The 274,894-nt window shown below is 41.6% G+C and overlaps 6 protein-coding genes across 35 annotated transcripts; 2 read left to right on the plus strand and 4 right to left on the minus strand.

Moving 5' to 3' along the window:
• Positions 1-2,070: 2,070 nt before the first annotated feature.
• Positions 2,071-21,116, plus strand: tspan33b (tetraspanin 33b). The gene is made up of 8 exons (XM_086298049.1): positions 2,071-2,263; positions 12,180-12,237; positions 12,649-12,776; positions 12,931-13,005; positions 15,600-15,695; positions 16,063-16,191; positions 18,031-18,192; positions 19,804-21,116. The coding sequence occupies exons 1-8, from the start codon at positions 2,168-2,170 to the stop codon at positions 19,870-19,872; spliced, it is 813 nt and encodes a 270-aa protein (XP_086154175.1). The 5' UTR covers positions 2,071-2,167; the 3' UTR covers positions 19,873-21,116.
• On the plus strand, positions 3,388-7,120 carry LOC147324323 (uncharacterized). Its single transcript, XM_086298015.1, has one exon. The coding sequence runs from the start codon at positions 3,404-3,406 to the stop codon at positions 4,094-4,096; it is 693 nt and encodes a 230-aa protein (XP_086154141.1). The 5' UTR covers positions 3,388-3,403; the 3' UTR covers positions 4,097-7,120.
• Positions 21,117-21,133: 17 nt separating the features above from the next.
• Positions 21,134-30,845, minus strand: ttc38 (tetratricopeptide repeat domain 38). The gene is made up of 14 exons (XM_086298048.1): positions 30,694-30,845; positions 30,180-30,257; positions 29,992-30,073; positions 29,141-29,312; positions 27,948-28,121; positions 27,474-27,549; positions 27,031-27,150; positions 26,839-26,898; positions 26,579-26,617; positions 24,557-24,638; positions 23,982-24,147; positions 22,647-22,806; positions 22,147-22,220; positions 21,134-21,784 (listed from the first exon to the last, which is right to left on the minus strand). The coding sequence occupies exons 1-14, from the start codon at positions 30,721-30,723 to the stop codon at positions 21,697-21,699; spliced, it is 1,401 nt and encodes a 466-aa protein (XP_086154174.1). The 5' UTR covers positions 30,724-30,845; the 3' UTR covers positions 21,134-21,696.
• Positions 30,846-31,744: 899 nt separating this feature from the next.
• On the minus strand, positions 31,745-110,788 carry mical3a (microtubule associated monooxygenase, calponin and LIM domain containing 3a). 26 transcript variants are annotated; one of them, XM_086298021.1, is made up of 49 exons: positions 110,577-110,788; positions 96,174-96,513; positions 76,542-76,949; positions 75,914-76,121; positions 75,703-75,819; positions 75,481-75,582; positions 74,795-74,950; positions 72,648-72,748; positions 71,203-71,460; positions 70,486-70,601; positions 70,011-70,137; positions 69,787-69,880; positions 69,648-69,677; positions 68,960-69,107; positions 67,051-67,247; positions 66,764-66,882; positions 66,578-66,634; positions 66,235-66,411; positions 65,316-65,411; positions 64,923-65,006; positions 61,332-61,442; positions 60,797-60,859; positions 60,503-60,616; positions 60,270-60,374; positions 58,610-58,723; positions 58,255-58,356; positions 57,130-57,231; positions 56,559-56,745; positions 55,823-55,917; positions 55,605-55,698; positions 52,928-53,123; positions 52,203-52,465; positions 51,831-51,923; positions 51,067-51,228; positions 50,579-50,641; positions 49,440-49,514; positions 49,156-49,269; positions 48,980-49,059; positions 46,855-48,895; positions 46,678-46,775; positions 46,198-46,374; positions 44,057-44,107; positions 43,228-43,335; positions 42,447-42,540; positions 41,596-41,646; positions 40,662-40,712; positions 34,754-34,853; positions 33,776-33,849; positions 31,745-33,669 (listed from the first exon to the last, which is right to left on the minus strand). In XM_086298021.1, the coding sequence occupies exons 3-49, from the start codon at positions 76,818-76,820 to the stop codon at positions 33,485-33,487; spliced, it is 7,629 nt and encodes a 2,542-aa protein (XP_086154147.1). In that variant the 5' UTR covers positions 76,821-76,949; positions 96,174-96,513; positions 110,577-110,788; the 3' UTR covers positions 31,745-33,484. The 26 variants fall into 26 exon arrangements, with proteins under 26 accessions (XP_086154147.1, XP_086154148.1, XP_086154142.1 ...); XM_086298022.1 differs by having other exon boundaries at positions 49,162-49,269; positions 57,130-57,234; XM_086298016.1 differs by having other exon boundaries at positions 57,130-57,234.
• Positions 110,789-111,458: 670 nt separating this feature from the next.
• On the minus strand, positions 111,459-148,168 carry LOC147324326 (UPF0606 protein KIAA1549). Of its 3 annotated transcripts, XM_086298045.1 has the most exons (24): positions 147,984-148,168; positions 147,000-147,290; positions 133,968-136,046; positions 133,766-133,854; positions 132,687-132,846; positions 132,448-132,578; positions 131,162-131,354; positions 130,948-131,007; positions 130,709-130,854; positions 127,462-127,639; positions 126,520-126,704; positions 124,959-125,120; positions 124,426-124,722; positions 122,467-122,696; positions 121,422-121,558; positions 120,369-120,383; positions 119,720-119,925; positions 118,227-118,453; positions 117,988-118,132; positions 117,593-117,907; positions 116,367-116,413; positions 115,664-115,812; positions 114,533-114,687; positions 111,459-114,182 (listed from the first exon to the last, which is right to left on the minus strand). In XM_086298045.1, the coding sequence occupies exons 2-24, from the start codon at positions 147,130-147,132 to the stop codon at positions 113,991-113,993; spliced, it is 5,631 nt and encodes a 1,876-aa protein (XP_086154171.1). In that variant the 5' UTR covers positions 147,133-147,290; positions 147,984-148,168; the 3' UTR covers positions 111,459-113,990. The 3 variants fall into 3 exon arrangements, with proteins under 3 accessions (XP_086154171.1, XP_086154172.1, XP_086154173.1); XM_086298046.1 differs by lacking the exon at positions 120,369-120,383; XM_086298047.1 differs by lacking the exons at positions 124,426-124,722; positions 124,959-125,120 and having other exon boundaries at positions 111,462-114,182.
• Positions 148,169-149,441: 1,273 nt separating this feature from the next.
• On the minus strand, positions 149,442-217,861 carry hipk2 (homeodomain interacting protein kinase 2). 3 transcript variants are annotated; one of them, XM_086298052.1, is made up of 15 exons: positions 217,468-217,861; positions 201,438-202,617; positions 169,567-169,690; positions 168,859-168,978; positions 167,496-167,582; positions 164,111-164,295; positions 163,827-163,989; positions 161,721-161,946; positions 161,185-161,306; positions 158,228-158,355; positions 157,090-157,272; positions 156,624-156,947; positions 155,907-156,151; positions 155,634-155,794; positions 149,442-155,467 (listed from the first exon to the last, which is right to left on the minus strand). In XM_086298052.1, the coding sequence occupies exons 1-15, from the start codon at positions 217,484-217,486 to the stop codon at positions 155,003-155,005; spliced, it is 3,732 nt and encodes a 1,243-aa protein (XP_086154178.1). In that variant the 5' UTR covers positions 217,487-217,861; the 3' UTR covers positions 149,442-155,002. The 3 variants fall into 3 exon arrangements, with proteins under 3 accessions (XP_086154178.1, XP_086154179.1, XP_086154176.1); XM_086298053.1 differs by having other exon boundaries at positions 158,228-158,358; positions 161,721-161,850; positions 217,468-217,860; XM_086298050.1 differs by having other exon boundaries at positions 158,228-158,358; positions 217,468-217,860.
• Between the last annotated feature and the right edge of the window lie 57,033 nt (positions 217,862-274,894).

Genomic DNA, 274,894 nt, shown 5'->3' on the forward strand with positions numbered 1-274,894 from the left:
AGTTTGCAAAGATGGTCTGAGAAAGAGAAAATATCCAGTGAGCGTAGCTAGACTACTTCAAGCTAAGAGGAAGGCAACAGGAAAGGAAGTCAAATAACCACTTGTTACAAGCAGGCTATGGAGAAGTTCATCTCTGAAAGCACAGCACATAAACCCTTGGAGCAGATGGACTACACCAACAGAAGACCACACCGGTTGCAACTCAAGTCAAGCTGAGGCTCACATGGGTTCACCCAAACTGGGCAACAGAAAAAAGTTGCCTGGTTTAATGAGTCTGGATGGGAATGTCCGAATTTGGCATGAACTACATGATGACATCAATCTAGCCCAGTGTTTCCAACCACTGTGCCACGAGAAATGACCAGGTGTGCCGTGGAAGATTACCTGGCTTCACCTGATTAGTACTCCAGGCGATCGGTGTGAGTAATGGGCAGAACAATTACATCATCTATCGATTACATTAAATGGGTTGCCAACCGCCAGTAAAACAGAAGAAGACGAAGAAGAAATTACATAGCAATACATAAATATTTGAAATAAAAAGTAGTCACTCTGACCCAGGCCCTGGGGAAAATTCCGACCCAGATGAAATGCCAGAAGAAAGCAAAAAAGGTATACTGGGGACAAACCGAGCCAACTCCACTATGTCTGCTGTGCGGAAAAAACTTATCAATGTGCTTTTTGTGACAGTTTTGTTTGGTGGTGTGCTGTGTGATTGTTCTAATGTGAAGTAGGTGCCGTGGCTCCAAAAGTTTGGGAAACACTGATCTAGCTTACCTTGTATCAGTGGTGACATAAGGGTTTGCCCCATGTACCTCCAGGATGTGGTGGAGTGATTCAGCAACTGTGTGATGCGAAATTGCTGCAACCAAAATCTGAGGAATGTTTCCAGCAATTTTCTGAATCCATTCCACAAAGATTTGAGGCCGTTCTGAAGGCAAAAAGGGTCCAACCCATTGCGAATGAGGTGTAAATGTATGGTGATGGCATGTCACATACAAAAAAAAATGTGATGATTCATGACACAATTTTCAGAGCATAGTGCCATCTTACCAAAAACTCTAATATATTGATTGGAGCCAATCACAGGAAGATCCACCATACTTCTAATTTCTGTGTTCAAACAAAGCTCGAGGTATCTGCACAGCTCAGGACATCACTATGGTATCACCCATCTGTATCATCTCTCTTTTCATATCACTCCCAGTTGGAATCCATAGATTCCATTAGCATTACCAAAGGTAAAGTAAAAATGTTGCATAATTACAGAGTGCAACCTCCTCCCAGTTAAGGTTCTGTTCAACTAAAATCTGATTTGTATTCAATCTAAAAAAAAAAAAAAAAAAGGTGAAACTCATTAAATACGAGTCTCTGGCAAGTCACTGAGTTACTGAGGGATCTGGTGTCCAGTGATGATGTAATACATTAACTTTATAGTTACGTTTTTGTGCTTCCGGTCATTCTGACAGATGATCCTTCATCACCAGTCAATAATCAGCTTTCGTCTTTCAATCTATATCTCTTCACAGAGTTTGTGGCTTGACTTCTTTCTTTCTTTTTAACTTCTTTATTGGTTTGAATGTTATTTACTCAAAGTTTGGCAGATTCAATCTAAAGCACACTGGAGACATCACAGCAAAAGGCAATGTCATGTAACTACATTAGATGTTCCTCCTCTCAAAAATGTCATTGTCCAGCCTCTGTCAACCGTCCTTCTGCTTTATTCACTGGAACAGTAATCTGAATCTGTAATCTGCAGACTAGAACATGAAACTTTCACAAGCAATAAACATTAATACAGAAAGACGAGTGCACTGCATTTGTGCGATGTGGAATCTAGGCCCTTTGACATAATGGCGAGAGGAGACAGAATGCACAGGGGTAAACTAAAGGCAGCTTGTAGGCCATTCAGCTGCTGTCAGCTAGAGATATTTTTTGTGCAATCTGACCCATCAGCCTACATGGACAGTTCTGGGTCTCACCAGCACGGTGAGGCGGCGTCACAAATCCATGCCCCCCCTTTTTTTAAGCCACCCCGACACCAGCACAGCTTGCAACCCACCCGCTTCTCACAGATTCACATGGCGCCTGCAGATCTGCTGGGTGGGGCAGGAACTGGGGACTGTTTACAAGTGAAACTCGCTGTAGCTTTACACCTCAATAAATAATGGACCGGAAACTGAATCTGGACCGAGCTGAGACATTCTCCTTTGTCAACCCGTGGATCAGATACTTTCTCTTCTTCTTCAGCTTCTTATTTTGGGTGAGTAGAGTTGCAACGATAAAAGTGTTGCAACGATAAAATATACTCTAAATATTTTGGAGAATGCAAATCACCAGCAATCAGAGAGCTTTCAAAGAAGACAGATCTGCTACAAAGAAAAACCAAAAAATATATAAATAATAAATGGAGAAAAGAAATTCAGCTATTATCAGGAGTTAAAAACAGCAGGAGCACCCAGCCTCCATGCTGCTACCTATTTCACGTTTAGTACAGTTACACATGAGAACTTTGATTGCCTGTATACATCACTGCAGCAATGCATTCGTAACAAATAAATCGAGTACTGACTCATACTAAACCATAAAACACCATGTAAGCACACTAGTACTCTGTAAACGAATTCTACTTGGAAGCTGTTTCTGAATGTAATAACTGCAGCATCATTTCACAGCATGATTGCACAAATGCAGAGTCCACAGTTACAGTGCTGTGAAAAAGTATTTGCCCTTCCCGGTTTCTCATTTTTGTCTCATTTATAAATTTCAGCTCATGTAACAAATTTTAATATTACAAAGATTGTCCAAATAAATGCAGTTTCGTAAACGATGCTTTCGTTTATCAAGGAAGGAAAGAAAAGCTATCCAATCCTACCCGGTGCTGTGTGAAAAAGTAATTGCCCCCTCAACCTAATAAGTGGTTGTGTCACTCTTGGCAGCAAGAACTGCAATCAAGCGTTTGTGATGACTGGTATTTAGTCTTTCGCATCGCTGTGGAAAAATTCTGGCCCACTCTTGTTTGCAGAATAGTTTTAATGAAGTCTCATTGGAGGGTTTTCAAGCATGAATGGCCTTGTTGAAGGTCACGCCAAAGTATCTCAACCTGATCTGAGTTCGGACTTTGAATAGGCCACTCGAAACCTTCTGTTTGTTTTGCTTTTTTGAGCCATTCAGAGGTGTACTCGCTGGTGTGTTTGGATCATTGTCCCGCTGGATTGCCCAAGTGTCCTTAACAGATGATCACAGACGGGTTTATGTCAAAGTTAATTTAGAAAGCTGTTTTTAAACTACAAGTTCTTTACTGGCAGCACATAATCACATCTGTTGTCCTCTGGGCTCAAAAATGACCCTGTTTGCTTTGACTGTTTATAAAGCGAGAGCCGCCTCGTGCTCTCGCTTCAGTATGCCACCCAAGAAAGGCCCAACACCAGAGGAGGTTGAGGACATTAAAACCTCCCTCGGAGCGCTGTGCGGAGACGTGGCCGCAGTCAGGGCACAGCAGGAGCTGCTTCTGGGGCTTCTGGAGGAGGTAAAACAGCTACGCCTCCAAAATGCCGAGAAGGACAGACGGATCATGGATCTCGAGCGGCGGGTGGATGAGCTGGAGCAGTACACCCGTACGAACGACGTGGTCATCAGCGGTATTAAAATCAAGCCGCGCTCGTATGCGCGCGCGGTGGCTGGGAACGTCGGGGAGCCCAGCGACGAGGAGACCCGCTCGGTAGAGCAACAGGTGGCGTCCTTCCTCCAAAGCAAGGGGATAGAGATGGACCTGGAGCACATAGAAGCATGTCACTCACTGCCCAGGAGGAGTGACAGACTGCCGGCCATCATTATGAGATTTGTCAATCGGAAGAACAAGGTCGCACTGCTGAAACAAGGACGCAAACTGAAAGGCACGGACGTTTTCATTAATGAGCATCTGACACGAAAAAACGCAGACATCGCGAGGAAGGCAAGGCAACTGAAGAAGAACGGTAAAATACAACATACATGGGTAACAAACTGTAAGATTTTCATTAAGCTAAACGGGACACCAGAAGAGGCAAAAGTACTGATAGTGAGGAACATGGAGGATCTGGACAAGTATAACTGACACCAATGTATCAATTACACCAGGAAATGACATGGACACGTTGAAATTAGTTCTTCAACAGAAAGTAATTGATCTAGATTGTGAATATAAGGAGCATAATATAATAGATCCAGAAATAGATTCTGAAAGTAACTTTCTCTCTTCTTTTGTTAAAAATTGTAATTATTTCACTCAGGAACAATATGAAAAAGAAATTAACCTAGACGGGAAGCTCTCATTAATTCACTTTAACAGCAGAAGTATGTACTCTAATTTTGATTTCATTAAGGACTATTTGCAACAATTTTCTCGCCCCTTTAGTGTTATAGCCATCACTGAAACTTGGTTCAATGTCGATAAAGGAATAGATTTTTGTTTGAATGGATATGATTTAAAATACATGAATAGATTAAATAAGGCGGGCGGCGGGGTTGCTATATATGTTCATAACTCTATAAAATATAATGTTGTAACAACTATGTCTATGGCTATTGATGGAATTTTGGAATGTTTGACTATTGAGATTATGAATGAAAAAAAGAGAAATGTTATAATAAGTTGTATATATCGGACACCCAGTTCAAGTATTGACACTTTTAATGAATGGATAGAAAAAACGTTGCTTCGGTGAACCAAAAATTACTATTTATCTGTGGTGATTTTAACATTGATTTGCTAAATCCAACAAGGTTAAAAGCCATTGATGACTTTACTGACACAATGTACAGCTTATCACTATATCCAACAATAACAAAGCCAAGCAGAATAACTTCACATAGCGCCACTATTATTGACAACATTTTTACTAATGTCATGGATTTCCAAATTAATAGTGGCCTGCTTGTCTGTGATATAACTGACCACTTACCAGTTTTTACTTTGTGTGACTGTGATTTAAAAAAAATAGATACCAAGATCATGATAGCAAAGCGAACAATAAATGAAGAAGCAATTCATGCCTTCAATTTAGATTTAGCACAACAAGATTGGAGTTCGGTGTATGAAGAGTCAGATGTGGACAAGGCTTATGATAATTTTCTAGATATTTTTACTATGTGGTACAATAAACATTGTCCTGTAAACGAACACATGACAAAGAAAAAAAAGATAAAAAGTCCTTGGCTCACAAAAGGAATTATTAATGCTTGCAAAAAGAAAAACAATCTGTATAAACAGTTCATCAAAGTAAAAACAAAAGAAGTGGAACAAAGATATAAAGCATATAGAAATAAATTGACTGATATTATAAGAACGAGCAAACAACTTTATTATAGAAGAAGATTATATGAAAATAAAAACAATATAAAAGGAACTTGGGATGTGTTAAACAACTTAATTAAACAAGGATCTTCTGGAACATCATATCCTGAATATTTTACTGATGCAAATGGTGAAAATCACAACATGAGTAATATTGTCGATGGGTTCAATAAATTCTTCATAAATGTTGGCCCTGAACTAGCAGCAGACATCCCGTGTCATAAAAATGAAAATATCAGTAATATAAAATCAAATCCCTTTTCACTGTTCCTCTCAGCTACAAATGAGCAAGAAGTAATAAATATCACATTAAAATGTAAAAGTAAGTCTTCAATGGATTATCATGACATAAATATGTCTGTAGTTAAACAGGTTATTCTGAATATTGCTAGTCCCTTAACATATATCTGTAATTTATCATTTCAGTCCGGTTGTTTTCCAAAAAAAATGAAAATTGCGAAAGTAATACCACTATATAAAAGTAATGACAAACACAGTTTTACCAATTATAGGCCTATTTCTCTACTGCCTCAATTCTCAAAAATTCTAGAAAAACTTTTTAATTCAAGATTAGAAAAATTCCTTGAAAAACATCAAATAATAAATGTTGGTCAGTATGGTTTCAGAACGCAAAGAACCACTTCAATGGCGATAATTGAGGCAGTAGAAGAAATTACTGATACACTGGATAAAAATAAATATGCAGTTGGTATTTTTGTTGACCTCAAAAAGGCCTTCGACACAATCAATCACTCAATTTTACTGGATAAATTGGAAAGATATGGTATTCGAGGGAAAGCTGGTAACTGGTTAAAAAGTTACCTAACAGGTCGGGAACAATATGTTAGCATAGGGCATTACCATTCAGAGAAACTTGGTATTACATGTGGTGTTCCCCAAGGGTCAGTGTTGGGACCAAAACTTTTCAATGTATACATAAATGATATTTTTGATGTTTCTCAAGTACTTAAACTCATACTGTTCGCAGATGACACCAACATATTTTTCAGTAGCGATGATTATACTGATCTTGTAATGACTGTAAACAGGGAGCTAAAATTAATAAAAAAAATGGATGGACATAAATAAATTATCATTAAATATAAATAAAACTAAAGCAATGTTTTTTGGTAATTTAAAATATAATATAGAATTACCAATTATCATTGAAGGTGTACCAATTGATAATGTGAGTGAAAACAAATTTTTGGGAGTTATAATTGATAACAAAATTTCATGGAAACCCCACGTCAGACACATAAAAACCAAAATTTCCAGAAGCCTCGCAGTTTTGAACAAAGTGAAACAATTCCTTGATAAAGATGCACTTCGTACTCTGTACTGTACCCTGGTTCTTCCATATCTTACATATTGTGTGGAAGTGTGGGGAAATACATATAAAAATACAACTAATCCATTAGTCACAGTACAGAAACGAGCACTGCGTATTATTCACAAGGCTGGTTATCTAGATCATACTCACAAATTCTTTCTTCAGGCAAAGTTACTTAAATTCCAGGATCTGGTTAATTACAATACATCCATAATTTTGTATAAAGCTTTTACTAAACTTTTACCGGCAAATTTACAAACTAGATTTGAAATTCGAGAAAAGGTTTATAATGTGAGAGGCTTTGGAGAATTCAAATTACCCAGAACTCGAACAACCCGTAAAGGCTTTTGTGTGTCTGTATGTGGTGTGAAAATCTGGAACAGTCTGAGTTTACAATTGAAACAATGCAAAAATATTCATAGATTTAAATTTCTCTACAAACAGTTGGTCTGGTCACAGTATACTCAATGATGGGTTTTAGTGTTCTCTGTAATGTCTGTCCTCTTACCATTGCTGGTATGGATTCCAAAATAAAAAATAAAAAATAAAGTGTGCGTATGTATGTACATATATGTACTTGTGTGTGTAGATATATATGTATGTATATGTATGTGTGTCTGTTACTTGTAGTTATTACTGCCTGTTACCTGTGGTAATGCAATTTATAATTTATATATTCTGTATTCAGTTATGAAGGCTCTAATTGTTGGTTGCGAGCTGCCGCTTAGATGCTTGTATCTGCCCGGGGCTGTTGATGGGTCTGTATGCAATGATGGGCGTAGCTGCGGGAAGTTTATTGTTTTTTTTTGTTGATGAGTGAGTATAGGGGTGGGATTTAATAAGTTTTCTTCGTCCCACTCCTTTTTCAGGCAAGTTTTGTTTTTTGTTTTGTGTATTTTATGTTCAATATAGGTATTTGTTGTGCCTGAAAATGAATAAATAAATGAAATGAATGAATGAAATGAAATGAACAAGTATAAAATATCATCCATCTCTGTGTTTCAAGGTTTTATTCAACTTTATTCCAACTCATTACCTGACAGTTTTCTATATTTTGGCATGGTAGGACACCAGGGCATGAGTCTGAGTGAAGGCAAACTTTCATGAGGACAAAGGCGTGTCCATATTTGACACAAGTGCAGGAGGAAGCTCAGGTTTATTCCTCTGCACTGGTCCCATCATGGACAGCTTTCTTTTCTGCAGTTGCAGGCCAAGGGTCATATACAGTAAACAAGCTGTTACAGGTGATTGTTGTCTTTTGGAAACCTGCAATGTTAGGGACAACTCGTGTCCTGACTGCAGGACAGACGGTTTGCCATCGCACACTAGCATGTTCCATGTACAGCTGGACCTGCATCACATGCTGCCCATGTTTTTATCTCATAGTTCCCTGGTTTACTTGGATGTTCTGTTAGAATGGACAGAGTCCTCTGAAGAGGACTTGGTGCTCATACAGTCACATCAGTACCAGGATCTTACATCACAGCAGGAGAAACACCCACTTGTTCCATACACCTCATGGGAGCACGTTTGTGTCATGAACGACGATCATCTATTGTGTCTTTATCAAGAAATTATGTCCTTTTTGTGCTTCTGTGATTAATCTTGTGTCACCTTTAAAACTTCTCTACCAGACTCAGGATGTCATAAACTGGCCGTAGCGACTCTACTGGATGCACGGCAGTAAGAATCAACACACCCACATATGCCTACAGCTGCATTCGGTCCATTTTTCTTCCTCTCTTGTTGTCCCTCCTTGTTCATCATTGAGTTGGCTGTAGAGCAGGTCATCTGCTAATTGGATGGTTGTTGGTTCAATCTCTGTGTGCTCTAGTCTGGAGTTCTTACCAAGGTGTCCTTGGGCAAGTTACTGAACCCCAACTTGGTCTCTGATGCATCCATTGGCATGTGAACGTTAAAAAGCAGAATACAAGCAGAATACACTGTGTATAATGCTTTCAGTACTCGAGTAGAAAAGCCACTGAAGGAGTATGGGACCTGGCACATGTGCTTGGACTGTGGTAGATCATCTTTCTCTGAGGCACATGAGAGAGTCAGGCATCGTCTGTCACTGGGAAGGTTAGAAGACCAGATCAGTGTTTCCTCACGTTACTGCAAATATTCCTCTGTCTCAGCTGATTCCTCTTTCCTGCTTGATTCTTTGTCTTCATCATAATTGAAATGGATGATGTGTAGTCCTCTGACACATCTTCTATTTCAGTTTCACATTCTGAAAATTCAAGAAACTTCAAGAAGCCCAGTCACTTTCTCTCCAAGCTCCTCAGACTACCATGTCCTGGATGCCTGAGAACCTACTTGAACATAGTTCAGATTCTTCATCACTTTTCTTCACTTCATAGCCTTCTTCCACTTCTGCAGGTGGCTGATGTGCTTTTTCAGAGAAAGGGTAGCATGTGCTCTAAATATTGACAATATTTTCTATATCTTCTAACCCTGGATCTTCCTGAACATTGATTCTCCCTCCTCATTATACTAGAGGACAATATGTGCTTTGTTCTTCTGCTCATTGCAAAAAAAAAAAAAAAGTATGCTCATCAAAGTATGCAAATCTCCAGTGCAATGGAGGCTTGTGAGCATACTTTCTGTGTATGTTTTATTGTAGAGTCTACCTTACAATACAAAGCACCTTGATGCGACTGTTGTTGTGATTCGGCGCTGTGTAAATAAAATTCCATTGAATATAGAGCACCTGCCTCCTCGTTATGCTGCCTGTTGTTGTTGTGGTTGTTATGACCAGTGCTTGACCCCACACATCAGTGATCCAAGATCAAAGATGTTTGAAAGCAGTATGGTGTGAAAATATGACCCTTTGCAACACTTTGTACTTTGGGGTCATTTTTGTCCACGAGGACCACAGGTGATATAAAATCCAATAAAAACCCCATAAATAAATCAAGACAATCATATTACAATCATTTGTATGAAATGTTGTGTTTGTTTTAAGCCAAACATTCCACCAATTTTAACTTTTATCTTGTCAGTCTTCAGCATATTTTCCCAAAAGTCTTTGGGATCATCAGCATGTTACTGTTTGGTTTTTTTGGCAAATTTGAGCCTCTGTGTTCTTTTTGGTCAGCAGTGTTTTCGCCTTGTAACTCTCCCCTGGATGCCATTTTCGACATCAGTTTCTTTCTTATTGTTGAATCGTGAGCACTGACTTTAGCTGAGACAGGTGAGGCCTGCAGTTCTTTAGATGTTGTCCCAGGTTCTTTGGTGACCTGGTGGACGAGTCGTTGATGTGCTCGATGTGTTGGTGAAACAGAAAATAAATTGGTTGATATATTTGAACGATATTCTTAATGGTAGATAAACTGTTACATTTCAGGCAGTATAGTGGATACATAACTGCATAAATGTGTGAGCAAGCTGATGTTAATGGATGCTTATATGTTTTTTGCTCACTAGCACAGGAGATGATCTGACCCAGTCACAATTCAGCCCCTGTCAGTCGCTCACACCATCACACCTTCCATTTCTCCCGTATTCAAGGACAGGTGCCCTAAATCGCTTATTTTCTAACAGATGTCAGGCATGCACGCACTGCTGATATGACATAATCATTATGCATTTTGTGCAAGTCTTACATTATACACGCTCCTCTACTGTGGCTGTTAGTGTAACAAAAAGACAACAAGACAACTGGGAAATGATAGAAAGGTACAGCGGATACACTGAAGCAGCCATTAAAGCACCGCGTCCTCCATGAGCAGTTGCTTTCGCACAAAAACACACACTATTAAAATAGAGCTGTTTGGCTCACTTACTTTCCCAGCACATTACAAGTCGAGCACACAGATCACATCTCTAACTCTGCTAACTCCCTACATCTCCATTACATCCCTGTTCATCCAATCCTCCACAAAAACAGCAGGGGGGCAAACACTGTACTGTGCTCCTACTGTGTTTAGAGCCAATCAACAATAACTGCACCCGCAGCAGCCTCATACCCCAGCCTGTGTTGACTTTGTTTATCAGACATGGGCTCAGGAGCGAACACTGCAGCCCTAATCCATCAGGCCTTTGTCCCCCCGTCCCCGTGGCTCAGTTGAGCTGGCTTTCACCTCCACACAAAATCCTCTGGGAGAAGTCTGATTCATCCCTTTGAAAAGCCTGAAAAACAGAGCTGGAATACATTCACTGTGTAAGTGTGTCTCCTGTTGCAAATGCCACCCTCATTCACAAAAGGCACAGTCAGTGGAAAACTGACAAAAGGAGCTGCAGGTGCGCACACTCCTACACGTCAGAAAATACCCCTGAAAAATGTACAATGGTACTTCCAAAGAAAATAGGCGCTATCCACGTTTTGTGTTTTGGCAGCTTTTCTCTTGTCAAGGTAGATTATTGATTCAAAAAGTAGTACCATATCCTGTCATGCAATAATTTACATCTCCAGAGCACAAAACACCGGTTTGGCATGAAGGCTGGCCAAGGAAAAATTATACCTCTAGAGATCCAATACAGGCTTCTGAGACAGAAACAAATCTGTGTTTATAAAGGCTGAACAAAATGCATCCTTTATACACAAAAGCAAACACGCACAAATTAGTAATCAGGAGAATGTCTAAATAATTTCCCCCAGGGATCAATAAAGTATTCTGATTCTGATTCTGATTCTGAATGTCTGTGAATTCGGAGGCTGGAAATGTAAGCCAGGACCGCACAGATTGTTATTCAAGGTGAGAAAAGCAATCACAGAGAGAAGGGAAATTAATGTTGACAATGCAATCAACGGGAAGCGTTAATTCCACCTGTTTTCCACTCACTTGGCTCCTTTAATACGTCGATTCTATTTGGGTGAACTCACCTCTTCAGCAGTTCACAACACGTTTGGGTAACACTGTTTAAAAGAAGGGCACGCACACACATCACAGTCAAGAACTAAGTGAAGTTAGGGTGGATAATAAAAACAATTCTCTAACCAAGGTCGAGTTCTTCTCGCAGTTCTATAAATCCTGATAAAAACTGGAGAGAGCATTTTTCAGTTCTGGAGGATTTCCATCGCAGTCACAGGTGGACTGAGTCTGATTTCTGTTGCGAGGTTCCACATTAAACCGAGGTCCATATGTTATTATTTTTTTCCCTGTTGATATCCATCTGCCCGTTTACCGCCAACACATAAACTAGTGATGCAGTTACCATGGCAACGGGTGCTCTGCCTACTCAGCACCTGAGGAAAAAGCTTATCATCACTAATCTAATCACACCTGTCCTGCAAACAAAAGTCCGAAGGAAGGAACATGTTTTCCTTTCAACAACTTTTTAAACATCCAAATAAAGACTCAACCTGGATAAATTACAAATACACAGCATTTTCTGGGCTTTGCTATTGCTAATTAATTACCAGCTTAGAAGTATCTGGTGTTGAATTTCCCAAGCAGAATACGAAGGACAGACAGCAAACGCGATAGAGGAGAATTACTTGCTTTCTTTGCTGGTGAAAAATAAATAAAAATTGCTGGTAACAATAAAATCATCTCCTTTTTTTTCCAGGTTTTCTCCCTGTTGATTGTTGCAATTGGTGTGTATGCTAAAGTCCAGAAGGCCACAGGTACGCAAGACGACACTTTTCGCTCACACCTCCTAAACTCCAAAGTGAATTAAAGACCAGCGATAAACCGTCCCTCATAAAAAGAGGTGCAGGAATGAGGTGGCACTCTCCTTGGGATCGTAAACTGTTTAGCTTTCCCGGCACAAAGCAAATGTGTGTCAGGCTTTCGCCTTCATTTTACCTGGTGTCTTTAATTTTGTAATTACTATGAGATATATATATAGTTGAGAGACAACCAAAATTTTTTTACCTGTGTTCATTGTGCACAACCCCACAATAGATCATTAGCTGCTAGCGTAGGAAGGGATGCTGCAAAGACAGGGAAACAAGGTACATGATGGAATTATTTAAATCAAAATCAGGTATTGGGGTTGGAAACAAACAGAGGCTGTTTTCCCATCTTTCTGCCAGACACGGTGAGGGACACGTTCCTGATCGACCCGGCTGTCATCTTAATCGTGGTGGGGGTGGTCATGTTCTTCATCACTTTCTGTGGCTGTATCGGAGCTCTCAGAGAGAACATTCGCCTCCTCAAGACAGTAATAGACCTCACAGACACATTACAAATACTGGCACAGTGTTTTGCTTCCATCTAATCCAAAGCCAAGTCTCACATCTTATGTGTAACAACTAATCTGTCCTTTAAGATGATATTAGTCACAGCCTTTTAATATTTTTGTCTTTACTCCCTAGTTCTCCTTCAGCCTCACACTGGTCTTCCTCACCCAGCTGGCCATAGCGATTCTGGGCTTCTTTTACTCCGATCAGGTATCTGAATCTTTACAGACTGTTCTGTGCGCTGGCTCAGTTATTCTACGGGGCCATTTAAGGCCACATTCAGGCTCCAGTGATAACAATGAGCACTATTGATTTATGGTGTCATTTCCCGGCTTATGGACTTTCTGTACATTTGTAAACTGCAGTATATGCAACTTAATAAGGCAGACATCTGATCCCACAGATGGGCCAGCTTAGCCCACAGGGGAAATGTCTTGTTAATGTCTGTGCTGCGCAGCATACACAGGAAACAGAACGGCAGCTTCCAGTGAGAATCAGTGTTTGTGTCACTCTCTATAAATCCTCCAAATGACTCAGGCTTGTTCTGTAGACTGACAGAAAATATGCGAGAACTTTCTCTCGGTATTACAATGTGATTTGAAGTGACTGGATATAAAAACTATTTGGGTTTATTGTGGCAAAGTTTTAAATGCTAGTGGCAATAACGGCAACGACAGCACTGTGTTCAGTGAGCTAATTGTTGGCACCTGGGGACAATGGAAAGAAGCAAGAGTGTGCTTCCAGGCAAACTCATAAACTTTAACGTACTACGTCTCTATGTATATGAATAAATAATGGTGCCAGTAGCAGTAGCAGTACCTTTGACCACTGGAGTTTAAGTTTTATTGAGCTCGCTGACATGTTTGGTCTTTGCATTGATGTGTTTGTTTTGCAGTTATTCCCACAGACCACAGCTTTTATTGATTTCAGAATTAAGTCAACCTGACTAAATAGTCTCATTCGCAGACTGTCTCCTGCCTCTCTAATTGATACAATAAGAACAATTTAAAACAAAAAAAGAATTTTAACGATTGTTTTTTATTATACATTAATAATAAGTTTAATTCCAGGTCTAGATACATTAAAAATGTCTGTTTTTGTGACCATAGGTGATCTACTCTTTGGCTGCATGAATGTACATATGTACTACAGTACTATATCTCAGCCTATATCTTATACTTATATGACCCAAGTGATTGGTTTGGAGACTACGGAGATGAGAAGGATCCCCCTCCACTTATCCCCTTCACTAACATCCCATTAGGGCTCCACCGAGAATAAAAACCACAACAGCCAGCAGTGGCAGCACTCGCTGTCATCAGTGGCGGGGATCCTGGTGCCTGATGATACCTCTCCTCTCCCTTGTGTTCTCTGTCAGCACTCAGACTGCCTGCTGCTAAACAGAGTAGTTTAACAACCCTCCCAGCATCCTTCCTCGCTAAATGATTCAAATGCTTCGGCACTTCAAAGTGGAACCAAATGTTCCATTTCAACAGATCCCTTGAAGGAGACTTTGCCGCTAATGACACACTGTGACGGTAGCCTCCAAAGCCCACGAGCAAACTGCACCACGTGGGAACAGAAACAGGGGAAGGCACAGGGTGAGCGTAAGGAACATTGTAAAAATCCTAACACAAATTAACAAAACTACTTCAGGATAACATTTTGGGCTATTTTGACAGTGCTCACAGTATTTATCAACATAACCTGTTCTAACGTAGTTTGTAATGCGAACAATTCACAAAGCCTTTAGCAAAGCATTCAGAGAAGTTCGTTTTAATGAGAATTTAAAGTTCAGTGGCTCATTATCATACAGTGCTCCTATTAGTATATATTACATCTGAACTCAGCCTGTATAACCATGGCCCTCTTTGTTCTCAGCGTCTTAAAGGGTGGAAGAATAGCAAAAACAAATATGAACAATGCAAGCCCTCGTTAATACTCTGAAAATGAAAATAATCTTACAGACAATGAAAGTTAAAGTAACAAGCAGGACAAAATTTCACCGTCTGAATCAGCCTCGTTCAGTTTCAAATGCTCATTACTGATAACTCAAATAACGTATTCATATATCATCTATAGGTTTTGTTTATTCAGCTCGAGAGGAGCTGATGAAAATCGACACATAATAACAAATGGCTAAGTTCAAGTAATTATCTACTATAATGTAGAACCTGCATATGTGCTTTGTGTTTGGTATGCGCTTCATGTATAGTTCTCACAGGCACAAATGGTTTTATGATTATGTATGCTGTACTTCCTGCTCTGCTGCCGCCTGGTTTACGTGCATCCCGCGGGACGCTTTACAATGTAAACAGGACGATGCTGTGTTGCCTCCAAACCCATGTGTTAATATTTGTTTATTTTCAGAAAAAACTGAAGTGGCCTTTTATGGAAAAAAAAGTTCAATGCAACGTTGAACATGAATACCGTTTATGCAAATGTGAAAAGTCCCACAAAAAGTCGATCAAATCTACAGCAAAGCCACCTGATTAACTATGAATAGGTGTCTGACAGCTCCCCAGAAACCGTTTTAGCTTGGATCTGAAATTATCCTCGACTTCATCATTTCAAGCTTTGTGGGGATTTTCCACTGCATCTGTTCAAAAGAGGGTTCACAAAAAGGTACTTTACAATCCTCCAAAATGCTACCCGAGTAATTAACTGAGAGATCAGTTGTGTCAATGAGCACCTTAGCAGGCAAGTAACAAAGACATCTGTAGATAGTTTATTGTAAAACATGCAAAATGTTGATATTAAAGCTGTTATTCTGTGTATTCAATCAGCCTTTTCCTCTCTCTTAGGCACGGGGTGCTTTGGGAAAGTTTGTAAAGAAAGCAATTGTGCACTACAGGGATGACCTGGATCTGCAGAACCTGATGGATTACATTCAAAAAGAGGTGCTCTCATTGGCCATTTCCACTGAGCCGGAGTGGCTCCTTTTGTCTGTAGAAGTCTTCAAACTGATCACAGATAGTTTATTGGATGCATCTGAGACTAAAGCAAGAAACCGCAGTTTGTTTTGTTTGTTTTTTTGCCTTAGCGAGGGTTTCCACAGGAGGCTACATGCAACTTACAGTTCCTGTTCTCTGTGGGTCACCTCATGTGAAACTGCTCTTCCATCTGCACATGCTGGCACATTTATGAGTTTGGGTTTTCCCACGGGAGAAGCCCTGACTGGCAGGATGCCCAGTACAGACCAACACTATGTTTCTAAATATACACCCGATTTCACTTTTCACTCTTCATTTTTCTTTTTCCCCCCAGTTCAAGTGTTGTGGATGGAACAACTACACTGATTGGTCTTGGAACCTCTACTTTAATTGTACACATGACAACCCCAGCTCTGAGCGCTGTGGTGTGCCTTATTCCTGCTGTACTCCTGTTCCTGGGGAGGTCAGTCTTTCTCTGTTTAGCCTCTTAACATACACAACATGTACAAACTAACAGCGTGCCTTAAAAGAAACCTTAACACAAACTTTCATAATCTTAAGATGATGTATTATTAAGATTGCTGACCTCACAATTTCAGTCAGCATTTCAAATTTGTTCAGTGTTTTAAATCTTCTCTGTCATGCCGAATTCACTTGATTAAGCAACTGACAAATCAAACCTCCTTCACATTTATGATAAACAGAAACAAGAAAGGCAGAAAGATTGTGACATGAACAGAACAAGCAGCTGTATGATGATGAAACAGGCTCTTAACACTTTATTAACAGAGAAAAATAAATAAAACTGCTGAGAATTTAAAGTTACAAAAAAAATCTTGTATCTTGACTCAGCAGGGTCTTATGCAGGAGCTTGGTGAGTAGAACAGACTGTGGCAATAAAGGATAACACACGTAAAGCTACCCAGCCATGTCGACACAACTGTGCGCCAGTTGTGTGTATTTCACATTCACCTCCACACATCTCTCTCTGAATGCAAGATATGTATGTGGCCAGTATTCAACGGGAGACAAAGTATGGCAGCTATGCATGTATTTCTTCTAAACTTGGAGAAGAGGACTTCCACGGGTCCCTGGAGTCTCCAGACAGTTACATTCGATTAGAAGTGAGGCTTCTCTGCTAAGACATCAGACTGTCTTATCCAACAGAAGTGAGACTGTCAGCTGATGATGGGGATTCAAGACTTTCCACTGACAAGCTGGCATTAAGAGACCCAAAGAAAATTTGAAATCATCTATAAAATATACCCGATACTTTAGCTAATGGTCTGTGGATGCTGAATTATAGCCAGCACTGCCTGACTGTGACAACCTGCGTTGTTTTGACATGTACGCAAGTGTGTCCAAACTAAGAGGCTCTCAGTCGGGAGGTGGCAAGAACACGTCTGCATCTGCTTGTAAAAGCAGTTTTTGGTATTACCTTCCTTTCCTTTGGGATTAGCTGTCATGCACAGAACTGGTCTCATAATGGCCAACCAGTTTCTCTTAAAAGGAATCTGCAAATTGATTGGTTGAGTACCTGAATGAGTCACTGCCAGGCAATTTCCATCTTAAAGAAGAAAGAAAAAAAAAACATGTTTAACATATTCCGATATGATCAACCTTACAGTAAATTTGCACAGATGATTCCAAATCAAAGTCTTCTTTCATGAAGGTTTTATGATATTTTGAGACTACTGAATCAACACTACAGCTATCTGCGTGCATGAGGATCCATGCTGTCATACAAACAGCATATATGTAAATGTCTGCATGAGCACAAACTTTGGATTCACAAATACACGCAAAAAAATCTCTGTACAGACGCAGCAGCACAGCTTGAAAACCACCACTGAGGAAAAAACATCTATCACACTATTGATTAAACATCATGCAACTCTGAAAACAGATCACAGCAACATTTTACAACATGGGGTAAAAATAAAATAACATTAAAAACAACTAAAAAAAACGATTAATTAAACAGTTTGAGAGCTGCTGCTGTGCTGCGACCTGCTGGTAGTACCCTGTAACTGCATGGTTCCCTCAGGGATTAGGTAGCTTTTCTTTTCAGAGCCAGTGGGTTTTGCTTGTACTGCTCACATTATTTTCTTTCCTCTCAACAAACGTCACTCTTTCATTATTTCCAATTTACTTTCAATTCAAAGTAAAAACAAGCAATGTGAAACCAGCAGCATGAAAGCGAGATCTGAACGTATTTAGAGTGCTTTAGGTTTATGTGCTTATCAATGTATCATGCACTCAGTGTTTCGTCTGTCTTTGCTTTTGTTCATCTGGCTTACAGGCAGTGATCAACACTATGTGCGGTTTTGGAGTTCAAACGCAAAACTTCATGGAGGCAAACAAGTCGATCTACCCAGTAGGCTGTGCAGACAAAGCAGTGATGTGGATCGAGTCTCATCTGCTGCTGGTGGGAGCTCTCGCCTTGGGTCTGGCCTTGCCTCAGGTAACCCAGTGTAGTAATTAGGCAACACAGGACTAGTAACTTGCCAAAAGGACTAGTTTCATCTTGAATAAGACTACAAACAAACAAGCCAATATAACTATTAATGAAAGTTTGCTGGATTCAGTGTGTAGCAATCAACATATTGACTGGAGACGCTCCCTCAAAGGCAAACTTCAAACTGGCGTTTTTGGATGTGGCTGCGAAAACAGTCCAAGCTAGACTTCAGCAATCAGAGCCATGCAGACTTTATACTCGCATACAAATCTCAATCTGAGAGCTTCCCACAGCCTTTTTTACAAGTTCAATATCGTCCTTGTAAAAAAATAAATTTAAAAAAAAAAAAAAAGGGATAAAACTTGGATTCTAGAGGAAACCAATAAGGAGTAGGGTTAATGTGAGGCCACTGTGAATCAAGGGATTTGGAATGGTGTGTTCTACCTAGACAGCAATAACTAGGCACATTGGGACAATAAAATTTTAACTGCACATTATTCATTTATTACACTATCCTAGAATGAGTACAGGTTAATGTGCAACAGAGGTAGAGGGGTGTGTGTGATAATGTAATATGTCTAAGAGATGCTGACGACTCCCTGATTCTCACTGTGCAACGCACCACGATCCCCCAGCATTTCCGCTGCAGCAGACGGAAATCTAGAGAATCTGAAATGCCAGAATTTGAAAATAGACAGGCCTCCTCTTGAAGCTCTTCTTCCTCTTCTAAATCCCTCCCATGTTGTCCCATAAATATGTACCAAACATCTATGCTGACGCCTTCTATTGCAATGGCAGTCCTTTATACTACTTACCTGCTAAAATTTCCCATCATGAACTGTATTTTTTTAAATGGGTCAAGAGAAATGTATTCACACCTAAGACCACCTAAATTACAAAATGCTGACAGGATGTGTTACGGGGATGATTTTGTTTTGCCCCTCTACCAATGATGCTAAAAACATGCCCTGATAACTAAATAAAACCATTCAATACTCATTAAGCAAACATGAAATCAAATTAGCACTTATAACGAGCTGCCTCTAAATAATTACTGTTTACTTATTAAAATGTTTCAGCTAATATTAAATGGCAATCTAGCAGAAGGTGTAACTTTAGCACAGGATGTTTAAACTGATTTGTCTCGTTCTCATCTGTACGCTAGGCTCTGCAGTGAATCTGAAGAGAAGCACAAATTACCCACAAGGCCCGACAGAGCAATTGCATTAGTTTTCTAATGCTTTGATGTGCCGTAAATCTGATGAAGTTCTCTTTTAAGTCTTGCATATCCTCTCAAAACACTTACCGACACTTACTTTGTCTGCATAACAAGCCAAAGCGTTAATTATAGACTGCTGTTTAAAAGCTGTGTTTGCAACCCAATGGTTTGGTTTCTCTCTGTAAGAACACCTTATGATCGGCTTGACAGGTGCGTGCAAATGTGAGTACGCAATTATTTTAAGTGACTCGTTTGAGTCAGTCTCAACTAATTTGGGAACCTTTCTTCCCAGCGCCACATTGCAGCACCCTGCTAAGGGACCTTGAGATGCTCTGTACAGAACGTACAGTTACAGAGAGCCTCTTCTGTGATCTAAAGTGGCTGCTGTTGTCCTCTAGATTGCAGGAATTGTGCTGTCCCAGATCCTGATCTCTCAGATTCAAGATGAGATTACCTCAGTGTTGTGAGAGCGCTACGACAGAGGGGAAGAAAACGAAAGAAAGGAACTTGCAGTACTCCACTCAGCTTCTCTGACATGTTCAAGGACATCTTTTCTACAGCTACTACTGCAATATCTGGGCATGTGATATTCTTAACATGTGGTTGCCTACAGGTATACAAGTGTGATGCACTTTAATGTATTATTTACAGTCAATTATATGCCAAGTGTATATATTATTAACCGGTTTTGAACATTGACGTCAAGATTTCATCTCTTTAAATGTGAAAAGTTTGCTTATAGAATTGAGTTAAAACATATGCATTTATTATTTTATGTTACTGTTTATCACTGAACATCAGCTCACATAAAGCAAGTCATTATGTGTCGTTTTTTAAAGGTCTGGAAACACAACATTCACACACTGCTCGCCTCCCTCACTCAGCTAACGGGAAAGAAAGAGAGTGAAGTAGTAAATCAAACAATTTCTGATCCTAAAGTCAAGGTAGGCGTAGCCACACCTCCACACAACCAGGCAAGAAGGTGTCACACTGGATTTTGTGCGAATGCAGCCAATATGCAGTGTACGTACTCGCCACTGTGGGCCATCTGTTCTGCAACCCTGTGTTGGTCAAACAGATACAGACCTTCAGCTGTCCATGAGAGACGGAGAGCAGAATGTCCTCGTAGCTGTTTTTATAGCGCACCACCACACACTTCAAGTGCTTCATAAGTCACAACTGTGACGAATTTATTTCGCTCAAAGTACAAAGATTGGTTTTTGTATATTATTTCTTCAACACCATTTATCATAGACATTGTCAGCCTATTGCTGATGTTACATACATAGATATAGATCAAAGTGTTCAGTATTAAATCAGTTATTTTTAAACTCTAATCAAAGAAATAAATGTTACATTTTTGATTTTTTTTAATCAAAGGAAGCTCATTTTAAAATGTTACATCAATTTCAATATAACATTTTAGGTATTTGAAATTTCAAAATGCTATTTTCCCCCAACAAAACATTTTTCTCTTTCTTTAAATCTCACATTTTTATGTATTTCAGCAGCATTACCACCACATTCCCACCTTTCAGTCGGGGTTCAGCCTTGTAGCACCAGCTCAACAGCTGCTACTCAATTTAGCCCAGTGGAAATCTTTTTACAACAATGTAAAAGCAATTTCAAAATCATACCAAGCTGTACAGTAACTAAATAAATGAAAGGACTTAAGACGGTTTATAAAACGTACAACAGCATTAAACCAGCTAAACAGGGTTGGGGGGGGCGGGGGGGGGGGGGGGGGGTTGTTTATTGCTGAGCATCACAAGTCAAGATCCAGTGGCAGTAATATTAATCATCATTTGAAGCTCTGATAAGCTAAACAATCAATATAGAATATTTATAAAAGCAAATGTTTATTTGTTTAAATATAGAAAGTGAGAGAAGGCTCATTTAAAATAACATTGTTTTCAGTCTAGCTTCAGAGTGCACAGCGCCACCACTGTCATGTAATGTAATAAAAGCTTTCATTAGAAAAATGGAAATACAATTATTTGGGGAATAAAATTAACAATTTTTGGAATGAATAAAATTTTAAAAAATTTGCACATAAGTTATTGCAGAAATTTGAATAATTCAATTTTACATATTTTTTCATGTCAAACTAGCTTACAGCTGTGTATTAATTATTGAATACTTGGAGTCTATAGTAAGAAAGAACTTCAATGCGAACTACAATGAGATTTGCATGAAAGGTTTCCACTCTCTTAACACTCCAAGCTCTTGATAGTTAAATCTTTTAAACCCACAATGGTTGTTTTTTTATATGGGAACTGGTTTGTGCACCTCTAGTCCTGAAGTGCAAGAGCTTTCTGCATCAGACGATGGGTCAGAGGAGAGTTTGGCCTCACGGCATCGCGCTCTGCCAGAAGACATCTGGGGAAATTCAGCACAAGACAGTGCAAAGACATGAACACAGATTCAAAGAGACTGCAGGCTGAGAGGCTAAGCTGATCAATAATGAAAGTATAACATGCTGTACAGACATGGATGTCAGTTACATAATAGGAGCATGAAAGCAGCTCGTGCTCTGTATGCAGATGGAAAGCAGTTAAAGAAAATCGGAGTGGACAGCAATCGCAACAAAACTATGTTGGAATTTCAGTGTTTCAGTGAATGAAAGATGGGGTTTTATTTCCCCTCGCACAATCTTCCGGCATATTCCCATGCAAAAACACACTGATACTGGGGGGAAAACACCCCAAAGCATGAAGCCTGAAATCCCTGCTGCTCCTTACCTTCCCAGCTTCTGGTGGTGCTTATTCTCCGATTTCATCGCAGCATGAATAAGCAGCTGATTAAACAGATCCCTCTGAAAACAACAATACACAAACACATTATTAGACACAAACCTCTTTCAGTTGTAAAAGGACATTCTGCATTTTGTGTTAGATTGTGTTACATTTTATGTAAACTGTGACGCCTTAGAGAACGGTTCTCAGAACAAAAATAACATAAAAGAGTTCATTATTCATACACTGGTGCACTGCACTCCACATGTTCACACGGTCTGGTATGTTCATAGATAGAAAGACTGCAGCTTTTCTGCACAACACTCCTAACCTCTGACCTGTTTTTACAGCATCAAGGATTTCACTTCTGCTCAAGAAAACAAAGTATGAGCAATGATATCCAAAGATAGTAAAGCCTCGAGGCTTAAACATTTTCAGCAGTTCACTAGGAGAGCTGCAGTTTGAAATGATTTTCTTTAACAGTTAATAAATTCTTTGAGACTTACCTGTGCATCACTGCCACCTATGTCTACCATGTGATAGCGTAAAGGGTATAGTAGCTCCACAGTTTGACCGTAGTTACCCTGGTTGTACTCCAGCATAGCCTGGCACATTGGTATCCCTATAGTCCCGGCCAGCTGATGCTGCTGATTGTCTCCTGGATCCCTGTGCAAGAAAAACACGGTTTTAAAAAAAGGAAACAACTTTTCTTATAAAAAGGAGCCAAAGATACAGAGTAACAAGTTAAAAACTGTTAATGCTGCATCTCAAAGAAGGCATCAGCATTAAATATTTTGTGAGAGTAGAAATCCAGGGATCTGGTTTGTCTTGCAAAAAGAAAATGAAAGCAAACATAAAGAACACATTCTGGAAAAAGACACTCTGTGGCTAGTTAGTTTATTTCTACATTTTTTGCTGACTTGTAAAGACACAGGAATATTTCCCTCTCCTTTATCTTTTGTGGTAGTTTCCCTTGTGGCAGGCTCTCCATGTGTGATAGCATATTGGTGTCTAAGTCTGCCCTCCTCACACAAATGGAGACGAACTGAACAGAAGCGAGCTCAGTGAAGTGCATCTAATATTATGTGAATTTAAACACTTGTTATGTCACTGTAAGTGCATTAAAAGCTTCAAGAAGTGTGAGTCCATCTGCAATGACTTCAGAGAATGACTCTCTTAGGTTTGTCTTTGGAAAAAAAAAGTGCTGCTGTTGCACTTATCCAAACTTCTGCGGCCCAGTCTCCTCCCTACAGCAGTCAATCTAGAGGGAAAGCTGCAAAGACCTCTGAGAAGGATTCACTTCACTGTCCTTAAGCTTTCTCAGATTAGCAAATACTCTGAGTGACTGCCTCTGACTGTATAATTACCATATGGAAAAATATGGATTAGTTTAAACTATGCAATCCTCCAAAGACCCAGGTAATAAAAAGTAATATGCTAGATGTAATTGATGCATGCTGCGTTTGAACATGCATGCAGCTCGTCTAATACACTCAAAGTAAAGCTGCGATGAGGAGAAAATTACATTTTCTTACTTAACTCACTTTCAAAGAAATCCAACACGTCTTAAGTAATAGTGAAAGCACGACAGCTTTAAGGACTGGTTTTAAATGTGAGCTGTTCTGTGGTTTGTATGCTCGACGAAACGAAGAGCACAGGCCATTATAACCTCAGAGGCATCTGCTGCAGAGGGAAGCCCCTCTCTCTGACTGTATTCACACTCTATCTCACATCCTACGCTCAGTCTTGTCTCCATTTTACATAAGGCTTGTGTTGTTCTTATGTAAGCCTGACAGAGTGTTGAGGTGTGCAGTGAAGAGAAGAAATGGCACGAAACTTACTTCGCCAATTCCTGAAGGCCCTCCAGCAGACGCCGACTAGTCCCAGTCTCTTTAGCTCCCAGCGACACCATAAGGAAGTGAAGGTCATTAAACAAGGTCACGTGATCGTCAGTGTGAGGCCGAGTTACTTGGAGCAGCTCCTGCCAACGCTCCTTCACACACACTCCTGAAACATGCAGAAACACAAACACGCTAATACAGCTTGAAGGCTGCATAGTCAGCTGTAAAACAGAGCAGGAAGAAAATGTGGTCAGAGGTTCTGTTAATTACCTTAATTTCCAACAAAGCACTTTTGAGGTTCAAATTAATGAAGGATGGCAACTGAGATTATCTCACCTCATTAGCAGTTTCACTCAACACCATACTGTCTTAAATTATCTTAAATTATTTGTTCCAGTTGCCCATCAGCCCATTAGTAACACATTAGGAAATGCTGCAGCATTTTGCCAGCTGGCATCATTTTAAACATATTCTATGAGCACAAAAAAAAAAAAATGCATTACTCCTGAATTTTAATCAGAGTGTGATGAGTGTCTGAGATGTATTTTTAGCATGCAGTTTGTTCTATATCTTACCGTCCATTTCCAATCTGTAAAGTAATGAGCAGGCATCTACAATGTCCAACATGGCTCCCGAGGCCTTGCAACGCCTGAAAACCTTAGTTGAACACAACACACTGTCATCACTATTCATTCTAATCACCAAAGGACATACAGACGTTTACATGCACTCGTCATGGGCATGAATGTCATGGTCATTTTGCTCTTTGTTCTTTTTCCAGGGTTTAACTAATTGTAGAGCATACATCTTTAAGGACTATAAAAAACAAGAACTGGGCCACATACATACATATACAGTATATAACTAATATTTGGTTAAATGTCACTTAATAAACCAGTTTCAAAGTGTGTTTAGGATCACTGACCCAAATGTGTATCCAAGTTTCAGCTGTCTAGCTGTTGACTTGAGGTAAAGAAGAAGTTGGAGGTAGTCCTTTAGTATGAACTGCAGGAAAACAGCCCCAGAGCTTGATGCTACCCCCACCTTGACTGACAGCTGGTAGCCTATTCTAACCTTTACTTCTCCAAACTTTCCTCATCATTTTGGTCGAACAGCTCAATCTTTGTCTTGTCTGACCATAAAACTTTTCTCCACAAGGCTTGTCTCTGTGGGTTCAGTTCAGTTGTGCTTGAACTTTGCAGCAGGGGCTTTGTTTCTCGGTTCATAGCGATGCTTCACTGTGAACGCTCAGCCTGGTGTTCCAGCAGCTTCCTGTTCATGGCAGGATTTTTGATAGTTTGAGTCTTCTTCTAGACCTTAGCAAAGCTGTGACATACCTGAATAACTTTTACTTATGTACAATAGTTTTGAAGTTTGATGATCTTAGAATTTCCAGTTGTTTAGAAATGGCTCAGAGAGACCTTTCCAACTTGTGTGAATCTACACAAGTTCCTTGGACTTTCCCATTGCTCTGAGCATTGATCGATTCAGCACGTGATGTCGAGCAAATAATTTGTATGCTGTAAGTTAACAGGTCTTCACCTTGTCAAATTACCAGACAATGTACGACCTTCAGTACCCCTTATTAATAGACTTGAGTGTATTTTTTTTTTGACAACTTTATTTATAATTTTCCAATATGACAAAAGTACAGAAAAATATAACTCGAATTGTGATTACAAACACTGCCATTGTGAAACTGGTTACGCCAGTGGCAAACCAGTTGGATGCAGGAAAATGTGTAATCTATGGGCACATACAAAAAAACAAAAAAAAAAAAAAAAGTACTATCACGTGAACAAGGCAAAAAAAACAAAAACGAACAGAAAAAAAAACAAAAAACAAAACCCACCAAAGAAAACAAAACAAACAAAAATAGAATAAAATAAATACATAAATAAAAGGGGGGGGGGGGGGGGGGGGCTGCATTGTGCGCAGTTCTGCAAACACCTCTTAAGTGAGTGTATTTAAATATTTGAGCCTGTACGTATGATTCTGACCTTTGATGGATTAGAAAAAAATCTAAACTAAAATCCAACTTTTAAGCCAAATTCTTGTTTTTAAATATTTAAAGGTGTATCCACCTAACACTTCAAAGAAAGTCAGCCAAGAATTACCATGACATTCGTGTCCATGATGACTGTACACAACGTCTGACCACGTTGTGTACAGTTCAGAGAAATTAAGTAAAGAAAAGAACGAGATGCTGAACTTTGCTGATGTGAATTTCAGAATTTCTTTTGCGTTCAAACTTTTAGCTGAGAAGTATTATTCTAAAGGTGCAAGACATCAAAGAGATGTACTTTCAAATTGTCTCTCTTATTTTTGGAGTATCACGAAATATAATCCGCTTTGGCTGTTGACACTGAAATGAGTGTGGGTGGTTCCTTGGCTCTGACATATGAATATGGATTTGACTTTCATTTTTGTTCACGCTTACCTTCTTGACTCACAACGAGCACATCAAACTGCATTAGTCTGCGTCTCTTGTGCAGTGTTGTGCAGTGGCGTATGCGTGACTCTGGAAGTTACTAAGAGTATGTACTCAGACAGCTATAGTATTAAAGTTTAGATGCAAACTTTCAACAGAAACCAACCTGAGTGTCGTATATTTGCAGAGCAGCTTCGTGTTGCCTCTGTGGAGGAGGTGAGGAAGACAAATTTGAATAACTTGAGCACTGAGAAATAGGCAACGTGGATAAATTGAGTTGCCCAAATGCAAACACAAATTAATCTTACAATATAATCAACCCCAGGCTTCAAATTACCTAAGGGAGGCAATATCATAAATACATTCTCCACAAACACTGTGACTGCCAGCTTTCCGCTTGGCTGAAAAACCCATTATCATCTTTACCTTCTCGATGAAAAATAGAGCCCAGTGCCAATAGTTATGACTGGCCAGCATGTCAGTTACCTGGAATTAAACATTACAGAGTTCAAATACTTTTCCCGGGGCTATTTGGATATGTAATATAATTCAGTCGTCTATGGAACAGATTACTTGTATGTGATTAATCAAAAACAGAAAAGAACAAAGTCATCGTACCTCCCAGTCTTTCTCTCTACTTTCCATGAACTTCAAGCCTTTGTCCAACTCTGCCTTCATCTCACAAACATGGGCTACAGAGTGGACTGACCAAGCATCGTCGGGAGTTAGAGCGAGCCCCTTCACAAGAGAGTTTGCCGTTTTGAAGCAAGAAGAAGCGATGAACGTGTTGATAAGTAACTAGATCTAAAATGACCAATCCAAAATAACTGCATTCTAAACACTCAACATGATGCTCCCCAATCTTTTCAGCGACCCTCATATCATACTTTGTATGCATTACACGCTGAGTTTTGAAGGGTCTGCTGTTTATTCCTGTAGGTCTTTGACAGCAAATTACTTGCAGAGTTGAACTAACGAAATCAGAAAAGGGACCGAGAGTCCAAAACCCCCTGCTACAATAATGGCAACAGCTTGAATAACAGCAGAGAAGAAAATCTCACCTCCATGGCTACTTTCTCAGCCTGGTCATAGAAACGAGTTTCCAGGAGACCAAAGGAATATAGTCCATTCAGGTAGCTGAGAGCAGGTATGTGCACACGTACGTACACACAAAAACAAAGTAAACAAATAAATTTAAAAAAAAAGAAGATCTAATATGGCTCATTTCAGACAGTGAATTTACAAACGAGCTGCACCAATGCACAGCATACTGGAAATATTTATATTATTTCAAACTTTGAATCATGCAAAGCTACTCTGGCAGAGTGAAAGAACATCCTAACAGTTTGAAAGCATACATGCACACTTTAAACAAAAATACTAAGCACTGCACAACTACTTACTGTAAACAAGCCTCATTAGCTTACATGCTGTATGTTTTGCAGGTATGCATCCATACTGTCCCAATGCATGGCATCAATGTTTAGATTGACAAACAAAAAAAATCTCTGGTGACATTAAGCCGTCTTTTGTACCTGGACAAAGGCATGTGTGGTTTCCAGTGGGGAAGCACCCTGGCCACTGAGTCCCTCATTTGCATTTGGGCTCCCATGTAGAAATAAGCATCATGTGCAAACTTGAGGGCCAACATATCAGTTGGGTGGTCTAGCAGAATATCTTCCCATGCCTCACAGGCTTTCGGAAAATTTCTGCAAGACAAATGTGTCGGTTTAAAAAAGAAAAAAAGAGCGAGTTCAGGGAACGTTGATCGGTACCTGGAGAATCACAAATGTCAATATGCTTTGTGAGCAGATTAGAGGGACTTGGAAAGTATCGCAAAGACAATGCTGAGAGCCAAAATGGCTCCTCGATATTACAGTATAGCTGACTATACCCCGGGGAAATAAGACAATGAATATAAAATTCAAATATTACTTGCTGGACTGTGACTGAAATTTTACAGAAGAGCTTGGCAGACAATCTGTAGTAAGAGAGTGTATCACGTAAGGCCAGGCAAATAACTTAGGGAATGAATATCACCTGATAAAAAATAAATAAAAAAACACTTTTACTTCTGTGTTATGTATAAAAAACACAAGTTCAACCTATTTCTTCTGGCTCAATGAAACTCATTTCGACTCAGACTTCAACTACAGACCCCAGTGACAGATAAGATTAAATATGTAAGAGTCTCTCTTAGCATACAACTCTGAGAATGATTAAGTTACTTCATTTTAAAGTCATTACATCAGGATTTTGTACAGATTTATAACAGAAATATTTTTGATAGCATTAAATAATTAACCCTTAAAATAATTTTGATAAAACCAGTTTTGTGCACATAAAAAAAAAAAAAAAAAAAACTGTTGCAGTGTGCAGGGCTCTTGGATAAGGGACGCTAAAACTAACCACATTTTATGCTTTTAAAAAATAAGTGTTTGTGTGCTGTCAATTATTGAGGTTTTTGTTTGATTGATTTTACATTTGTTATGCATTTCAATCATAAACATGCTTTTCAATCAGTTTCCTGTGAATTCACAACCACTTTGAACATTTAGAGAATTGGGTTTGCTGACTGATACAGGTTTCATATCGTCATCATGGGTTTATTGAGGCCTTCTGAGCAGGAAAACATTCAAAGATAAATTTGGCTCAAACACAACCCAATGAAGCACGGGCTGCTTTGTGATTGCGTCTCCTGCTGTGGCGGTCTGGCTCTGGACCTTACCCGTGTGAGAAGAGCTCCATGGCTTTGACATGGAGTCTCTCTCTGGAAGTGATGTCCTGGCTGTTGGCAAGTTCCACCGTCCTCCTCACAGCACTTGACAGACGCTCATCCAGCCTGGTGGAGCTTGTTGTTGCCACTAGCTCCAGGCCTGTACTTATCACATGCCCCATAACTACAGGAAAAACAAATAACAGCTGTCTTTTCTTTCTGGAGGTTTCTGCAGCTGCAGTTCTCATGGGGAACGAATCACATGCACTTGTAAAGTTTTGCCTTTGGACTTAAGTAAAATATTACAGGAGCTTCTTGGTTCCATTTCTGTTTATTTGCAGCATGAGATGAAGAATAAGAGTTGTTTAACTCCACTGTATGCCCCTGATACGAATAAGTGCAAGCAGCCAGCATTTTAAAGGGTGTCTATTGTCAGCAATGGTAAACTTGGAAGACCTCAAATTGTTTTTCTTATGTAACCAGACATTAGGATCAATCAATTCAATCAACGTGTGTGTTTACAGCAGCTAAACTAAAAAGCAGCTTGCAAGTTCTGAGGAGAATCAATAAGTGTTGAACTTGCACAAAGGAGGGTAGAGTCATTTGCATGAACAACAACTAAATGCTTGATCAGAGCTCAAACTGACAGCTGACAACTGAGGCCTCCCAGCTACACATAACACTGAAATAATCTGAAGTGACTGACCTCTAACATGTTTATTTAAAGAGTAGTAGCCACATTTAATTGTTTTTCCTTGCAGCGTATAAACTAATCAGACATCTCAGGGTTTCTTTAGTCTTATTTTGTTGTTTTCCTTATTTCCATATTCATCAGAAGCATAGTTAACCCCACATTTAGTTACCAAAATTTGGGTCAGCTGCCTGGACAGCAGAAATGCATCCTTCAATTCCTCCCAAGCTGTCATCGTTCCTCCACTTCACGTACTGGGGGGTTAAAACACAATTTAGATCTTAAACAGCCTGAAACACCCACGGTGTGCAAACTGCGTGTGCATGTGGAACAGGTGTTTTCGGGTGTTAAGTAGGCTACCTGCGTGAGTATGGCGTCATACATTTTACAAGCCTCATTACTGCTGGTGGACAATGTAAGCCCCTCCGCCCTCCATGCCTGCAAGAAACGGGAACATAATGGTGCAGACGTTAATGCTGGGTTTCAGTGTGTAAGCCGTTTGCATGACAAACATGCGGTTGTCTCGTCGGCTTGAGCAACCTGAGGTTAAAGATTCATCGAGTAAAGGCAGCCAATTTCATTTCAGTGTTACCAGAGCCTAAATAAATCTACTTGTTATTGTAAAAGTTCCGGACACTTATCAACAGTGGACATGTAACTTATCGAGGTTTGCCTGCTTTATGCCCCTGCATGAATATTTTTCTGTAAACTAACAGTTTTATCCTTTTTTCACTTTAAATATACATATCTCAATAATACAAACTATGTTTCTCAATCCTTACTGCCACTTAGTTATTGCAACAAATAAAGAGAAAGTGTCGCTTTCTGTTCTTCATCCTTCTTTAAAGTTTCTTTCTCTCTCCGAGTCACTGACCTGGCAGTCCCTGAAGCTTGAGGAAATCATTTCGAAATCTTCAGCTTCTCCACCTACACGGGGAAAAAAAAAAAAACCTGCTGGTGGGTCAACTTCTCGGTCAATAAAAAAAGAAAAACGGGCCGGAAGTTTGTCCCTCCGTTGACACTCTTTCAAAATAAGTGCACGAGTAGCGTTTAGAAAGTCTACGTCAGAATGTTTTCCGAAAGCATGCGCTTTATTTTGTTAACTGACCTGCTATTTACGAGTCCACAAGATTATTTAATGTTAAAAACATTTTCCCCACATTCCGTTTGCTTTACTTAAAGAACCTGCTGTCGTTATCGGTTATGGAGGAGAAACTATCCTCGGTGGCTACAAGAATTATCAGACGGGGAGTCTTAATAATGTTGTAGGATTTATCTTGGCTTTTGCTTGAGAAATTAAATTTTTCACAGATGACAGGACCATTCAACAGGCAGGGGGCATCAAACGTATTAAATGTACAATTCTGGGTTTTTGATGTCTGACACCAAGGCACTAAAAATCTATTTTCCCCACCTCTGCTGAGAAGATTACATTTCAGCCCCCACCCTCTTTATTCTCCCTCATGCAAGTCCCCCAATTTCATGGAAGCGCAGCAAAAAAATATCAGGTAATTTTAAGATGCCTGGGTTCCATCACAGTGCCCGCTACAGCTTCTTTGGCAAGTTAAGAGGCAGGTAGAAGTTAAGATTGAAGTTAAATGCGTTTCAAAATATACAGGAAAAGCACAGATAATACCATATGAACAGTATTCTACTACTTCTTTAAATCTATGCAGTCCCACCACATTATATAGCCTGCCTATTTGCATTTAGGAATTAATTCCTTTCTGCTACTGTACTTTGTGTTCTCGGTAGAAAGCCTCCGCTAATCCTTTATTAAGCCTGGGCTTGTAATGAAAGCAGAGAAAAAGTCACAGTAACATCTCAGGCTGGCTAAGGTGGAATGAAAGGTTTAAAAATAATAATCTCTTGCTCATAACTATAAGACATTCAATTAAAAAGTTTGATTTTAGAGGACAAACACGTAAAAGAACTGCATCGTTTATTGCCGTCTTCAGCATACATCCAACACCCCTATGAATTTTAGCTACATGAAGCATTTACATTACAAGTCGTTTGTCGACAGAGTAGTTTTAAAAATTAGGATTCACTTTCTTTACATATGATACAATTTGCACAGGTTAATAAATATCAATACAATCATGTCAACCTTGGAACACACAATCTAAAACAACAGCCCATAAAATTGTGTAATATTCACAGCTCCAAACAAGTCATAAATATAGCCTCTGACATTTCTACACTGTAAAACAGTGCCCACCTGGATTTGTACAATTGGCAAAGAGGCCTACTAGTCCGCCAAGGATGTCCAACGGATAAACCAAACCAATATTCTCATTCAATGTAGCTTGTGCAGTTCTTTAGGGTCCCATTTATGTGTAGTTTGGGGACCTGCTGTAGAAAAGTGTTGTTTTAAAAAAAGAGCTCCAGTGGAACACACAGATGTGATTATTGGATACCTCAAAAAAATCTAAACAAAAAAAAAAACTTACGTTTATAGAATGGAAATGAAAAGGCATCTTTTTCAAAGCTAAAGTATTAACACTGCAGTATATAGTTGTGTAGTGTTCTCTCTTCCCCACAGTAAGTCCTCCCATACTAACAACAGTAACATCAGGTCGTTAGTAACATCCCATTGTTAATACAGTCTATCCCGAGGATTGTTTCTACTGTTTAACAAAGCAGGAACCAAAATGTGAACAAATACTTGTAAACGTTAACGGTCAGTGTGATACACAGCCAATGAGAGCTCACAGAGAGGCCCATCATCATCATCAACTCATGTGAAATGCTTAAATATTTGCATCCAAGTCTTCTATGTGCCTGAAGCCATAATTCCTGACATGCAGCGGCATGTATGCAAGATACAAAAGAGATATGCGAGATAATGAGATTCTGGGCACTCTCCTGTGAATACAAATAAAATTAAAACAAAACCATTTTTTTTAACTGTTAAAAGCAAAACATGGTAATAAATACATAAACATGGACATATTTAATGGATTCATAGTGGTGACAGACTCTGCAGGGGGAAAGGAAAGAAAACAACAACAACCCCGGAGCATTTTATGATGCATTTGTGGTTTCTGAAGGATGCTGATGTGAGTTTGTCACTAGGGAGAAAAAAAGGCAGCTTCAGCAGAGTCCGTTCTACAGTCGGACTGAAAAGAGCGAGCTAGGAGACCTTGCTCTGACATTTAAAACACACCTCTGCAGCACTAAGACCGAGGACCCTCATCTACTGAAAATGGGACTCGATTATACCCCCTCCCATTTTTGTTTTTACAATTCCTGTACATCAGCAGGACCAATCTTCATTCTTCCCTTTAAATAGTGGAGAACAAAGTCTTTAAACGCTCTCCTAACCCCCCGCCACAATTTTCAAGGTTGAGATGTTAAAGTTGTGAATATACACACCACGTCTCCACCCACAGACTGAGACAGCAAGCATAACTGCAAAGTGATTAACATGTACTGCCTTTGGGCAGGGGATATGTAAATGCTGCAGACTGCTCCAACATCACAGGCAGCCGTAGTGTACATATTATGTTGTTGGGGTTCTTCACACATTCGCTGCTCTAGATGTGACAGTTTTAGGCCAAATGCCTGTGTCAAAGTTCAGCAGATATATCCACATCAAAGACGCCCACGTGAGACTGAGACCGCCTACGAGCAGTCGAAAACTTGAAATGATTCCCCTCACATCAAGCCCAGTTGAGGTTAAAGCCTTTAGAGAGCATAACAGCCTCCAGGTCCTTGTCTTCCTCCTTCTCTCGAAGTCTCTGCTCCTCCAGGAGAGCAACCAGGGCATCTCGTTGCTCCACCACTTCCAACATCTCATTCAGGATCTGCTTCTCCTCAGCCAGTTCCTTCTCAGATTTCAGGTGGTCTGAAAGAAGCCCGTGCAAATTTGAAAACAAAGAGACGTTATGCAGATATGAACGCTGGGAGCTCATTTGTATAGCCCGTCAGCTAATTTGCATTCGAGCGTTCACCTTCCACGGCCATCCGTTCCCTGAGTTCCTGCTGCAGTCGGCTCTGTCTGTCCTCCAGCTCCAACTCTCTGGCACTTGGGGACAGAAAGTAAGAAGGGAGACTGGCTAAGTTAGTGTCACTAATGAGCTATAGCTTTCGACATCTACATTATTCATCAGACTATTCATTTATCTATGTAGCATTTCATTAAAGAATATACTATCTGGCTGGAAAAAAAGATGGGCTATTAATCTAAAAGCTTTTGGTAAGCAATGATGAGATGATACTGGATAATTTAAGGGCCAAAATTAAAGCAGTAAAGTTGGTTGTCCTACATTTTTCTAAATGTATTGAAAAAGCGGTTACTTAAGGGTAAAAATAAACATTTATGACAACATATGTGCAACTGGACTCATTCACTTTATAGCTGCATCTTGTTAACCTATGAAAATGAGATGCTAACTTAGCACACCACCCTCTCATCCATGCACGGTCACTTCTGAAAAGAAGGATCCCTTTAAAACTGTAGTTCCCGAACCAGCTGGTGAGAATACAGTGACGTGGTCTGTTATTTACAAACCTATAATTCTTACTCAGGCTTGATTTGTTTATTATTCTGGTCACTGCTCTGAAGTTTCTCACCAACTACTGAAAACTATCAGAGTCCAAGGAATTCAAGAATCATCGCGATCGATGATGTCTGGTCATGGCCCTGTTGTATTATCCACTTACTATAAATCACTTTATAAGACGTACCCTTAAAATTAACCACTGAATTCACCTCATCTCAGCCAACTACTGACATTTTCTAAAGATCAGTTTTCCATCTGTACAGTGCACATTAGTGAAATTTGCCATCATACATGTACCTACATAAAAAGAAGAAGCTAACATATGAACCAGTGACAACCAAGTTTTGCATCTTGGACATTAAAAGGATCCAATCAGCTAACACATTTGGGGTTTTTTCCAGTGCACCTTTAAAGGGATGTACTTACAATATCATGAGTTCGGACTCGTAGCGGACTAGGGCATTTTTCTCCTGCACCAGCTTGAACCACTCTTGCATTAGTTTAGGATCGTCTTTCTTACCCATACCTGGATGGAAGGAGGAAGCACAGAGCAGCAGTGAGACTCCAGGTGGCTGCGGCACGACACTCATGTCACAGAGACGAGGACTGACACAGGCAATGCAATGACAGCCAAGCCAGGATGTCCTTACAGAGGGATGGTGAGGTGGAAGAATGGATTCGACATCGACGTGATTGGCCGTGCCATACCTAACGATGGCACTCAGAAGGTGAGGAGGAGCTACAGGACTCAAATTTGGCATGTGTGCACATAGAAACACACACAATCCACATACAAACACATACAGACAATACCTGTTGTTGTGAAGCTGAGAGTTTGTGTTACCCAGTTTGGTCCTTTCGACAGACGTAGCTACTTTCTGAGCAACTCCTATATGTTTTTTTGCAAGTGTGAGTAATAATAAAAATCAATAGCTAAGATATTAGAGAGAAATAAATCCAAGGACCTATGGAAATATTTCATCTTCCCCTGTCCACATATTGACCGACCAGCTGAAATGAAATCCTTTCAGATCCTATTCATGCTCGGTGGTTTTATGGGTACTTTATCCTCATGTTATAGGGGGACTTATCATTGAGACCAGTAGAGAAGTTCCCTCTATTCATCCTGCCACAGAGACGAGCATATTTAGTGCTGCTGGCATCATGCATTGCAGTCAGAGCGCAGAGCAGCTGCACACTTCTCCTGCAGTCCCACTTGACTATGCAGAGAAGACCAGTGTATGGGGCATGCTTAGGGAAGGTCTGCTGCTGGGGCGATGCACCCTTTCATTTATCTGACTGCAGCAGGTGGAGCCAAGCGGTCTTGATGAAACACCAGAAGGCGAACCTTGATGCAGCGTGACATACTTAGCTGGGGAAGAGGAGGCTCTTGCACAACGAAAAGAAAAAACATTGTACACACATAAATAGCATGGCTGTGGTCTCGGGCACTGGCTGCTGCTAATTGACAGACAAGGGACAGAGAGAGAGGCAGAGGTGGAGGAGAGCTGCTCACACTTAGAGCAATGCAACATGAGAAGACAAAAACACGAAGCCTGATTTACCAGACCTATTCTACAATGGGAGCTTTTCTTCTTCCTTAACTACTTCTGTCTGTTCCACTGACACCACCCTTCAGCCAAGGCTCCCATCACAAAAGAAACAAGGACAAAAACAACATGCCTTTCTTTTTGGGGGGGATTTTTTTCTCTTCACATGGATTGAAAGCTTCACTGACCGAACCACGTGGCCCACTCATTTTTAAGACTTACATAAGGCTGGAATTTTACAACAAATCATCACACCATGCAAGTTTCTTGCTGACAGGCCAGTCAGGTGTCAGGTGGTCATTGCTCAGTTTGAACATTTTATGATTGCATGACATTGTAAAGATTTTATCAAAGGATAAGCCAGAAAATCCAACCAAAACATGCTGCTGATTAGAGTCACGCTGTGGCTCAGTAGTTACTAAGTTACTGCAGTAGTACTTAGATGGTCTAAACTTTCTACATTATTGTATTAAAATAGGTTGAAAGGTGATTTCTTTATTTAAAAATGAAAAATGCACCACAGTCTTCAATATTCTGTTTTTCTGATATGGCATTTTCTGAAAATGAGCATTACACAGGAAAGACATAATCCATTACGGCTAGCAAAGAAGTATGCTAAGCTAAATCTTGATATTAAATTACTCCCACAGTAAAACACCTGTTCAGGACTTGAGGGACCCCCCTAGTAGGAGCAGAGATGTGTTCTGGTAAACTATCCACAATGATATACAGCGGTCCCTCGTTTATCGCAGGAGTTACGTTCTAAAAATAACCTGTGACAGGTGAAATCCACGAAGTAGCCAACTTTATTTTTTTACAATTATTATAGATGTTTTAAGGCTGTAAAACCCTTCACTACACACTTTATACACTTTTCTGAGACAGGCGTGGACCTTTTCACACTTTTCTCTCTTGTTTAAACTCTCACAGTTCAAACCTTCGTAGAAAAATAAGTCCAGTATTAAAGAAAGAAACCAAAGGCAACCGCGGTTGCCTTTGATGTTGCAAAACGTTTCATCGACATCGTTGCGTTTGTTGGGGAGAAAACAAACATACCGTACGGCACTCCAGAGACACGCTGCTAGCGATCGAAGATTTATGTACATTTGATAAGCTGAACGCGTTCTGTACTGTACAGGAGACACGGCACGAGATTGATTGACAATGGTCTACAGCCAATCAGGACGCAGAAGACAATACGCTGGAAAAAAACAACAAAAAACAAACATGCAAAATTGAACCCAAAAAATCTGTAAAACAGCGAGGCTTCGAAAAGTGCACGGCGTTACAGCGAGGGACCACTGTATACTTCTAACAAAATTATTTTTCCCCAACATCAGCTTCAGCGTGATGAGCTCCTTCATATTCTGGAGAAACCTACTGAGCCTAATGTCACACAAACAGTTAGGAAAAGCTGGGAGGACAAAGGGGGGGGACCAACGACGTAGCCCATTTCTGGAGATCCTTACGCTTGCAGGTAACCTGCCACAACTGGCGGCAGATGCAGCGAGGTTATGTTACCTTCAGGGGAACAGCAGGGGCAGAAGGAGAGCGGTCTTCGGCGAGGCATCCCCACAAAGGGCTCAACTTCCACAAGACAGAGGGGAAAGAGCGTGAGGGAGTGACGCAGGTGGGCACATTAGGAGGGGGAGGTAAGAAACAGTAAGAATGGAGGAAATAATGTGGGAGGAAAAAAAAAAAAACAGACATGACAGAGGCAAAGAGAAGAGGACAAAGAGGGTGCAGGAGGAAGGGGAAGGAGAGGTTTGAGGTGAGGAAGAAAATATCAAAGAGAAAAATCAACAGGGGACAGGAGCACTGCGATAGGGAGCAGACAAATCACCTAGAGAGAGGAGGTGGGAAGAGATCAGCTGTGTGGTGTGAGAAATGAAAAATATGGGATAAAATAAGAACAGAAAACAAGAGGGGGGAAATCTAGAGCATAGAAGAGAAAATAATCCTGTTTGATCTTGCAAGTGTAGTTCTTCTCATGATCTTTCAATTAGGTAAAAGCACCCTATATCTGTGCGCTACACACCACGCACATAGCCAGTGGTTATATATAAATGATTTATTCCCATTATAAAACCCATTACTGCTCATCAATCCATCCCACTCGCAGACGCAGATAATGGCTTCATCTTTAAAGTGCTGCTTCTTGTACACGCTACATGTTTAGACCACCCTGCGTAATTTGTTGCCGGTTTGGCGACTTCTGAAGTTTAGCTTCTTCTCAAGTGCAAATTAGGATTTTTTTCTTCTTCTTATTTGCATCCACTAAAAAGATTTTCTCAAAACGTAAGATTACAGATAGGCGTTTATTAAGTAACTTCCACTAAAATATAGACTAGAAAATATGTGTAATGTAAGGCACATTTCACTTAAAATGGAGCAAATATGCAGGATCTTCTATAGTAAGGGCTCATACTCGAGTAAAAAAAAAAGATTTTTCAGGTTGGAAGGTGAGGAGGCGTGAGAATGAAATGCTCAATACGTGCTACAAGGGACTATCACAGAAAAGAAGGAAAAATTGCAACTTAAAAAGACCGAGGCCCTAATAAAATGTTTATGGCTTCCCCAAATCATCCAAATGTGCTTATGGATTGTGTCGTTTGTTCAATGAATCTTCATCTATGCTCATAATTATTAAAGTTGATTATTACATTTCTAAGTAAAGTTAATAAAAATAGCAGAAAGAAGAAGGGGGAAATTACCTGGCTTTAATATTAGATTTTTCCTCTTTTGTTTTTTCCTTGCAGGTCTCATCTGCTAGCACAAACCGTATAAGCCACTATTCAGTGTAAGCGCCACAGTTCTTCATCACCCACCAAACACGATAAGCAGGACGGAGGACTAATGAAAAATTATCAGGAAGCTAAAAGCGTTTTTTTGTGACACATCCAGCCCAAAACATTCAACAAACCCAAAACAGTTTCAGGTTCATACATTTGAATTAGCTCAGAAAGAACAAATAAAACCAGCTGGATTGGAAGTGATGAAACACCATGCCTCCTGTTAGACTTCTGGGCAACCAATTAGAAGGGGAAACTCGGACGCTTGCAGAGTGACCTTTGTGCCAAAACAAAATGACTCTGCACAATCTTCTTTTTGATGAGTGCCGACAACCAGCGACACAAAAGCACAGAGAAGCCCTGCATAAAGAAATGCTCATTTTTCTCCCTCGTGCTGAGAAACTCCATTTATGCTAAATAACTAAAAATCAAACACGTGTTTCTCACAAACCGAATTCACAGCAGACGTGAGGTGAAAAAGATGCATTCCTCTCATACTCGAGTCTAAAGGAGAACAGTGGACACGACGAGACCTTTCAGCCAGACACAGTCAACGCGTTAAACAGTTTTCCAGCCGCAGCTTATACACAGCGGCTAATGTTTTAAGATTACAGCACTACCCATTAGTGCACACACACATACACACACACACAAACACTTTGGGGAGTTATGCAACTGAGCAGGTATGAGAAAGATTGCTGGGACTACAGTGCAGAACTACAGCAGGACAGAGTTCTGAGGCGAAGCTAAGAGCCAGGCTAGGAGTTTAGTATTAGTCAAACCAGGGTGGGTCACAGGTTACACATGTGTGTGGTCGGCAGGTGTCCGAGGTTTGTCCATCTTCCATCACACTCTAGCTCCAATGTGCAAGATCGGAACATGACTAGATGAGATGAGTTGACTCAAAAGTGTCACAAACGCGATATCTTTAGATGTAATGTGACAGTTGACAATAAAAACACAGAAATAAGACACAGATTTTTTTTTTTTTTTAATATCTTTCTTGAAATACAAGGCTGGGATTTCTTTTCTCTTATTGTTAAAATTAGGAAAGCCAAAGCTCTTTCAGTTCATCTACAAACTGCGTTGCTTCAAACATGTTTTCCTTCCAGCTAATGGTGTAAAAGAGGACAACTGACAAAGATCGATTTAGAAATTTGCACTAGAAATGAAAATAGAGACCCTGTGCATGCAATATTACGAATCTCACATGTACCAATTAAAAAAAAAGAGATGATTTACTGAAAAAAGGTCATTAGTTTAAAACAAATACAGACATTAATCTGTTTTACAGTTGTCCTGTATGTCTCCCATAAAAATAACACTGAATATATCGATGTAGGAATATGAGAAGACAGCAGGATCAGTGCATTGGTGGTTTTGGTCTTCTCATGAACAGAATATTCAACGTTCCCAGCCTTTAAGTAGAACTCTGTACTTTTCTCGGTTCCCCATCTCAGCTGGCTTGCTGCTACTCGCCAGGATTTTATTTGATGAACAGTATATTATTCTATCTGCTAAATTAAACGTTTTAATGAATATGCAACAGAAGACCAGAACTTTAATGTGCAGCAAAAGCATGAATGCATACTGCTGCTCTAATATCACTCTTTGCATTGTGTCGCCGTTTGCATCAGTGCTGCACCAAACAGTCTACGTGCAGCAGAGTGACAAATAAAAGTTACTTATTAATTCGTTCATTCATCATTCATAAGTTTATAGAGATCAAAGACAATCTTAAGAGAACAGCACGAGGCCAAGTGTCTGATCTCCGTTTGATGTAAAGAGTGTCTGAACTACAAACCCAGTAAAGGAGAAAGCGAGGGGAGGGAGGGAGGGTAAAGGAGCAGAGAGCATCGCAGTGGCTTAAAGCCAGCCAGCCAATCACGGCGGATATGAGGGGTACAAAGCTCAAGTAGTAACAGGGAGGAGGAAGGACAGATTGGGTTAGCCATTAGGTTAGTTTTAAAGCGACAGATGTGAAATACATACCGCCCAGATGCAAGTCCAGGATTTCACTGTAATTAGAATCTCCCCAATAGTCTACAACGACAGGGATATATTAGAGATAGGAGTTACTTAACACAGCCCCAAACTAGGCACACAAACACGCACACACTGAAATCTCCAACAAAAGCAAGTCATGCATGTTCTCTGAAACATACAGACACACACAGAGTCCATCAGTACTCACCACAATTCAAATGCAGTCATTTTGTGCAACAGAATATTTCCAATGATGATAATAAAAGACTGCTGCATAGATTTGGTGTGTTGCCGTTTGCTGGGCTATTCTGCATATTTGCTCTGTTTTGTGTGTGTGTGTGTGTGTGTGTGTGTGTGTGTGTGTGTGTGTGTGTGTGTGTGTGTGTGTCGACGTGTTGAGGAAATTGCTTCATTTTTATGTGTATTGATTTGAGCAGAAAAGAAGAACTAGCAGATAAGCTGTTGTGCATTCTGAAAGCAGCAAAAAAATAAGTAAATTGAAAAAAAGATAAGACAAGATCTCAAGAAATATCTGTATCAAGTCATCCAACCACAGCAAATATTTGCAGAAATGATTCCAATAACAAAGTTGTCGGGCTGCAAACCAATCCGAATTTGATTTCTTACATTCTGATTGCATTTAGGAAATCTAACGTGATCCGAGTATTGACTGGAGAGGCGGTGAGAGAGACGAAACACATCCAGAATGAGCAGACACCAATCTATGTCGGGGAGGGGGACACACGCATTCTCCTCGTTTGCATGCAGCTTGGACTGATGATGGCAGACACGTTATGAACGAACACATATCGACATGTTCGGAGATGGAGAACTGTTGCAGTGTGTCACCACAGATGGACCCTACGTAACAGTTTCATGTGTGGTTAATTAAAAGGAAAGGGAGAAAAAAAATTAAGAAAACTACAGTAAAATCTAATACCTGATCTTCTTTTGTGCTGTTTGGGTAATGTACAAGTACCTTTATACAATCCTTTAAGAGAGTAGAGTATTAACACGTTAAAACATACTCAAACAGCAAACTGGATAAACAGCCGATGGTAAAGTAAAACAGTCATTTGGTCGGTGAGAAAAGGGACCGACTGAAATTAATGCTCCGCGTGTCTAGATGCATGCATTTGCATGATTAAAGTTTTCATTTCATTCCATTAACTTCACCATAAAGTGCACTAGGCTGGAATATCATTTCAGTGCTGCAAAGTCAACCTTCGTACTTTATCCTCATGCAAGTCTACATCATGTAAATATTATATTATTACTACTGAGCACAATTCATGCTTAGAAAAAATTGTGCTGCTCTCAAAGAAATTATTTATTTCTCATTTCGGAAGTATATCGTCTGTGATAGTCCCTTGTCAGAAACAATTCGGGATTATTACTTTGGAGAAATAAATGTGTTTTTCCTGCATACGAAATCATGTGCTGAATTATGCTTCGGCACAAGTGAATAAATGGTAAACGCACACAGTGATTTCAGCACAATCAAATGAGCGCAGAGGGACAGGTTTGCTGAGTTACGTAACCCTGACGGTTGTTATTACTATTCCCTTTGGAGCTCTAGAAAACTCTGAACTCATATCGTGTAAAGATAAAACGCGGCCTCTGGTGAGCAGCTTTCATGACCAAGATCTTACGTCAAATTTATGGCAAAGTACTTGTAAAACATTAACAAGTGAGGTGTCTAATACGCGATCTTAAAAATGCACGCGCACATAGGAAGCCAAACTGAATGAAAAAAATCGATATATGCAAGTATGACTGACGAGGAATTACCTGCTTCTCCTCTCAAAGCTTTCTCCACAGCTACACCCCTCTCTTCCAGCTGCCTCTGCTTCTCCTCCACCTGCTCCAACTGCCTCTGGATGATCTGAGGAGACGATCAGCAGCAGAGGCACATCAGTATCATAAATGCACAGGGTGATAACTAACTACCAGTAATTAGAAATCCCCCCTAAACTCCCACAGGGAACACTCAGTCGATGCGGCTGTTTACTCTGTTGAAATGTCAGAAGTGGCAACGACAACTATATTTAACGCCTGCAGCCACACAGGACATTTGTATTAATTTGTCAAAAACCCCAAGAAAACGTGCAGATTTCAGTCGCTTGTCATCTTCTCTGTGTCTTGATTTGAAGTTGTTTTTTTGTTTTAATTTGAAACTTTTGATGCTTTATAGCACACAAATTGTGTGAAAAGGTTTTTTCCCCCCTCTCGAATCTCCTGTAACAGCTTCTGTCAGGTCTTGGGTTTATCTGTGCCACACAGAATTGGGAGCTGAAATAGAAGAAGTCCTGTGGGGTCCTGCAAATAGCCAGTAAAGGGAAGCAAAACTGAGGCCAGCAAATGACAGTTCCAGGAGAAAGGAGAGCTTAGTGCTGAGTCAGGGGAACGGGAGTCTGACTGCAGTTACAACATCAATCACCATGGATGAATCTGGCCTCAGTTCAAAACATTAGGAGTGACCAAATGGTAAAAAGCACCAGGGGAAGAATGCAGGAAACTGAATTCCCAAATTATATTAGGAAAGCAGTCTTTAAAAGAAGAAAGGACAAACCTGGGCTCTGTGGAGCCGCTTCAGTTCCTCCTGCTTGGCCTGTCGTCGTGCAGCTTTTTGGACTCGACGCGTCAGCTTGGCATTAAGCTCTTCCTCCGTGTAGGTTTTCTGTGTGGAATAACAAAACGTAAATCAGAAAAGTCTCATCCACAAGGTCCTAATGTGTGTAGGTGGCTCCATGAGGTGCTGAGCACTCAGACAAGCTGAGGAGGGGAACTTTCTGGATCTTCTAACAGGGCGAGGAGATAACAGGAAAGTGGCTAATGCTATTTAAAGCTTCATCGGTCATCTACGGGACTCTCGGGGGCTAGAAAAGTTATGCTTGCATAAAACACAGTGTGAAACATACTTCATATAAACTTTGCTGCAAGCTCTGTTATAATCCTCCACAATAGATAATACATATGTGAGAAAAAACAGAGATGTTTCCGCTGTAAGCTGACATGGATGAGCATTTAAGCTAGCGCAAAACGGCAGAAAGAGAAAACATGAATGAAAACATGTGAAAAGCTCCTCCAGTAGCCAGACTGGAGTAAATACAGAGCCACAGTGACAGATTAATCTCATAACAGCCTGGGGTGTCAACAGATGCAGAGGTATCACGGTGACCAGAAAAGAGAGCGCTATTGGAAACGTCGTGTTATAACAGAGTGGATATTCAGCAGTCAGTGAGCGAGCGTTGCTGTCCAACTGTCGCATGCATCCAGACAGAACAACGATTAGCTTTAGGCCAGGCCTACGCAGGGTGTTATGAAAGTAAACTGGCACGTGTGCAGGAAGACGAGACGGGGTGCAGGAGGGTTATCAGCGGGAATGTATGTAATACTACCTTTGTGGCATACGATCTCTTGAACGCCAGTGCGTGAGGGACATAAACAGACTTGGGGCAGACGAAACATAAAAGGGAGGAAACAAACATGATACAGATGATATGATTAAATGGGTTAATGATTATGTTAAATAAACAAAAGTAAAATAAACAGAACAGTGAGTCACAGTCTAGTTGGTACAATCAAAACAGGCAACGTTAATATCACAAAAAAGACAAGGTGGAATGAAATAGTTAAAGATCTACATTAACTACAAAATTGTGACACTAACCAAGAAACTCAAGTGTAAAATGTTTTATGATGAGATGTTGTGTCCAATACTACAACTATGACGCTTGTGTCTTGTCTAGTATTCACAGATCTGAAAGGGATGGGGACAAAAAAAAAAAAAGAGACTACTCTATAGATTTCTCAGGGGCTCTCACTGACTCACACATGGCTGAGAGGCATGATACAACTTAAAACTCCTGTTACTGTAGCCGTATGAAGTGAATAATTCAGATCAATAATCGTTACAAAGAAGAAAACGACATTCATCAAACGACAACGAGCCACAACATCAAAACCACAGACGGGTGAAGCGGTTAGCACCGCGGCATAGACACCATGATGCAAAGCAATGTCCTGCAGGTTTTAGATCTCACCCTGGGTCAACACACCTGAATCAAATGATTAGTTCATTACCAGGCCTCTGGAGAACATCAAGACATGTTGAGGAGGTCTTTTAGCCATTTAAATCAGCTGTGATGGATCAAGGATACATCTAAAACTTTTCCATGGCTGTATCCCAATTCAGGGTCTGCAGCCTTAAAGGCCGCATTTTATGGCCGATTACGTCACAGCGACGTGGCAAAGGATTTCCCAATTCGAAGGCTGCTTGAAATGCGGCCCTCAGATGCGTCCTTCATTTCCCTGAATTTTAAGGCTGTGGCGGTGTAGACTTCGTGGCCCAACATATCCCAGAATGCATAGCGCGGCGGTGGGTGTGGATAATTTTGCGGAAGAAAAAAAAAAGGGCGGATGAGGGGCGCCCGAAGAGTAAACTTTATTATGTCACTTATTTATGTGCAAATGTTTAATAACGAAGAACATTAAACATTCCTGTTGGTCACATGTCGACAAAGTTATGTGACGTTAGTGACGTTTGTACTAACTTGGTTTTAAAGCCTTTACTTTAAAATATACGCCGTTCAATAGCTGAGCTTAATCCTACAGAGAATAATCAAAGCTCGTGTAGAAACAAACAAATGAACAAAAGATTTTCTCCTTCATCTCTGTCAAACAAAGCTGTATGAAACGTTTCCAGCTGTTAGTATCATGGTTGCTAGGCAACCTGGGCAGCGCAACAGACCGTCCCATTACACAAGCCTCGCACTTCCGGCCTTACGCGGCCCTTGAGGATCGTTGAGGCTGCGTACTTTAAGGCTGCAGATCCTGAATTGGGATACAGCCCATCAAGACATGTTGAGCAGATCATTTAGCCTTTAGATCAGCTGTGTTGGATCAAGGATGCATCTAAAACCTGCAGGACACCGGCCCTGAGGTCTGGTGTCCTGAAACTTTTCCATGTGTCCTGGTTGCAACACACCTGAATACATTTCGTAGGTCATTAGCAAGACTAGCCACGCCCTGAGTGGGGGAAAATCGACGCAGGTGTCCACAGGCTTTAGTGTTGTGGCTGATTTATGTACACGTTTCCAAAATATACACAAACAAAAGAGAATAGGAGTACATCTGAGCTTCATGCCTCTGGCCCTGAGCACGATTCTATCTATTTAAAACCACCAGAAACACACACAGACTCGGCAGCAGTGGCAAATATAATGCTGAATTTCAGCCATAAATGCAATGAGTGCAAATGGATTCCAATAAAAGAGCTCATGTTCTAAAATTTAAGGACTTGTTCCAAATATGTGCATAGTTCCAACGCCATTTATGCGTTCAGGATATTGAATTATTACGATCTTTTAAAGAATTCACTTGTCCAGACCTTGAAAATATTTTTATCATAATTTGTTCTGAGACCTCCCAAGGTCAAAAAAATGAACTTTAACTAAAAGATTGGTGATGCTAAATGGCATTATTCAGAAAGATGACACTTTCTGAAATTCAAAATTATGTAACCCCTGCTGCACAATACCTCCTCGTCGTCTTTCTCCATTTCTCGCTTAACCTCCTTCTCCTGTCCCCTTTTTTTATGCCTCTCTTTCACCCCCCTTTTTTCCTTCAACTCCCTCCTCCTCTCCTTTTCCAGTGTCTCTTCCTTTATTGCCTCCTTCTGCATGCCTGATACTAGGTCAAAGATGTCCACATGCCTCTAGGAGTGGAAGAGATTATATAAAGAAAAACATTTTCGAGAGGAAGCAAAACAGAAACTGGTACAGCGGATGTCGTGATGATATGTATAGCCTTGCAAAGCCAGACTGCACGAGTTTCATTCACAACAGTTTGATTTTAAGTTGTGATTTACATCTAATGAGATGAACCTGCATGAGTAAAATTCATTCAAGAAAGGTCCAAAAAGGCGGTTTTAAGGACCCCAGGCAACTCCGGTTGGCGTTGCAAGCCTGTGCATGCATGAATCCCTAATGACAACCACGTGACATTTGTATTTGCTCACATCTGCTTTGGACTTCTGGGAGGATCTTTCCAGAACATCGTCACAGGACAGGTCGGAATCTTCGGAGAAACTCAGGTTTCTCCGAGTTTTCAAGTCTACTTCAAACGACAAGCAAAGACAACAATCAGCAATCAATAATTTCATAACATGAAATGAGCTTTGGAAGAATAGTCTTACCTGAAGATCTCCCAAGAGGTGATGTCCTTCTCTTCCCAGAGTCCTGAGTAGTGGAGCTGGACGACGGTGTACTCGGGCACGACTTATCATCCTTCTTCTTCTTGTCCTTCTTGTACCCTGAGAAGACAGCCTTCCACAGAGACTTGTGTTTTGGAGGCGTCTCATCTGCGCCCGAGAGCCTGCTGCTGTCGTTCTTGGCTTTTTTCTCCTTCTTGTTTTTCCGCGGGGAGAAGAGGGAGCTTCGTTTCTTACTTTTACTTGTAGAGGAGCCGTCTGACGAAGCCACCGAGCTGTCCAGGCTCTTGTTACTGCTAAAGAAACGCTCCGACAGGGCCTCGGACTTCTTTGACTCTAAAGCTTTCACAGCTGATGTCTTTGGAGATGCAGCTGACTTTTTACTTTTTCCAACAGTGTCTGGTGTTACATTCCAGGCCACTTTAGGTGAGGCGCCCTTTTCCCCATCGGACTCTTTCATTTTGCTCAACTGTTTGGCCATAGCTTCTTTTAGAGCCGGGCTCTTGACAGATTTTTCTCTGGCCCTTATCCTCTCCTCTGCAATCTCCCTGGCTTCTGGAGAGAACTGAGTTGCCCTCTGGGTCTTAGAGACTGGGTTGACTGGGATATTGGGTTTACCATTTTCCATTGCTAGTGCCAGATGAAGGGGAGGTTTTTCCCTGCTCGGCTTGCTCGTGGGCGGAGTGTAATACCTGTTCATGCTTGTGTCTGGTGTCCGGTCGTCGTAGCTCTCCTCCACATCGTCAGCAAAAGGAATCTCCTCCACAGTCTCCACAAATGACTTCCTCGTCTCCTGCGGCCGTGGCTTCTCCCTCTTCTTCTCCCTCATCACGACCACCGGGGTTGTTTCTGGAGCTGCCTGAGGTGAGGAGACCTTCCTGGGTGCTGGTTTGGGCATAGATACGGGGCTCAGCTGGGTCCTGGGTGCAGGAACAGGGGTAGTGGCTTTTGCTGGCTCTTTGGCATGCTCAGATGGAAGTTTTTCTGTTCCGTTGGTCCAGGACACCTGGTGTCTCTGCTGCCTGAGCACGGCTGGAGACTGATTAGCAGGCACGGGTGGTGGCGGACTGGAAGGTGGTGTCAGCATAGCCGAGTCGGACGTGTTATAGCTGTCACTGTTTACCGTCTGGCTTGTGGCCACACTTCCATTCAAGCCCAAGCCTGAGCTGCTGCTGATGTCTCTTTTATCAGAGCCATCGCTCTTGGGCTCAACAGGAGCGATAGGAGTAATGACCTGACCCTCGAGAGTGATGTTGAGTCTGCGAATGACAGCCCGGCCAGTGAAGGCAGGCTTCTGTTCCCCGGACACGTCTGCTGTTTGTGTCTTAGCGAAGTTGGAGTCCTGAGGTGGAGTCTTAACAACACTCCTTTCTAAGATTTTACTACTGCGGTCCAAAGGAGTCAGACCGAGGCTCTTTCTTATCTCAGCACTCTTCAACCAGAACTCCTCAATGATATCCGTCTTTTTAGACGGCGTCTCTTCTGTTGAGGAATTTGAAGGCTCTGGCGTGGCCATGTTGGTTTTAGCCAAGGGCGTTGAAGTGACTGCGGGGACGGGCTGAGTTCTGACGGGAGAATCAGAGGTGAGGGGTGATGAGGGTTCATGGCAGGGCAGCGGCTGGGCACAGATCGGGGAGAGGGGGTTTCCTGTGAGAGGGCAAATGGAGCGGTGAGGAAAGACGGGAGATTTAGGTCCTTCAGTTTCGGGCAGGGGTGTAGGCTGGGAGCAAATTGGTGAGCTCACTGGTGACTTGAGAGGTGACTCACTGGGTGGCTGTAGTGGAGAGGCAGCAGGTGGTTTGGTGGGTGAAAGAGGAGGAGATGAAGCAGAAGTTGGGGTTTTAACTGGTGTAGAAGCAGCAGCATTAGTAGGTGAGGGAACAGGAGACAACTGCTGGACAGGAGCAGGTGAAGGGCACAGCGGGCTCCTGGAAGTTGGAGATGGAGTCATCTTTTCTGGCTTTGTTTCCTCAGGTATGAAAGGATCAGGAAAAAAGCGGAGACCAGGAGATTTTACGGGACTTATCTACAAAACAAAACAAACAACAGAGGAGTTTAGGATTCAGGTAAAAGCCATTAATCGCTTTGAACCTCTGAAGCATCATCTCACCTGGGTTTCAGGTTCTGGGGATGGTTTAAGCGGAAAAAGAACGATATCGTCCTTCTGCAGCAGGCCGATGCTGGATGGTTCTGAATTCACAAAAGGGAGAAGAAAAGGCTCATTGCCTTTTACTTGTGGAAAACATATCTGCGTGATCGTGTAGAGAAACGTTTTGTGACATGTACCCATACTGGAAGCTGTTGCCAAGCTTTCCGATTTCTTGTCTTCCTCGGGAAGCGCTTCATCGTGCTCCGACTGGTGCAAACGAGCCTCAGCTTCCGCATCCGAAGGGATGTCATCTGGAATTTAAACATCACATCAAATATTTCATTATTACACAGCTTTGGAAGTTTAATTATCTGAGTCGTTTCATTTTGATGAAGAGAGTTCTTTGTAAACAAAAATGCTATTTTCCGCATGTTAAACACTTGATGGATTCATTACTGTTTGTAATGTTTTGACTGTTTACCCTGATCCATCTCTGTGCCAGGCTCCATATCTGGACCGTCTGCTTCGGCTTCGAGTACTTCATCTTCGCAGGGCTCTGACATGAAAAAAAGGGAAATAAATGAGTCATTGGAACATTATTATCGTGTCTTTAGACAATAACTGTGAGAACTTTTTTCTGTTTAAAAGTAGCTTGAATGAATCTTTTCTCAGAAATCCTGACAGTGAGGTGGAAAGCTATCGAGGCCGATTTTGAAAAGCCGAATACAAACATTAAAGGTCGAAAAAAAGGTGAGTAGATTTTAAAAATCAAAATCTATTTTTCTTCAGACAGCATTAGGAAAGAGTTTGGGCAAAAAAAAAAAAAAAAAAAAGAAAGAAAATCTTTTGCATACAAATCAAACAGTCCAAGTCTTTTAATATGAACAAAGGAGCAGCTAGGCTGCAGCTACATGCAGCAACTTTAAATTAGTAAGCTGAAAATATTTGATCCAAGCAGAAGCACAACCAGAATGTTACTGGTTAAACTGTGGTTAGCGAGCAAAACTGGGAGGGGGAGGGGGCAGTTTATCCATGCAGTTTATATATCAGCTTTAACTACTAGGTGACCGATCTGAGTGCACGGGCACATAAACTACTAAAAGAACTTTGTAATTGGTCTGATCTCTGCCGGAGGTCTTTACTGGGCCTTTAACTCTGAACTCAAGGCTTATACGAGGACTTCAAACAGAGGTGTAGGACTCTCATTCAATTCATTCAAGCTCTTAATCAGCTGATAATGTACTTCAACACCCACATTCTGTGAACTTAATGCAAGTACAAGTGCCATTAAGAGGTGAGCTCCCAAAGCTGTGGTGCCTTGTGGTTTCACTCCCCGGAATATATTACGTTACAGCATAACATACAGAGCAAGTGCAAAAGAAAATACATATTTTGGAAATTAGAAGAGTAGAATGTAAGGTTTGGTTACAAAAGGTGAAACACAAGTGCTGATCTGAACCCAGGAGAGAAAAACCTCGACAGCCTTACAGCAGGCATGCTTGTGAGTTTACTGGTCTCTGCATGTGTTTATGCATGCTCCATGAAAAGAGGCCAGCCCAGCTGATAGACAGAACAGGAGTCTAAGACGGGATATCAGGATCCCTTTCGAGTCTGTGCTACCTCCGGACAGGGACTCCAACCAGACTCTCACTGCCTCGTGTCGGGCGGACGTGTGGGCAGGGGCTACATTCAAACCAGAAGATACAGAACGACGAGGGATAGATGGCGGGGAAATAACAGTAAAGCAATTAGACACATGAGAAACAACATGGGAGAACACAAAAGAACAAAAGAGAATCAAATCAAAGGAACTGATGAGAGGGTTAAATGGCGCGCTGGGATGCGTTTGGAGAGCGTTATATTCGCCCCAGAGGAACAACAGTGACTCTGAATGACAACAGGCTCAACACAAAATTAGACATTCCGAGAAATAAAGCAATGTTACACAAATGTACAAATCAGAGGTAATTCAAAACAACAAGCTGGGGTCCACCTGTGGCAGACACAGACAAAGCAGCAGCAGCCACACTTGCAAAATGAAACACCCTGATCCTGAACATGGCGAGACCCACGGCCTTCCCAGGCGTATAGGCCCCCGGGTGGGTTACCTGCAGAGGAGGGCTGCGTGAGCTCAGAGGGCTGGGAGAGTTGGGAGGCTGAGGCCAGCTGGCCATCATCCTTGTCTCCCTCAGACTCCAGATGTGCTCTCAAACCTGGAATGGCGCTGGGATCCACAGGCTGCAGGACTTGTTGGATGTGGAGACTCCTCGCTAAATGTAAGTGTTGTGATTTTGTATTTTTGTGTGGCGTAAAGTTGTGTGAGTTAGGAGAGGAAGATAAAGAGAGATGAGGGTAGTTGTGGAAGAAAGGAACAGGGGGGAAAAACAGGGCAAAATGGAAGAGAAAAGGCAGAGAGACAGTTATACAGTGACAATGGGAAAAAAATCATCAAAGAGAAATGAAGGGCGGCTGCATGCAATACACTGCAAAACGCCAAACCATAAAAGTAAGCTTCAAGGGTACAAAGCTTGGAAAAGAAAATAATAACACATTTGTTAAATATAACAGTTCCGTCGCACAGCTGTAAAACATAACTGCAGCGCCGTGGGGGAGATAATCAGATCTGATTCATCAGATTAGTATTTTAATGCCATAAAGAACTCCAGAGGTTTGAAACAGGAGGTTAGATGGAATGGGACTGACAATGAAAAGGGAACACCGATGAACACAAAACTCACATAAAAACACAACAAACCAAACCATAAAGAAGCCAAAGGCACGCTTCTTGTAGAAATTATTGAAAATGAAACCCAGACAAGGCAGAATTATTCAAAGTAACTGCAAACACATCCGCAGGCACTTCCGTTGCTACCTTTAAATGTACCAACATCCTCTTCGTCTGTAAGGTACTTCTCCAGCCAAAGGCCTGACTGGAGTTCTCTATCCCAGGGCCAGTAATCCCCCTCTGTCAGCAGGGGGAGACAAAGGCCCCCCAAAAATAAATCAAAAAAGAAAATGACACAGACAGATACATACACGTGCATTGTATGTGGACATGGCAGACAAGCAGAAGAGAGACAAGAGGATGACTCGGTGTTTCAGACAGTGACGAGAACATGAAACAGTAAACAACACGGAGCTCTGAGGTCAAGGCCACTGAAGTCTGGATAGGGTGTAAACACATTAGCATAAAGAAACCATTAATTTCCACTATCACGGGAATAACAATGCAAAACTAATTTACCTTCGCTCGACTCCTCATCTTCTTCGGCCTCATTTTCATCCTCCTCCTCCTCGTCCTCTTCATCTACTTCCCCATCTCTGCTGCGTGTGTCAGCCAAAGCTTCACCCTCTCCCTCCTCGCAGTGATCGCCCCTCAGCTTGGCGTGGAGCTCTACCGCCTCCTTCCACGGAACGCCGCCGAGGTCTGACGGGCTGGGAGGCTGCTCCTCCGCCTCTTCTTGATCCTCCTGCTCGTCCTCCTCTTCCATGTCTGACTCTGAGCTACTGCAGAAAGTAGAGAAAAGGCGTCAGCAAAGTGTTAGGGAACATGAAAGGAAGCAAGTATTTGAGGACAGTACAAGTATGGAGACGTTCACAGCAGCCTGAGGGATTCTGGACTCTAGCAAAGAAGTTTTCTGTGATTCAAAATAGACAAACCGCTCGTTGGTGAACCCCCACAGTTAATCCCAACTAAGATGTTTTTAGCTTCCTCCCACTTCCTTTCTATCCCACTTTATCGTGATTGGCTAACTGTCACGAACAAAAAGTTTAAAGAGTGGGTGGAGCTTCTGTGCGCATAGCCATAGCTGCTTGCGTGACGCGACTATTTTAAGGACGTCCAAAGAGTTGAAACTTGTTTAAAGTCTTATTAGAGATCGTTTAAACAACTCGCTGAACACTAAACGGCAGAAAGGGTAAAACCGAATATCATAAAAACGAAATTAACGGATGTTGTTAAAATCTTACCTAGAACCCAGGTCAGCATCTGTGGCCTTGTCCAGCACACTGCTCAGATTGTGCTCCGCCAGCGTCTCCTCAGGCACCTCCTCCAGCTCCTCCTCCCTCTGCAGGGACAGACGGTAGTTCTCCAGCTCAATGCGTTCTGGAGTTCCCTTCAGGCGTTTAGCTAGGCTCGGTTCCTGCAGGCCGTTCACTTCCAGCACTGTGGGGTACAGGATCAAGGTAAGAAAGCAGAGGAGAGAGAGCACAGACGTGCAGGTGATGATCAGGCAGGTGCAAGCAGGACCAAACTAAATCCAATGTATTTGTGAACGCTGATGTGAAAACCGATGCAAATTCTGGCAGTGTATGTGTGAAGCTACGTCAGCGACAGCATCAAATCCATCACACATCCAACTAGTAAAATGGTGCATTTTCATCCACATCTGCAGCCAGAACTTTAACCAAAGTAATCTTGTACATTAAGGACAAACTGACAAGGAGACACCGATTTAAGATCTATTACTGAATTTATTGCATTAGATAATATTCCTACAGCAAATAAGATCAACAAACACAAATAGGTTTCACACTTTAAAATAGAGCCATTGTTCTATACTTAAATGTACAAGATTGGTGCCTTGCCTTGTTCCCATTCTGAGAAGCAAACCTTAAAACTGTATGTTTTGACAATATTTCCTCTGGCAAAGGTTCATGACAGTGAAATGGGTTAAAATAGAGTTATCATGGAAGTACAGCCGTCATCTTGTCACTTAGAGATAAATTCTAATTGAAATAAAGAGCACTAGCACTGCTTTAAGGCCAATGCCTTAAAGTCCCATGATCTCATTAAATGTGTGATATTTGACACTGAATCCTGTTTATTTTGTATGTGTGACTCATATGAATGTGACGATAGATGTTTCCTCGAAAACAAGTGAAAAGTACGTAAAACAGCAAAGAAGAGAGAGACTTAAGTTTAAACTGATACATATTTATACTTTAATAACCTGCATCACTAAACACTGTAATTACTTCATCTGATATAGTCCAGGGTTGGACTTCTGTCAGCAGTTGGGGGTCTGTTTTGGTTTTTTTGTGGTTGATTTTGGTTTAGTGGTCTAACTCTTATTATTTTGCAAACACTAATTTAGTGGTCCAAGAACTCCACAGTTGCTGAACTTTGCAGCAGCATGGGATGTCCTTACCATATAATGCATATGTATTTGTGGAGGTGTCTGATCAGCACAAGCACACATATCTGACGAATGTATAGACCTGCAAAATATTGCTTTGTTCTACAGTACTTTACACTGACTGCAAACCTCCACCAATATATTAGCAGTTGTTTGTTGTCTAATCTTAATGTAGAATATATTATAGTATGCACGGCTGCAGTATGACTACAGTATTTAATAAAGTCTTGCATCTGAAGTTATAAACTACACTTGCCACATTGCGGCAGGCCTACACTTATTAACACTTTCACTTATTAAAGTTTCAAATATTAATTTTCTGCAAAGCTTACCGGTTTCAGCTCTCTCTAGTCTAATCCGTGATTTTATTCAGCTACAGTGTGCAAAGCAATTACTGCAGATGAGACGCACTACGTCGAGCAAATACAAGTGGTTCTGGCAGGAATCTGTCGGGGGGTGAAAGGCTGAGGAATGCAGGAAGGCAGAGGAAGGGGGGGTGAAAACAAAACTCCAGTCCCAAGCACCAATGCAAGCACTAGTAAAGCTCTCAGTTTTAAGATGCTCTGATCGGAAGGGGAAAGGTAAAGCTCACAACAGCACTGATACAGGCACTTTATCACATATAATAGTGAGTTTTAGGAAGAGGAATACTAATAGGTGCAAAACAACTTACAGAGAAAGAAACACGTCACACAGGAGGAGGTCGAGCTAAAAAAAGAGCACTCACAGGCCACTCGGGGTTACAATCACCAAAGAGTACAGCTTGGCTCTTCATTAAAAACAGGCAGCTCTATAGCAATCATTAACAGTATATAGAGATTGAATGTACACACCAGTGGGTAACTGATATATTTTTTTGGGGGGGGGGGGATTGGGGGCTAAGAAAGCTAAACTTTACTTCCACATTTCACAGTAAAAGCCAGAATAGCAATGAGGAGGTCTATGCAAAGGGTTAATGGTGCTGCCTGGAGAGCTGACCAGAAGGAATTCTGAGCAGCTCTCTATAATTTCCAAGCCAAGAAACAAACAGGTTTAAGATGCACCATTCACTTCTAAGATTATGGCGCCAGAGCACTGTTTGAATCCATCTGCCAATCACAAGTCATAAAGAGACTGCCAACAGAAACAGAAAGAATGCTGCATCTTCAGGAAATAATTCAGCAACTGAGAGACTCACAGTATTTACAGGACCATTTTGAAGCTTTGGTCACACAAACTAGATCTACATACATCCCACTGACAGTAGTCGGCAAAGAGAAAAAGGAAGCAAGGAAGGAAATAAGAAGGGACACAAAAGTCATGCTAGAGGAGGCTGAGCAGGACATTGATGGTGAAACAGCAGAAGAGGTAGATGCAGTAGGTAAACAGGAAGGGAGAATCTAAGGGGTTGTGTGCCACCTGGTGGCAGGTCCGGGAGAGAGTGCGGCGGAGGGTGCCTAGCTGGACTCCCACACCCACGGCCAGACGCCAGGGCGCAGCCGCCACAGCTAGATAGGAAAGTCGAGTACCTGAGGGTTGGAGGTCAGCCGAGGGGGCAGCTGCTGCCATTGCCCTTCCAGGGGCATCCACGGTCGTAGTAGGTATTTGGGGGGTCTGATTCTCCTGCAAATGACACAAATGATTTTAACATCAGCCCTGCTATCGGAGATATGAGAGCACTCTCAGAACATTTTTCCAGCCCTATCCTGATTTCCACCAGGATTTCTTCAAGTAAATAAAAATGGACCTTGGCTGTGACTGGAGCAGCAGAGGGAGCAGGCCTCTTCCTCTGAGCATACCCAGACAGGCGGTAACAGTAGTGGGGCTTGCAGTAAAATTTTCCTGTAGGAGACACACAGAGCATAAGCAAATACATTAAATGCACAAATAAACGCATTCGGCAAATTTCACCTCACGGAGTCTGTGGGCTGCATCTACTCTGTCGGAAAAAATCAATTCCTTTGTCTCAAGTGCATTCAGAAAAATCAGGAGGTTCTGTTCCCACAGCTGACCGTGAAAAAGCTACTGTCCCACTGAACAATCTGTTGCCTGTCCTTAAGCACAATAGACACCTCCCAGCATGGAAAAATATGGAATCATAAGACTGCACTGAGTCCGAGGTGGGGGTTACCGCAAAAATCTCTTACAGCTGTCTTTTACATATTTAAAACCAATAAATTTTGAAAAATTATGTGGCTGTAACTTCATTTTTTGAATCAGAAGATGGCTCTGCTGCATTCCTCGGCTCAAAAAAAAAAAAAAAAAAACAGGCTGAGAGGCCATGGCGTGATCACACCACAGGAGGGCAGCAAACGTGCACACAGTCAAAATCGTTTCTAGATTGTATGTCTTCAAACGAAGAATCATCTTTGCAGCTTTACACTTTAGTCATTATATCGTACTCAAGATCATTTCAGTCTATTTCACCTTGTAGTTAATGAAATATAAGCACACGTGGGGCTGAAACCATTTGGAAAGCTTACCGTCCTCGACATCAAACGCATAAGAGGACAGTCGTAGAGTCGTGCCGCAGTAGTCGCACTTGAAACAGCTGCGATGGAAGAACTTCCCCTCGGCACTCAGCCTTTCCATCACGTACACGCGTTTTCGGCAGAAGAAACAAACATCGCTGCCTCCGATGTTGACAGGGAATTCTTTCCTGAGCGAGCCCTGCAAGGGAAAAAGTACTGAATCAATCTTTATTTATAAATGAAGAGAAACGTTCAAACTGGTGCACAAGGAGAAAGTTATTGTTAAGCCAGACGCTCACATCAGGTCACTACAAATGTTTGAAGGATACAGATATTATTTACAAGCTAATGATTCCAAAATACAGCAATTCCAAAGTTATTCATTAGTGAGAGAGGGATGCTTGCAGGCGAGCAGCAGTCCAAATTACAGGGACTCGTTGGGAAAACACACTCTGCAGCTACGGGAGAGAAGGAAGTTCAAATGTGGTAAAAGGAGCACAATGTGCAAAAAACACACTCTCTGGGAAGCGCTGCAGTGATCTGTGTAGCCACATGCCTTCTACTCTACAACCCGAGTGCTTACCAAATCCCTCTTTTCAGGTACATGTGTGGGCTTGGGAGACTGAAGCTGACTGGCTATCTGCTCGGTCAATGAGCTAACGCCCCCTGTGTACATCCTTACATACTGCTATCAACAGCAATGAGAGAAAGAAAGAAAAATAAGAGGACAGGTAGAGAAACATTAGAAATGATGGATGAAAAACAACGTGAAAAACAGAAGGAAGAGGTGTGTGTGCGACAAGTGCTCAAACACAGCAGACAAACAATGGTGTCTAACAGGGAATTTACACAAGACAAAGGAAGCGTTTGCACGCTGGACTGGTCGAGTGTTCAGACGTGTGTGAGGCTCCACCAAAAGCAGCGAACACAGTTCCTGAGAAAAACCTCAAAAGTTTCATGTTGGGTTTACTACCAAGAGCTGGATTTGGAAAAAGATCAACTATCACAGTGTTTAGACAACTCGCTTAAAGCAGTCATGCAGTTTTTATTCGCTTGCACACACAAAGTCACTCATGCTGCACCGTAAATATAAACGAGCTGCAATAATCTGTAAAAATCTGCAAAAATCTGCAAAGCTGCGTTGCTAATTCCCAAATTCAGCAAGTGTTTGGCATATGAGATCATCTTTGGGTCGAATTCTGAATTAATCTACACCAGGATTAGATTTCAATCTATGAAACCTCAAAGAGCTTTAAAAAGGGAAGAATCTAGGTCGACTGTAGCATGTGGCAAACCTAAGCCACGAAAACTATTACTGTGCACCGCTCTGCTAAATTGAAAGTTGGCTCGTCAACATGGGAATTACACTAGATGAGATTTTTGCTGCCAAGCTGCTCTTAAAATCCAAATCAGCTACTGAGTACAAATAAGCGTGGGAATTATAACAGAGTTCTGCTAAGATTACTTTAATATCTGTTCAGACACAGTGACGGATCACTCGCACTCACTAATCACAGCAAACGTGCTAAACAAATGAGTTTGCTCGCATTTCTAAACAAGCAGCCCGACTTTCAAGCAAACATCAGGTGAGATCACGTTAAGCGACTTGTGCTGGAAAGTGAGGTGCATCATCTTCCTGACAGGCCAAGTGCACGTTTAGTGTGTCAGCGCCACGACACGCCATTCCTTCCAGGCATAAAATGACTACCTGTCTCAAGGTGTCAGACGTGGTGGGGGGAGAATCAGGGGGACTCTGGGGGCTGGCCAGGCGCCACTGTTCCATAAAAAACCGTGATGGCTTTTTCTTAGGCTCCAAAGAGGGAGAGAGGAGAGTTATTAGAAGTTCAAGTAAATCTAAAGAAGAATACTAATGTATTCAACTGAGAAGATATTATGATTTACTACTTATTCTGTAATATCCTGCTGTAACAACAGCCTCTCTTTCCTCTAGAGTCAGTTAAAGACTTAGGTGAGACAAAGTTGACCCAAAAAAAGTGCTTTTGTTAAAAATGTACAAATATTTAAACCTGTAATCATCCATCTGTGTCGATAGTTCGAGTCACCTGTTGTTTGACTGGCTTGCCCTCAAATTGTAAAGCAAGTTGATCAGCCCTCTCCTGAATACTAAGCACACACAAGGGCATTTGGCCATCAGAGTCCAGAGGCTTTGCTGGCTTCTGCAGAGAAATCACCAAAGGGACGTATGGTGAGGAAAACGTTGCTAAATATGAAATCTCCTTTTCATTGTGGTAAAAGCCATAGACTGCTGTCATTGTTCTCAGATTCAGGCTGACAAGCCTTTAATTTATGCAGTGAGTAAATAAACAATGAAAGCAATTTCCTTTAGTTAGCGAGTGTATTCAGCACAAAAACAACAGATATGAGATACTTAAGCATCGATTGGCAACAATCAAGTGAGCCTTTAATTCCTGTTCGTAGGGCTGCCACGATTAGTCGACTATCAAAATCGTCGATGACTAATTTAATAGTCGACGCGTCGTTTGAAGCTTTGTAAGATCACAAAAGCCGCAGGAATAAGTGGTAGGATTTAAGAGTGTAATAATGGACTGAAACAGAAGATGGCAGCACTGCATGTACAAGGAACCAGCTGCCGTTAAACCCCAAAGAAGAAGAAGAAGAAGCCGAAGCTGTATCCCAGAATTCATAGCGCGGCCCAGCTCAGTTTCCAACAATGGCGGCAGCTAGTTAGTTTTAATATTACTCTTATTATTCTTTCTGGGTCACAAAATAAACGTTTAACATATTTTCAGGCGGGAATGTAGCTGTGTAAACCTCAAATATCTGCTCAGTTTATCAAGACACCACATATTTTCAAAAGCGCTCCGACGTTTTCGGAGACGTCTGTTACCCACTAGCTCGATAGCTAGCCGGGGGCTAGGCTCACTAGAGCCGTGGGAACACCGGACTCCTGGCAAATCGTTTTCAAACCCACCGTGTTTCGCTACTCAGGTTAAACATGATATATAAGTCACTTAGATAACTTAAAAATGTTATTGTTTGGCTTTTTTCAGTGTTTTATTTGTTCCTAAGTAAATCAGTTTGGCTGAGATTAAAGTTATAGTTTTCACACAGCTGAATAAACGTCAAGCAGACAGCTGATTATCAAAAGTATGAGATGCTGGAGAATTTACTCCGGTGTCCTGTTATATTTTAGATAGCAAGGAGTTTATTAAACTTCACCGAAACAATCTGCAAATGTCATTAAAATTTAACAAACTATCATCTTGTCTTTATTTTTAGTTAGCACAGACCTTAAACACTTAAAGCTGTAAGCTAATGATAGTTATATAAGAGTATTTTAGTATTTAGTATTTATTTATTTATTGTCATTGTCAAGAACAATGAAATTGCGTTTGGGGCTTCCATACAACCCAAAAAAAAGAAGAAAATAATAAATACCCCTTAAAACCCAAGTGTACATATTTAACCCAGTGTGACTCCAATGCAATAAGACAATCCTTAGCAATACTGTTCGTAGATGCTGCTGGTGCAATAAGCTGTACGTTTTACGTCCAATGGATGATGATCTGATTAGTTGACTAATCGCAAAAATAATCGGTGACTAGTCGACTATCAAAATAATCGTTTGTGGCAGCCCTACCTGTTAGTAGCAAAAATCTTTCTATGAGTGGTAAGTTTCCTGACATGCCACAGGTTGAGTCTCAGTCCACAGCATCCAAGAAATAAAAAATAAAAAAGAACCTTTCTGGCAGAGTCAAGAGAGGAGAGTGGTGAACCAGGAGCCCCAGTCAGGCCTCGGGACATGTACCACTGCTCTAAAAAGAAACGGGACGGCTTTTTCTTAGGCTTCGGGGAGGGAGAGGGAAGGGGTGACAATTAGCCTCCAATACCATTAGCGTGCTTTCTTGGATGTAGGCTACAAAATGAGGCAAATAAAACACTTAGAAACCGCAATTTTCATGTACAGTGTTCACCTTTGGTGGTTTATCGGGTTTGCCTTTAAACCTGGAGATTAAGCGCTCAGCCCTCTCCTGTATACCAGGTATGCGAATGGGTCCTGGGTCAGTTGGGTGCAGTGGCATCCACTCCTGTCAAGGGAGCTCAGTTGAGACTCGATTTCTTTTGGTGGAGCTAATGAGCGACTTGTTTAATATGTTGACATTTTTTCTTTAAAACAGCTTATTACAGATACTCGAGCCATAATCTGAGTAACCACTGAAACAGAAGCGGCAGAGGCAAGACGACTATGAATGCAGTCGGTCATTTACCCCGTGTGCCAGAGGCCTCTCATAGTATTCAAGTTCCTCTTCTTCCAGACTTTTACATTCATGCTTGAAGACAGAAATGAGCAGACACACACACAGTGTATTAACACTTCAGTTGGCACCGAGCGCACAGACATGAGCATAAAACACAGTTGCTGACTATCATTTAAAGAACAGCTTGTAATGCAGGAACCCTGACAGTGCTTGACAATAAATCAAAATGAGCCCAGGTCTCCTGAGGCTATATGTTTACAAGCCATCACACCCCAACAACATATACCAGTCAGCATGAAAACAAGCTACTACTCTGATAATAACAGACACCACCCACTCACAAGGGAAGTAAACAAGACTGAAGCCCTCTTGGGGAAACACGGCATTTTGTTTTCATCTATGCTACACACTGCAGAGGCCAAATCAGGGGTTCGGGACACATAATTAGAGCAGGAGAGTAAGGGGATACTAAATGGGTCGGCCATGGATTTGTGGCCGAAGACAGAAAGACACAAACAGACACAGATGGCAGACTGCGTGTCACCTCTGAGTGGAGAGAGAGCGAGGAAGTGGAGGAGGAAGAAGGGAGCAGAATGGTTTTCTTTGGGCAGCTCCGAGAGCCCGAGCTGTACAGCTGGTCTGCGCCACTTCTGGCCTTGAGAGATGAGGGGCAGGAGCAGCAGATGATGATGAAGAAAAAAAATAATAGGTGAGCTATTGCTAAACGTGAATATGGTTGAACTTCAACTTATCACATCTCACACTGCATTGAGATATCATAGTGCTTTACAAAACCTGTAAGAATAAAAAGGTTACATTTGTAGCAGCTTATACATATGACTGAGAAGTAGTTAATAGAATTAGTGTAGTTTCACTTCCTTTTTGTTAGGCTTAGTCACACAACAACCATATCAAAGCCTGGCGCACGCACACACACAATCTGCATAAGGCAAAAAGCCTAAAAACCCCTAAAAAAAAGGAAAGACAGTTGAAATATGCTCCAGTGGTTTTATAATTAACCTCAAAATAAAGTTTAGCATGGAAAAATTCTCCAATATTGACAATTAAAACGTCAAACCGCGTAGCATATAAGAGCGACTTTCTGAGACATTTCCATTCCAAACACTCTCCGTAGAGAAGTACTTGGGATTATCAAGATTATTTACAGTCTTTCCAATCGACTTTCAACTAATTTACTCAGCAGCTGGGGACTTACTGTGTACTGAGAGGGAATTTTAAAACAGCAGTGAATTAATTCTCTTTAAACAGGAGAATTTGAGGCCTTAAATCAGTGCTTGTGATGTGAATGTGTAATCTAGTGAAGAGACAAGAAAAGGCAACTTCAGCAGGTGTCAGCAAGGGGAAACTGATTCTGGCAGTTAATGGTGCTCTGTCGACCTGAGTTAGGCCAGCCAACTATACTCAGCGGCCACTTTGTTAATGAGAATCAGCTACACATATGGCGACAACCCAAAGCATTTATGCATGTAGACGTGGTCCAGACTACCTGCTGAAGTTCAAAATGAGGATCTGAATGCAGAAGAAAAGGGTTTTGAAAGTGGCATGGGTGTTGGTGCCAGACAGGCTGGTCTGAGTATTTCAGAAACTGCTGATCTACTGGGATTTTCCCTCACAACCATCTCTAAGGTTTACAGAGAACGGGATGGAAAAAGAGGAACCATCCAGTAATCAGCGGGACGGGTGAAAATGCTTTGTCAGAGGAGAACGTCCAGACTGCTTGGTAGGGCAGGGCCATATCGGTATAATGTTAGGCAATGACAAGACTATGAAATATCGCGATAGAATATGGGTAAAACACGCATGCGCAGTGCCTTTGTTTTCATACGCACATGGCGGAAAAAGCTTGGCGGCGACGCAGAATGAGAAGAGCGAAAGTGGATCGTTGAATGAAACGGATGAACTAGAACTGGTTTGTAAAAATGCTGCAACTTCAGTGGTGTGGAACTGGTTTAGCTTTCGTCCGTCAGATATACACCTAATCACATTTTTTGGTAGCGCATGCTAGCGGGCCGTCGTTATTACCGTGTTTTTCGGAAAATACGGCGCACTTAAAATCAATCCTTTGATTTTCTGAAAAATGGACCGTGCAGCTTATAATCCGGTGTGCGTTATGTATGAATTCTGGTTGCGTTTACTGACCTCGAATGGATTTTATATACACGGCGCACGAAAATCTGTCAAAAATGTTGTAGCACGACTTTGCTAAGCTACGAAGCCGCTACTCTTGATGGATTGTCGGAGCATTACAGCTGTCGTAGTCAGGAGCCTCGCGGAGTGATACGTACTGTGCTTCAACATAATGTTACCGTATTGTGTGTGTATAACCTCTTTTTAAGTTTTGTGGATATTATACATGGTTATGCTGAGGATATGTCGGCCAGTTTCCACTGGAAACGCCTTTTGGTTAAACTGTCAGCGAGGAATTTGCATCCACACTGTTAAATAGTTATATAGCTTTAATGCACATAAAAAACAGCTGCTTGTTTAAGTGAAAATACATTATTAGTGCAAAAAAAACCATCAAAGTTGTGGAGTTGTAAAGTACTTTGTCTCGCGTCAATTATATCGTCAGTTAGATCGTTATCGCAAATTTTCAAATACATATCGTGATAAATATTTTTGCCCTGCCCTACTGCTGGGAGCAGAAACTCAAATACCCAGTGATTACACACAAGGTATGAAGAATGAACCACACACTGAACCTTGGAGCAAATGGGCCAGCACATCGAGTGCTGCTCCTGTCAGCTAGGAACAGGACATTTTGCACTGACTCGCCAAGCTTGGACAATAGAAGAGCAGAAAAATGTTGCCTGGTCTGATGAGTTGTGACATTCAGGTGGTAGGGTCATAATTTGACTTCAACATAATGAAGGTACAGCCTTCTATTAACGGTTCAGGCTGGTGATGGTATATAGACATGGGGGATATTTTTTGGTTCCTTTAGTACCGACTGAACATTGTTTAAAAATGTACCTGAGTATGGTTGCTGACCACGGACACCCTTTATGCCCACAGTGCCCCATATTATCATGCTGGCTCCTTCCAGCATGAACGGAGATCTCAAACTGGCTTCTTGGATATGACAATGAGTTCATAGTCCTTGCATGGCCTCCAGTCACCAGATCTCAATAGATGGGCACCATCGGGATGTGGTGGGACGGGTGTGTCACATCATAGGTGCGAAATCTGCAGCAACTGTGTGACGCTATCGTGTCAACATTGACCAAAATCTCTAAGGAATGTTCCAGCACTGTGTTGAACCTGCCATGAAGAATGAAGGCTAGAGAGAGTCCAGCCAATCACTGACGAGGTGTAAAAAGAAGAACAGTACTAAAAAGGAACAAGCGGAAAGACTGACGTCGTGGGTGTTTTTAACGGTTATATTTTATATGCTATTATTTATAAACATTGGTTTTCATTAATGTTAACTTGCGTATTTATAGAGACACGTTATATTTTTGAAGCACACTTTTTTTAATTGAAAGTAAACTTCACTATTTATTTTAGTACATAAACCGTCTTCTTTATTCATAGTTAGAGTGCAGAGCTGCCTCCATATCCAGCTGCATTTCTCCATCTGTGACACCAAGAATACTAAAAACTTGTCTGTAAAATATTTTTTCTTTACAAATAATTTGCTTTTTATAACAAAAGTCATTCACTCCTTTTCTTTTTTGCAGTTGCACTTGTGCAGGTTAAAGTCTTAGTCACACAGGACGACCGTGTTTCTGTGGCCTTTGTATGCAGTTGTCTCGATGCATGCTCAATCATCCAGGTAAGTAAATCCCAAAAGGTTGATCCTGTTCATCTGGATGTCCAGATGAACAGGATCAACCTTTTGGCCTTTGTATGCAGTTGTGCAGAAATAAACTACCAAACAAAACACAAATATAAATATAGATGTTTTTTAAGAACGTGAAATAACTGGGAAGGTTTTGTTGTGATTAAACAAAAACTTTTTTTGAAACGAAAACAATTTTATTGTAAAACAGTCATGTGATGCTTGGTGAGGCTACAGTCTCTTCCACTTGCTTCTAGACCAAAACACCAATGTATTTAAGAAGGGGAGGCTACATAACTAAATAACTAACCATAGCTAGCTAGCTAACCATACCTGTTCCCCTCTGCTGGGCAACGTCTGACACTTGATCATCTCTTTGTACCGAATGCTCAGCTTCTCCTGCTGCTGTGTGCGTCTCTGAACCAAGACAGGAGAAGCAAGGATGACTGTGACTCTGCTTCTAATTCCATCTCTCTTGGACACAAACAAACACGCACGCACACGAAACCGTGCAGCTATCTGACTGGAAAGTTAAACAGTCAAACAGTTTTGCACACAAGCTACTGTGTTAGTTTCTCCAAATCTCACACAACAGATCTCAAGTCTGCCCACTACAAAGTGGGCTCAGGGTCCGACAGCTCAACACAAAGTGGCTTTCCCCACTATGAAACACCACGGGGATATATGGTTAGTCTAGCTGTTAGTCTCTACAGGGCTAATGTTTACCTTTCTCCATGCTGGGACAGGTGCCAGACGCACTGGCTCTTTCACAGGGGGTGGGGAAGGGGGCAAAAGACGGTCCAGATTGGGCAGCGAGTCCCCCTTTGTAGTCAGTTAAAGATGAGTGACAGCGAGCATGGCCAATTAAAGGGCCAGAATAACCATGCAAGGCATCGTGAAATGGTCCATAATGAGGGTGGAAACCAAGGAGAGAGCAACAGAAAGAAGGAAGTGAATCATGTATGAGTGGAGACGCAGCAGTAGGAAAATATGTCTTCAGAAAAGATAAGGAAATGACAAGACAGCATAAGTGCATCATGTGGGGTGAACTCTATATTTATAGAGACAATGCACAGTAAATGTCATGCAGAATGTAAATAAAAGAACGTTTTTAACCTAAAAAAAAAAAAAAGCATCACTCTTATAAGACTTTTAGGACCTTATCTGCAATCTTCATAGATTTCAGCGGCACACAAACCAGAAGAAGTTTTCCCAAAACAATTACAAAACGTCTCTCTTCTCTCCGCCAGCACTATTGTCTACTGTTTCAAAAGCTCACTTCTCCCTCCCACTGCTCTGTTGGTCATCAGTGGCAAGAAATCCAGACCACTGCGAACCAGTTCACCCAAGCCCTCCGAGCCCAGTCAGCACTGTGAGTCCACCCACATGTCCCAGGAACAATACAGAGCCTGACCAACATAAGCATGCGGGGCTCATTAAAACAGTGACCTACAGGTCATGACATGAAGCATGATATTCACATGTTCATCACAATGCTGATTTAAGAAAACAAACACAGTCAGTGTGCAAATATAACCGCAGCTCCTAGAACATCCAGTAGGCCTCTGCATCTTTTCCCTGTGGCTTCATCCTGATTTCCACCAGCTGTAAAACCACAAAATGAGACGACCAGTTTCTTCCATACCTGTCGTTTGAGTCCTGTAGGCTGAGTGGGAGCATTCTCCTCAAACTTAGCAAGCAGCTGGGTGGCCATGACCTTCACTTTGTTGTTGTTCCCCACAGCAGCAGAATCCATTTTTCTCTCCGACAGGATCGCAGGAACAGATGGCCTGTCATCACGATTGGTCCTCGATACCTCGTCCTGTGAGAAAGTAGTCGGGGGAGAAAAAACACAACAAAACAGCTAAACTTTTTTGGCAATCACTGCCAGTCTAGTGGGATTAATTAGTTGGTTCTGGTTGGCTAGACTGCTCAAGCACTAATCACAAGATCAACATCTGAGACGCTCTGCTGTCAGAAATACTCACATCTTCAGACTGGCTGGTTTTCCTTCTCTTCCCGTCTAAATCCTTCTCTTTTTTGTCCTGTTGAAGAAAAGTCATGTGCTATTTTCCCCCTCAGCAAAAAAAAAAAGTTAAATAAATAAATGATGAAATGCTGATTTTGTTGCTTTAGGAAGAAGTGAGATATACTGGCATGTTTCAGACACTGACCTTGGGGTTTCGTTTTCTGGAGATTGCTATGCTCTGACCCAGCTTGCTAAGGAAAGATATGGGAGACTTTGTGCTCGATATCAACGCAGCCTTCTCTTCTGGACTCAGATTTTGGTTATCTGAACAGATATCCGTGAAATAAGAACATTAACAGAAAATAGCAATTTAAAGTTCTTTCAAGATTATACTTTTTTTTGAGTAAATGACCCTTCTGATCAGAGATCGTCACGATGTCTCTCAAAAGAAAATTACAGAATAAAAACTCCCACTGTAGCACCATCTCTCACCTCCAGGTGGCACTGTGTCCTTAAACATCTCATAGAACTGACTGAGGTACATGACCATAGAGAGTTTGTCTGGCTCCACCACAGAGGACATCTCCTTGCCCGTCATGCATGGTGAGATGCCAAATTCCCTTTCTGCCACGTCAAAAGCTAACTGGTTGTTCTTCTCCTGGTCTCGTTCATCCAGGGAATCAAAGTCACTGAGAACAGAGAAGAGAGACCACAGACAGTGAGAGGCAAGTAGTGATGCCAAGCATCTCAAATGCAAACTAAGGGAATGGGGCTGATAGGTGCTTGAACTACAAACGTATATTACATATCAAAAATATAAGAACTTGATCCTTGTGGTCATATAAATTACACTTGAAAAGGTCCAATTAAACCACGACTAGCGTGTGCTCTTAGAGTTTCATTCAAAAAAAAAAAAAAAAAGATATTGCAATAATTTATTTTTTAAACCCAAAAACAGGTCACATTTTCGCTGTTCTAAATCAACTGTTGAGTAAAAGTATCTGGTTTTAATGCCACTAAACTGTCCGTTGTTTTCTTGAGCTAGCTGAAAACTGTTAGTGGCAAACAACAATGCAAGAACAGTAAGAGTAAACCAAATCAAAACAATAAGGCTGTGGGCTGTAAAACAAAAATCAATGAGCTTCGCAACATTCGTAAATTGTTCACAGACTTTATAGCAGCTTTAAGAAAAAATGAAATAAAAACTAATAAAAAAATAAAAATGCTGAATGCAGATCTGCTAATACACACACACGAATAAAAGAATCTATCATTCTGGGGAAAAACATCTGATGCTCGGTAAAATAGTGGAGGTCTTTTATTTCCGTCTTCCTAAAGAGGATAAAAAGCTGACCTAAGTGTAAGATCAACAGGAGAAATCTTTACTAGAAAATGGGAAAAACTGACTGCTTTTTATCAGAGAAGTGAGGATGCTGAGGTGCAGGACTTAACCTTATGCACAATCTAGATTGATAACACGTTTAAGTAGAGTTGTATGGACTGATGTGCCCCCAGTGTGTATGTTTGTTTGGTTTAAGAGTATAAATCTATCAAGTATCCCACAGTTAGTGATGAATCAGCAACATTTAAGAGAAAAACTGTCCCGCAGCTTTAGTTGTACTGGAAATAAACCACAAACACTAATGATGAAGCACTCGTGTAAAGCAGGTGGACAGTATTACCGTAAATGTCCTCATTACCGCAGCTGAAGATACCATTAACATGGCACATCAATACATCTCAGCTGCAAACAGCATCCATTTAAATGCATTACAACATCACAACAAGCGCTGAGTGGGACCTCCATTATTTATCTTAACCATCATTTACACAAACACACATGACGGCAGTTTTCCAAAGGTTCCTTCACTCATCCTTCTGGCTCATCAGTAGCAGCAAAGAACAACTGCTACCCTACTTTGTAAAGGTCGGGCAGGAGAAACGCTCTAATAGCTTATAATGTTAATTGCCGTGTAGTCTCCAGAGGATAGCAAACCACATTAGGCATTGTAGATGGAGATTGCGTTATTTATATTGTATGCGAGGGTGAGCAGAGCGTTCATGTATGCTTGTGTGTGGGAGAAGAGAGGGGGAAATGAGGACATCTCAGCCCTAGGAGACCCATGGGGGTATTTTAACTGGTGGCTGTCACCTCATTTACAATGATATACAAGGTCCCAACCAGGCAGTAAACATCATTTGCAACCAGCAAACACATAAACACGGCAGACCAGTCATTCTGAAACGAAGCAGTTTCAGTCCTTTCTTTTAAACCACAATGGGATATACTTGGCAAGGTTTGTACAAGTTCACAAACTGGGGGAGGAAAACAAACAAAAAACCTTTCCATCTATGAAATGTCAATCTCCGCGTTCTAGATGCATTTTCTTTAGATACTCACATAAGATCAGGCCTGTATCTGTGAATTAGGGCACAAAGGGCCAGGCCGCTCTTCCAAGACATGGTGAGGTCTGTCACATTAACATTCCTGTAGCCCTCTGTTTGCCTCTGGCACCAGTTGAGCAGCTTACTGGACCGAGCTATGGATTCTGATGTATGGGAAAGAAGACAAAATTAAATGCTTGGTGTGAAATCTGCAGGTGGAACAGCATCTGAAGTAAGCAGGGAAGGAAACACAAACTGTTTCTGGGCAGCGTTACATGTCTCTTGCTGAGCAATCTCATAGCCTTGGGTCAGGCAAGGCTGAGCAGCAATGGGGCCCCATCATTCATGCTAGAATCAGTGTTTAAATAAGCCCATGGAGAAATATTACAAACCATGAAATGTAAAGATTTTACTGATGTAAGAAGCAAAGGATGCAAATGGGAGGTTAGGAAAGGATGCAGAACTCACATGAAAACTTTAAACAGCTACAAGAGGCTTTAAATGCTCGATATAGCCATGGAGCTTGAGTGAGTGGATCAATAACCGAGTTAGTATACGCAAAGGAAATATCATGGAGTCTCTCCAAAAGGTTTCATCACTCCAGTATCCACGCCATTCATAAATATACAGAAAGACTCATCAAATTTGTTAAAACTTTTAAAGGTCCCTGAAAAGCAACGCCATGCATTCGGGCTTTGTGTTACCTTGCAACTGCTTGTCAAGCAGGCAGTTGTCTAGAGTGAAAATAGTTCAGTATTACATTTCAGCAACAGTGACGGCAGCAACTCCTACACTGATTAACCAGCCTATGCCATATCATCTACAAGCAGAAAAGACACAAACCATTCCTGGCCAACTTGGGGGTTGATGAGTTGATCACGTTCTCGATTTCGATGCGAACTTCCCTGCACTCCCCCGTGTCAAACAGGTGCCGCACCTGCAACGTCAAGATGATCATTTCTCGCATGAAAAAGCGTATTTGCATAATAGCATCAAACACAACCTGGTTTAAGCTAATAATGAAATCTTAAAAAGAGGCACTGTGGCTTGTTAGTGCTCATACTCACTTGGCTAGGTTTGAGGAAGTTGAGGCTAATGTTGGGGTAACGAGTCGTAGGATCCACACTGTACTGACTGAAGTTCTTACTGACATTTTCTGGTGTGGTCTGAGGCAGAAGGCGGTATATGCTCTCCCTAAAAAACAAAAGCATCCCCATTGGGCGACCTTAACTGAGTGAAATGTAACAAAAAAGCAGCAGTGTAATATGATAATGCAGTAGCAAATCGCGATCACATTGCTCTCAGCGTCACAACAGAACATTACGGGCACATTCCAGTCAGTCCTTACTACAAACTCTTATCCTATTAGTACTAACAGAGGTGGGACTGATGCTTGAAATCTCACATTTCCTAGTAAAGCACTTTGAGATAAAAGGGTGTCCCTGAAGAGAAAGCACATCGAAGAGTGTGGCTGCAGATATGTATGAGCACAAGAACAGAACAGGTCTTGGCGTGCATGCATTAATGTTTCCACGCTCTCACCTCTCAGCCAGCACCTCAAGAGGGGTTTTTCCTTGGGCCCAGCTCTTCACCATCCAGCCCGAGTCCATGGCTGCCAGGAAACCTCGGGCTATGCCAGTCCCCATGGGCCAGAAGGGCTGGAGACAAAGTAAGCACATTCAATACCCAAATATGGTCAAATATGCAAACTATAATAAATATCAGAGATAGAAACGAGCTTTAAATCAACACCTTAATCTTAAGAATTTTAAAACAGTCTCTTGAAAATCTTTAAAGGGGACAAATGCTTTTGATATGTTGCATTACTGCTTATATGAAGTGTGTCCAAAGTTTCAAACAATGAGATCAGCACAATCCGAGTAAGGAAAACGCTCAGATTCAGACAGTACAAAGCTTCGTTTCCAAACAATTATTTCTACTCTTGTGCTTTCCTAAGCAGATTTCTTTATGTCGTAGCCACAATGATGATTGAGTTTCACTGAAATGATCATGTGGCTTCTGCAAACATACCCTGGTACTTTTACCAGGGTATGTTTGCAGAAGCCACACGAGGGGCAGCCAATCGGAACAAAATACACTTTGGGAGTTTTTTTTCAGAGAAGGAAAAACTAAAACAACTACAGACTTACATGAAGGGCCAGTACGACATTTTTACACAGTCAATTTTTCAGTTATTCTAGTGAAGTCCCAACGCAAGAAAAGAAAGAGTCGATCACAAGTCATCGTCATTCCTCTCACCTCTAACAGGCTGTCGCCAACAAGCGCCACTAGCAGCTTGTGCCCATTGCGTTGGCGCACCATGGCGGCATTTTCTGAAGCATACATGCAGGTGAAGTCAAACATTGCTACATCAGGCTGGCCGTAATGGTTGATGGCAAAGTCCAGTGTGGGCAGCTGGTGGTTGGTTGAAAAATCTGCAGCTTCACGTGCATAAGACAGCAAGGCAGCCTGGTCTACGTTGGCTCTGGAGAGCAAAAGCTCGGTGTCTGCATAGTCCTGCAGGAGAAGCAGGTGAGATAAGAAGCGGCCTTAACATGAAAAATTCATAAGAAATAAATAAAAGGAAACGATTTCCCCAATTGTAAGTTAAGATTTAAGATTTTTGAGCTTTAAGAGCTTCATATGCCCGGCCATCTGCTGCAACCCAACCAGTCACAGCAGATGGCCCCGCCCCTCCCTGAGCCTGGTTCTGCCGGAGGTTTCTTCCTGTTAAAAGGGAGTTTTTCCTTCCCACTGTCGCCAACGTCCTTGCTCATAGGGGGTCATATGATTGTTGGGTTTTTCTCTGTATGTATTATAGTAGGGTCTAAGATTGAATTGAATATGATACAATATGAATTATACAACCCCTTTACCACATAGAGCCCAGAGGATTTGCACTGGTATGAAGTCTCTCTAACATGTAGCATCAAATCACTGCACGCTTTGATAGTGACATGTTTTCACAGAGGGCGGTAAGAGATACATTTCTTCCATCTTCAAGCTCTCTGGTCTTTCAGTGGTGGTGCGTGACGGGAAGGGTGGGGCAGTGGAAGATATTAACAGGGGCTGTTTTCTGATTTGTAGTTCTGCCATGAGCTGTGCTGACTAGCCTCTGTCTTCCTCTATCTCTTCAAAATTAAAAAATAAAAATGGCTACACTGAGCTGTTTAATTGCTATAAAAGGAGCTCATCATACTGCACTGTAGTCGTGCTTACATAATCCAAATGCACTCTGTCTTTGGACCTCAGTGTATGCCCAAACGTCATTAACTCCCCATAAAAACAAAGAGCTGCACATCCATGCACAAATCAAAAACAACAACAGCTAAAAAGATCTCTGCTTAAAACTTAATGCAGACATTTATGCATCTATATCCTTTATTAATATCACTACACAAAGACAGACATGCCAAAAGGTCTTTCCGGTTTCCTGTGCAAAGTGGCCATGGAAAGGAAACTCCCGTATTTAGCGAGGACACAAATAAGTAGCAAGTGCTTAAGTTGGCAGTTTGCTCCAGAATACCGTTGGCTTGATTAGACCATTAGGGAAAAAACTGGAGGAATTTACAGAGAGAATAAAAGACTGAAAAACAATGAAAGAGTGTGAAGAAAAAAAGGCAGAAAAGAGAGAGAAGGACTAATTTTGTTGGTTTGAACAAGCATACAGAGACGAGCAAGCGCTGTAGGCTTTAATCACTCACATGTAGAATGACTCCTTTCTCCAGCAGGCTCTGTTTTTTGGCAGTCATCACAAAGTAATGCGTGTCATCCTTGTAATAGACGATATTTTCCAGGTCAATGCCTAAAATGACCAACAGAAAGATGTAGTGTTACATAACAAACACAATCATTTTCCTTTTTAACAGAGCTGACAATCCTGACGTCATTTGAGCACAAGAGCAGCAATTATGCCTTTCAAAGCACATAACCAGAGCCTCGGGGACATTGTCATGTCAGCGGCAAACTGTGGCCGGCTTGGCGTCAAACCTAAGTATTTTAATTGAGTGCGCTGACCAATTTTTAACTATGATCAGAGCACAGATTATTTGTCCAATTACTTTTATTTTTGGCATCAACTGCTTCCTTTTGCTTCTCCAGATCTTGCAGTTACCAGTAACAACAACAACAACAACAACAACAAAAGCACATGTTTTATGTTTTATGTAGTACCCGAAATTCTTAAACTGCATCATACAGTGGGGCAAAAAAGTATTTAGTCAGCCACCGATTGTGCAAGTTCCCCCACCTAAAATGATGACAGAGGTCAGTAATTTGCACCAGAGGTACACTTCAACTGTGAGAGACAGAATGTGAAAAAAAAAATCCATGAATCCACATGGTAGGATTTGTAAAGAATTTATTCGTAAATCAGGGTGGAAAATAAGTATTTGGTCAATAACAAAAATACAACTCAATACTTTGTAACATAACCTTTGTTGGCAATAACAGAGGTCAAACGTTTACTATAGGTCTTTACCAGGTTTGCACACACAGTAGCTGGTATTTTGGCCCATTCCTCCATGCAGATCTTCTCGAGAGCAGTGATGTTTTGGGGCTGTCGCCGAGCAACACGGACTTTCAACTCCCGCCACAGATTTTCTATGGGGTTGAGGTCTGGAGACTGGCTAGGCCACTCCAGGACTTTCAAATGCTTCTTACGGAGCCACTCCTTTGTTGCCCGGGCGGTGTGTTTTGGATCATTGTCATGTTGGAAGACCCAGCCTCGTTTCATCTTCAAAGTTCTCACTGATGGAAGGAGGTTTTGGCTCAAAATCTCACGATACATGGCCCCATTCATTCTGTCCTTAACACGGATCAGTCGTCCTGTCCCCTTGGCAGAAAAACAGCCCCATAGCATGATGTTTCCACCCCCATGCTTCACAGTAGGTATGGTGTTCTTGGGATGCAACTCAGTATTCTTCTTCCTCCAAACACGACGAGTTGAGTTTATACCAAAAAGTTCTACTTTGGTTTCATCTGACCACATGACATTCTCCCAATCCTCTGCTGTATCATCCATGTGCTCTCTGGCAAACTTCAGACGGGCCTGGACATGCACTGGCTTCAGCAGCGGAACACGTCTGGCACTGCGGGATTTGATTCCCTGCCGTTGTAGTGTGTTACTGATGGTGACCTTTGTTACTTTGGTCCCAGCTCTCTGCAGGTCATTCACCAGGTCCCCCCGTGTGGTTCTGGGATCTTTGCTCACCGTTCTCATGATCATTTTGACCCCACGGGATGAGATCTTGCGTGGAGCCCCAGATGGAGGGAGATTATCAGTGGTCTTGTATGTCTTCCATTTTCTGATGATTGCTCCCACAGTTGATTTTTTCACACCAAGCTGCTTGCCTGTTGTAGATTCACTCTTCCCAGTCTGGTGCAGGTCTACAATACTTTTCCTGGTGTCCTTCGAAAGCTCTTTGGTCTTGGCCATGGCGGAGTTTGGAGTCTGACTGTTTGAGGCTGTGGACAGGTGTCTTTTATACAGATGAGTTCAAACAGGTGCCATTCATACAGGTAACGAGTGGGGGACAGAAAAGCTTCTTACAGAAGACGTTACAGGTCTGTGAGAGCCAGAGATTTTCCTTGTTTGAGGTGACCAAATACTTATTTTCCACCCTAATTTACGAATAAATTCTTTACAAATCCTACCATGTGGATTCATGGATTTTTTTTTCCACATTCTGTCTCTCACAGTTGAAGTGTACCTCTGGTGCAAATTACTGACCTCTGTCATCATTTTAAGTGGGGGAACTTGCACAATCGGTGGCTGACTAAATACTTTTTTGCCCCACTGTAACTGTTACACAGACAAAAAGTAATGGAGGAGAATGGAGCCATGACAGACCGGTTGCTTCTCTGAGGTCTTGAAAGAACTTCTGATTGAAGATGAAGGCCACGCCGCTGATCTCTTCAACTTTTGCCTCTGCCGTTGTGTTCCTGTTAATGAAGTTAGCAGTGATGGCGATGGCGAGCTTTCCCCGGAACTCCTTGCGCCGAAACCCTACAGAAAAGCACGGATGATTGAGGAAGGCCTCAAGGTTAGAAACCAGTAACTGTTCACTCCGTTAGTGAAGTAAAAGAACATAAATTAGAAATGTTAAAAATCACGCTACTTTTAAGCGCATACAATACATAGAATATCTAGAAGCATCTACAATTTCATGACATCGTCTGTCCTGCAGACCGCCTTCTCCAAAACAGTCGAATTAGAGGAGAAACACTCCTGTGCAAAGCTCCACTGAGGTCTCCATGTGTGCGTCCCAACACTCATAGGAAACAGACCTAGTTCAACAGTTCCTATTAACTGTGCTTGGAGAGCAAATACTGTCTGAAGTTGAACGCAGAAGCTAAGATGTACACAAATGCTCATTCGGCCGTGAGGAGCAGAGCGAGGTCAGGTACCCAACCACAGCTGCACACGAAGTGAGATCATAATCATTCTAACTGGCCTCCAACTCGACAAACAGTGCCGCTTCATTTAGTCAAATGCATTACTGATGCATTATTCCCAGTCTGCGCATGCAAACTCGCCTGGTAACGTGTTTCTCCTTCCATCTGCTCCAATGATGACATCAAACTCCAGCTCGCTGACGGGGTGTGTCCTAGGGTGGATCTCAGCTCTCCAGCCAATTCCTAAGAAAACACAGAATGTGTAATCGGACAGAAATGCATTAACAGAGTCGACACTCATAGGCTCTGACAGATAGTTTCATGCACTTTTGGACACATTTGGCAGCTGCTCCATTTACTAACTTTCACTTTCCTGATCTTCAGGAGGCTCAATAAGGCTTTTAAACTCTACGTTCACGTGGATCTCGATGCCCAGCAGGAGTGCCATTTTGAGAAGCATGAGCTGAAGCTGCCGAATACCTAGAACACACACAGAGAAAGAATATGTAAAATAACTTTGATATATTTTGTATTAGTACCAGTAGAAGAGCTCAAGAGAATCATGTCTACTCACTGATATGATCGATAGCACCAGCACAGAACTTCCCATAGAACTTTTTGGCCCCGAGACCCCTGAGATCCTGGATGGTGAAGGGCCAGAGGTGCAGCACATTGTTTCTAGAAAAGGCATCTCTCTTCTCCAGAATCACAACTTTGGCCCCCAGGAAAGCGAGCTCGATGGCTGTACGCAAGCCACATGGCCCCGCACCAATGATCAGACACTAAACAGAAAATGACACAGAAGTTTCAGACAGGTTTTAAGGAAGCAAGTCGAATCTATTCTTAACTTGCTTTCTTGCTCGACTCATAATCCACCTATTCAAGCTTCAGTGTGTAAAACCCCACACTAGCATCTAACACTCAACTTAATAAAACGGTCTAGCCTATAGCTGTTTAATAGGCTTTACCATTATAAGATACATCTATCTTCTACTATAATTATGAGCAACTCCCTAACTACAAAGCCCAAAGTGAAGACATCTTCAGCCTAGTGGAAGAAAAATAAAGATATCAACATACTGAGGATCATATTGTTCAGTCTGTTAGATGTGAATGGGAACAGGAGCCCAAGCTAACCACAAAATCCAGCTTTAAAACAAAACAACAACAACAACAACGATTTTCAAATTATGCTGCCTTACCTTTGTGTTGGCACAGGCACGGCCCTTCTTGTACTCCTTGTGGCTGGCCCTCTTGTCTAGCTTGGCCCAGAGGGCCTTGGCCTTCCAGTAGTTGAGTTTGGACTTGAGTTTGTGATAGAAGATCCTGTGATCATTGGGCTTTACTTCCAGGTGGTCACATAGCTCCTGGAAGGCCTTGAGAATGCCCTTACATGTGGTCGCCTGGACAAAGTTGTCAAACAGGACATGGGACTGATTCACCCCATCTCCTCCAGCCGCACCGGCACCTCCATCTCCCATGGTCCAGACTAACTCCCGGGCTGTGAGGTCCCCTCACCCCCAGAAAGGGGCTTCTGGGTCCAGCCTCAGCTCTGGAAAAACCCTCTCTCTGCTAGAGAGCTTTAACTCCCAGCCTCAGGAATCTTCATTCTGTAAAAGAGAAAGAGCGACAAATTAAAAAGTATTAAAAAAAATAAATAAAAAAAAACATACATATTGTTACAAATGTAACAAAACTGGAAAAGAAAACATGAAAGATTATAGTTTTCTCACATGTGTGAAATGGAGAATTTTACAATGATGATTTGTTGTACAATATTTTACATCAAACACTTAATGTCAGGCCTCCAAAGCACTACATTCACAAATCCTACAGATGTGAATCTGCGATGAACAATTTCTGATCTGGCACAGTAAAAACAAACAACATTAATTAAAAACCACATCAGTTTATGTCATTCATGACCTGCAACTTCTTGAGTGTCACGTATGTCAATTCATCAAATGCCTCCATCCTGACCATTGTTTTAGAAGGAATATCTGATACGTACATAAGTTAAGATTTTGGAGACCCAGGAGAGTAGCTCAAGTTAACATATTCATTATTTTATGTTAAGTCTCTAAAGTGTTTGGATGTCTCATCTAACAGCAGAGGAAGCTGTGGAAACAATTTTGGAGGGAGGAGACTGATATTTTATTTTATGCATACCGTCCATCTAATATTCTTTAAAAACAGTCCAAATCAGGCAAAAAACATTCCCATGATATTCCTCAGGTATAACACCAGGTACAAAATACAAAATTACCTTTTTTAAACTTTCTTAAGTTTCTGTGATCATTTTCTCAACAACAAGTATTTTCATCTGCCTTTTTGACCAAAGACGACACATTCATCCCATTTTTTATTTTTTTTTAAATTTTGCACAAATCTTCCACCTGGAATTTTATTTTGATGAATTTGATGACCGAATGCTTCTTAACAATCTATTTAACAACACAACTATATTTTATATATGACGACTTCTGGCTACTGTCATTCCTCTGCAGCATCATGACCTTAAACAACCCTTTGTATTTCTAAGCATGGAGCTGGACACAGGAAAGGTACCGACACAAAGCCAGACAGGAAACACACAGGGAGAAAGTGTATAGATGCGTCCTCGTGGCACAGACTCACTTCCAGACACAGGAAATGGTGGGTTCACTGCTAAATACACTGTGAAATAACACAACAACCCTTCTCAGTCAAGAAAATCATCTAGCTCTAATAAGGGTCTCTGAATAGCTACATGGATATACTGTGCACAGCTTTATTAAGCTATTTTTAACCGTTTTAACCTCCAGGGGTTAGAGATCATTCATGTTCACTGATGTCTGTAGCTTTGCTGTGATGAATGGGGAAGGCCCCGTCCATAACAAAGTGGATTTGGCAGTAACGTCTTCATCAGCTCTGACCAACATGGCTGAAAGTATACAAGGTAGATTAGAAGGATGGAAGACTATTATAAAAAGCTCAAATAAAAAAAATCAAGCACATTGACTTAAAAACCACCACACAGTTGATTCGGTTTGTTGGTGGTTCATTTGTTTTTAACCAAGCAGAAGCAGTGTTTTGCATTTGCTCCGAGCAGCGATGCAGAAACTTTTCTTGCCTCTTTAAAGTGAAAATAAGAAAGATTGAAGCGAATAATTACACTTCTGACGTGCTAGGAATAACTCTTGCTTACTTTCTTACAATGAGGACAGCTGACAGGACATAACATCTCATGTTTATAAGGTACATAAGCTCCAGGCAGGCTGTATGCTAAAGAAAGCATAAAGAATGGATGCGAGGGTGAACAAACTGGTGTGGCTGTGTGCACTCGGAACATAATCTGGCCAACAGCTGCTCTGGTGGTTCTTGCACTGCAACATTGTTTAGGCTGGAATACCTTTCAAAGTAATTATTCTGAGGTTAAACTCTGCTGTTTTGAGGATATTACTAACTTACTTACAAAAACATTATTTACAACGACCCGTTGAGATTTAAAAGCTCGAGCTTTGTTCTCCACTGTCCAGGATGCTGAGCTAGTTCGTGGAAACCAATGTAGCCCCAGTCCCAGTGGCAACACGTGATGAAAGGAAGGCAGGTACAGAGGTCAGCTGGCCTCCTTTTCACACACTGCCAACTCCTCACTGCAGTGAAAACAGCAGGCCTTAGTTTTGGCTCTGCCTCAGTCAGTCAGGAACACGACTATAAGGGAGCAGTGCTGACGCAAACAGAAAGAGCCCTTCACCAGAACAGCCAGCCACACCATTTCTTCTTTGCCTTAACTTGTAGTGTACTTTATTCAAAACACACACACACACATCAAAGTGTAAAGGTTTGTGGTTGGAAATGTGCGCACATCTGTGCTCAGTCAGTCCCCAGAGCATACATTTAGTAACAAGAATGAAAATACTGGCACACATTAGTTCCTCTGTATGGAAGTAAAAACTCAAATATAAGATTTCATTGTTGAATCAAATCACACAGACTTATTGATATTGCCCTGATATATTGTTATTGGCAAATATGCATTTTTTCTGTTTTATTTTTTGTTCATAAAACATTTGGCATAATTTAGAAATTGCGTAATTATATGGTAAGCACAGTAAGTAGCTAAATACTACTGTAGAGTTAAAGAGGCACAAAAAATACAAGAAAACAACAAAAGGAGCACAAATATGCAGCAGACACTTTTCTACATCTTTAACACTTTTTTGGTATAATGTGACAGACGTCCTCTCCACAGCAGCAGCTAAGTCGGACACCAGTGGTCTACTATACCAACTGTTCTGCGTATTTTTGACAGTGCCTCGCTACGTCAGTACACAGTTACATTTAGATATGAGCTTGGACTTTACCATCTCACTTCCATGTTGTACCCTTCAGACATACCATACAAAAATTCTGTTGATCAGGAGCAGTTAAAATAAAGCTGCCTAAAAATTAGGGTGAAGGGAGCTAAAACAAATCTTTTCCCCTTTCAACATAACTCAACATACTGTTTACATATAGAAGATTAGGTGATATATCAATACTGGATTTTTTGGCTTCCTAAGAAGAATCTAGTACCCATCCAGAATCAGCCGGGTTGTAGTACTAAGCCCAAATATTAGGGGTAAACATTAATTATTAAGCCAAATTAGCTGCATTCAGAGCCTGACTATTGAGGAAGTTGTGAGAATGTTTAAGATCGGTACTCTATCAGGAGACCGCTGATTGTATCAGCGAATTAATCAGATCAGTAAAACAAAAACTCTGAACGCTGTGTCCTAAATTCTTGACCAGTCTTTTCTTTTGCTGTCAAACAATGACGGAGGAAACAAGACGTAGCGAGCAAAGAACAAAAGCAGTAGAAGAAATGAGCTGAGATTAAACTTTTTGAAATTATACTTCCAAAAAAGATGATCTTGGAAGGATGATGATGATAAACTGTATGGAGACACACAAATATGTGCATATTGTGTTGCTGTGTGTGCGCGCGTGTGTGTGTCTAAAACAGCACAGCTCAAACAGACATTCCTGTGACATGCTATACCATGACCCTGCTTAATGACAACAAAGCTGACCTATAGTTTGAATAACAGTACCCTCCTACAGAGAGAGCCATGTGCACACTCCACAGCAGCACTGTGTGTTTCCCAGTGGTCAGGAAGAAACCACACAGATGGGATGTATGGGATACAGTAATTAAGAAAAGTAAGGATATGGAATGGGCCTCATTTTATGCTTTTCCAAACTAAATATTTGAAGTGTGCAGCAAAAATAAAGGAAACTCATGAAATATGAGCTCTTTCTGCAATTATCCTGACATCTGGATGAGCTGCAGGATTTCACACGTTCACAGAATTCCCACAAGACTGACACACATGCAGCCCTGGCTGCATTACATCATCCACTAATCTAAAAATAGACACAGAGATTAGGCCAGTAGTCCTGTTTGTGGATGTTTGACAGCATGATTTCTTTATAAACACTGTCACTATAATGGCTCCAAAAACAAACAAACATTTCAAACCATCATTTTTCTTTGTTTTGGTTCATTTTGCTCTTCCTTTGGTTTCACTGTAGAAACAATCTGGGATTTTTCTGTTTCTTGTTTCATTTACATTCCACAGACTTGGAAAACCACAGACTTAAGAGCTTGATCCTTGATTATTTCCTTTATGAATGTGTGCGAACAGATTACTAAGGAGAATCAGATGAGCTATGGCTGTTTGCTAAATGCAAACACAGTCAGGCGAATGAACCCAGAGGTTTTGAGGCAGAATTTCTTACCAGTTATACCAGCATAAAATAACTGGGAAGACTGGAATAAGACCAACTTTACCAGTTCTAGAAAGTGTAATAAGAGCTGGATTTTACTGATTTATGCCTTTGCTCATTTCATCCAGTTTGCCTTAGGACGCATTCCATTTTAGCTTTGTTCTTGAAAGTTAATGATTACCTTAACATCCCACGACAGTTCTTGAAAATAGCTAGACCATAATAATAATAATAATAATAATAATAATAATAATAATTAGTAGAGCAGGGCGATATGGCCAAAAATATTTATCACGATATATATTTGAAAATTTGCGATAACGATATAACCGACGATATAATTGATGCGAGACAAAATACAACTCCACAACATTACTAGCGCAAAAAGACAACCTTCCATTTATTTTCACTTAAACAAGAAGCTGGTTTTTATGTACATTAAAGCTTTATAAAAATGTAACAGTGCAAATGCAAATTCCTTGCTGAAAGTTTAACCAAAAGGCATTTCCAGTAGAAATGGGCTGACATATCCTGAGCATAACCATGTATAATATCCACTGAAGTTAAAAAGAGGTGCTTTGCAACATTAAACTGCAGTGTGCAGTACGCATTTTTCGGACCATAAGGTGCACGGGATTATAAGGCACATTAAGCGAAACAAAGCAGTCAGATAAATCAAACTTTATTAAACTCATTCTTCTTGCTTCCTCCACTTCTGTACCATTGATTCATTAATGTTGAATTCTCTGGCAGCTGCTCTATTCCCATGTTGTTGCAGTATATTAATGACTAACCTCGTATTGTGGATGGATTATCTCAGTTGTTCTCCTGACTGAAGTTTGGTCCTTTTACAGCATCCTGCCATGCGATTGCATTTGTCTCTAACCATGAAGAACCTTCACGTTAACTTTTATAAGTGGAAAAGTGTTAGTGTTCGTCCTCCAGCTTCACTGTTTATGTTATGCTAACATAGCTGTGTCGCTAGCGATCACGTAGCACATCATTATATACCAGCTAGCCCAACTTCAGTAACCCTACAAACGTCACTGCTGTTTAGTTTCCTGTCTTCATTTATGTTGGAAGTGATAGCAGAGCTGTACGTTTGATTTTTTTCAGAAATCTCTCAGTCAGAACATGCAATATCATGCTTAGGTAACTAGCGAAACTAGCGAGCTAACTTCCGCTAGCTTCCTGCTAACTTCTAACTCCGTTAAATGTAATAACTTTAGTTTTCATGGATGCCTGGAAGTTAAACTTTATAGTTACACCTGGTAAAGCAGCAATGCTGATCGTTTTATTAAAGATGAAAGAATTTAGACAGTTTTTAACTCTCAGTGATGCTGCAGTGTTGTTTGACCTGAAGTATACGGGGTTTAGGACCCAGATTACTCCCAGATTTAAGAGCATCTTAGTCCGACAAATACGACAATAACAACGGCCGCTTGCATGTTCTGCAAAAAAATGTGCTTTGTTGTGTATCTGACGGACAAACACCAAACCAGTTCCACATCACGGAAGTTGCACCATTTTTACAAACCAATTCTGGTTCATCTGTTTCACTCAACAATCGGCCATGTGCGTATGAAAACAAAGGCACTGCGCATGCGCGTTTTACTCCCATTCTATCGCGATATTTCATTTTCCTATCGTTGCCTAACATTATACCGGTATTACCGTGAACGGTATAATATGGCCCAGCCCTACTAATTAGTCTGCAAGGCAACAACAGGTGTGGTCTGTTCACGGGCTGCCTGCGACTTGTAAATAGATCACACTGACGACAAAAGTGGAACGATTAACTCCGACGTCTACATCACTTGTTGGTCATTGTGTGCACGGTACCAAAACTGGAGACAAGAAAATAGTCACAGCCATCTGCATGAAACACAAAGGTGTGAACAATCCTTCCAAAAGAATCCTGTTTCCAAACTGACCCTAAAAGTGAATACGTTCTACGTTTTTACCCCTAGTGATAAATTTCATCCACATCCATCCATTACTTTCCAGTAATCCTGCCAGCGATCGGCCAATGCAGCAGAAATATAACAAAACAATTACAGCTGAAGTTAAGAGAGGCTGTAGTTAGAATAATGTAAACATGACATAAGACTGATACGAGGGTTGCAACGATAAAAATAGCTGTTTGTTTCTATGAGTAAGCAGGCAGATATGTGGGTAACCAGTGCTGACACTGGTCCTGAGATAACTCCCTGCCAGGTCTAAGCACAAGGGACTAACAATTTTCCTGGAAGAAATCCCAACAGTATGATGCCTACAACTACAGTTTCCTTATCAAAGTCATCTATGAACAGCTGTGTATGACAATAAAAGGACTTTCAAGATGCTTTCTTGTAGTAGATTTCTTGTTTTCATATGTAACACAGACTGAATGTTTGGCGGGAATGCTTATCATCAGTGCTTGCAAATCCAAATTTCCTAGTTTTGGCCATGTGGCTGTCACCAACACAGAGGCATAGGGAAATGGGAATTTGGACCTTAACCTAAACTCCATACGGCGGTATGAAAAAACATCATGAGAGATGTTAGAAAAAGGAATGTAAATATACCAATGTACAGAACATGTTTGTCTAAAACTAGCTTAAACAGAATTACCTGAGATGACAGTAATAATGACCCATCACTCCACACACTGTGACTCCATATTGAGAGGATAATGCACAAATTTAAGTCAGAGTGTATTAATGGCTGTGTTACTCACTTCTGATATTAGTTATTGAGCAGACATGCTCATTGTGAGTCTATGCAAACTACTTTACTCAGTTAAAGGTTGTAGTCATGCACAGGTGCATCCAGCAGGAATTAGGAGAGTTGTGTCTGTTCACATAGCGAACAAAGACTCAGACCACACAGAGAACACAAATAGTTATTGGATCAAATTCAAATTGTCTCTGGCCGAAGTCGTCTCCAAACCGTTTGGCTTTTCGATCACATCCCTAACCCTCTGAAACTGAAGCCGAGCAGTTCGTTTGAGCTGATGCAGACACTGCCGATTTCGTTTCACGAGCACTGCTAACAACAAACAATTCATTATCCGAGCTTCAAACAGCACAAAAGATGGATGTAGCCACCGTAATGTCACTTGTCGGTTGGTGAAGTCCCATTTCGAAGATTTGATATGAGCGTTTTCACTACTGCCATCACGGCATTTTGAAAGCAGATGTGACGAGTGAGGGGCTCGGCTTGTTAGCCACTGAGTTCATCCTGGATCATCATCCTTTCAGACATTTAGAAGGGCCCAAATTTACAGAATGAACTTAATGTTTTATATTATGACCTAGGGCTGCTCGATTATGGCAAAAATGGTAATCACGATTATTTTCACTGAAATTGAGATCTCGATTATTTGACGATATTTATTTAACCCTTTAAGACCTACCATAGAACCAAGTCCACCAGAGCTTATATTATTTTTTTACATGTTGTAGTGCCATTTGTGAGAGCATTTCAAGTTGCTATACATCAATACAACTGTTATAGCCCATATTTTAATAATATGTATGCATTAAGTCCATAGTAACTACATTAATTGCAAAAAAGTGCAATAAGCTACAAAAAAATTGAAAATCGTTTTTTTTTTTTTTTACATATATTTCTACTTGGAGAAATTTAAGAGGTTTGTCCCTCAAAACTTTAAATACAAAAAAGTTGCAAAAAATAGTTTACAACAACAGGAAATTTATTTTGAGTGTCTTCATAGTTTTATTTTGGAGATACAGCAATTTTTATATACTGCAGGAAAAACAAAAAAACAATCCTATGATGCAAATTTGCAAAGAAAACAGCATGTGCATCAAAATAAACTATTTCCAGCTGTGCAATTCGAGTTCTAAGCATCCCAGAAACTATTCAGAATAGTCAAACATGACTTATAAAAACACCAGTATAGGCTTTTAAGGCCTACAAGTAAAAAACTACATTTTCCGCGAATATGGCGTCACTTCTGGTTTTGGACGAACAGCTGATCGGCTCGGCAAAGCGTGTTTCTGGAATATTATGTTTTTGTTCCTGCAAGCGCTTTTTATGCAATTTTTTGCAAAGCTTTATGTGGAAGGAAACCGTGACTGAGGACAAGCTGATGACATAAGATGTAAGTTTCATATGCAAAAAAAAATTATTGCGCTAGCTTACATGGTTCAGGTTCTACAGGGATTTAAAAATAGTTACACAAAACGGAGCGTGCTGCTCTGACCGGCTTTAAAGGGTTAACAATAACAATGTATTGAATAATGACTTTAAAAAATAATATAAAATAGTGTGCAAATACTGATAACAGTGCAAATGTTTGCAATATAAGAAATAAATGAAAAATGTAAACATCTAAGTTTAGTGAACTATGCAGTGTTGCTCTGTGGTGCAGCTACTACACCGTAGCAAAGTTTACACACTGTGTCTACTTGATCCACGTCTGACTCCGCGAACCCACAATGTTTCCACACCACTGAAGTTTTTTTTTTTTTACCTCTCTTTTCAACCAACGACAGTCACTCTCCTCTCCAAATAACTTCTGCTTAGCTTTCCGAGCTTCCCTTGGGTCCTCTTAATTGTTGTGACACGTGTTCGAAATGCAGAGAGGAGCGCTCGATTTGCTACACGGAGCAGCGCGAGAGTAAAGCTTGAGGGAGGTGCTAATAATCGGCTCAGTCATTTTTAATGATCGTGGAAAGCCCAGATCGTAATCGTGATTAAAATTCGATTAATTGAGCAGCCCTATTATGACCTCAAATTATGTTTTCCCAGTATACAAACCCTTAGGTTTTTTTTGTATCTGATGCCCTCATCTAATTTCCATTAACGTCAACAAGAGAAGCTCCAACTTCCTCCAACAAGCTGTGTAGTTTGCAGTATCGCTTACTAAGACTGAATAAATGACTATCCAGCTATTTGTTTATTGCTTATGTATTCAGTTGTGAATTTTTAAAAATATATTACATCTCAGCTTAGTTTCATCACAAGATATTACTGTTTGTTTGTTTCACTGTTGGACAGCAAACAGTCCTGGAGGCACACTTCTATCTGTACTGTCACAGCCAGATATCTGCAGCACCACGATGGAGTTCTTGGACTTTGTGAGAGAACAAATAAAAAGAAAAAAAAGAAAAAGAAATATTTTGTTGCTTCTCTCTGGGCAATTCTTTCAGTTGCAAACATTGCAGAAATAACATCAAAGACATGATTTGAAATTATTTGCATCGTGATTTTGTCAAATAAAATCTGACTCCACACATGTCGTCAGTAAAAACTTTAAATAAATAAATAAATAAATAAATAAATAAATAAATACATCTTGAGAGTCAGACTCATGGATGAAGAGGGAGAGCTTGATCGAGCGCAGGAGGCAAGTATCTATGGGGAAAGGTGGAGACTAATGTCTATATTCATAGATCCGTGAACGCTAAATGAGGCAAAGGGATAGAATTGCAGCTACGGCGTTTTATATCATGAAGAAAACATTTTCAAAACCTTAGAAATGCCCCTTTTTATTGGCTTCATTTACACCCAATTACTTTAAAACTCAAATAGAATAGCTAAGAAGCCACATCCAGCTCCACTTGATGTACTTGTAGAATTTAATCTGAGAGAATAAAGTGGTTCCTGGAAACAAGTACTCCAGGATTTATACTGGTCCCAGTCTGCTCAGTTGTGCTGCCAAGACAATCCTCAATTATGCCCAAATCCGGTTTTAAATGAATCTGAGCCTCATTGCGTTTCAGAATCTGTTGGACTATATCCAACCCTTTCCAACCATGAAAAGAAATCTTAAATAGCATGTTTTAAAAAGCACAATATAAAGAAATTTACCCCAGAATAGCTGACATGACTCAGGGGAGCAGTTTCCGATGACAATGGGTCTTTTGTACAACCTACATATTAGTAATTGCCTCAAGGGAGTCTGGGCACAGGCTCAGCCTGCTCTTGCTTGCTTATGGGTGTCAAACATGGTCAATTAGAGCGTCCTGGCAGCTCCGGCCAAAGCTGTTTGATTTAGGAATCCTCTCAAATTCAAGCTGAAATGCCACTTCCCCAACTTATGTGCTGTTCATAACAAGTCTTGACTAGTGTAGAATAGTATTTATGCTATGCAAACATAGATACAATGAACCATGGACGGTAGAAAAATGCAAAACCATTACTCAGCAAAGCTTTTACTGCATCAGCGTTATCAATAGCACTACTCATAAAAATCTGCATGGGTTTTCACATTTGGTTATCTGTATACATTTTACATCTGAGCACATACTGAAATAAAAGCACATATCAGGTTACTTGTATACTCCAAACCCTTCTTAACAGCAGACTAAGAAATGTAGTCTGAGGCAGACGCTGGTCTCCGTGTATTAGTTATGGTCGGAGTCGGGATATGCAGACGGCCAACAGGACTTCAGTTTAAACGTCCACTGATCATCCAACATCCAACATCAGAGTTTTCTGATGTCAAAGCGAACATCTCACTGCATGTCCAGGAAGAACGATGGACAGAAGAAAAAACAGCTCGGCTGTCATGTGAAAACAAACCTTAGAGGTCGTATGATTTGGTTCCACACTGAATGCACACAGGCTAACCCAAACTGGGTTTTTGATTCTTGCCATAGGAAAACTAAACTATAACTCTGTTCCCAATCTTCTTACCTCTTAAACCACATTAATTACACCTCAAACATGAAGAATGCCACAGCCAATGTAAAAAACAGGGTGAAATAAGGAAACACAGAACGAGAAACTAACTGATATTCCCGGCACTGATAATTAGGGCTGTGCGATCTGACCCAAATCTCATATCCCGATATAAGACATCTATCACCCCGATAACGATATAAATCACAAAAATGTAACATTTTCTGTAAATTCTGTGAATCTCGGGCAGAAGTGTTTCCAGCTGGGCGTCGTGTAGCTGGAGTCGAGTGTTTTAACCGATGCATGAAACGATACATTTTTTAAACATAAGTTGTAATGGCCGCTGTTTTCTTTGTGAGTATTTATTACACGGCGTGCTGCGGGGAAAAGCCTGTTCTAACGTTTGAGTCTAAGGTTTATTTTTTAGCACCGGACGGCTCTTTTTTACTTCTCATCCGTAAATCCTCTGTATACTATTTTACGTGATTCAGTTTATTTTGAAAAGTCTCAACAGGATCTTGAGCTTTATTGTGAAAGGTTTATGTGGAAAATAAACAAGCAGACACACGATGGTTTTACTGTCATTGTTGCTAACGACAACGCTTAAAAACAGGCGCTTGTCCGTCCGTAGTGTGGTTATATTAAATATAAGAGAAAGAGAAAACTTTAAGAAATTAATACAGCCACTACAGTGACCATCAAAACCATGAAAAAATATTACCGTAAACAGTTTATTTTGCGACACCACGAAACAAACGATAGCGTAAAATGAAACGATAGATGTTTTTACATCGTCATCCGATATATATCGTTATATCGAACAGCCCTACTGATAATGTTATTTACCTGTGTGATTATGATACAAGAAATAGCTGCTATAATAAAAGAGATCCGTCCTCTGGCATGCGGTTCTGATATTATGATAGTACAACATTCAATACTCAGCAATGGAAGAACTAGGAGATACTGTTTCCAGCAGGCAGGCACCAGTGCCGCGTTTCAATATTTTATTTTGTTTTGTTTTTTTTTTGATGACAAACATCATCTAAAAAGAGCAAAGTACATTGATTGGAACGTGCAACAGTGAACTACAACCAGCACAGCCCATAATCCCATCACATCCATGTTTGCTTTCTCTAATCTCTGCACGTGGGCGCAGCTGTGAGTAGTTCAGATGGTAAACAAATTGCAGGACTCTGTCGAGTCGATATAAGGGAAGCAGAATCTCTGACTAGCTAAACCTACAGTTGCCGAAATCTTTCATTTGGGTCGGTCATCCTCAACGTGTTAGTATCGCTGCGTGCAGTGTGGCAGCAACAGGGAGCATCAAAAACCAGGTATTAAGACCTATCTTTAGCAGAATGAGGTTTACCCAGTAAACAGCCTGTCTTTCACACAGTCGATAACTAATTATCCCATTTGCCCTCTTAGGTTACTGTATAACTCACTGCATAACTAAGCAATGATTTATAAAGGATATTTCTGTTAACCAATAAAATGAGTCACACGCGTCACTTTAGCTGTGATCAGGATAAAAGCACCAGAAGAATATTTTCTAATTGGAGAAAACAAACTGTACATATGCCTCAAAATAGTCCAAATTAATCACATGGCCATCAGAAATATCAGATGGTGCATTACTGTTTGATCATGAGCAGATGTGTTGGAAATGTTACAACTACCAAGAAGCAATAAATAGGTAAAAGTAGAGTTATGCAGTGTGCGAGCTGTGCTTTCATCCTCTTTTCAGACCAGTACATGTATTTTTTTGCTGTTTTACACAGTGTGCAGACAGTTGAATCAGAACATGCAAGGTTGGCTTTCTTCCCAGCCTCGCAATGCGAGTTGAGCAGCAGACCAGAGGAAATCCAACCTTCCAGAGTGTACTGAAGAGCTGCTGCAGTAGGAAGGTAACCGAACACCCACGCAGCACCACGAGGCATGATTGCTTTATAGAAGCAAGCATGAAAACAGATTCCTTCCAAATTACACTTTAATCCCTGTCACCTACTACAAGGTGGTAGGAAAATCATGCTTAGCAGGTGCAGCACAGATTGCATTTAGACACTAGATGAAAACTGAGGAATTCACTGCTTCACTGTAAATCATATTTGAAATGATCAAATGAACACAAAGCAGTGGAGGGATGTGGACGAACTGGAAAAGAAACTGAGTCACAATTCATTCCAAAGTAAAAGGAGACAAAGGGGGATTCACAAGTCTTGTGTAGTTTAGTGAAGCCGATCAAAGTGTTGGTGTTAAGGTTAGCTGATCAAACGTCTTCACAGCTCCAGCCGAACCCTAAACCTCGAGACAAGAGTTCACGTCCACATTTTAAACAGCCGTCAAGTCCTGTTCTATACTCCTGATCCCAGGTCTGTTTAACATCTTGTGTAACCGCCAAGTGGATATTAGAGGACTGATCTGTGAACACATGATGGAATAAAACACAGATCTGAGCAGAGAGCACAGATGATAGCAAATTAGGAGCCCTAACGAGGTAAAGCAATCATTATTACAGTTCAAAAGGGTAACAAGCTGATGTTATTGCTATCATTCTACACGCCTACTCTAAAGTTGAAGTCTGGTTTGTCATCCCTCACGTGACACCACACATGGCAGCAAGTGTGTGACATCATGTGAAATAAACACCGGATTGAGACGTTGTTTCAATCATCAAAGGAGCAACAAGAGAAAACCTGATTCAACTATATTGGCAAGAAAGATGATTTTAACACCTTGTCAAGACACAATTAACATTACATTCAATAAAAATCAATGTTTTGTCATGACAGGCAGAAAAGGATTCAATATGAATTCGCTATGAAAGCAGTGCTGATGTAATGTGTGGAGACTAGGTTAGAGGACAGAGACGTGGAATATTAAATGTGTGGATGTCAGTCACAAATCTGTGCAATGTGTTGACTTTAAGACTTATCAATGCTCTTGATAAGAGGGGGAAAAAAGTGGTGATTTATTGGTCGGTTATTTCACCGTCTATATTTTAGTTTTGTATGCAAAGAAAATCTTTTTGGTTTTTTTACCCGTACTACTTCGATGAACTAAAACGTTTTTTTAGTTTGGCTTAGCTTCAGTTCTGGTTTTAGTTTTGTTAACTACATCAGCCTCGTATCTATGTCACTACTACCCTTATTTCTCCCTGCTTTTTCATATTTCTCTTACACAACAATGGTTTCAAAAACAATTACAAAAATAAGGATTAAGTTAAACCAACATTACCCATCGATCCCATCTATGGCAGCGTTTCCGTGCAGCAGAAACAACTAAAAACATATAATGCTTCCAGTGTTGTTAGAGATCGCGCCCTGAGATGTATCCCGAGTAGAGAAGAGAAACTACAACAGTGTGCCGTAAAAATGGGTTTGTGAGGTAGCTGAGAAAATACACACACTTAAGCAAAAAAGCAACGGCGCAGAGAGTCTCAGTAGCCTGTTTGCTTGTCACATGAAGATGTGTAGGATCAGAGTTTCTGCTGCACTGGCTGACGTAAGATAGTAGCCTTTATAGAGTTCAAGGAGCAGCAGACTGGCAACATGTATCACTGGCGTAGCCTCTGGAATGCATTTGTCATACTGACCCACTTCTGATCTCTAAGGTGGAAGAAACAGCCAAGAAGTAAGTCTTTAATCTAGAGCTGTGGGAAATCACAAAAGCAAATGGACAGGAGCCATGCTGGAAGTCATGCAGCTTTGACTAGTGATTATTCCACCAAATCTCATTTATTTTTCTTACTATGGGGGGGAAAAAAAGAACGGTGGCAGATAAAGCAACTATCTCAGACTTTTTGTGGGATCTCCAAACCTTAAAGGGTGGAAACAATATGGCATCATCCAGGCTGTTTGGTTTTATTACACCCGTGTGACTCAGCAGTCATCACAGGAATATACTCATCATCACAATCTCATCCACCTAAGTACAAAGTTGAAATGGTAACTGGATATTCTCTCATTATCTTGCAATGAGTGTTTGCTAAAGAAATGGAACCTTAAGCAGTTCACAACATTCCTTCTAGTTACAGCTGTCTCTCCTTTTAAGGACTTACAGCAGGCTAGACTTGCTATAACACGCATAGTAGTTTAATATTGTGGTGGGATGGAGGGGGGGGCACCAAGTCTCAGATGAGTCAGCCACATCAGCAAGCCATTGGGCAAATGAACCAGATAGCTGGGATACATCCAGCTGCTCATGACACAGCACGAGTTGCCTTCACAGGACTTCCTTCCTTCCTACCGTCCGTCCTTTCATCCAGCACTTTTCCCATTTCCACAATATACTGCAGGTTCACAGGGGGTCAGAGTCAGAGCTAGTTTCCTTAACTCTCTGAGCGACGGTCAGTAAGGGGGCAAAGTGAGTCAGCTTTATCTTCCCCTCCCTCACGAACATGAACATTAAAAAGCTTGCCTTATCAAATTCATGCTGCTGTGTTTTGATGTATTTTGGATGCTTTGTGGGTTGTGTTTATAACACAGAAATATAAACTTAAAGTTTGCCACTGTAGCACAGCTTAGTTTTGCAGAGGACGCTGCATGCTTGACTATACTTGAACGATTGTGTCAGGCTTCTCTTCAGAAAGCCAAACTGCAGTCAGCCACCAAGCAAACATCCTTTCCTACTCTGCTCCACATCCTGATCTAGGAGGGAAACTGCTAGTTATGATAACACAAAGGTGCGAACAGATACAGCACAGCCCAGTTAACACCCACCTACCCAACTGCACCCTGTGGCTTCAAAGTAGATGTACAAAGTCTTTAAAGATACAGTGTAGGAAGGAAGCTCTTGAAATGCGAGAAACAAAGGTTCAGTATAACTAATCAATAGAACAAATCCAATCACTCAGATGAGACAGGATAAGAGACTTTGGCCTGTCAGGTCAGGACCCTTCTGCTCCATTTAACCACAGAGTGGCTGCTGCTGCTGTATGGGCCCAGCTGAGCCAGCTGGAGTAATATGATATTAATGTTAATGTCAGCATACAGTTAATCAACAAAAACAAAAATGACATGTGGAAGCATTCATCACTGAAGTCTAGGAGGAGACTTTGATTTAACGTCAAAGCCTTTACACTTGGCCACAAAACAGGTACTGAGAGACAACAAAAGCACTTGCAAAATATCTAAACTTACGGTATGTATAGGACTGCATGAGATTTACACAAGAGCAAGCAGCAGCCAGCTCCATACCAGCCTCCTGTAACAACATCTTTTGCGAATACAAAGTGTGTGCATTAACGTTTACCTAACATGACTTCTTTCCAGGTGTGTTGCGGCTGTGTTGTTACCCGAAACAAGCTCCTAAAACGACATTTCTCAAATGTCACCTCTGACTCAGTGATGTACAAATATTATTGAGTTTCTTTGCCGACTCATCAGGTAAACTGTCGCGCTTGGACTGCATTCTGTACTGATGGATATATTTGTGTGGAAGTGACTAATAGCACCACTACATTCCACAGGCTGTCCCATTAGAACCGAGGTTTTCCTCTGTGATGCACCAGTAATGTGCATGTTCTTTGCACAAAGAAAATTGAGATTTATAACAGGCCAATGCAGTTAAATCGTTAGCTGCTCTATTAAAACCAACAGAGCGTGACATTCCCAAACGTGCGAAGGTGCAGCCCGCGGATCCCACGGTAACGTTAAAAAAACCCACTGTTTGTCAAACGACTGAGAGAAGCGTGTCTTCTTACCTCTGAATGCCACGTGATTATAATCCAATCGTCAATAATTCTATTAAATCCATTTTCCTGTGTAAATCCAAATTTCACAGTGAAGCCAAAACGGGAATGTCTATTTTTTTCCGCTCGGTAGGGATATAGAGCACAGAGCCACACGGCAGACGAGAAGGCGCAACTTGAAACTGACTGAGAGGGATCCGTCGAAACCATAACGCCGACAAGGAGGGGGGGACGTGCAGCTCTCTAAATAACAGTATGTTCCTGAAATTTGAGCGAACAAATAATGTTCCTGTATTACATGTTGAAATAAGAGTACAAAGCAGTAATAGACTGCATACGGCAAAGAGACGACGCTGTGCTAGCTTGTACTTCAATCTCTCTAACAGTACAAGGTGAGCACCCCCCGCTCTTTCTTGAGGTGAGCCAGCGTGTTTTAACTCAGTTTAATCCAATTGGTCTCTTCCAACGTGACGCAGCAGCAGTGTTGCGTTCACATGCGGTCGAAAACTTGGCCGAAACATTAAAACTGGTTTAGACAACCGGGGATACCGGCGGGGTTTCATTTAACGTGATATCCGAACAGTCAAACTTTATTTGTATTTATTTTGTTATCTTTCAGTTACTGTAAAATATTTCCCGTTTGCCTTGTGTGCGATTGTGTATATAAATATTGACTTAACCTGTAGGGTAAAAATTGATAAATTATTGCTAGTAATAATTAGCCTGCACAAAAATGGGTTACTGTAAAATTGTTTACTGGGCATCATCCGCACAGGTGTGTTACCAGAATATAGAGGCGTGATTCAGATGTGCACTCTGGCACCCGGGAGTTTTATATGGACAGTAAAAGAAGTAGGCTCTAGGTAGTCTGGAGTGATGAGGCGCATGACATAAAATAATGGTTAACATTCCTGAAACGTGTGTATCTGCTGTGTCTATCTGCAAGTCTCCTTCTTTTCCACTGTAGGAAATCTTGAAAATATGATTCCAAAGGAAATTCCAAAGCTCATTTGTTTGTTTTCTAACAAAGTATAGACCCAGATTGTGCAGTGGTTTCAAATGGGCTGAAGTTTGCCTCAGTGGAAAACCATAAGATTACAATTTGGGAAAATTATAAGTTTTAAACAATCACTTTCAAATGGCAAGAAACAGTTTAGTGAGTGTTTGGCTGCTTCCCGCAGACAGAAATGTGCATTACTGATACACTGCTTTTGTTTCAGTCACAACATGGACTTCTCCCCAGACTACAAAAAAATGGTTCTGCAATCCAGACTGCAACTGAACCTTGTCAAAAGAAAGGTTTTTATTAACCAATCATTCAAAGCCATTACTGGTTCATTAACTGGATCACAGGCAAGCAAAAACAGTCCAGTCTCAAAGATGAGGCAGCTTGAGATATAGTTCATCCACTTGGATCAGAAGAAGATTATCTATATTCTCTGTAAGGTGCTACATTCTTAGGCCATGTTGAAAGGAGAAACCCTTCAGCTGCTATCAGCTCTGGGCACATTACCGCAGCTAGCAAGCAAACACCTTCCCATCAGCTCATGTCACAGGACAGATAGTGCGGCTGAGACGCAAGGCACGTATAATATAAACTACAACTTTGGCCAAGTTGGTAGTTCAGTATTAGTTTGATTTATTTTGTTTAAAATAGCTTTATAAGCACAATTTAATAAATGATATGGTGCATATACTAAAAAAAATACTGAAAAATATTGGTCCCACCTACGCAGGGAGAAGATAAGATACAGGGATATCAAGTACAAATATACAAGGAGAGATAAACGGGCAGAAGTCAGAATCGTATAATGCCATATACTAACCAGATTATCACGGTTAAGTCACATGTAATGAGTTTGCAGGCACAATGTTGTTGTATAACTGTTCTGTCAAAACATAATGGGAATAACAAAAAAAATTATAAGTCCCTTTCCAAACAATCTTTAAGGTTACTCTTACAAGCCACACACACACAAATAAAATGCAAAAAAATCCAACAGCCTGTAAACATCACGCTTCCTTCTATAGCAGGACATGAATTAGATCTTTAGCACTTTATTAGTGACTCTGCATCATCTCTCTTGCATGCTTTGCAATTATGTATGAGGTTCAAATGTAAGGTAATGTAAAACAGCAACATTTTGACCATGAATTAACTTGCAGCTAGAAAACCTCTCTGTTTCTACCACCACAAGGACATTTTACATAGCATACAAGTCCTGCAATCAGAGCAAACTGTCCCAGCTGAAATTTCCATGGATTTGCTAATTATACAAAACCCCGGTGGGGCACAGAGTGTCAGCCAGATCTAATTGTATGGAAATGAGCAAGATAGAAAAAGGAAGACAGACTTGGAGGAGTAGAAATGGGAAAAAAAAAGAAAGACAGGACGAAGATTAGCGGTTGGAGGCTGAATGACTCGCTGCATAATACATCAGAAGGAGTTTCACCATGTTATGAAATTGCCTCTAATTGCGCTGAGCACCCTGGTTCCCACCATGGCTCTGTTTGCTGTTAAGGTCTGTCATCAGCCTTTGAGTAAACATACAGACAAAGGGTTGTCTACCTAAGGTGAGGCAGGCTGCATGCATTCTCCACATCACAAAGGGATTACTGATGCCATCCCTGAAATCATCAAAGGCATCTGCCATGTCACATTATCCAATTCTGATGACAAAGGACTGCATCAGATCTCCTTTCATTTGCTTGCAGTGCAGCAGGTGAACGTGGGTAATAAAGGTGAAGTACTCACTGTACTGAATGAAGACAGGAACAAGCTGAAGATCCAAAAGCTATTCCTCAGAATGGAATTGTTGTCTTTCTATCTTCCTTCCTCCCTTTCCTCTTCTCTTTCTGCCTCTCCTCCTGCCTTCTTTCCCCCTCCACCTCCTCTTTTCTCACCACAGCAAGATGCTGCCTGGACCAGTGCTCGTTGTCATGGTAACCAAGACTGGGGGGGATTCTCATGTGACCGGATCTCCTTGAGCACTGATTGGCCAGATGCACTGATGTAAGGAGGGAGAGATGGGGCGGAGGGGGTGATGTCACATGCCCATCGGTTCACAGATTGGAGGAATCCTCAGCCAGGCCGCCTGCAAGCACAGACAGACACAATGGGCGTCTTTTTAAGGTGGGGTTGATCTGAAGTGGAGCACTTCCACAGTCAGGAAGAATCTCCTTGACCGACTGGTGACTTACTTAAAGGGATTCTGACATGCTGATGTAAGAAGTGAGATGGAGCTGGCTTGGCTCCCACCTGTTTTTGCTGTCATCTCCAACTGTACTGCTTTCTGCTGCCACTAAAATCTCTCCCAACTGGCAGGATGCAGAGTGTTACAAAACATATGGGATTGCTCATATGTGGCAACTTGACCTGCTGGACCTACCGCTGTTCCTCCTACTGGGCCTACAGTATTTATAGGACTGCAGAAACCAGACAGATGCAGGACTGCTGCTATTCACTCTTAGTTAGCCATGTTCATACAGCTTTCAACACAAACCATTGAGACTTACAGTGCATTGTATATCTTAATGGTTTGCTGCTGATAAGAACTTTCAGCTATTTCCTGAAATAAAAGGTCACGTTTAACTGCTGCCAAACTGTGATTAAAAACACAGAAGAGCTAGCAGAACACCACAAGAATGTGCAGCCATAATTGCATAATTATTCTTGCTTTTGTCACAGATTTTCTGTTTTAGAGTCTTGAAAGGTAGTGGTGACGAGGACACGGGAATTACAGGAGGACTCAGCGGCTGAGTGAAAAAAGAAACAGCTTTCTGGCTTCATTTAAGCAGTAGATATCAGATATCAGGATAAACACTTTTATGTTTTCTATCCCTTATGAGCAGAAAGTAGGTCTCTATTAATTTCCCAACGATGACATGAGTAATCACAGTCCGAGCCTGTTGTCCAGACTGTTGTGTAACAGTTTGGGATTGGTCCAGTTCAGCCAGAGATGAGAAATGTTCTTGAATCGTGTTTGTTTCTCTGAGCTGAGCTGATGTCATGTGTTGCCTTTTTGCACTCAGCAACTAAAAAATCCAGATTTGACAAAGTTTTCAGAGTTGGTGGTCGTCTGGATTGCTTCATTGTGGCCATCTTGTTTTGCAGTGCAACTGTGGAGAGTCGTGTTGTGTATGTGTGTGCACGCCCACTGATTTCCCTGTAAGCAAAAACAGATTCACTCCTGCCACTGACCTGTGTCTCAAGACATTTCTTTACTTTTTTTTAGTAAAAATAATTATCCATTGTCTTCTATGCTATGGAAAATGACAAATTATATTTATTCTTAAAACATACGAATAGATTTGAATGCATATTTTCACTGTGAATATCCCACTCCCACTCACACTGTCTGAATCAATCAGACATGTAGCTTAAACATCAAGCTCCAGTGACACCAGGGATATGCATAATGCACCCATTTTTCCTGTAATGCCATAACTGGGCAGTGAGCTTTACTAATAAAACATGCACCACTGTCTCCAAAGCCATCTGTTTCTCCACACCCAGCAGGCACTGCCCACGTAAAGGTGTCATTCACTTTCATTTAAAAAAAACAAACACTGTTTTTCAACAGAATAAAAATGCAGGACTTGCTTAGTGCTTCCTTGTCTTGCATCTATATCACTCCATCTTTGGTGCAAAAAATGCACACAAACAAAATTAAAATGCTGAAGAAATCTGATTTATGTCTTATTTACTGTGAGTCTAACACTTGAAAAACAAAAAACAAATATGCTTTATGTGTGATGATTGACTCGTTTACAAAAGTGCAGCTTAACTGTAGCAGACGACACGTTAATGCAGGTCCAGCTCTCTGAAACACTCGACAGCCATACGGCCTTCATCTGTACGGCTACATTCATATTGAGGCTGTCACTGTTACTGTACCCTCTCCTCCAATTCTCTCAAGTGTCTCTGTACATATGCTCTCCCCTCTCCCTTCTCGTGTGAGTGTGAATGAAAAGATGATGAGATCAGTGATACTAGTGATCTCATCATGTTCATAGCCGGCCATCAGGAAGCTGTTATGGGCCATTGAGCACTAAGCTGCAGAGGAGAAGGAACTGACAAGAGGAATGGCAAAAGTAAATCTTCCTCATCGGATTGACCTTACTTGGATATTCATGTTTCAATTTGAAAGCATATTAATGCTAAGAATAATTGATCAATTAATTAAACTATCAGCAAATTTAAATGATGGGCACAGAGCTAGAGAAACTAGCATTTTATCAATAGAAAAACATATATACATATAACTGACTACATAGTATAACTATATATAACTATATAACATATAACTGAATTTCCCAGAGGAACCTACCCGAGGGATTAATAAAGTTCTATCTATCTATCTAAACTTAAACTAAAGCCTGTTTACTACAATAGAAAGTAACGTTTACTTGAGAAAGCAGAACAATACGCCACTGAATGTGATTAAAAGTGTCAAACAAAGTGGAACGTTTCCATTGTAGGCCAGTCCCCAGATAGAACTATATTTCCAGAACACTGAAAGGATCAAACTGTCAGATATTATGCGCAGAAGGACAGCAGATTTTGAGACGTCTTGCTGGTTGAGCAGGTGAAAATGGGTCAGATTTGCTGTGTGTTTTCACCTGCTCTCTCTGCTCTCTCGCTCCACCTTCCTGTTAAATTTTTCACTGCTCCACTATTATTAATGGAATCACCAACTGTTTATTTACTTATTGGATACAAATTGAAATAAATCAGTTGAAGACACACACTCAACAACCGAGGAAATGCTCCAGTATGAATAAACAGGATTCCAGCAGTAAGCTTGTCAACAGAAGAAAGATGTGCACAGCTTCTTCTTCTTTTTTTAATTTAGGGAGGACAATTGTTTGATCGTTCAGATAAACACAGCATGAATTCTGTCAGTCCAAAAAAGTGATAATGGAAAGGGCTTTTAAGAATCGTATCAGTATGTAACTTTAACGTTTCATTTCCTCCAAAACTGTGAGCTCTAACTCTGTGCAAACAGAGTAAATCAGCTCCAGTCGGCTGCCCCCGAGCACGAAGAATAGAGGGAGAGGTTATGAGAGACTGAGGTGTTTGTGTGTGAGATGGTTGGGTGCTCAACAAAGGAAATCGGTGAACAAAAGTTAGAAAGTGAAAACGCACCTACCCACAGAGTCAGGAGAGAGAGAAACAGCAGACAGTGGGTGTCAGATTTCAGGAGGTTAGGCTGTGTCTGTGGTCAGCCTGAGCCAGTCTAAATTTAAGCGTATGTGTTTAGGATACCTCGGACCAGGGCTGTGTGAGGACTGAAAAAAGATGTAGTGGTCAGGGTGCGGCCACACTGGAAACATTTCTCACACTGCTGGTTATTCACCGTGTCCATGAACTGCTAAGTTGGTAGGCTATAAATCCATCCGTTCCTACAAGAGTCAGTAGTCTCTGATCTTTAGCAACGTGCACGACGTTCCTGGTCTAAGTATGGCTGTGAATGTCATGACTCAAGGTGTTTAGGGGTCAGGGGTTACCGCCGTAGAGTGGATCATGCTAAAGAGTGAGCTGTGGGCGTCCACAGGAAAAATAATTCAGTTTATTTGAACAATTTCTTATACACATTACAAGGAAGGTATTGATCTTAGAAAACAACAGAATAAAAGGGTATATTTTGCATGTTTACCTTGAAAATATTAGCTTTATAAGAGAATACGTTTAATGCTTCCATAACAACAACAACAACAAAAACTGCCACAGAAATGAAAAGTAAAAGTTAAATATAACTTAAAGGTTTTAATCAAGTATTTCTGTAAGGCTGTGGTTTTGGGGTACATTAGTTCTTAAAGCTAGTTATCTGTAAGCATGCTAACATGCTAACAAACAAGCTGTTTTGGGGTATAAAGCTAACCATGTTTCCCATTACAGTTAGGATTTTTTGCTAATGTTTCTAAATTAGTTCAAAGGCATTAGATATGAATTTCTGGAGACATGAATGATTGAAGTAAATTAAAGGGTGATGCCTACAGCTGAGCTAATTCACTCAAAATCACTTTCAACGTGAAAAACTCATGTCGGCACTAAAGGCCATCTTAGTTATGGGGACCATGAATTTCTGCACCACATGGCAACCCCTCCTATATTGCTGTTACAGATCATATCACCAGCACACTATACCAGCACCAATGTGGAGGTTTGGTCAGAGTGGCAAAGCCTACATCGTTCAGGTAAAGTTTGACCACCCTCAGCACAGGTAAATATGGATAAATAGGCTGTAAAAACTCTATTTTATCTTGGATAAAGGAGTGAAAGTGTTTAATCTGCTTATTTGCCCTCAAAGAATAAACATAAATGTTATTGCTCCATTCACTCTGGCGGGTAAGGTATATTGTTTTCCCCTCTGCTGGCACCAATCTTACTATAACATCTTAATTCAGCAGGATCAACTGAGAGAAAAAAACACGCTGGACTAAACAGTGCACGAAAATGGATAATTGCATCTAAATCCATGGAATTAGATGGTCTAATAAATTGAATTACATTCCACTACAAGTTAATATTCATGATGGCTGGGACACAATAAAAAGGTTGTGCCACAGCACACTAGTTCACTAGTTTTGATAATGGATTTATTTCAGTCACATCAAAAGTCTAGCTCACTATTACAGTTACATAACTAATTACATAACAGATTCTTCCTTGAGGGAAATTTGCTTTATAGTGTCTTCATGAAGAGGAGTGTTTTTGCATGTCATTACTATATATTTGTTTGGCCGTGTGGGAAACATGGCTGCCTTTGAAAACAGCTGGCGTGCAAACACTATCAGGCGGCACACATAAAGGTCAAGTTGCATTATGTTGATTATGATACTTGAAATATACACTTTTAAAGAAATAGATTCATGATATGAAGTTAAATGACCAGCTTTATACAAGAAGTGTAGTTCACTCTTCTTTCAACACTGTGCAGTGTAACACAATGGTTGTGCAATGTTTTCTGAGACTGTGAAGGGAGCTTATTTTGTAACATCTGAACATGGGCTTGAAGCTTCAAAAAATAATAATTCAAGATCTATTCCAAATGTGTGGTGGGTTTGAAATGTGTGGTTGTTCAGAAGGCAGAGGGGAAAAAAGATGCCACTGAGTTGCATTTCAGGACTCCTGCGTTGTTGGTATTACACTCACACTGGACGGCAAAGTGTAAGACCTACACAACTCTTTTCATCTGGGTTCTTCTTGTATTGCGAGTTCCAGGCAAAGCGTCATCAGTGTTACTTTCCACACTTTCCCCAGAGGGTGCGATTAGGCTGTGCCTTATCAAATACCAAATGATGATTCCAAACAATGTGTGCTTGCGACTAGAACAGAATTTTAATCACATTCTGCTTTAGACTGCCAAGGTGCCCTCTGCCTTTTTTTCTCCCTTTTTCATGCACTCTCCCCCCTTCAGAGAGACCATGAGGCTGCTATGTACTCGTCCTGATCAGATGATGGGTTTGCTAACTGTAATCAGAAGTCAGTAAACACAGTCCTCAGCAAAGCTTTTTCATTACCGTTGGAGACAAAGCAGAGCTGAACTGCAGTTTACACAATGGCCTCAAATCTCAGTACAAATCAGCTCGCATATATTACCCAAGATCACATCTGACAACACAAGCTGAGCTGGAGAGCTGGGGTTTTTTTTTTTCAGCTTCCATCAAAGCTAACACATAGCTTGACTTTTACTCCTCAAGTGAAAAAACAGCAAGATTAAGTTGTTACATTTTTTAGCTTCAAGTATACTTTTGAATTCCAGCTTATCGTGATGATTCATTAAGTGCACAACAAACAGGTAATGGTTTCAGTTGACGCTTCAACTTGATACAAAGTGGCCATGATGGTCGTCCGTGAGTCTGCGCACACATACAGCCCAAGGACAGAAACCAAACACCTCTACCCCTGTTACAGGCGCACGTACCTGTAACATATATATAGTGCACATGCGCTATACACGACACGCAATTCTCTCGCATTGTGTCCACTATTATCAGTGACCTTTACTGCTGTAGGAGACTGAATAGTACAACAAACAGTCCTTGTCCTGTAGCTATCAAGGGACATGAGCAGTTTAAATGAATTCTGAATTCTTGCGTTGCATGAGTTGCTTAAAAGGCCCTGAGATGTGTTAGTGTGAGTTTCTTCAAAGACAGTTTTATTGGCTCTCTTACAGCAGCCTCCTGGTGTCGAGGATATGACTCACTTTCTGTGAGGCCAATAACGCAACAGGACAACAGAGAAGAAGATATTTAAGTGTATGTTGAAAGAAAAACTGGCAACGTTTCTCCAGCCTGGAAATGCAATGGATAGTAGCTACGGTGTTCAAGAAGGCTCGAAGAGCAGATATCATGTTCCAAGTCCTGATATTGACAGGTTTAGGTTAAGGTGACAGCATGAACGGAGCCGTTAGGTTTCTAACATAATCCATTATATTGATCCCGCTCCATCCTAGGGGAGGATTCTCAGCTGTCACTCTTTTGATGTTTTTCTTTTACTGTTGTCGTTGTTTTAATTACAGTAGTTTGTATGTGACGCTTGCACGATACTACAGATATTTCTCCCACTGCTCACCTGTTCAAATTCTCACAGTCTGTTATCAAACCAGATCTCCACTCTCCGTGTGGAAAGAAGAGAGAAAACACACAGCCAACGACTGCAGCTGTTCAAATATTGTGACATGTGATCTGTGGCTGGCACAAAGAGAGACTGTAGTGAATGACCAGGATACAAAGAGTGGAGAACAGGGGGCTCAACCGTGTGGCCTGTCCCCGACTCCCAAACACAGGCACAAACAGCAGCGTCTTTATTTTGCATTCTTCTGCACGTCATGCAGAGCTGCTGCCTTTGGCCTCTGACAAATATCCTTACACACACAAAAAAACTCCACCCACAATTGCAAACTATTTTTGGAAGCAGGATAATCATTTAAAACCAACATGAGGAAATCCGAGAAAAGGTATTATCTATCCAAATATGTTGAATAAACACGACTATGAGCAGTGGCTGCTGAGCAGAAATCAAACCAAGGGAAGACTGAGTAATGAATTCTTTATCTCATAAAGAACAGAACTGCTTTTGTTCTGCTCTTAGCTCTTACTCATGCTTTGACAAGACTTTCAGAGACTTTCATCCCACTGCCACCTTTCCCTTAACGCCTTTTATCGCACCTGTAGATGAGGATCAGATAGACAAAGCAGTTGTTTTTAAAGCTTTCCACCTCTTTTGAGTCAGACAGAAAAGTCCTTTCTGCCACTACCTACACCCTAAGACTTCTGCTTTGGGTGTGTATTGAGACTATAGGGGCTTTCCTTGGGCTAAATTATGATGTTAATGTGTCAGCAAGTGGAATTAGAAAGGTTAAAAACACAGAAACTCGAAATTCATTAGCAAACGAACCCCTTGACCTCACTGCTGCACTGATGCTGACTGGCACTGACACATGCTCTTTGGAGGGGAGCTGCAACAAGAACAGTCCAAAGCCAGGCAAGCAGCTCTGTGACTCTCTCCAGCTAAGCATCAGTATGCTAACATGATCACAACACAGTAATGTTTGCATCACAGCAAGCTGGCATATGATGATTAATAAGAGTGAACAACAAATTCAGGTTTGGACCCAATTGTGGCACGACACTAAAAGAGTTGGGGCTGTCATTCTTATATAGAAGAAGTAAATACTGTTATATCCACAAATTCACTCAAAACCACCTATATTTGATCTCAGTTAAATGCACATATGCAGACAAGCTGCTTGGATTATCACAGTCTGATATATCTATCTGAGGAAATGAAGAACACATCAGTAAAGAATGCAACCTTTCATTTACAAGAAGGTAGATGACAAAGTCCAGCAATCTTGAGCAATCCCAGAGCTCAGGGAAAGACCTCACTGAAGAGGCCTCATGTGATGGATTTCATTTCTTGTTTTCTTCTTTTCAGCCTGATGAGGTTCTGTGGACTTCACAAGACATGAAGGTATGAAATAATAGCTTGACAGCCTTAGTAGGCTTTAGCATATTTGGATTACTGCAAGGTTTCTTTATGCATGGTGGTTAAATGCTGGCTTAGAGAAACTACAAAGCAGTAAGGCCCTTTGAATCTTCATAAGGGTGCAGGGCCCTTTTTAGTCTTTACTCTCTCCAAAACATGAGATGATGACGACATGCTTGTCATCTTCAGTGCAAAAGGCAAGTTTGGGTCATAATGAATTCTGATTGCATCCTGGCAACAACACATTTAAAAACAGAATATTTTCCAGATGAATGGCAAAAATCACATAAGAATAACAAAGTACCTTTTTTCCAAAATATAAATTAAGATCAATTTAAGCTGAAATATATGAAGCCCTGCCCTCGGATATGATTGTTGGCATGAAGATAAAGCAAACAATGAGTCATAATGATGGTTATTTCAATGATGACTCATTTGAACTCCACTACAAAGACGAGTGAAGCTGAGAAAAGAGGTTTCTAGTTTTCAAGTGGGTTAGCTACTGGTATTTGGTATTCATATACAATGCTTTTATTTTGAAATAACACAAATATACAGCTAAATTAAGAGAAACTGATGGAAAAGAATGTTTAATGAAGTAGTAGGTGGGAATTGTGCTGGTATCCACATGCATAATGCCAAGCTTTGCAGCTCATTTCTCCGTGGTCTGTCAGATTCCTGCTACACTCTGTATGCTTGTGCACGCATATGAGTGAATCACATTTGGCCTGCAGCTCTCATCCTGACATCAGCTCTGATCTCTGACCCCAGTCTTTGCTTTTTCTCTTTTATCCCCCCTCATCTCAATGAGCTCATCGTTATTAAAGAAAGGGAAATGTCTGTTCTCTTAAACAAACTCCACCTGAGTAAAAAGAGCAATTCCACAGAGTTATTTCCACATTTGAAGTCAGTGCGGAAAACAAAATTACATTGATGTTAATAAGTTAAGCATACCAAACATATGCAACACTGGCATGCTGCTAGATTTAATGCACAAGAGCATAATAACAGTCGATGTGCCATGTATACAAGCTGGATGTCACCGAAAGGAACAACAGTCATTTCAGCCAGTGTGGGCATCCCATAATTTTCTCATCCAGTGAGGGTGTGGAGCAGCATGTTGGGTAACTCGAAATCGTGTAGTCAGCCTTTCTTTGGTGTCAGTTAACTGGTTACTGTGGTAACTGTGTGCTCTTGGATGGTTTCCCTGTCAGCAGCTTGTCTCTGGCTGTCTTCACAGAAGCTGTAGCCGTGTGGGTCTTCCCAAATCAGTGATATTATATCTGATCTTCCTCTCTAACCTATAGAGAGACAGGCATGAAGCCTTAGACAGATGTGGACGCAGGCAGGTTCCAGTCAGGTAATGTGACAGCCTGTTATGACAGAAGGGCCCGTGCGAGACAAGGAGAAGCAGGTAAGAGTCAGTTCTGTAGCCTGAATTGAACGTACCCTCCCACTGCTACGGAAAATATCTACCAAAGGCTAGATAAAAATAGACCGCAGCCACACCCTGAGTATCCAACCACACTGAATAGGATTTTACACATAATACATGTGGTGTAAAAGAAGATTCCCACAGTTCATCTAGCAGGTTAGCCAGAGCTCAGCCAGTTCCTGGGATCACAGAGATGAGGATTATGAAAAAGGCATGTCTTTGCACAATCCCTCCTGCTCTCCAACTCCTGTGTTAGAGAGCAGGAGGGACTGCTTTTCTGTCCACCCTTCAAGGGTTGAACCTGCGTTACAACCCAGCTGGAATCCCTACTCTGTCAGACTTCTTTAAGCTAGCTGGGACTCCGCTCTCTACAGCCCACAATTTCACAACAGCAATGGCCCGTTGACAGGTTAATGCAGGAGTCTACCAGTCCACTGTATCACTCTGGATGGTTACTAGGATACAGGAGTGTTTGTTTAGTGCTGTTGTGATCAAGAAACGCAGATGAAGAGTCAGACACGCCTGAGTGTAATGTGGACATACTGTACATCAGATGGCAGCGATTTAATCTTAAAAAAGTGACATTATAGAGACAAATCTTTGAAGGCCACAAAATAACAGGCCTGTTTTTAAAAAAGAGAAACATCACTGTAAATACAAGCTTTGGGCAATGAATATGAGGACAATCTGCCAGCATAAATTAGCTAAAATATACGACTTTGAGTTCTTGTACTCGCCTGTCAATGTGCTGTTCGGAGCACTTACACCCCCCTCGCTGAAATAAGACTGTAGAGTCATGTTTAAATAAATTCTATGCATCCATGTTTCTCATATGCTACGGTTTTAAATGTCCAAGCCTATTTCTATTGACCTTAACTTTTTTCTGTATACCTGCAATTCCTAAATGTAATGTTACCGTTTTTTAAACAGTATATGAAGACTGTCACTTTAGTAGCAAAACTGCTGGCTAAGGTGTTCTCTCAATAGCAATATCAGTATTTATTCACTTTAATGAAACGTTTTCAAAGATCCATCTGTCTGAAAGTTGATTCCAGTGAAATTGGAAAGAAGAGCCGGAGGGACAGCTGCAGCCAAGACCAAAGCCACTTTCTACTCCTCCCTGAGCATGTGTTTGTGGGCATGAATCTCACGTCTCAATGTGTGTTGCTTCTATTTATAAAACTCTGACCCTGTGGCCTGTGTAACTCCTCCAGGTGCCCTTTGCTGTGAGTCTCCCACCATCACCCCTAGCGGGCTCATCTGTACTCGCAAGATTTGTGTGTAGACAATGACGTAACACACCGAGATAAATATGCACAGCCCGGTCCTACCTGGGGCAATTTGTGCTAACATGTTGTTATCCTACTATTTTCAACAGCAGGAAAAATAAAACAGTGCATGAAAGTTGCACTAATTTCACATTTTTTATTGTTCTCGTCATTTTATGTCATCTTTACTAGGCAGCCACACACAGCATTGACATGTAAAATTGGACAGAGCTCACCATGTTTAAAAGCCACTCTCACTCCAGCCTAATCTGGGCTACTTGGGACATTTATGGATCACTTATACCACTGGCTGTAATGTTACATGAGCTAGCATGACCATAAAGTCATCATCTATCAGTCCAGCCTAAATGTTGCCCAAAGAAAACTTTAGATGTGGATTGCTTATTATTTTCTCCTGAGAAAAGGCTTTACTTGTGGTTTCCTGACTTTTACTTTTAACTCAGAGTCGCCAGGTTCAGGATTTATGTTTCACTGTACGTACAATGACCCCAGTTTTATAAAAATTTGGAAGGAGGAAATTAGAGGTCATCCATATATATACACTGTATGTATTTAAGACATTCCTGCATCTATCCATTTTCTGCCGCTTGTCACGGTTTGAGTCACGGCGGCAGAGAAGCCCACACTTCCCTCACCCCAGCCACCTCCTCCAGCTCATCTGAGGGGACACCGAGATGTTCCCAAGCCAGCTGAAAGATGTGTTCTCTCCAGTGAGTCCTGAGTCTCCCCTGGGGCCTCTTCCGAGTACGACATGCCCGGAATACCTCATCTAGGAGGCGTCCTAGTCAGATGCCAGAACCACCTCAACTGGCTCCTTTCAATGTGGAGGATGAGCAGCACACTCAAGAATAACTGAGATAAAAGGAAGGTTGGAGATTGGCTGTAGTTAGCTAAGATAACTCGGTCAAGTGATGCTGAAGTGAAGTAGTGGTTTCATTATTGCCAGCTTGAAGTCCTGTGGTACATGATTGATCAACTTCAAGATCGAATCATTAGTTATCATTCGTTGTTAAATGGATGCTATTAGACAGTGAAGAAAGTTGTGAGGTTATTGCACAGTTAAAGACTTTCCACATTGCTGTTTCGTATACTGTGTTCTCTGCCCACAGGGACTATACTGATACAAGAGCAAATAATCCTTTTAATCTTGTTTCATAAGCAAATGAATATGCAGTCGAGCAAACAATACCGCAGAGGTTATTTCTGTACTCAGCTATGATTCACTAAAGAGAAAGCAGACAGGACAAAACAACATCCCCGCGGTGTCCATCTGCTGACCAAGACAAAGCAATTAGAGAAATAATGGCTTAAAGGGATTACCTGCTGATTATTGTCCAGACAGCATGCAACCAGAACACAAAGTCTAAGGCTCCTCTGAAAGAGGTAAAAGGACTGTGCGTGTGCATTTAAGTACAAAGAAACACATAACCAGCGTTTTGGTTCTTTTCATTCCATCAGCATCTCCGTTGTTCGCTCCATCTTTATAGTTCGTCTCGATATATAGAGTGAGGGAAAGTTAAAAGCGGGACAACGTTGTTTGTGGTCTCATTCTACTCTTCCGCATACACACTAATAGCTGCCGGGCTGGTCTTGGCGGAGCTGCTGCTGCTGGTGGTGCAAACTGTCCTGAAAACATCCAGAGGATGTGGTCTGAAGGACAGCAGTGCAGAGAGATCCAGTGCCTGCTAATAGGGATTAATGCTGTCAGAGGATCAGCTGTGGCGTACCGGATATCTTTGTAAAGTTTAACAAAATACCACAGCTACCTAACAACATGCACTACAATGCGTTTGCAAGAAGGGTTTCTGAGCCAAAATTAGTTAGGAGTTTGTAAAAGGATCCTTATTTTCTGCAACTGCTTTCCTAATAAAAGGCTTCTTCAAATATGACCTGTATTCTCTGGACTCCAAAACCTGTGCTGTGTTTCCTTGTCTGCTATAAAGAACAACAAACATGTTTAATGTGTCAGCTACTAGTGCAACGGACACAACAGTTAGGTCTGTGGAAGACACCCGCCAGCAGCTGACAGGCAGGATCAGTGTCTGAAGTCAGCTGCCGAGCAAACGGGCACCCTCTCATGAATGACAGCTATTCACCTCTCCCTAGAACATCATATGAGTGCTGCCTCCTACTCAGCACAGCGGCAGCGCACAATGTGACACTGTGTCTTCTGATACAGTACAGCCTGGTGGAGAGGGGGTGACAGAGAAACAGATAACCTGCACTGTGACCTTGAGGACAGCGATCGTCCGCCGGCGACCAGAGGTGATGTCAGCAAGAGTTACCTGACCTGACACGAGGCGGTACAATGGTGACCTAATGCATGCAGACGCTTTTGCTTCTAAACTTGGATAAAATATGTGTCATGCAGTTGAAAGTAGGGCAGCACTAGCTACTGGCACTTTCTTTCTGTACCCCTCTCTAACCTTGCTTATCTCTCTCTCACACACACACAGAGAGAGAGATAAATGCTCATTTGTTATGAAAACAGATCCTCCTGGAGATCCATGCCTTTCCTCCATTACGTCAGATGATGCTCATGTCACACACACGTGCAGAAAATCTAAACTTTCTCTTATCGCTGCTATTTCTGCATCGCTAGCTCAGAAATCCCCCTGATACCCTCACCTCACTGTTATGCAGAGAAGACAGGCAGAGATGACAGAGCAAAGATAACCTGCACTGGTTGGTAGAGATAAAAAGGAGATAAAAGGGGTGGAGAGAAGGGAAATGTAGGTTTTAGACCACACAATAAGGTTGAAGGCATTTCTGGTAATAAAAACGTGATTGAAAATCCAGGAAAAGAATGTGTGTGGTATTTGAGACAAATGAAGCCAGTCAGTTTCATGCAAAATTCATATGCGCAGCCAATGCTAAAAGTGAACACAGTGGCATCCTTCTATGACATCAGTGCCAGCTGGCCCTTAGCTGGGTACCGCAGAAGATGTCTGCAGTGTCAGTCAACTATTCGTGCTGCCATTGATTCATACTGTAGGCAGCAGCAGCAGCTCTAATGGTATGTAATAGTGCAGCATGCAGAGAATTGCATAAGAAGAAGCCATGCTTGTAAACAAGGAGGGCGAGGACCACAACCTCCCACAGCAGCGCCACTGCAACAAAGCTAACAGCTGTGAGGGCTCATCGTAGGCTGTGTCAACAACATTCACTGTCACGAAACTGCAGGAATGTCATTTTCTGACACACACACACAGAGCGCACAAATGTCTGCAACTGCACCCTATTCAGGAAAACCCAAACATCTACCTTGGTTACAAAAACAAACAATGTGGGAAGACACCTCGTCTGTGGGACTCTGGTTGAGAAACCCGTCTAGTAACATCAGTACATTCCCGAGATGTGACTCTTATTACAGTCAAAGAATACACATGTGCAGCAAAGAGCAGATTGAATGACAAGCAGATAACAGGCAATACTCACAGGGGCTTTAAAGATTAGTTAAAAAGAAAGAAATCCTCGTCCATCATCAGTAAAAAGACTCCTTTCACAATTCTCCTCCTCCCTCCTCTCAATGCTTTTTGTCTTTCACCAGCAAACTGAGAGAAAGAGCGGCTGAAGGCAGACAGGAAGATCTGCAGTGCTGAAACTCAGTCAGCTACCTCCTTCTCCCTGTTTCTCTCCTCCCTCCCCTGCCTACCTCCCTCGCAGTTTTCTCCAAGGTCAGTAGGCAGAACCGACTGTTTGACTCCTCCCTTAGTGGACAATACCCTCCTACAGGCTGGACGCACAGGCAGTAATTACCATCATGATCCAGATTAACTCCTGGGTGTGTTTTTGTTGTGTGTGTGTCCAGGCTGCGCTCAGGGACAACACTCAGGCAGGATTACCGTAGGGAAGGTGGGGAGAGGTGGGGGACGGTTTAGATACCGGGCAAGAGGCAGCAAGCCTGGGATACTCTGCAGCAAACATTGTGTGTTCTTTCATCATGCCCGAGATATAACTCAAACTAGCAGCATCGTGAAATTAAAAAGACGGATTATTAAGGAAAAATGAATTCATGTCTTGCCACAGCATGACTCCTGTGTATAGAGGAGATCGGAAACAAAATCGAAACACAATAAATGAACGACTTAAAGTCGATGACTATAAGTCATCAAATCCCTTATTAGGGTTTACTTCTCAAAACTAAGACCAGATGAATTTGCTGCCGTTTTGGAGCCATAAAAATAACCAAATGTGCGCATGGACTGTGAATATTGACCACTCAGGAGTGTGCTGTCAAATACTTGCTGAGTTGTGCAAAGTCAACCCCTGTAGAGACAGATCAGGAGATTTACGGAACATTTAGATGCCTCACTCACTGGCTTTAGAAGCTGTGATGGGGATACGAGTCAGTGAACGAGGAGCTGGAGGTTATTTTAAGAGAAATATAAACGTGTAACAGTCACCGGCGCATCTCGATTGATTCATTTAATTGGTGTGTATTTGTATGTTCATATTTTCCAGATATTGGTGGTTAGAAAAATTCATCTCACCCAAAGGCTAGTGGAAGCATCACTGATCCAAACAGACTCTGCTGTATGATAAACATCTGTTGCATGTTCACAATTCAAAAAGACTTAAAGAGCCCACCGACTGACCTGCTTTCAGAGACGCCTAGAATCATCCATGGGAACTGGTTACGTCATGTGCAGCGCGGGAGCGCGATTTGTCCTTTTAGTGCAGCTAGTTTTCCTGTGATGTGCTGACACCCTGTGGTTTTCTGGTGTAACTACAACACCTGTAAGCATGTGACGTTTTGGATGAATGACGTCAGATGTTATGATTGCTCAAATGAAACCAAAGCAAAATAAAATCTGAAGTAATTTTCACTCTGGCAATGTACATTAATTAAAAGGCAGCTCAAGTTACAGCTTACTTTGTATTTCACAAATTCTGAAATAGCATGCTCAAAACCAAGCCAAAGAAATACAACAATTAAACATGCAAATGGAAAGTTGGGCCAGCCAACGGATCATTTTTACATAGCAGAACACGTAGAAAAGGACTGGAAATAAACAACAACAACAACAAAAAGCAACTGAGGATGAACACAAGGATGTAGTTACAGTACAGGACCAGCAGATGGAGGCGTACAGTGTGAGATGGATAAACCATGAACATGTAATGGACAACAAAGCTACAGTGTCACTGTTACCTGATGTTCCATCGATTCGTTTACAGTTCAACTGCCCTTACATCCACTGACAAACAGCCATGTTGGAATAATGATGCTTTTAAATAATTCTGTGTTAGAATTGGGAGCGTAACAGTAGACAGTCTGGTGCTTAATCAATTCAAGTGAGTCCAAAAGGCACGTCACATGGAAAGGAAACATGGCATGAGAAGGACACCGTGGCCACATCAGTAAAATCACCTGGAAGTCGAGGCTTGTGCAGGGAACATTTCGAATTTGCCATATGATCCTGGCACAAACTGCAAAAACACATCTTCAAGTCCTGCTATAAAAACCCCACAGTTCCTCTTTTATTTTAATCAAATGAATTAAAATTTTAGGCCTCCGAAACATCGCACCACATCCTGTGGAAAAGACCTGGAATGACTTCTAACCAGCATGATGACTAAGAGCCAGGTGAACACAATTAAATGATCCAAATCTATTTAAAAAGCATGTAAAAATGAGTAGTTGAAGTAAACTCTTAATGAAATACAGTACACGTCTTCCCTTCCTGTGCTAACAAAAAGGCAAATCAAACGTCCAATACTGCATGAAAAAGACATCCATGTGTATTCAACAGAGAAATGAGCTCAAACAGAACACTGGTGTCTGTGACTTTCCCTAATTTACACTTCTTCCATGTGACCTTCTAAAGTGTCTTTTTACGGATTTGTCCGTAAGGAATCTCTTAATGAAAAACCTGAGCCGTACCAAGTCGTCTGCATACAGTGCATCAAATAACCACATAATGAATACATACATTAAATATTGACCATAATCATCAAGTATGTCACCTTTTATTATTTGTACCACATCTGTGCCTGCGTCTTTAAAACTTGCTCAGAAACTGTTTGATCTGCTTAAAGGCTGATTTCTTCTCCTGTTTGCTTAACCATCAAGTAGCTTCTCAACACGAATTTAAAAAAACAACAACAGCACTTTAACATGAAAAAGTATATATTGTAAGCCGAGAGGTCGAACACCGTTTTACTGTAGTAAGTAAGGACAGAATAGGTAGCATTAATGAGTGTTATTACTGTGTATGGATGCCCCTTTTTTTGCCTGCTGTCTGAACTGGGTTGCTGGCTGTGAACTATGGTCTTACTGTAGGCTCTAACAGCAGGTATGGTCACGTGAACTGTATCACAGTGTCAAGGCATAACATGGCTCATCATGGCAGAAGACAGGAAGCACCTGATGGTGGAAAGGAAGTTAGGGGTCTGCATCAAAAAGAAGAAATACATCAGGTTATGTGATGTAAAAAGACATTGTGACTTCAGTCTGACACTGTATTTCTGTTTGTGAAGGCGACATAAAGTTGAAACTATGACACAGAGTCTGAGGAAATGCAGCAAAATCAAGTCCGACGTCCACAGTACGTGACATTAGCGCTCCCTGGTCCACGGTAAAGAACAGGAAAGAAACACGGGCATGTCGAGTTCACGCGTTGGTTTCACGTCATCTCTGGTCAGCTGTACTCTACTGCAGCTGATCTCAGTCTCTATCAGCCATCCTGTTATGCAGTTTCTCAGGAGCAAACCTCTCTACTTTAGCAGGACTATCTCTCTGCTGTACAGCTTAATGGACTTCCATGGGAAGCACTGTCAGATTAGGTGAAGCAAGCAGGCAGGGTCAGTGACATGACTGGTTAGAGCAGGACACTAGAAGCCAGGACTTCAGCTGTGGTAGCTGGGCACAGCCGCCTGCTTCTGCGAGAGCCGCAGAAGCTCCTCCCGGATGGCCTTGATCAAGGAGGCAGAGGAATGAGTGGGAGGAGAAGTATCCAGAGGTGGGGGGGCTGTCAGATAACCCACACCATCTAGATGGGTCGGGGGGGCCGTGGGCTCCCTGATACCACTCCGGTGAATCTGGAAGATAGAGGAGGACGAGCAGTCAGGGGGTCCATAAATAGCAGGCAGGACAGAAAGGGCAAACGGAACAACAGGGGGAGGTGATAAAAAAGAAGAGAATAGATAAGATAAAAAATATCAAGTAACAAAAACAGAAGAACACCAGAAAATTAGAAGAAAACCAAACTGAAACTGTGGGTGTTTCTCAAAAGCAATACAGTTGGCTTCCTGTTAGGATCGAGTTACTGTGCGTTTGTTTTTAATAATTTGATGATTAAATGAAAAGTTTGGGATTTCATTTAGTTTCAGGTTTCAATGAAATTAAATGAACTTGTTAATGAAAAAATAAAAATGTGCAATTCACTCACTGCATCTTTTTCAGCTTCTGCTCTGGAGAAATTGTCATCATGATAGTGGTTCCAGCCTAAGCCTCCATTCTGGCCCGGAGCAGCCCTGACTCCTGCTGGGAAACCATTCATCCGACTGGACAGACCCACTTGTGCAAGATGATGGAGCTGGGCACCTAAAAAAATAAATAAACACATTATACTTACTGGCACTAATTTCCTAAAGACCCAACCTTAATCATGCCAGCTTCTTGCCCAACCTTAAACCTTACTGTATCTTCCATTCCTACTCAAAACTGCTCGGGATCACTGCAGTATTCTTTTATGCTCTCTCATCTAAGCAGAGAATATATGAAACTGTCTTTACTCGGCATCAGCGTCTGAAAATTTGTCAGCTGCATGCAAATTTATACCCACTGTAAGTGAAGTTACAAAGTTATTGGCAGCTGCCTGACTGTCTGTCCTCAGATTAGCCAAGCTGTTTTTGGGTGAGAGTGAGCGTGCACCCTGGACTGGTTGCACGTCTATCACAGATGTTCTTCAATCATTGCAGAAAATATTGGCAACCTGAATCATCTGTACGTTTTGCTGACACACCCCATTCCTGCTGCAACAAATGGCTTTAATCGCACGCGCCGCACTCAGCCAGTTCAGAAAGGGCATATTTTAAATGCAAGAGTTATTCCTCTGTAGTGACAGCTAGTGCAAAACCTTTCACGTTTGCACTAGTTATTTCTGTCAGTGTTACATATTCTCAGCAGTTTATTGTTAAACAAAGTCAGAGATAAATAGTGTATAGCTCTAAGAATAAAAAAAGGACATATTTGTGCTAATGGTTCATTTTGTTGTTTAGCTGTAACTGACAGTGGGAGTATTTACATTTAGATGGATTAAATATAGCATAAAGACTGAGACGGAGATTAAACACTGAGATAAAGAACATACATGTCTATCTTTAAGCATGATTGCTTAAGATGTGCGTTTCCTTTTTTCCTATTTAAAAAAAAAAAATCTGCAAAAAAGTTGAAAACGAGATGCAGAAATGAATGGACACCATGAGCTTTGTTTGGGGGGACAGAGCAACAGCCTGAACATAAAATATTGTTGTGTTAATGTTGCATTTGTGTGATGCTATCGAACTTCCTTGTGTACCTGTGGTTCCTCCCACTGGACGCGGTCTGGCAGATGAGGGCAGTTCATCAGCGTAGAGGCCCCTGCTGGAGTACAGGCTGTCTGGCTGGAGCTGCTCACCGTGCCCTGCTGTTTCTCCTGGTGGCAGGTAGCTCGAGCCAAGGCCCTGCCTGAAACACAGACCAAAAAACTCATTTATGATTTAAGAAAACATAAGGACGCACCAATAGCTGAATTCTGGGTCAGTTTAAAGTAAACAATTTGACTAATAGCAGATGATGATTTTTCCCCTTTTTTGCACTGTTACTGAACATGGAGACATTTCATACTGTGTGTGTATTTGTGCTACTTTTTTAGCACGCTTTACATTTCTAATCACAGGGAGTCCTTCCTATATGGTGCAATCAATAACCTGATAGTCAAGCATTTCACAATTTGGTACCAAATAGTGGAAAACACAAATGGTTGACAGCTGATACTCTACATGTGTGTACACGTGCAGCCTTTTCAGAGTCTATTAAGAGGCAGCTGTTCAGACCTGATCCATTGAAACAATAAAATAAAGAGGACTCTTTTTCAGTATTCATGAGGCTCAACTCTATAAATGTAAACTAAAGAAAATGTCCACACGGGTGAAAGTTCACCTGTAATTATAAATAGGAAATACCTCTTGGGGTATGAAGAACATGTGGAAAGCGACTCTATTTTCAGCTGCTTTACTGACCTTGTTGCCATGCCTTGCACTGCAGCAGAGGACATCTCAGGGAATCTCTGGGGAAGACCAACAGAGATGTGCTGTGTTTAAGTGACAATGATCAAGTACCAGTGATGACAGAGGTCTCAGGTATAAACAGTGAACTGTTTTTACGAAGCATCAGGGTGTAGCGATACAAATATTGGAAAAGAAATGCAAAAGCGATTTTTAGTTGATGCAGTTATTCTTATGAGATCACAGTCCTGCTGTGTGTGTTACAATTTACTGTACTGTTGGTGGTTATTTTACATAGTGAACATTGTTATTTTTACCAAGCAAAGTTTCGTTGGATATCCATATTTTTAATAGCATATAAAAGCACCATCAAAGGGCTTTTTATGGCTGCACTGCTCAGTGTTTCTTTCACTCTTCTGGGGTGAGCACCCGTGTTGGATAGAGGACAAAGTATTGTTATTAACAGCTGTAAAGCAGCATGAAAGATAAGAAAGCATTTAAAAAGTGTATTCAGGGAGTGAAAATGTATTCTCTGCAGTCAAGAAGGTCTGGGATTAAATCTTTAAGGTTGCACTTCCAGGGAATGAATGAATGAAGTGACACATTTAGATCTGGACCATAGAACAGCCATACAATGCTTCTATTTTGTTTTTGTTTAGAGTAGATTTTTGCACTTGTAAAGTACCGATTCGATTTTCTTCTTCTTACACAAACAACCTTAATTTCAGCTAAGCCCTCTACCTCTCATGGATTTCAAAGCCAGGGATAATTGTACATGAATAGTATTATGCTGCCGTAGCTAAGTGTTAATAACAGAGGTTGGCACTGCATAAACTGGCCTCGCTTTGTAAAGCCTTCCAAGCAGTTTCTTTGAAAGTAGCCTATACCAACAGGAATTAATAAAGATTACGTGGGTGATGGCTATATCACTGAAGGGTCTTAGGAGCTCTACATAGCCAGTGGGGGTGGGCAGGGGGGGGGCTAAGGTTGCACCTTGCAACAGATGGAGGAATACTTAAGTCAGTACTTTGCTAAGAGGACGTGATTATACTGGAAGCAATAGGCTTCATGCTGAGCAGGAGAGCAAAACACCTTAAGAAAGTGAATGCAAAGCTGTGTCTCCCACTGTTTCTATTTGTAACACATATTCTTGTTCCATGCAATATAGCAGCTGAATTATTTATAGCTGACTGGATGGACAATGCTCCAGCCAGAGCGTTTGTACACAGACGGCAACTTACGCTGGGGAAAGCTTGGTAGGAAAGACCCCAAGGTCTCGGCCCATGACCTGGAGGGCTAGAGTTAGGAGGGTTGCTGTTGACCCCTGGGAGAGTGATCCCAGCAGTGCTGCCCTGGGAAGTGGGTGACACAAGAGCGAAGGCGTCGTCCAACAGGGAGTGCATCTGCTGCCGTGCTTCCTCGATGGAGGGCTGTGGGGGCATGTACGGTGGTGGGGGAGGGGCATGGCCGGGAGGAGAGGAAGTGGGGGCTGGGAAGACATCATCTGTGGGGGAAGGACTCCTGTGAGGGGATCCTGGGCCTTGGTCAGGGTCCGACTGGAAAACATAGACGGCAAAGAACTCAGAAAGGTTGCAGGGTCCGTGAAAGGTTTTCCTACTTCTTCTGTGTTACTCACCACATAGGCAACATTGTTGACCCCGGGGCACTTTCTGTAAGCAGCATCAGTGTCTTCAGTGATGAGATGGTCTTTGTCTGCTTCCATCATGCCTCCATTCATCTGGTCTTTCATCCTCTGCTTTGGTGAGCGCCTGCCTCGACCACTTAGAAACACATGAAGAAAGAGAGAAATATATTATCAGCATGCACAGAAAATCAAGTTCTCCACCAAAAAGTCAAAAATTCATAACCTCTAACCTTTTCTTGGGTTCCATGAAGACGGAGGGCATCTGAGCATCCGGGTCCAGGATCTTATCGATTTGCATCTGTTCTTTGCGATAAATACGATCCGGATCCTTTGCATCGCCAAGACCGCCTATGTCATCCATAGCTGGGAAGTCATAGTGGCCCTTCCTCTTGGCGCGAAGACGAATCTTGTTACGATGATGCTCAATTTCTGACTTGTGCCTCAACGCTACCTGGATCTGAGGATCAAATTACAATTATCAGTATTAGCTCGTTTGGCAAATTATAAGAACCACAGAAGCATCACAAATGAAATTTCAACCACGTGTGAATTACATCTTCCAAAAGACTCTGGAGGATTTCACTTTGTTCCTATGACTTCTTCTTTGAGAAAGAACATTTTCAAACTATCTGACCAAAGAGTTTGTGTCAGGGTTTTGTATTTTTTATTCTGCATTGAGATGAAATTTTTCAAAGGAACAGATGAGACTCCTGCAAGGCCTGTGGGGAATAATTAGCCTGGTAATTTTTTAACTTCAGCACTAAAAATACATCAACGTAAACACACTGGAGACAAACTGAAATACTGCAAAGAATGTGGGAGATGCTTCCCCACATCAGGTGACTTAAAACGACATGAACTCTTTCACAGTGGGGTTAAAAAGCACCTCTGTGCTCAGTGTGGGTCATCCTTCACCACTGCAGGTGACCTTAAAACACACAAACGAGTCCACACAGGAGAGAAACCATACAAGTGCAGACACTGTGACAAAAGCTTCTCATGTTCAGGTAATCGTAACGAGCATGAACGTACACACATGGAAGGAAACTACAGCTGTGAGCTTCGGTAATCTCAGTTCATACTCCGCACACAAACGATCCCACGTTACTAATAAACTGTTTCACTGTTACCAATGTGCCAAAACATTCACTTCATTATCTGCTCTTTGCAAACATCAGCGTGATCACGCAGGGCTGAAATCGTTCCCATCACAGGATCATAGTAAATCTGAAGAGAGAGAAACATCCTCTTCTGATTTCAGGGTCAAACTTAAACCCCTGGAGATCAGGCGCCACAGAGTTCAGATAGACTCTGCTGTAAAGATCTAATGAGGCAGCTATGAATGAAAATGTTCCCGTAGTTCCATTTTAATCTTTGTAAACTGTTCTTCTGTAGTGTTTGTGTTCAGTGGTTACCTTTTTTTTTTTTTTTTTTTTTTCAGTGGTTGGATGAAAAATCTGTTTCCTGTTCTCAAGTTTTTATTGAATGTATTTTGTTAAATAAACTTAGTTAAAAATGTTAAATAAAGAAACAGTTTAATGACAAAAAACCCCCAAAACTTCAGCACAGCACAGTAAAACGATATCTTACTGTAACCCACGTTTTTCTAATGTGCTTGCGAAAGTAAAGCAAATCTTGATCCAGCAGTTTTAATAAAAAGACACTTTAACATTAAACTGCTGGATTATTTATCTCCTTAAAAAAGAAAATGAGAGCAGCAAACCTCTTTGGTCATTTGGTTTGTGTCTGACAATTTTCCATTGACGGGCGGACTGTGGAGTGGTGGGACAGGCATAGGCTGCATGGCGATAAGCTGGACTTTATTGGGGAGTCTCCTACTTGCGTCGGTGCCACGAGATATCCGATCAACATGTTCAAAGATGGAGGCTGAAGACAGCTGCTCATTTGTATCGTTCATAGGAGGAGGACCTGTGGAATAAAACAAAGGTTGTGACATGTTAGCAGCGAGTTCACACCGTATGCTAATGCTGATCTAAGCTAGGGGACAGAGATTTTACACAAACAGCTAATGCATAAGGATGACTAATGAAACATGTCCGTGTTTCTTTACCACTTCACTATATTCAAAATATTGGTTGTAATAAAAGTGTGGAGTAAATTTCTTGAGGGTTACGTGAAAATAAAACATTGATTTCTATTTCCAAAAGCTAAGCTTTGTTTCAAACAATGTCTTTTGCCTTTGTTTGTGAAGTTATTGTTTCCATGCTGTGACCGACAGCTCAGCACAGAAGTGATGGATGGTGAGAACTGTGCACAAAACTACCAAAGAACTAACAGACAACACACAGACAGCTGCTGGAGGTCAAGCCTGAGGTCTACAGAGACAGAGACAGAAAGTGGCAAGCTCTTACCAATTCTATTCTTGCCTGCAAACCACAAAAGAAAGGAAAGAGAGTCTTACTAGGGTGAAAGAGATCAAGTAAGAACAAAAATCAAAGTGGTTGCTGCATACTGACAACAATATTAAAAAACAACAACACAGAGGTGCAGCTGACACGGATGCATGAGAGAAAAGAAACATAACCAGGAAAGATCAAAAGAAAGGAAAAGGCAAGTTTCCATAGGTGATACTTTCATTTCTTCAGATCTTTTATTCAGTAGCTGGAAAAAAGCAAGGAAGATGTTGCTCTGAATAAGAAGAAAGCAAAAAAAGATGCAGCAGATTATTTAATATTGAATGTGTTTCATCTGGAATCTAATTAAACTCTTTTCATCCACCAGGTATCCACCGACCCAATTAAGCTAATACTACTGTTTGGTTGTTTTATTTACATTCTAAATGAACCAAGTCTCATACGTGCATCTGGGATTTTCTCTGGATATGACAATTTGGCAGAAATTTAATTAAAAAAGGGGGGTTGCTGCTGTCAGCCTAACCCAATCCTAACCTTAACCAGGTTAAAAGCACCGGGCAGAGCATAGTACAGTATCAGCACAGACTTATCAATAACAAAACACAGACTGTTCCTCTGTGTGTGAGTCAGGCTGCAGTCTGCGTGCCCGACTGCCTCGAGGTCCAGCACGTAATCTCTTGAGTGGCACTGCAGGCTTGAATCTATCAAAAAGCTGTCAGATAAAGTAACTTTAGCATTTTTTTTCTTTTTCCTCAATTCCTCTCCGTCTCGTCTTATTTTGACCACTGAATAGAAATTCCTACCAGCTGCTTCTTTTACTTTCACTCTGTTTTATGTCCTTGCCTGGAATCTCTTCACGTCTCCTCTGCTTTGTCTTTTCTTCCTCCCTTTACAATCTCAAACTGGCCTCCCTGTCAATCAAAACATGCTAGCTGTGGTTGCTCTCTCTTTATCTATTTATGTCAGCCAAGTCCCTTCATTTTCTTCCTCCCCCTCATATTTGCTCTCCGTGTTTGGAGGAGCGAGTTGAGTGTTGCCAGGGCCACTTACCGTTTAAAACATTGATGGGGACCTTACGGGTCTGCTTGCTGTCGCTGGGCGTGGCCTGGGCTCTCAGGTTCTCCTCAGTTGATTCCCGCTCACTGGAATGGTCACTTAACACAGAGTCGCCATCTGATGAGGAGATCCTGCCCAGGAAAGACACACAAACACAGCCTTAGATGAATAATTGAAGCCCAAGAGCGCACGAACATGCTGCACTGTCATGCATAATCAAAACCTGCGCTCTTGCAGAAAGGTAAAAGCTAGGAGGAGACTTCTAAGAAATAATAACATTGGTTATAACTTGTTGAAATAAATGCCAGAATGATTACATTCATTAAATAATTTGTCTTGGATGGCTGTCGAGCAAGGAGGAACAACCAGCGCCAACTGCCCAATAAAACAGCCTGATGTAATGGAAGACATTTGTAACAGGAGTTAATAAATGCATCCAGCAGTAACTGCTGTACTTGTTTTGGTGTCACATATCTAATAACCAGAAGAGTGAGTGTTCTGGGAAAGGCTGGTAATGTTGCACAAACTCATTTAAGCTGTCGATATCAAAACTGAAAATTCTTTAGTTAAGCTTTGATATTATTTCAAATGTAGGAAAATGGGGCCAGGGCAAAAATATTTAAAGAACAAAGTAAAATGAATATTTATAATGCACCTCAGCTTAACCTCTGTAAGTTACACAGACCTGTCTGAGGGAGCAAAAGAAGATTCCTCCTTCTTTGGTGCATAAATTAATCAGAAGATCTGTCAAAAGCTTTTTGTCTGGTTGGCTAACTGCCCCAATTGAAGGAGGCAGAAAGTCACCTCAGTTGGGAAAACAAGCTGTAATAAAATCTATACAGAAATGTTAACGCAATTTAAAAAATGCTACCAGTGTTTCACCAAGTGTGGAAAATAAAAACACTAAGGTGACCGTATCTCTAAAATATGCTGGCTGTAATCATGAACTTCACTAGAACTGCTTATCCTCTCTTTATTTGCTTTAGGTAAAGTAAGCCTTTATGTTTTGTCACTTTCCTGTTCTGCGAGCAGCACTGACCTTCCTCTCCTTCGACCACTGCGCGAAGCCTTTGTGGAGGAAGCGGACGTTTTGGAAATGGGAGTGGGGATCTCCCCATTCTCAGATGGGCTGAGGCCATCTTTAATGGATACTTGGACGGGCCCGAGGCCAGACGGGACAGGCTCCTGGATCACCATGACATCATCCTTGCTCTGCTGGCCAAGGTGCAGCTTGGCAAAGTCAAAGCCTTTAACGGTGGGAGCCTGCAGCTAAAGAAACGGGAAGAAGAGAAGGAACGAGTGGATAAACATGAGCCGAAAGCTGCACCAGCAAGACAGCGAGGGAGCGAGCACGACTTTCACTTAAGTATTTACTTATTGACAAGCATTCACCGCCTCATTGTGACATTAACCTTTACTTTTTAAAGCCTCTGACTTGAGAGTAATACTGCAAAAAACAGGGAACTGAAGGCTCAGAAAGTGATAGCCCAATGTAGTGCAATGAAATTCCATTAAAATTCCAGATTTGTAAATGAGGGAAACATAATTGGGCTAAATGACTGATGAATGGATGCCCAGTGGGAGACTCACACAGTCAGACAAGAATGAATAAAGAGAAAGTCTCTGAGAAGAGCGACAGAGATTTGGGTAAACATTGACTTGGTGTCTCTGTTCTTGGGGTGGTGGGGGATGGAGGCTGGAGCAGTGAGTGTAAAGCCCTCAGGACTTCCCGTCAGCAGAAGAGTAAACAGAAGATGTCAGATCTGAGTGTGTTTGCAAGCAGTTTGTGAAACTCTAGTCCTACGACACTGAAATGTGGCAACAAGCAAAGAGTGATGCGATGTGTTCCTCCTAATTCTCTGCATTACATGTGCGCACACTGAGTTTACTGAGGCAAAATGTGCAGCTTAGAAGAGGCTTGTTGGTATAAAATTCCTAATCCAGTTTTCTGCTTGCCTGTATGAAACTGCTACTCCTGGGGGGAGTGAATGGGTATATGATTGTGTGTACTGTTCTCTGTGGCGCACAAATGAGGCCAGTCTTTGAGGGGCACAACACCTCAAATACTAAACTATGACTCATTATAGCCAACACCGAAGCTGAACGCACACAACACTTACACATGACTTAATCATAGCCATAATAAACCATTTACAACAACACAGACACAACGTACAACTCTGTTTCCTAAAAAGGATTATTAGGTCCTTTAAAACGTAAAGATAACACGTGAAAAACTATTAATTTTCCCAAAAAATAAATGCTTACCGTACATTTGGTATAAGAAATACATTTTTAAATAGTTGGGACAGGAGCTACAAAGACTACAAAAATATTTAACAGAAAAAGGGAAACAAAAATGACCAAACAAACAAACAAAATCTAAACAAGTATTACCGTAGTCACATGAGGACTCAGGTTAGTGACTTGGGTTTAAAAAGACAAACAGATGCCTTCACCACATTGTTTTGAAATTGCAATTAATTTGGAGAGTTTCATCATCTACAGCACATAATATCATTATTTTAATGATATTAAAATAATGATGATGAAACATTATTTTAACATCATTAAAATATGAAGAACTAAATAAATCTCTGCAGCAAGTCCCAGAGCTGCATCCCTGCAAGTTGAAGGTATCATGCAAAGTAAAGACATAAAAATGAAACAGGAGTGACTCTGAACTGTCGAGCACTTTAAATCAAACTAATAATGGAAAAACATTTTGCTTGCAAAGAGGTGAAGCAACACAGCAGTAAATATGCTCCTGTCCCAACGATGTTGTTAAAGTGGAAACGACGGTGTTTCGTTAAATACAAGCTTCATGTGATCTGTAAACATTCTGATTCTTTTTCTATGTTTTGTGAGGGGAAACAGAGTTGTATACATGATCTACCCACTATAAACACACACTTTTCTCTCTAGATACCATAATGAGGGAGATCCTACATCTATAAACACAAACAGGCACTAATCTCCCGTCTACTACATGAGATACCTCCTCCTCGGCTCGTCTCCCTTTAGACAACACTTTCTTTTTCCCGTCTTTCTTCACTTCCTCTGGTTTCTTTTTCACAGCTTTGGTCTCTTCCCTTTTTTGCTCTCTCGATGTACCTTCTTTCCTTTTCAGTTTCTTTTTATCCTCTTCCTCCTCTTCTTCCTCCTCTTCTTCTTCAGTTTCCTCCTCTTCTTCCTCCTCTTCTTCTTCAGCTTCCTCCTCTTCTTCTTCTTCAGCTTCCTCCTCTTCTTTGTCCTCATTTTTCATACCCTGATTGCTCTTGAGAGCTACTGATCTCTAAGCAGAAGCAATGATGAATAAGATAAATTGTTCTGCTGATAAGTGATGAGCTACTATTTGTTATTATATGAAACACCCAGACTATAAAAATTGACTTCATATAACGTGCATACGGTCTTGTTCTTTGCATAATTGTGCAACACTTGAATAATAAACCATAAACAAGTTACTTCCAACAAACATACAACAGGTCTGACTACATTTTCTACAAATCACCAGACACTGCTTTGTACCTTCCCCTTTTTAAAATCCTTCTCCTCCCCTTCCTCCTCCTCTTCATCATCTTCTTCCTCTTCATACTCCTCCTCTTCATCCTCACTAAACTCAATACCTTTTTTAGTTTGAGGGAGTCGCTGTTGACGAGAGGTCCTTGATTCTCTGAGTAACATAGTAGACTGAGAGAAGAGGAGTGGTGTTAAGTCAAAGACGAATGTGTGGATCAGAGAGGATGAGCCACTGATACACGTCTGAGTCAGAGCACTGACCAAATGCTAAGGTTATGTTCAAGTGAAGGGGAATCAGACAGAGATGAAAAGATGAGGCAGTTTCTGAAACCAAAACATCCAGAGAACCACCCAAACAGGCTGCTTGTAATCAGGAATGGAAATAAACATACATAGGATGGAGTCTTACTCCTGTCTTGCTCACATGTATTCTTAGTCCAAGCTGAGGTTTGCAGGTGGACACGTTTTAGACAGAGATTCAGCAACTGTTGTTCTCTAATACTACTGTTATGAGTACAGCGCTGCAAATATGTTAAACACCTGTGTGGTCTTATATTTCTGCACCACATATGAACTTCACCAAACTAATACAAACAAAACAAGACAGCCAAATACTGGCTGTTAAGTTAATTTCTTACTTAGGAATAAAATATACAGCCTGACATTAGAAGACTGAATAAAAATATTCGATAAAAAGGGACAAACACATGCAAACGTGGAGGTTTCCAGACTAACGAGTACACAGATGACAGAATCGGTCAGAGCAGGTATTACACAGACGCCATCTAACAGGCAAGTTGTCTAATATTGAGCCAATGTGTGAAGAGTGCAGGAAGAAAATCCCTGTGATCACGCTCGCATCATGTATAGCACCCCGCCTCCTGCACTCTGCTCATGTGTCAAACCTTGCCTAAACCAAACAGAGCATTTGCAATAGTGAGAGGTTGTGTGATACTGGTGTTTCTGTTGTGTGCAGTTTGTGATTGTCCACCAGACAAGGGCAGTCAGATTTATTCACTGTCCACAGCTTATGTCTGAAAGCTGTTTCAGGGAGGGTAATACTATGACAGAAATCTTACTTAGGGCAGCCAAATAGCATTACTTCTAAAATTAAGTGAAGCTACAAAAGCCAGAGAGGCTTTTCAATAACCACAGATTGAACACAAAATGAGCCGAAGGGAAACTGTCGAGCAGGATTGTTGGTTGTTTCAAGCAAAAAAAGAGCTGCTGAGGCTGTTTGCTGTATGAGCAGCATCATAATTTTTAACCCAGCACATGTCCTTCAATATGTCTCTGCTGGAATCATTAAAGTTTTACTAATGTCATCCAGAAGACGGCATCATGATGTCCAAATCGGTGAGGTCTAGCAGCACAGTCATGGCAGTGACAGATAGCCTTTATTAATCATGCTGATTTATAATCCCAGGATTAATCCAGTAAATCTAATTAACAAACTATTTCTAACAAAAACACCTTCATTACATAATTACAAATATAAAATTTACGGCACAAAAGTCATTTTGAAACACTGATGCAGGAAAGCATCTGTAAAGTAAAGATGGAACTTTACCTTTTGTCTCTGTTGGATGGAGGTCATGGCGTCTGGCTGGAATTCCAGCTTGTCTGTCCGACACAACTTCCAGTAAAGGATGGAAATGATGACGACGACCACGAGGAGGGGGATCACAACCCCGATGATGATCCACATGTTTGTGTTCTCATTGTCAGAGGGTGAAGATGTCACTTTTTCGACAGCTGTGATTAGAAAAAACAAAGAAACCATAAACTGCTAAGTTCATATATTGACTACAAAGGAGGAGAAGGTGTTTTTAGAATCCAGGTTCTTTTCTGTTACCAGTATTTCCCATCGGTTGGCTGCTCTTCACATGTTCTGTATTTATTAACAGTGACACTCCTATATGCTAATGAGCTCATCTTTATTGAGTTTCAGCCTTGATCGAACTGAATCTATAAAGGTGAGCGATTTACGGGACATCTGTAAACCGTAGCTACAGAAAATAACCTGGATTCGTTTCTCCCTGGACAGACACGGCGCTGCTTTGGTTTTAATTAACAGTCACTTCATCCTCTGGGAAAGCACCATAAAAGAACGCAATCAGAACGGAGACAGAACTCCCTTGAGGGGCTCTCATTAGCCTTCATCCGTTGTTTAGATTCCTAATAAGGAAGACAGGGTTTGGGTGCAGCGTGTACAAAGGGAGATAATTAGCTCAAATGTTACTATAAACATGTAAAGATACACATGGAGCTGGCAGTCAGTATCCTTTCCTCTTCTTAGGATCTTGAGAACAATTAGCCATTACAATAACAGTAATGATGGTGAAGCTAAAATAATTAGTCTTTTTTTGTTTACATACACTAAAACTTCCTGCCAGCATCAAAGAAGAAAGAAAAAACACACTAATAAATTAAATAAATTCACACGGGAGTGTTTGATTGACTTGAACTATCATAGATAATCTTTTTTATCTATTTATTGAGACATACTTACGTTGTGCCAATATGCCCTGTACACGATATCCCAGGACAATAGCAGCTCTTTGGACATCCAGGCTGTTAAGCAGGCTAGCAGTCTGATCTGCAGGCATCCTCTGACCACTAGGCCCCTCCACAAAATACACTATTTCGAGGGGGAGGTCAGTACCCGCCAACCGGCTTGTGCTTACAACCTGGGAATTAAAACAAGGAGGACTGGTAAAGTGTTTCAGAATGCAGTTTTGAACAGATATGGGTAATTTTCTTTAAAGCAACAGCTGTGATAGATAAAAGGCAGGGGAAGAGCAGATCTTCTTAAACCCTGCCCCCAAAACATTCAATGTTTTATGCATCATAAATTTATCCTCCAGGGTCAGACTGTCGAAGGAGCTCTACTGTAACTTCCTGAGGCATCTGAGGGAAAACACTAGCTGCAAATGACCCATACTGTCAAGTGTGCAATTGCGCACCAGTGCATTGAAGTTGAAGGGATGCTGTGTTGACACAGTGGAGGAGAGCGAGCTCTCTGGAGCAAGTCGAAGGGGACAGAAAATTGCTTCCAGGGAGCAATATAAACATAAGAAGATATAAACATAGCAGGATATATGGAAGTGCTTCAGAGGTGCATATGGAGATGACCTTAAAAAGAAAAACAGGTGTGTTTTTGCGTCTTATTAGAGTCACAGATCTTCCTGATCACACCCCAGATTTGACGGCTGTCATACAATAACAGAGTCACTGCCAGACCTAGTAACTCCTATATGATGGAAGCCCTTTTACCGAACTGCCAGTAATCTTATTTTTCCTCCAAAGGTAAGCATTTCCAGATGGTGCGGGGGGAAATAAAGGCTGGAGCATAACGGACTCTGTTTATTTGCTAAGGGACAAAGGCTGTCAATTCTCAGTTTTGTGGTCGTTAGTAGTGTTAAAGGGCATTTCTTTTCTTGGTTCACTCCTTAAGAACACAAACAGGGGACCATGTACGTTACCCTGAACTTCATTTCCACGTGCATGCTTTAATGTTCCCATTTGTGTCCTTATACGACAAAGTTTCCCATCTGAAACATTTGTGGATAAGAGACTGTGCTCGAGAAAAAGAATGACAAAATGCTTCTAAAAATGGATTCATGAAGGACGACCACACTCTAAATTAAAAATGGAATTTCTGATGAAGGTGCTAATGGGCAAAGTCTCACAATCTTAACAGTAAAGATGACTTTTTAATGGAGACAGTGGCACCTCATTTTCTGCCGAGCCTTACAACATTAATCATTGTTGTTTTTTTTATTTTAACGACAGATTTGAGATTTGAGACTTGAACCATTTGACCTTCTCGAGTCCACCTTGCTGTATTTAATGCTTATACAAGCACCTGAAAGTTACAGAGTTCTACAAACTAAACAAAATGTAGTTTTTAAAATAGGGACTGACTCCTGTGTCCACAATATACACACTGTTGCATTTTCATATCCTTGTGGGGACATCTAATTGACATAATGCTTTCCCTGGACTCCTACCCTAACCCTGACACTAAAACCACAAAAATGTCTTCAAACTTGTGCGGATGGGGATTTTGTCCCCATAACGGCCGTTGGTCCCCACAACTACAGTAAATTTACAATTTTTGTTCCCTCAAGATATGTAAAGATGGTTCAAATACACACACACAGACACATAACCATCATTTTAGGTCACAATTTGCATACCTCTTGGAGAGCCATTGCTTAAATATTTTTCAATTCTGTCCGATTTGTCTTTTTGACCGATTTAATTTGACTGATTTGTTTGTGTGTGTGCAGCCTCCCCGATGGTGCCCTGAGGCACAAGCACAGTCTGCTGTCTGTATTACTGAAAAGAGTAAAGTGCAGGTCATGCCTGGGCTGCCACAGAAAAACGGCCGGGCAGACTCCCTCATTCAGGGTTTAATCCAGTCCGTGTCTGCTTATTAGAGTGGAAAGAGGGCAGTGTGAATGCGTGTTACTGCACAGCCCAAATTCAACCTCCCTTTCATCTGTCTGGGCAGACTCATAAGATATTCTCAGTGGTGACAACACTACACTCGTTCTGTCATGACAGTCAGGGGCATCTGTCTGAGATACACCATAATTATTTATGTGCAAGAAAGCAAAGCAGAAGTTCAGACGCTTTCATCCAATAAGGCACTCGGAGATGAGTGTTTTTGAAATATTAAAACAGGCTTCTTATATAACAGCATTCTATCAAGTGAATAACACATTATCATATTTATGGATTTGAAAAAATATCATTTGGAAGAGCAGAAAGGATGCCAGAGCTAAAATTAGAGATCTAATCTTAGCAGAAATGCAGACAGCAAAGGTTCACCACTGATGTGCTTCTCTTTTCTATATTATTCTGTAGAATTCACCGAGGCAAAAACAAAGGTCCTAAATGGATGGACATGATGATATTTAGCACTGACAGTCATCTTGTCTTAGCTTGACCAGTTACTTTTGTTTGAATTTTCTGCTTCTCTTCTGATTTCCGAATCTTTACCTACCACTGACTCTGTGACAAACATTCACTTTTTGACTCTTTAGCCCCCCAACAGCAGGATACAGACAGAGAAAAAGACACAATTATTAACTGACATGCTCTTAGGAGCCATCGAGTATAAGGAGGACTAGGATAATGAGGAAGAGGACAAAAAAATAGGCAACATGAGGTTGTGGTCTTTGAATGGCTTGCCCCTGAGATGAATGGGATGGTGTTGCCATGGAGATCGAGCCGTATCCTGTCCCCTTAGAGAGGAGATGAGCAGGTGCAGAGAGGACCCACAAAAGCTAGAGCTTGATTAGTAAAGCACTAAGGCTTTCACTGGTTACAAACAGTGTCACACTCACATAATGACCCCTCTGTACTCAGAAAAGGTGGCAAGAGAGAGCTTGTATCAGGGTATAATGATACAAATGGTACAAGGAAGGATGGTTCTGCAGAGTTTTTAGAAGTTTTGTTATATAGGGAACAAGAAATGTAAAAAGCAAAAAAGTATTTGTGACCCTGAAAGAGCTTAAAGCTTGGTTGCATAGAGAATGAAAGTGAGAGACACGGAACACAAAGAAATAAGAAATTTCTTTGCATTTTTTATGTGATTACATATATGAAATATTTATTCTCTGGTAAAAAATTGAAATAAAGATATGGCTTACATTCGTGGCATGTGGAACGGGGCCCAGTGAGCCTGGGGCTACGGAGCTGTAAATATAAGCTGAGTAAAATGATTATTGAATCTATAAGCATATTACCTGAACACTACTGTTGCCTATGGTGGTGGCCCTTTTAACCCGTCTGACTGATCCTATTGCTTCACCGAGTAACAGGGCCAACCGGCGCTCCATGTTAGCTTGAAAGGTCCTCTCACCCACTTTCTGGTCCAGCACACCCAGGAGTACTACATATACACACACAGCAGAAGTAATATGCTCTGTAGTAACTGCTTTACATGAACTGTAAGACTGACAAAAATCATTCAAAATCATTATACCTGTTCTAACCCAGGAAGAGCGAAGCAGTTGGCTGGTGTTCAGCTCTGGATAATTGAAAGCTAGTGGAAAAAATTATAAAATTAATCAATAAGTGCTGTGACCTTTACTCGTATTCATTGTTGGCGATCACAATCAGAATTTCCAGCTAACCCAGATACAGAACTGATAATATGAAAATGGAAATAGTTCAAATACAGTCAGTACGGTACTCACGCTCAGCGATCTGCAGTACAGGAAAGCCCATGTAATAGCTGAATTCCACCATAGTGAGTTTCATTAGAGCACTGCTGATCTCTGACCCCATCAGATAACTCCTTGAACTGCGAACAGTGAAAGTAATGTCCACCGGTTTCCTCGCTAGTCCTTGTTCCTCGTATATGGGAGCAGCCATGGTGATGTTTACAATCTGAAACACAGTGGTAGTGTTACAGGAAACAGAAAAAACACATATTAAAACGAACAAAACATTTTCTATCTTACCTGTGTCTTAAAGACCTACAATTAAATTCCCTCTGAAAAGAGAACTACATAACTATGTGATCAAATAACCTCTTTAGTAACAAAAAATAATCTTCTTTAATACTCAACAACTAGAGCATGAAGCACTTTAAAAAGAATTAGCCATGTGAAAAACACTTGGGTCATGCTCATGAGTTATGGTAAGATGAACAACGAGTAGACCAAGGAGTGAGTATAGCGTCCACAAGAACACTTGGGTCTAAATCCTTGCCTCTAATTATAAGCTCTGTGCTGCATTTATTTGGCAATAACTATCATAACCCAAAATGACCATAAGCATCCATACTTTGGAGAGACAGAGCACTTAGTTGCTCCTTTCCAAAAGAAGCAAAATGCAGAGCGATGGCTTTTGCTCCTGCAAAATTGCATTACATGGACGTTACATTGTGTCTGCTATTACAGTGCTTCTCAGTAACATGTGCAGCATTCTCTGTAGAGATGCTGTCTGTGGTTTGATGAGGTTGATCCAACCTTGAAAAGACAGGCGATGGATTTCAGAACACAAGGAAGACTCCAGTGTTTTCTTTTCTTATAATTGACTTTTTAATCTTACAGAATAGCAGAACTTTGTTCTTTGAGTATTACTTCCTCTTGAGCTCTCTGTTTTGATTTTTCTATAATGCTCATAAAACACTGCCAATTACAAATATTTTACTTTCAGCCTTTTTAGATAATAACAAGATAAATCTGTAAATACACGCAGTGCATAAAGAATCCCACAGATCAGTGAGTGAAATGACTTGATTTGTATTGGTCAGCTTAGTGAACAAACAACATTTTCAGCTTTTTTTCTTTGAGTAAAAACTCGATATTTTTAAAGCCTTTTTGTTGTATTTGGTCAAGTTGATAAGAAATTAAATATTTCATTTTTTCAGATTCTTTCAGATCCTAAGCCACAATGAAAGCATCCTAATGAAAACATCCCAGCTGGAATGCACCTCCCTGACTGCCCATGGCTTCCCTCACTTTGTGCCACTCACATGCACTGTGAAATTAGTCGACTCCTTTGATCGCCTGCGGACTTCAGCGAAGGCCCTGGTCAAACCTCTCTCGATGCTCTCACTGAAGTTGCAGAACCGCACGTCTACGTGGCCAGGAACAAACTGCAACACTGCACAGACGAATTGAATACTTTCTGACTGAGCTTAAAAAATAAAGGTCAAATTCTGCTAAATGCTTCAAGTGCCCTCGGAAAAAGACTCAACAAAAGGTCATTTACCTGAGTGGACTTGATAATTTCTATCTGGCGTCGACCAGTTTGGAGAAACAGACAAGAAGCGGCGCCCCGACCTCCTCAGTGCATTGACGACAGACATGCCTGTGTACACGACAGGACCCGACACCGCTCGAAACACAAATTTTGGTGGTGGATCAACAACCTACATTAAGAAAGCAGAAATTAATTGTATTAAAGAGACACACTGTACATTAAGTAACTTATGCTAAATAGGCTGTGTATCGTCTGGAACTCAATGTGACAGAAGTGGTCTGGCTGAGTTTGTATGTGGCGCTGTGACAATCACAAAAACACCCCAACACAAACATAGACTATACTTTTAACACATAAACGTACCACCAATTTACACCCACACTCTGTGTGAGCCACTACAACTCCGTTCACTCAATTGCTCAAAAATCTAACAACATCTAGCTCAGTAGGTAGCGTGGTCGCCCCATGATCGGAAGGTCGGGGGTTTGAATCCACTGAATGGCTACCCCGAGGAACCCCCTGAGCAATGTACCATCCCTACACACTGCTGGGCACCTGAATAGTGGCTGCCCACTGCTTCACTGAGTGAATGGGTTAAATGCATCAATAAAGTATACATTATAATTATTGTTATTATGATCCGTCCATTCGCTTCCACTTATCCTTTTCAGGGTCGCGGGGGGCGCTGGAGCCTATCCCAGCTGTCACAGAGCACGAGGCGGGGTACACCTTGGACAGGTCTGTCGCAGGGCTAACACACAGAGACAGACAAGGATTCGCACTCACATTCATGCCTGCATTCACACCTGGGCAATTTAGATAGTGGGGATAGGTTAATTAACCTAAGTGCATGTCTTTGGACTGTGGGAAGAAGCCGGAGTACCCAGGAAGAACCCACGCTAACACGGGGAGAACATGCAAACTCCACACAGAAAGACCCCGGGCTTATGGTGGAATTGAACTCAGGACCTTCTTGCTGTGCAGCAACAGCGCTAACCCATTTTCCCCCCATATTTTTCTTAATTGCAAAAAAATGGTTGACACCTTGCATTATTTAAAATATATGGAAATATGTTTAATAAACTTACTTGCAGTTCCACTGATTTGTTAAATTCCCCTTTCAAAATGTCTCTGACCTGAGATTTAGCATATCCTACAGTGGCCCCGGCTGGAAAACCTTGTGAAAAAAGCACAAGCTAATGGTCAATGTCTCTCTCATACTCTGCTGTCTATGAATAACTCTTTCAAGCACAGTTAAGTAAGACAAAACACATTAAATGCCTAACTTACCGATCCTGATCAAATAAGCGGGTTTGTTAACGTTGCAGAGGTACGATCTTGATGTTGGTGCTATAGCTGTGATTTTACCAACAGTGGTAGAGATGATGTTGACAATAGTTGAGGCTTCAGAGGTGGCAGTAATTCTGCTTGTGGCTTGATGGGGAGTAGTTGTGGCAGGTGTACTTGTGGGTGTAGTAGAGACTTTATTAACTACACTACTGGTTGGGATATAGGTCAGTGTGGCTGGGGTGTCAACTCCATCTTCAGTCACCCCCTGATCACCCATCACAAATGGAGGGGGCAGAGTCACATTCTGAGGCGTGGATTCAGTTGAAACTATAGTTGCATTGAGAGTTGGATCATTTGTAAAAGCAGACTCTTCAGGAGCTAATTCTGTTGTACCGGCTGTGCTATTGGCAGCAGGCTCAGTGGGAACAGGGGAGAAGTCTATAGTTGCAGTTAAGACAGCAGTTGCATCCATAGTACTTTTTGGGGGAGACTCTGTAACATACCAATGAACATACGTAAGAGAGGAGGCAAAATTTAAATCGTCTGGCAGCAAAGGCGTTGTACTTGGCTGCACAGCTTCTGTAATTGGAGTGCTATCCAGGCCAACGTTGTTTGTATGTGCAGACCAATCTGTGGTGGACACCTGACCATCCGAAGAAGAAAAGGAGTGGAGGGAATGCGTTGGGACTATGGAAGGATCAAGAAAAGGCTGAGAGGCATTGGCCACCTGAGGACTCTCCTCTGTGGTTACTACAAAGCTCGTTTCATCATGAGGCTCAAGCCCCGAGAGATCACTGGAGGACTCCTCTTCAATCACTTTTGTATCATTGCTGAAGCTGTTGTTAGGTGTGCTGTCTGTAGTACTGATGGACACCACAGTAATGTTCCCCCTGTGTTCAGCTCCGCTTTCTGAACCGTTATTCTCCTTGGTCAGCTGATTGTTATAATATTCCAAGCTGTTCATGTCTGGCAAAAGGACATCTGTCGGTTGAATTGTGTACGTATCTGACCAATCTACGTCTGAAATGTCAGGCACGTCACTGTTAGGTGTTGGAGTAGGTTCCAGGGAAAACTGAACTGTTGCTGAAAATGAGGAAGGATAAATAGATCTAGGAGAAACTACGGTGCTGTACGCTGTCACGAGGCTGGGGGAAGGGGAAACGTACAGAGGATTCAGGGATGAGGGAGATATGCCCACTCTGGAAGGGAAGGACGTGTCATAAGTTTCTGTATAGTCTTCTAGATCATATGAGTCGGAGGGCACCTTGGTGACCAGAGAATAGTCTTCTCTATCTGCATTGAAAAAAGACATCGTCTCCAAGTAGTCCCCAGACCCCCAGTCTACTTCCATGGTGTTGGTGGGGTAGAAGTCCTCTGGAGAGAGCTCTGTGGGTTCAGATGAAGGTGATGCAGGGTGGGGGGTGATGAAAGGCACCTTGTAGCCAGGAGACTGAATCTCATCTGGGTTGGGTAGCATGTTTATATCATATGCATGTTTGTTTTCCAGTGGGGGATTACTGGAGCTCAGCTGGTCTGCATGCATTGGTTTCATATGTGAGTCCTCTGCTAAAAGGTCTGTGAAAGTCTGAATAGGTGGCCCGAGAGGCCCTTCAGGTTGGAAGGTCATCCTTTTCTCAGAATTAAGACCTAGCTGGGGTGTTGGAGAAGGCTTTACTGATGTTATGGATATATTTTCCCAAGGCTGTAGCTGGGACTTTGTTTGAGCTTCTGAGAGAGATGACCTCGCCAGCGTCCAGCCTAAGGAGAGTTCAGCTGGTCGTTGAAACTGTGGTACAGATGGTCTTAAGGTTGGAGTCGTCAGAGTGTGTGGCTCTTCTGCAGAGGCATCTCTTAACATGATGACTTTGGAGTTTTCATATGCAATATGCCCCCTATGAATGTTATCAGCAGTCCGAACTTCATGGCTTGGTTCAGGATTGGATGGGAGGGCACCAGGTGAGTCTAGACTCTCAAAGGCAGTATAATGCGAGTCAGGTAAGGCTAATGGTGATGATGTAGGACTTTGGATATCTCCAAGAAATCCCATGGGATCATGTGTAGAGTCCAAAGGAGATTCATCTGCAGAGGAACAAAGACAATGCTTTGTATCAGTACAGGAAACATAGGGAAACTCATATATAGAGACAATGACTGAAAAAGAGGCTAATTCTAAAGAAATCATTTTACCATTTAATTTTTATTGCTGAAAATGGTTGTTTCAGTAATAAAAAGACAAAGAAATACCCTGCTGAGCATGAATCTCATATCAGCCCTATGAATCAGTAACTGTAATTTCATCCCTTGTGAATGTTTACTTTGTACTCTGGTCTGTTAACAGGAATGAAGGAGTGTGATGGAGTCAGTGTTGAATGTGTGATTTTTGCCAAAAAAGTGTGTTTAAACTGTTGCACACCGAGCCAAGATGAGAGCAAACACGACTTTTCACGGCAGACAGGGAGGCTACCTACTCTAAGCCATGTTGTAACTGGACCGGCATTGAATTAGTGAACATTGGTGTTATGTTTACTGGTGTCGAAATGGCCAACATCAACTGTATCATCTATAAGGGTTTAAAAATATATAATGGAAGGACATCATAATGGAACAGGGTCCATTATGATGTCCATTTGCAACAAACAGTGAACATGAAGACAATGCACCCGGATGAATTTATACTTACAATAAATCAATACTATATTTAAAATAGCTTGATCAGATTTAAATTTCAGATCGATAAAGTGGAGATAGCTTCCCAGAAAACCTTTTGACTGTATGTCACCTAAAGCCTGTACATAGATCAGTTCTTATCAGTATCAGACTCCTGAGAAAAATAATTAGACAGTCACTAGTTTAACTCTCCTTTGCTTAAGTGGCTACAAACAAACAGACAAAAACCAAAAACTAAAGAAAATGTCATTAGAATAAAAGAGCAAGGACGGTCTCACAGGCTAATGATGTGAAAATCATTGGGGAAGCAAAGAAAAGCTGACAGATTTCTTTGGTTCCAGTTGTGAATATGCTGACATACACGCACGGACCATATGTCTTAAGATTTTACCAATGAACTCTCGAGAGTGCATTTGAGACCCTTTTTCATGGCACCTGATCTCGAACTGATGGATGGTGCAATTTTCAGCTCATCAGCAAGCCCCTCTACAGCGTGCACACAACATTAAAATCATTAAGGCCGACTTTTGAGCAGTCAAAATGCAGAAATAGCAAATGCCGCTTACGCAACGCATTTCAAACTCTATTTAGGTGCCAAAGCACTCCATATTGCGTAACAAAGTACATGCACATCATGCATGATTTAATTTGGGAAGAGTCTTGATTACAAGCCACTGCCTGGCATATTTAACACTGCCTACATGAACTGGAACAATTCTTTAATTATTAATGGAAAATAGATGTTTTACACTTATCTGCATATGTTTGCCTCTTTCATATACCCAAATATGTTTCACCAACCTTAATGCATGGCAGTCTTACTAACACTGTGCAAGAATTTAACAATGTCAGTTAAACATAACTATTATCCATTACCAGCCTTGTTGCTAATAGTGGCCTATTATCAAATCAAATGATTTTACCAGTGTTAATGGCAGCTGTTTATCTGTTGTGATGATTTAATTGTCCACTGACTGAACTGACTGAAAAACACGGTTATAAAAATGAAGATGTCTTTGTTTCACGAGTTTATGGCGGAAAATCATCACAACAAAAAAACCACAGATAATCAGAGACCGGATGACTTAGTGTGCCTGCTTACAATAAATGATATGTTTATTAATGCTGTTGGGTTTATGGATAGCTAAATGACTTGATGCAAGGCTCACGTCTGCACTGAGCCTTACAAACAAACTCTTTTCAATAAACTTGGTGCAGACTGTAAGTCTTAAATTTGTCACTGAAAGTAGGTCTTGAACAGAGCAAGACTTCAAAGACACCATTGTTGTCATTGCCAGAAGCTAGCCACCAACAGCCTCTACATAGTGACTCAGCAGCAGCTGCAAAGGCTGCTGCTTTTTGTAGTTCACAGACGCTCTGCAGAATCATGCACTCTTGAAAATAGCCACAGAATAAGCTAAGGGAGAAGACTATTTTTAACAGCGCTAGTGCAGATCGCTTAGCAAAAACATCAACAAAAATGAATGCATTTTGGGGCCATCATCTTCAATTTACTGCATCGAGTCATACAAGCAGACGCCTCTGGCTTGGCCCAGGAGAAATCTCGTAGCTTAATTATAACCTACGCTGGTACCTTAATCAAGTCAACATGCTAGCATAACAGAGCATGCTGGAAAGGACTTGGAAAAGAAAAGCCAAGTCTTTCTTCTGTGAAGGCTAGTCTGTCTTGCACATTTTCCAAGATTCTTGGTTTCTGTGCCAAATCTTTGAACCCACAGGGATGTAACACACAGCTGGGCAGACGCATGTGTACACTGCACTGAGCACACAATAACAGGAGAAACACTAAAATAGAAGGACTCGCGGCATCTAGTCATCTAGTCTCTACAGAGAACACAGCAGAGAAATGAAAGTCATTCTACAGTGGCAGCAAATCTTTTATAGGTAACTGTGAGAAAGATGCTATTTTAACTGCTAAATAACTCTTAATTAAGTCAAACTCATTTGGCTGTGAACAAAAAGATGTTTGGAGCTACAGATATATAAAACAAGAAGCAAAGACAGTGCAGACAAGCTTTATATAAGAGCATGTTGGACAACAATGCTGATGTTTGAGGTCACGCTGTTAAACAAGACCTCAAACTGTCACCTCATTTCAACACACCATTACAGCGACACAGTGTTTCATATACAGTCACATTTGTGATTATTAACCAAGAACAGATTACTGACAAAAACATCTAACACAAAAACAATGATTGACAGGAGAATGATGATAACAATGATAACTGCAGAGATGTCGGCGATGGTGATGATGATAATTATCACGGTGGTAAGTAAAGACGGGATGAAGGAAAATGGACAGCCAACATTTAATTACTGATGTATTAGAACAAATCTAACAACACTAACATGCAAAAGCTGAATTACAAACATACAAAAAGAATTGACTGTCTATCTGTAATACTTAAATATGCACAGTCTACATACTTGAAGGCTAATCGTTGATGACACCCTCGGCTCAGTGTGACAGACAGCAGCCCGAGTTAGGGCTAACATTACAGAGCGCAAAAAAAATGAACAATGGACTAGAAGGCTATCGTGCGCTACCACCTGTTCCCTGAAAGAGGAGTGCGTCACACTCGGCTGGCCGCTCATTGCTCGGCCTGCCTGTGAAATGATTAAGCACTGACCTTACAGATAAATTGCGCAGTATTTTATACCTGCACAGTTGGTGTGGAGCACCCACAATTTTATTGTACATGTACAATGACAATAAAGACTGTCCTATTCTATTCTATTCTATTCTAATTTAACATACAGAATCTGCTGATTGCTTTTCATCAACAACAGGCGCTTGAGTGAAAACTTTTCCATATTCAAGCAAGTGATGGCACAAAAATAACACTCTTTCTGTGATCTGGATGGTTTGTTCAGCTTCCGTTTATACAGGCAGCTCTGGGGTTGAACGACTGCCAGCAATCATGTAAAAAAGGTTCTGACAAGAGAGGGATTATTACCGATGGTGGCTGATGTAATGATCCTCTCTAAAATCCCTCCAATCAAAAACAGAAGAGACTGCACTCAAGGCAGAACCTACTTCAAGTTTTTTAAGTAGCATCAGACCAGTGACCAGTGTGCAGGTTGCATAATCGATTACACATTTATCCATTTTAGCCAAACCGCACAAAAAGCCGGTTGATTTGTACGAGCATGATGCAGCGATAAAAGTTTAAATATTTTATGCAGCATTTTAATTTAAACCGTCAGATAAACATAATTTTAAGGAATTTTGAGTGATTGCAAATTTGAATGATTAGTATTTAGTATTTAGTATTTATTTATTTATTGTCATTGTCAAGAACAATGAAATTGCGTTTGGGGCTTCCATACAACCCAAAAAAAAAAAAAAAAAAAAAAAAAAGAAGAAAATAATAAATACCCCTTAAAACCCAAGTGTACATATTTAACCCAGTGTGACTCCAATGCAATAAGACAATCCTTAGCAATAATGTTCGTAGAAATTCAGACAAAGACCTGAGAAACATGACAAAATACAACAATGCAACCCATTCAATATTATTGTACTGTGAGATATGATATCAGATATGATAGTTATCTATTTAAGAAAGAGGGGGGGGGGGGGGGGGCAGGAGGGGGAAGAGAATAAAGATATGATGCACCAATGCAGACCAGTTCATTGCTATTAAGAAGTTGGATATGGTTATTGTCCGTGAGAGGGGGGCCAGTCTGGATGTTCTGGCCTGTATAGACCTGTACCTTCTCCCTGAGGGCAGCAGATGGAAAAGGTGGCGCGCAGGGTGATGTTGGTCCCGCAGGATACTGTGCACCCTCCTCAGACAGCGAGTGGGGAAGATATTACTGATCTCTGGCAGACTTGTTCCAATAATTCTGCCAGCTTCTTTCACCACCCGCTGTTTTGAATTAAGTTTACAGAGTAAAAGTGTAAAAAGGAGAAAAGATAACAACGTACAATAACTGTACTTTACACACACACAATAGTAAAGCCTACATCATGAACACACACACACACACACACACACACACACACACACACAAAGGAAATCCTCCAAGTAAGCTGAAATGTGATTTTGCCTTCGGTGTCTGCTTATGAAAACAGTTCCCAGGGCCCAAACAAAGAGCTGATAATGCCTCTCAGCAGACAGCACTGCGCTGGAACTGAATCGGAGAAAATACCTTTCACTGGTCTCCTTTACTCAGCCAGACTCGAGGCTCACATAGACTGAAAAATGCATTTTAGAATTATGCTTTTACATTTTCCACATTGTTTTTTATTAAAAATGTATAATGTAAATTAAGAAAGATATTTATAAAAAAGTGGCAAACCCAATCCATTATAATTGTACTGCACACACACAATGCTGAAGCTCATAATAATTAAAACAAACCGATCCTGCTAGCAAAAATGTTATTTTGACATTCCTGTCTTCACATGAAAACAGATCCCAAGGCCCAAAGAGGGGACCTAATAATGCCTGTCAGCAAACAGCACTCTTGTTGACGTCTGGAACAGAATCAGAGAAAATACCTTTCACTTGTCTCCTTTATTCAACGAGACACTGTGCTCACATATAAACAGAAAGAGGGAATAATGCAATGACTCGGTGCTCCAGAAAAATAGGATTCGGGATGTAAGAAGTGACAGACGTAAGCATGTCTGCGAGGGCATTTTCAGGAGCCGAAAATAATAATTAATGCGTTCCTGTCTCCACCTGCTTTAATCCAAGTCGACGAGGATGAGTATGCATATTTTTGAGTGGAAGAGACTCAGCAAACAGTCCACACTAAAGGAAAGTAACATGAGTCTTTATACAAAAAAACTAATAAAAATCTACAATTATCCCACAAAGATATGTGGTCCTGCTGTACTGGTCAGAGCTGATTTTACAGGGAAATTTTATAGGAACCGATTACTGGAATACGGTTACTTAAACAATATGAATCAGCCAAATAGCAACACAAAGATGTGTTTGTAAATACACACACAGCATAGACATTAATCCATGCAAGCACATATGTCTATTTAAACCAAGAAACTTGAGATACCAGTGAAGGAGTGCTATAACAGCACAATTTCCTGTGTTTGCCAGATTCGTTTTTGCTAAAAAAGAAAGTAATTTAATGGCAGTATTATTCGGGGGGGAAAGAGGACAGAAGAAAGGGTCTTTTTAGCATTAATGTTAACTACACCCCCACACATGGTTCTGTTTTCAGCTCAGCCCGTTGCGTGACTGGCGCTTTTCAGTTGGCAGGAGCCGTGTATGTTGAGAGCAGTCATACAATCAGTGCTGACGTTTAGTTTATCAGGGAAGCTTTTAGGATGGGAAAGATTTAATTGTTTTTATCAGCAGAGTTCTATTAGATCAGTGTCTCTGCCAAAACTAAAGAAGCTCCCCTGACAGAAAAAACCCAAATCTCAGAGCTATAGAGGGTACATTTATTATAAACACACAGTTTATGCACTGCAGACACTTGTTGAAGTCAGCTTACACCAAGCAGCGGAAGATTAAAGAACAGACTTAAATCAACAAAGTACGGCCTATAAACAGAAACCAGATACAAATGTTACAGTTACCGACGAGAGTCAAATAAAGGAAATAAATGAAACTTAACATTAAGTTTCATAGTTAGAGAGACTTCTGATTTGACCAAAAATGAACATGAGACCTGACTGGGGTCATGCCTGCACTTAAAATACCATCAAATATTAATGTGACCTTTGTTTTTGTTTTCTTTTTCCTGAGGGAATACTTGTTTTTAAGACAACAGCAAGGTGGGCATAAAAAAGAGATGGGTTCACCATAGAGAAGGAGGTTATGATGATGTATTTGAATATTTAACTTGAAATCTGGACACGCTCATTCACTTTTAAAGTCTTGATTTTCTTTAAAGACTGGAAGGTATCAGTCAGCAGCCTCTTCTATTTTGTCTCATTACACTCTCAGACGTTACGTTCTGGATTAACAAACACTGTCTGCTGGGCGAGGTTAAGTTCCCTATAAAGCTCGTAGGAAGCTGCTTTCAAATAACTAATTTTGTCTGAAGGGTTTGGTCAAATGCTTACTGTTTGGCTTCTAAGTGGGTGCATTAATCCTGAAAGGGCCAAAACAAAATGATTTAGCCTGGAGAAGCTGAAAGAAGGCCGTGCTGAACCGAGCCATCTGCTCTGATAAATATATAAATAATCAGCTGCAGCTCATCAGAGCAGATTTGGGCTCAGCGCAATATGGCCTCAATGTGGCCTCCTGTCAAATTATGAACTCTGCATTGCACATTTTAAGCTCCTGACACTGGCAGACTGTTAGTATAAGAAACTGTAGGCAAAGTCAGGGAAATGTATTTAATAATGAAAGTTTTACAACTCTGTGTTTCTGTAACCAATAACTTTTGCAGAGGAAGGCAGCCAAGTTCTCGGTTTTTTAACAACAATAAGACTATTTTTTATTAATTTCTCTCAAATCTAATCTTTAAAAAGCAGAATACAGAATATTGAACAGGATAGAATGCAATGTTTGCTTTGGTGCTGAATTTAATAAATATTATGCTAATAATCACATATGGAAGGAAGGAAGTCAATAGCAAACAGACAGTTCCTATAATATTACTGCAGCTATTATAATTCTGTTTTATACTATTTGAATATATCTGCTCCAAAAAATGGGCAAAATCTAATCCTAACACAATATTAATAAGTAATAATGTCTGGCATTCAAAAAACAAACAACAAAAATCAACTAGTCTTTTTTTAAATAAGATGCTGTGTAGGTTCGTGATACTCTGGTGGAAAATTGCCTTGGTAACCCCCACCAAAAAAAGGGTACACAAAATCACTACCAGATGTACATTCATGGGCCAGACTATGGCACCTTCACATCACAACCCACGAGCAAGATGCAGGTAATAGCAGGCAAGTGGAAAAGATTACACAAACTCGAGTGCAGCCATTGGCAGAACAGCCGACTATATCATAACTGTGATGTGTATACGTGCTATCAGACACGATTATCGAGAGAAATAATGACGTTAATAATAACACTGTAGACTTGAGTTAAATAGTCGTCAGTGTCACATCATTCGCTGTCTCTTGACCAGCTTCTACCACGCTCAGCAGAGCCAAATAATGCTAGGAGAGGCTAGTGAGTAGGCAAGGTCGGCCACTGGCTGCTTCCCAGGAGCTCGTTGTGCTCGGCCTCCAGGCCTGGTGAGTGCAAAAGTACCCAGTGTTTGGCTTTTGATAGGTTCTAACCATTGATCTGCAACTGGCTTCCAGCTCTAATGAATAATGAATGCCCATATTGTCATCCCACACAGATCGCATTTCACATGGAAACAGACTACACTGGTAATTAGACAGGACTTTGCTGGCCTGCAGCTTTCTATGCTGAACTTGCCAGGGATTGTGGTGTGGAGAGAGAGAGAGGTACTGCTGAGGTAAAATTTCAAGGGCATTTTATAAGTTTCGAACAGCATCTTCCATATTTTTCAATTCAGATATGAAATTTACATGCCGAACTATTTCTTTAACAGAAACTGTTAAGAGGAGAAGCCTGACAGAAGTCAGGACATGGGTCTCCTGTGTGGTGTTGGGTCTGGAGGAACAATAAGACGTCGGTCTCCATGCTCTATTTGACCCAGAAACTGAAAGAGGAAAGCTGTTAGACTGGTGACATCAGTGTTGATACAGACTACGGAAACTTGGAAAGCTGTCATGTTGCTGATGAACAAAGTGAAGTGAACAGTGATGGGTGAAGACCATGAGCAAAATGTGTGATCTCACAACCACAGCCTACAACTGAAGAACAGAACCTTTATTCCAAGCATTTTAGTTCCCAGTGCAGGATAACGAGTACGTATTTTACAGCCTCGTGTCACCAGATAAGAGCTAGAAAGTGTATCTGACATTAAAGTAGCTGTATGAGCAGCAATGGTTACACCTCTTAATTGTGTAAAAGAAATTTTCCTTTCAACAAAGCAGCAATATTTTTGTATTACACACCTAACACAATGTACAAATGTATATTAATCAGACCTTATTTTGCACTTCTGCTATCAGACCAACAAATATCCAAAAATTCCTATTGCTGAATTCTATTAATTTCCTTTTTCAATATTTATTTAAATACTTTTACAAAGCTTTGTTTGAGTTTTAGTCACAAGATAAAAACAACTTTACATTCCACAAAAAATAAGACTGCTCTGTAGTAGGCAGCCTGAACGTGGGCAGGTACCTGTACCAATCCAACTAGAAGGATAACTAGCAGAGCTAGTTCTTATACTCCATACCATTTCTGCTTTATCTGCAGAATCACAAGTTCTAATGAGAGGAACCAAAGTCCTTCCTCCTCAGGGGGCTCTACAAGATGCTGAGTTCCTAACTTCACTTTTCAAAATAAATAAGTAAACAAATAAAATTTTGCCATAATGTTGATTTTAAAAAAAATGGAAAATGCTTAAAATGAAACAGGAAGATTTAGCAGCTGCCTGAGATTTGTCCAAATTAAAGGAGAAGTGTCTATAAGATGCTCCTGAAAGGGTCTTATTTAGTCAGCATCATCATCAATACCAATTTATCAAAATATAGGACATGAAGGATGAAAATGGCTAATAATGAATGCTGTTACTTTTTTGCTGGTGTTGTTATTTACTTCCTCTGTTCTGCCATGAAAACAAAAAATGTTAATTCTAAAAAAACAAAAACAAATTTTGAACGTTTGATCTGAAATAAGATTTAAAAATCTAAAAAGAAACTTTCAGATTTGATCAGTATTTTCCACAGAATTAGCCACTTGCTAAATAAATGAGAAAATAAACAGGTGAATTCTTACAAAACAAACAAAAAAAGAAACAAACAAAACAGCCTTAAAATGTTTAACCATAAACAAATAGATGTTAAACCATCGACGTATATCTAGCGTATCCTTTAGAAGGCTATCACAAGAAACATGTTCATCTCTGAATGCTAATTAAAAATGACAATCAAATGCAAATAACACACATGTCAATATATCAAACTTGCAATCAGATGTCGTGCTTTACCAAATGATTTGATAGTATTTTAGCTACACGCTGAGAAAAACTGCAATATAACAAATGGCTGATAGCCTGCGCTAAAAAGCTGCGAATGGAGGTGTTATCAAACAAGTGTGAGTTCAAGACTCGCTAATGCCTAATTTCCTACACAAGGTTTTCACCCAGGCATTTAATACATAATCCTATTACCATCCAATATCATGAGTTTTTGGCTACCCTCTAAACACGGTCTTTTTCACTGGCCAGTGTGTTAGTGGGATAATGTCACTATCAATAAAATTAAGCCCGGACAAAGCACCCATCAAGTCGGAGGGTTTAGACACTTTCTCTTTCTACAGTTACTGGAAGTTGGTTTAACCCCAGACTCTGTGTACAAGAGGAACTGAGTCACTTCTGATTCAAGGATGTGTCTGTGTAGTCTTCAGTGTGACTGCATCAGGGCAGAAAGCCCTGTTCTCATGAAAAGCATAACAGTGGTAAGTTCACACCGAAGCGAACTAACAGACAGAAGCTGTTTCCACAAATGAAGTGACAAATAAAAACGAATTCATGTATATTTCTATGAAACGGCTCATGACTTTGTCATTAAGGCCCTTTTTAAGGAAAAAGGTTAGCAATAGTGGCTTACACTTAAGGAAAGCAAGCTTATGACTGGAAGCTGACTGGTTAAGTTGGCTTATACACGGCCTGTAATAATAACAACCCCCAACTACATGAGCGACGCTGTTCAATGGCCCACAAAAAAGGCATCGCCTGGATGTGACTGGTTATAACAGTTGTCAGATATTGTTAAAATATAGCACATATTTGTAACAATGAACACATTATATAGAGAAACTGACTAATGCCTCGGGGCTTCCTATTTCTCTCTGACCAGTCATCAGGATGAGCAAGCGTAAGCTATACCAGAAGCAAACCAATCAAGATAAAGATCTTGATTGCACCCAGAATGGATCATGGATACATTAACACAATAGTATCACAAAAAGAGACAACATGTGTGTGAAATACTGACATTTGCTTTCAGGTTAATGCAGTTATTCAGTTAGATTAAGTGAAAATCACAAAAAAAGACTTAGAATTTGCAAATCTAACCATCAAAAGAATCCCAGATACACTCCTTGTAGCGTTCTTAATCTGAAATAAACATTAACGTGTGCCGATTCGATTTTTATTTGCAACTTGAACTCAATTGGAATATTATTTCTAAATGCTGTTCCTCAAAGCTACCTGAATGTTGGACACGATATTGATCCGTGCCACTTATGTAACACAAGGTACTTAGTGGATCATGTTGTGTGAGTCAGCAAAAAAAGAAAAGTGTTCTCTTACCTGCCCCAGGTAAGTCAGCTGCAATCACTATTAACAACACCGTTACCACCAGAAGCGCAGCACGTTGGCTGTGGGTGTGCATGAGAGCTTTGGGCATCACCACCAAACACACAGTGGAGACTAAACCTGCCATGGTACGGTGGGTGTCGAGTCAAGGCATGTCATCCGGTTAAGGAGAGAAGATTCACTCCAAAAAGACAATCGCAGGTTAGGTTTTTGCGAGCGCCTTAGTTTGCTCTTCTTCACTTTAAGGCCCCTTATTCCATCACATGTCTTTGTAGTGGAGAAAAACTGTTGAAAAGAAGCAACAGTGAGACATTTAAGAACAGCCTGCTTGAGTATCACTGTGTTAACTTAAGAATCCCCCAGTAAGCTGAAGAACAAGTGAAAACTACTTAAATCATTTCAAACCTGCAATTTTAGGGTAACATTAATAACAGATATCATTGGATGATTGGAGCAACGCATTTTCTTTTATCCATGCCCTGGATCGTTGATAAAAAGTGAGTATTTCCCTTATTTATCCTGCAGTTTTCACACTCATGGCCAAATTGGTCGTGAAAACAGCGACTATTATCCCATCAAATAAACAAAACAAAGCAACTTACTCCATATAAGGGGAACAAATCTGTAAGGAGGTCAAAAAAGCAAAAGACGATCCAGCACAGACCTCATCCCTCGGATGTATGGCTGGCTTTAAGACGCTCTCACAGCGGGTCTTATCATGATACAGTAGTCTCTTGTCCTACATCCCGTCCCGTTACTTGCAAGCTTAATGGTCATGTGGCTTTTCATTTAGCTAGACAAAGCAGGTTCCATCCCTCGTTTGAGTCTGACAGGAAAACGCTAAACGCTGCCTAGCCAAAATAATTTGATGATATATCCCAAAGCTTGCGCTCAGTGCATACATAAAGCGATTTTTCCTTCTCAATTCGCCCCCTGCCATTCCTGTAAGCCAGCTCATAGCTGCGCACACAGACTTACCAAGAAAGGGAGCTCCAACTCTATCAGTTCCTTTGTGAGCGTGAGGAGAGGATATCCTTGGATGAAATGCTGTGTGGAGCTCTGTCATTAACGTCCTCGTGCCCACCTGCGTGCCTTTGAAGTTTTTGCAGTGTATACGTGGTGTGCACGAACTGGCGACTGGCTTTCATCTGACACTCTTTTGGTAACAGTTACCTTCTCTCGTCCCGAGGATTGGGATAGCCCCGCCCTCTGACAGATCTGATTAGTTTCTAATTTGCTAAGGCGTATTCCCATTGGTTCAGCCTCTTTTCTGTCACGGTGGCCTTTTAAACATTAGGTTGGTCTTCGTCAGGAGGCGTCTGCGGCTTCCACGGCAACCTCACGCATTGATGCACTCACCCCAAGGTATAGCTATTATATTTTTATTGGCTGTATAGAGTTGACCTTCTTCCGCTACTGAGTTCAAACGAAAAATATTCTATTACCCTAATATGTAATTATATGCAGATCAGTTAACATTACATTTACAAGCCTGAGTCTTATCTTTATGGTGGTGAGACTTTGAAGGATCAAACAATGAATTCGTTTGTTTCTGTTGCTATTTAACACATTTCTGAAAACAAGTTAATGCTCTATGTAAAGATAAAATAAATATCCTTCTGGCAAAGACGGGGCCCAGTGGTGCAGCGTGTAAACGTTGCCCATTGCAGAGTTTTGTGGTTGCAAATAAATGGAGGTGATTAGCATACCTGATCACGTCAGCGCAAGTTTCTAAGTGAACATCATGGCGAACACCGCCACCTGGTGATGGTGTTGTGTGTAGCCAGTGCTGCCGATGTTAAAGCAGTTTCTTTTTACTTATTTCTCTCTGACTCTTGCTGTGGTCAGTGGATGAAAATGTCGTGAAAAACCTAACGTGACGTAGTAGCATTATGGTGTTTTAATCTCCATAAAATGTATGCGTGTAGCTAATGAGCAAAATAAAGTAGTTTAAATGGTTAAAAGGTGAGACTTCATTGTTTTCAGAGAATACTAAGACCTACATTATACTACCACATTGATATAACAGCTGTAGCTTGTGTGCAGATTCAAAAATGTGTAAATTTATGATGACCTTACACATTATATGGTATAAAATGGGCTCTGCCTGAACCATTTACAACTGTGAAATAAAATAAGGCAATAAATAAAAAAATCTCTTTTATATGTTTTTTACAGACTGGAAGTTGGTTTCCAATTTTGTATATAGTGCATGACATGAAATGTTTCTTTCAAACTTGTGCATAAAATGTTGGTTTAATTGTAATACACAATAAGCCATGCCCAGACATTTTAATTAATTAATTCTAGATCACACACTGCAGTCAAACTGCACTTAATTCTGAGGTTTTGCAAGAGACAGTATGCTGGGTGCAAAGAATGAGCCTAACTCATGCACACACATATACCCCACAGTAGACAACAGGAGACCGATGCTGTGACTTAACAGTTTAATGTAAATCCAAGACAAAGTGTGATTACATTTCTACACATATACAATATGCATATGTGAGCATACAAATTCTCATTAATAACTCGATTCACCTCGGAGACCGAAAAAATGATCAAAAGTAACAGTGAATAACAAGCTATAACATAGTTCACCACAACGGGAGCCCCTTGTCACCCTACAGTTAGTAAAGAGGACAATTAAAATAACTATATTCTTCTATTTGACGAAGCTGTTTGTCTGTTAAAATCCTCCTGTAAAATTTACAATGCTATCATTAGTTTTTTCGAAGCCTAATATAAATTCACTCCATTTTTCTACAACGAAAATGATTAAGAGAAGCACACGACATCATAATGGTAACACAAGCGCTTAGTAGCAAGTACTCAACTTGTTAGGAGGTTTAATTAATCCTTTTTCTTATTGTCATTATTATATTTATTTAAACATTCTATAAAGCCAGTAAAATATCCATTCTCATAACATACTTAATATTAGGCTAAGGAACAGGGTATACATTGAACGCTACGTCAACAGATTGAAATAATGAGACATCACACCCCAATAAACCAAAGTAAATAAGAAAAGACAATAAACAGAGAAGTATACTAGGAAATACTGCAGCACACATTAGCTTCATCGACAAAGAATGAGATTTTACACCATTGATAAACCATACAGCAATGGACACAAAAGGGGGTCAGGGTTTGACGCGCTCTTAGGTCTTTAGAAAATGTTAACAAACTGAATTATCGCCTTCTTTGTGCGAGTAGTTATTTAAAACTACTATAACTTGATTATTATAATTTGATTATACCGAGGATCCCAAAAGGGACTGTGATCCTAAGATTAAGACAAACAAGGAAATCCATCTTTGAATGTAGTAGCTTTGGTCTACCAAGTATTCCGGTAAAATAACCCAAATGTTTAAAGTTCTTCAATGTGGACCCCAACATCTCATAAGATTGCAGATTGGGGTAATCGGCTGGTGCAGATCAAATGAATTTTAACTCAGTACGTAAAGAAATCACTTTTTTACGTTTCAATAACTTGACGCCAGTGTCAGTGACGGCATCAAACCTTGACCACCTTACCCTGAATTCCCCCAAAGAATAGCCAGCAAAAGGAGCAGATCCCCATAACAAATATATATTAAAAACCAAAAAATAAAACAAAACAACAACAAAAACATACAAAAGGGCTTCAAGAATGCTCGTGTAACTAGATTATGAATTTCCTGGTGACAGAATAGTTCATCAGCACGTGATTTATCCACCTAACACCTGTCCTTAAACTCCTTTGTACTTTGGGAAGCAGCTGTGACTTTGCCAAATGACGTACAAGCGTGTGATTTGACGTTGCAGGTTGCTTGTTCGCTTACTAAGCTTCGAGCCAGCTTGGAGGAGTTTGTTCGAAGAAGACTAATGTAGCACTGCGTGCGCCGCGCTCGCAGGAATGTTTCTCAGTGTTTCCAAAGCTCCGGGACGACGAGTATGTGAGATGACACCGTGGGCAAAAGTGGAAGTTTGAGTGTATCTCAGGAGAATGCCAGGCTTCATAAAGAGAGAGAGAAAGATGCTGCCTTATGTTTTCTCTAATTTAAACGTCACCTTAAAGCTTTGGAGGTATTATTGGTTATTTGGAAGGCAGTACTTAAGAATAAAGTTGTTGCTGGGAAGGCTACACTCACCACAGCAACAGAAAACATTTTTATACTCTACTTAAGCACATTTTGGTAATTGTAAGGTCACTCGATCTACATTAATGCTCATATTCTTATTCCCCTCTTTTTTCATAGAAAACACAAAACATTGGTTAAGTGAAACTGAACGATAGACAAATGTTTCGTACACATCAAGTTATTTTTCACCGTGTTTGTTTGATTTGAGAAAATAGCGATTATTCAATATCCCCAACTCGCGATACCGGTAACTTTACATAATTAGTCTCATGTGGGAGCTCGCTGGAGAACAAATGTTTAGTTATTGCATCATGCATGGCCACAAATGGTGTCGAAATGAAACTAATGGTCACCCACGGAGAAAGATCTAAAGCCATTCCTGCCATTGCCTTTCACTCACAGGTCACATATTACATTCATTTTGTGCAGGTGACCACGCTTTTAAAGGTATACTTGGTATATTTTTGATTATTTCCATAATAATTAACGGGCCATTCTCCTCAATGGCAACCTTTAAAATTAATTTTCTTACACTGCTAATAAAGCTACAACATCAACAACAGAAAAATTGATCATTTTAGACAATTATTGATTTAATCTAAACAGGGGCCAAATATGAGGAAAAATCAAAGTGAAACATTAAAAAAACAAAAGCTTTCAAACACATTGCAGCTCTTCTAATGGTTAAATGTCCAGAAACAAATAGCTGTGCTGTTTGCAAGAAGTATGCCAAATCCTCCCCGTGCATTCGTACGTTGTACACACATATACATTTCATGGTGGTGAAACAACATGTCCTCAAAAGCACTTGTAAAGCATTTAAAGATGAGACCAGAAGTTATTGCCTGTCTGCAATGCTGTGGAGGATTGCTTGTACTGTGCTGTGCTGTACATGATCGATCTGTAAAAGTCTTTGGTGGGACAAGCAAAAGAGTCAGAGTGTGTCAACATTAGCCCCATCCTGAAAAGAGTGGGGGAGTGGGGTCTGGACAGCAGTGTAGCGTGGGTAATGCCAAATTCCCTCAAAACAGTGGAATGTTTCAGTAGTTTGTGTCATAACAGAGGAGCTAAAAGACTTCCATGGAAAATCACTTCCCTTATGTGTGTGTGTGTGCGCTAAGGCCCCAATGACCCAGAGGAAATTAAGTAGGTAAAATAATATCAAATAAAAAGACAACGAACGACGTAACCAGCAACATACTATGTAATCACATCTTTAAGCGCCTGGACCCGAGGCTTGCATGCTGGAGCTGATGGGGAGGGGAGAGCTTTGAGGAAAGTACCGGGATAAAAGACCACTCTGGGGCCCATCGGGGGACCGCTGGATTTCAAACCTGGGTGTGGCATCCTCAAGACGAGCACGTATCGATAAGGGCCCCCAGTGGATCATCGTCAACTCAACACTTATCATCTTCAGCAGTGTTGCAACACTTTACACAGGTGCAACCACCTCAACAAAATACTAAATATCACTGTACATCAACCCCCAGGTTATAAAACAGAAATGAGCCTGACATATAATAAAAACACACACGCGCACGCACACGCTCTGATAAAACATCAACAAGAATTATTGCAACAATCTCTAAAAATAAACACATGTACTACAGCCATGTCAAAAAGTTCAAGATGATGTTGAAAAAAAATCACTTCAAATGCAAGTACTATGGCATACCATGAAGGAGAGGGGAAGGCTTTCACTAAATCACCAGCAGTTCTGATGCGCCCACGTTCGAGAGGACAAAGGAGATTCATTATTATTAGCTACAAGAAATTGAAATCTATTAAATCAAGCAGCAAACACACAAAGCGACAGCCCTATTGGTTCTCTAAGTGTTCGGGTATCCTGTCTGGCTGGCATGGCGGTGTCTGTGGTGAACCTGGTTCGAAGACAAATGGACAGCGATGACAAACCATCCACAATGTGCCCTTCCAGGTGTATGCTGTGACATTTCCCTTCTGTTCCCTTCAAAACATCCGTGAATCAACTTCCAATTATCTTTGCTGCAGAAACAAACAACAAGAGGAACAAATGAAAAGAACAAAAGAAGGATTAATGTCCGAATGTTACGCCATTCGGACATGTTGTTACGGCTTGGACTCAGTGTTTACTATCAACCTGCTCTTTGCCAACTTGCTCCTATTTTAGTCCCATTTAAAATCGAGAGTTTCGCCCCGCCCTCCACGGTCCCCTGCTAAACTGACCCTATGCTTTCAACCAGCCCCTTAACTCATGCCTACACTGTACCTCTCTCAACAACCCTCAACACGCTGTCTCTTTGCTGCAGCCAGGCCATCTAAAGCCTTACAGAATCACCCTCGTGGCAACAATCACTTTCCGTCAGGCCCTTCGCTCGGACTAGCTCTTAACCTGCCTCTGCTGAGTCTCAAACATTATACTGTAACTCATTCCTTGTACACGAAAACTCAGCCGATATCGTTGCTCTGCGATCACGACACGCGTTTCCCTCGCGTGGTTCAAAAGAAACAAAATCCTAACTAAAGCCACATTTTGGGTGCCACCGTGATAGAGGTTTACAGCTACAGCTATACTGTACATTTTCACATTTACATTAATATCCACAGCAAACGTAGCAAGAATTTATCTACGACTTTGGTAAGTACCCCAGGCAAGTTATCTCATGCACACATAATAAAAAAGCTCGGCGTGATAAAACCTCTGACATTAATCTTCGTCATCTACGGTACGCTGTCATTAAGGACAAGAAACAGCAAGGGCTGAGCCTACACCTGGAAGAGAGCTACAACCGCCCCGATTAGGATGTCAAATCAGGGAAACGTGTGTCTCTAAGTATAGCTATAGTCTCTTGTGGCTTTCAGGATCCAAGCCAAGTAAACTGTGTCATTATATCTGTAAGGCACTACGAGGAAACAATGGTCAAAACCTAAAGACTGAAGAGGGTTTTGAGGAGGTGGACTACACACGCATGGCTGACAGTAGCACACACAGACAATCACGTTGCACATGCCTATGTTATTATAACCACTTTGTGCAATCACATTTAAAAAAAAAAGGAACAAATTCATCTATTGGTATCCGGGGAAAACAAAAAACGTATTAAAAAAATGGTGCAGACTGCTACATTCTAAGAACGGGGCCCAGCTAAGACACCTAAAATTGAAGTATTATCATAAAGGTGAAACAGAAAGGAAAAATATCTATAAATACACTAAAAAGTTTGTTGTCTTCTCTTGGTTATATTTCCAGAAGCCTCCTCTGCTGGAGGAGGTGGCGTGGGAGGAGTTGCCTTTCTATTCTCCCCACACCACGAGTGATTTGGAAATACTGAGACAGTTCAAGGCCATCAATATTTTTTTTCTTTGAAGAGCAGCAGGTTTCCGTATTCCACCTTTTCCCAGATTTCTCGGGATTTCTCCAGTCAGTAACCCCTGTTCGACAGTCACTTCCCAAATGTAAGGGGGAAATAAAAAAGCAAAAAAAACAAACCAGAAAACATCCGCTGCCTCAAAAGGCCTTCTCCACGCTTCCCTGTAAAACGAATGAGACTTATTAAAGTAAAGAATAGGCAAATGAAAGCAGAAACTGGCCCTTTCAAGGAAAAAAAAAAGAAAACAAAATTTCTTGAACTGAATCCCTCGAAAATTCAACTCCAAACTTTTCCTTCTAGAAAGGCTGTGAATCATATTTTTTTCTTTTGCTCTCTGTCGTTATGTCTTCAAGTTATACATGACAGTTTCAGGAGGATTGCAAGTTCCTCTGTCTCTGTTTGCGTCTGAGGTCGAGGGGAAGATGTTGGGGATGTTGACGGGGCTCTTGTTGGGCTGAGGCTGAGGAAAGGAGCAGCAGCGCTGGGTCAGGCTCTCCAGTGTCAGTCAGTGTCTTCTCTAGAGGTAAGGGTACTGGTTCACCTTGGTGGGGCTCAGGGGGTATCCAGTGTAGACAGTGGAGGCGGGCGAGGCGCTGATGTAGGCCTGGTGAGCGAACTGGGCCTGGTACTGGCTGTGGTGCAGGGTGGGCGAGGGCAGCACACGGTGGCCCATGCTAACTGGAACCTGGTGGACGATGCTTGGTGGATAGCTTCCGTGCTGGACCGCGTGGCGTGCCGAGCTCTGTGACGCCACCAGGTGAGCCACAGTGCTGGTAGAACCCAGAGCAGCAGGAGCTGCGTAGGTGTAGAGATGGGGCTGGCTAGGGAGGTGCGTAGCAGCCAGATGTGGGTGAACGTTGCCTGTGTGAGAGGGGCTATTGTGATGGAAGGAGTACGGGGCTTGAGCGGCAATGTTAGGAGTGATGTAGGCCTGCTGGCGCCGATGTCCTCCGTTACGCTCGGCTACCATGTGCTGCTGGGCCTGAATGAGGGGATGACAGAGATTAAGTAGTGTCAGTGGGTGGATTTTCCCCTTTCTTTAGCCAAGCTAATCAGATATGAACCATATATGACCTTATAAGGTGCGAGTGATATTATTGTTATAGTAAATATAACAAGTTCCCAATAGTTGAACCCTCTCACTGTACCTGGCTGAGATTGAGAGGCTGCTGCTGGAGGGGGTGTGGCCCTGAGCGCTGCTGTCGGTAGGACCCGCCTCCAGTTACACCCCCGGCTATGTGATTATTGCCAGGCACCACTCCATTGGTGGATTTGAACTTGTAAGCTGAATTCTGATGGTTCATTGCATCTGCACAGGAAAGGATACAGATTTGCTGAATTGGAAAGGAGCAGCTATAAACACATAACAGATGATCTATCCAATGATTGAGGCCATGTTTTGCAAGAAATCTGTCATTTACCTGGCATCAGACGCTCACACTCATTCAGGACCTCACTGTTCTGGGTTTTGAGAGGGGGGATGATGATGGTGCGAGGGTTTCCATTGTTGTAGTTGTCCAGGATGGTGGTCTTTGTGTCATAGCTGTTGTTGTTAGGGGGTCTCGACTCAACCGTATAGGGACTGTTGTTGCTGGAGCAATAGGACTCTGGTGAATCATGGACCGTCACACAGCTGATGACATTCTTTCTCTGCTTAGAAGATGAGCTGGGAAAAATAGAAGCGAAGCAGAAAGAACACAGTTACTGGTAATGTTTTATCGATGCTGGTAATATATTTGAAGCTAATAACTGTTACTACATTCTAATGTTAATTGGATTTATTGACAAATAAATGTAAATGCCTTACTCCGAAGTTGGTTTGCAGGGTAAATTGAATTCCCTTCTGACTTCTTCACTTTTACTTAGTTTTAGTGTATAGCATATCACAAAATACATCAAAGAGATTAGCATTTGTTAACATGATAGAAAATTGGCTTCGAAATGCCAGGAAACACATCTCCATCCAGCTAACTTAAAGCAGATGTGTTCCATGTTTTTTGCTGTCTTTATCCTGGATGATCTAAGACTACAGCCCTTTGTGATGTGATTATTAGGGAAATTCATATTGCACGAGAAGCTCAGTAAAGATTCACAGTAACAACAAACGCTAACCTGTAAGTGTGCTAAACAGCACTGACCTATTGTTTTGTTTGTGGTCGTCTTCCTCGTCTGTGTCGCTGCTGATGGTGATGATGCTGACAGCAGGGCTGGGTGTGTCGGGGATGACGATCGTCTGTCTGGGGACGTTGTGCTGGTGCTGATGGTCTCGAGTGGTGCTGGAAGCCTGCTCTGTTTCACTAGCCCCCCACCCTCCACCCCCACACCCTTGCGTGGGCGGACAGTTAGAGGTCGAGCCATTCTGTAGCACAGCGCAACGCGGGGGCGTATTCTCCTTCACCCGCTTTGAGCGCTGTGGAGACAGCACCACTTGAGAGGATGAGACCTCGTTGGTTGACATGTTCCTTAAGGAAAGACAGAGATGAGAGAGTGAGTGGCTATAGAGGGCAAAACAAGCAGATGCTGGAGATGTGACCTTTGGTAACAATCGTTAGCTTCCAGTATGAAGATTTATAAAGATCTATGATGACCTGAGACTTTAGGTACCTGCCAGACATCTGGTGCTGTTTGTTCTTTTTGGAAGAGGAGTTGTTATTGGTTGAGGGCTTCCTCATAACATGTGCCACTCCCACATTGAGTGTCTGGTTGGATGGGAGGGTGACGTGGCCAGCCAGCAAGGCTGGCTGCTGCATGATGGGATTATAATGGCTGCCATGTGGGTGGGAATTCCTGTAATTTAAAATACAATTTTATGTTACCACAACGTTAAAAACAATAAGGAATCTTCAGGTAAAGCATCCTAGCAATGTACGAAATACTAAAGCAAACAAACGAACACATCAATCAGTCAAATCTGACATTTCCAGGGGATAAGAAAGACTGGATAAGTACTTCCTAATTAAGCCAGCAGGTGGCAGCAGTAAACTTTTCTAGAGGAGGAGGAAAGGGGATAAATGAGAGAGAGAGAGCAAGGAGGGAGGGCAGAGGAGCTGACACCAGCAGCTGTGGAGCGATAGCTCTGCAGAGGAAGTGCGACACTTTCCCAATCGTCTCTCTGAGGACAACAGAGCTGCCACTGGACAGGAAGGGAGGGCGACACAGGGAGGGGGTTGTCTTGTCACAGATGGACAGCTTAGAATGAATCTGAGCATACATGGCTGCAGCAGCCATCCACACAGACACGTTATATACCTGCATCCCCCTTATCTCCCTTGGGTTGCATTCTCCCATCTATCCATCCATTTATCAAGTCATCACAGTGACAGGCTATACTTGATAAGATTTCGCTACATGCATATATATGCCATCTCCCTGAGGTAAATCTGCTCTTATAAAATTGAAGATAGAAGACTTGTCACACAAGTACAGGCTTCCTCATGAATTGGTCTCATGCATATTTTCATAACATATTTGGACTGATTTAAGCCGTAAACGACTACTTGTTCTTAAAGCCTATATACACTATTTCTTTTTTTTTTTATCTGTCCTGTCAATATCCGTAAATTGAGCTACAGACAGTGGGGATGAGTGCTTTGATTTGAAAGTGTCAGCTTATTACATTTGTTTTTAGTTCAATAGAATCCTTGAGAAAAAATGTAGGTTAAAAAGTGTTGACCTCAATATTCATTGTCCTGCAAAATCAAAGCAATAAAAGCTAAAGCAAACAAAAAACACTGTTCTTCACCTCCAGTTGGCGAGGGTCTGTGTGCTGCTCATGGAGTCAGGGATGACAGTGGCGTGTTGGACTGAGGTGTGCGTGAGCTGCTGCCAGGCTGGAGGCAGCAGGATCTGCTGGGTGCCGCTCGGCCAGGCCTGCTGAAGAAGGAGAGAAAAATGAGTTGGAGGGTAAACAAAGATTTAAAGGTCAGGAAAAAGGGGAGAAAGAAAAACAGTCAGCTGCCACGTAACGACATGTCCAAGTCATTATTTATTTATTTATTTTTAATTTTAGGAATCATGTCACAGGACAGGAAGTCCCGCTTTTTGTTTACATTGTATGGATTTAAATGCTCGTTCACACAACATTTTAAGCATAAGAACAAAGGATACTCGTTGTACTTGGCGATTAGTTTGAGCCTGTCGTGATAAATGACAGCGTCTTTTCAAAAGTGCGTAACAGATGGTTTAAACTGGCTCATAGGCACATTGAATGTGAACTCTGCGAGCCTCAAGGAGACATCCATCGACAAAAGAGATAAGACCAGGACTTAATAAAAATGTACAGCAGCTCCTTTGTTTGTGTGCCCGTGTATGACGGAGTAAGTGTATGCATACATGCGTCTTTATGGTTTTAGTGTGATTATGTCTTTGACTTGACCAATGTTCTAATTAAAGTCCTAGAATCTATTCAAGCTGCTCTGAAAGAGGCTACTTTGTATTTCTGATGCAGAACGAGAGGACTATCAGGCAAGCTACGCTCCGAGATGTGCCAAGATGAGTATGTGCGCCTGCATGCCTGAACACGTTTGTGTGTTACTGTGTGTGTAAGCCTAATAGTTTAATGCAGTTCTATTGATTAGCACTTTAATGTCAGGGCTAATGAATTGTTCCTTTAATACCATTTGCACATCTATTTACAACGGCATCACTATGTGCTGCAGCACACACACACACACACACACACACACACACACACACACACACACACACACACACACATTTAACTAGGGAAAGACGGAGAGAAGAGAAAGAGAACAAGAGGCACAAATCCACACGCAAAGCATATGACGACTGTATTTTTACCTTTATCTTCATTTTCTCATCAACATTTGCTTTGATCTGGTTGTTTCTGTCATATTTTAACACAAAATAGCTGTTCTGTTTTGAAGTGTGGTTGCAGTTGAATTGTTTTCATCTGAGGCAGGTTGCAAAGTCCAGTGCTGCAGGGGGGCATCTGCAGGCTAGCAGAGCTGCCTGGTCTGTGTACCGATGACTGACATCTCTAATGGAACATTCTGGAGCTGGAGATGGTCTTTACATCTAAGACCACATCCAAGGTCTTTTATCAACATGCCATTAAGAGGCTTCTAATACATCCATCCATCTCCCGCTCCTCCTCCTCTCTCTATCTCCATTCCTGGTACTCTATATCCCTCTCTCACTAGGCGTCTGCGTTGTGTAACCAGCCTGTCTGCCCTGAAATGGTAACCCAGTTAAGAGACCATTTTCTTTCAACTCAAGGCCTACCATCGCTATCAGTGGCCCAAACGCCTCCCACCTCAACCTACACTCCCTGGGTGAAAACCCTTTGTCACCTCAGGGCTTTCAGAGCCCCAGCTCTTACTCCCAATTGTTTCCACATTTTCTGCATTCCTGCTCCAGATAAAGGTCCTGCTGGTTTTCCTGCCTCCCTGCTTGGAGCCTCCTTCACTCTGGTCTCTCTGTCTGCACACATAGGTGCTTGGGGGCTAAACTTGCAAGGGTGCGATGTTGGCAAAGGGTCCACGGATGACATTAAAACGTAGGCGGATAAAGTCATAGGTAGGTGGGAGAACGCACGCAAGAGGCAAAGAAACGACTCCGCTAAGCCTCGGAGACCCCCCACAGTAAAGGAATAAACACAGAGAAAAACACACACCACACACCCAGTTATTAGGTGTGCTGTTTGCTGGCCTATATAAAACATCTGCTTGCGTTAACTATTGCCTGTCTTTGTTTAACATGTGTGCGCACAGAGGGTATATTGAACACCTGCAGAACACGGCTGCAATGTGCAAGCCACACGTGATACGATAATTAATATAACTGACATTATCCTTACTGTGACATAAGTCGTGTCTCTCACGTTTTTGTTATTATTTTATATATCCACGATACCCATTCTTGCGATGCTGTGAGTCCTCTGGTCATGCAAAGCCTGATCCAAGCTTACCCTGACCTCCGAGGATCCTCTGAGGCCTGTAATTTGGAGCGCCTGACTTGGAAGCAGCCGTGGAGCTAATCACCATTTGGTATCTGACAGATTAACCCACCATAGAAAACACAGGCATGTGCACACACATACACACCGCTTTGCTGCCTGCTTGCCTGCCTGCTGCATGATTAACTGGAGATAAGGGAGTGCTTCAAACTCCCTGGATTCTCAGGGATATTTAAAGCCTTCATGGAAATTTCCATAGGGAAAGAGGTGGCGTGGCAATGGAAGCGGTCTACTGTCTGTGTGCAGAGAGTGATGCACAGTTATTCTGCTACTTGCAACAACTGTATATTAACAGCTAAAGCTCCAGCCCCACCGTGGAGGCTCTGGTAAAGGCCTTCTCTGTGTGAAGGGCTCCTGCCTTTGAGTGCATCAGACCGTAGCAGCCTCAGCCTCCAGGAGAGCAGGGGCAGATGAAGAGAGGAGAGAGAGAAGAGAGGAAGTGAGCGAAAGAGAGAGAGGGAGAGAGCGAGCAAGGCACAGGAAAGCTCGCCTGAATGCACTCAGGAAAAACAGCTGCCAGCAGGGGCAGGGTCAAGAACATCAAGTGATTTCCATCCTCCATCGATAGATACTATTCTTAGTGAAGGCTTATTAAAAAGGAAAGCAGAGGGCTTTGTTTGAATGTGAACAGTTCAAAGTTCATAAATGTCCCTGACAGGCACTCTCTCTGTTAAGATTCAAACTCTATTAGTTCGTTTTCTGCGATACTTAAAAGTGCCTACCTGTGTAAGGAGGCCAGGTTGAATCTGCAGAGGCTGGGCACCAGGGGCCTGCGTCACTATGGGAACAGCATTCTCCATCCGCACGGAGTAACTGGTGTGCTTGGAAGGGGATGCCTGCAGCCCTGTGCATAAATAAAGCAAAAGCATGGAGGATGTCAACAAACAAGAAAATCTGTCACCTATAAATAATGTTGCTACAGTATTTTCAAAATAAATTCCAAAAGATCAAATGTGGTATACATGCTCACAGTGTGCCTGACAAGTATGCGTTCTGTTCAGTTTGATATAGGAAAAACTAAAAAAGCAGCAGTTATGGAAAAGAATAAAAATAATTCTATTAAATTTGCGCAAATGATTAATTGCCTCTAGTTATCAGTGAATCACAGTTTGAATGCTATGACTGACACTGCCTGTGTGCTGAAAAACAAAAAGACAAGCAAGTAAAAGAAGACTGTTTGTGCAGTGAAACACTGTCTCTGACCAGAAATCGGATTTTTTTGAATTTATGCAATTTATGGACTGCAAGACCTCCTCACCTTGGAATCCAGGTGGGCAGACTATGAGCGCCTGCTGGAAGGGGTCAGGCCGGGCAGCGCAGAGCTGAGGAGCCCCAGGCTGCAGGGGCATGCTCCTCTGGGCCACGGCTGCCATGGAGGCAGCGGAGGGCTGGTAGAGTGTAGATTGGTAGTTTAGTATGGAGACATCAGGACTTGAAAAGGAAAGGGTGGCATTGTTGGTGGAGGAGGGAGCCAGGTTGGTGGCCTAAAGGAATGATTGGACCAAAATAAAAATCATGAAAGTGGAGGTACTAATGGGAGTGACAGGGAAGAAAGGATGAGCTCCAAGGATAGAAAGGCTAAATGAAAAGGAACAATGGAAACAAAATAACTGAAACATTAAAATGCAAACAACAACCAGCTCAAAAGGAGACAGACAGGGAGCCACAGATGAAAGAATGAGAAAATTGGGTGTATGATTTAAACATGCCTTAAAATATTCAGACTGTTGATTTGATTAATTAGAGGGAAAGAAAGAATGTGAGCAGAGGTGCAATCAGTTCCAAGAATAATCAACCATCAATGAACAAAATGTCACCAGAGCAGAGAATGATCAGCGCACGGACCCCGACGAGGCTGGACAGGAAATCCACTCTGACAGTACACTTCATTTTTTGATGCTTTGCATGTCCCAGTTTGCCATAAGCGTGAACCACACGGCAGCATGAACGTCTCTCTTTGCTTAAATTGTGAGTGTTTAAGTCATAAAGACATAAAGCCAGTTTAAATGCAAATGATACAGACTAATAATAGGCCAATATAATACGCTGCAGCCAAATTTGACATTTCATATCACGGCTTCACTATCTACCCTCCAAATCAATTATGCATGACAGAAGCAATATTTAACAGCCAACAGTCATTGTATAATTACGTAAGCTTAGGTAACTCCAGCATGTCTTGACCATTAATAAGGCATGTGGATTACGAAGACTGCCTGGGAACATCCTGGATACAAACAAATGCTTTTAAGAGACACCATTTGCTCAGCTTGTAAGCAGTATATGCTCCACAAGACACGTCTAATTTTAGCCCTTCATTAGGTGTATGTCGGGATGGAGGGAAATACAAAGACGGTGCTTTAAGTTTTAATTTGCTCTCTTTAGCGTCTTTGATGAACACCAGGAGAGAGAACAGAATCAATATGGCACTGTGGCATTCATCATAAACAAGCAAAATACAGCCCAGATGCATTCTAGTCTTGCAACTGAATCAAGCTGAATAAATCACTAACTTAACTATGTCCATACGCCCTCAGAGCCAGGCGCAGAAAAGACAAGCTGAGGGAATGTTAATTCATTTAAATCACAGCAAGATTGGGTTTTTGTCGCATTCCACTCAGTGTGAGCTGGCTCGATATGGTTGGTGATAAAGAACTCTGTTTACTAAAGAGAGGGTTGGGGGGGGAGCAAGAGTTGTAACTAAGCACAATCTGGAAAACCTTGCAACCAGACGCTTGGTGATTCCGGCAGAAGCCAGAAGTCAGCAGTTTCGATTCACAGACCATACGCGAGCGAAGCGGTAAAGCACCACAGGCTCAACCCGGGGAAATGGAAGGAAAGAAGAGGAGACAGAGGAGGACAGGAGTGAGAGGGGAAAGAGAGAGGAAGCCTGGTAAAGGGATTCTTAAGGCCTGAAAGCCCCAGAATGCAAGGCAAGCAGGAAGTGTGGCTTGTCATGTGTGTAATCAGCACTTTGTGACAATCCCACAGGACCTGGGGCACAGACAAAATGCAGGCAAACAGATATGCATGCACCAAAGCAGCAAACATGGATAAGTACAGAAAAACAGGAAGAACAGACATAAAAAAATAGAACAAAGGCGCAAACAGCTGCGTTTCTAAGATGTCAATATTCAGCTCAACAGCCCTGTTTGATAGTGACCGTTTGATATTTTTGGCTCTGCATTAATTATTGATTGGGGCACTTACTCTGCATGCTCCATTCTATGTTCTATGCTTTTATTTTGAAGGTCCCGTACTGGGACCTATCACGCAAATACAATAAACTACAGCTTCGGTTATTTACTGATTTGTATCTACATAGTAGGAGAGTGACAGTGGTTTTCTTTTGGCTCACTCTTACCTGGCTGTGCACAGTGTTCAGCTGGTTGTTGAAGGTCATAGTGAGGTTGGTGGAGGTGCTGGGGGCCACATGGGTGATAAAGGGTGTCTTGCTCTGGTTGACTGTGTCGTACATGTTGACGCGACGCTTACAGATCTCCATATTTTGGAAGCACGACTTCACACTGCGCGGACAGAGAGAGTGAGGGAGACAGACGAGGCATGAGCACTGTGTCTGATGACAGTGGCAGATGTTCAAAATGATAATTCTATAAACAACAACAACAGGGCTTGTTGGGCTCGTACTGTGTGCTGTGCGGGAAATCAAGGAGATGAGACATAGTGACAAAAGGGTGGTTGAGTGTTTCGACCGGGGTGATCCTCTTGTCTGCATCGATGGTCAGCATCTTGGTTAACAAGTCGATGAACTCCCTCCTGTCGGCCTTCTCTGCCAGCATGTCGCTCCCCTCCAGATCTGACGTCATGTTTACCTGGAGGCACAAAGCAAACCGAGCAGACATTTAGCATTTCAAACACTTCTCCATTTTCAAGGATCTAATGTGCTCGCAGATGACAGAAAAATCTCTCCCACAGCTTATTCCCATAGGGGAACCTATTAATACCCACAAGGCCTCATACGTTTGGGTGTCAGTTTGTGTGTCGTGGAGTTTAGTGATAACCTTGCACCTTAGCGGCATTATAAACATTTGTACTGGTATTCATAGCAGGACTTGAAATATCCCCAGGCTGGCGCCTTCTCTGAGATTTTTATCTATTCCTGAGATGTGAAAACAAACAAAAAAACACGGACCAAATAAACACTGGCGATGGGTAACCAGTAAAGAGGCCTTTCACACAGGACACCGTTTTGCGAATAGATCTGAAAAAGCTGACGTGGGACAACTTAACCTAAATACGGTCTGAGGGGAGTCTGAGAATCTGCCTCGGAACATCATGTTGCTTCATCTCTAATAAACATTGCGGCTTAGGTTGTGGATAAATACTGGGCAAAGCAGCGGATTCCCGCTTTAATGAAAAGCTACATGGTCAGCAGAATTCGATTTTTTTGAAGCGGTGAACCAGTGCTGATGTTTAGCTCTACTTCTGGGTTGTCACGTAAGGTGAGGAATAAACGGAGAGCAAAGCAAGGTCGTGATATATAGCAAGTCTGATCTTAGGCAAAGAAGGAGGACAAAGACAGGCAAGCCCTGTTTGCTGTGACTGCCCGTGCAGTGGTAGTCGGCCTGTTTTTCATAAAGATGCAACGTTTATCTGTAGGCCTGCTCTAAGGGCTATCAGATGTGCTGCCAGTCAACACCGCTAATCTGATTCAATTCTTTTTCTCTATGCAGCTTATTCAGGTTCTGTAACCAGTCCTCTCTGCTTGCCATCTCCACTGACTGTGATAAAGGAGTAATCTGCAGAATGAGGTGAGAAATAATCACGCCGTCCTCCGCTCGTGGAATAGATGACTTTGGGGAAATGTATATAGTTTGGTGGCACAATAATCAAACTGGATAAGAAGAAGCATTTTTTTTCACCACCCGGTGAATTAAGATATGTGAATTTATTAGATAGAAAAGATACCGGTATAATTTGTTGACTTTCCATAACAATGAAAATGAAAACTTATAAAAAGAATGAAAAAAAAGGCGGGGCTTCATCTAACGTGGTCGGCATTGCACGTCAGTGGTTGTTAATGGAAACACATCTGTGCCGTGGAAGCTCTGACATGACTCCGGAGTGAGGGCAGGGATGGCAGATGTCAACCACTGCCTCAGGAAATGTGGAGCAAGGCATCCTGCTGTATGCGGGCCTGCCATCTACACAGCCATAATGTGTAGTTTCATCTTTAACTACTAGGTTGAGTGGTTGAGGAAAGGATATGTATTAAAATATAATAAAGATTAGATGAAGACCACGTTCCTCTTCCTTCTGTGCAGCTTGACTTGCACCAGTAGAGATACTGAAGGACTGCAGATCAAAATGAATCCATTTACAAGTACTTTTGGCCTTCCTTCCATCTACATCAGCCCCCTTGTGGGGTCCTGCATCTGTTGTAAGTTGGTGTCTGATTTACTCAAATTAGATATACTTGTGACTAAACCCTCCGCACATTTCCCACGACTGAAAGGAGGTTCATTATCTCTTTTTGGCACCCAGCCCCTCTGTCTTGCGAGGCCTTCAGCTATATCATCCATTATACACGCAGAGGCAGATGTCCACAATGCTGAGTTGTTTATATGGTCAGGACAGTGAGAGGTGGCAAAATAGGCAGTTTTCTCCCACATTAAGCCGCACAGCTCTGCTGTATCGCTGTGTTTATGTTGTAGACGACAGGACACAGAGCTTGAAGCGCAGAAGACAGAGATGACCCAGGGGATATCATACCAGTGCAGGTTGGTTTCATTAAACTCTGTGTTGCACGTGTGTTTGTGTGTATGGGGCAACTGTAAACTCTCAGGAAGCGATACTATCATGCCCCAGCCGACAGCACGTTATTCCAGACAGGCCTGACAGCGGCCCTGGGCACTAGTGGACAACCATAATTGTCTCCATCAGTTAAGCAGATACATGTGTTGCGTATCCATATGGGCAGATTCCAAAGGGCTGCTGGTTGGGAATGACCATAATTCAAAAGCAAATAAATAAATGAAAAATTCCTCATAACTCTCAGCTAGTCATTATCAGAGATATAATCAAGGCGCATGATGACGACAGAGTACTATGAGAGATTTGAAAGGCCTGGGAAAATCACTGTAATTTTTATCACCACTGCCATATCTGCCAGCAGAACCAGTATTTAGCCAAGTGAGGGTGAACACAACAACGCTCGCTATCAGCCACTGTCAGGCATGTCCTATCAAAATGTCATGGCTACATGTGAACTTTTCCACCACGGAGAGACAAATTCATGCTCAGTTACAGAGAGGCATTATATATAGCTGTCTCAATTTGCAGTGTTTTTCTTTATACATATCACACCTAGTTTAAACACTTCCCGAGGTTATGTAATCTCCTAAATAAACAAATTCCCACAGGTAACACGCAGAGCTGCACGGGAAGACAAGATTCATGCAGAAACAACATGGCGTGGGACCCACTGAGCCAGGCTGAAAAACTAGTCGGAGGTCCAGGAATAACGTGTGCATGTATCTTAGTTGGTTTATCTTAGTCCCTCGCCCTCTACATGCTTACGTGTACAGCAGATGCACAAAGTGGAAACACAGCCACAACGCTACACTCACTGCAGCTTAAATAAGAAAGCAAACTGTACACATTGAGCCTGCTAACCAGCCACGCCACATGTTCAGTTCAAATGTCTGTCTGTAAGTTATTAAATAGTGGTTACACAAAATGAAGAGCAGAGGCAGAGTTTGGGATGGGGTTCATTGAGCAGCTGCTTTCATTTCACTCAGTCAAATTCTATATAGAAGCGGAGCTACACTGCAGCTGGAGATCAGACCTTGGCCAGATAAATATTTTAAGGGATTTCAAATATTTGATAGATAATTCTCAGGATGTGATGGATCAAACTGGCCCGGGACCTGAGCACCCCCATCAAAGAAGCCTCAAACACGAGACAGGTGGATACGATTGTAGCAAAAGACAAAGCAAAAGCAAATAGTACATCTACTGCGTGATTTGTGGGAAGGAAGACGTCGCGCTTTGTGATACTGAGACAGCATACCTGCGCCATATCATCCAAACAATTGAAGATGTACTTGCGAGCCTCCTTGGATTTGATCCCTGTTTCACCCTCATGGTCCTCTGGAGTCTGCAGGAGACAAGAAGCAGATGTTCTTCTCAAATCCCATCACACTTCCCCTCTGGAAACACACTATTTACATTTGGCTCATTATAGTCTCTTGTTGTTGATGTGTGGCAGGGCTCGGCTTACCCTCTGAGTAACCCTGGGGTAGCACACAAATACTTATCTAACAGCCGAGAAATAAGATGGCGCTGAGTGTGTATACAATATATGACACAAACACAGAGACGGTGTATATTCCACTGGTGTGCATGTGTACCGACGTGTACATACAAACACCTGACTTCATGAAAATGTGCAGAAAGCAAACAACGTGTGCTCTTTTTGTTTAAAAGGTTAGAAACCTCGACACTAAACACACATTTTTTTTAAAAAATCACAGTCAGCTAAGCAGAGCAGCTGCTGCTACATGGAAAAACACGCCATGGTCAAATTAAAGATGTGCAGTCGCTCCTCATGGCGGAGAAAAAAGAAGCCTTGACGTTTGATTTTTCCACATGCCAAAGACACCAGAAAATCACGAGGAGCTAAAGCTGTGATGTCATGTCGAGTGCGAGTTTCTACTCCATGTTTGTATCTTCCCTACAATGCTCCTGTCAGCTCTTATTGTTATGAACTTAAAACACACTTCTTTAAACTGACAATGATTGTTTGTTTTTTTTAACAAGCTTTGTACGCCCATAGATCATAACAGCTTTTCCGAGAAGACTTCTTACATTCCCACATGCAGCAGAAACTTGGAAAAACTTCTACCTGGCAGCAGTCTGACCTGGCAACATGCACACTAACTCACTATGTATGTTCATTAAATGGCCAGTCCTAGCGAACAGTTGTTGTGAATCGCTGCTGTAAGCCACCGGGACCCTTTTTTTAAATAATAACAAATGCATTCAGCTGAAAAATATTAATCTGAGGTACAAGAACAGGCAGCGTAAAAATATCAACAAACCCTGCAGAGATGTGTCAGCATTTGCAGGTCAGTACAGTAAAGAACTCTATGTGTGTGGCACATAGTTTAAATTAAGTTAATGAGGGTAAAAAAAAGTAAAGAGTGGAGCTCTTTATTGATTGGCCTACATTAAAGGACAATGGGAGCTGTTTAGAGCAGAAACCCTCCAAGCTACATTCATCAGACTGGCTTTTTATTTGCCAAATCCTCTCACGCAGATCTATTTTGCTCTTATTACCCTCTCACTGTGTTTATAGCTAACTACAGGGCTCGTGGTGTAACCAGAGTTTCTGGAATAATAACTACAGCTTGTACGTGTGTGTGCAAATGTACCTTTAGTCTCCAGAGAGGGTAGGTGGAGTCCGGATCTCTATTGAAGAACCTTGTGGTCTTTGTCCCTGCACTCAACAGGTACTCTGCAGGCAGACCTTGTGTCTGTGAGATGTACCTGATCTGCAAAACAGAGGAGGACAAAAAAAAGCACATTTTACAGTTTCACATAAGGACAGATGTTCTTTCGGCAGTTTGAAAATGGAGGCTGACTTTAACTACTCCAATAGAAGTATACATGGCAGCCAAACATGACCTCAGCTTAAGAGGCTAAGACTGATTTGAGACTTGTAAATGAGGCGGGGTAAGTTTTTGGTTTTGTGAGAAATCAGAAGAGCTTGTTGGAGATGGAGATGGAGCACAACTTGTTCAAGGTGTCCCCACTGTGCCTCATCTGAGCGATAGCGAGAGAGGAATGCGACAATGTCTTGCTTTGGAGCACAGGGGCTGCACTAATTGGACAAGTGGCTCTGTGGCATCTGTTCAGATAAACAGGGAGGCTGCGCAAGAATCATCAAGCGCTGTCAGGGGGATTTCAGGGAGACGCGTCCCACCTTCCCAAGCACATTCAGTCCACATTCATGAAGAGAGAGCACAGACACGCACAATTCTCATTCATGCACATGCAGAAATAACAGCATATTAATCTATGGGTGTATAAGCACTCAATGCACAATCATCAGCGGTTCATAAGTTCAAATCATACGTTACCTGATCGTACTCTGAGGCTCCGGGGTAGAGGGGCCATCCCAGGAAGAGCTCAGCTATCACACAGCCCAGGGACCACATGTCTATGGCCTCACAGAAAGGCAGACCCAAGATGATCTCTGGAGCTCTGTGGACAGAGAAAACATATCGCCCAGTCAGAGGTTAGGTTGTGACTTCGCTTAAACCAAATTTTAAAATCATGTGTAAAAGAAGAAGCTTGTGAGGATCTTTCTCTTCACATTTCATCTGAGAGCAGCAGACTCTAATATACACAGGTTAACGATTAAATACTCAACATTGCATATGTTGGAGGGAACATGAGGTAACAACTTGAAGGTCGATTTCCAAAACCGAAACCAAGTCCGGATTTATGCACGCAACCTACAGTTCCACACCAAGACGTTGAATTCAATGTCTGCAGGCTCTTTTGTTGTCTTAACATTGATCTCTCAGCACAGCCTTGAGATTTATTTTTCTAAAGTCAGCAGGGTGTCCCTTTTTTCATATCTCTTGTTTAAGCTCCTCCAAAGTAGCACCTTGCAGACACAAAACTGATTGATAACCGTGCACAAGCGCCACTCACTGAACCCCATCTCTGCTACTCAGACACTGAGGAGCAGTAGAGTAGTATTTTAGTTGAAGTTTCACAATCCAAAGTGAGAATTAGGCAACTATAGCATGAGCAATTAGATGAAAAACAGATGGATGGACGGACATGAACAATAAAACCAATATAAATAGTAACCAGACCAAGGAATTATTCAATTAAGTTACAGTACAGTTAAAAATGCCAGTAATTAATTTCCAAAGAGGCTTTTCCTGTTTGTAGGAAAACACAGAGAAAAAAGTAGGAATTCTAAAGGAGATAAATGCTATGATTTGATAAAAAGGAAGAAATATTGTTTTAGGTATTTGAGCACCACTGCAGTCCCAAACAATTCCCAAATTTCATTCAACACGTTTTATGTCCTGTCAGAAAGACTAATACACTTCTTGTGAGCTCACGTCTCTGATGGGGCTTAAAATAACCAAGAACACACTGTTTCTGCTCGCTAACAATCCAAAGCACTTTCAAGAGGTTCTCTGGCTGTCATCACCATGCAGGTTGGGGGATGGGGTGGTGGGGAGTGTCTCTGGTCTAACATGTTATCTATTGGTAAGATGTAACCACTTAGCTCCGAATAACAAATTTAAGCTGAAATAGGAAAATTTAAATTCATTCATTAACAGCACATTAACAGCTCACACACACAGTTCACAGGAGCTCGAGGCGGATCCTGGAAAGTTTCAAATCCATACTGATGATTGCTGTGACCATGGTAACTAGCCTGCCCTCAGAGATTTTTGGTCACGGAGAGTAAAATGAGGGGGTCTGGCCTTGGGCCCGCTGGAAGTGAACAAACCAGGGAAACAGAGAATGCGGAAAACAGCACGGGGTACGTTATAGGACTTCATAGAACGGTAGGGGGCCAATGGGCGAGTGGTCTGAGGGCAGCCAGGGGGTTTGGAAGAGAATGAATGAGCATACCTCGCATACTTAAAAGCAAATTTCCAACTGTAGCCCCCCTGCTCCCTATTCATTGCTCGCTGATGAGGGGTGAAATGAAAAGAGGGCACAGGCGATTCATTGTACACTCAGATACGGCTAATGTATAGAGGCAGAAGGCACCACAGGGACAGACAATGAGATACTGCAGCAAATAGGAGCAAGAGGAAGACAGAGTTCCACAGAGGCACAGGCAAAAATGAAGCAAAAGGGGAGGCGGCGCTTTGCTCAGTGAAGAACTCCTGTCACAGACAGTGGTTATTGGGGTCTTAAGGGCAGCAGTGGAACAGACACCAAGACAACACTCTAGTAACAGTATCTTAGGGCAGCATTACACATAGGGTTGCCAACCGTCCCTTAAAATACGGAATCGTCCCGTATTTCGAAACAAAAGTACACGTCCCGTATTGAGCTAATAAGGGACGCACTTTGTCCCGTAATACAGTGAGAATCAAAAGTAGTCTATAAATGTTTATGGAATTAACACTTTGTTTGAAAACATAATTCCCAGCCCCTCTCCTGCTTTGTGACCAATGAGCTGACAGCACACTTATGACAATTCGAGTATGACAATTCAGATTACCACTCATCTCATTGGTCGAGGAAAGGTCGCTTGCGGAGAAAATACCGGAAGACAACAGATGACCACAACAACAAGCATGGTCAACAGGGGAACAAACGCCGACTCTGCGGTGCAAGTCTCGGATGACAGTACACCTAAAGCTGGGCAGGCACTGCGATTTTTTCAGTCACGTTATTCAGCTCCTGCTCAAACTGCACGATTGACTCACAGGGGTTAGAAGTTCATAGGTCACGATGCAGGGTCTCACACTATACGACCCGATGCTCTGATGCGACCTGAGTGCTCACACTGTGCCTCCATAAAATGAAGGTTATAACAGAAAATCTGTCGCTCGCTCTCTCTGTCTTTCACTCACACAGACACACCACTACCATCAACTTTGCTAAATTGCTAATGAAAAACATGATCAGGCAGCTGTGATTGAGCAGCAATGTAAATCCAACTATTTTCACGGTTGTTGTGGTCGTGATAATTTTGTGATGCCACATCGAAAAGGCTCGGATGAGCTTTCCAAAGTTCTACAAGTTGTGCCTCCATCGCTTGTGTCCAGATCACACGCTGCACAGCCGTGCTGCGCCGTCTTTTTCACCAACGTTTACGTTTGCGCGTGAGCAGTGTGAGCGCCTGTGGTGACACCCTCACGAGCGATTGATGATCGGGAGCTGGTCGTGAGGTGTTAATCGCTTCTCGTTACCCCACGTATACTACACGATGCACGATGAAGGCCAAAATCGGTCCGATCACTCAAAAATCGGCTCAAAATGGGCCTAAAACCGCACAGTGTAAGCCCAGCATTAGAGCAGCAATGTTTGTTCAGAGAAAGGGAAAAATGGGAAAAGGAAAACACCTGGCTGGAAAAAGTTAATATGGGCATGTGCAGCGCTATGTGGCCAGAAGTGTGATAATATAATTTATTTTGTGTAATAAACAACTGCAAGGATAGATGATTACAACAAATAGATGACTAATACATAAAAGTAATACATAGATGAATAATGATGATGAGTTAAGATGCGTAATCATGGGAACAAGCGGGTTTACAAACAGGAGCAGCTGATTAGCATTAAGCCAATTGTACTAAATGCACTAAATGTGCACTGTTACAAGAATGTTTTTCTTTCTATTGTTTTCTATTATTTTAAGTTAAGCAGGACAGAGTGCTTTTAAAGAAAGATTTACTTATATTCTCAAAAGTTAAGCATGACAGGCTTCTGTTTAAGAAGGAGACCTGTTTTACTGTGTTAATGTTGTCATTTTGAGCTAAAAAATAAATGGCTAAATGATCATTTGTTTCACATGTGTTCATATCACAAAGAATACACATCTACTTAAATCAAATTCAAGTGAAATGGTTAAAAAAATAATTTCACACACAAAAAAAGAGCTAGAAAATTCACCACACTGGGAAGGGTGAAGACAATTGGGTCGCCCGGCCCTGGCCACGAGGTGTCCCTTATTTATTTTTCAGGGAGTTGGCAACCCTAGGGAGGGGGACTAACAACTGCTGACATATATGTAAAAGCATTAGGGCTGCCACAAACGATTATTTTGATAGTCGACTAGTCACCGATTATTTATGTGATTAGTCGACTAATCAGATCATCATCCACTGGACATAAAACTACAGCTTATTGCACCAGCAGCATCTGCTCTTATATAACTATCATTAGCTTACAGCTTTAAGCTTTTAAGGTGCTAACTAAAAATAAAGACAAGATGATAGTTTATTCAATTTTAATGAAATTTGCAGATTGTTTCGGTAAAGTTTAATAAACTCCTTGCTATCTAAAATATAACAGGACACCGGAGTATATTCTCCAGCATCTCACACTTCTGATAATCAGCTGTCTGCTTGACGTTTATTCAGCTGTGTAAAAACTATAACTTTAATCTCAGCCAAACCGATTTACTCAGGAACAAATAAAATACTAAAAAAAAGCCAAACAATAACATTTTTAATTTATCTAAGTGACTCATATATATTTAACCTGAGTCGCGAAAGACGGCGGTGGGTTTGAAAACAATTTGCGGGGAGTCCGGTGTTCTCACGGCGCTAGTGACCTAGCCCCCCGGCTAGCTATCGAGCTAGTGGGTAACAGACGTCTCCGAAAACGTCGGAGCGCTTTTGAAAATATGTGGTGTCCTGATAAACTGAGCAGATATTTGAGGCTTACACAGCTACATTCTCGCCTGAAAATATGTTAAACGTTTATTTTGTGACCCAGAAAGAATAATAAGAGTAATATTAAAACTAACTAGCTACCGCCATTGTTGGAAACTAAGCTGGGCCGCGCTATGAATTCTGGGACACAGCTGCTTCTTCTTCTTCGGGGTTTAACGGCAGCTGGCATCCTTGTACATGCTGTGCTGCCATCTTCTGTTTCAGTCCGTTATTACACTCTTAAATCCTGCTATTATTCCTGCGTCTTTTGTGATCTTACAAAGCTTCAAACGACACGTCGACTATTAAATCAGTCGTCGACGATTTTGATAGTCGACGTAATCGTGACTAGTCAACAAATCGTGGCAGCCCTAAAAAGCATACACCGCTGGAGAGGGTGGCAAGGATACCCCAAAAAGTGTTAGAACTGACCTTTCTGCATCCCCTTTGGCCCCAGCAAAAACAAAAGCTTGTACAAACTCTGCAAGGAAATCAAAAGTGCCTCCTACTTTACAGCAAAGTTTCAAGTATGGGGCAGTTTTGAGTTTTCACATCAAATGACCTTAAAACTATATCATCGCAAAACTGTTTGACAAACACGGAACAAAAAACAGATGTTTGTCAAGAATTCCACTCTGTTTACATCCCAGCATCATCAGCTCTTAGCTTATCATGCTGTCAGCGCAGATGTCGATAATAGAAGCAGGCAGCGCTGTGACATTAATATTACCTGTGCATTTTTTTTCACAGCATAATGAAACCAACAAACAGGCAGTTCTGTGGTGCATTTGTCATCTAAATAGGATTCACATATTCCTACACAAAACCCCCAAACATATAGCACCTGATTTGCATGAATATGATTTTTCCACAAGAAAAAATAAAAGTCATTTAAATCTGAGCGACCGGAAATATGAGCCACTACAAGCTTCAAAAAGAGGGGAGGTTACTCACACAATAAAGGCTGCTTTTGAGGAAATTCTACCCTTCAAAATGCACGTGAAGATGAAAGACACAGGAAAGCCTTTCATCTGATGGTCCCCTAAATCACTGCGACTCTACTGGACAGATGCAGACCACAGGACCTTCAGCTTCACCCTTTGTTTTCTTTTACAACTTTTAGTGATTTTGGCTCAATAGGGTGTCTGTCGCTGATTTTAATGCAATATTAGCTTCAACAAGTGATTGCTTTCTTGTATACACGTGAAGCTTTTTTTTTTTATTTCTGTGTCTGACTGAAAGAATTGGATCCATTTCAGCTTGAACCTTCTCAGCTTTGCTCCACTGCTCTACTTATTCTGTTCTCAGTGCCCCTGTGCTTCTCACAGAAAGCTCCTCCAGATCAGCGAAACGCAGAGAAACAAAGAAAGACAGCGCAGGGGAGGAAGGAAGAGTGAGAGGGAGTAACATTGTTGCTCATGATATGAAACCACAAATGCAAATCTCCCCCTTCCAATGCATGTCTTGCCATTGCATGCAAAGCGCCCCACAGCTGCTGCTGATGCAGGCCTTTCCCTGGCAGTGATAAACAGCACACACATATGCACAGCTCGCAAGCCTCGCTTCTTTCCTGTCCCCCTTTCTTAAGTACACAAGATATGACAATTCATGCGTACAGGATCATTTCAGTTTTTCATGCTAAACAGGATGGCTTCTTCATCTCTGCTGTAGGTAAAACAGGGCACGAGCAGCCAGGTGGTTTGTGGTCGCAGTCTTGGTTTCTGAATCGTTGGTTATCAAAATATTGAAAAGTTTCAAGACTTAATTACAGTCCTTAAAAAAAAAAAAAAAAAAAAAAAAAAAAAAAATATATATATATATATATATATATATATATATATATATATATATATATATATATATATATATATATATATAGCTGTAATGCTTTTTAGATCTACTGTTTTGTGTGTCATTGTTCCCTTGTGAGATAAAAACTCAGACATACTATAAACTGCGAGCCGAGTTATCAGATTTCAGAGTAAAGTGCTGTTACTGACAGTATACTAAGATGCTGTTTTTTTACTTGGTTTAATGTATCATGTGCATCATCTTGGCCAACTACATTAGCATGCTGACTTTTGCTGATAAGCACAAAACACACACAAAGCCAGCAGCTGAGACTAATAAGAACTGCAGTTTTCCTGGTATTTGGTCGTAAATATCAGATGAAAACTCATTAACTCTCCCGTCTCCTGTCATCTATACAGGTTATATCATTGGAACAAAATGTAAACCTGATGATGAAGCCAAAGAAATTCCACTTTGCCATCTGTAGTGTGACTAAAACTACTGTACATTCTTTATGCATCCAAACACCTCAGTTGTGGTTTGGACACACCTTCTAAAGCCTGCTACACTCAGTTGGCGTTAGCAGTTTTTTCGACCTTAAGCTCCACCTCACCCAGCTCATCTCCAGCTGGTCAGGCTACAACATGCAGTGCCTCTTTGGGGATGCCGGTGAGCTTCTTCCACCAGAGTGCACCAGGCCATACATGTCAAATACAGTGTAGACGTGTACAAAACACCGGTTAGCTAGAGGCTCTCGGTGGATTTGAATGGGGACCCAAGTGCATGAGAGGCCTCAGTGTTCTGGCTAGAGTCTCTGACAGCACTGGGCCTTGACAAAAGAAAGAAGGAGGGTGGGAGAGAGAGAGAGAGTGTGTGCATACTGACATCCTCCCAGCTGGCCTGGTCATTGATGAGCCTCAGCCCCGTTAGGAGCCAGAGATGGCACGACTCATGAATGGCGCCTTTCTTCTGCCACCCCAGCCCACCTCCTTCACCTCAGCCCTTTCACCCAGTCCTGTGCCAACCCACCCAATCCCTACACCTCACCTCACACCCCCCTTACTTACCATCCCTACCACGCCACTGCCAGTAGCACCCTGCCCCCCTCAGCCCCGAAACAAACACGCATAGACACAGACACTGCATTAAAACCCTCAAACTAGGGCGCCGAGGCCAGGGAAGTGCTCCCCTCCCCACTCGCCTGTCCGCCCTCTGCTCTGCTGAACAGTGCCTGCGCTTGGCTGGCCTGCCAGCCCACACACACGCACACACACACACACACACACACGGATGCGCTCACACAGATACACGCACACAGTTGACATCACAGGGTGTGTGGATGTCAGGATGTATCCATCAGGCTGACCTTCCCTTAGCTTGGCTCCACAAGGGAGACTGATGGATCCCCGGAACCAGACAGCATTTACATAGGCACAAATGTAGAACACACACAGACACACACAAACACACAAGTCAGCCAGTCTTTGGTAATGGGTTTGATCTTTTCCTTTACATCTCAAAGACTTCGTCATCGGCTCTTATGTAACCACATTCTCTTGAATAGCCCGGCGGTAATAGGTAAAGAGCAGAAGGCATCATCAAAGTAAAAAAGTACAGTAGCAAACATAGCCAGTATAATCGTATGCTGGTTGAAAGCACAGTTATGAAAAAGTGATGGTAGGGGACGGAGATAGCTGCCCAGTGCAAACAGGAAAAAGCACTTCATGAGAAAAAAGCCTGCCATTGACTTTTCTCCACTTTCTCCCCTTCAATTCTTCCCCTTTCCTCCCCTCTCTTCCTTTCCCCCCATCCCACGCTTTGCCCTTGCTTAATGTAAAAGGCTCGGGTTGGTGCTGTGAATGACTCCCTTCCTTCCCCTGGGTATTCATCTACATATTCATGCCCTCAAAGGTTCCTCCACAGCCTCTTTGAAGGTGCACCATAGAGAAACACTTTCCCAGATATATTGCATGGTGGTCGCTGGCTGTGAAATCAATGTGCGGAGTTACACCCCCTGCCGTGCACCTGTGGCTCCAACTCACACACACACACACACATATACAGTACACTACACCTCACAAACCGCCTGCTCCCATTACATTAGGAATTGCTGTACAGTGCACAAGCCAATCGTGAGATGCAAAGATTGTGTAAATTTGCTTTTATGCAGGCAGGGACTGCAGATCGCATTTAAATTTAGAGCTTGCGCGTTCCAGGTGGTTGAGAGGCAGAAACGGGAGGGGGATATCTGGACAAGGCAAACTTTTTTTTACAGAGTCCTTGAGAGATGTTGTCTTGCTCTCTAAGCAGGGGCGACATTCCTGGTGTTCAAGGTCTTGAAAACAGGGCTCTTTCTCGCTCTTTTTTCTTTCCCCTACTCCCAGAAAAAGGCACAGCAAAAGCGCTGACAAGGCTGTCACTGTTTTAGGTGTTAAAATATTAGCATTTCCTGTGAGTCCAGCAATGCACTGCAACAAGGCAAACAAACGCGTATGGAAGGAAAGTCGGAGAGAGGATGTTTCATGCAAAGCGAGGGATCGACATCAAAAGAAGCAGTCGCTCAAAAGCATGGCACTGTGACGATAATGCAGAAAGAAAAAGGCAAATGTTCAGAAACATATTAACAACAACTCAGCTTCTACAGAAATTGTGATTACAGAGCTCCAAATGCATCAAAGCGGGCCAATATAAACTATGCGTGATAGCTGGGCGTGTGCTGATTCAACACAATCTGGAGCACGGTTCAGCTCAGCAGCCTCGAAACTCTAACAAAGAGTTAGCATAGCATTTACACATTATACATTTATCCTTTACCAAGTCTCACCGTTTCACATACAGCTCCTCCCTCCTGTTTGAGGCATTTTATATAGTGAAATATTCAGTGGGCAGAGAGCCACCCCTGTCACTGTGGCACACATGGCACATTGTCGCAGCATGGCACAGTCAATATTAGCACACAGGATATGCCGCATTCTGTCACGTTGCATGAACCTTTGTCATTACATACAGGCTTGTTATCAAATCATTGTATTCACAGCAGTATTAGATAACATATCAGATCTAGTGTTAAATAACAGAACAGCAAACATATTTTAGTGTCCTCGTAATACATTTGCTGCTATGGCGACTCCTCCTATTAGGAAAGGCGGTACAGTCCCATTTCTCACCTGCCCTTGCTCCTTCTTGTCTCGCTTTTTATTAGAAAGCCCAACATGTGCAAAAACAAAACACAATGACTGCAACTACAGCGCAGCTCTGTTGTTCAGTTCAACATCTATGCGCTGCTTCATCGTTCTCAGTTGGTAATTACCTCTTTCCTGTGGTTATTATTATTCTCCAGCACACAGCTGCTCCTATCAGTAATGCATCTCATATTCACCTGCAATGATTGTGCTCTCAGGGGCTCTCGGCAGTACCCTCTATACTCCGCCCCTCACTGCCTGATACAGGGGTCAAAGGGACAGACCTCCTTCAGCAAGGATGGAGACAGGGGGAGGGGGATAAATGACAGAAAAGAGATGAAGGAATGAAAGATGGATCGGGCGGGGTGGGCACAACAATGGAAGATGGATGCCCTCTCGATCAGCACCCACCCACACACCTACATATGCACACATATTCTGTCCCTCTGCCTGTCTCGTCAAAGGAAGGAGTGCCGGGAAAAATTTACCATCAGTAAATGATGGGTATCTGTCATACAGTGGTGCTGTCTGTACAGACAGCCTGGAGAGAAGATTCAGGGGATGCCAAAAGGGAGCCTCAAGTCTCTCTGTGCCTATTAGAGTAGCGCAATGACAGTCCGACATTATTAGGCCAGTCTAGTAGCCACTGGCCTGACACTGACCCAACCTGGAGGCACGAGCTCAAGTTTCCATGTAAATATAAATTTAGTTTGATTCTCTGAACAATAACCTAAAAATGAGTGAGACACGATTCTTGGAAAGTATTAAAATGCCACCGCTGACCCTTCAGAAAGATGCTAGAGCGTCCTCATACTCTGTTAGTCACCATTATCAAACCCAGAGGAAAAGCGTGAGCTTACTATGAGCGGACAAAACCGAACAGAGAGCAGAAAAGCAGACAGACCGAACCGCAGTCGCTCAGTCAACAAGTTTAAACAGCTGGCACATTTGTCACCGTGGGTGAAACATTCACAACAACAGACAGGAAAGCAGCATAACGGGCAGCGAGACACACTGTGCAGACGGGTGCATGGGGTGAGTCAGGCAGATGAGATTGCGTCTGCTCATGGCTGCGGGATGCTTAAACCCAAGCTTGATCACTTCAGCAAATTGGAGTGTACAGGAGATTCAGGCAGCTAGAATTAAACCTCTTTCTCAGCTCCATCTGACGCTGGCATGCAATCAGAAGAAAAGTCCGAGAATTCATCCAGCAGAGTGCAAGCCACAACAGGACAGCCCAGAGCCCAGGCGAAAACGGAAAATATACCGTATATCATATAATAATATTGCGCTGGAGCCTTTCAGTTGAAACACACAGCAAGACAGTTATGTAAACCGCCGGCCAAGGCAAACACAGTCTCATCTGCTTGCTTGACTGACTGTCTCCCTCTTTCACTTGCGGTTTTGTCTGTTTTCTCTTGTCTGCGTTATTGCCATTTGTTTCTCCATCAGTTGCTCCCGTCCAATACGGTTTAGAGCAAGAAACTGTAAGGCTTTGCATCAATATGTCCCATTCTGTTGATTTAGGGTAACTAAGACAGAGATTAAGAGATAGGGAGCGAGAAAGAGAGGGCAGAGTCAATGTGGCTGGCTAGTGGAGCCGTGCATACTGGATATGTCATAAAACAACAGACGCCCAAAATCCATTTGAAATGTGGTTCCTGGGAACATATAGCTAGGAGCCACAGGGGTGCCGTGCACCCGTCGTAATGACATATGTCTACCTGCCACACACAAACACAGAGGCGAACACACACGCACGTACGCAGTTTCAATCATACACGTTGCTCTGCTTGACTGGGTTCTTATTTCTGGGGCAAGTGAAAGAGAGCATGGGGAGAAATTTGCAAGGCAGACTGAAAAATCCCCCTCTGCCTTACCCCCACCCGGGCTTGTGCGGGGCATGTACGCTACAGTACATGAGCTCCCTTTCTCTACCTCCGCCCAGACCTCTTTTCAATCCTTCACCCCTCCCTCTCTCTATCGCCGTCCCTTGTTTGACTACCCTCTTCCTTCCTCCTACCAGGTCAGGCAGTAATACCATCTCCTGCCTAATCAAATTTTGCTGTGTGTGACATGAATTCTCGGTGCCCAAGGCTGCACTGCCTCACCACGAGCTACAGGGCTGCACAGAGCAGTAACTAAACCTCACGCACGTTCTATAGAAGAGAGCAGCTCCCCATCTCTCTCTAAAATTTAACACAAGGAGAGTCCTCCTGGATAATCTTCCCCTGGCTTACAGCACTCCTTCGATCTGTCTGCTCCACTGCATCCCTCGCCATCTTTCTGTGGAGAGTGCTACTCTGTGGTGCATGTGTGTTTCAGTAGGGTCCCGAGAGTGCAGCGGGCTTATGGTTAATTAGAGAGTGGATGGAACAGACTGACAGCGGCTGATCCAGATTGTCACCCAGATGTGGTCAGGCCTTAATCCAATACAAAGACTGACCCCCCTGAGCCTTTCTGCAACAATTAACATCACACATGCATGACAGCAATCACATAATCATGCAGGAATATTCACACATCCCTAAACACGCATGGTTGTCCTCTAGAGCATCCGATGGGAAAGGTGAAGCCTTTGTCGATCGCGAGCCATCCCTCCTGTGATTGCACGACTCATGTCCCTCTATGTGCCCCAGCGTCCTGCCTGCCTGCTGTGTCTTCACACACTCTTAACACAGTTTGTCACGCTGCATTCTTCCCTGACAAGAATTAGAAATGTCATCACATAGAGAAACAACAGCAGGATTATTAAGGCTTTATGGAGGAATTTGGACAAATAGGCTGCTCCCTTGTAGCCTCGTCACAAATCAGCCTCCTCACTAGGACAAATGGAAGGAGACGGATATTTTAGTGCTTTTGCATACTTGACAATGAGAGATGCAGTTTCTTGTGCAAAGATCAGCCTCGGAAGTCGTGTAAGTGAAGATGCTTTCTCTCTCTGAAGCTTTGGCACACTGTCATCAAATTTTGTGGCACGCTGCACGTCGCTGCGCACCGCATTAAAACGATAGTCCAAAAAAAGTCTCTGATGTTCATTCAATCTAAGCAACGCTCCTCTAAGACACAACAAATAGATTTTCTTTTCCCACCAACAAAAAAAAAAGTCAAAGTAAATAGGAACACACCATTTACTGTAATTTTGCCTTTGATCACCGGTGTTTGTATTTGTGTTCTTACAGTCTGGTGAAAATGCAGTGCCGACTCTTTCGATACAGCCGGCAACAATACGAAGAGCCGTCTTCAAAAACAATCAGTCACAATGACAGGTAATTAATTTGGCCAAGCAGCAGCGCCCTGCAGTCATTTGTAAGTATAGTCACAGTTAATCACCTTTCAGTGACAATACTCCTGGATTGTTTTTCCTTCCCTTTGCCATAAAGAGAGTGTTAATTTCTCCCACCCCTATAGGACTATGACAAACAATGAAGGCATGCTCAGCGTTTAATATGCCATACATTGTCTATCGAAGGAAAACAATCGCTGCACGGCAAAAATCAATACAGCGTTATCCTTTTCATGTAGCTATACTTGAAGATTCAATTATTAGGGACAAAATGACATTATTTCTGCTGCCCATGGCCTCACTCAAAACGACAGCAGACAGATTTCATTCCAGCTTCAGTAATCTGGATGAAACTCGGACTGCGCTATCTCAGCGCTACGCCCCCGCCTGAGCAGAGCATGAATATCTAAGATATGTTTATGTGTCAAGAAGGAAAACGACAGAAATGAGTAATCCGAGGAATCAGTGTTGTGGCTTTACAGTTGGTATTAACACACATGACAATTACTAATGATAACTTGAGCAATCAGTTTCATTATCAAGGTAGCAAATCCGAAAAAATAGAGCAGCTGGAACTATTAGAAGTAACAATTTTCTTGATAAATGACAATATACAACTAGATAATAACATTAGTTGATTATTTCTTTCATAATAATCTCTGCGACTGCCAAACACAGACATGATTTACGCAAGGAAGTTTATATTATAAAGAAGCTGAGCCGGTGACTAAGTAAACAAGCAAATTACCCTTAAACATAATTTGCACATATTATCTTTTCATCAAAGAAAGCGACTTATACTGATACATACTAGGGGAAAATCCACATTTACAAGTCAAACAATAAAGTTTCAAACCACCTCACACTGAAAATTGTTGCTTTAATGTCTTTTTCACGATGCATGACAAGACAGAGACGGCTTTTCCCCCCTTCTGAAACATTCCACCCAAATATGCACGTCCCGTGACACCTATATAACTGATGACTGCCTTTCCTAACCAGGTGTTTTCCTGTCTTACCTTACCTTGCCTAGAGGGATGACCGTCCCCTCTCAGTTAGCACACACACATGCACAACAAAGGAATTCTGGCTCCGAACATTTCCTTTTGTTGTAGAGTTGGAGGTAACAATACAAGAGTGAACTGTGGAGGAGCAGCACTGGAGGAGCGTGCTGGACTCTATGTGAATTTTAAACTAGTGTTTAACATAATAATTTCCCCCAGGGATCAATAAAGTATTCTGATTCTGATTCTGATGAACATGATGTATTTACAAATTGTTTGACACACAAAGAAAGGAAGAAACGGTCTTTTCTTCTCTTTCTTTCGTGCCCTTCTCCCTACCAACTTTCTTTCCCTGCTCTCTCAGCGAGCACCGTGAAGGTGCTGCTGGAATTAGTCCAAATGGACACAGTGTGAAATGAACACAGCTCTGACCTCCCAGACACCCTCCCAGCACAGCCAATAAGACCGCTTCCCCCAGACACATGAGACGCCGCGATTGGTCGCGTGGCGGGAAAAAAGGAGGGAGTGACAAGGGAGTGGTCCTCCTCCGTGCACTTTAACCGACCCTTTGCCCAGGACAGGACAGGAAATCTCCAGAACAAAAGCGAGCTGTCGTCTCCTCCTGAAATGTTCTCTCGGAACAAAGCTGCTTTCTGACGGGCAAACCAACCAATCCTTGAGGGAGGTAGCGTGTCGTAATCTGGTCCTGTCTCACATTCCAGACGTCTCCAATGAGTGAGGCACAAGAGTGTGACCTGAACCCTTAAACAGGAAATGAGTCTGACTGTTGTGCATTTCCCAGAGATGGGGCCTCAGCGTTGGCCAGTAGAGGGTCATAAACACTGCATATATAAATACAAACATACCCGCGAGGTGACATATGCGCAGAGAAACGAAGACATGAACACATCCGCAAATAATCTTGCGGCGTCCTTCCTTTTAAGAAGATGGTATGGGCATGCACGCACCCTTCTACCAGACATTACGACTCACAGCTGCATGCCCCAGGCCTTTGCTATCTCCAGCACAAACCAGACTCACATCAGCCACATTCCACAGCCTCCCAAAGCCCCTGGGGGAGCTTCACAGCTGGGCACTGGGCTGTTTTCTAACTCCCTGGCAGACTTTCACCATCTCCACCCTTTCCTCTCTCCTCATGGTCACCCCAAAACAGACCCTATCCTGCTCTCACCCCCGCCTCAGAACTTAAAACTGCGCTGCAGGATAAAACTGTCCTACTTTTGGTTCCATCAGCAAACTCGCAGGAAACATGACAAGGTCAGACAGAAGTGACCGAGGCCGCGGCAACACTGGATAAAGATGATAAAAAGCTGCTGGCACACTAATGAGATCTTTTCAAGTTTAGCTATTACTGAATGTCATTTGATGCTCCTGTTTCTTTCAAAGGTGCATCGGAGGTAAAAACAAACATAATCTAATAACATCTGTGACTGTGAGGCTTTTGCCAGTGAACAACAACAATAGTCATTATATGAAAGTGACCATATAATGTAATAAATTGTTGTGAAGGCTCACAGAAAATTTTAAAAACAAAAAGCAGGACCCTGGTGAGAGCATCTGAGCGGACAGCTCTCTGCTCCAGATGTGCAAGCACAAAAGGAAATTGCTAAGAAGGCTGCAATTAGACACAAACAAACAAAAAATGTTTATGTATGCGGACAACTCACTATGTGCACTAATATGCATGTTAGTATTTGCATGTCTGCAGTCATATGTGAATTTACTTATGTGTCCATAAATACTAGGGGCCGCGGCGCGTTTCATTATTTCACCAAATGCCAGGCAGTATATCAGTGCAACTGCACACGTCTTGGGCCAATTTCCATATTTGTAATAAAGAAAGCCCCTCTCCCATCAGAGCTGCTCCTCCACTGTGCTCAGAGAGCCCAAATAACAATTGGTTGTCTGTGAAAATGTGCGTGCACACACACGCGCGCACACAGACACACCCCATCTCTGATGAGCTGACACAGAAAACTAGATTTATTAAGAGGAGAAAGAGCAAAGATGCAGAATGTAGGGGGTGGAATTTAAGCAATGGACACGGGTTGTTGTAGACAACCCGATGGCACAAAAACACAACGCACCCGACACACACACACACACACACACACACACACACACACACACACACACACACACACACACTGATAGCCATAAAGTGCATCACTCTTCCTCTAAGAGACCTGTTTATTTCAGACCTGTGACACAAAGGCCACAGCGGCATGCAGGCTTATCTTTCCCTTGAAACACAGCGCAGCCCCTAAAGAGCTCCCGTTGCTCCACATGCCACTTTCAATTAGTTCCACAAAGAGAGTCTTCTGCTACCAAAAGGAAGATGGGAGCTCATTACCGAATTCCTCACTACTTCCTCACAGCTTTGAAATATAGATCAGGAGATTTATGTTTGACTTTTGGGTTCCTGGATGTGCCCGCTTGTCGACCATGCCACACCAGGCCAGAGCAGAGGAGCGCAGAGTACCATCTCATGGATTAGCCACTCCTCAGGTTTAACAGACCCGGCAGCTTACCCTCAATCTCACCATTAGTTCTCTGCCTACCCCTCTTTCTCTCATTTGTTCTTTCTATCGCTCTCATGACTAAATAGGCTCCCTGAAGCCACAGCTCTCAGCATTAAACCCACAAAAGGGAAAATACCAGTTCTAATAATCTGATGAGAGCCTATGAGAGAAGTGGTGTAGGAAATGTGCATATCATATCACACAGTGGTACTATTATAGTAAGAATAGACACAGAGGCAGGTGCTGATAAAGCAATGCAAATTCATTCAGGTACTCTAATGAAACTAAAGCTCAGCAAAGCTGCAAAGGGGTGGAGGTGAGGGTGGGGGCTTTTATTGAAATTAACCAAAATATTGTAGTTCATTAAGGATAGTTTTGAGCTACTAAACTCCACAGAAATAAAAATACTTGGTAACCATGTGGCATCGTTACTAATTCAGAAACACAAACCAAGTCTGAATTATTCGGAGCAGTGACCCGTAAAGCACGGCAGCAGCATTCACCCTGAAATCAAGCAGTCAGGATGGATCTATTTCTTATCTGACCAGATCAGAACAATACAAAAGCTGCCATGATGCAGTAATGCTAGTAAATGGTACCAATAAGGATGTAAAAACAGCAGAGTCACTGACATTTAGCTGTTTGCTTTTTGATGATGAACCTATTAACTACACACAAGCCTCCATGCCGCTGCACCAAATTTTAAACGTGTGCATGTGTCCTGTATGCACGTAGCTGCCCGGCTCATATATGTAACATCTTCATCTACCGTACAGGCAGTATGTTTCTACCATCAATTAACAACTTCCATTAGTGCCATCCTCAGAGGGATGCCACCAGCTACATTACTAACAGGCAGTTAATTAGAAGCTGCTGGCTGAAGCTGGAGGTTGACCATTAGGGATCGAGAAGGAAAGAGACACGTGACCCGATGACTCTTTCATTTTGGAGAAGAAAAAGACAATCACTGTGTTGTGCCCTCCAGTTAGTCAATTCCTCCCAATCAGTCACGATGTACCGAGGTATTAGACACCAGGGTTGGCGTGTCAGGTGCTGAGCCACTGATGGAAACGCAGCGCAGCAAGAGGGACAGATAGAGAGGAGGGAAGCAAAGGAAAGCAATTGGAAGGGAGGAATGGGCGGCTGTATATACGGCGGTGAGGAAAAAGAGGTACTATAGGGTCTTCATACTCGCTGATTCGCTCTCTATGCAAATCACAACAATCACAGGAAATGCCTAGGCCTTGGCTTCAGCTAATTGCCACGGCAATAACAAAGGAGGGCTTCCTTTGAGCAGGAGAGGAAAATTAAACATTAGTTTAGAGTTTTCTTGGAGACTGAGGGATGTTATAATTACCCAGAAACCAACACATCAGCAGTTTGCACGCCACGCGTCCCACTCTTGCACCTCGGTGGAGGAAAGCAAACGTATCTCATATTCGGGAGAGGGGCATTTTGGGGGGTGGAGAAGAGGAGTACCATGAGGGAGATGGAGTATGAGTGCATGTGTGTGTGTGGGGGGGGGTGAAGGGCATAGAGAGGGATGAGAGCAGTAAGCATGAGATGGGGGAGGACAGAGATAGAGAAAGACGCGAGGGGATAATGAGGGGAAAGGAGGAGGAGAATGATAGCCCATATCTCCAAACCACTCCATGCTGGTAGTGGAGCATCAAAATGTACACCCACTATTAGCATACTGACCCCACCCCTCTCCTCTGGCCTTTTTCGCCCTCATTATCATCACGAATGGTGAACGGGACACAGAAAACACAAACCGAAGCTCATTTCCCGTCACACGTTTGCCAAAATGTCACGCCAGCTATGAAATGAGAACAAACCCAATGGAGTGCCTGTGCTTCAAGTCTGTAAATAATTGTATGTTGTGTGTTATGGGCGACAAACAACACAGAATGGGTCTAGCTGAGCTATGCAACCACGGAAACTTCCAAAGACCTCTCCCCCTGTGAGGGGAGGAAGACAGAGAGCCTGCCCCAGTCAGGAGGACCAACATCGGGGCCTTGAGCTATGTGATGTGTCCTGGATGGCTGGTTCTATGTTTGATATATGTCTGAGGGCAAAGCCTGACACCCAGTCTGTCTAACCTAAATGTTCATTCAAAAGGCCCATCTCTCCCTGCAGCCAGACTGTGCCCTCTATCTGTCTGTAGGTCTTACTGTCTGTTTCTTACCAATCGGCTAACTTTACAGTCCGTCTGTCTGTCCTCCCGTTGGTCTGTCTGCTTTTAGCAGATCCTTGTCTGTTTGTAGGTCAGGTGCATTCATTTGCCAGAAAGCGTTCCCTTCCCTTAGACATTACGGATGCATGGACCTATACAATCGACTGACCGTGCCCTGGAAATGTAATCGTCCAGAACAGTTGAATGTTTGTTTGTGCGTGTACACACAGATGTGCATACAGAAGTGCAAACAGCACACAGGCACACACACAAACAAAAGAAATCCCACCCAGCTAACATAGGGTTTTATTCCTCTGGTTGCTATGTGGTCTTGTTAGTATTTGGGCTCAAAAAGCACAGGTTGTGTGTTATTAGTCACACAAGGCTAACCTCTTTTTTTTTACACAAGGCCATGCACACACATGCACACAAACAAATCCCTTCATGTCAGCAAGCCAAACTCATAAAAAAAAAAACCTCGCTAATTGGCATGTTGTAATTCTGCTAGCTCCAATAATAAAAGTAACTTTTTTTCTACCCTGCTTACTTCTCTGTGTTTATGTAATGGAGCTTGTTATTTTCTGACTTTTAATATCTCCCCTCATATAACTGTAAGCTATGTAAATAACAGCCTTAATAAACCGCAGGTCCTCGAGGATTTGTTACTTTTAGGGAAATTAGGGCTGCAGTGATATAGTCCTTGCTAGCAATCCAAAAGGGTGACATCACTTAATTGCATAAAATGGATCAGATCAAGCCAGGCATGAGAGAGATTATGGCACAGGGGCAGACTGAACTGCAAGAGGGACAAAGCTCTGTTTCTGACACCAGCATTCAGAGGAAGAGAATTACATCACTGTGTTGGGGTTATGTAAAGCACCAGAGCAGCTGTAAGACCGAAAGAGATAAATGTTTTTCTGGTTTAGGTTCAAAGTTTCTATTTGTTACGGTCAGCCCGGGGTACGAAGGAGAGCAATCGAGAGATGGGGAATGAATTTGGACTGTTGCACTATCCTATATTCATGCATGTGAATAATTAAAACTGAAGACAAGTTCACCAATACTCCGCAGACATAGCCAACTGACATTCAGGCTGAAGATGTGCAGATAAAACTGTTAGTGAGCCAGCACTAGATTCCCACCTCCTCATCAGTAGGCCTAAAGACTATCCCATGGACACAGAGAAACCCAGGAGGGAGATCAAAGGCTGTGTGATCCAGTGGCTGTTATATCACCCCAAGCCTGCTCTCCCACTGCGGGGCCTCCTGTTACGACGCAGGCAACAGGGAAGACGGGGAATGCAAAACACTGACATAGTCCCGTCTGTGCATGCAGCCATCCAGGATCTTTCACCGATGTTCAGCTTGCCTCCCTTTGCAGCAACATTTACATTCCACTTTGCATTCCATTAATTTCCATTTGACCACACTTGCATCTTATTGCAGGCAATGTGAATAGTAATGAGCTGCACATATGGTCACAAAAAGACAAAAGATACAGAAAATTTAAAAAAACGGATTTTTCAGTAATTGCTCACATTTAAATAAGATCGTTTTAGCCGCTGCTGCAGAATCAATTTGGTATTTGGACGTGAACTTAAAATACATTTTCCCAACCTGTCACTTTTTTTTAAAACTCATCCAGTAGCTTCATGAGATTCCCCCTCCTTTGATCACCTTGTTCTAAACTCTGATTGAAAATCAGCACTTTCTCCCTCTGAACCCAGCAACCTCCCCTCACCCTCCCCCATCTGCTTTGGGAGATGAAGCAAGGAGACAGGCACGATTGGACCTTGTTTTCTTCCCTCAGTGGAAAGGCATCTCAACAAGCCTGCTATTGACAGCGTCCACCAGGAGAGGGAGTGGGTCAATGGAACAGAAAGCAGGGGACCATTTTGGACCACTTAACTATAATCAGTAAATGCACCCCGGTCGCAATTAGCACAGGGCCACCCTGAGAGTGTTCGTTTTGCTCACAGCTCTGTCTGCGTTTTATTCTGCTCCGCAGGAACCTTGTAATGCAAATAGCACTCCTCACATCCAGCTTCACAATGGGCAAAGAGGCGGGAATGGTGCTGGAGCATGCTGCTGTCCAGCAAACACGGTTCCCTTCCTATGTTTTGAGCAGAAATAATCTATAACTCATTGTGTATTGTTCTACCCTGTAGACCCCATGTGCTGTGAAATAAACCAGCTAGACTCACAAGCTGAGAGCAGAATCCACGTTACCATCTACTCAACATTCATACCCAAAAATTTGCCTTGATTCAGAGTCAGTCCTTCTTCGGTTTTATATATTCCAGGACTGTTATTACTTGTTGTCAGGTGCTCCGGCAGCCTGCTTTGTGCAATTAGCCCCGCAAAATGGCTCCTTTTCATAAATCAAGACTTTGTAAAGATTGTGAAGCAGAGAGAGAGAGAGAACAGAACCTTTTCTACATTTGAAAAAAACGAGGAGAAAGAACAGAAATGTGACAGGTAGCTGGTGCCGTTCTGTGAGGCTCTCCCGTGCACTGATAAACTCCGCAAATCATTTATGATTCACTGCACTTAGTCATCCGTTCTCTTCCTTTTCTCCCTGCTCCCGGAAGAAAAGGCAAACAAAACAGGCAGACAGAAGGACAGACAAACAAACAGACGGCCTTTTTAACTGATGCTGGCATTTCTTTAGAACAGGTGCTGTAGTTATGATTGATTTGAGCTGCAGTGTGCACTGACGATTCAAAGAGAAGAGCCGAGCACAAAGACGTGCACATGAGCTCAAGGAGTCTGTTAGACTCTCTCCTCCTGCGGTAACGCTTGCCTTTGACTGATTCGAGAGCAGCAGAGTGAACTTCGTCAGCAGCACGGGCGCCTGTGAAGCTTGTGGGTACAGATATTTCAGGGGAGCTTGCACCTGTTAGCATATACACACGAACAAAAGACGGCAAAATAAAGTATCTGACCTCCTTTTCCCTAAACCACCTGTTTACTGAGCCAAAAAGATAGAAGAGACTCACTTCTGTGTGCTACACACCATGCTATACATTCAGATATTCACTTTTTAATTCTTGAAATTCAAAGCATCTCACAGGCTTTTTGAGTGTTTTTAAACACGTCCACGCAAAGCCTTCATGTATAAATATTGCACTGGCGCATAAACTAAAGCTTCCGGCTCTTGTGGACATCTGCAAGGGTTTGAGATTCTGAGATTCTCCTTCTTGAGATTCGTTCTGTCTGGATGTCATGATCTAAATGCCAGGCAGACCTGCAAAAGGGAGGAGGGTCGGGACAAAGGAAATGGAGAGAGGAGGCTCAAGATGGACAGAAGAAGGACACCAGAGGGGAGAGGGGAAGATTAAAGCAGTTTGAAGATAGACAGAAAGTTGTAAAAACAGGTAAAGATGGGAAAAGGGAGGAAAGGGTACGCATCCCTTGTGAAAGTTCTGTTTTCTCAGCTGTGACCTGGGCAGAAATGCTGGTTAAACTAAGCGGACCATCCTTCCTTCTCCTTTACACACACTTTTGGAATGAGCGCTCCTAAAAACACATTTTTGTTTCTGACTCAAAACCTCATTGTCACCATGGTGACACTGTGAATAACAGGACTGGTTTGGGACTTTGGAGCATTTTGTGCTCCTCGAGCACCAACATGTGTTATGCCAAGAGCTTGGCCCTTTTCTGACAAGGGACACGTGACATTGCTGGTTTCCTCTGTCTGCAATTCGAACACAGCTCGCTGTTTACTCTGCATTCAATCACTGCTATGGCTGTTCACTCGAACATACCAACGACAGCGACTGAGAGAGCAATTATATGGTTTTTCCTGCAAAAGTCTTGTTACACTTAAAGCGATGAGTATTGTCAGTACCGACTCTAGTGAAGTGCACTCTGTGTGTGCATGTGTGTACAGCAGTGTGTGAAAGAGAGCTGCCTGGTGTTATTCTAAAATAGAAATAGTGAAAATACATCCTGGGTGATTGTTTGAATCACTTTTCCCTTTGTTGCGTGTCGATCCATTAACGAGATGGTCTGCAGGGAGATTTCTGCCTCGCTAAAAGTGAGGCAGAAATATGACTGGGTCAGATTTGCAGAGAGGAGCTATATCGGCTCACAATGGAGGAATTATTATAAATAGAATTATTTTTGCATTTTAAACTTCCTTCAAAACCCCAAATTGGGGGCGCAAAGCGCTAACAAAGACATGCCAAAACTTTAATAAGACATCACAAGGAGTTATATGAGAGGCAAGCATTTCTGCAGGGGCAGCTATGACTCAAAGCCAATAATAATAACAATGTCATGGGTAAAATCTATACTTTTCTGCACAGAGAGAGAGAGAGCACAAATGCACAATGTACACAGCTGGTAACAGGCTGCAGATGAAAGCCAATTTGGGTTTCTTTGTGTAACCGAGAGCTTCAGTTGGACCACAGGTCCCTGTGGAACAAAGACAGAGAGAAGTGAGGGAGCGATGGAGAGGGGACGTGATAGAAAAGGCAGGAGAAGGAGAGAAAGATAGGGCGTCCTGGCCCACCTGGGCAAACAATAGCAGCGAGATGAGAGTGTGGCTCAAGGGCCCTGCCTGTCCCTAAAGTACACAGCTGGCGGTTGGGACAAGGAGGAAGATCAAAACATCCGTGGTCTAGTTCAGGTGTCGGACATTCAGAGGCAAATGGACAATTTTTGGAACAAGAGCCTTGGTTGCCATGACGACTGCTGCAACAGAGAGACTCTTTTTAGAACTCGAGAAATGATGCATGCAAATGTTTTTTTCATTCATTTCAGCAAAAACGCGGGACAAAAGGGGGTAGGCTTGATTTGTATACCTTCATAAAAGCTTCAAGGACATATTATTTAAGTTAAAGGCATTTGCCACTCATATCAGACTATAACACTTATTTGTGAGTTGAAAGCAGCTCGCGCAGGATCGAGGGCTCCATCTCAACCAATCTGCGTAATACAACTCTGCCTAGTGCAATGAGCTTTGATTTCTGTGTAGGAAGCATACACAGAAACTCTACTCCATGCATTGGAGATACTTCTGAGATTTTCAGGGTTTTGAAAACTGTAAAACCCTGATAATATCATTAAAGTGCAATTTGTTTGTTGGAAAAACTTGGGAGTTGCCTGTTTGACACATGCCAATCACTAAAAAATTGCTGCAGACAACGCACACACACACACAGAGGTGCTATCCACGTCTTGATGGGTCAGAGCTGCTCTGGCTGCACAAGTAAAACCTACACAGTATTCAAAAGGCTGATTGGCAGCGATGGCAGATAGAGAAGAGGGTGAATATGAAAAGGCCAAGAAACATCACAGAGGGGAGAAAAGGCCTCTAACTCCCTTACGCTGGTTACAAGGACAACAGTCTTTGTTTATAGAGAAGCCATCTGTTTGATGATATATAGATTCTGGCTGTAATGAAAGACTGTGTGGTGGTGTTGCTGCTTCTCTGGTGTCCCTGCTGTGTTTAAAGGGGTGACGTGAGTTACGTCCAGTTCACGCTGATAATACACACTGAGATGTTGTGTTGTCTCAGCTCAGCGAACGCCACTGGGAACACACCTGGTGTCACGTTGCACGTGTTTACTGTGTAGGTGTCTGTACGTGCAAAAAGCTTCATAGTATTTTGTAAATCAGTTGATCCTGCACATCCATTATGTGCTTTGAGAAACATGGAGCATGTTCTGTATAGCAGCACACAACATATCCTCTGTTTAATCAGCCACTCACATACACAACGCGCAGGCCAAATTGCCTTGTACGCTTGAGCAGCTACTGTTCACATTTATACTGATTAATTTCCTCTCTTGATCTTTTGGGTCTTTTTTCTTCCCTTTTTTCCAGTTTTTTTTTTATATAGTGTTTCTTTTTTTATCTGCACCCTCACTGGAACACTTCCTTTGCTTCCTCCGTGAGCTGATATATAGCATCTTAATGCTCTTTTGGTGCCTCCCAGCTTGTGCGCCTAATAACCAGCTGAACCCAACAGACAATCTGACGCTCTTCGCTCATAAAACGCTGGGATTAGTCTTCAAAGCTTAGTGGCTAAGCACACAGAGAAAGTTCATTAGTTTGCAATGCCCTTCTTTATGAAATTTAGCAATGTAGTACTCTGAATTAACCAATAAAATTCACACCATTTCAGCCTGTCTGCAAGACGTCTCGAAAGCAATGGGTTTGCTCAGAAGTCGACCAAAACACTCTTGGATGCCGCCCCATTCCTAATGCTAACCCTTTTAATATTTAACCAGGATCCAATACAGGAGTAATTATTTTTCCAAACAAATTACGCCTCAGGCCAAAACCACCGCAATCTGATACACCACAGCGATACATTCCCCGTCACAAGGCGCTATTAGTCATTTTAAATTATTTATCAAGCTCGGGTGAAATAGGATTTTCTTGAGACCCATTTTATGACAAGAATAGAGCTTCAAAAGAATCTAGAGCAGCTTTTATATTCCAAAAAAAGCTATTTTTATGAGAAGCTCCTCTGGCTCACCTTCAGGAACCCCTGGGGACATCCACATGTGACACAAGGTCAAAAAAAGAATTAAAGTGCTGACGTCAGTTATGCCAAAAGTTTGCTAACAGATGGTTACATCAAATCTTTGTTTTCCTGAGAGTCGAGCATTGAACGTCCGATAAACGATAGAAAATTCCTGTTAACAATCACTGTGTTAAATGCATTCAGAACTAAAGCAGGGAAACTTTTCCACGTCACCCATCAAACCTAAATGCTTGTTATTCAGAGTGTTATTAAAGCGATAAAAGTGCAGTGTTAATAATCAGACTCTAAAAGTCACATAGCATGTTGCTTTATGACTTTATGAGCGGTGCTGAAAATAGCCTGTGTGGTAAGAACAGAGCCTCGTTTAATTCTGCCATCTGCAATGAAACAGAGCAACGTTTTTATAGAGCGACAACTGTCACCATGAAGATGAGCTGTGGTCGAACATGTTCTTTCAAACCAGTAAAAACAGGAGGGAGACGCGGGACGTAAAAGCAAGGAGATAAATTTGTTAAAACGGTAGTTTCGAGAAAATCAAATTACTGTGTTTGTCCAGGGACGATACTAAATACAAACTGATATGGAGATGGTGGGGTGGGGCTAATCAAAGCCTCATTTTCCCTCCATACAGGGGCCCCAGCTGGCTCGACGAGTAATGTAGAACTCTGCCCATTTGCCTGCCAGAAAATTAGCCAAACTATTTACCCTCATATATGCACATTAGCGAATTCCTGCAATTGAGAAAACAAATGTGTCTGTTTTGTTCTGTAGAAAACTTTATGGGAGCCTGCATGGGCCTCTGCACACCAGGCATTCTCTGTCATGGGGCAATCAGTCCACACACACACACAGCCAACTGCTGGTCCCCACTGACCACCCCCCAGTACTCCCAGTCTTCTCCCCAGCTGGACAGCTATTGCTTGTATCACTCTCTCAGTGTGTGTTGTTGAAATTCTCCCTTTTCGACTCTCTTCACAACACTCTGTAATTAGACCACTTTGAATTTCATCACATGGCCTGCCTTAAATTAGGAAATTCAAGGTCCCAAAATGAACATTTCGCTTTTTTTCCTCTCTTTGACAAGTCTCACTGCCCTTGCTGCATATTTTCCATCGTGGTGTTAGCTTTTAAATATTCATGCAAGTGGATGGAAGAGGCGAGGGGGGTGGGGGTGAAGGAGAGGAAGGCAAGGGGGGGTGGCAGAGAAGAGAAAGGGAAGGAGAGTGGGAAGGAGCCAAGACACCATGCGGTGGTGGGGGCTGCTCCCTTACTGGAGTTCCCTGTGGAGGGATAGTGGGCATACAGGAATGGCGGAGGGAGGGGATCAGCAGGAGGCCTCATGATTTATTTAGACCCGGGGGCACCTGTGCCAGTCAGACGCTGATGGCAGCTATCACCCTGCCAACCCGCTGGTGCTTGAATCGGGGAAATTAAAAAAAAGGCAGACAAATCTGTGGCAAAGAGGAAAACTACTATAGGACTGCTGCTGTGAGAAATTTCACCTGTCCTGTTAATGATTTTCAGGCTCAAATGAGAAGAAAAATCTATTGTTCGGCAGACAAAATCATACAAGCCCGGCGATTTTAATGGGCCCCCACTTCATAATTTTAACAGCAACGCTACGCACACGTGTAAGGTTGAATAAGTTGCCACTTGTGTGGTGCCATCATTTGCTAAACAGCCCAAAAGCTTTGTTGAGGAAAAATCCTGTGTTTCAAATAAGCCAATCAATATAGAGCAGCAAGATTGCAGCCTTAGTGAGTCTGAGTGGGCGGCTTGCTGTGTTTTATCAAGGCAGCTTAATTTCCGTCAGCTTAATATCCTGGGAAATGTATGGAAATTGAACTGTGAGGGAGAACAAAGACAAGAAGCCAGGATAAAACGATGTGGAGAAACTTAGAGAGCACCGTCTTATCATAGAAACACTCGGTCCCACACTAGGTGTGTTCACACACACACACACACACACACACACACACACACACACACACACACACACACACACACACACACACACACACACATCCATCATCAAATGCCTCTTCAACAGTTAAATATTTCCCATGTATTATTTGCAAGGCTGACTGTCAGTTTCAGACTGCTGTATATGTTCCAATCCATATGCTTGACTACTGGTAGTTAATTAGCTTAGCTGCTACATGTCTCCTGCTTCCTGACTGCTCTGTGGAGACACATGGAAGAGCTGCCCAGAGGCAAATTATAAATGAGAAGCAGGTTATTAGGATTCTGTCATGCATACTAAGGTGTTATGACTGTCATAAAAAGCACCATGGTGAATACACAGGCCAGTAGTCCTGATAATAACTAATGACTTCAGCATTCACAGTCAACAACAAAAGGTTGGCCTTGGCCCTTACTGGTCACAAGCTCCACACATGAAGCTTAAAATACATCAACTCGAAAGTCAGCAAAAAGAAGTACCGGTGTTCAACAGCCACTCAGTCAGGCTGAAGCTAATGAAAGTCATTTGCATTAGTAATAATCTGCCACTGCTTGGGGTAAGCGTGCACTGTTCCAGGCATTGGCAAGGAATGCAAAACAACAGCCCTCTGCAACCTGGCCCTCCACCTTCCTCCGTCCCTCAACCCTCTTCTACCTTACTTTTACTTTCTTACAATCTTCCCATAAGCAACACCAGCGCTACAAACAGCAACGCCACTACTAAGCTAATGTGCCTTTCCCCCTTTTTCCAATGTGTCTTTTCCTCCGTAGCAACCCGATCCTGCCATTTACCTAGTTTTCTCTCCCTCCCTGGCACATACACACGTACACTTTAACACACGCTTCATAGAACAGTAACTAATAGCAACCTCATTCATTAAAACACCCCTTGATGTTTCGCACGGAGGCAGGGTAAATGTGCTGGAACGCCTGTCCTGTCTGTCTGATTGTGTGACGCTAAAAACAGATAGAGAGATAGACAGACAGGTGGAGCAGAGACTCATCTTAAACTCAGCAGAGACTGCACCACCCGTGATGGAGACGGATCTATATTTAATGAGTTATTAACATCAAGACGTAAACACGGTGGAGTCGTGGATACTACGAATTAGCCGTACCTAGCTTTACTGCCAACATGAATACAGAAAACACAGAGAGTTACATAATATTAATAGTCAAGTTTCCATTTGGGAAGCATTAAGATCTCTTCTGCCAGAAGCCTTTAGCCTCAAACTGATAACACTGAGAGTACACAGACCCTGGCCACTTCAGATCACTGGTCGCATCAACAAGCCCATTCCTCTTTCTCAGACACTCTTAACTCACTTTCCTTTCACTCACAGTGTCTAATAAGCTAACTCCTCAGGCCTCTGTACCTCTGCACTGTATATTAAGTCTCTGATCCTTAGTCTATGGTGTTCATTTGTCATGTGTAAGTATGACTTCTATAATGTGTTCAATTTAAATAACAGGTGCAAGCTGGGAGGTTCTGACATGCGTGCAGCGTGTGCAATGCAGCTTCGGGCTTCTGGGTTGTTAATATTAAGATTTTTAATTACTAGAGGAAATGACTCGGTCTCCGTCTCTGCACCCCTGTCTTGTGGCACTTGAACAAATCGGTGTAACACATCCACTGTGTAGAGAGAGAGCCTTTGTGTGTGTGTGTGTGTCTGTGAATGCATTCAAGTGTTACACTATTTTGTTAAATGCAAAAATGAGCATAAGGATGAAAAAGGAAAGAAATGAAAAGGAAGCTGGAGAAAGATTTCTCGCCTCCACCCACCTAACCGCTCACTGCATGCTCCTCTAAGTGTTCAGTATGTCTAAACAATCTACGGAGAGAAGTCACATGAAATGTAACCAAGTCTCAGACACATATCAATTTGTTAATTGTTGTGGTACATGTATGAAAACAGATGCTTTGGGTTTTACTTACTCAGGTTTTCAAATGATCTCTGTGGGTTTGCACCTTCCAACCACGTGCACAATTCTGTTTGAGGAGCATTAGACTATGAAAAGTGGTCTTTGGAACTACTTTCTACCAAATATTTGGAGCACTATCTGAACTAACAGCATAGAACGTACAGCATTCAAATTTCTATTTATTTTTACTGTAAAACTGATGGAATAAGTGATTTTTTAGCAGGTTTTAAGTCATATACCAAAACGTATGTATAAAGAAAATCTAGAAATGTAAAACACGGCTATTATTTGCATGATTTGATCTTAAAATATTACAAATAGGAAGCCAAATAGCAGCTTCAGTTCTTGCAGAATCTGTTGGTAAAAGAAAATATTTTTAGTTTCTAGTCTACGTGCGAGTTCTGTTACATAGTCACACTTTTATCTGCATTCCTAAACAATGGCAAAGTCATCGGATGTGAGTCTGCGATGGAGATCAAGCAGGATAAGAACTTGTGTCTCCACCAATCCCTGCCCCTGTGCGCACCTCCCTTTCTCTACCAGCAGTCATCACGAGGTCTGCTGCTAGCAGCTGAACTGCCTCAGGAAACTTTACATAAACTTTAATAATGTCTTGCTGCATTCCACCCATCTCATGGCCTTAATCCGAAGAGATAAACAGGGCAAAAATGCCCAGCTGGGACAACACAATAATCCCTTTATCTGACACAGGGTAAGCTTGACTAGCCAGATTACCTGTTACATCATTAGCTACAGGAAACAGGGGAGAGGAGGAAGAAGAAGAAGAAATTAGGATAACCAGCAATAGGTCACGCAGTGATGTAATCAAGACGAAAAGACCACAGAATCCTTAAGAAAAGGACAGAAAGACTGTGCTGTTTCATAATATACATAATCGTAAAAGTATAGGAGTCCTGCAGATGGGCCTCTTTAAAGAGGATAGATGAGCTTGGTGACATGACCCTGTATTTGCTAAGCACTGAAGCAAATGCAGTTGAAACTCTAGGAACCCTGAGAGCTGTTCTTGTTTACTTTGAATACTGGTATTTTATTTGCATAACTCAACCTTGTGGAAAATCCATAACTCATTGCAAGGCTGTTAAAGCACATGTAACGTCAACAGCAAACAATATCGGTGACGTCCAAAACACAAACAGCTGCATGTGAGGTTTATGAAATTAGCAGACGGAAGCAGATATCAGCGAGTTTGGAAGTCTGTAATGTCCGAACGGGGCTTAAGAATGTTTTACAGTCTTATTCATATACAAAGAATGAAAATGAGACAAATAAGAAAAACAAATACACGTTTTATTGAAATCAAAGAATACAACACAGGGATGCGGTTACTATTGTGTGATACTGAGCCAGCTTTCTGGAGCCGTGCAAGCACACCTGTGTGTAATCTCCACCCTTTAAAGGTGCAGGCAACAGAAACGGCCTTGCTATCTCCTCATCAAAGATGGTTTGATGTTCGCCACTGAGCTTTTGAACTCACTCTGAACTCTACCCGCAGCCAAAGTTTGTTTGTGGTCCAAAATGCATACAATGTTAAAACACCCCTAGTGTTCATTTCCCATGAGCTCATTTTTTGAATTAGACGGAAAGGCTTGCCTGATTTCACACAATCAGTTCTGGTAAAGCACACGTATTATTAAAACAGTCATTACGAAGTACAGAGATCCCTGTGACACCTTATTCCCTCCCAGAGCTTTACACCAGGGTCACCAAGTACCCGCTCAAGGCGTTTGACGGATTCTCTGATCAACATGAGACTTTCTTTCCCCTTTTCTGCTGCTAAGAGTGCACGAAGGGATGATCTCTTCACTCACCTGCACTCTTTACACCCAAGAAAACAAACAGGAGCATTTTATAACCTCCTTGTTGACCTACAGCAAGGAGCAACAACAGGCTAACAGCGGTGTTTACTTCAGGATGAGCTACTTAAACCGATATAGCAGCACTCCCTTGCTGACATGAGCAACACAATTCCCACGTAGGGATCTTAATGTAATATATGCTGCTTTAAAAGTCAGTTAAGCAGAAAGAATAACAACAAAAACTATCGGTCATTTAAAATAATAGACTTGTCAAATGTGCCAAAATGATTTAATGCTGTAGATACACAAAGTCTGAATCCCATGTCTGTTCATTTGCTCTGTTGTAACCTTTGCCATCTTTCAACAGGAAACAATGATCTTCTCTGTAACACATTTAAAAACCCAGCGATAAACTGTAAAGATAACAAAAGCAAGCTCTTCTATCAACAGAATCCACTCAGTGGAGACCACAAACTTCTCCCAACAGAATCTGCACTATGCACCGTTGTAAAGCTACCACCTGTGTGTGAGATCTCTGTGTGGGTCTGCGTGGTACCGTAGCTGACACACACACCTGTTCGTCTTCCTGAGGCCTAAACAAAGCTCCTCTATGTACAGACAAAAAGACGATTTGACTCCACGCACACTTCAGGCTCTGCTAAAACCCAATCACACTATTTACTATGGGTAAAAATGATTTTTTCAAAAGTACTGAGAGAAGAAAGAAATGCTGCCCAGAGAGAGTCATCTGGTTCTAATGCAGGGCCCACTGGTGTGGATTACAAGCACATATTACAGGAGAACTCCAGCTGACCCTCGTCTCTATCCTGGGGGAAATGGAAGCCAGCTACGGTGATGGGGGGGTAAGGGTCTGGGCAGTAGAAGGGTGAATTGAAACTTGGGGATAGATTGCTACCTCACATGATTGTGGTCCGTCTTTCAAATTCTCTCTGTGAAAAACAAACAAACAAACAAACAAAACAAAACAAAAAAAGGAAAACCACGAAATTCTCAATGGCACCAAACAGTGAAATGGCTTTAGATATGCTCTGTGGTTTCTTATGTCTTTACTAGAGTCTCAGCAGGTCTTCTCTATTCATCAAAGTAACACTAAAGCATGGTTGGTGTTGTTTTGTCCTGCCCCGACTCTTTTTTGATTTTTGTTTTTTCTTCTCAGTAAGCCTTTGAGTTTTATTACCCTGTCTTCTGTCGGAGAAATTTAACTAGGGGGGTAAATAAGTACAAGAAAAATAATGGTACAAAGAGAAATCTTCAGGGGAAACTCAGAGGGTAACAACAGATTTGGATGTTTGGCCCAATAAAGAACAATCTTGAACAAACAGAAAGAAGCACGTTGTATCTGCAGTCATACATATAATAGCTAACTAGCCCGATCTCTTACCTGTAGTATCTGGACTGTAGATAAGTGGAGCAGACCGCTTTGGACACATGGCTGGCTGAGCCAAAGTCGATGACTTTGACCCTGTAGGGCTGTCGAGATGGGTCCACCAGCATGATGTTCTCTGGCTTCAAATCAGCATGTATCAGTCCTAGGCTCTTCAGTTTCATTAGCGCTGTGGCCACTTGCTGCAGCACCGGTCTGATGTATTTGAGAGGCAGAGGGCTGAACTTGTTCTGCTTGAGGAAGTCGTACAGGTTCTGCTCCAACATCTCAAATACCAGGCACGTGTGGTTCTTGTGCTGGAAGCACTCGTAGGCCCTCACAAAGTTGTAGTCATCTGCGCTCTCCGTGCTGAGACGTGCCAGGATGCTGACCTCGATCTGACCCTGCCGTGCATACGATGGGTGGTTTTTTAAGATCTTGATTGCCACTATCTCGTTTGTGCCCCTCTTCCAGCATTTGACCACCTGCCCGAAGGTTCCTCGTCCCAAGAACTCCAAGACTTCGTAGGTGTTGGTCATGGAGCAGAGCACCTCATGCTGCACCAGCTGGTAGTCTCCCTCGTTGTTGGAGCCGCTGTTCTTGGATGTTGCTGTGGAGGTGGCTGTGGCCACCGTAGCCACCGTGGCGCCGCTGGCTGCTCCGTTCTGGATCATCGGTGGGCCGTGCTCCTCAATGATCTGCACGCTGCTGTTGTTGTCAAGCTCTTCGCTCTTGCGTTTAAGCCCACATCGCTGATAGGTGTCTAGGAGACTGACTGTGCTGCGGCGCGTCAGGTTGTGAACACCAACCCCACCACCCACACCACTGCCACCTCCGCCACTTCCACTACCGCTACTGTTGCTGCTGCTGCCTCCACCCCCGCCACCCAGCAGAGACCCCACGGCCCCCGAAGTGCTGCTGGCTGAGGCGACCACAATGTGGCCCGCGGTGGCTGGGAAGACGAGAGCCTGCTCGTAGGGCAGGGTGGAGCTGGCGACCTGCAGGGAGCTGTTGATGCCTAGGGGGCCGCTGGTGGCCGACACGTTCTTGCTGCTGTTGTGGCTGTAGGCTTTGCTGTGTGTGCCGTACCCTGTCATATCCCAGTTACAACTTTGCTCCACCTTCAGTTTCTTCACGCTAAAGAAGGCACTTGACTGGAGAGTGTGAGGGGAGAACACTTGCACTTGCGAGGCCATACCTGTGACAAGAGAGGAACGGAGGGGGAGGAGCAAGAAAGACAGGAGGGGGATGAAAGTGAGAGGTTAGGAATATGAGAGTGCCTGCAACACGAGTGGTAGCAAGAAGCTTTAAATAAAGATAGCTTGGGTCAGAGCAGGTCATTAAAACACCAAGCATACATATATGCTGATACATCGTCATGCAAACCCACTGCACTTTTCAACATCACGGTAAATGAACGCTTATAAAATAATCATCCATTATAATAAATGGATCCACAGATTTAAACCCACTGATGAAAAGACTTATTAACCATTAAAATGTCATCAAGCATTTGTCGCTTCGGCATCAAGTTGTTTCTCAGAAGTGCTGTTATCTAACACTTGGTAGTAAAACATCCGAGCCTAGATCATTAAATCTGAAGCCAAATTGTTTTTGAATGCAATGCGCAGTAATGGAGGGTTTCTTTTAAATATATTTGTTATATAACATAAAAATGCCAAAAGGTTTAGCCAAAAGATAAGAAGATTTAGACTGAGCAGTGCTTATGCAAACCACTGGTTCATGCAAAGGAAATGCCATTTCCCCACTGTTCCCATCTGCGGCAAAGTAAATAGGCTCAGTGAATAGTAAAAGAATACCCTTTTCATCGGACACTCCACAGAGACAGAGGAGCCGTATGAAATCATATATAAAAGTAGGAGCGCAATAAGTGTAAGTGAATGATTGCAATTTCCTTCCCCACCACTCAGCCCAGCCCTGCCACTTACTGGTACACAATTACTCACTTTGGGGAAGGTAGTGGAAGAAATTTTGCTCAAGTAACTATGAAAACAGGAGCGAGAGGGACTCAACTCCCTCTCAACCACAGATCCTGAAGACAACAAAACAAAAGCAAAACTGCAGCGAGGCTGTGCTCTGAACTCCTGGGAACAAGCTGCCTCAGAATAAGCAAAAGCTTCTCCAAGCAAACAACTGCCCAAAAATAGTTCCTTTCTTTATCTCTTTTTGCAAACAGGCTTGTTTGTAGCATCAAAATGATTATTACAGCACGAGATTATATGAGACTTGTACTAATGATATGTTTAAATAGTTTCCAGTAAACCCAAAATTAGTTTACTGCTAACAAACTAAGAGCTTCCACCTGGCCTTGCCAACGCCCACACACACACACACACACACGCGCGCGCGCGCATGCACAATTAGGCCACTGCTGATCAACTGATGCACGATTCCAAGATTATTACCGCCACAACATGCACACAACACTAGCAACCCTTAAACGTTGTTTACTGCTGGAAAAATTGCTGCTTTGTGTGTTTAATAGACATCTTGGAAGCTGGAAAGTTTTGCTGTGTTCAAAGATAATTAAAGGACCACACTCCCCCCGAAACGGGATGACTTCTATAATTGTGGACTATGTTGTGTGGACAGAAAGCATTGAGGAGAGGACATGACTGGTCACTTTGTCATTATTAGCTCCTTTCAGTGATGATGATGATTAATTCAGTAGGATGCTGGCAGCCCTCCACTATACTTTGCTTCATTTGTTTATTTTAACTCTCATGACCTCTCTTCCTCCTGCTTTTGTGGGGTTTTTTGGGTTTTTTTAGGTTCTCCTCTGGCCTTGCTTGGACGTACTATTTATCTCTTTGTTCATCTGGTCTTAGCCCTAATGCGGCAGGATTGAAGGCAGAGTGCACATTACAGTGCTCGCTGTAAGCTTGGCAAGTGTTGCACAGTAGCAGATAGCACCTCCGTGTAGCAGTTATTTAGAGGCTTAGCCATGTTATCAGCACATATGTTGTCTGAAAAATCATTAATGTGTAGAGTTTTTTTGTAGCTTAAGTGGTCACACCTGGTAAGTTCAGGTCCAGACTCGCAGGTAATGAAGAACGTCCGCTTGGCTATTAGGGGCAAGGCTCTCTGCTAATCACATAAGCCCTGAAGGCCAGATGTCACTCCTTGGATTACCAATTCCTGTGTCTGGACTTTACGCTAAAAATAATTTGAATGATGCATTGCGTCACAGAGCAGTGTCAACAGTGTGTGACTGAGAGCCTGAGAGGATAATCACAGGCACAGACTGATGAGCACAGAGATGGATGGACGGGCACAGAGCCAGCCTGTTTCTCGTATGGAAAATTCCAACATTACATATCTGCCAGCGTGATTGTGGATAGTTCAAGGTTTTACAAGGCCAGATTGGGCTTGCTGCTCTTGCATTCGTATCACACGAATTCTTCCTGAACCGTGATCTTAGTCACTCATTGACTCCCTGTCAGTTTGAACCCTGTGGTCAAAGAGTTCAGTTAACATTGTCGACACAGTGCAACGAACTGAAGGCCAAGCCTGTTTGTCTAAATTGGGGAAGGGCTCTGAAAAATAGCCAACAAAAATCTTTAGAAATGTACAGGAAACTCTTGAAATTCAGCTTTGTCTGTCGAGATATTCGGCACAGCTAAAGCTAAAAGTAACAACAGTTTAAGAGCCTTGTGCAGAAAACAGATAAGTAATTAAATGAACTAAACATAAAAGGTCAAATGGCTGGAATGTTATCTCATGACAACATACGCAGGAAACAATGTGACCAATTATACTTCATTTCCAAGGCAGCACCAGTCCTCATGAATCAGTCTTCACCTTGAATGAAGTTTAAAAGTATTTATGATTCAGAATCTGAACAGCCTCTGTCAAAAGACTTTCCCTTCAAATGGTCCTCTTGAACTTTAGCTAAATTTGTGAACTCTGTGCCAAGCAAAGAACAGCAAAGGTCCATTGTTGTACATTTACAATGCTGGAATGCCTTCAGTAGCCAAGGCTGTCCATTTAACATACCTAAAGGAGCTCTGTGTGTCCCGCACACTGCAATTAAGCATACCACAGAGGCATTTTCCCTTGTTTAGAGGCAGCATGTTGAAATGGTAATAGTCAATGTTTTCACAGAGATTACTTCTCTGTCAGGGGTTTGTTAATCTTCTTTTTGGGAGTATCAGGGTCGTTCTGCATGCCATGTGAGGGTGAGAGATGGACTGAAAGGGAGGGGAGAAGAATAGAGCGTGGAGAGCTGGGGCCATGAGTGGCCCTCACATTCTAGCCTGTGACCTGCTTCTGTTTGCTGCCTTTTATTAAACCTGTCATTTATACTCTTTTGACAACTTGGCAGAGTTAAACACCAACAAACCAACCAAATAGTCTTTTGTAATTACGAACAGTCTTATAAAACTCGATTACTGCTCAGCTCACCCATGGTTATTCTCAAATATCTATGCTTTTATAGAAATCCTCATTTAAAATGGCTTAATGTAATGTAAATGTAATCTTTTTGCAGTTTGCAGGAAAAACGAATGAAAAATAATTCTAAGAAATTTAAATATTTATCATTCACTAGAGTTCCTGTTCCGTGCTCTCTCTGTACCCAAAGGACCGAGCAGAGCGAGACACAGTACCAGGACACCAACAATCACCTGGGAGACAGAAACAGGAGTCAGGTCTGTCTGGTTGATGTCTCCTGGCCTGGTTATATTTGGACTACTTCCTGAGGCCTAATGGCTACTGACACCAAAAGAGACACTCTGGTGACCCTGTTGCTTTACTGGACATCTCTTTGTCTGCGGACTGGAGGGTGTTGGGTGGTAGGCCAAGTCGCTGTCTAAAGAAGTGACTTCTGCCCGTCTAGACAAAGCATTATCTCATTCTTAGCTGCGTGTTTGCATGATTGTGCTCCTCCTCATACCATTTTTTAGATAGAAGACAAAATAAAACATTCAGTGTTATTCTGGTGCCCAGAAGAGCTGCTCTTGTCAAAGACTCTATACTGTGTCTATACTATTTACAAAAATGGACCTGTCCAACAAATTGAAAAACCTGCTGTAGCTCCAGTGACTTTGTGGCCAAATGCAACAGTGAACACGCCACTGCAGAGGAAAATCGTGTCCATGCAGAGGTTTTTAGCCTGTGTTCCTGCCTCCTGCCTGAGTTCTGTCCTCTGTGGGAGAGCTGGAGCTTGACTCTGCATGGTCTCTCTCCCTTTCTGTTTTCCCCCCTCTCTCTCTCTCTCTCTCTCTCTCTCTCTCTCTCTCGAGGCCACTATTGACCATCCTGTCTGCTTTTTTAGCTCTCTCATCTCTGCTTATTTATAGAATAATGCATCAGAAAAGCTTGTGGGGAGTTGCTGTCATGCAGGCTGCTGCTCCATCAGGCTTTGCGCTCTTTCTGACTACAATATTTGACCAGTTGGAAGCGCCTCATCACGTCTTTTCACTCTCTTACAAACACACAAAAGAGTACAATCTAGCATATGGGCAGACCGAAAGGCAAATATGAATACTGTTTCACAGATAAACACAGCACTTTTTAAACTGAAAATCAACAACATGCCAGCTGTAAATGTGACACTCCCTCAACTCTCCCCTTCCTGGAAGCAAACAGCCAAAGATACAACATGTTGTGTTAGCTGCGAGATAACATGTTCACTCAGCGCTTGTTAAAATGCACATGCGTAGATACATAAACATGAACACACACATGTGTCCACACGTGAGTGCGTGCAGGAGCACAGATACAAAGGAGTGCATATGGCTCCACATATTTCAAAGCAGCTGATGAAAAACAACAATCTGAATTTATTACCTTTCTTAGCGCCTACCTAAGCTACGACACTTTGAGTATTCGAAGTTCAAATGTTAACACTTTTGTTGTAAAAGTCAAAAACCTACTACCCCAGGACAACTGTGGGCAGATAAGGAAGCAGTTATCCATGTTGTAAATGTGGTCATAAAACGGCTGGTGCGAGAAAAAACATTTATACTGCTAGGTCAGCCTAACCAGCTGCTGAACAGGGTGGAGGAGAGGAAGAGGAGATGAGGAGGAGAAGCACGAGTGGGAGGAAGAGGAGGGTGACAGAGTGGGTTTGCTTGAGCTTATTAATCGAATCACGAATGTGTGCACTAAACTTCCTTCGCACCAAAAGAAAGAAAGAAAGAGTTTGGTGCAGGGAGGGGAGCTAAAAATTTACCCAACCGTGAACCAATGGCACCTGTTAACACAAGGCTTGACTACACTGCCAGTGACATCCACTGTATGCCTCAAGCTGTGCTGCTTTGACTACAGCTCCAACACAGCGCAGGCAGGGCCACGCAGAGCCGAGCGCACGATAAGCAGCCGCTCTCCACAATGCTTATCATTTAAACACAGTAAGAAACAACCCGCTAAACCGTACTTCCTCTTATGTCATTAGGCTTCACAATGACACAATGTAATATAATGAGATCAACATACGAGAACTACAGGCCAAACCAGTAACCAAACATAGCAAACAATGGGGGAGGACATACAGATGAGTGTAATGTGGGAGAAAGCACTGTACAATGGCAAATTGATTTGAGAGCAGCCAGAGCACTATGGATTATTTTCTGCAAACTGCTCTGGTATCCAGGAGCTCTTTGTTGTGAAAGTGAATGGCGGCCGTTTTGCCGGTCTTGCAGCGCACCTCAACCTGCCCTTTTAAAAGGTTGCCACTTAATTTAAGCAGACAGAAGATATGTAAACGCAAAATGTAGTTAAATGATGGTGCGACGCACATGTCCGTATGCAAAAATGCTCAAAGCCAGGTTCCTGTTGAGTGCAAATCAACATTTTAGTCATTATTCAAAGTAATGCTCGTAGCACAAAAGACTAAAGCAACAATTCACAGATGCAAATCTCGATTTCATTTCTAAAGCCTCGAATTATAATAACAGATTTCTTCTTTTTTAATTGTTTTAAATGCTCTTGACGCAAGATATATTTTGAGCAGGAATTCTTATAAGTTCATCTGAGCCATAACCATAACAACCAAAGTGTTTACTCTTTTTTATATTGTACAGTAAATACTATTTGCTGTTGGTAAAACAAAGGAACTAAGAGTATAATAGAAAGATATTTTTGAAACGATGGTCCTCCCGGCCCTGTCCCATGGAACAGGCTACCGCACACTGGTTTCGTATATGTTTAGGACATTTGTGTAACTTTACGATTAACTGGTCGCTCTGTGGATTTCTGCTAAAGGCATCTTAGCTAAGCAGCAACAAGTGTCATGAAAACACCACCCCAAAATACACTTGCACACACACTCAGGGGAATTAATTTGTTGCACACATTGAAAACCCAGCGGTGAACCCCACTAAAGGAGGAACCAGTTGAACCTGAACATGCACCTGGGGACCAATCAGGCAAAGGCAGAGCCATCACTTCCCGTATTTCCAAAACACAGCTGTATTCAAACTTGCAAACGGATGGCTTAAAAAAGAAATCTGGATATCTGACACCTTATTTCTCATCGAGTAAAAGGAAAATAAAGAAGAGCCACTTTGTCTCATAACGATAAGTGATGATGGTGGCACGTGAATCCCACTTTTTACTGGTTCAAATACAGTAGACACAGGAAGAAACGGGCAATTTCGTCTATCACAAATCAGTGCTCTTTATAACCCCTACATGTAGATGGATCCTGTTCCTGGTATTACCTTCCTATCACAGAGAGGCTGGAGATGGTGCACATGCTTCCCCCGGCAACGAGATTGTGTGATATTTCAGGGGTGTGTGTGAATCTGGTGCTCAGGGCCTATTAAGGCTACAGATCAGACTAATTTTGGCTACATGCCTTTAAGATGCCTCAACATGTACTTGTGCCTCATACAGCAGGTGACTCATCAATATGCATGCTTAATAAAGTGTTTTAATCTCTTAATCTCTCTTCATCTTCTTTTCAAAACATTATTCCTGGTGTCGTTTCTCTTATTCTGTCTGTCAGTTCTTTGACAAAGTGAGGCCCAGCGCTCGATATATTCAAACAGCTTTTAAAAGATTATAGCGCACACGCAGACATGTGCTCTCATACCAATTTAGCAAGGCATATGTGTCCTTAATCCAACTGACAGTGTGTCGTAAACATGGCTGGTTGAGTCCTTCTGGCCACAGAGCTGAGGTAATAAATATCACTAGCCAAGTCAGCCCACTGCGTCTGATTCAATGTGAAAATCATGGCTTTAGCTGGTTATATTTACAGTGTCCTCAGAGTCTCAAATAGCAGCCAAACCCAGACAGGAAATGACTATTCTGACCATCAGTTTAACAACGTGCATAGGAAACACATATTTGAATTGGCATGCATAAATGGTGACACCTTCAAAAGGAAAATCAGAGTTCTGTTTTGCTATTACAACAAACTCTGTTAAATAAAGCACATGGCATTCGGCGCTGCAACAGTTTGCCAGACTGGGTCTGATCTGTGCATCTATGTGAGATTTCTAAACTCAGTTTTGTGTAGCTGAGAAGAATTTTAACAGATGGAAAAGAGAGGTTGTGGGAAGTTAGTAAATAATGATTAATCAGTGTAAGATGCTTCACAATGAGAAAGAAGTGCCTGGTGTTTTGATCCAGACTTAAAAGAACTGGAGGAAGTTCATGCCATTGAGATGGACAACACTTCTTTACATCTTTCAATTTAAATGTCTGTGAATGGCAAACTCACACTCTGTCTATGTTTCACTGGGGCTTAATGAGGTAGAAATAACTGGCCTGGACTGGACGGTTGTGGAGCAGGGGGGGAAATAGAGCAGGTCCTCATAGCTAAAGGTCAACTTTTGGCCTTTTTTCTGGGCCAGCTTCTCTAAAAATGCTGGAATAGCGCAAACAAGTTGGTGTGTGTATTAGCAGCTGCTGTGCTCTGTCAGGGGAGCTGTGGAGGCAGACGCATCACTGGACTACACTGATCTCAGATGTAGGATGCAGATTAAATGAGACAAAGGGTAAAATCTGCGACCCCCACCGACACCTCCTCCAAACTCCCTCACTCAGAAACCACCCACGCAAAGTAACCACCACCACCATCTCTGTCTCCCCCCCCCACACCCATCCCGATCTCTCAGCCTCAGCTCCATTACCTCCCTCCTCACAATGCTCCCATACTTCTCCAGTCTACGTCACCCCCCATTTCAATGCCTTTTCCTTTCTCCATCTCTGTCTCTCAGACTGAATGCAGAGGTCAGTTCAAAGGGCTGCCAGGCAGAGCTGCTGGCTGGCCCTAATGTGCCTGAGGCTTTGAAGTGAGGAGTGAATCTAAAAGGTGTGTACCCTCTTTTATATACTGCGGCACAGCGATACAAACATGCACTGTGATTCCTGAACTCAGTTTATTCGTGTTTACCATGAACCAGTGTTAAAGCTTTTAATAAGCCTTGCGTAAATGCGAAACATAGAAGCTTTATTTGCAGAGCTTCTTCAGCCTTGCAGTCTATGCTACTGCTGTAAGTGTTCTGATATAAATATGATGGTTAAAAATATACTTTTTATAGATGTCAGAGAATCAAATAAAACCAAAATTAAAGAAAAAACATTACTTTAAGTTTTTATAAAGATCAGAAATATTACGATTTTTCAATAAAAAGCCTCCGGCTGCCATTAAATAACTTTAATCATTCACTTATGCTGCGTCTCAATGTTACTGAGCCTCTTCCGGCGCACAGGTACAGCAAAAATGGAGGCATATTTCTTACAGTTGGGACACTTAGCTATTTGTCGTGCCAGCTGCAGTGTTATTAGAGGAGCCGCTGGAATGTCTAATTGAATCAATGACTTTTTAACGTCTCTCGCTCTCCACATTATCCCTTAAAAGCTCATAAAGAGTTGATCTCCAGCCTTTAGCAACAACAAAGACGTCATTTCCCTACATATGTGAATATTAAATAGATTTCATCACTGAAAGGTTTCTATCAACACATGTCATCATTTTACCTCCTGCTTCTTTTGATGTTTGAGCCTTCTTAGTTTACTATTTATTGAAAATGATTTTCCACAGGGAACACAGCTATCCTGAGAGAATCCCAATCTGAACAAAACTGAGAAAGAAAACTTGAAAGGAAGTGGTGCCTATCTATAACAATGGCCACCTTATTTTCATTTCCGGTTCTGGATAATATGAGGATGTGTCATCGTAGCTTTCGTAGTAACTGAATAATGACAAACATGCAGCAAGTATAGAAACAGAAAAATATGATAAGATTATAGTGACTGAGTAAGTGCTGAACGACTATATATAAGGATGAACATGGGAGCAAAAGATGAAAAGGCTAAAGCTGCTCATTTCCATGCCTGTTGACTCTTTTGACTACCCCAGTTCTTGTCTGTTGCTGTCTCCTTTCTCTGCTCTGTGCCTTTTGCCTCCTGGCTCTGGACAGAAATGGGCTCAAGCACTCGTCTGAGCTTTGAAGTCCTTTGGTTATCAGCCAAGCGTAGCGCTGTACCTGCAGCCATCTGTGAAGGGGCCGCCAGCAGCCGCCCATCGCTCCACTTCCCTTCCATGACTGAGAGGGGCCAGAGCCAGGAGTGGTGATGGGGCTGGCAGCGGCACTAAGTCCATGTTGGCTGACCGCACATGGAAGAGCCTATAGCTATGTCAAAGAATACAGGTGCGTATACTCGAGTGCCCCAATCTTACTATTTAATTCGGTACTTCTGTGCTCGTTTTAATATCTGTCTGTAAACAGTCCCCTCTCTCCCCTAGCCTCATCCGCCCACCGTGCCTCTTTCCCTCGGAAGAGGAGAAAAATGTAGAGGTTATGAAAGGCTTGATTAAAAACTGCAAACCATTTTTCACTCTGCGCTTCACATAATATGAAGAGACGGTTTGGATCTTTTGTTTAAATGAAGTGGCTGTGAGTGCGGTAGCTGTCCTCCCCATCCAGCTATAGCTCCGTACATCATCTGTTGCCCTTACAACACATGCTTTGTAGAACTTTTTTGTTTCATCATGTGTGCATGTGCACTCTGAGTCAAGATGAATGGCCAGATGAGCTCGTGGTAAATACTGCCAGCACTGGCAGCTCTCTTCCAGAGAGTACAATGTCAGTTATACATGTGCGGGTGGGGTTGGGGTGTGTGCGCGTGTGTGGGGGGGGCATTATCACAAACAATACGATTACGACCTGCGACAGTGTGCACCAAAAACAAGGTGGTGGTTGGGTTCTGGGGGTTACTGATGGGATAATCAAATAATACAAACCAGGAGAGACCGAGCAAGGCGGGAGGCAGCGGGGGAGTCTGGGTGGGGGTTAGGGTTAGGAAGAACAAAAAAGCTACAGTAGCCAGACCTCTTCTCCAAAGCAGCCTCCAATTACACACATACAACGGGGCTTCCAATCTGGCCATCAGGCTGTTGCTGAAGTGTCACATGGGTACCATGTGTGCTGGCCAATGGCCTCTCGGCTTATCAACAAACAGAGCGGGATGGAAGGACAGATAAGAGATAGACGTGGGGGTGGGGCGGGGAAGCGCAGGGTGGGAACTGGAGGGGGTCGTGTGTGGATGATGAGAGATTGCAAAGTGAGCAATGAAATAAATAAAGTGCAGATCATTCTTATGCCGCACTGTGCAATATTTTTCACATACTGAAAAAGTATTAGACATGCTCAGCGTTTAAAGTGTTTTTCATGCTGTAAGAATCTCTTTGTAGTTACTATTTAATAGGCCCAAGTTAACAAAATGGCTTATTCACTCTGTGCTGTGTTGAGAAGTAGTCAAATGTTAACCTTTGTTTGAACTGTAGCTTTCATAGACGATTAAAGCAATAGATGCGTTACCAGTGCAGAGACTCCCAGCATCACGCCTTTTAACAGACAGTGATATATCACGGTAGTAAGAGAAGCTATTAAAAATGTTCTTAGATGCTGATCCTAAATTATAAGGAAACCTCTCTTTAAAGCTACAAAATGTATCGACTGAGTAAAACCAGAAAACACCAATCTGTTTCCCGCCATATCTTCACGGTAGATTTTCAAAATTATTAATGCAAATAGACTTAATAATCCATGTAAAAGTCCAGCTCAGAGATGCTCGTTGACTCAGTCTCTTTTCCGACGCAGCCTGGAGCCGTTACAGTTTTAGTCAGAACCAGAGGCAGATGTTTCAAACAAGCTGACACCGTACACAATGTGAAACAAAAGTGGGGGGGAGTGCTTTCGCACATGCATGAAAACCAACAGGGAAATGCCTTGTGCAAGCACTCGGAAGGGTTAAGGCTCCATCGCAACCCATCTCCCTCTTCGTCTTTGAAAAAAACTAACTAATGTCAGCAACTGATGTGGTCTCCAAGTACAAGGACCTCGGCTGATTCTGGGGTTTGAACTATATGACAGAGGCACTAAAGCAGCACTGGCTGATGAGAAAATGAGAAATGCAAAGTTCTCTTGCATCGTAGTCACATTTCTTTCTTGCAAAAGAAAAGAAGTGGAAGAATGATGTGCTAGAGTCTTGGAGGCACTTCTACTCCAGAGAAATTTGCTGAAAACAGTATATGAAAACTTGAGCCTGTTGAAATAGCCTGCTCATATTGAAGGCTTGCTCTCCTGTGTCAGGCTGGCCTCTACTAACCTGTCATTTCAGCTTTGCCTCAACCACCGCTCCCCCCCAACCCTACCACACACCCATCTGTTCCCAAAACTCTCAGAGCACACCTGTGAACTATTTCAGAACATCAGAGAGCTCACATAGCCCCCGTCTTCATATAAAACTCACATTCTACCTCCCTCCAAAGCCTCTGCTTCTTCTTCTAAATGCTTTAACAAATCAATAGCGCAAAGAATCCCAAAACCCTGGATTTCACTTTCTTTTCAGATAGGAAGCTCTGAATAATGCAGAGAGCAATACTTGTGGAGACAGCTTATCCATTTTCATAAACCTTTCTGAACAAACCCCCTCTCAAACAAGTCATGAGGTGAGGACTCAGGTCAACAAAAAGATCAAAATGGCCACTGAATAAAAGCGGGGAAAAGAGAGGTAAACATTCACAATGCTACCTACGAGGATCTGCAGTTCTGAAACTTTTTTCATGCGTGCTGTTTAAAGCCATTACTTATTAACTGTTTAGCTATCCTCCATCTCCAAGCTTGACTCTTTGTTCACTATGGACACTGAACAGCTAAACACACCACCCTGCTTGTCATAACAATCAGGAAGCGAGACTCTCCATCAGTTCCCCCGACTCTACCGTGGGGTGTGGCCCAGCAAGTGGCCGCAAAGGGCTCCATAGGGTTTTTCCTGCAATTCTAATCCAAGTTTAAAAAGCTGCAACCTTGGAGTCTGAGCCTGGGTTGTGGTCTGTGAGGAAGATATCAATCAAGCAGCTCCAAACAAGCGTGAGGGGGAAAGGGAGCCAGGCAGGCAGGGCTGAGGACAGTTTCTGAGAAACTCTTGCTCTCTCTGTCCTGTCTCTTTTCTCTGTCCTCAGTGGAGTAAGTTCCCCTCTTCAAGGGCAGGGTGCATTCCCCATACCAGGAAACCACAAGGTAATTCAAAGTCGCATTAACACATAATGGCTGCGCAGATGGATAAAACATTAATCTGCCTGTGATGCTGCAGCGCCTGTCACCACCGCCATCATCATCATCGGCTTCTGAGTCATACTCTGTCCATTTTTCCAGGCGGGAATGAATGAATCCACTCTGGAATAGTACTGCTTGACCTGTAAGCGGCAGATCTGCAAATGAAGTTGTTTTCCTGCCTGGTCCCCAGTTCTGCAGCTGTCTAATCCTCTTGCAGTTCTGCCCTACAAAAGGGTGATGGGTGATTGTGCAGGGACTCACAGACAGATAGAGACATATGCACATGCATGCATGAGCACACAGCAACACCCATATCTAGCCAGGCAGGCATGTTTGGCAGTGTCTGAATATTGGCTTTTCCACAGCTAGAGGCTGCTGGACCTGCTCAGCTCATCAGACATCCATCAAGGTGTCAGTTTGGGTTTTGAGACCAGGCTCCCAGGACGATCACACCGCTACCTTTTCTGGCAGCAGGTCTGCACGATGGCCTTCTATCTGGGCCAAGAAGGACTGAAGATAAACATTGAAAAAATATAGGCAAGAGAAAAACAACACAAATTGACACTAGCACAATGCCCACTGCCAGTCCTGAAAATCTCAGCCTTCTTTAAACAAATGCTTTCTCATAAGTGATTATGAATACGAGATCAGCAAACAAAAGCAAATGGGCTTTTCCTCAGTGTGCTTGACTTTAAACAATCAAAGGAAGTAGTCAATCACGTAGATTTAAGTTATTAGCTGCTCTGCAGACAAGCGGGAGTCATTAACATAATAGCCGATTTTCTTCTATGTGAAGCCCCCCCCCACACCTATTTTCCACCGGAGACTTTGGTCATTTTCATGACTTCTCATAACACCCCTCCCCAACTCCGGGGAGGACAGGCAAGGTAATTAATTCCCCTTGCTGCCTCTTTCTCTTCTCTTCTCCTTCCCTCGGTGGTGAAGGGAAAAGCCAGGGAATGTAATTTACACTAATTACCTTTTGCATAGGAGTCTCATTTCAACTTTCCTTTTCATGTTGAAGCGCCAGAGTCTCAGGCTATGCCTCTAAGCTTCAACACCCCTAATGAAAAATCACTACAATATTGCTATAGGGACATAACAGCACACAGACAAGAGTTTGCAGGCACCTTATTGCGCTTCATGATGCTGTATATCCCCAAATGAGCCATCGTGTAACTCAAATATCCCTATTAAGACTCAGTTTTGCTCATGATAGTTCTCTAACGGCACTTTAAAGTGTGTTAAAAGTGTTACTTTGAACAGTTCTCTCTCTCAAAGTGAAAATCAGGGGTTCCGTTTAATGCCAGCAGAGGGACTATAGAGTGGACAAGAAGATAAGCAAACATGAGGCTGCTACAAACTAAATATGAGAAACACCAAGGCTCACCGTTTGCTTCTGCCACTATTCAATTTGTATAAGGATCTCATCAGTATGTATAGCTTACATCGTTGTTTCCCCTTTACTGCTCAGGGTTTTCTGTCCTTTTGTATATTAGATGAGCATCGCTACAGTTGCCTACTTCTGATTGATATGTAACTACTAATGAATTAAGTAAAAAATGTATATATACAACATCAAATTGCACGTAATTTAATTTTTCCGTTACCACTGCTTTGTCACTCCATTTAACCTCTAGGTATTATTTGTACAGTAGTTGAACCATTCACAGACCCAGATTTTGCATGCGCGGATTATAATGGACCGCTTGCATTGTTTTACATTTAAAGGCTTGCTAGTCCACCTTGCAACGACATTGCAGTCAACAATCACTGCGTTTGTGTGTGAATTGTTCTCTTGGAATAATAACAAAAACGCACGGCAGCAAATAATGTAAGGGTACGGGGTAGTATTCTCTCAATTGGATTAGTCACAGCCAAATGCTGCAGCGATAGCTAATATGCTGTATTTAAGGCTGCATATCGTTTCCGGAACATAAATACGTATGTGAATCAATACCCCGAGGTTGACGAAGCGTTAAAAGTCAGATAGCCTAGTTTTTAAACTGATGTGGGGAGATGGGAGATAGAAGAATGAATGCAGGCGAAACTGGGACCGATCGGTCTCCGACCTTCTATCATTCCCTCTCCCTCTTCAAGCAACGCTAAAGAAATTTCTACCAGGAACAAACACGAGCACAAATAAACGTCCAAGTGTACGGAGAGTGGTAAATGTACCGTGGCCTAAACATATACTTATCTTTGACCTTATTCTGGAGGTTTGCAACCTCATCAGCGCGATTTTAACGGACACAGCTCAGACTGGCACCCCGATCTGACTGAGCCTTCACTAAAGCGCTAAGGCAAAAAAGCTGCCGGCGATCTGACAGTCGGCTCGTGTAAGGTTTAGAAAATCTAATATTAATACAGGTTGCATGATTTTGGCAAAATGAGAGAGCTTGCAACGCATCTTTCCTCCTACGTATGAGCCGCAATTCAGTTGTACCACGATTGACACAGTACACAGCAGCACTGGAGGGGAAAACAGCACGTTTTCCAAACCACCTTACCTTCGTATACAGGGGCCATCGGTGCAAGGATTTCTGTTATTCATGGCAAAAAATAAAGCGATATTTCTGTTCAAAACTCAATAAAAATCTGCCATCTTGAAATGTTGATGAGAGGGTCGACGCGGTCTCCTGCATTACTGGTCCAGTTCATTAGTGAGGAAAATACTCATAATTCATATCCAGGCGTTTTCAAAGCTAGGGTCCGATGCGAGGCGAGCGACAGACGACAGGCTGTGCAATTCAAATCCCACCCGCGGTGTGTTTCTGTGGGCTCAAATGATGAGCCACGATGACAGGTTTACTTCAGCTATTGTGCGACATGTCTGTGGAGTGAGGAGTCTCTGCAAAAGTTGCAGTGGTCAGAGCGCAGCGAGTTTGGTGTGCAGCGAGAGAGTCGAATGACGATCGAATCGATGAGGCAGACCCTGAATGTGTGTGTGTCTCTCTCTCCCCTCCCTCTCTCTTTCTGTCTGTCCATAGCAAAAAAAAAAAAAAAAAAAAACTTTGGGTATAATAACACTACTACTACTACTGATAATAAAATATTCTTTATATTTTGTGTAATGATTAAAATAAGCTTTCAGATTCAGGGCGCTGGGCGCTTTTAAAAAAAATTAAGCGGTAACACCATTGTACTCATATAACTACTATAACTTATTATACATGTATACATATGTGAAAGAAATGGTTCAAAGAACTATAAGCTTAAATGTGTTAATATTAAGGAATGGGGTTAAAGTAGATTTGGACTTCTCATTAATCTACAACAAGTAATGAGAGAAAATAGTGATGGACTAAAGTCTGAAAGAGAAATTATCATGTCAAGAAAAGCACTGCTTGTAGTTTTTTATATTTTTAGTTTAATTTTTAAAGCCTAAACTGAGATTTTTTAACGGTGTCATGTCAAGAAGAGAAGAACTAACCACTGTGCACATTTTCTAGTAGGTATAAAAAATGCTAATAGATAATAAATATTCGGACATGACGTGACGTGAATCTCTGCTGGCGTTATTCGGAGCCGTGCAAAGTGCATCTGGGTTGAATGATTCCGTGTGCTTTTGCTCACGTCTGTACGAAGCTAAAGCGCTCCCACTGTAGGCTACAGCATGACGACATGAGATTTGCACAGAATAAACTGGAATCGGATTACATGGGCTCACACAAATGTGAGTAATCTGTCATTTACCAGCGATCCTGCACTCACAGCAATATGCGCACCAACCTCTAAATTAAACCTGTCCATTTAGACATGTGGGCGGTTGTTAACATAGTACTGCACACTTTGCAACCCTGACGAAGTATGCTGCACCCAAAAATTAAGTTCATTTAAGTTCTGAGTTTCTATTGCATAAAAAGCACAGCGTAATAAAGCTATCTACAAATGTTATACAACTACATTTAAGCAGTCTCACCAATCAGGGAAGAGCTGTGTTCAGCATGTACTGCCTGTCCTAAGCCATACAGCTTTGCAATGAGTTCTGCAATTACTCATTCATTAAAAGCGTCAGAGAGCCTGCAGCCTGCACGCACATCATATGTAGAGCTGACCGCTGCATGTCTAAGTGATCCTATAGTAGCAAAGCAGGCATAAAAATGAAGTCTTACAGACCCATGGGATGTGCAACCTATATTTGCTTGGTTTTAAAAATCACTGTAATGCAGCTCTTCCATCAGCAATGCATTGTTTATTCATGATACTTCAACCACAGCACTACAGCGTATCTAAAAGGACTAACACTGGTAAATCCTCAACGTCAAGAGAATACTTTATGAGACATAAACTTGGTCAAACAGCGTCTGAGCTATGAAATGTCCAGAATATGCCACATATGAAATATGGTATAGAATACATAAGTATGCTTAAAAATGTACGTGCTCAGCTCTGTCGTAAACAGTCTAAACAGCGTCACACCGTGTGATCATGCCTAATGGGCTTGATTCTTTTAAATAAGCAAAACACTGTGACACATTTTTATATTTGCATTGCAGCCAGAGCATAAACAGACCAACTCTGCTGATTAGTTAGCAATGAGCTTTGTAATAATGCCATAAGGACACACTAAATTTGAATACCCTGGAATCAACAGAAGATTTTTAAAAAATCACCCCGGTGTTTCCTGTAAGCTACATCAGAAATGCTTGAATTGTGTCTGTATAAGTACATTGTATTTCAGCTGTGTCAACCTTTGCTTTTTAGTCAAATTATAATTATAGATAATGGCTATTATGCTTCCAATCTTACACTATTTTTCCAAAGAAACTTATTGAGATCTTCGAGCGATACATCGTAGTTACTTTTTGTATGTACTGCTATTTGACTCAGCTGGTTTCTTGAGAAGAGACAGTTCCACATATTTATTCAAACCATTTGTTTGAAGGTTCAGAATGTGAACAACATATTTATTACAGAAATGCTTTGTATTGCAAAACGGTTTTACTGTTGGTCTAAGTAGAAACAGGATGTAACTCGGCAAATGGCATTTCCCAATAGTTTGGGAAACATCTCCAATTTCACCTTTCACTTCGCAAAACATGTTTTATGTGAAACTGGCAACTTCTATAAAACTGTTTTGAATGTGAACATTGTTTTCCTGAAAAATCCAAAAAGACCGATTTAAAATTGTATTTTTTACTTTGAGAAGTGATGACAAAAGAAAATATCCTAAAGAAAAAAAACCCCAATCCTAAAAGACATTTGAACACTTCAAAGATTTCATCCAAAATGTAAGTGGAAATAACCAGGAAGTTAAAACAAAGCTATAGCATTCCAGCTACACCGATCAGTTCAATTAAGACACATATTACGAACCTTTCTTACAACTTCAAACACAAAAACATATCACAAAACATTGACAGGTTGTGTGGTTCTGCCAATGCGTTGGCAGAACCACACAAACACATCAAATGGGGTTTTATCTGGGCTCAAAACCAAACAGTAGTTTCAGATCACGCACACAGAGAATAAAAAATAATAACATTAGTGAGCATTCATTGCACACTGCATCAAAAATGGAAATCACAGTGATCAGTATGTGTCATACACGTTTTTCCAAACTCACGTGGCTGATTAGCAGGTCTACAAAAACTCCAAAAATATGAAGCAAAAAAAGAGATGGCTCTTCCACTGCTACCCCTCCTCCATCCATCTTCTTAATATTTACAAAATAAAGTAGTGCACAGCTCGCGTGCAACAGAGGATCTACTTAGATTTGATTGTTCACTTTGTCCTGTGTCTGCTGTTTACATAAGAAACAAGTAAAAACACACAATATATTAATAAGACTTGTATGTCTCATACTATATTTTACTTAAAGAAATTGTCATTTTTGCATTTTTCTAACTCAATATAAGACACATAAATCAATTAAACACTATGTTATATGGAAAACATGTGAAGAGGGACACTTATGGATAAATTATGGTATGAGACATGCAAGTGGCTTATTCATATGTGTTGTGATTGCATGTACAAACACATGGTCTGTCACAACTGCTCTTTACCGAAATGATTTCTCCCCCTTATTCTCTTCCTCTTCTTCATTTCAGATTGTTTCCAATATTTACTGGTACGAACCATCACCGCATGCTTGCTTTGCAGTCTGAAATAGCTTCTACTGGTTTCATCACATCAGTAACTGCAAAAGCCAACAGTTTTAACATCTGTGCATCATCAATCTATCATTGAGGTAGAGAGAATGTGTTTAGAGTTTTGAAGAAAAAAAAGGGCCTCACTAGGTAAAAATTGTTAAAGTGTTTGTCATAAGAGTGGCAAATATGATCAATTTTCATAGCAAATTGAGAATTAGGAGTTAGTGTTTTAGCAGTAAATAAAGCATTTATGCCCTGAAGTTTCATATAAAGCCATTCAGGGCTTTCAAAGGCATTTTGCCTAACAGATGGACATACGACAAATTGTTGAACAAACACACTGACAGGCAGATGGTCTGGGGCAATTACCTTGGATTAATACTTGTCCGGTCCCCTAGGTTCATCGTGTAAGACAATTCTGGGCCAAACACAAGTTGATGGTGCATGTTGATATATCCCACTCAAAAACAGGTTGTTTACAGTCAATAAAAGCAATGGTGTTAGACAGAAGCAACATGAATCTTTCAAATCAAAGTGACAATATTTTTTCCTGATTGCTGAGTCACATTGAAGCAATCCCTCAAATCCATTTTTTTAAAAGGTTATATATACGTTGTCCTTTTATGGCCAAAAAATGATTACAAAGAAACAACTTTTGGTGCATTAAGAGAGAAATTCAACTCACTCTTTTTCAACACCCAAAATCCAGTCTGTGGTCAGGCCAGAGATTCTCATTAACATCGCGTGCAACATCAACATCAAAGGAAACGTGCCAAAATTATTGAACTGAACCGTGGCCCTTTCATCTATCCTGAGATTCTTATTGGTGTGCTAGCAATCTTGACTCTTAGTGTTTCCACCTGGAGAACTGTGTGTTACAGTAAATCCAGCACTGCTTTGTAAATAGTGCTTTATGAAAGGTTATTCATGTAAAGATTGCCTCTAAAAAACTTTATACATATATCATGAGTGAAAATAGGGAAACTGTTTTTAACAGTTTTGGGAAATTGATGTGTTTCTGTGTTTCGGCTTGGAATGGCATGTTAATAGCACCAGTATGGTGTGCAAGCAATCCAGACAAACTGTAAGTTGTCGTGATTATACTAGTGCCTCATGACTCTAGGGGCCCACTAATACTGACCATTTGTTGAGCATGCACAACACACACACACAGAAAACTGTCTTCCTCTTATCTTTGCCACTGCTTTGGAGTTATCGTCATGCTATGTGGAAGTGACTGGTTTGGTTCTTGCCCACAGCAATTTTTTTTATTGTGCGACAAAAATCCGAAAGTCCACAAGTATTCCAAAACAAACATTTCAAAGAACCAACTTCACATAGATATGCTGAGCGGAAATGGAAAACAGCTATGAGCATTGGTGGCACAATTTCAGCGCTACACAAAGTGTAACGTGTGCAATAACCTGATGTTATGTTTTTAAACTCAAATATAAAACACAGAATATTTTCTGTTATGAAATATAACAGAAAGAAAAAATGCTTTAAGTTAAAAGAATATTATCTGTTCTTTCTATGACTCCTCCCACTTCTTCGACTCTTTTCATTCTACGTCTCTTTTTAAAGTTGGCATCCTTCGACAACACACCTTAAGAGGTTTGACTGCTAAAGCAATGATTGCTAATTTAAAAGCAACAGGTGTTTGCTCATGGGTAGGAGTCAAATTTGAGCATCCTCAGTTGTCAGTGTACTTGCTGGTGTAAGATAGGATATATGAGTTTAATGTTTTGTTCATTGTGTTTTAAGTTCCAATGTTACTGTGTGATTAGTTGAGGAAAAACTAGATATGTATATATATGTTTTGAACTATATTATAATCTGCCTACTAGTGTGGTCTTTTCTGTCTCCTTGCCACAGCACACCATATTCACAGCGTATCGCACATGTATTTACACCACATGTAAACTGTTATTAATTATAAGAATATGGAACACACATGGCAGATTTAAAGTAGCATAGCTGTGGTGACCTAAAGTATATGTTTACCCACTAGTGTGTTTACTGAGTAGTGGATGCTCCTGGTTTTGCAGACAGAGAAATCTCAAAAAGTCCAGACTGCAGAGTTAGAGGACACAGGCATTTACATTTACAGGGTTTTTACATGCAAATTCCCCGAGTTGGAAAGAATTTAAGTGTCGTTAGGGTGTGTTTGCGCCAGGCACACACGAGAAACTGCCTGTCTTTCACGCAACTTCAAATAGATAATGAAAATAGTATGCATAATGTTAGTCTTGAGTGAGAAAGAAATGAAATAATATACACAGTAGGAAGCCAATTTTAGCTCTCCTGTTACACAGCAACTGCCTAGTGTACATGTGCTTTATATACAGCAGGCAACCGCTCTTTCATTATCCTCTAGTGCTCGGTCCCATTTCAGGTGTATATTATATGCTGAAATTGATTTACATAGGCGCCCCCGTATGAATATATAAATAAATATTGCCAATTCTTATTTTGCTCATTTGAGCTGCATGCACATTAATGTAGTTTTAAGTCAAACATGCCTTATTCTTGTTCTTGCCTCTACTGCGTCAGTGGAAAATGCACTTAGTTGTTAATGACCTCTGACCTTTGGTTTAGCACTGAAATAGCTGATCTGTGCTGATTCAGACCCTATCTGCTGTACTGCACTGCTCAGTCCCACAGATCCTTTTATTACTTCACACATTTTCGAATAGAGTCCGCTTCTTGGTTCAATGACACGTGCGACATCACTTGATTTTAAATAAGCATTTCCATGGGAAAATGTCTTTTACTCAGTTTGTTTGTGATGTTTCAGGATTTGTGCGAGGACAATATGTTTAAATAAAATGAGTTCCAGATTGACACACTGCCCATGTTTCAAATAAAAAATATCTGTCATGCATGTGTGAAATAATGCATGCAAGAGAACAGCGTTCACAAGTAATTACAGTCGGTTGCAGAACATTCAGTCATACACAGCGATGCTGTCAGTGTGGTTTTTATTGCAGGAGTCTGTGACCGTATCTTAGTTATTTCAGTTAAAAACTGAATTATTTTGAGGAATTACTTCTTATTGACAATCAGACAGTCAGTTATGACGATATACTTTCGTGAAAAAGCAACTATAAAGCAAAATGACTTCTATCCAAGCTGTGAAATGAAAGACAGATGTTCGACACTAAAAGCTGTGTTTTCTTTTGTACGAAAGCTGTTTTGTGGTTTTTGTTGGTACGTACAAGTGTGATGTTTTTCCTGCCTGTGAGGAGTGGTGGTTTACCAGGCAGCTCAGCAAAGTGAACAGAATTTAGATCCATCTGACAATAACGTTGGCATTGACTACCTATTTGACTTAGCTACGGTATTTCTTTAACAACAAACGGCATAAATTACAACCCAAAGCTGTAAATAATTAGCCCATATGCTTCACATATGGGCTAGTCCCCCCCCCCCACCCCAACAGCCATGCAATTTGACATGCCTTATAAAATCTAGAGCACTGAATTGCTTCTTTCCCTTTTTTTCCATTTACTTTGTGTGCTCAGCAGCAATAAAAATTCTCTGTCCTTTTTGTGTTGCAATGTTTGTGTGTACCCGTTTAGTGCATCTTGTTCTTGCTGCTGCACAGCGTGTAGTGCTTTTGAATGTTGTGCCTGGTTTATCATTGACATGATGTTTCTGAGGGCAGGTTGGACACGGCCTCCTCGACCACAGTTGAGGCAAAAGGTGAGAACACTGCTAGGCTTCAAAAAAATAATAAAAGGTAACTACTATGCACATGACAAATTAGTCTCATAGTCAGAGGTAGCCAGTACTAAACATGGCTACAGAATGTTGCATATATAGTCTTCATTTCAAGTAGCAGAAAGAGATTGCTGAGGGTGCGGATACACACAATGACTAACGCGATTCAAATCATTACATAATCATCACACAGCAATCCTTCAAAATGTTGACACATCTAATATAACCAGCTTACTTTTCCACATTTTTCTTTCCTTTCACCCAGATTCCATCTTTCAGGGCTATGTGTAATTTCACATGTAACAACTTCTTTTGAATTCTTCAATCTGTAATTGAGTTTTAAATGTATTCCGTGTTTATGTTAGTCAGACTCATCTTTCTACAAGTGATTAAATATGCTCAGCCCCGAGTTTCCAGTACCAGACTCGACTGGCTAAAGACTTAAATTTGGAAAGTGCATTGTTAGTGGTTTGATGGGTTGTCAGTTTGACCAGCGAGACACTAAAGGACCATAAAAAGCATTTCTTTTGATTTAATATAAATTAGTTTAGAGAAACCAAAGCTTCATGCATAAATTACTGCCCTGCAGAAGTTTCTCTGCTAAGTCCACATTGCACAACATGAGTAATGTTGCGGTCATGAGTGGAACACATATTCAACTCCTCACAGTGGAAATCAACAGGCAATCTCTGTTTGAGTGTCAACAGAGCCAAAGGACATCCAAAATATAATGAGGTGCTAAAATAACTGTCTGACATTTTGCTGGGAGATGAGACGATGTATCTCTCTCACATGGTTGTTAAAAGTTAGCTTACTGTACTGGCTTTTTTAAGGTAACCAGCTGCTATCAATGCTATCACCAAACTGTCCCAGAATATGCTTGGTCCATAGCATTAAAGACAAGCCAGTAAAAGGTGCAGGCAGGACTGCTCGTGAGCTTTTGCTCCAGCACACAATATATATTTACTCTGCCCAGTGTGTTTTAACCTCTAGAAATGGAATTGAACCTGTATGGCAGCAGGGGTTTCAGATATCAGAAGAAAAAACTTTAAAGGAGAAAGTCCACTCGTCAGTGCAATCAGTAAGGACTTAACTGCTTAATCTGAATAGAAGTAAGGGAAGCTGACTAGGTGTCTATTAGAACTAGCATGTTCGGCTGCTCTTCCTTTGCAACAAACATTTTTTTTCTCTGGTGTTGCCTGAAGAGATTCACCAGGTTTCAGTTTCTCTATTGTGGGATGAACATTAACCACTTAAGGATGTAGCACTTTCTTTAGCTGGCTTAAAACTGTGACTAGCATGAGCATTTTTGATTTAGCTACTGCTAAAAGTGATGTTATTATTCCCCCTTTGGCACAGCAGTTATTTGGGCCTGTATGCAGGCACACAGCCACATGCGAATCCACCTTGAGACAGTGAAAGGAAAAGAGAAAATGTGTCCAGAACATGTAAATTCCTGTCTGTTTGCGATGGCGCAGCTGCTGTGGAAGTTATATAACCTGCTATCAACATAAATGCAGATTAACATGATGTAGAACGCTGCACCTATGAGCAAACATCGTGTGAAACCAGTGCGTTTGAAAGCAGCTGCGACCCCAAGATTTAAAATGACAGGATTCAGGAAAAGTCCAGAGACAAGTAGAAAATTACGCCCACTCTTCCAACTTCACTCCTCAGCAATACAAAGTAAAGGTTGTGTCCTTGAAATGCAGTCTGTTAGTGGTTTCTCAAGTGCTGTAGGCCCATGCACCACTATTTCTTTCCTGTCTATCAAAAAGCTCCCCTTGTTTTCTCAGAAAGAATGTCTCTCCTCTTCCATTTACTTGAAATGAAGGCTTTCGCAGTCTCCCATGCCAGAGCCATCAAATAGTGTTAATGATTGTTATCTTGAAATAGCTTAAATACTCAGACAACACTATTTAGCACACAAAATAAACACAGGCATACATACAGAGGTAGGGGCATTTTTCAGCAGCGTGGAGAAAACATTTCTCCCCCCTGGGGCCGGTTCAGCGAGCCAGAGTGTGGCAAGCAGACTGGGTTTCACACTCCACTGCTGTGCAGGGTTGAACCTCTGGTGAACTCTCTCGCAAAAGGCAGAGCAATGACTGAATGGGTGATTGACTGACCCCACCTCTTGCTGCTCCAGACGGTCCCAAGCCAGGTTTGGTTGGTGGCTGCAACATTAATGCCTGCACTGCACTACAGGTTAGAGTGACACCTGCTGGAGTCTGCAGAAAAATGATTATCTAACTTTGGCACAAAGAAATAATGTTGTTGCTGTTGACTCTTTAAGCCAAATCCCATTTCTGGCAAAATAATATGCAATAAGCAATGTCTGAAAATCTTTTAAGATTCTTTATCCATAACACTTTATCACAGTGACAATGCACAGAAAGAAAACTGTCGCGTCTCCTTATTAGAAGTAGAAACTTACATGTAACAAGGTACGTATCATTTTTACTGAGAAGGAGGCATTTGTTGTTCTGAAAATAGAAGGAGGTAAGGTTTTACAGCTCAGAGCAGTGCATGCCACACATCTTCCCACACTGAGCTTTTCTAACAAGGAAGCTGATAGCATGATGAATGTTGTCTGAAATACCACGCCCCATGGCAGTGACTAGCACTGTGGAACCTCTCCTCGCCTCTCCTATCTTCTCCTATAAAATGCACTAATGGTACCTAATCGTTTAAGCTCTGCAGTATGCTGTGTAACTAATGCAGAGTCCATTCAGGGTCCCAAGGTTGCGAGTGGAACTGATGACATATTCTCAGATGATCTCACAACAAGTGAGCTTTAAATTGTTTTGCTAATCCAAACGGCTCCTCTTGCTCATGGACTGAGTGACTCACAGGTCAGGAAGACAAACACGATGGTGGTCTCTTTTTACAGGCACAAGCTAAAATAGTTGTCACTGGAAAGTTACTGAAAAGCGACAATCGCATAGGTTTTTTTTTTGGCACGATCAACTAGGAGTGTTGACATTGCACGATCAGCTGGAAACTACACAGCAAAGAATCTTAGAAGATGATTATGATAAAGTTACAGAACATGACTTCACAGTAGCAATGTGCAAGAGGTCTTTTCCTGTTTTTCCAGAGGACAGAGAGGATGCTAAACCTGCTGGGAGCAAGCAGCTGGAAGTCTCAGCGGTCCAACTGCTGAGTCCTCTGTGGTGATAAAATGCTCAATGTCCTGGCCAGATTGTTCAGGAATGTTGGAGAGGAGCTCGGTGATCCATATGTTCTTTTCCACATGGTGTGGCTATCAAGGCTCTTCAGATCACATCCAAACCAATGTGTTTCATTAGAGCTGGCTGTACTCGATGCCTGTAGGGAATTAAGCCTATAACTCACTGTCGAGTATGCATTGAAATCAGCACCGAGTTTGTGCTGAGATACTCCCCAGCCAATCTGAACAGACTGACATGCTGACGTTCGCACTTGCAGGATTTTGTTGTCTGCGACTATACAAGAGTGTTTTATTGGGATTTTGTTTATTTTGGTGTTTTTTTGTGAGGGTGTGTATGTAATATGTAGACATGAGGGTTCAGACAATATGGTTGTGCATCTTTTTAGAAACCCAAGTCTGTTTATATTCAACTAAATGCAAGCTGCCAGTATTCTAACTACAGAGAACTACAGGTATAGCTAACTATTTATGTAAGCTATATTTATGCATATGAAGTATCATACAGGTATACTTAAATATACAAATAATCTAAAAACATTTGTACATAATTGTAGGCCTCACGCTTCAGTTTATGAAACTTCAGAGTATGTGCGCAGTATGATAAGATATTAATAATATGTATGAAAATAGAAAATACAGACATTTATTACTGATAGCTTCAGCATATTGCTTGACTGCAAATATTTATAAAAACATTTTTTACTTAAGGTACCCCCGACCTTTAGTAAAATCATATCAATGAGACTCACCTGACAATAAAGTTTTGACAAAATATTAACTAGAACTCAATTTGTTTGTTGCTTATGGCTGTTTGTAGCTGTAAGCAGTGAACAATTATAAGCACATTTCGGAAAATTCCCAAAAGACAGAGAGTTTTGCCCATTTACACATGTGGAAGAGCAGCGGTAATTAATTAATTACTTATAATTCCCGAATTCCCAAACACACTTAATACAGAATCACTACAACTCGGGACTAAACAGCAGACCACAGTCTGTGATTTTCCTGATTTTACACAGTTGAGCTACAACACAGAGTTAAAGTGCACAATAAAGAGTTAACACACACAATAAAAAAACACTGACAATAGCTTTTATTGTGTGGGTTAATGGTCCCTATATCGCATCGGCAAAATAGAAACAGTGTAGCAACAAGTAGTTTATAATTATGAAATTATGAATTATGAAATAATTACTTTGTTTCAAAGATGTCCATTTTCCTCAGACTCCTCCCCTCGTATATGTAAAGCACTAGTTCACCCGAATCACTAAAAATTGCTATTACAGCCATGTGGCTGGAGGTGTCTTTAACATAAGTCACTAATGCAGACCGTAAGTTGTAAACTACTAAGCAGTAGTGAAAAAAACAGCAGCAGTTGCTGCTTTTTGGACTAATGTTGCATCAAACTATCAGGAGGGTGATAATCCAGACATATTAATAATATAAGAAACATTTGATAAGATATATAGTTGAAACAATATAATGACAATGACCTTGTAAAGCGTTTGCAGGAAGTCCTCAGACAAGTCAAAGTCAAATCTTCAGTAATTGTGTGTTAGAAAAGAAGGAGCTGCTCACCTGTAAAGTTTCTAAATAACTGGATTTCTTGTTTGCTCACACAGAGTGAAGCATCTACGAGGCAGGACGCCGCTGTCAAAAGTGCTGAGATGGTGCAGCAGCCCATTGCTTCCGCCCTTCACATACTCACACACACAAAAACACACATTCGGATCACCATAATACTGAAGTGTAGACAGTTTTGCTGTAACCTCTTCGACCTTCCCCTCTGGACACGCGTTTGTTTTGAGTTGTAATTAGCCGATCCTGGGAAGTAGTTATTGTTTAATTAGGGGCTCGTGTATCAGAGCATCTAATCATAGCACAAGAAAACAAAGGAGATTATTGTGTCATGCAATCAGCATCAGAGCAGCTGTACTTCTTTCTTTTGACATTTTCAGTTTCATCCACAGTCACAGAAATGAAAACAAATGCTGGCACCACTGACTGTTGACCTCACTGATGCTGCAGTGCGACCTCGGAGCTTTGTGGACTTTTACACAGTGGACAATATACCAGTCCCGCCTCATAAAATACTGGAAGTGGATGTACAGGGGAATGTTTTACAATATGTACTAATATAAGAGGATATACTGTAAGTGAGATAGAGTGTAAAGTCTGGGAAACTGATGGTTGTAATCTCAGAAATGAATAAAATGTACACTCTGGGTATTCTTGACGTGTCTGGTGTTAGTAACGGGCACAATCTAACATACATGTATGGATAAAGACAACTTACACTGCATGTGCTTAACTTTTTCTTAGTTAAGTATAACATTTATAGTAGGTCATTTCTGCTGTAAATTTTGGAAAAAGTGTTATATGATCAGTTGGTAATCTAAAGTTTTCCCTGTTTTTAGCAATAAAAACTGTAGCACTCTGTTATACATGCTGGGACTTACGGTGTAATTTCCCAGCATTTACTGTGTAGCTTTTCTGTATTCAGGGTGTTATTTTCAGCATCTAAATGCTCACTGCTAGCCTACAGTAGAAAAGGGACGAACAATTGAAATGAAAGAAAGCTTAGCCTAAAGAACAAAACAAACAAGAACAAAAACGAATTAAATACCATTTCAGAAACTGAGATATAAGGTAAAAAATGGTTTAATATGTTGTTTTATGTTCTTGTTGTTCAGTTTTCTTTCATCAGAAGCTACTTAGTGTATTTTGTCCATTTTGTCAGCTTTCATTAAATCATCTAAAGGTTACAAAATAAAAAAACACAATCCCTCTATTAATTATATGCTTAGCAGTTTAACGTTTATGTTGTTGCTGAATAAATAAAATAACGCCCAATTAATTGATAATATTAAGTAAAGTCTACTACAGACTTGTAGTACCTTGAATAATTAATTTTGATTTTCTTCATTCAATACTATTATCATATTATTCTTTTGTTTTTGTTTGTTTCCCCCTGTTTGGCCAGATCATAAGTCCACCAAGATCAGAAGTGTAGTCCTTCAGCGTTGTACCTCCTGAATGAAAGAGCATGCCAAAAGTTCCATCCCCCAAATTAGGTGCAATCACTGTTCAAAAAGGTGGGGTGGGGTTAGGACTATGACACAGCCTGCACCACTAATAGTTAGTTGCAATTAAAAGCTGAGAAACAGAGATTAGGATACTTTATAATACAGCCAGTACCACTAATAGGATTGTAGAATTAGATTATAAGAAAGGGAATTTCATTCCTTAATGCCTTAATGCCTTTCTTTTAACATTTTATGAAAACTCGTTACTTAAAAACACTACCTGGTATAACGTTGTTCTTTTTTTTGGTAAAACTATTAATTGTTGGTTCAGTTTTCTGACATGCACCATAAATTTGTAACAATTACATGATAAATTCTTGTGAAATTACACAATAGGTCACAAGTTGTATTATGAATGCTACAATGAAATATCAGAGCTACTATAACCATGCTGTAGTGGTTTAACCTCCAGGCTATGAATAAACAACAGGTCCTGGTAAAGTGAGCTTTACCTTACAGAGAACATCCTGTTAGCAGTCACTCTTTCTTTCCACATCCCTGTCTTAATTTTTTTTTACAACAACAGTCATCCATTAAAGGATGACACATTCGGAGCCTCCTAGCAACAGGAAGAGGGTCTGTTCCCTTCAGAGAGCTCCTGTTAATCTCTAGCCTCGTCTCTACCTTTATGACCGAGCTGACGTCAAAGGCCAAGCCTCGGTTATTGTTTCCTAAGGATTGAAGTGTCTTAGATGTGAGGATTCACACTAATGTTGTGCTTCCTGTAAGTGACCGAAATAGCTGTCCTCTCTCTCCGACAGCAGTGATTGTTGAAGTCACCCACAGTTCTGTGTGTGCTGGGAGGGCCGGCTTCGTGACAAGAAACCTGGCCTCCTGGGGGGCCTGGCTGTAAATATCGCTGTTGTTGTTGAGCTGGATGATGTGCTCTGTGGGGAGGGGATGCACAGTGCTATGTTGATGTGTGTGTGTGCCTGTCTGAGCTTGTGTGTGAGAACATCAGAGATGGTACAGGTAGGGAGATCCACGTGACTCACAGTGAATGGAACAGCTATAGATCAATGGTCATATACATCTTCGTTGCTATAGGGATGTCAATAGGTAGTTAAAACGAGTTTTTTCTCATGCTGCACCGAGCTGATGATGCATTAGCTTCTCTAGCATGTGCGTAACACATAAGGCTAACTTTTTCTCGCCTTTTCCCAGTTGTCTTTTCTTTGTCCTCTTTTCCCTCTCCACTGTGCTTCATTATCCATCTTCTTTTAGAGGAAAAACATTCCCCCTTTTCTCCTGCCTCAGTGGTTCATTTCTGTCTTATGTTGTTTGTGGAGGCTCAATGGAGCGTCACTTACTGGCCCCTCGACAGATTCCAGACTACACACAGCAGCTGTGGCTATAGAATAGACTTTAGAGCTGGCTCTGCGTTGCTCCAAATTACTTGCTCTGCTTTCAGTGTTTAAATAATGGTCTTAGCACAGAGTTAATAGTAGTAGTGGGAGGAAAAGTGATGAACACACTGCTGATGCAAAGTATTCCAGCTAGTTTGAGCTAAGGATGGCCTAGGTCCCCGGGTTAATAGGGACCAGAGAGTGATATGTAGTCTTAATGGAAATGAAGGCTGCTTGAGGGAGGACATTACTGCGATTCTTCCATGTGTGATGTTTTGAAGGAATGAATGTGGTCATTATTTCTTCCCTTTGCTTTCTTTTGTTGCATCTTTGGGGGATGGGAATTGGATACAGTCGGCTAGTGCTCTTTTGTTAATGGCATTAGCTTACATGCAAAAGGACAATAAGCAGCACATTAATCAATGAGTGCACATGTTCCTTGCTTTCTTTCTAAAATTCCCCGTTTTGTCCTGCAGTGTTTGTTACTTATTGTAATTGTACATATTTGAGAAAGAGACAAAATGCAGACATTTCAGCCACCACATGGGCTCTTTCTTTTTTCTTTTTTGACAAGCTTCCAGGCCAATGTTGCGATAAGAGATTGTTTCATTATGGGAATATTCATGGGCGGAGAACGCAGGCTCAGTTATTGATGCAGCTCATTGGTTTTTTGTTTTTTTCTCTTGATTGATCGTGTTAGACGGACAGTGATGTGACACAGAGGACACCAGACATGCAGAACTATGAGCCATATTCAAAGATAAACCTCCATTGTGTGCACATGCTCGCACACGCAGACTAGTGCACGTAAGCATATTGTACGGACATGTCTCTATAATGAAGACAGCTCAGCGATGGTAATGAACAACATCTAGTCCTCTATGGTGAAGAGATTGGCCCTTGCTCAGACAAAACAATTAATATTCATGCTTGGCTGGAAATTGAATAGTAGCTGAGATTCTTGCCTGAGCCCCAATGGGGTTTGATGATAAAAGAGTGGGAGCAGCAGAGGCGCGTATGGCAGCCTCGTCGCGAGCTCCCCCAAGCAACGGCTTTCTTCTGTGTTTAATTTTACTTTTCCTTTATTTTTTCACGAGCAGCACTTGTCTCCTTGTGTACGACCGACAAACCTTACTGGACATAAAAGACGGTCTTTCTTATAACTTTCCGAAGTTCAAGTTTTGCAACACGGACGCTCCGTTTGCAGACCCCCCATTCATCTCACCTGAGACGCCTTTGTTCTCTGGCCCTGGAGGCCGCAAACGCCGACGCAGAGGGAGAAGATCTGGCGTTCTGGTTCGACTGAGACGGCGCACTTACAGACCACCGTTACCCAGTTTATTACTGGCTAATATGCAGTCTCTGGAGAACAAGCTGTGCGAGCTTCGGGCACGGATCTCATTCCAGCGAGAGATGCGGGACTGCTGCGTGATCTGCCTCACAGAAACCTGGCTATCGGACAAAGTACCGGACTCCGCAATACAACTGCCGGGGTTCTCTGTGCACCGCGCGGACAGGTCACAGGATCTTACTGGGAAAAGCAGAGGCGGTGGTGTGTGTTTCATGATCAACAACAGCTGGTGTGATTATGCGAACGTGCACCCGGTCAAATCCTTCTGCTCACCGGACCTGGAGTACCTGATGATTAAGTGCCGGCCATTCTGGCTACCGAGGGAATTTACAGCAGTGATTATTACGGCTGTTTACATTCCCCCACAAGCCGACACTGACCGTGCACTCAGGGAACTGTACAGCGCGATCAGCAGCGAGGAAACCGCACACCCAGAGGCAGCGTTTATCACAGCCGGAGACTTTAATAAGGGAAACCTGAAGAAAGTCTCACCAAAACTCCATTAACACATCCTTTTCAACACACGTGGAAACCGGCAACTCGACCACTGTTACACCTCTTTCCGGGATGCGTACAAAGCCCTCCCCCGCGCCCCATTCGGCCAATCAGATCACTGCTCCATCCTGCTCCTGCCCGCCTACAGGCAGAAGCTGAAACAGGAAGCTCCAACCCGGAGGGCGGTGCACTGTTGGACGGACCAATCGGAGTCTGCGCTGCGGGACTGTTTTGATCACGCGGACTGGGAAATGTTTCACGTGGCCGCCAGAGACATTGATGAATACACAGACTCAGTCTGTGGATTTATCAGGAAATGCGTGGAAGATGTCGTCCCATCCAGAACAGTCAAATCCTTCCCAAATCAAAAACCCTGGATTAACGGAGATGTTCGCGCGGCACTGGCGGCACGGAACACCGCCTTTGCCTCCGCGAACACATCGGACTACAAACACGCACATTACCAACTCCGGAAGACGATCAAAGCAGCCAAACATGAGTACAGGGACAGGGTGGAGCAACAGTTTGACAACCCTCGGAGTATGTGGCAGGGACTAAACACGATCACAGACTTTAGAGGGAAAACCAGCACACCGCAGACCACGGCCTCTCTGTGTGAGGATCTAAACGTATTCTACGCTAGATTCGACACAGCGAACACCATGAGACCGGACAGTGTGCGCACCGCGGATGACGTCAGTGCGCACACTGTGTCTGAGGAGGATGTGCGGAAGTGCTTCAGGAAGGTGAACGCGCGCAAAGCTACTGGTCCGGACGGGATTCCCGGCCGCGTCCTCAGGTCATGCGCGGCTCAGCTGGCTGGAGTGTTCACGCACATCTTCAACCTTTCCCTCTCTCTGTCTGTAGTCCCAGCCTGCTTCAAAATGGCCACCATCGTCCCTGTACCCAAATCCTCCACCATCTCCTCATTGAACGACTGGCGACCTGTAGCCCTGACCCCCATCGTAAGCAAATGCTTCGAGAAGCTGGTCAGGGACTTCATCTGCTCTGCACTACCCGACTCACTGGACCCTCTACAGTTTGCATACCGCCACAACAGGTCCACTGATGATGCCATAGCCCTGACACTACACACTGCCCTGTCACACCTGGAGAAGAGAGACACGTATGTGAGAATGCTGTTTGTAGATTACAGCTCAGCATTCAATATCATCGTTCCCTCGAAGCTGGACAGGAAACTGCAGGATCAAGGACTGAGCAGCTCCCTCTGCAGCTGGATCCTTAGCTTCCTGTCTGACAGACGCCAGGTGGTCAGACTGGGCAGCATCACCTCATCCCCCATCACACTGAACACTGGTGCTCCACAGGGGTGTGTACTGAGCCCTCTCCTGTACTCACTCTACACCTACGACTGCACGGCCACTAACAGCTCCAACATCATTGTGAAGTTTGCGGACGACACTACAGTGGTGGGTCTTATCACCAACGGTGATGAGACGGCTTACAGGGAGGAGGTCAGCGCCCTGACCTACTGGTGTCAAGACAACCATCTCACCCTCAACGTCGCAAAGACAAAGGAGTTGATAGTGGACTTCCGGAGGTGCAGAGAAGTACACACCCCCATCACCATCAACGGCGCTGCTGTGGAGAGAGTGAGCAGCTTCCGGTTCCTTGGAGTACATCTGGCTGAGGATCTTACGTGGTCAGTACACACAAACAAAACAGTGAAGAAGGCGCAGCAGCGCCTCTTCTTTCTCAGGAGACTGAAAAGATTCGGCATGAGCCCCCGCATCCTCAGGACCTTCTATCACTGTGCCATTGAGAGCATCCTCACTGGATGCATCACCACCTGGTATGGCAACAGCACCGCCTACAACTGCAAAGCTCTCCAGCGAGTAGTGCGGTGCTCTGAACGGATAATTGGAGGTGAGCTTCCCTCCCTCCAAGACATCTACAGGAAGCGCTGCCTGAGGAAAGCGGGGAGGATCATCAAGGACTCCAGTCACCCCAGCCATAAACTGTTCAGACTGCTTCCATCAGGAAGGAGGTTCTGCAGCATCCGGTCCCGTACCAGCAGACTGAGAGACAGCTTCTTCCATCAGGCCATCAGACTGCTGAACACTTCATAGACACCTCAGCTTCACTACTGGAACTTCAACATTATGCACTCCACACTGTATATAAATGCCACTTGTTTTGCACATATTCAACTCTGTATATTTTATATATTTTATTATTATTATTATTATTTTATTTTTTTACTATTTAATTTGTAAAAATGTGTATACACACACACACACACACACACACACACACACACACGTAGGAAAATATTTAGTATACACATCCAGAAATGCATACACTATTATATATTGTACATATATTTATTAGTTTCAGGTTGGCCATTCTTGTATTTTGCTCGTTTGTGTTGTTGTGTTTGCACATCTCTGTTGCTTGTGGGGCTCGCACACAAGAATTTCACTCGCATGTGCTGTGCCAGTGTGCCTGCACATGTGATGTGACAATAAAAAGTGATTTGATTTGATTTGATTTGATTTGATTTTGGAATACAACTTTTTGCACAGTGGAGTGGGCCAAGATGGGCTGGTCTGATCTTGTGTCCTAAAATCAGGGATAAAGCCATCTGCAGTTTATGAAGAGTGAGATCAATGCTCTGTGCAGTTCATTTTTGGGAAGGATTGCAGCCCAGAGCTAACCAGATTTGGTTAGCGTGGATTCTTTTGGCTTGAGACTCTGCAGTGCCATAGCTTATTAATCAGAGAAGTGTTCTGCTCTGTGTGATAAGCCCGTGTATTGTGTCCATGTGTGTGCAGTGGTGCAACTGTGTGACCACCAGCCAAGATGTGGGAACTGGGGCTGAGCTAATACGGACAATGCTCCGCACACATGCACACTCACACACACTGGTTCACTTGTGACGAGAAGCTACATTTTAAAGTCAGCGCCATGCTGCAGCGAGCTGCACGGGGGCTCATCTTTATAAGCCAACACCTTCTAAAATCCTTTTTCCAATCTTTCCTTATACCTTGTCTCCTTCTACCTTGCACATGTCATCTGGACATATGCATTTATTCATCCTTGTGTCTCAGCAGGCCAGCGTGGGGCTCTCAGGGAGACCTAAAACTGGCATCCTCTTATCCGTATGGGTGCCTCTGCACATTCTCCCCCCTTTTCTATTGCATGTACTCGTGTGTGTTTGCATGTGCATCGTCTATGTTCAGCATCTGGGGAGGTTACTTGGCCATGCATGAATCAATGGTCATGAATCGATGCTGGTATTTATTACGAGGCACTTAACAATAAAAAAGCAATAAACTATGACATAGATAATCCAGTGGGGTATCGCAGGTCTGCTCCTTCTGTATGATTTACAGACGTGCCTGCAGTCTTCCAAAGGTCTTTGATAACAACATTTCCTGGAAGTGAAAAGAGGATTTATAGAACTGTTTTTCTCATTCGTCAGGCAACACCATTTCTCAGGATTTTAAATGATATTGCCTTGAAGTGATAACACTAACCCTCATCCTACTGACTGGGATCCATGCAGACCCCAGTATATTTTTTGCTATATCCCATAGGTGATTTTTTTTTAAATCATTCCTGTATTTATGATTAAGTAAGTTTGTTTATTTATGCTTTGATTGGTGCTTTTTCAATTCCAACCATGCAGTTTTAATATATGGAACTATTTATTCAGTTAATATCTTGAAAAATTAAGATAACATACAGTATCTAGAGGGGTAGGGGTACTATGTCAGTCATTTTAAAGAAGAAAGACTTCATTGCAGCATTCATTATCTGGATGGGGAACTTGCCAGGCTGGAAGTTATCAGAATATTGGAGGAATCACCGGATCTACCAAAAACACCTGCGGCATATCCTGGTCACGCCACACGTGAAGAGAAGAGCTGATGCTGCTAACTTACGAGCCCTAATCTGAACACCAATGAACCTTCCTAGGAATGAGGAAACCTCCACCTGCTGGTTTAGCTGTCCTTTGCTTGGCTGCTAACTCTACTTAAAAACGGTGTTAACTTTTGTCCCGAAAAACATGCCAGCATGCTGTTAGCATGACATGTGGCAGATCTCTGTGCTATAACTGCCTATAGTGTTTGTTTAGCTTTAATTGTGGTTGCTTCAGTTACAGCTGTAGTGAGAGCTTGGTTCGTATTGCCAGCAAAAAGTCAAACTCGTTTCTCGTGGTTGCTGAATTCCCCCAGAGTTGCTTTTTGGCAGAGATTCTAGGCACAGCCAAAGGGTGACGGTGTCGAGTTCAGTGGACTCGGGATCTCGTCTCTGCATTTTGCAAATGATGTAGCTCCGTTGGCTTCATTGAGCTATGACCTCTAGCTTGCACTTGTTTGCAACTGAGCGTGAAGTGGCTGGGATGAGAATTAGCACCTCCAAGTCCGAGGCTGAAAAGGGTGGAGTCCCCACTCTGGGTCAGGGATGAGTTGCTGCCCCAACAGGGTTTTGCTCATGAGAGAGGAGGGAGCGGAGCTGGTCTGTCGTGGTGAAGAGAGAGCTGAGCATGAAAGCAAAGCTGTTGATCTTCCTAACCTCACCTATAGCCACAAGTTCTGGGTAGAGACTGAAAGAATAGACAGCAATGAAATTGAGTTTCTTCTGAAGGATGTCTGGGCTCAGCCCTGGAGAGAGAGTGCAGAGCTTGGTTGTTCAGGAGGGGCTCAGAATACGCACTCCTCTTCATTAAAACGAGCCAGCTGGGGTGGTGGCCTGTGTGACCATTTTGGGGCAGACCCATAACATGCTGGGGAGATTTCATCTATTGGCTGCCTGATGTGTATTGTGTTTATTTTAATTATTTCATATTCAGAAACTAATACAGGTAATGTTTACTAGACATTATTCCAGAATAAAAGGATCGTAATAATGTGGATTCTACTTTGGATAAAGGCTGCGAGTTGTATTAAAGAAATGTTAAGATTTCAGTTTTACAAAATATGCAAATTATATGTAACTTTACAACAATAATGACAATAATCTTTTTTTTATTAAATGATATTAATGACATGATGAGTAATGCTCTGAAAATAAGTTTTACTATTATTATTATTGTTTTTACCATTATTTTTGTTTATTACAGTAATTTAGTCTTGAGTTCCCCAGGGACTCCAGTCTGTCCTTGTACGTTAAATATGTCAGTAGGACGGGGGTTAATGAATGGAGTGACTCTCTGGAGACTGTATTGTGCTCTGCTGGTTGGATATGTGGGTGTTTTTAAATGGTCACATATCACTTTTCACAGTCACAGCAGATATGCTGTATGTTCACCGGTAATATTATAAAATGCGCTGATTGCATGATTGCAAGTGGGTTGATAATACTGTTTGTGAATTCGCCCACAGCTTGCCTACCTGCCGCTCATCATGCAGGATTATTCATGAAGAGAACGGCAGAGAATTACTGTGAACTGAGTGTAATTATACTGTACCTCAAATTGGCCTTATGTGGGCTACTGAGATATAAAGCTCACATGACAGCAACTGTACTCCATTTTGATTAAATCTTTTGTCTGCACAGTGTTTGCTAGGCTATCGAAGCACACTGTCATTCTTAACATGGTCGTATTTACAATTATACGTGAAAACTTACACTACAGGAGTTTAATGATAATAGTGTAAAGTACAGTTTTCACTTCTTACTGTTATTACTACTCACTAAGTACTGAATGAATCAGGTTTTATTAGACAAATGATGGCTTTGAGGTTAAACACGCCAACAGTGTGTGTTGGACTGTCTACACACGGTTAGTGTTGCCTGTTAGCATTGCAATTTTGTTGACATTTCCCCAGTGTGATGTCCTGTATGATTTCTGGCTGTAATCATGCACCCTGGGAATAAGTGTGATGATAATCGTGTGTACTTAGTACTTTGGTTAACTTGCATTAGTGATGGAAATGTGATCCAGGGGAATACAAATCAGCCATATTGCCATTTACATTTTCAGACCTTCAAAAGTTATATTTTTTTCATGGGTTCCCTCTAATGTTATATGAAAATGTAAAGTGTAATCCTGCAAGGTGAAACTGAAAAATGCATGCAATTTTTTCGTAATAATTTAAACTAGGGAGTACAGCAAATATATTGCAGTGCTATTATATATTATCTGTCTTTACAGGTGCCTTGCAGTTCACAACATACAATGGAGAGCTCACAGCTGATTTTAACTAAGAGAAAGAGGCAGAGTAGACTGCATCACAGGGCTAACACAGAGAGACAAACAACATCCACACCTACAGCCAATTTAGAAGTCAGCGATTAATCTAACAAGCATGTCTTTGGACTGTGGGAGGAAACTAGAGTACCTGGAGGAAACCCACACAAGCACCGGGAGAACATGGAATGAGCTTCAAACACTGAGCTTTCCTGCTTCCAGGCAACCGTGCTAACTACTCTAATACTTTGCTGCCCCTTCAGAGCCAAACAACCTGTCATGAGAGCTTTTCACACAACCTGCGCTTCTTTTTCAAGGGGACATTCCTTCATAAAAAACATCAGATAGATAAGCTGAAAATGATTTTCACGCATCAAAGGACAAAAATTAAGAGAGGATTTATTTTAATTTTGAAAAGGTAAATATGTTAGTTCTAGTGATGGAAATTCCGGCTCTTTATAGGGATCCGGATCTTTCGGCTCGGCTTACTAAAAAGAGCCGGCTCTTTCGGGTCCCAACCGGCTCTTCAGGTTGTTTTGTTGCTTTAGTTAATTTATTATTAACAACAATGTAAAATTATGCACAAAAGGAATTACTAATGTAAAAAAAAACGTGGTTTTATTTATATATGTTTATATGTAAATATATACGGTAGCCCCTAGAGACAAAACACGCACAAACTCCAAAACACATTTCTAGCATTAGCTGAACTTCCAAAACATAAGCATATGTGTATTGTTTGTGTATTTATACACAAGCACACATATATATTCAAATAGTTTAAAAAAAATGTTCATTTACCTGTTACTACCACACACCAAATCCGGTCGTTGGTACTTCCCGGCTTGCGTAGCCACTAGGTAACAAAAGCTCAACACTGCCACCTAGCATCCTGGAGCACTTCTGTTGTGTTTTGGAGTTTTTACGTGTTTTGGAGTTTTTGCGTGTTTTGGAGTTTTTACGTGTTTTGGAGTTTTTGCGTGTTTTGGAGTTTTTACGTGTTTTGGAGTTTTTACGTGTTTTGGAGTTTTTGCGTGTTTTGGAGTTTGTACGTGCTTTGTCTCTAGGTGCAACCGTAAATATACTTTTATTTATTTACTCCACATAAAATGTAATAAATAAATCATATAATACAAAAACCAGCTATTTACATTTCAACTTTTAACTATTTAAATTTTCAGCTTTTTCCTTTTAAACAAATTTAAAGTGAAACAACACAAAATGTCACGGTGCTGGGTCAGTTTGACCCAGTATTTTGAGTTCTTATGTTTTGGTTTGATTTTGTATTCTGATTCTTGTCCTTTGTTGATTATTATGATAAATCTATGTTTCAGTTATTCTTGGTGAGGGATTAGTTCTTTGGTTGAGTCTCGTATTTAGTATAAGTTTAGTTCTGTGTCTAGTCTGTGTCTTCGTGAATTGTTTCCTGTTTTATTTTGAAAGGTTGTGTCTCATGTCAGTGTGTCTTGCTTCGCTCCCCCTGTCTCGTTAGCCCTAATCTCTCCCAGCTGTGTCTCCCTCCTGTTTTCCATTCTCTTATTACGCCCCAGTGTATTTAAGCCCCGTGTTTCTTGGTGTCAGTGTTGTGTTGTACCCTCTGATCGGGCCTGTTTATTTTGGTTCTGTGTCAGTATTCATTGTTAAGTTCAGTTCATGTTTTGTTTCTTCGCCAGCAATAAAGCTGAGGTTTTGAGTTGTATTCAGTCTCTGAGTCCTACGTTTGGATCCTCATGCCCGCCTGCCCACACACAGAGCCTTGACACGAAACACAGCAAACCACAACACAATTAAATATAAATTAAAATATGAAAACAAAAAGAAGTTGCATATTCTCTGTCATATGGGCCTGCATGAATAAACTTTATGAATCCTTTATCATCTGCAACTGGAAATAGTTGTGGATGATTACTATACCTTTCTAATGTGACGTTGTTGTCCCTGGCTCTCTTTCTCTCTCTTTCCCACCGGCTCTGTTATAACTACCGTCCCTCCCCCCTCTTCCCAGCGCAAGCACAAGGCTCGCGTGCGGAGTGAAGTGGAAAAAAGTGCGAGAGAGAGAGGGTGAGAGAAAGAAAGGAAAAAAAAACCCACCTAGCCGGCTCGCGTCGTTCACTCCAAAGACTCGGCTCTAAGAGCCTTTTTGTTTATGACCGACACATCACTAGTTAGTTAGAATAGAATAGAATAGAATAGAATAGAATTCAACTTTATTGTCATTGCACATGCACAGGCAACGAAATGCAGTTTGCATCCATCCAGAAGTGCTTTAGTGATATAGATATATTACAATATATATTAGCAATAATATAGATATGTAAGTATATTACAGAAATGGGTCTATTATGGTATGTTATAATGTACACGGTATGAAGTATGTTGTGAATATTCTATAACTATAGTTGTGTATAAGCTGTAGTGAGTACAAGCTGGGTACAGGATATGAACAGGATATAAATATGAAAAACTATACAGAATATGAAATAAATAACTTTACAGAAATCTGAGATATACAGTTATACAGAAATGGGAACTATGCAAGTTGTAAACAGTTGTAGGGTTAAAAATTATCGTATGTACAGAATGATTATTACAGAGCTATACAGTAGTGCAGTTAAGATAAGTGAGGGTGTGGATAATTTCTACAGAGGCTATATAAAGTGCTAGTGGTTGTGAGTGGTGGTTCAGTCCATGTTATTATTGTGTGTTTGAGGGTACAGTTGTCCATTGTGGGTGTGTGTATGTTCAGTCCATGAGTTTAACGTGGGTCAGATGTCAGGAGGCAGAGTTCAGGAGTCTGACAGCTGTGGGGAAGAAGCTGTTCCGGTACCTGGTGGTCTTAGTTCGGAGGCTCCTGTAGCGCCTCCCAGAGGGCAGGAGGGTGAAGAGTCTATGTGATGGGTGACTGGGGTCTTTGATGATTTTCCCAGCCCTTTTCAGACACCGCTTCCTGTAGATGTCTTTTATGGCAGGAAGTGGTGCTCCGGCGATGCGCTGGGCAGTTTTCACAACCCTCTGCAACGCCTTCCGGTCCGAGGCAGAGCAGTTCCCGTACCAGACTGTTATACAGTTGGTCAGGATGCTCTCGATGGTGCAGCGATAGAAGTTCACCAGGATATCTGAGGACAGGTGGTTCTTCCTCAGAGTCCTCAAGAAGAAGAGGCGCTGGTGAGCCTTCTTGACCAGCTTGGAGCAGTTGGTCGTCCAGGTGAGATCCTCGGAGATGTGGACTCCCAGGAACTTGAAGCTGCTCACACGCTCCACAGCCGTCCCCTTAATGTGGATGGGTGGGTGTGGGTCAGCATTCCTCCTGTAGTCCACGATGAGCTCCTTGGACTTCTCGGTGTTAAACAGCAGGTTGTTTCTGTCGCACCACTCAGCCAGACGATCCACCTCCTCCCTGTAGGCGGCCTCAATGTATGAATACTTTTTGCTTTATTCCTTCTGTAAATATACAAATGTAATGTCTGTCTGACAAACAGGTTTCCTTCAGAGTCCATAAAGTAAGATAAATTTCATTTATCCAGAGATAAGTTAACAATTCAAAAGAAAAATAGAATACTCTCAGAAAAATTATGGTTCTTAAATGGTTCTTCAGATGTCTTTTTAAAGACCTTTTTAGAAAAGGTTCTTCAAAGAACCATTTCTTGATGGTTCTTTGGGGCACCATTAAAGGTTCTTCAAAGAACCATTGCTTGAAAGGTTCTTTGTGGCACTAAAAAGGTTCTTCTATGGCATCAGTCTAAAGAACCACTTTCGGTTCCAGTTGGTACCTTTATTTTTCTGAGTGTACAAATGACCAAACAAATGTCCTGACAAGGTAAAAACAAAACAAGACGAAACCAAATATTAAGAAATAATATTTTTTTTAAAAAGAAAAAGTAAAATGTTTAAAATTCAGCAAAATAAAAGGATCATTTACTAAATGTAGGAAGAGTCTAGCAAATATGAACACCACTGAAGTGTCTCAGTATAATGTAGGGATACCGTGATGGGGCCACTGACACTTTTCCCCAAACTGATCAGACTATTTTGGTTTAACAGAAGACATCAGGTACTCTCTACTCTAACAGATCTAATTTGTTTGAATTATTTGAAAGACAGTTCATACAAGTGAAGTGATTGATTATGTCAGCGGGCGCTTGTCTCTCTCCAGTACAGCCTTATTTCAGCGTTTCAGTATTTTTGTGTGTTGGCCCCTCAAACACACTTTTCTGTATCGACTATGCGATTTAGCTCTTGCAGGTGTTATTATGGTGAGATGGCAGCTGCTTTTTATAGAGTTAAGAAGCATCCTTATCTTTGTTGGTAGTTTGTCTTTTTTTATACACACACTGCCTTTTTTCAGATACCTTTTTAGGTTTTCAGTAGGTTTGCTTGCTTGTGTCCTTTTCTTTTTCTTTAAAGCTTTGTTTAATTGGTGAGGAAGATGAACATCATCATCTGGTTATAGAATATACATTTTGAATTCAAACAGATCATCACAGTTTTTATATTTTATTTTTCATAACAAGTAATAACGCAAAAAATATGAAAGATTATGATCAAATATTGAGGCACACAGTAGAAAATGTTTTTCCCGCCATCCCTATCTCAGACCAGGGACACTGTGATAAAAGAAAAGATGCTACTCCCGGAGGCTTCTTCCCCATCCCTTCCTTTGTCCCTTCACCCCCACCCTACTTTGTCATGCTATGGAGGTGATGCTTTTACCACAGAGTTTTGTTTCTAACTCCTGTCTCTCTCTTTTACTCTCTCTCCCTCTCTTGCTTTGTGCTCCTACCGATATCTCCACCCTCCCTGTGAATAGAGAAAGAGAGATGCTGGTTCCCAAAGGCAGGCTGCTCATCCCTCAATAACTCCAGCTGGTTCCCTGTGGTGCTGAGCCCTGTCCTCCACCAGTCAATTACTCCCCTCCATAAAGATGTGCAGATGGGCTGGGACCCCTATGTGCATGCACACTTCAGACAAAAACACAAACATGGACCTGTGCGTGTACCCATGGTAATACACACTGCAATGCGTGTGAGTCAGTGCACATTCACACAAAATGTGTGTCTTGATCAAGTAACAAAGCACCCTTCACAAGTTGCTCAGTACTCTTCCTCCTATCACAGAGAGTAAGACAAACCTTTTCCAATTTTCCTCATTTGCACCGTTGTTTTTTCTTCTCTCTCTCTGTCTCACCCACTCAGTCACTCACTCGCTCTCTTTCTTACAGCATCCCCCCCCACTCACTGCGCATCCACAGGCGGTTAATGAGAACACAGCACAGATTGGCTTACCTGCCTGCTTTCCTGCCCTCTGTTCAGCAGAAAAGTCTAACAGTGACTCAGTGACTACACCAAAAGCACCAATAATGGCTGTAAAGTAAAGACAGCCCCTCTTAAATGGAGATGCAGATAGTTAAAACACAGGCAGTGTCACAGCTAATCATAGTTCCCCCTGTTTATAATGGGACAGTATATGCATGACATTTTAAGAGCAGTGCAGGTAAGTTTAGTGCTGCAGGCACGAGGGCATTAATGAGACGATCCGCTGCCCTTACTACATCCTCTGCTGCAGCCAGGCTAGAAAATGTGCTTTGCATTTGGCTTGAATCAACTTGAACTAGTTTTGATGAACTTATTCACTTACTATTACATTTTAAAAATTTTATGCTAAGAGAAAAATCATCTTTGCACTTGCATTTAGCTGGTTTGTCTCTCAGTAAGGTCAACATCAACTCAAATTATAATTGAGAAGATATTCAAACTTGCAGCTTCACGTGGAGGTTTAGGGTGTTTGTAGTTCGAGTGTCAATATCTAAATCCAATATAAAAAAGCAGCCAAGATTAAATCATGTTTGCAAAGGTAGAAACCTTGCATAATAGCTGTACTAAATTTAAGCAAAACACTGTTGCATGCATTTCAATTTAAATATTGTATTTCTAGCTGATTCCAACAAAAGTATATTGCTTTTTTTTTATTGCCATGCTGCATTTTAAAACAGTGAGCTGTGTATTTCAAATCCAATATCTCCTGGCAGTTATTCCTGCTTCTTTATCCTGCGGTCTTTCAGTTTTTTCCTCTCTCATTTCTCCATCTGCTTAATGTTATTTCATTGAACTGTTGCTGCTGCTTCTGATGACGATAATAACGGTGATCATAATCATTACAGTGATAAACTGTGTTTTATTTGGCACATGATGTGTGCAGCAGTGAAAAAACAAAAACATTCATCTTACTGTTTGCATATAGAACATATCACTGCGTATCACATGTAGCCGAGATTATTCACGTGTTGACCCTGTCATTGAAAATTGTGCAGTCCGGGTTTACACAGACACCCTGCGCACAAAAAATCTCTCCATGAGACAGTCTTGACTACAACACCACCATCTGCTCCTGTTTTGACTGAACCTGACTTAAACTGTGATTGTGTGCATTAAATTGTACATGCAGTAAGTGCTGCCCCCCCCCCCCCTCCTCTATTTACAACTGGTAGTTTCATGTCACCGACAAAATCTCATTTGTTTTTGTTTTTTTTAACTCAGCTGTTTGTGCGGCCTCACATTTGTTGATTTTTTCAAATTTATGTCAAGCATGGAATGTGAGCCGTTGGAATGAGAAAACAAAACATCTCTCTCTCTCCCAAACACACACACAAATACACACAAACACACACAAACACACACACTCGAGCTTTTCTCTTCTCTGCAACACGCTCATGCAAACGCGCACGCTCTCCGCTACGGCAACAAGGGAAACAAACATCATTTCTCACCCAGTCTGCAGCGCTTACATTCACATTAGACACCAACCAATGTGTCACTCAAAGCCACAGAATACAATCTATTGAACACAATAGCAGCTTAGTGTCAGACGCAGAGCAACAGTGAAACTGTGTACGCACTAATATATCTGGGGTTTTTCAGCTTAATGAGCACTCCTGCTGAGAGTATCCCACACCAAATACTGTTTACATCAACACAACGTTCTACTGTTATTTTTATTTATTTTTATACATTATTCAGACCATTTTGTTTAGAGTTTCTCGCAGGTTCTGGGGTTATTTGTTGTACTGCGTACCACCAGAGGTGCAGAACAACGAGGAGAAAAAACAAAAAATATTTTTCAAGTTTCTAAAGTTATTTTTGCCATGAAGTGACTTGAGGGAGAACATTGCTATTTAAATTCAATACCCAACAATGTTGTGAAGATTTAATTTTGTAGCAGCAGCTCCACTTGGTCTGATACACTGGCCCTTGTCTTGGTGCCATTTAGCAGGTGAATATCCCAGTTTGTCACTGTCACATCTATTTATAATAAAGGCAAGCTGATTATGAACTGAGTCTATATTTAGCTCGTGGAAGAAGAAGAAGCAGAGGAGGACAAAGTGAGTGTGTGAGAGACGGAGAAAGATTGCATGACAGTGTGTGTGTTTGATATATGCAGGGGCCCTGTCTGTCAATTCTGACACATGCAGTTATAATTATCACACTGTCATTAAAATGACTCAGTGTGAGTGCCTGGCAGGCTTCTTTATTGCCAAGTTTAATCTATGACCGGTTCACATCGCATTATTAATATGGTAATGGATCTCCTTGAAGAGATTAAAAGATGGAGTGGTTGGTGGTGACAGTAAAAGCTATTTTAGATTTTAGAATCGGCAAGGGCTTGGGAGGTGGGCAGATGGGCGGCTGTTGCAGATGAGGGCTGTTGCTTAATTTAAAGTGGTTTGGTTTTGGAGTGCTGTTGCTTAATGTAGACTGGTTTGTTTCATAGCCGCTGTGCTCTTTTTCAGCACTTTGAAATACTCGTGTGTAATATGTGAGCGTGCCTTGTTGGAAAATATAATTGAATCTCACATTTTTACTGTTCATTGTGCAGAAATGGGTGTCTTCAGTCTAACAGCTTTATTTGTTGTCTGTAAATGCCATCAGTACGCTGTTTCTCCCAGCACACAGCGAGGAAACCCATCCAGTAATTGGCCTTTCATCGGTCAAGACATCCAGTGCCGCCGCCGCTGCTGCTGCGCTCCGCAACTAAAGCCCGTCTTTCTCTTTTTTTCCCTCCCTCTCTCTCTGTGGAATTCATAAGAAAACTGCAGAGCAGACACCAGACAGACGAGGCATATTACATGACTGAATAATGTCCTGCCACATCTCGTGATGCCTCTCAAACAGACGTCTGTGCAGAAGCCCTGCACGCATGTCCAAGGACTTTCACGTCAGCAAAAAACTGTGCCCATGTAAATGAATAATGCATGGCGTGGGTTTGAGGAGTCTTATGGGGTGGCTGTGGAAATGTGGAGGTTTACGTTCCCCTGAGCTAATAAATCCGTCAAGAATCACAATGTTATGTGTTTAAGTGAGGAGATTCTTATGTAGTATGTGTGGCGCATTAGTTGTAGTAATGCTGGTTGGAATTTCTCTTTCATGCGACACACATCAGGTTCTCCTCTTTTTCAATCCCTTCTTGCTGTGCTATCAAAATTTCCCAAGCCGTCGCCTTTTCCTGGCAGCATATCCATGTTTCAGCAGGTAGGCTTAGACGGGGGAAGGTCTGAAATAATTTGTAGCATCTGCCTTACATTTTCATCCAACTTTTCCATCCAAGTTTTTTCTCTGGCTGTCTCTTCTTTTGTCTTTAGCAAAGCATTTCAGTCATGTCGAAACCACTTAGGTCCTTAAGTTATCCCCACCACCCCACCCTTCGTACACACACACACACACACACACACACACACACACACACACACACACACATGCATATCACCCCCTAAGGTGAGAGAAATCTTGCTTCTAACGTATTAGTCCACTTCATTAGATTTGTTCATTAAAAAAGGCTCACGAGTAATGACTTTTTAGCACCATGTGACCGCCAAATAGATTACAGTATTGATAATTGCATTAGTACTATGATGAATATGTAAAAAGTAGAAAAGGAGGGTGGGTGTGTTTAATATTGAAGAATTAATAAGCTTTTCTTTTCGTTTCAGCTTCAATCCCTTAAAGATTTGTTCAGTGTCATGAGTTTTACTGATACTATCATCAGCTTGGATGTGGAAAATATGGATGAAAAACTGTAAAATATAACAAAGAGGGAGGGCTCTACACTCTTATGCGTGTATTTATTTTGGTACTAAAATGCCACAAAATTCAGCACCCTGGTTTTATTCAGAGATCAGTATTTACTGGGTCGGACGATGTTAGCATGACCTCATTGTAGCTTTATGGGTTGCATTTGAACCTGCTTCCTTATGAAAGCCACAAACTTCCTCCGTCATCCTGTGCAACTTTGTCCTTCTGACAATTTAACTTTAAAGTCAATAGTGTGACGTTTGAGGACATTTGTGTTGCATTAAAAGAACAAACGCTGAAAGAAGGTTAGGAATTTGGCCACAACCTGAAATTGAATAGAAATGAATGGGATGAAAGCCAGAACTAGGGCAGATGTACTCCTAATATATATATTTATTCATGCATTTTTTGTTTCCATTTTAACTTAAGGTGCAATCTGTGTTCATTGGGCTGTCTCTGCCCTCTGTGCAAATAAAAGACAAACTAACGGCCCAAATAAACCTTTTTTTCCCACCGATACCACGGCTGCTAATGAGTTTTCATGCAATCACAACCTAAATAAATAATATCTGTTGATTTTATATACAGCCTCAAGTCAGCCTGTGCCTGCAACCATATGGGAGGTGTTTTTATTTCTGTGACATACCCCTGCTCGGGAACATGCAAATGTAAAATGTAAATAAGCAACTTTGGTCTGTCCAGAACAAACTGAAGAAAAGGGAATGAATGGAGGAGTTGTGCTGGCTGTGGTGTTGGCAAAAAACACCAGCAGGAGCCCTCTTGCTGTGCGATGGCAAGGAAAAGCTGTGGCTGTGACAGACTGAGAAGGTGTTGTTGCTGCTCCTCTACAATTTCTAAGTCTATCACTCAGAGAAAAATGTAACCCGTCCATCTGGTCTTTATGGAAGACTTTATTCTGTGGCTTTGGTTTGAACGCTCAGCAAGTACAGTTCAGCATACAGTTCATTCACATTACATCATCTGATTTGAAATAGTGAGATGTTTGAAATAAGGTGGATTTTATTGCATAGTGTCGCTTCACGTTGCCTCTTTCCCCCTACCAACCCCTCTGTTCCCTGAATACCCAGCAGTGCATTAGCCAGAGAGCTACTATTACAGAGTTCCACTGCCAGAGAGCAGCCACGGGAAGCTGCATGTTACAGTAAGCCCCCACAGGTTTAATGGCGCAGACTGTTCTCACCATCTTGCCAGTTCATAGCCAGCCCTCCCCAGGAGCACCAAGGTCGCATTAAAACGGAGGACACAGCAGTCTCAGCACGTGCATGTGTGTGTGTCTGTGCCTGTTACTCCGAAGGCACAGAGTCATTAGGAGGGAAACTCGAAAACGGGGTGAGGTTTTCTCTGTTTCTACCTGTCTTCAGTTTTCTCTCACGCTAAATGTGAGTGAGGTCTCGCCATCTTCAAACGTGATTGGAAGTGTCTAATCCCCCTCCGTAAAAGAAATTCCAATAGGACAAACTTCAGATCATTCTGCTATGCGTGGAGTCAAGAGTACCGTATTGATCTGCTCCGTCTGTGATGAATTCACAATTAGAGGCATGGCAGGCCACCGGGGAGTCTGTCCTCTGTCTGATTGAGCCTGCCCTCTTTACCTTTATGACTACAGTATGTGAAGGAAACATTAAGTAGGACAAAGAAGGTGCATGCTTTCAAAAACTGGAATGCAGGAACTACTTCTTGTGTGTAAGCAACAAAGGAGGAAAAGGGGTAAAGAAGAGGAAGAAATGAAGATAGATGAGACGGAAGGTCGTCATTCTCAACGACATTCTAGACAAGGACAGGGTGAACAACAAAGAGCTTGGGAGGGATTCCTTTGGGTTGATGTAGTGCTGTGAAAGGATTTGGATAGTGGGTGCATACCTCTTGGGAATAAAAAGAAAAAGGGAAACTGCCAATTTAAGAATGAAACAAATGGGAATTACAACTATAAAAGAAAAAAGAAAAGCATCATCATGGCTGATGATACTATGTAGCTATTTGTGACACCCGCTTGGACGTGCCTACCACTTATGGATTGTGGGAGATGTAGGTTGGTGGGGTTCATCCTGTAGGAGTGCTAGTGTCAGAGCTCAGCAGTGCAGAAGAAAAGAGGTAGGGTGGGGGGCATCCTGCCAACTGGGTCTGCAGCTTAATTAACTCTAAAGCAGGCGAGCTGCGGGCTGCCCCGTTGCCTTGCATATCAACGACCTGAGCGCTTTCTAAGCACCTTAGCAGAAAAGCCCTTCTTTGTGAACCAGAGGGCTCTATTCAGCTGAGGCCAGCGGAGCCAGAGGAGCTCCTCTCTTGTCTCTGCTCTGCGTGATGGGCATGTACCAGTTTCTTCACATAAACAATTGAAATGGAGAGTGGAAAAATAAGGCTACTGTTTTACGTGCAAAAACACAGGCCAGGATCACCTGTTTGTGGCAAAAAAACAAAAAGCTAACAGAAAGAATGATGCTAAGCACATGCATTCATAATGCTGCAGCTGTGCTGTCCTGTCTTATTTACAGCCAGTCATCAGTTTTTTATCTCTGAGAGGGTCAAATCAGTGCCTTCTTGAACAAAGATTTCTCTACTCAAGTGCAGCAATCCTCCTCGATTCACTACTAACATCTACTCAACTAGCCACTGACCTCTAGTGGCATAAGGTGGAATTAATCAGTGCTCGAAAATTAATTAAGTTTGTTCTAATTAGAATGGAAATGAAGGTGATGGTCAAGGGGACTTGCGTTTGCCATTTAAGGTTAATCATTAAAGCACCGAGGATAAATAGAGCACAGCATTTTCTATTACGCTCATTCATAAGTGCAGCACATATTTTTGGCCTTTTCTCTGGCTGTAATTTGTAAATATGAGCCAGTGTGTGAGGGATGCTACACACCACCCTGCAGTAAGAGATTTTGTGATACACACTGCACTCACATAAACACAAACACACGCACGCACGCACACATACACAATCATTCGAATACAGACACCTCTCATAGAACAGCAGTGGCAGAGGTCAGACCTGATATATTCTGCTGAGAGCTCACCATGATCTGTGATGAGAGCAAGTGGGATTATTAAATTTGGACCTGCTGCCTCCTCCAGGCTGGTTGGCTGGCTGACCTTGAGTTGCTGGCTGGTGGCGATGACGGACTGCGCTTGTGGTGCTAGGCCTGTCTGCAGACTTATTGACTACACTGCACGTCTGCAGGGAAATCTGGCAGGCTGGCTACAAGCCTGTTTAACTGACTGACTGGGAGACTAGTTGATAAGCTGCTGGTTTGCTGGTGTCAGGATGTCCAAATAACTGCCAAGCCTTTAAGCCTGCAAGCTGACTGACTGTACGTAAGTTCACTGACTAGCTTGCTTGCTTGCTGGATGCATCGATGCCTGCAACTCTATATTTTATTGGCTGTCATTTCAAAGGTAGTTCTACTGTCACTCAGCCAACACACCTATGTGGGCCCACAGATTGCTCCACCTGTCAAGGGTGCACGCGGACAAAGTAGTTATTTGTGTAGCTAGTTCCAATTTTAGTATATCTCACTGAGAGTTCTCTGGGGTCAGAAGCGCTTACTCCAAAGCATTTGGTATATATTTTATGGAAACTGATTGCTCTTCTTTTGAATAGATTACAAGAAAAAAATTACATCTTTAAATTTCATGCAAAAATAATTAAGTAAATGAATTAATGCAGTAATTAGATATTATTTAACTGATGGAGTATTTAATCATTGTGTGCAGAAAGGTTGGTTAGTCTGTTGTATAAACGTCACGCACAAAATGCTTCTATAAGTGGCATTTGTTAAGACCAGCATTTGAGATCAAACCTCTTCATCTTCAGTTAAGTGCTTTTTGAAGTTGTTTGAATCCCTGATGAAAAGGTAGGGTCGAATAAAACGTAATTAAAGCATCGCATGCAGTTACAGGGTCACATTCAAAGCACATTTTTGGTGGAAACTTGCTGTTTACACAGACACGCACACAAAAATACTCATGCAGAAAAAGGACTCGAGTCGAGTTTATATAAGCGCAGCTATGATGTGAAACCACAACACACAAATACATAATGTGAACAACCAAATTACCAGCTGTTACTGATGATAGCTCCAACTCAGGCTCTGTGTTTTACAGGAATACAAAAGCCTCCGCTTAATGTATCTCTCAGGAAAAATTGTGGCACAACTTGTCCCGTATTTCTGTCTGATCTTGTGTTTTTATTGGTTGTTTTTCTTTTAATTGCCTGTTTCACAATCCTGCAGTTGTTGCTTATGAATAGGAATTTCCATCAACTCCATCATTGATCTCACAAAACAGGTCACAGCGTGTAATTATATAAATGAGATTCTTCCATCAACCTTCAAAAAATAATTCTATAAACACTGCACTGATTTGTGTCACAGAATAAGGTGAGAGGAACATATGTGAAATGAGAAACTGCTGACTGCTGGTAGAACATGGATTCATTTAATAACCACTTTCAGTAAACTAAAGACTTTTATTCCAAATCAGGTTATGTGACAATCTCATCCAGACATCCAACCAAGGAATAATATTTGCCTAAGCTGTATCTACACATAGTCTCCTGTTTCCTCTGAGAATACAGACCACAGGTATCAGAGTGTATCATGAGCAGCGCCCCACCGTGACAGCCTCCCAGTGGGTACACCGGTATTAAAGCGGCACACTCTCCGATGCTTCGCCTGATCAGTCCTGGGGTTGATAAGAAGGAGTTCTTATGAAAGGCAGATTTCTTTCTTAAGAACACATCAAAGCAACCAGGCCTGCTCACTTCCCTACTTCTACCCTCTGCCGAGGCTGAAGAATAAAAACAAGAAAGAAAGCAAGTTTGGGAGGAATAGGCGAAGCAAATTGGGTTTGCCATGGCTGGAATTGATGCCAAGACCGGATGAAACGAGTCAGAATTCAGGGATATATGCCAAAAGATATTACTACAGCTTTCAGCGGACGTAATCCACTACTTCTGTGTATTTCCTTTTTTTTCTCTCAGCAAGAGAAGCTCGTGGCTTCATTGTTGAACGTCTCTAAGTGTATAGATGTACAAGCATAAAACAGTCACTGAGGTTTAGTCTTTCAAAATGTTTATGTCTCAGAAAGATTTATAATCGGCACTGAGGTGAAATTTACATTAATTTCAATATGATTAGTCTGTGCTTGCAGACTCAACACCGCCAAGAAAAGGAAATCACTGAATGAGATAATCACTTCAGCCCTTAATAAAACCAATGTTTCTTGAGTACAGCAAAAAAAGGTGGAATATGTAGAGGCACACAATTTTAATGACCTTACATCACATTTAATAAAGGCGCAGCCCTCCTAGAAACTAATAGCTTGGTATAACTCTGCTGTTAAAAAGCCAGTAAATCACATTTAGGACATAAACACATGTTGCTGTGTCCATAGGACCTGAAAGAATAACCTGCAACTCTAACATGAACAGGATGCTCCTCAAACTGTCAGTTTTTTGCAGAAGTAGAGCTTTTGATTTATAATTCGTGTGGGTGTGAGTGTGTGCAGCCCACCAGCAGTTAGAGGACAGTGTCTGCAGGGGGCCTGTGGATAAGCATGGTTGTCTAAATCAGTGCTGACAGCCTCACTGCTCTTCTGTAAGTGTGAATGCAAACCGTGCACAGACAACTCAAGATCGGATTAGCCTGTGAAGGCTTCTGCAGTGTATCTCCTCTCCTCTCTGGAGAGGCCACTGAATCTTCACGGCACAGCTATGAAAATTAAGCTTTTTATAACCAGCGCTCTCAATTAACTGTTAGCCCAATTTGCCTTGAAGATTAATATCCAATTATCACTTCAACGATAAAAGAATTCAAATTACCTCCACATTTCAGTTTTTTATTTTTTTTAATTACTCTCTACTCAGGTTTCAGTGTGAAATTGATTCAAAGACTCACAAAAAGACACTCCATTTTTATACTTAACACGTGTAATACCTTACCTGCGTGCACAAACATTAGTGGAAATTCAGTTTATAATTGCTGGGCTTTGTTTGTTCATCTCTTCTTGAGGTTGCCTGGTTTACAAGTGGACGAAGACTGGCACGGAAAAAAGCACACAGTATACGTCGTGGGATGAGAAATAAGGGCAAACCTGGTGACCCTCCTGTGCATTTATTTTGGTAGTCTTCTGTTGGATATATTGGTTATGAATTAATGTATCCAGTTCAGCATTTTTCTGAAGATTCTTTTCTACTTTTCTTTTACGGCCTCATAAAAAAAAGTTCAAGGTGTTCAAAGTCTAGGTTTTACCCTTGATAGACTCTGGACATGTTTTGAGCTGATCCTGCAGTTCTTTCTCATGTTGCGCTTGGTTGTTTTCTTCTTCTTCTGGCAGATCCTTCCACATTAATTGATGTTTCTGTCTCTAGCATTTCTGTTTTATGATTACCGTCTCAGCCGGTTCTAAAATAGGTCCAGACAGGTGGACTGTTATGTCTTAGAGGTCAGTGGAGCTGTTTCTCTAGAGATAGCGTTTGCGTTGACTTTAAGGCGACTTTCCTTCTGTGCTCCACTGATGATTGTCATTAACACAAACTTTTACAAAAGAGAAAAAAGAAGAAAAGAAAGAACAAAGAAGAAGAAAGCACAGAAAGAAAACAAACAAATACTTAAACTGAACAAATAAAAATTATAAATAAAAGTATTCATAGGTAATAAGAACAGCTAATTGTACATTCTGTTATTTTGGACTTTGCATATAAATGTCTCAGCCACCCTGGAGACAGACAAACATTCACACCTACAGGCAGTTTGGAATCAACAGTTAACATAACCCCACTAACTGCATGTCTTTGGACTGTGGACTGAGTCCTAATCAGAGATGGGCAGTAACGCGTTACTGTAATCCGATTACTTTTTTCAGGTAACGAGTAAAGTAAGAGATTACTATTGCAAAAACGGTAATTAGATTACCGTTACTTTCCCGTAGGAACGCTGCGTTACTGCGTTACTAAAACCGTGATTTTTTTTGCGAGAATGTCTCATGACAGTGACGTAAGCGAGTGCGACGTTCGTGGCAACAGCTGTGTGCAGATCAACAATGGATCATATATCGAGTGCAGAGAGAGTATGAGCGTGCAGCGTTTAAAGCGTGGAAGTACTGACCTTACTTTGAGTTTGATTCCATAAAAAGTGACAAAAACATTAGTGTCCGCCGTGCGTGGGAAGAAAACTTCTTTTTACAGCAAAAAAACCCCCTAAACTTCCGAGCAAGCACCGAGTAGCTACGACGTGATGGGAAACTCACAGAGAAACTCACGGATTCTTCCACTGACCGCGGCACACCTGCACCAGGGCAAAAAATAGAGCAACAGGACCCCTAGTCTTTGATGTTATTTATTTTCTGCTGTGTTTTACTTGCATCTATTTGAAAGACTGAGTGTAAACACGCACAAAAAAAATTATTTTATGTGCTGGAATGTGCACAAAATAAGTTTAAATATTAAACAAATTTCTTCCAGTCAGAGAATGGTGCATATAATTACATTTTTGCTTGATGCATAAAGTTAAAACATTAAAATTAATAAAACAAGTTTTAAAAAGATGCTTTTCCATTTGATTACATTTTGTATGATGGATTATGTAGAAAAAATAGAATTGGGCTGAAAGATCTATCACTTTATCACCTATTCAGGCTGTAAATCATGTTTTTAAAAAGTAACTAAGTAATTAATTACTTTTGAAAATAAGTAATCAGTAAAGTAACGGGATTACTTTTTTGGGGAAGTAATCGGTAATTAGTTACTGATTACTTTTTTCAAGTAACTTGACCAACACTGGTCCTAATATTTATATATGTGTATATTTCTGCTCACATTCTGTAACTTCTGTCGGTCCTGTGCTCAAAAGGTCATAAACTGTGGCAGGTGACTAACATTTTTATGTGCACCAGTTTGTTAACTTTAGTTAAAATTTATGCTAAAACTGTGGACGGTCTTATTTACATCACAACAAAAATAAACTTGCTGTAATTTACTGTGCAGTACTTTAATGCTAATACTGAAGTTGAAAAAACAAAACTAACAATTTACATAATTATAGACAAATTACAATGTTGGAAATAATACAGCGTATTTGGGAGATTCTTCTGTAATTCTAAAAAGACCACAAACACAGGCTTTAATTAGATCTTTTTAGTTTCCTCTTCTTTAAACTCACTGACCTAAATCATATGTGAAATGTGCTCAGAAAAAGAAAATGATTGTTTTTATCTTTTCAAGGAAAGTAGTGATTGTTTTTGAGTCCAAACCAGTATCTTCCCACTAAAGTCTTTCCCACACCCACGGCTGTTCCAAGTCTCTGCATGGGAGAAGCTCTTTGGAGGGAGATGTTTGGATGTGCATTTAAAAATCTGTCTTTAGTAATTTTGCCTGCATGATTTCTTTTAGTTTGTTTAATAACAGCCCAAAAAAGAGAACTAACATGTCTAATGTTGAAAGCCATTGCTTTAATAGACTGGCTATTAACAGAATTTCTGGCCTGTCAGTTTATCCATTACGTGCATGTGTGTATTAATTTTCCTGCCTTAAAGAGTGTCACTCCTAAGATAATTTAATATTCTTGGATTTCACTTAAGCCTACAACCTCAGTGAAGGTCAAAGTGCTATTTCAGAAACTTGTCACTGTGACTGTGAATGCTTAAATTTTCTTGGTTGAAAAATGTCAGACTGACAAAAATTGAATATCAGCACAAAATGTCTGCGCTCAGCAGTTTTAGTAAAAAAAAAAAAAGCCTTCATTTCAGGAACCTCATGGGCCAAATCAGCTTGAGTCTGCAAAATCCTCAGATTGTGCTGTGTGTATGTTTCAGGTACTTTCTCAACCAGATAAATGCTGTTTTCACTGATCCTGATATTGTAGTGATACAATTAGCTTTTGAACATTTTTAATAATAAAAAAAACACATTTTATTTTTCCCAGTGGTAGCAGGATTCACCAAAAAATGTACAGTTCAGTCTGCGTAGAACATAAATTTCTGCCCAACTTTATTCTAATTTATTCAGTATTTGTCAGCCTCGTTCTCATGAACACCAGCAGCACTGTTAGGCTCTATCCTCTGGAAAGTATCAATGCCTGAACCAATTTCTGGATAATCCTGAATCATTATCATGGAATCAGTTTGCAGCACAAACTGTACATAAAAGATGGGCGTAACCGTCATGAGGTCTCCCACTGTTTTGTGAACTTGCAGACCGAAGCCTTCGTATTAGCATTTTGGCCAATGATATTTGGCTATTGGAGCAATAAATGATATTTATACGGAGCCCCGCAGGGGACATGGGAGAGAAAAAAATTAAGACGGACTTTTGCGAGATCTCGCAAAAGTTTAAGCCGCATTCTTCGGCCTTCGACCTCCCGTTAGCTTCGAGCTAACGGGAGGTCGAGACCTACTACAGCCAGGAGGAACACCGCTTTCCCGGCGCATCGTGCCTCGACCTCCTCGTCGGCTTCGAGCTGGCGGCCTCCGAAGAATGCGGCTAAAACTTTTGCGAGATCTCGCAAAAGTCCGTCTTAATTTTTTTTTCTCCCATGTCCCCTGCCCTGCGGGGCTCCGTATATCTAGATGGTCTAGAACCAAATTATGAACTAACAAAGCAAGTCAGCAAGGTGCATCCACAGACTGTCATTGCACTGCATATATACACACACACTTGCTAAATAATAGTGAGCCACATATTAAATTACTTAGACTCATTCACAAGGGTTTAAACATATATTAGTCTCAGAAGGAATTTTTGTCCTGAAGCCTTCAAGCAAACGAGTATCAAAGCCTTATTTTCTAACACAGAACCAAAACGACACCTAAAGTGCGTGTGTGTTTAAATCCTTACTGTGAGAGGATGGTGTGTGTTTTCTCCACAAGTTCACGCTCTGTGATTTTTGAACAGTCTTTGGGGCTTTGGTGTCCTCACCCTCAGATCCTGCAGCTGAACCTAATTCAGGGGAGCGTTGTGTGAAGGGAAGGGAGCAGGGAACAGAGCGTGAAGGAGCAAAGCAGGGCAGTCCAGGCTGGAGGAGAGCAAAATGGAAGAACGGGAGAGCTTCAGAATAAAACAGAACAGAGCAGAACGGAAAAGAATGGCCGGTAAAACAGTGCAGTCTATACACGCTGAGGCGGAAAGAAGAGGAGATGAGATGAAAATCAAATCAGGAATAGATCGAATAGAGCAGCGACTGCGATATCAGAGTCGAGCAGTATCTCATGATGCTGCAGTCACTGCTGAGACATGCAGCACACGAAGTTCAGAGGTCACAAGGGCACCCTGGCTTTCATCACCCTGTGTATAGGCTCTGGGCTGTACAGTATCTCTGAAATGTCAGAGGGCGCTGAGGCAGGCTGGAGAAAAGAAAAAAATCAATGCTCTTTGGAAACACTGTTGCCTCCTCTGCTTTGTTTTCAGCGCACACAAACACAGATACTCAAAAACCACGACACAGGCCTGTTTTGACATTTTACCTGAAATAAATTGGTGTGAACTTTAAGTTGGTATAGTGTGAGACACCGACTTTAATTTGTTATATCACCTTTCTGGACAAAGTAACTATAATTAACCAGCTAATTTATAACTGAACACAGTTAGAAAAAAAACATCCTGATGTTTTAATGTGTGTGAAATTACTTACTTATATTGCAAAAGTTTTTTTAAAACCAGAGTTTACTTAAATTGTCTTTGCAAATTCTAGGTATTTTCTTCCTCCTTTTAGAAAATAATCAATTAACATTTGTTGGAAATTCTTACAATTTCAAGGTGTTGCAAGCTGCTATGAAGTCAAAGCATCTCCGAGTCTCTCTTTAACAGACCCTGGCAACGTTGATCTCTAGGTGCACGGGGTCTTAGGTACTGAAAACGTTGTGGTGTCTGTCCACTTGTTCCAGCTGGACACAGCAGTTGTGCTCGAGTAGACTCGCTTGCTGGAAAATGACCACCAGGCAAGCAAAAGAGGGGCCGCGTATGCCATTGTAATCTTCAAACCAGAACTATCAATTTAAGAGAATTTAGCTTTTAGAGGCTAAAGGATTCCTTGTCTGTATTCACTTAAGCTTCTTGAAAAATGCCATGCACAAAACATTTGCCATTAAATAGTCCCAGAATTTTATAGTTTTGTTTTTTTTCTGTCTGAAACAGTCAGCCCCACTAAGCAACTAATGAAGAGTCACCAGAATTACTAAAAAATATTAACTTCCCCACAGGCACTCTGAGCAGAGGAACAATGATTTAGCTAAGTAAGTGAATTCATTATATTGTTGTTGTTTTGTTTTTTTTTAAAAAGCACCATAATCATTCTTTAATTGCACAAATGTCAGATTCAGCTTGTGTTACACAGACATGCACTACAACTTTATCTGGTATTGTGCAGCTTGAAGCCCCTCCTGTGGGATCCTTCTGTGTTACAGAACCTCCAAATGTGATGAGTGTTACACACTTGGACTAGAGGAAAGATTTGCTGTGGTTGTAGCATGTGTGTGCATGCCCATCAATCCATTAGTTTGCAGTTAGGATTATGGCAGTGCGACATATTTCAAATATCTGTCATTTCTGTTCTGATTGGGTGACCTCAGTAGCTGAGGTTGAGGTGTAGATGCTGTACCACTTTCTTTTTTTTGTCTGTGCACAAAAGGATGGCAAAAAAAAATATTTCATTTCATATTTCATATTTTTTGCTTTATTGTCTTTTATGATGGAAATCAAGTAGACAGGCTAGCTAGTTAGAAGAATGCCCTGTTGCACCATTTTGCAAAACCTAGTATAACATTCAGTGAAAATTATTGTTGTGCCGATAGACATCCATTTAGTTTGTATTCCTCCAGAGTCTTCCCTTCCTGTTGCATTTCTCTCTCAGGTGCCCAGGGATGGAAAGATGGAGGGATTGGGGATTTAGCGATGATCAAACTCACTGGACTGGGCAGGAATAACACAACAATCTATTGTTGAGATGATTTGACCATCTGGGGTGCTGTGGCTGTGGGATGAAATAATGATCCAGAGACTTGCTGGTGGAGGGTGGGGTGGAAGTGTGGACAGGATAGCACTTTTTCTGTTTCCCAGACACCTGATTCCTTCAGGTAAAGTGGACACAATTAAGAAGAGTGTCCAGAGACGGATTAGAGAGATTAGAGTGACTTCCTTAGTCCTTCCTTCTTCTTTGCACTTCCCCATTTTATATCCTATTTTCTGAGCCCTCATCCTGCTCTTTCTTTGACACCTTTGTCCTCACTCATACCTTTTATTTTCATTCCTTTTGTCTGCCATGTCATTACCCTAATGAAAGATAGTCCTAATCCTCCATATACATTTCTGTCATCACTCGCCCAGACATATTAACCCATCCGCTATTTATTTTATTAAGCAATATCTATATGCATGTTCACATTCAAAGGCATGCTCATTCATGTCCATTTACACCTTCAGCATTTGTTTCTCTGCACCGTTTATGCGTTTAGTATGTGCTGCTTGATGTTTTACTGCTTGAATTTGAAATCAAAATTCCATCCTTGCAAAAGTCTCTGGAGGTGGATGTGCATCGCTGCTGCATGACTTTTTGAAAAAGTGGAGCAATTACATATTCCCAATGGGACTGGGAAGCGTGACAATCTGATTTCCTTGTGTCATCTGGGACCAGAATGTAAATGCACAAGGATCAACAGACCAGAGATACATGTAGATTCAGCTGTTGTTGTTGTTGATGGTTTGCTGTTCTTTGCTCAGTTTGCCCAATTAATGGACTTAAAATGGGTTGTAATTATTTAAGATTTGTGATTTCTTAACCAATATTTTTTTATTTGAATTTTCCAATCCCTCGTTGTGTTTTAGTTGCTGCGCTATTGCTTTGGAATTAGATTTTTGAAGAATGACTTGATTTTTTAAATTTCAAATGTGTTTTCTGTAATCATTTTAAACATAAAAAAATAACTCGTTGATTACTCTCGAATCAGCTTGATTGCCTTTATTTGATTCATTTTGGTGATGTGAATTAAACAATAAACTACAAAGTGTTACCCACATTGTAAACGCACCAATTTGCTTTCATTTAATTCTCTAAATTCTTTGAAATTGCAACACAAGTGAGCCATAAAGGAGCGATTTCTTTTACTGCTCTGCTGTGTTTCCCTTCCCTCGTTTCTAACACAGTTTCACTCCTTCTGTCTCCGTCTCTCTCTGCATGGGCTGTGACACCATGACAAAGTGCTATTTGACAACGCTCCCTTTCAGCCTAGCGAGAGTCTATTGCTTTCTGTGCTTTCCCAGCACTTATAGCCTTCCTTCTTCACGTGTTCTCTTTCTCTGTCCCACGATACAGAGATAAGAGGCAGCGGCGCCACACACCTTCGTAACTGAGCACTTTGACAGCTGATTCAGTGTGCAGATAGAGTACACTTCAGCTAATATTTACGTAATGAAAGTTCTAAACATGCTCTCAGCAGTCATGTGCTGCTGCATGAATGGAAAAGTTGTTCTCCTGACCAGTTCACTGCACAAATGTGCAGCGCATATTGATTGCAATGCTGCGATAACATTGCTACATTATTGTAATGGACCGGCCTTTTAGCCTTGAATAAAATAATTCTTTTTGCCTCTATTGTTTCCCGACAGGGTTATTTAGCAGTAAAATAAAAAGAGGCCAACCAGGGTGCTCGGGTGAGCTGAGCTGAAGTCTATAATTACCCCAGAGATGGAAGGGGGTGAAGAGAGAGAGGTGGTCATTTAGATGGGATGTTAATTGTAATTACCGTTCCTGTGGAATGTTGCCATAGCAACCTTAGCCACCGTTGGACTTGGCCTGACCGTGGAGACTCTATGTGTGTGTTCATGTGTGTGTGTGTGTGTGAGACCAAGGGGAGAGACGTCCACAAACAGTAGGGCCACTCAGAGTCCACGTTCAATATCCAGCTCTTTAATGCACACATCCCTCTCTAACTCCGCCATATCCTCTCTCCAATCACTCTTGGTTCTGTGCCCTATTCTGTGCCTTATATCTCTTACTCTCTACTTTCACTCATGTAGCTCCTGCACCTTCTCCCCCCATTCATTTCCTTGTTTTTTTGTTCCTCCAGTTGCCACTCACTCATGCACCACTATTTTGCTTTCTGCTCCGCTGCTTCCTCCTCTCATGTCGGCCGTTAATCAAGTAGTTCAGATAGAGTGTACTTACTTTCTGTTTCGCCATATTAACCAAAGTCTCCTCCATTTTCTACAGTGTAAGTAGCTGTGTGTGTGTGTGTGTGTGTGTGTGTGTGTGTGTGTGTGTGTGTGTGTGTGTGTGTGTGTGTGTGTGTGTGCGGTTGGGCGTGTAGGGAGAAGGCCTTTGCTTTAACAGCTGTACCTGTGATTCATGTCTGACAAAAATAGCTCGTAGAGGAAATAAGGCATGCAGAGTGCTCTCCTCAAGACCAGGGCCTGGATGTGTAAACGGTGTGTACACACAAAAACCATGCATATGCTTCCCCCCACACACACACACACAAACTGCCATTTAGAAGAATGTGAGGTGAGAAGTGTGTGTATAATGCATAGATTAAACCTTTTTAGTGGGGGTCATTACATAGTGCCCAATAAATGAAGAGGATATGACTTGATATATACTGAGGACAGCATGAAAAATAATGAATCACTGACTGAAACAACTATTTTTTACAGAGCTTTGTTCTCTCATTATGTTATTTGTTCAAACAGACACATTGAATTGCACAATCTGCCTGTATTTAGTTTTGCTGCAGACAAAATTAGCAGAATGACGATGGGTTTAACGCTCAGTCCAGTGCGAAAATTACACCACTAGTGCAGATATGCTCTCTCACACACAAACACAAATGCAAAGTGATCCAAGTTTTAACATGGGAGATTGACTTTAGTGTCAGTAATCTGGTGTGGCTATAAAAAACATCTTAAAACTACCAGACAGACATATTTGACTTTGACAAATGTTATCTTCCTGCCCAGCACGCTGTTTACTGCTTCATGCCTGCTCAGTGTGTTTGCAGTGCAAGGTGGTGTGGCCAGTGGTTAGTCAGAGGTTTTCAGTTACAAACAAATTGTGACTTCTGGCACTTCGCTGAGTGCAAATATTTTTTGCACTGACACCACGGCAGCATGTTTGTATTATTTAGCAATCAGACAGAACAAGTCAAAGTCAACATTGGCTTTTAAACCAGAAATTGTATCGACTGTCTCATCTTTTTAACCGTATCATGCCCCAAAATAGAATCTGTAACAAAAGAAGAGAGACTAAATACGAAGCTGAAACTATACGATTTTTCGCTACTCATTAGTGTAGTTGAGCAAATGGATAAATTAATATAACTCCATCGTCTTCTGGATAATGTGAACTGGGAGATGAAAGCCGTCCCGACAGACTTGGAATGAAGCAACTCTTGCAATCTAAACTTGTGCCGATAAATGCAAGTCAGCTAAGAAACATTTACCAGGGTTGCAATTACAGGGATGATAGAAACCTAATACAGCTTTCTGGCATTTTTTTTATTCTTCATTTTAACTGAATGGTCTCTTAATCAGACATATCAAACTGGTGATTGATTAAATACATGGGACTATAAATTAAAACAGCTTGCAGCTTAATAATACATGCTGCTGGATGAAGGTCAACAAGCAAAACTGAAAATAAAATTATACATCATGACGTGCTGTGTTCCTGCTTTGATTTGGTCACTGCTTTTCAAAGTTCAGAGACTTTTTTTGAGCAGATCAGTGTCCCCAGAAGAATGAGAGCTCATCAGCGCCTCACTTTTGGAGGTTGATGAAAGAAATCTCTCACATAGCAGTTGTGGCAGCTAATCCAGAATAAATACCGTGAATATTCTTGGAATTAATTCTGCAAGTAGCATTTTAAAAGACTGAGGAAACAGACTTTTTAGAGGGATGAGATTATGAAGAGAGCAAGCAAAAAACCAAAACAAAGTCTGACCTGAAAATATTGAAGGAGTAGCTTGGAGGGGGCAAAATGAAAGAGGATGCAAAGAGTAACTAAAGAGAAAATATACAATGCAAACGTCTGTGTAGAGATCTGAATAGAACATGATGTCAACGCACGTCTGAGCAGATCAGCGGAAACAAAAGGGATAAAAGAGACGATTCCTTTTTTGTAAAAATAAAAAATAGCTCAAAAGAAACCCAGATTAACAAAGCGCTCAAGGGTGACTCCAATGAGCTTTCCCAAGGTTCTTCCTGTGGCTGCAGGTGGACTATATTGAAAATTATATGAATGATTAATGATGGCTCCCTTTTCAGGATATATCGTTGTGTGTGAAGGCTGAATAGTCAGCCTTGCTGCCTCGCCAGGACCTAAACCTCCAGCAGGCATCATTGCCACAATACCCTCACAGTTAAGGCCACAGTGGGATTACACTGCATGGAAATATATTTGTGAGGAAACTTTGAATTGTGAGTCACCTCGTTTTAAATAACAAATAATTTAAACAATGTGATTTGCCCTAAATGTTGTGTACTTATGTTTATAGGATATATGCAACACCCTAACTCTAATATTATATATAACTGTATTTATATTAGCAAAGAGTAAATATATAATAAAATATGATAGGCTAAAAAGGAGCCTTTATTTTGAAAATAACACTTTGGACCAATGTCACCATGAGACATTTTATTGTGAGACATCTTCACAGATGACTATTTCAGTGTTAGAGATGTAATGGAAAAGCAATAAAAGCGTGTGACATGTAACCCCTTTCTCTGCCGCTTTGATCTGATTAACTGTGTTGTGACATCAGTTGGGGGAAAGAGTTGGAAAGAATAAACCTGAGGGGTTTGTAAATCCAGCCAAATTCACTGGAGGGCTTGGAAACTGCCAAGACAGAAAAGCGCAAAGACTCAAAAGGACAAATTAAATATGTAATATTAAACTCCAGATGACCTGAACCGAAATCACAGAATAACCCCGATCATCCATGTGCAGCGAAAGCAAGATTGTGGTGAACAGACAACTGGAATGTCAGCTGACTTTTTGTACTGGGAAGTCCAAAAACTGAAAGAAAATGACTTTGATACCAAATGATACTGGTTCCCTAAAATAAACCAGCTAACTTGGATGAACTGAAATAAGCGCTGTCAGCAGCTGCCACATGCTGAACTAAAGTCTTGACTACACTGCATTTCACACGCTGTGTGAAGAGAAAGGCAAATCAGTGATGACAATAGATCCGGCTCAAGAGGGTGTTTTAATTGTCAGCATCATGTCATCACAGGAATACCATGATTGTTTACACGCGTATTGCTGCAGTAACGTTAACTTCGCTAACGTTTCGACTGTCCACTCGTCTCTTCCAGGCCATGAAGGTCTGCTGCCAGCATTGTGCCATATAGATTTTCATTTGGGGCACTTTGTGCTGCAGTGGAGGAGGACACTGCTCCTGTCACATCCGATCAGCTCGTCTGTTCTTCTTCATCTAAGCTCTGTTTCTGTCTGCCTCACCCTCTGACCTGGCATCCGTACTCCACAGAGCTCTAGTCAAACCTCTACATCTCAGCTTAACTGTGAATCAAATACTACTTGATGTTGAGGAATGGTAGTATTTCAGATCACGGCATTGAAAATCATCCAGTTGAAGACATGACTGAGGCAAAGCAAACTTCAAGAAAAAAAAAACTCATGGTATCCTATCTTGCCCACCAGTGTAAAGATTTCATATTTCATTTAATCCAACATGTATTGATTTCTGGGGAGTGCGGAGTGTGAAAGGAGAGAAGAGGAGACGTAGTAAGAGAAGGCTGAGATAGTATCTTTCAGTTTGAAATAGGCAAAACCAAACATGTAAAAACACACAAGTCGGTTATTTTTTTTCTTTCCAATCTTTGGTTTAACCTCATTATCACCTTATTATCTGTTTAAAAACCCCATTTATATATAGACACCAACCACTCAGCCCCACATCCCCAGGCTGAGTAAGCAACATAGCATGTTTCTGTCATTTTCTTGGCCTCTGGTCCCTGGGCCATCTGAGAAAGGATCAATACCCATCGTTGTCTGCTGCTCCCTAATCACAGCTCCACTGGTGTGAGATGAAGCAGAGAAACAGGCTGTGTAGTTTCCTCCTTTCCCTGGTCTTGCAGTTTCCTCTTTGTCTTTCCTCTCTCTGTCTCTTGCTGCAACCAGACTGACACCTAGTGTGTGTGTGTGCATAACAGAGCTGAAAGGAGGCATTCACTGCGGTGCCAGAAAATGTTCATGTGTTTCAGTGTCCTTTGAAAAGCAGCCAATGGCCTATACTGGCAATAACTCGTCTTTGATGTTGTGTTTCATATTTCATATTCATATTTTCCTTCTCGTGTCAAGTTTTGATGTTTGTGCTGAGATGCTGCACTTGATGTCTGGCTCTCCCTCTCTCCATTTTCATTACATTGTGCTAACCATGCTTGCGTGAGAGCAGCGTGTTAATGAATAAATGAATTAATTAGATCTTGTTTGATCCACCATCATCATCAGGCGTCTCTCCCCCTTGGTAATGACCTCAATAATGGTGCTGACTTTAATGGGATTTTAATTGATTTAGCTGCTTTAGTTTCCTGGTGTGTATGTGCCCTGCGCTATTCAGACAAAGGTGAGCAGCGGAACCGATCCCTAAATGCCTGAAACCTTTCCTTTCATATCCCGTTTTTCCTACACAATTGTCAATGGTAAAACATTAAATCAAAGTAAATTAATCTTTTGTGCATTAGCATTCAGGTAAAATTGCACGGCGAATTTGTTCTGGTTTGACTGAATATATAAATCTTGGGCTGAAATGCTTTTTCTCATGATTTTATTTGAAAGCACTCACAGATTCTGATGCCCCCAGGTCCTCTGGCAAGCTGCTCGATAAGGGCCAAACACACCAAATCTGCCTCTCCATAGGTCTTATTAGAGCCTAGTGTAACAGGAAGGGGAGCATCACCTGACATGCATTGAGGCAGTTATCCAGTAGGTAATTTGGAAGCCAGGAGAAGAAACTTAAGGTCTATTATAAAGCCAGGACATGCACATTTATTATTTATTGTTCACTTGCGATTTCCTTCAACTACATTACTGTAGAGGAGAAATATATTATTTGAGACACACAACAGGAACATGGTCCACAAACACAGCATACAGCATTAGGATGCATTCTTGAAATTTGACAGTAATTATTTTCTTAAGGTTGTTAAAGTGCACTGGGTTATGAGAGATCAAGCTCAGTTTGACTATTTTAGGGATGAGAAGAGAAAAGGCGAAAGCACAGAGAGGTGAAAGACAAAACACAAATTATAGGAGAGAGGTGACAAAGCTCGCACATATTAGTGACATATAAATGCATTGGATTGTGTGGAGAATAAATGCTAAGTGCATCATGGGAAGTTCTCCAGCAACCCAAACCCATAGCTGCATAACTAGGGAATGGTTCACGGTTACCTGATCCAGCTCTAACTATGAGCTCTATCAAAAAAAAGGGGAGGGTGTTTAAGCCTAATTTTAAATTTAGTGTGTCAATCTCCTAAATCTGGATCTATGGGGTGATGGCCTGATATCTGAAGACTCTGCCTCCTATTCTACTTTTGTAAACTCTAGGAACCACAAGTAAGCCTTCAGTCTGACAGCGAAGTGCTTTGTTGGAATAATAGGATACTAAAAGGTCTTTAAGGTGTGACGTTGGGGGGATCATTCCGGACTTTGTACGTGAGAGGAAGACTTTCAAATTCAGTTCTGGATTTAACAGGCGTTGAATGAAAAGAAAAAAGAAGCCAGTAGAGAAGAAATATGAACTCTTTTCTAGTCCCTGCTACTATAATAGAGACTTACAGTAGTAAAAAACACATGAATGCTCTGCTCTGATCTGGAACTACAATAGTGCACCGGTTAGCACTATTACCTCAGAGCAAGAGGGTCCCAAGTTTGAACCAACCTTGCAACCTTTCTGTGTAGAGTCTGCATGCTGTCCATGTTCCTAAGTTAGCTGGTAATTCTGCTGTGAGCTGTTGCTGTTTCTTTGTGCTCTGTAAAAATGGACTCTGAGGTAGCATGGTTCTAACTTTAGCAAAAATGAGCAGAAGGCCCAGATATTTGTTTAATGTTCTCACTGACAGGATGTATCCTGGTCAACAATGTTTCCAAGATTCCACACATTGTTATTGGAGGTCAAGGTAAATAAGTATCTTACACACCATGTTTGGATTTATTTATTTATTTATTTATTAGATTTTTAGGGCCAAATGTAATCTAAATTTTGTTAGAAGTAGCCAATTACATGTTATCCAGGGATTTCTGTTTTTACCCTCTTAAGCCCCAAGGGGGTTTCTGAGCTTCCTGCTCAAAAATGTAATGCCCAAATTTAATTGATTATTTCTCTGCAATTACAAACTCTGTCCTAATAAAGGTCATCTTATCTTATCTTATCTTACATTTGGTTCCAGGATTTCAGTAACCAACATATAAACATCATCTGTGCAAAGATTTATGTTTCTAAAGTGAAACAGTGAAAAATTACAGCCCTGTCAATACATGAATATCCAGAGGTTGTACAAAAATGTCCAATTTTGGCACGCAACTGGACACCATGCCAGTTGAATTTTTTAGGTATTAAAGAGCAGAAATTAATACATTTTATTAACAGGCCTAAAATGCTTTTTTTTTAAATATATTTTTAAGAATTAACCACACATTTACATGGTAATGGCCCTTTTCTGCAGTGCACATGAAGCTAATTGGTCTCTGGCCCTTTAAACTCCGAGGGGCTGTAACTTTGGTTTCTTTTGGTCAGTTTGCATGATTGACACCTCTTTTTAATCAGTTTAGCCAATAGAATCAAAGTAATGATGTCATGTCACGTCACTTCAACCAATCAGATGTTGCAATGCCAAAACCCACGTGGGCCCAAATTTGCTGCTTGTGGCTTCTGTCCAGTCACGTGTCTGTAGGTGGGTCTAAAATGGAGGTTGTTGACAGAAAACGGCTCTGAAGGCATGGCTAGGTAGGTAGGCATGGTAACTACTGATAATCACGTGGCTACCGGCTACCAGTGAAAATAACAGCAGAGGGTAAGCCAATCTCTGTCTTACACATTTGCGCTGCTGTGTGTTTTTGTGGTTTTCTTTTGCGGCTCATTCAATGAATTTTGGTCTGATCGTGGTGAAACTTCATGTGTGGATTCAGTGATAGCTCTGGAAGCTAACCAGCCTATCTTTAGCCGGTTACATGAAGTCTGGAGAATTTCCAGTTCGGTTTTGTTTGTTTAGTGGTCTTCTGCGCATTTACGTAACTGCTTGTTAAATCATGGCTTGTTTTCGATGTGTTTGGTGGTTGTAGAAATGGTTTATGTGACATTTTAGCTGAGATTCAGAGGTTTCTGTGGATACCACACATGTCTGGACTTATATTTCTCACCCCGTCTTATATCCAATTAAACGTGATCTCCTCCCAGGGCGTGGGGCTTAAGTGGTTAAGAAATGCCTGCAGTGGCTCTCTTCCACAGCTTATCCTGTCTTCCTTCTCTCTCTCCAACCTGTAGCAGCAGATGGCCCCGCCCCTCCCTGAGCCAGGTTCTTCCTGTTTCTTCCTGTTAAAAGGGAGTTTTTCCTTCCCACCGTCACCAACGTGCTTGCTCATAGGGGGTCATATGATTGTTGGGTTTATCTCTGTATGTATGTATGTCTATCAGAATACAGTTCAAACCAGCACAGTTCGGTTCCTTTAATGCCGATACTGTATAGTAAATTCACAGAGTACCTATCATCTCCAATTTTGTACCATCCAGCGAGTGGAAATAGATCACAAGGAAACATCTCACTAACTTTCTCTTGGGCAATACGACGTTGGAGCAAAGAGGAAATGTTATTTAATCCTGCATTTACATATTTCACGTTGTGCATTTATTTGATAAGTTTCTCTGCAAAGGAGTTTTCACAAAATATTAAATATGATCATTTTTGTGACCCAACACTCAGTTTTTGCTATCTTGCACCCATCTCATTCAGCTGTTGAGGCACAGCATTTTAACAGCTAATGTACAGTGTCAGTGATTTAAATAGAGTTCGCCACAGCAGAGACGATGAAGACCAAAAAAAGAACAAAGAATAGCATGTCTTTTGGACACTTGCAGCATTTCCTGTCTTAATATCCTGTATTGCTGGAATTGCTATTAGCCTGAATAGACACTGACATTTACCTGAAGAATAAAACTCAGTCCCTCATTATAATCTCACTGTTTCCTTTGTAATTGCCTATGACAGTTACGTGGTTGTTGTCCATGTGTCGTTAGTCCAGACGCCCCTTGTGATAAGTGAGTGCAGATAGGTTGTAGTCCTGAGGCGCCTGTCATAAATAAAATGCATTACCACTGCGGCTGCACCGTTATAACCTCCTCTCAGCTGTGCTCTCCTGTCTCATCACCCTGCTGACCACAGAGGTGAAGTGGTTACACAGTGTGAATGTGCGCATTTGCACATTCTTGTTTGTGTCTATTTGACATTTTAAAGCTAAAAATAAAATTACTGGTCCACCACGATGATTTTCAACTCAACCCTTTTGTCATTTAATTTAATGTTCAGATGATGTTGCTTGCTCTTCTACCATTAAAAATTAGATTTAAAAATGCTTAGCTATATAAGCAGTTTAATTGGAAATACTTTCTGCAGAGCTGTTTTGTCCTTCCCTGAATGATTTATGATTCTGTAACACTTTTGAGAGCATTTCCAAACACATGAAATAACCTGACATTGAATTAGTTGTTGTAAATAATAATAATCTTCAATAGTTCATTTACATGAACACACGAGTCATCTGACGTTTGGTTTTTGGCTAAACTGTTTTCTGTAGCAAATTTTAACGTTGTATAATCTGGAATTATTTAGTTCGTCTTGTATCAGGCCAAATGCTAGAATATTGTCCTTGGAGATATGAGTGATTGTACCTTCTGTGTGCTTTTAAGGACATATTTAGCTTATGAAAGCTGTTCTGTCCTTGCCTTCATGCTAATGCCCCAAACAAGGCCTTGACTTTCTACGTTGTTCTCAGGCAGCCAGCCGACCAGAAGACAGGATCAAACATGGGAGGAGGAGATCTCAGCGACTGGAGTCAGATGCTCTTTCATCTCTTCTCTGCCATGCCAGCACACACTCTAATGCTTCATTTTCCCCACGCACAGGGGAGGGAGTCTCCACAAAGAGAGCTTTCTGAGCGAACTCTCTCCGTGTCTATCTCTCGTTTTCAATTCCGCTTTAACTGGTTCATCCCTGATAGAAATATGGATCAAGATAGACTTAGTTATGCGCTCCAATTTTGTATGCATCTCTCCCCCCTGATGTGGAAAAGAGTAAATATGTGCTTATTGCTGCTTTTCCTCTCAAGAGAACCCGGAGCTTTTGCCGACTGTGATTGCACCGAATGGTTTTGTCTGAATGGACTATTGCACAAATGAGGCTATAGTCATTTCTTTGTTTCTTTCGGAGCAATATTCAGAACATTTGTTACATCCAACCTCTGTGAATTGTTGCCACTTTCAAGGTCACCTGAATGAGATTTGGTTTCTTTATGTGTAAAGGTCAGTCTCTCTTTACATAGTGTCGACTAGTGTTTGCTTCCCACTGCTCTCCATTTCACAGCCTTTCAGAACTGAAAAAGAGAGAAAAACATATTTGCTCCATCCTCTGGTTCTGAAGTCTTTTGAATTTCAGCTGATCTCTATATACTATAAAAAGGTAGATGTTCTGTGTTTGGTCTGTCTTATTAGAAATCTGTTGCCTATGGGCGACACAAAAAATATTAATAAAGACTGAGATTAAAATGCTAAAGTAGCTTCACAGAGAGTTTGAACACCCAGGCTAAATAAAGCAAACCTCCAGAGGTGAAAGATGTCACAGAAATCTGAGAATATCCAATTTACTGCTACTTATTAGGATAAATACCAATCATTTACATGATATAGATTTACACTTGAGTAACAAGGCAAAGAAATTTCATGATATCAAATTGCCTTGAGCAAATTTAGTCAGAGTTTGCTATTTCGAATCTGCAGACATACAGGATTTAATTATGCTGAATTAGCAGCCTCGAAGAAGATGTGTAAAATTTGAATGTTCAATCAAAATGGAAAGTATCTTCAGCTGGAGAAATTTGGCCTGGGAGATGAATGAATATATTTTATACCAGAGAGAGAGGGAGAGAGACAGCGGGAGAAATAAAAATACAAATTTCAAACGCTTACAGTCTCATCTAATCTGTTCTATTGAAATTATGTGAAATTATCATATCCTGGCAGGCTAGAAAAAAAGAGCACTTTGGAGGTTCTCAGTGATATCAGTTATATAAATTTGAACTCTTTAACTTGAGTAAGCCTCCAGTGAGTCTGGCTGATTCCAGTTCACCTCTCAGCATTAGTCTTTGATCTCTGACCTTGGATTTCAAAATATCGGAGCATATGTGAAAATCATGTAATAGGAGACAAAAAGGAAAACGGTGGGCTGAGTTAGCTACTCGAGGTAACCGAGTAATTATTTAGTGTACTGTGATTTGTGGAGTGATTGTGCATTCTGACTTTGGGTTAGAGGTGGGCGGATCGACCCAAATATCTTTAGGATTGATACCAAAGCACTGATATCGCATCAGTACGAGTGCAGCAGGATTGATACTTTGTTTCTATCCTCTGAGTTTAGTAAATAGTTCAATGAAAAATGTGTTAAATAAAGTATTGTTTTGGAAATAAAAATCAGCATCTGAACCTTTTAATCTTTTATTATTCTAATAATTCTTTTTCTTCTTTTTTACTGTTGGACGTCATATGTCAGAGGTAATATTTAAAATCGGTACAGGTATTATAATAAAAAGAACATTTCTCAAAGTGTTGTAGATATCAGATTTTTTTTTTTTTACCAAACTAAGAATTGCTAAAACTCTTTCTTCTATAGTTTCATTTTATTTGTGTTAATTTTCCAACTTTAAAAATTCATCAGTTTTTATTATTATTTAATTTTTTTTTTCACATTTAGTTTTCGTTTCATTTTAGTTAACTATAATCACCTTGGTTGGTATTATTAGACATAAACCTTCAGTTGAAGTAGTTGTATTGTACGTATAGGTCATATTTATTATACGCTTGGTCAAAATTATATTAGTGATACTGGCTGATGTGAAAGGCCATTAGTAACCTACACTTGTAGAAAATATGTTGCCTCTATGGATGTTTATCAAAAAAGCTGTTTATCAACAGCTCCATTTCATATCAGCGAGTAGCCTTTCCTCTTTGTTCCCCGGTGTTCACAGATGCCTGTCACGTCACCATGAAAAGACAAGAGAAAGGGAGAGCATGACACAGATGCATCCCCCCTGACTGACAGACAAGCAGGCTGAGAGGTGTAGCTGATCCCTGAGAAGCACTGCGGGCTTAATATCCCCTCTATATCCTCTCCTTGCGCCGTCTGGTG

This window comes from Aulonocara sp. 'chitande type north' Nkhata Bay, linkage group LG7, assembly GCF_057382095.1.
Source record: "Aulonocara sp. 'chitande type north' Nkhata Bay isolate Kocher_YH1m ecotype deep benthic linkage group LG7, A_spYH_male_GT1.1, whole genome shotgun sequence".
Lineage (NCBI taxonomy): Eukaryota > Metazoa > Chordata > Actinopteri > Cichliformes > Cichlidae > Aulonocara > Aulonocara sp. 'chitande type north' Nkhata Bay.

What these genes read in the sequence shown, in the direction of transcription:
- tspan33b (XM_086298049.1), top strand. Translation starts at nt 2,168, where the DNA reads ATGGACCGGAAACTGAATCTGGACCGAGCTGAGACATTCTCCTTTGTC. An exon ending in ACATTCGCCTCCTCAAGACA is followed by an intron (nt 12,777 to 12,930) that starts GTAATAGACCTC and finishes TTTACTCCCTAG; the next exon opens with TTCTCCTTCAGCCTCACACT. An exon ending in TGGGTCTGGCCTTGCCTCAG is followed by an intron (nt 18,193 to 19,803) that starts GTAACCCAGTGT and finishes GTTGTCCTCTAG; the next exon opens with ATTGCAGGAATTGTGCTGTC.
- LOC147324323 (XM_086298015.1), top strand. Translation starts at nt 3,404, where the DNA reads ATGCCACCCAAGAAAGGCCCAACACCAGAGGAGGTTGAGGACATTAAA.
- ttc38 (XM_086298048.1), bottom strand. Translation starts at nt 30,723, where the DNA reads ATGATTTCCTCAAGCTTCAGGGACTGCCAG. An exon ending in TTACAGATTGGAAATGGACG is followed by an intron (nt 24,148 to 24,556) that starts GTAAGATATAGA and finishes TGCATGTTTCAG; the next exon opens with GAGTGTGTGTGAAGGAGCGT. An exon ending in CACCACCAGAAGCTGGGAAG is followed by an intron (nt 21,785 to 22,146) that starts GTAAGGAGCAGC and finishes GAATTTCCCCAG; the next exon opens with ATGTCTTCTGGCAGAGCGCG.
- mical3a (XM_086298019.1), bottom strand. Translation starts at nt 76,820, where the DNA reads ATGGGAGATGGAGGTGCCGGTGCGGCTGGAGGAGATGGGGTGAATCAG. An exon ending in GTGCCTGTGCCAACACAAAG is followed by an intron (nt 76,122 to 76,541) that starts GTAAGGCAGCAT and finishes TTTTCTGTTTAG; the next exon opens with TGTCTGATCATTGGTGCGGG. An exon ending in AACCCGATAAACCACCAAAG is followed by an intron (nt 60,375 to 60,502) that starts GTGAACACTGTA and finishes CCCTCCCCGAAG; the next exon opens with CCTAAGAAAAAGCCGTCCCG.
- LOC147324326 (XM_086298045.1), bottom strand. Translation starts at nt 147,132, where the DNA reads ATGGCAGGTTTAGTCTCCACTGTGTGTTTGGTGGTGATGCCCAAAGCT. An exon ending in ACAAATCAGTGGAACTGCAA is followed by an intron (nt 132,847 to 133,765) that starts GTAAGTTTATTA and finishes TTCTTAATGTAG; the next exon opens with GTTGTTGATCCACCACCAAA. An exon ending in TCAACAATGTTGCCTATGTG is followed by an intron (nt 117,908 to 117,987) that starts GTGAGTAACACA and finishes TATGTTTTCCAG; the next exon opens with TCGGACCCTGACCAAGGCCC.
- hipk2 (XM_086298050.1), bottom strand. An exon ending in GTTTGGATGATATGGCGCAG is followed by an intron (nt 164,296 to 167,495) that starts GTATGCTGTCTC and finishes TTGTGCCTCCAG; the next exon opens with GTAAACATGACGTCAGATCT. An exon ending in CAGACCCTCGCCAACTGGAG is followed by an intron (nt 157,273 to 158,227) that starts GTGAAGAACAGT and finishes TTTAAATTACAG; the next exon opens with GAATTCCCACCCACATGGCA.